The 264,938-nt window shown below is 39.6% G+C and overlaps 5 protein-coding genes and 2 long non-coding RNA genes across 9 annotated transcripts; 4 read left to right on the top strand and 3 right to left on the bottom strand.

Annotated features, from left to right (window-relative positions):
- Positions 1-36,971: 36,971 nt before the first annotated feature.
- Positions 36,972-79,835, bottom strand: LOC117007693. 3 transcript variants are annotated; one of them, XR_004420200.1, is made up of 6 exons: positions 79,437-79,835; positions 71,832-71,871; positions 55,379-55,472; positions 53,186-53,324; positions 43,864-44,011; positions 36,972-41,328 (listed from the first exon to the last, which is right to left on the bottom strand). It is a non-coding gene; the product is annotated as an uncharacterized LOC117007693 (long non-coding RNA). The 3 variants fall into 3 exon arrangements; XR_004420199.1 differs by lacking the exon at positions 71,832-71,871; XR_004420201.1 differs by lacking the exons at positions 71,832-71,871; positions 79,437-79,835 and adding an exon at positions 57,236-57,320.
- LOC117007685 (desmoglein-1-like) lies at positions 45,410-67,114 on the top strand. Its single transcript, XM_033081011.1, has 16 exons — positions 45,410-45,781; positions 52,438-52,473; positions 52,860-52,988; positions 53,662-53,817; positions 53,951-54,098; positions 54,991-55,154; positions 55,396-55,530; positions 56,126-56,311; positions 57,243-57,502; positions 58,386-58,528; positions 58,672-58,890; positions 59,726-60,217; positions 62,317-62,465; positions 62,975-63,035; positions 64,454-64,662; positions 66,146-67,114. The coding sequence occupies exons 1-16, from the start codon at positions 45,734-45,736 to the stop codon at positions 67,112-67,114; spliced, it is 3,504 nt and encodes a 1,167-aa protein (XP_032936902.1). The 5' UTR covers positions 45,410-45,733.
- A 140-nt stretch (positions 79,836-79,975) lies between the features above and the next one.
- On the top strand, positions 79,976-104,351 carry LOC117008607 (desmoglein-2-like). Its single transcript, XM_033082585.1, has 15 exons — positions 79,976-80,099; positions 86,149-86,184; positions 87,046-87,180; positions 88,136-88,294; positions 88,566-88,710; positions 89,943-90,103; positions 90,950-91,084; positions 91,226-91,411; positions 92,374-92,633; positions 93,492-93,634; positions 94,240-94,467; positions 95,849-96,079; positions 97,089-97,231; positions 98,368-98,736; positions 100,723-104,351. Exons 1-15 carry the CDS (start codon positions 80,055-80,057, stop codon positions 101,746-101,748), a joined length of 3,402 nt encoding a protein of 1,133 aa, XP_032938476.1. The 5' UTR covers positions 79,976-80,054; the 3' UTR covers positions 101,749-104,351.
- Positions 104,352-107,455: 3,104 nt separating this feature from the next.
- On the bottom strand, positions 107,456-113,407 carry LOC117001973. The gene is made up of 2 exons (XR_004419196.1): positions 113,032-113,407; positions 107,456-109,436 (listed from the first exon to the last, which is right to left on the bottom strand). It is a non-coding gene; the product is annotated as an uncharacterized LOC117001973 (long non-coding RNA).
- A 9,995-nt stretch (positions 113,408-123,402) lies between these two features.
- LOC116992212 (transthyretin) lies at positions 123,403-131,207 on the top strand. Its single transcript, XM_033051613.1, has 4 exons — positions 123,403-123,577; positions 124,358-124,497; positions 128,987-129,122; positions 130,926-131,207. The coding sequence occupies exons 1-4, from the start codon at positions 123,509-123,511 to the stop codon at positions 131,031-131,033; spliced, it is 453 nt and encodes a 150-aa protein (XP_032907504.1). The 5' UTR covers positions 123,403-123,508; the 3' UTR covers positions 131,034-131,207.
- A 1,701-nt stretch (positions 131,208-132,908) lies between these two features.
- LOC116992218 (transthyretin-like) lies at positions 132,909-144,086 on the top strand. Its single transcript, XM_033051625.2, has 4 exons — positions 132,909-133,269; positions 136,203-136,333; positions 138,831-138,966; positions 140,678-144,086. The coding sequence occupies exons 1-4, from the start codon at positions 133,201-133,203 to the stop codon at positions 140,783-140,785; spliced, it is 444 nt and encodes a 147-aa protein (XP_032907516.1). The 5' UTR covers positions 132,909-133,200; the 3' UTR covers positions 140,786-144,086.
- B4GALT6 (beta-1,4-galactosyltransferase 6) lies at positions 142,060-173,085 on the bottom strand. Its single transcript, XM_033051601.2, has 9 exons — positions 172,725-173,085; positions 157,857-157,973; positions 157,366-157,479; positions 153,076-153,200; positions 152,447-152,563; positions 151,452-151,639; positions 148,323-148,445; positions 146,882-146,983; positions 142,060-145,646 (listed from the first exon to the last, which is right to left on the bottom strand). The coding sequence occupies exons 1-9, from the start codon at positions 172,837-172,839 to the stop codon at positions 145,499-145,501; spliced, it is 1,149 nt and encodes a 382-aa protein (XP_032907492.1). The 5' UTR covers positions 172,840-173,085; the 3' UTR covers positions 142,060-145,498.
- Positions 173,086-264,938: the final 91,853 nt, after the last annotated feature.

Raw genomic sequence — 264,938 nt, forward strand, 5'->3', positions numbered from 1 at the left:
GCTGCATCCTTAATACACTGACAAGTTACTTAAAGCTACAGAAAAGGTGTAGGAAATATTGACACTGTAGGCATATAAAGCAGCATCTCCAAAGCCTGTCACTTGCTGTCTCCACTGGCAGTAGCTGCATTCCTGCATCATTACATTACCACCAGCAAAGGCCCATTGGCACCTACAAGTCTGACGTGAGGACTGCCTGTAATGCCACCAGGCTTTTGTCATACCTGTGCCTCCCGTGATAGTTTGCCAAACTGGGAATGTGAATCCGGGGATGGCTGTAGGCTCAGGCAAAACAGGAAACTGTCTAGGTCAGTAGGCTGCCAATTAATCACTGTGATGTGTGGGTGCCAGGGAAAGGGCATCAGATCTTCCAGCAGTTGGCAGGGCTCAAGTGACCAATCCCTCATTTTGTTTGGAGTATTTAATTTTGTTGTTTCAGCTGACCTGATGGCAGATCAAAAGAGCAATTGCCTGTCTCTTTTTCCTATTGCCTTTTTCCCAGGAATCATTAAGCTTTAACTCCTCAACTCCAGGATCCTTTTCTATCTTTCCTGTGGGCAAGAAAGAGACATAAAGACTCCATCAAAATGTATTCATCACAGGTATGTCAGAAACCTTAAAAAGTTCAGTTTCTGTAGGGAAATGCTAGATAGCAATTCAGAACTAGTTAGAAGGTCATGTGATATTTATAACAGGTGGAAAGCCAGCAAAGTCTCAAGTTTGCAAAGCATGGAGCAACTGCCAGAAAAAATCTTTTCCTTTAATTTCTCACATAACTCAAGAGTACAAAATTGAGACACTGTACTTACTGCCAAATAGTTTACATATAGAATTTTTATCATATAGAATATATTGTACATTTTTTATTTAGAACATTGTGCATATAATGCAAGGGAAGTAAAGTATTATGTGTTTTAAAGATCTGGTGTAAAAAATATATGTCCTACACAATCTCTATTTTTGTGCCTTAAGTAAATATAACTCTTAAGAAATAACATATGTTCTGATTTCCAGAATACTATCGATTTTTTGAAAGCTGGCAAAACAGGAAGATGCCCTTGAAAAAGCTCACACTGTAATGAAAAGAAAAAGTGGAAAAGGCAAACAGGACCTCGATAATAATATAAAGACATAAGCATAATAAAATATTTTAATAAAATATTAGTTTTTTATCATCTTTTCTTACATAGAAAGAATATAATTTCTTTTACAGTTTGATAGTAGAAAACAACACTTTTTTAAAAATCTGAAAACTCACAAAATTTATTAACATAAAAGAAATTACAATACATTAAATTAAAATGAATAGTTGAGGTCAATATGTTAAAATGTTATATCACTGATCTGCAGATAATAGTTCAATTTGCAATTAGTTCCCCTTGGGCCAATCTACTTGATAGTCAAAACCACATAATCCTGTGAATGTATTTATGCAATAACAATGTGCCTCCTAATAATATCTTAAAATGGATCAATACAAATTAATGTCATTCCTTTACCATGAGTTGTACCTTGAAAACCTTTATTCCCCATAGCTGATTTTTACATTTTTTCTCTTTCATTTATCCTTGCTGTGTGATGACAGTTTGATATCATCTTGGAAGACTGTTGTATGTTCATTGGTGCACTATTTACTTCTTTTGTGTCTTTAGGGAGAGGATACTTTTTTATTATTTTACTGGTCTCTTTACGGCTGATAACTGCTGATAAAGCAGCAGCACCTTCTCCAGAACTGTCTCTTCTCATTTAATGTTTCCCAGTCTCACAGTTCTGTAACACAGCCAAATTTTGCCAGCCACTCCATCTCTTACAAGGATTTGAAGCATGTTCTAGCTCCTGTTAAGAGTGCACATAAACATTCCAAAGAGTCAATGCTTATTCATGGTCAATGTTATAAATCCTTATGGGATGACCTTGTTATTTCTGTTCTTTCCATGGCTTATTTGAGTTCCCTCATGTTTTCATAGGGACACCAAAAGACCAGTGCCACGTGCCTTGCTCTGAACCTTATCTGTTCAACTTGAGTGATGACAGGGTCGTGCTTGCACCACCACTGCCATCACAGTATCTGCAGGACCATGAGAACATACAAGGCTTTCCACCTCATCAAGGCCAAGTGTTCTCTGTGTTTGTGTTTTCTTGTTTGGAGAGAGTTTTATTATTGTGTCTAATATCAGTGTGTTACTCTTGAACTTGAGCAGTTTACTGTTAAATCTCATGGGTCAATCACAGAAAAGTCACTAACTCAAAGTTATTTATATAATAAATGTATACACAGGAGGGGCAGACAGCCACAGAACAGTATAAACAAACAAAGCCTTCTGCAGGGATGGTGAGATCCATGCATAACACAGCAGGTTTTGTTGGAAAAGAGGCAGAGGCCCTGGTAGTAATGAACATGAAGAAATACTGGATATTTTCTCACTTCTACAGTCCTGGACTTCAAATGAATCATCACTAGATCAGGTTGTTTATTTATTTCATTTTTGTACCCAAGAAGACAAAATATAGGGGGTGATTGCTTTGAACAAAGAAAGAATAATTGAAAATGTCATGTTAATGCATTGTTCGTGAAAGGAGAGTGAAAGCAGTCCTAAAGACAGATATTACTGGATCTTCCACATGCAGTCACACTGATAATTGTGATACTGATTGATGGACAGCCATTAAACTCGATATGAGGTTACTTACTGGTTTGTGGCTGTTTGTTCATAAATAGCATCCTTCTCCTGAAACTTCCTTGAAACACCTCACAGGGTAGGAATGTCTCTAGTCCATTCTACAGGGAGGGAAATGAAGGTATGGAGCTGTGAAGTGACTAGTCCAAGGATGTGATCTGTGATGAAAAAGCCCAGGAAAAGACTAGGATCAGCTGGAATCCAATACAGCCTTTGACTCTTGACTGATTCTTCTTTTTTAAAATATTGGCTCAAGATTAACTCGAGCCAAATTATTTGCACGTCCTTTATATTGAAAGTAATCATTGCATTTTATTTCTTGGAGAGTGTTGCATGAACAAGCCCACTGCATCTTGTCAGAGAGCTGGCACATGAGCTGGGTTACTGAGAAAAGCCTTTTAAAAAACAGCACTAAGGATATAGTGCTATGTTTTTATAGTCAGCATCCCTTTTGCTGCCTACTTCTCCATCCCTTATGTGCAGTGATGCTTCTTCAGGAAACTCTATCCCTCTTCTTGGGTTTGCTGCCTTCAGGATGTCCCTTCTCTGGTTTTATTGTAGTTTCATTACTAAGGTTGCTCCACCAAAAGACTTACAGCAAAGTGGTGTTGCTGTGGCAGCTGTTCTGTGCCCAAAAGCCCTACTTAAGTAAAAAGTAACGAAATAATTTCTTCTTCCCCCTTGGGCCCTGTTGCACACTGGTTTTTGCTTTGTCTGATGATGGGGCAAGACTGTTTGCAGGAAACCACCACAGTCTGTCAGCTGCAAGCCAGAGCACCTTGATTCTGCATCACTCTCATGTATGGTCAAAGAAGTGTGGGCTTGCCACAGCCTGCAAGACTAGGAAAACTGTCTACCAGAGCTTGAGTCCTTGCTGAGCCTTGGAGCCACCTCTAGCTGGGGAGCCAAACAGGAAAGGAAAGTTTGACAGCCAGAGTCCTACCTCCAGTCACAAGATAGCAGGCTGAACCTACCCACACTCGAGCCATGAACAATAACCGGGAATTTGTTTTCTTTTATTCATTTCACTTCCTAGCTCATCCCTCAAAGAAGGAGGAAGGACATGGTACAAATACTCTGGGTCTATGATCCCAGTGCTAAAGCACAATGTCTGCAAGAACTTTTCCTTAGATTAAGAAACACCTAGAATTTACCAATATATTTTGCACATATTGCAGATGCTTTATAGAGTATTCATGTTTTATAATTATTCAGTGTGAATCTGCAGATAAACAAAATCTTATGTACAACCAGGAAATATGAAAAAGCACCTAAAATGTAAGATTCATAACTTTACAGGGGAGCCTCTACTGTGTAACAGAGCAGAAATCCCTGGTGTATTACTGATCTAGTACTGTTAACTGCATTGGTGGCCTGTTGCATTCAGACTAATTAGCTGGAAAACAGTTATGCTGTTTCAAAATCTTACCTAATGTTTCTTCATGGTGCTATTATGTGCCTGTGAACACATTAGCTCAAATATCAACCAAGGCATAACATCATGTAGATTTGCTCCTAAGTATGTTGGGTTTTATAATTTTTGAAAATACAATGTCCTTGTGCTGAACATTTTGTGGAACATTCCGATACAAAGCTGTATTGAATTCTATCAGGAATGATTCATTATCTCATAATCTAGGTGCAGAAAACTTTGAACAAATAATATCAGTAATTATTTCTGATTAGGGGCTTTTCACCGTGTAATAATGAGAATGCTAAGAAGCAAGATTTTAACTCTTTGGAATAAAATGTGCAGTTCTTTTGTTAGAAAGCTGGGGCAAGAAGGAAGGAGGGGACATTCAGACGTTGAAGTGTGATAGATCAGTTTTATTTCTTATTTCACTGCTCTTCAGCTATTAATTGGCAGGTTCCTGCCATGGGCCTTGCTTTCCCAGCTGTTTATTAGAGTCCGGTGTTCATTAGTGACCAGTTTTGCTTTCATTCCTTGCTGCAGTGCTGTGCCTGGGAATATTTTGATGACAGCAGTGGTGATGGGCCTGGGCTGGCCAGGGCATCGCTGCTGGTTCTGTGCTGCTCTCCTGGACAGGCTGGAACTCCAGTGTGAACTTGAGTTGAAGGAACCATCCCTGTGGAGGAGACACTCTGCATCCGTGGTGTACCTCTGAAGGGATTGTGGCCCAAGGATAAGTCCATGCAGGAGGAGGTAGAGAAGGTACACTTGGCATCATCTGTGGTTGTGGATGATCCATGCTGCAGCAGGTGCTCCTTGTAGCACCAGTGGCTGTGCACGAGGTTGTGCTGGAGCACCTCAAAGAATGTGTCCATGGATAATCCCATGACAGAGAGGAACACCCCTGAAGGGCCTGCATCCAAGGGTGAGGCCATGTTGGAACAGGCCTATTTTGGAAAGGACTGTGGCTGTGGGTAAGGCCGTGCTGGAGCAGGTCTGCCTCTGAAGGCACTGGTCCCTGGAGGAGGCCGGCAGGAGCAGGCACCTCCAAGGGATGGTGGCTGTGGATAAGTCTATGCCACAAGCAGCTACATCCCTGAAGAGACAGTGTCTCACAGACAAGGCACGGTGCAGGTATTGCAATCTTTGAATAAGTCCACATCCAACTCCGATTATCCAGTTGAGATCTCCAACAAGGACAGCTTTTGTTTCAAGGTTCTACAGAACTGAAAAGTTTTGCTTGTTTTTACACAAAATCTCTGGATTTTTTAAACAACAAATTGTCCCTGGCCTTCCTGTTCATTGAAGCCTTTTGTGAGATTTTCTTCAACCCCAAAGAAATATTTGACTCACTGCAATTCTCTAATGGCTTCCACTGACTTTTGGCCCCAAGGTGAAGGATGAAGGAATGGACTTACATCCTCACAGTGATTTGGGTGGTAGCAAGTATGCAGGGACTTCTTGATGAAGTGAATATCCTGTGATATTCAGCCCCATGACTGTTTTCAGGATCAGCAGTAGAATCTGTGTAAAACTGCCTAATGGGCAAATCTGTATGGCATTTGTAACAGTACTTTCATGTTAAAACTTTTACCTAGAAAGAATGACAGATAGTATTTGCTGTGAACTTGGAGGGAATGGATGATGCTTCCTTCATAACATACGTCTATAATGTCCAATCTTATAGGAAGTTAGAATTATAGACACAATAGAAAGGGATTCTTATTTTAATAAATTAAAATAATTTACATAGGATTAGGTTGTGGGCAGTGGGCTGTAGGTCACTCTGCTTGAGTGTTGTGTGACTAGGTAATCTAAAAATTATTATTAATGAAATTCAAATAATTATTTCATATCTTCCCTAAAAAAAACATGTTTTCTAGAAAAGCTGAAATATGTATAGGCATACATGCTGCTTATATGATATAATTATATGTTCATTCCACGGGTATTCCATTGCAGGAATATTACTGATTAAAGTACTGACTCAATTTTATTTTGATATCCTTATAGTGTTAGGTCAGTAATAGTAGGAACACCAAGGAGTCACCTTCTTCTCATCATGTAGGTCTTATTGTCCTCATGGGATATTAAATTTGAGGTGCAGTCACTCTGTAATGTAATGTCTGTGGCGTTTCATCATGTGACCTACAAATATAAAAGAGAAACCATAAATGACAGTTATGTGTATCTTCTAGCTAATTGGGAATAATTATGTGAATTAGAGTGAATGCATTATTCTTTTCCTCTGTTGAAATGTGACCTTTGATCTTTGGTAACCACTCCCACGTGAACAGCACAGCACAAACATCACAGAAGATGGTGTAAAGTTTCTCCCTACTACTGCCCTGATGCCTGCAAAGCCCTTTATTTACCTGCACAAATATTTTTTGAATGTTTCATATATTTCCTCTGGCAGGAATTTTGAACATTTTTACTAGCGATTTGATTCCTTATCTGTGTGCTTTAGCACGCATATTCAGAGCTTATTTAGGGCAGGTAAACAGGTGGAAAACTACTAATCCTAAACTGCTTTATACCAAATTGCTGTGCAGGGTCCTAGGGTGTACACTTGGCTCCTCAGCAGTAGTTCATCTGAGCAGACCTCAGAGCTTTGCTGTGATCCCTTGCTCAGCACAGACACATCAGCCTGCTGCAGATGTACAGACATGGGACTACTCAAGCCCACCAGATTAAGGTTGACCCAGTTCCAAATTTCTTGCTCTTTCTCACCGGCTCAATCTCAACGGCTTTCATGCTGTATAGATAATCTTTTCAAAGACAAGCTTGATTTGAATCACACTGGCATATTTTTGGCAAGTGTTCCGAACCTCATCAATCTTTATCAAGCACGACAAAGAGCCACTTATCCAGACAAAATGACAGCCAGCCACATGTGCTTTGCTGCCTTAGCTGATTGCTGGGTGGTCACTTAGGTCCAAGGGATACAAAAGCACTTTCCTCTCTCTCAGTTAAAAATGTTCTCAAAAACACTCTCATTCCAGCAGCAAATATTAGGATCTCTTGGGTTCTCAGTTACCAGTGAGACACCATCAATATGATCACCTTGTTTTCTCTTTACAATGATACTCCAGCATCAGTCTTCTCAGAAACCTCCTCCAGGTAAATGCATTTAATTTTCTCCCTCTTAATTTGCTCTGGTAGGCTTTAAAATAGAGAAGTGTAAGTATCCAATGCAAAAGCCAAATGAGTATAAACAGTCTTTGTCTTCTTATGAATAACAACATTATTAGAAGAAAAAACACAGGCATTTGCCCTGGGGAGAGATACAGACAAAGGAGCCACATGTGAGCCTGGCACTCACTGCCTAATGTAACTTTGGAAAATACTTAGACAGGCACAACACTCAAATATGAGAAGAATGGCATAATTTATTTATTTATTTTTAATTGTCAAATACATAAAATATAAAAGATGCTTTAAATTTAATCGAATAACTTTTCCGGGGGGTGTTGTATTGGAAGCACAGATTTATCTTAGTTCCAGTGGAAGAAAAGTATTATGTCAGTTTTACTTAGAAAGACACTCCCCAATTTATCATACCATAACCAAATTAAGCTTGAGAACTACTAATCAGCAGGTGTCTATTATACAGCAAAGTATTAGCCTTAGCATGTACAATGCCTTCGGCATTCAACAGGGCATATACTGGAAATAAGAATTCCTTTGTCATTTGGCCAGGGAAGCAAGTATCTTCATAGTTTGTGATTTGTGTAATAATCAGCTAAAATAAGGTGAGTCATGGGCAGAAGCTCGTGAAAAATTTAAAGTTCTAGTTCTAATCTAGCACATTTAACTTCTTAAATACTTGCAAATTCCTGCAAACACTGACTGCCTACTCATATAACATAGTTTACCTTTCTGCAGTGCTTCTGCTCCCTCCTTTCCCCTCCAAAATACTCAACTTCAAAAGAAAACTAGAAATCTCCAGTCACAGTTAACAAAATTCCTCACATTCCAGTTTTCTTCTTCTAATCCCACATTAGCACATGTGAACACGTTCACAGGTTTATGCATGACATCAACTCCTTGCTCCTATTTCCATACTAGCATGACAAACATTTCAGGTCAGATCTGTGAGCCAGACATGTCCAGTGAGCTCTAGCTCACCTTTAGATACCCTGAGGAGGCATGGTGTCCCTGAGGGAGCTCTCTGCTCCCTCTTCCTCTCCTTCCTTTCCCTTTTTTTCCAGAGGAAGAAGTGACACATGTGCTGTGGACAACACTACTAGCAAATTGTGCCGTCTTATAATGCTGTTTTATATGCTGCTTATTTAGAGCTATTTACACCAAATAATGTGTAAGCTATTATAAACTCTACTTATGTAGCACTTACTTAATCTCCACACATCTGAATGGAGTTACTAGGCATGCAGGCAATGATAGTCCACATTTAAGTCCAAGGTCAGGTAACTTATACTTAATTTTCTTACATAGTATTTGCTACTAATTACAACAGCATTTTGCTGCTAGTAGCAAAAAAGATTTCACTAATGATATGACACCAAGTGATAGAAACTACTCTTATACATTATTTTTCCATGGCATCATTTTACTGGACAGAAAAGTATTAATAACTGATCTAGAATACCTAGTAGATCAAATTTCAGATCACGATCTATATGCTTTCTTGACAAGCCTGTAACTATTGGGGATTAATCCATATTAACAGTCTCCAGGAAAGCTAGGAATTACGATTGCTCTGATTAAAACTGTCGTAAGCATTTGCGAGTCTCATATAACACACAAGACCCAAAATAGAAATGATTGAGAGTTTAAAGCATTTAAAGTTTTTGTTTATTTCAAATAAAATTATTTCTCCATCATCCCCTCAAGGCTGTATGTGTTAGGATGAACCCCTGGTCTAATGAATCAAGAGCCTCATGCACCCCTTCCTGAGATGCCAGGTAACTTCTTCTTCCAAGCTGATTTCACTCACAGAAGTTGTTCTGATGACATCATGAAGTTTTCTGTAGGAGTTCAAGAAAACGATACCCTTGCCAAAAGCTCAGATGTAACACAGTGAGGAGAACATGCACATAAACATATATGCAAAATGGCAGGAAGAGTAAGATATTATCATTTGAATTATTCTACATCATATTGTTGAACTGAAAAAAAAAATTAAAGACACATCCTTCTGCTCAGAAAGTGACAGAAAGTGCAATACAGTATTATTCCAATTATGTATTTCATACATTGGAACTGAGGAAGAAATTAATTCATTGACTTAGAGGAAAAAGAAGGTATCTTTGTGGTCCTCTAATCTGATACAAAAAGCCAAGATCATGCTCAAACTGAACAAAGGGGAGAATCACACCTGGAATCAGAATTATCTGAAAATACTTTATTTGATTGATTACAACTTTATTTTTACTCTGCTAAAAAACCATACAAATCTTTCTCATTGGTATCAAAAGTATTTAATGCATTTACATTTCAACACATATTCCATCTTCCTGAAAGGCTGAATCCTGCAAAGCCACAAAATACAGAAACAGTTTCTGTTTACCTATTTGTGGAAGTTATAACCACCCAATAAAGTTAATGGACTAAAATGTTGTTTCTATGGAGGGAAAGAGGATACTTGCCTACCAACCTAAAAGAGGAGGCCAGTCTTTAGCAGCCTCTGGTTATGCCAGAGCATCCTGCCCCATGACCCAGTCAGCCTCTCTCCATGCAGTGATAGCCCATAATAAGTGGATACAATATTTTATGACAGGTTAATACATTGAACTAGATACAACATTATTAGCACAACCTTTCCGATCCCAGTACGAGCTCACATAATCACTCATACATATTTATCTTCCCTCCACTACAGTATCTGCATCTTAGCTCATGCAGTTGTCATTACTGCAGGTGTCACTACACCTTCCTTACAAACTTATTTCATTGATTTGTTGATGTTTACAATATTAACAGAAGATGACATGTTCTTCAGAGGTCCTCTTGTGTGAAATTGTTACTCATTTCTGAGTCAGTTCCTGGAAATTATATGTCTTCCAGGAGAATTTTTACTGAGTTTTAATCTCAGCTTTTATTGCCAAATTCAAATATTTATGCAAATTGACTGCTTAGCTTACCTAACTCTTGAAAACTCTAGAAGTGATAGAAGTTGATGCTTTTCAGAACCATCAGGACATTTCCAAAAGATATAGAAATAGCAGAAATAGCAGGGAAGAGAAAGAAACCTTATTTCAAATGAAAGCAAAGGTAGGCAGGACCAGTGTACCCACAATCTCCACTTCTAAAAGAAAAAGCATAATTTGTTTAAATTAAATATTGGTAACCATTTTAACTAATGGGCTGCTAGTACTGAGAAATAAATTTTATGTCTCTATAGAGTTCTTGCTCAAATAATTGAGTGAGGCTCCTGAATGTTCCAACTGTACCATTAAAAGGAAATCCAGGAGAAAAGATTGAACAGAGCACTGCAACAAGAAACAGGATCATCTCTGCTTGTTTAGCTTCAACTTGGTGCCCAGGACAGACTTATTATCTCTACAAAAATGTCATTATTTTTCGTTGCTAATCCTCTGTGTAGCTGTGACAAGGACAGATGATTGCAATAAATCTTTTGTCTTTTCTTGATTCAGACTAGAGCAGCCTTGATCACAGTTAATGACTCATCAGTAAATAAAGGTAGAGGCCATCCTTAAAAAAAGATCTCTTAAAGTGATTTTAAAAATGATGATATTTGGGGTACTATTAAATTAGTTATTTTATTGTATGTAGCATAATGTTTCACATATTTTACTCATCATCAAAATAAATATTTTTAGTAAGTTTAATGTTAATGGTTAAAACATTGAGCCATCTCTACAGTATCATGCTTTTACCTATTAACTGAAATTGGTTTTAATTAGAGCTCAGCATGAGCTCAATATCTTGGAAACTCCTCTCTGCTTTCTGGGTGACAAAATTACATTCACGTGTAATCTGCAGTTCGTCAAATATCTCATAAAACCTGTGAAATTGTTTTAGATGCTGTAGTGTGTCATACAAAATAGCTGAGCTTAGGTAGTGTCTTCTCTAAAATGTCTACCAACCAAAAGGTAAACCGGCCTGACAGGTCTCTAGGGTGGGGACTTTTTGTGAATAATTAGCCTTGAGCAATGAAACTCCAGAGCCACGCCTGGGCTGAATCTTTGATGTGTCTTTGTACAGCTAGAACCAAGTTAGAGAGTTTATGCACTATCTTGATGTTGCAGGTGATAAAGTCTTTACTCTTGCGTATATTCTGCAACAAATATACTTGCGTGTATATCTATACATATGTGTGTATATATATATATATGTATATAATATATGTATATATTTATATAGTAAAATTGGATATTAAGGATCACCATTCAATTGTATTTCTTCATTGTTCAGTTTGGTGTGGCTTAATCACTTTAAGATTTGTTATTTTTTTCCTCTTTTCATGTAAAAGATGAGACTCAGTGACACATTCAGTCTTGATAGCATCAGAACAATATGTACAACAATCAGTGTGCTGACAGAGCAGAATCTTTACCTGGCCTGTTTAGTAGGCACAATTGTCAAAGGCTGTAAAATAAAATAAATCAATCATTTGCAACACGTATAGTTTTGGGGTTTTTTTACACATAATACTCTTTATTTAATAAAAGTTTTATTAAATAACAGAAAGAGTCAAATTGTCTCATGTCTTATCTAGCTGCATGTGGTCCTTACTGTACAGTCTACAAGAAGTGTGAACACAATATTTACCATTTTATCCTCCATTTTAAGCCGTGATGCACTTCCAGGTCTACCTGAGGCTTTGGGCAAACCCCTGTATTTGTCTGTCTCTCCTACATCTGAAATAAGAACAGTGATACTAATAATGAAGTAATTAGTTATTTTTTTGCCATTTTAATGATTGCTAGCCACAGACTTCTCTTGTTTATACTAATGTAATATCCCAAGTGAATGCATTTGTGACTGTGTAACTTAGAAAAATTCAAACACAGTTTGTACCTTCATGCTTGATGTTGTACATCTCTTATATCATTAGGTTCTGTAAATACACATGGGAACTGCACATGTTGCTTTGAAAACTCTCAAGAATAAAAGACTTTACTTCTTCTACCCTGTGTAGTTATCATTGGTCCTGATTTAAAAAAAAAAATTGTGCATTCAGCTAATTAACTAGACTCAACACATTGTTGTGAGTGTTAAATCTTTGCTATCAGTAGTCCTTCACTAAAAACAACATCTATCTGCACAGCTGGGCTGCTGAACTTGTTTCAGTCACACTCCTCACATAAATATTTAGATTCAGTAAGTTGATGTGGTTGATACCACTAAGAAGTAACCATCTGAGTAGTGGACAAATCATTAGGAAAGTACCTGTGATTTGTAATTCTTTCATATGTTATGGAGTGTTGAAAAAGACAGGCTAACTTGCACATTCCAAGAGAAATTTTTATCTTGCTTTCAATATTGACATATTAAAAGAGTAACAATTGTTACAAAATCTTTTTATTGAAATTAATTTATTTTAAAATAAAATATTTATGAGCTAGATTTTCAGACTAATAAACTATCCTTCTCTTCTGTCTTTTGCAGGAGTTTTAATAGAGTAAGTTTTTTACAGGCAGGAAGAAACAGACTTTTAGCAACACTGTCTGAGCATTTTGTAATGACCATAACACAATGCCTCTCATGAAAATACACTAATATCTTTCCTTATAGACAAAAGCAGAGTGGCATATACTTCTATCTTCAGGTAAAAATCACGAATATGCATGTATTTCTCTTCAACTAAGATTTTATGTGGGTGTCACAGAAACACAGCATGGTTTAGTCTCTGATGTCAACTATAGATAGTTCCATACTAGGTTTAGAGTAAATACCTAAAAAGGGATTAAAAGCATAATGGCGATTTTATACATTAACTTTCACTTTTGTTTGGTAGATAATTTCTAAATTAATTTAATTGTTCTGTCAATTTGTATCTCAAAAACAGAAAACCTCAAAAAAATCCAAAAGACACAATTCTGATGATGAAAAAAGATCCTGATTGTCTGATCCCATTGATTCCCAGACACTCTGAATAGAAGACTTTCCTTATTTTTAAATTTCAAAAAAGCTGTGAATCCTTCTTCTTGCACCCTTTCCTTAGCAATTATGGCTCCACCACATGGACTCTCAGCTTTGAGATTTGCCAAGGAAAAATTGAGCCAGGAGGACATCCTGGGTGCGACCCTGGACTTACATTCTCTCATCACCTGGGCTTGTTTTTGTGCTCAGACTGATGGCTGATTCCCTGAGAAAGTCCAACAAATCTCACATCTAAGTGAGGTTTTAGTCAAAACCTCAATTGGTTAGCAATGTTTACAGTGCTGTGGTTTCAACTACAGGCTGAGTAAACAAATATTTAGTGGGCAATAAAATTTTTAAGAGGCTTGAAATGTAGGGGAATGTGGTTTTGCTTGGCTGCATGCTGTGTCTCATGCTGAGATATCAAGCAAAATGTTCACTATGTGGTTCCTTTTTAAGACCCACACAAGATGGTTTTAGTAAGCTGTTACTGGTTAAAAGTCACTGAATTTGGCATTTTCGTTTGGGACTCATATTCAAGCACTCTAAAAGTTTTGCCAACAGTGTCGATGGCAACAGAACTGGAGGACCAGGTGATTTTTCCAGTGTATAGCTCAGAGGCAGAATAGTACCTGGTCTTCTCATTAGCCTTATTACCAATCACAGCACACAGCTCTTCTTAAAGTCCTCTGTCCTGCTGTGGGTGTGTTGTGCTTCCCTGTATCTCAAGTAAGGTTTCAAAAGCTGTGACTCCAGCATGAACTTTTCACTTGCATACTTAGAATCTCTTTTTCTTTCTGTTGTTCCTTCCCCCTCATTTGCCCTGTTCTGCCTAGCCCCAGCCTATAAAACTCGGTGTTAGTATGACATATGCTACAGTGAGAATGCTGAACAAAACACAATTCATGCTTTGTTATGGGTTTGAGACTGATGGTGCCTGTCAGCAAAAAAGCCTAGTGGGAAAAGATGAGAAACCTCCATAATCTATAAAGAGCAAGATAACAGGTGTAAGAATTTCTTCTCCCCTCATTTTTCTCACAGTCAGCAAGACTGGGCCCACATTTGGCTGCTGTAATTCATGGTCGGGTGCATTAGCCAACATCCACTTTGGTTGACATTACCACGCTGGGCTGTGAACTGCCATGCCTGAGGAACTGGTTCACATCCACTTCTGAGAACCAAACACAAGCAGAAAGGTGGGGCAGGCATCCCCAGTGCTATCCTTCTAAAATGTCCTGGCACTTTTTTTTTTTTTTTTTTTTTTAACATAAGGTCTTGTAATTCTAGAAATGGCCAAAAATTAGAAACCACAATAGGAGTGAGAAAATACAGGAAAAGAGATTAAGGTCTCAAGCTTCAGTGTAAACTTTGCCTTTTACTCTAAATAAAACAGAACTAGTTAAACAAGTTAAACTGTCGCTTTGTCCCAGCTGGTCTTTCTGTAAGAGTGTGAAATAAGATTGGCTTTAGAAAGAGCAGAAGAGCAGATTGTACCTACCCCACTGTGGTTAGCTAGGCCACACTCCATGGCTCCTCTTTACATATTCCCTTTGCTGTAATGCTGTGATCACCTCTATAAAGAAGCAGGCAGAGCTGATTGCCAAGCTGTGAGGGTGTCTGCAGATTAAGACTTCTGAACACTCACAGGAGGCTCAGGTTTCACCTTTGTGGTGGTAAAAGTAATTCAAGCTTGCCAGCTGACATATCTGTGATGTTTTATTCAGGTGGTTATCACCTTCAGACAGTAAATATGGCATGTTGGTCACTCAAGTTAGTTAAAATTAGAAATATTTTTATATTTCTTTGAAAATGTGTCTTTTACATATGTATTTTGTACACTTACGTAGAACATACATGGGATATATCTGAAGCACATTTGAATAAAAATCATAATACTACAAGTAAAATATTTCCTGCATTGTGGCCATCTGAAAAAGAAAAAAAAATAATCTGCTTCGATTGGTGAACAAGAATGATTTATTCCAGAAGTATTTCATGCAGTTCCTTCATGAACAGGAAGAAATTCTTCTGGAAATATTTCTACACAGTCAGGCAAACAAGTAGTCTTTGTTGTTAATACCACTTTATTGGGCTACTTAAGACTGATAAGTAGGTTGTATACTAACACTCCTCCCACTCTATTCCTCAGGGTAAACTCAACCTCCAAGTTTTCACTAGGAAAGTACACAGATCCACAGCCAGCTTTGTCCTAGCTCACCTGAGGTGCCAGAGCAGGGTTCAAGGTATATTAGCTGCTCTGGCACCTAATTGCTTAGTGTTGCTTAGTCCTAGGAGGGAAAAAGCTCTACATTGCACGTGCAGAGGGCAAGAAACTCTGGAGAGAGAACTAGGAAAAATCAGAAAACATTCAGCAAAACACAGAGTTGTTTCTCTCAGCAGTATGACACCAGCTTCTGTAAAAGTTAAAATGCACAGAAATAATAAGCAATTTAGTTATTTTTGAGAGAATGAGTAACATAGACAGCAGAATTATCCCTTCAACCAGAAAATAAAAATTCAATATTTCTACAAATGCAAAAATTATGATACTGTAACTTTTTTATTATATTTTGAATTGTGCTTGTAGTTCACAAGTGTGGATTTTTTCCTCAATATAAATGATGTGAAAGCCCATCAAATTCTCTGTGCTGTTCTTAAAAGCAATTAGAATATGTCTCAAAATAAAAACATATGAAGAAATGTTTTATTCTCTTTCTGTTGCTAAATACATAATGGATGTAAAAACAAGTTCACAGTTGCAGTCCTTTGTGCAGCACTCTCACTACTTCATACACTTTTCAATGATGTAGTCAATACTAATATTAATCACTGAGGCTATATGTTTGTTCTTTAGTACATAGAATAATTTCAATGCAATTTTTGTTGCATTAGAGATTAGTGGTCAAAGTTTTTTGCATAAACTTGAAAGCAATCAATTAAGCCAGCATTTACTGCAGGAAATCACACAGTTTCTTTTATGTTTAGTAATTGCTTCCTTACAGGTATTCAAAAGATAAACATGTCTGTCAAAAATTGATTTTAGTGTTTGTCTGGTTACACTCCAATGGTATTTCAGTCCTTATCTGTTGTTTGATTACTCTTTATTAGCCTTTAAGAACAGTTGCTTCTTAGCTGACTTTCCAAGGACAAGGAAACTTCTGAGGCTAAAGGTGTCTTTTAGTCTTTTAGTTCCAGTCATGCTGATAAATAAAAGAATTTTTTTCTCCAAGAATGACAGCACATTCACTACAAACTGAAGCCAAAATGGTGACCACAAACATGGTCAAAGAAGAAGCCTCTCAAGGGGTGACTAAGAATAGAATAGAATAGAATAGAATAGAATAGAATAGAATAGAATAGAATAGAATAGAATAGAATAGAATAGAATAGAATAGAATAGAATAGAATAGAATAGAATAGTTTTGTTGGAAGGGACCTGTGATGATATCTGGTCCAGCTGCCTGACTATTTCAAGGCTGACCTAAAGTGTTCTGTTAGGGTCATTGTTCAAATTGTCTCTAAAACCCTGTCAGGTTTGGGACATCAACCACCTCCCAGAAAGCCTATTCAGTGTTTGCCCACCCTCTCAGTAAAGAAATGCTTCCTGACATCCAGTCTGAACCTTCCCTAGTGCAGCTTTGAACATTATTTCACAAGATCATAAACTCTTACATATATATATGTTTAATATTTCTTTTAATTATGATCAACAAAGATAGTTTATTCCTATCCAAGAAATTGCTCTTAGGAAATAGTTAATTACATGTAAGATTTCGGTAACACATTTTATACGAACAATACTGGCTATTTTTGACCTTACTTTTAGTTTTCCTAATTCCTAACTCCTCAAGAGAATTCATAATGAACAATTCTGAGCCAACCAGAAGCAGTGTTCTGCACACTTACTTTATAATCACGATCATGTTGTGTGTCATTTGTCATAGCAGTCTTTCATGCCAAGAAATGCTTTAAAAAATTAAAAGGAAGTTGTCTCCAGAAAAATTTAACTCTCTTGCAGCACTCCAAAATATTTTGATTGACACAAAAAACTTCTAGAACAAAGAACTGTAGATTAGGTACTCATCTTTTCCTGTGGAAAGTGCACAGAAAATAATTACAGTCGTAGACACTTGTAATATGAAATATATAATTGCTACTTCTCACTTTATAAATGACTCTACAAGGAAAGACAGAGGAGAGAGTAATGGAGTAGACAGTAACTACTTAATGGCACATTCAGTGAACAACTGTAAGCACAGTGGGCCTCGTTTCCTAATTGTTTGCTCTTTTTTTCATCTGTATAATACTGTTGATCTTTTTGAAATAGGTCTTGGTAACACTGATAACAATGATGTGAGTTGAGAAACAAGTGTACTCACTATCCTTTAAAAATATTAATATGCATGATGGAACACAGGATTCCATGCCAGCTAAGTAGAAAGTAACTTGCCAAGACTATTTTTTGTGTGTTTTCTTGGACTGTATTATTCAGTCAAACATAAGCAACAGGCAGTATCTTGTTCTGTATTTAAAGTCTACATGCCATAAGCTTCTGCAAAAACTCTGAAGTTCCCCAAAGCTTGCTGACACATTACTTTGCGATTTATCATATCAAACCACATGAAACCTGAAGAAGACAGTTTGTCATTTTCACTGTTTGTTTTCTTTGTGTGTATAACACTTTCATACACGCATTCCCCCAAAGATCATACAAAATCCAACCTAAATCCGAAACACTTGGCTGTCCTTTGTGCAGCTAAATGAAATCCAGGAGAAATTATTCAGTGATCCAAATCTACCACCAGGCGGATTGATGACCCTTATTTTTCTTTTTTCTTCAAAAATCCAAATGAAAACAATATTATGTTTAAACAGTAAATGTATTCCACCTTCAGAAAACTCTAAAGACTGAAAATATTTTTTCCACTTTCTTTTCCTTATTTTTTTTCGGAGATGTTCAGATGCATTGCACTTTTAAACAAGGCTAACAGGGACTAAAAAGAGCAAGGAATACTCAGATCCCTGTGTAGGGGAATGCTATGAAACCCAAGCTGCAACATGTATGTTGTTGTATAAATGCTAGTAGCAATTTATTAACATGATTTCCACATACGTACTCCCACATTCAACTCACATCAACAGATGCAAACACAAAATACACACTGAAGTTTACTACTAGAAAATTTCTATCTGTGGAAACAAACTCATTTTCACATCAGAACAGTAAGTTTGGCTTTAATATTACTCAACAATACATATAGTTTTAAAATCCTAGAAAAGGTAATTATTTGACCCAAGTTATGCAAAAAAAATCCTGATTTTGCATAAAAAATACTTAGTTTTACAAATAAGACATGGACAATGGCCATCCAAGCAACAAATATGCAGAATAGGTTCTAAGTTTTTTGAGGATCATGAGCTGAATTGGGTTCAAGGCTTTCAACTACTGAAGAAAAACAGCTTGCAGGAACAACAGAATTATCATTATCTTGGTAACTCTGATATATAAACAGAAGCACTGTTTTTAAGACATAGAACCCAATTTTCTGACTTCCTAATCTCTGATAAGACTGTGAGGTGTTTGTAAGATGCCTACATGAGAGATACAAGGTTGATCAAAGGCCTGGGAAACTTGGCCTGTGATAACAGCCTGACAGAACTTGTGTGGCTTAGTCCAAAGAAGAGGAGACCTGGAGGAGGAACCATAACATGTTCAAAACTTCTGCAGGAAGAGCAGAGTAGAAGAGGAGGAAGGTGATTTCAGGACAAGTGAAACTGTGAGACGATCTGTGGGAGTGCCTCTATACAAAGGCAAAGTGGTGAGACAAAACAGAGAAAGATCTTTTTTCATGATATTTGTAAGTATCTCCCAGCCCCCAACATGGGCAGTGTGCCTGCCCATCTTTTTTCCCTACCTTCACCTTGCTGGAGCATCCCACCTATCCCTTCCTAACTGCTGGAGAGGTGGAGCTCTCCAAGGGCCCCACTTGTCATGGGAACAGTTTTCTACTTCTGGTCACTTTTCCTTGCCTTGTGCTTTGCTCAACCAGGCAACAAAATTATCTCTTGGTTTTGGAGAAGAAAAAACTTGCACAAAGTATTTCTTCCTATTAGAAGATACTAGAAAGAAAAAGGTTATTATTCCACAGGTTTTACTGCTGGTTGGATTCCTCTGCCATTTCCATCTTCACTCACACTGTTTTTCTTAAATTTAATCATTAAAAGGAGTAAGAACCATGCTGTTATGCCTGAGGTGCAGTACTGTCACAACAGAAGTTGCAGTCAAACGATAAAGGAAGAGGCAGTATTTGAAAACTTACATTGTAACACATTTGTTTCAGATTCAGAAGGGGAAATATTTGAAGGTGAGGCTGCATTTGTGTATTTACACCATTAAGGCTCTTCCCTTTCTCTTGAAAGTAATTGTCCTGTATCTGTCTCAGGTTTCTCTCAAGACAAAGCAATTGATGCCGGATAGTATCCTTCCTTTCTTTTCAGGATCCAGGAAAATTCCTACTGAAGTCACAAGAAAACAACCCTTTAGCATTAAACTAAATTGGATTTTCTTGGATTTGTGGTGTAGTCTTGGACAAGACATAAACTCTCTGTCCCATAATTAATATAACTGTATGCTGCCTTTCAATACTCTAACAAGCCAAGTCATTAGTGCATTTGGAGTGTGCAGTTCTTTTATGCTGCATTTCAAGCAATTCAAAGCAAAGTCTTATTTTATGTAACTTTATATAATTACAAAGCTATGATCATCAGATGTTAGAAGCAGATAAGATCGGTAGGGTACACAAGGATATTTCAGAGTTGTTGGGGTTTTTAGTATATTATCTGGAAAATGGAGAATATATGATAGGGACTGGCTAAAAAAAATAATAATTTTTATTATATTTACATTCTTCCTTTATAATAACTTTAAACTTTATCATACATGGATGCCATAATACTGCTTTACATTAAATTTTTAAAAATTGAAAGTCAGGAAGGATTAATTCTACCTTTGATAAAAGAAAAATACCTTTCATAAGTTAAAAGCCTTTTCTTCTGACATTCACTAAGTTTTAGACAGGGAAGTTCCAATTTCTAAGAAGACTTAGGGGGAAAATAAGTAATTGTATATTTATATATGGATATATATGTACCATTTTTATTTTAGTTGAAAGACATGTTAAAGTACAGGGAAAGAATTGGGGCTTACTAACCCAAGCTGAAGCTATATCCTGTAAAGATCTTATTTATCAATTCAAACAGAATCAGGCTTGATGACCAAAAAGTATCTAATTGTTTTTACAGTGTGGGCCAGGTCTGTTTGGTTAGGAGGATGGGAAAAATTGGTTAAGGAAATATTTAATCCTTGTTCCCAGGCACACAAGGTAAGTATCATAACCAATCCCTGAAATTTAGGTAATGTGGGGAATTGTCAGAGATTCATCTAACTAAATTAATGTTTACTACAGCAACACAAACATATGAGCTTGGGCTCTTTTATAGTCAGCAGAGATCTGGCCAACAGTTGATGGGCTTGTCTCATCCTAAACACAGTCCCTACATTTGGTCAGATTAATATTGCACTATGTGGCATTGATTGTATTTATTCTACTTTGACTGACTACAGTGTCCAGGTGACTCTGGGTTACCTGTGTGGCTAGGTCAGATCTACACCTCAGACATCAAAAGTTACACAAATGAATATTGGTCTCTTGAAACTGTGAGCAGTGTTTTTGTAAAGTTCACTCTTATATTGAACAGAACTAATCCCAGAGCAAGAGCAAGGCACAGTTTAAAACAGACAACTGATTACAGTAAATTCACGAATACAAGCCGCACTGAATATAAGCTGCATCTCTGGGTGTTGGCAAATATTTCGGTTTTTGTCCATAGATAAGCCGCACACGAATATAAGCCGCTCTGTCGTTCGCAGCGAGGACCCGCGTGCAATTAGTAACAGAACCGCGGGAGGGCGGGGTTTACTGGCTGAGCTAAGGCTGTGCAGGCTCGGCCCGCTAGGGGCCGCTGACAGGGCCAGGTGGCCCAGCCCGGTGCTGCCGCTCGGGGCCGGCCGCCGCTGCCCCTGGGCTCGGTCACCCCGGGTCGGCGCTGCCCCGCGGTGGCAGGCAGGGACGGAGCTTCCCCCGCTCCTACGGCAGCGGCGGCGGGCGGGGACGGAGCTTTCCCGCGCCCGTGGCGCCGGCGGCGGGCGCGGACAAAGTACCCCGCCTCCTCCCCGAGCCGCAGCAATGGCGGCGCGCACTTCCCGCCCCCCCCGGGCCGCGGCAATGGCGGCGCGGGGCTCCCGCCGGCTCCCCAAGACGCGGCAATGGCAGCGCGCACTTCCCCCCCCCCTCCCCGGGCCGCGGCAATGGCTGCGCAGGGCTCCCGTCGGCTCCCGGGGCCGCGGCAATGGCGGCGTCCCCCCCCCCCATCGGCTCCCCGGGCCGCGGCAATGGCGGTGCCCCCCCCCCCCGTCGGCTCCCCCAACCGCGGCAATGGTGGCGCCCCCCCCCCCCTCCTCCCCTGGGCTGCAGCAGAGGAGGGAAGAAGAGAGCTCTCCCGCCTCTCTCCCCGCCCCCCGTGCTGCCTGCAGGGAGCCAGGGCAACACGGTAACACTGTAACAATTGCGAAATGCCGGCTTTTACTGGCCGGTGCTTGGCTCGGCACTCTGGCTGGTACGTCTGGGGTTGTAAATGTCAGAAAATTATTAATATATTAGCCGCACCCGACTATTAGCCGCACTTCCGGGTTTCCACCAAAATTTTTGTCAAATTGCTGCGGCTTGTATTCGTGAAATTACTGTAAGTTATTTCTTGAAATAGGAAAGGCTTTGGAACAAATCTTTGTTCTTAATAATTCAAAACAAGGAATAAAATCTATCAAAGTCTATAACTATGGGGCTACCATAATTACTATTCTGATGTCAATGATCTTTAAAAAAAATTTTGAAGGATCCCCTTTTTATTCCAGTGAGGACTCATTTGAAAAGCTCTAATAGTAAAAAGGGATGGAAAAATATGTTTTGCACATTTCATTTCCACACCATTTTTTCACTCCAGTGTGTTCCTCCAAGGCATAATTGAACACCTAACTCTTTTGATCCCTCTGGTAGAATATATACACAGTGGGACTAATTTAAAAGGGGTTTTGATTGACTGTAATTTACACATCCTTACATTTTTTTGCTGTCTGCTTAACATGGCACACCCTTACCCAGTCCCTTGGCACACTAATTAAAGCAGCTTTAGATTGCCCTAGAATTTCTTACCCTTAGACAACAAAAGATAAATTTGATAAAAGGATAAAAGGATGGACTATCAGATGAACAGGGAATTCTGTGAGGATATAAGGTGGTTTACGTGCCTGGCAAATTAGCTAAACTGAGATTACCACCAGAATTATTTCATTTTACAACTGCAGCTATGTTAAATTTACACAAAAGTTAATTCCTGAAGGTGGCAGCATCCTGGCTAAACCTATATACAGCCTTCAATGCATGCAAAACCCTAGAACATGACCATGAAATTATAAGTGTTAGTTTAACAGTAGTGCCACATATGACCTTTTAACACGTATAACTGGGAGTATGCTCTGTGCCAGCAGTTGGTTCAAGTATTTCCCATGTTTTTCTCTTGAGCTGTAAAACTTAAAAAGAACATTTTTCCCTTAGATGTCGTTCAGCATTTCATCATACTGGAATTCATTAACCACTTTAAGTATTGCATACAAGAAATTATGGATTTGGAATATTTTTGCCTGATTGTTGTTTTCTTTTTCCCAAAAATTATTTTTAATAACAAAAGCACTGTAAAAAGAGCCACAACACAGAAGATTTGTCTTCTCTGCACACTTTTAAACTCTCTTCGTAATGTGAAATGAACACTTGTAGGGAGTCTCTATTTGTCTGCAAGGGGCTTTGTTTATGTTTACTGTTTTTTTCCTTCACTTTATTCCTTGTGGTTACTACCTATGTCTGACTGTCATGACTACCTATGTAGGCTGACTAGTTACAGACAGAGAAGGGGTAAGGGTTTCTTCCACCTGTGTCCCTATACATACAGAGGCATGAATCAACCATTTTTATATAAGCAAATTTTTTAAAGCTGTTTTAATAACAAACACTTGAGATCATACTGAAATCGGGGGGAAAGGTTCCATTAAACTTAAAGATCACAAGATAAATCTTTTCTTTGGCTAGATTCATATTAGAAAAAGCTGAGAAGAGTTACAGATTGCTGTTGCAAAGTCCCTGGGACAGCCAGAGGGAATTTCACTCTATTCCCAGAGGAAGACAAGCTTTACTTCATCCACATCTACTCGAAAAAACCCAGGCTTTTCAGAGAGGGTGAGTCCAGCCTTTCACACTTGGGTGAGCAGGGCAAACCACCCCATGAAGGATGGCATTGCTATGGCAAAGTAAAGCAACATGTGGGCACATTCTCTTGTGCTTCCTCCTGGAAGAATTTACATCATTCCTTAGTAACGGCTACACCTAAATGTTGCAAACTACCCTCCAGTTCTTCTTGGCCATTTTCTGGTATGCAAAGCATATTTTCTAGTCTGACAAGACCTTCTCCCTGCTTTAGCACAGGCTTTAGGTTGTCAGGTTCCTGCAGCAGAAGCCTTCAGACCAGTGTTCTGTATTTGGGTTTCTGCTCCAGGAACCTGAGAGCTGGAGAGTGTCCTGGATTCCCTGTACCTCTCCCACTGTGCTGCTCTCTCAGAAATACCCAGCAGTCATTCAGCTACATAAAGCACATACTATTTAACTAGAAAAAAAAAGCTCTTAGGAGAAAACATCTTTTAAAATGTTGAAATAGTATGAATAATACTTAACTTACCTGCATGTCACGTTTCTTTTCCCATGTCAAAATCCTTTCGAGGGTTTGTCTCTGTCTTGCTCAGTCTTACATCTCTCAGTGATGAGATGGGTGAAATGCCTTTTCTGTCATGTCAGAACAGAGATTCACCACATTTTCAGCTTCTCCATCTTCTTACACTTCCCAAACCTGACCAAACTAGTCTAAGCTAGTCCTACAGGGCAATACTTCAAAAGGGTTTTTTTCTGCTTTATTTTAGTATTGCAATTTACCCTCATTATTTTTAGTTCCTACTGCAAACATTCCTTGTGTTAACAGATAAGTCAGGAAGACTTTAACCATAAGCTCTGTAATAACATGTATACAACCTCAGTAAAGTCAGGACAGTTGCTATTGAATGCTCTTCTCCTGTAACATCTGCAATATTAGCACAGATGAAATGACACTGGTGCTGGCGGCTGCTTTTTGTGCTGGATGTTTCTGATGCAGAATTCCACCCAAAAAAATTTTTTATCAGTTCTCTCTGGCAAAAATGCAGCTGTCAGAGATCCACTGCATTACCCCTGGTCCCAGCCAAGGCAGAATTCTGCCAAGGCAGAATTAGCTCATCCCTCGTGTGGTTGCACGACTGTCAGTATTATACCTGTGGTTTTGTTTTCACCTTGGCCACTTTGCCCTCCAGATGTGCTTGGAGACTGAGATATGAAGACAACATGTCAGAATGTGTAGCAAAGAAAACTACTGGAGTAGCTGAGAGGCATGACCTCAGCTGATGGCAAGTGTTTCTGACCTGTCATTGTTAGTAATCATCTGGATAAAAATAATTATTTCAAAGAGAAAATATTATATATAAGAAAGAGCAAAATTAAACTGAGCGGAAATTAGGCCTGTGACTTCCTTCTGCTTCTGAAATAAGCTTAGACTTGTAGAGGAGCCCTGAGCATAGCAGGGAGTATAAACTGGGCTATGCCCAGACACAGCAGGGTCAATCACTAGAACAAAATCCTTCCTCTGCACCCCTCTGCAGGGGCAGCTTGTCTGTGTCCTGTGTCTGTGTCCACTCATGCCTGGTGACTGTCACACAAAGAAGGGGGAAGCCCAGCTCTTTACTTCTCCTTCCCTCCTTCCTCACTAAACAGCAATGCTTTCAGAAATCTGTTTTCTCGCTAGCACTGAGATTATGCATAGATAAGCCATGAACACTTTACAGACCATTCAGATCTAGCTGAGTGATACGAAAGTTCACCTTTTACATATAAAAGTTAGTTGCTTAAAAGCCTTTCCAACAATTGATTTAAATCCCTTTATTTTTAAATTAATTTAAAGTTTTGCCTGTTTCACATGCCAGATGAAGCTCTGCCACTGTACATGGCTGGGGTGGAGTTAGTTTTGAGTTAGTTTTCTTGATGGTGGCTGGTGTGGGGCTGTGTTTTGGGTTTGTGCTCATCATATTTTGATGAGTGGAAGTAAATGTGATTTATCGGGAAAAAAAGTCAACATAATTGCACAATGAAGCTTTTCCACCATTCACAGGTTAAAAGATGTCCAGGGCTGTTTTAAAAAATGGTAAACAGAAATGTACACGATTTCTTAGTCACAAATAGAAAGCTTTAACCTTTACACCTGGTTGCTGTGTTTGCAAAAAATATTTACAATATTTTTCTCACAGTGTGGAAGCTGTTGGAATTCATCACAGAGATCTTTTTCCTGTTAAAATTATAAATGACACCTTATGAGAAAATATCCTACAAGTATAATGCAACCTTCATATAAAAATATTTTTAATGCAACTGCTTGTGCTTGATGGTCTAATACACATAAACAGATATCGTTAATTTTTAAATATTTCCTTTTATTAATCTAGAAGTAGCAAGGTGTACTGCATATTTATTTCTGTGTTCAAAAGCACGTCTGTTCTTCTACTGCTACAGACTTAGAGAAAACCTCCATAGGGAGTGCTCAGTTGTATCTGAATCTCCAGTATTAAACAGATATTAGGCTTTCATGGGAACTGAGAGCTTCAGAAAATGGCTTTTAAATCAGGATGACTTGGCTAGGGAGTTTACACTGGCTCCCATCCAAGCAGAAATATCCAAAAGAGCAAATTACAGCACCACACCCAGTTAGAAAGTCTTCAGGTATTAAGTTGTTTGCTAAGTAGAGTCATTGCGTTAGTAATTTTAGCTGTGTTTGTTCTTTGTGGAAGGCAACAGGCTCTTCCAGATAGTTTCAAAACATGGCAGGGCAAAACTTGATCTTATTAAAACTAAGTTTCTACATGAACTGTTGTTTCTCTCTTCACAGGCTTCCTCTGCTCTTCTCAGCCAAACTTATTGCTAGTGTACCTTTCTCTGTAAAATATTTTTTTCACAGACATTTATTTCAGAAACTACCTTAAAAGCCTTTGCTTTAGGGGAAACAAGCAAAATCACAATTTTCACAGCAGACTCATTTGTTTGTCTTTTTTGCCTTGTTATTTTACATTTCCCACAAATGGAAGAAAAATTTTACCTCTCTCTTGCAGAAAAGTCCTGTTACTTTTTCTTTTTTTAAATTCAAAATTACAAGATCAGTAAACCAAATAAATGGTTTTTAAGCTTCCTTAGACTTCCAAATAGAATGTATTACTTAAAGCCGTAGCTCAGTTCTTATCAATTAATACCTTATTATAGAAGTATGCTAAGAATTTATTTTCTGAATATGTTTGTCTTCAGAAAGCAAGGTTGACTTAATGACTGCACTAATAAAAAATTGTTTCACTTGGCCTTTTGCTGTTGTACTGGGAAATTTCTCTTGGAACTGTCATCTTTCCTCTGCATCAGCAATGAAACCTCCCAGCTAGTTTCAGTGAAGGGCAAGACTTATTCTAACGCAGAGGAGTAACTGGAGGTAGAGTTCAGTTCAAAGGCTGTTATATATGCAACCTACAAGCCCAACTCGTTCCTCTGGCTGCATGAGCCTCCTTGCAGGAGGAGGAAAGGTAGGACTGTGTTTTGCAGAGGGAAACAGTGCTTTAACTCTTTCCATATGAAACCACAATGCAAACCAAAGGAAGTCTGCTGCGCAGTGCCTGGTGAAGATAACCTTCCCAACAGAGGACTCCAGTGCAATACCATGCCCTCAGTCACCTGTGTGTCTTCAGGGTGTCTGCAGACTACTGACATAACCTTGTGAGGATGGAGCTGTGGCAACCAGACACGCAGGAATTGCAGGCACAACTCTCAAACTTCCTCTGCCTTGCATACCACTGCAGAATTGCTGTGCAGGCTCCTTTCCCCTGACCAAGGAGCTCAGCTGTCCCTCAGGCTCAGTGATTACTGCTGACATCAGCCAGGGAGCTTTGAATTATGCCAGCTCTCAGGGGTGATTCATCCTTCTCTTGTCCATGTCTCAAAGCATGCCCAAAATCAGCATATTTCAACTCACATATGGTTTCTAAGCCAGAAAACTTTCAGCTGCCATTGCTGTGGCTCGTATGGTTAATGTAAGTTTAAGAGGCATGAATGCCTCCTTGTCGGCTGAATTTGTAATCTGCAAATGACAGGATAGGTTTTTTTTGCCTTCTCAGACCTCTGTGGAATTTCTTGTAAATTCAGCTGCAGCATAGACACCAGAGCTTGTTTTGCAAGATATGCAGAAGAGGGCTGGTAGCATAACTAAACACAGCAGGAGCCTTGAGGCTTCTTTCCAGCCAGCTGTCAAAGCTTTGAAACTATCGTGTGTTTGAGGCACTGAAAGGATGGTGGAGCATGAGCCTGATGGAATGCATGGTATTCATTTATCTCAGGAAGTTTACATGTCCTGCTTGATGAATTAGAGCTATAAAGTGATGAAGATGAAAGAAGCTGCAAAGGAGTAAGCAGTTATAAAAACTGCTTGAAAACTTGTGTTCACCAAGCAAAACTTTTGATTGAAAATACTTTAAGGGAGGAACAATTGATCTTCTACCTGACCAGATTGCACCCTGATGGTGTCTGACTACAGTATGATTTCCAACAACTGCTTTAGAAAAGGCAAATATTTGCCACTTCACAGATAGTGTGAGCTCTGAAGCTGAATCATGAGTAGATGTCTGACCCTGTGTCATAGGGGAAGGGTAACAGGAGAGGGCATGAGCCATAAGTACACCCTAACCACAGAATCTTCTGCTTTTTTGGGCATCAGCTGTAGTTCTGTGTTAAGTGTGCACAAAGTTTTGCAGATGACTAGGCAATCAATTTGCAGCTACTACTGTATGTAAACAGCCTGTACTGCAAACTTCTTAAGAGTTAAGATACATTGGTGTATTTGCTTTAAATTTAGCCAAAATAGCAATCTGACACTGCAAGGTGACTGCAAAAGCTGCTGAATAATTCATTTAAGCACCCAGAAAATAAGTTTTAGAAGTAGATCTGCCACACAACTCACTTCAGTCATACAACATTGTTTCTGTAGTCACACCGTGTGGAATAACTTCTTCAAGTGGAGAAATACATGTACAGTGTACTTCTTCAAAGGGATGGAAAGCCAACTCACTGTTGGTCTTCAGCTGATGCTCTGTCTTGTTGAATGTAGTCAGCCTGTGCTCCCTCTGTAGTCACTGGGAGGAGATAAGTATCTCCAGAAAGTAATTGAGAATTTGGACGCTCTGATTCATCATCTACAGGAGACTTCCTCTCCAGTGGCTGCCCAGGGAGGCAGTGCTCTTATTTGCTTTAGTCAAGTTAAGTGTTTAAAGTTAAATATGCTAAAGGTTCTCCAGACTAGCCAGGAAGATCCAAACATTTTTTTTCCTTTTCTGTCCTGGAAAGCAAGTTACACAGAATTTGTATTTAAAATATGTGCATTCCCTTCTGCAAATGAGAAAGCATATCTAGACTGCCAAAATATCTTTTTCTCACAAAAATAATCAGGTTTATTTTACTTACTGTTATCCCAAACTGCACTAAGACTTTATCTTTATGATTTTGGGAATGGTTTGGGCTTACTCATCTCCTTTCCTCTTTTAAATTTTATGCTGCTACAGCTGGAGTTTCCAGTCTTACTGATGGATTCAGTTTAGGGAGCAGAGCGAAAGGGTGAACAAAGCATACTGTGGCCTGGTGTTCAAGGGATTTATGGTGGTTAGAAAGGGAATAGCATAGGAGTGTTTGGATACCAAGTCTAACATTGCCTCATCAATCACTCTTTGTCACTTACATCGATAACCAGTTATGAAGAGTTTTTTAATGACTGTTGACCACCTCTTTTGCTTCTCTCCTCTCAAAGTCTGTTGTTGGTAGCATGTAATCAGCCATCTATGTATTTAAACATAATTGCATATTTTAGATGCAAAGACAAGGAAAATTGGGAGCTCTTGATTAGAAGACGGAGATGACTTTTGCAAACAGAGACTGAGGAAAATGTCTTGCAGCTCATGACTTCCAGGAGGAACAGCAAGTTATGCCTGTTGCTGGTGTTACAACTTGTGACTGGGGGCAGAAAGGACCATTGATATTTTCACAGGCCACAAATATGTACATAAGTAGAAAATTTGTCATTAGAGGACTCTCTCACTTCAGTAAACTAAGCAAGAATTCAAAACTGAAATCTATATACTAGAAAAACACAAGCTACAGAACTGATTTTTCAGTTAGAAATAAAATAAACATTAAACAAATAACCATGGTGAGCAATGGAATCGCCATCATGCTAAAGCCTTGCATCAGGACCAGATATATTCTGAATTATGTACTTTGTTTCTAATGCATGACAAGTAAAATTATTGTAATGGTCCCCTCTAGCCTTAAAACTATGAATTGCTTCCTCTGGTGCAGCAACCTAACTCAGCAGAGTTTATTGCACCAGCCACTGCTCTTAAAACCACGCCCCAAAGGAAAGGTGCTTGTGAGGAAATTGGTGCGGTAGGTTAATGAAAGGAGATAGTGACTGGCACAGAGAGAAGGTTCATTCATCCTGCTCTCTGAACAATCACACTTTGCACCAGCTGGGGCAGGACCACCAGGAGAAGCATCTGGAAAGTCACAATTGAGAGTGAAAACTGGGATTCAAGAATGTTCTTCCATTGGTGTTGGTGGTCCAGCTCTCTAGTTTTGCATTCTATGTCTGTACAGAGACACTATTCAAGTGCCACCTTCCTTGAAGCTGGTGCCTTTCTTCCCCATGAAAGTTTCAAGTGCAAACTCAGCTCATAGCACCCATCACAAATTACTTATTTGCAGATTTCTCAAACTTTTTCAGATAACTTCGTCCTACTCAAAAACTGGTTGAGCATGAACTGTATACTTTTCTGAAGTAAGGAATAAAATCAGATGTGATTTTGAAAAATTTGAAGGTTTTGATTACCTTTTTTAAAACCATTAAAGTTTACGGTAAAATGTTAATTTTTCCCATAAAATGAGAAACTTCAATATTGTGCCAAGAGTTATAAATGCATCAGATAAGATTTTCCAGCCATTTCTGGTGATCAACAGCAAAGAGCATAGTGTCCATAGTGGGAGCTGGTGGGTTTGGTAGAGTTTCTTTTAGAAGTATTGGCTTGTCATTCATGATAAATCATGATTGAAACAGGATTCTTAGAAACATTGTTCCCCCCTCTAATCTATGGATTTGTTATAAGTGGAAAGAGCTGTGTTTACTAAAGAGACAGTCTGCTTTTGCTTACTTAGCAATTTCCATACCAAACCAACAACTGCGTCACCGTCTTTCTCAGTCATTTCCTAAATCCAGTTGCACCAGTAGAGTGAGGTTGACTTATTATCCTTCTTTTAGCATTTTTGACAGCTGTTAAGAAAAAGACTATGAAATTATTTCACACAGAAGGAACAAATAGCATTCATAATACGCACAGTTCTGCTACAAGCTTGTTATAGGCACCTAGTCCCATTATCCAATATATCTAGCATTCCTTTATTCTGACAGGAATGTTTATATAGATTCTCACATTTCTGGTTTTGTTTGATGTTCCTTCAAGTCTCAGCAATTTCAAATCCTTTCAAATATCTGAGCAATTGCTATGAGGGAAAAAAAACCAAAACCAATGTTTTTTTAAAGAAAAATTCTATTGCACACAACACAAAAATTTTCATGTTTCCAGGGCCAGAAGTTAGACTCAACTATCTTTGTGGAACCCTTCCGACTCAGGTTGCTGTGATTCTATGATTTCCCACTGTTATTGCCATTATTAATAATATTGCTACTATTATAAAACAATTTTACAACACTGTGATTTTTATGAACATAACTAAACTCAAATTCTCTTCCACAAATAATTAAAAAAATAAGTTAGAGATGTACACATGCCTTCAAGCTATGATCTTATTGGCATAATGGAGACCAGAGGTGTGGTGGGATGGTTCCTATGACTGAATATCGGAAGGGAAGGATGCAGGTTCCTTAGGAAGGACAAGTAGGGAAGAGAAGGAGGTGGTGTTGCACTCTAAGTCAGTGACCAGTTGGAGTGCATGGAGCTCTGCTTGGGGATGGATGAAGAACCAACCAATTGCTTAATGGTCAGGATTAAAATGAGGCCAGGAACAGGTGGTTTTGTAGGGGGAGTCTGCTGCAGACCACGGGACTAGGAAGATTGGGAGACCCTCTATGGACAGATAGTAGCAGCCTTACATTCACAAGCCCTGGTGCTCATGGGGGGACTTCCACTGCCGGGATGTCTGTTGGAGGGAGAAAAAAGCAATTCAGGAGGTTCCTGGAATGCCACCAGTAGTGAATTCCTTCTACAAGTAACAGAGAAACCAACAAAAAGAGGTGCTGTGCTGGACCTTGTCCTACAAACAGGGAGGGGTTTGCAGGGAATGTGGAGTTCTGGGGCAGCCATTAATTGGTGGCATTTGAGATCCTCACAGCAGAGAGGAGGGTGCACAGCAAATTCCCTACCTTGGCCTTCAGGCATATTTTGGCCTCTTCAGTCATCTGCTTCATAGAGCACCAGAGAATAAAGTGCTGGAGGGAAGAGAGGCTCCAGAACAATATTTAATATTCAAGGATAAGCTCATCTAAGCTCAGGAATGGTGCATCCCAAAGAAAAGGAAGTCAGGCAAGAACACCAGAAGGCCTGTGTGGATGAACAAAGAGCTCCTGTTCAAACTCAAACCCAAAAAGGAAGTCTGTGGTGGGTGGAAGCATGGAGAGGTAGTCTGGGAGGAATACAAAGAAATTGTCCCAGCAGCTAGAAATTAAGTTCGGAAAGCTGAATCCCTGAGAGAATTAAATCTGGCCAGGGACATAAAGGGTGACAAGAAAACCTTCTATAGGTAAGTTTGTAATAAAAGAAAATAATGGAAAAATGTGGGTTTCCTTCAAGAAGGAAATGAGAGACCTGGTTACCTGAGATATGAAGAAGACAAGTGTAATTAAGGACTTTTGGTTTCAGTCTTCATCAAGTGTTCCATCCACACCACCCAAGTTGCTGAAAGAAGAGGCAAGAACTGAAAAAATTAAAAACTGCCAGCTGTAGGAGAAGATCAGGTTCAAGAACAACTAAGGAACCTGAAGGTGCAGAAATCCACAGGACTTGATGCGATACATCCCCAAGTCCTGAGGGAACTGGAGGAGGAAGTGGCTAAGTCATTATCCATCATATTTAGGTGGTTTTGGCAGTCCAGTGAAGTTGTCACTTATGGGAAAAGGGGAAACATAACCCAAATATTTAAAAAGGTAAACAAGAAAGACCTAAGGAACTACAGGTCAGTTAGTCTTACCTCAGTGCTCAGCAAGACCATGGACCAGATACTCCTGGAAACTGTGATCAGGGAAATGAAAAATAAGATGACTGATAACCGTCAACCTGACTTCACTGAGGGTAAATCATGCCTGACAAATCTGGTGGCCCTCTACATCAAGGTTACAAAGTTGGTGGATAAGGGAAGAGCAACTGATGTAATCCACCTGGACCTGTGCAAAGCATTTGACAGTGTCTGGCACAACATCCTTGTCTCTAAACTGGAGAGACATCAATTTGATGGATGATCAGCTGGTCAATTATGAATTGGCTGAATAGTTGCAAATGAAAAAATTGTGATCGGTTGTGATGTCATGTCTGTGTGGAGACCACTGACGAGTGGCATTACTCAGAGTTGGTACTAGGAATGGCACTGTTTAATATCTTTGTCAGTGTCATGGGCAGTGGGATCAAGTGCATTCTCAGCAGATTTGCTGCTGACACCGCGCTGGGTGGTGCAGTCAGCAAAGGGAAGGGATGGAGGCGTCCAGAGGGGCATGGACAGGCTTGAGAGATGAGCCCACGTGCAACAATGCAAAGTGCAAGGTACTGCAAAGTGCAAGGACCTGGATCAGGACAATTCCTAACACAAATACAGGCCTGGCAGAGAATGGATTAAGAGCAGCCCTTACGAGAAGGACCTGAGGCTGTAAGTTCAACATGAACCAGCAATGTGCACCTACAGCCCAGAAAGTCCACCACAACCTGAACTGGATCAAAGGCAGCATGGCCAGCAGGTCAAAGGAGATGATTCTGCCCCTCTGCCTGCTCTTGTGCGACACACCTGGAGTGCTGCATCCAGCTCTGGGGCCCTCAGCATAAGAAGGGTGTGTACCCATTGGAGAAAGGCCAGAGGAACATGAATATGTTCAGAGGGCTGGAACACCTCTCCCAAGAAGACAGGTTGAGAGAGTGGGAGTTGCTCAGTCTAGAGAGGAGAAGGCTCCAAGAGATGACTTATAACAGCCTTTCAATGCCTGAAGGGGGCCTGCAAGAGAGTTGGAGAGGGACTTTTTACAAGGGCATGTAGTGATAGGACTAAAGGGAATGGCTTTAAACTGAAAGACGGTGGGTTTAGATTGGATATATAAGAAATTCTCTACTGTGAGAGTGGTGAGGCACTGGAAGAGGTTGCCCAGAGAAACTGTGGATGCCCCATCCCTGGAAGTGCTCAGGGCCAGGCTGGATAAGGCTTTGAGCAACCTGGTCTTATGGAAGGTTTCCTATCCATAGCAGGGAGAGTAAAACTAGATAATCTTTAAGGTCCCTTTCAAGTCAAACCATACTGTGATAAGATTCTTGTCATTAATTAACAAAAAAAGAATACTGTTACAGTCAGGTCATAGTCCAAAGGTGGGAGGGCAAGAAGGGTATATATAGTTAGCATAGTTCCCTATCCTTGCAGAACACAGTACCCTCTGTGTTGCTTCCTGGGGTTGCACTCTCCCAGTCAGCTTGAAGTCAACACTTGATTGAAGTAGACTTAGGTTTCACACATCTTTCTAAAGCTAATTTGGCAGACCTACACTTCTCGGGTACACAGCTGAACCAGTGGATGAAGCGTACTGCCTTGCTAGAGTTCAGCTTATCACCTTGGATGTGGGGTACAGAAACTATTTATCACTCAGTTTCCTGAGTGACTGGTTGTTTTCTTAGGTGTGTGCCAGTACTCAGTGCACTATAAAGCCACACCTCTCCATTTTCACCACTCTCATTCCTTGTCTAATTATGTGTGCACTGTCATATCTTGTGAAATCAACTGGGTAAGTTGCTAATATCATGACGATGCTTCCCTCTTCTATTTTTTTTGTTACTGTTAGAGGCATCTGTTTTATATTTAACAGTGATTGAGACATTTTTAATGTTTAATCTTTGCTTCTTCTGACAATATCATTTATGCATCAGAGTCATAAAGGTATAAACTGCTGGTAATGATTTACTAAACACTGGTGTGAGATCCAATATTTGAATAGTTATTCTTAATACCTTCACCTTCCCATCCTTTGTCTTTATGTAAAAGAAACCCAAATGGTTTTGAAGTGCCCTGGAAGCTGGCATGTGGTGGGAGGGTTGTGTGTTTTTTCTAAATTTGTTACAAGAGGCAGTTTTCTCTCAAGGTCAAAGTTCAGAACATCCCTAGCTGAGAAACTGATGCAGAGAAAAGACAGGGAAGGCATGACTGTGAACTCTGAAATGATAGACTACTTAATCTTGTCTGAAGTTGCATAAGTATCTCAACATCTTTTGCCAGGCGCAAGGTGTTTATACAATCCCACCGTATTGATTAATTTCTGAATGTGTGTTCAAGTACACTGTCATACTTCATGCATGGATTAGATATACCAAATGGTGAGAGAGAGCACCTGTGTATCTTCCATAGCAATAAGGGAGCTCTCTCTATGGTAATGACACCAGAAGAGGAATCTGGGGGCTGGGGAGGGTGGAGGGCATGGTGAAGGCCTGGAGAATGTAAATCCCCATTTACATCTGTAAATTGCAGATACCAAGGGAGGATCTACCACAGTGGCAAAGTCTGTCCTGAGGAACCCCTCTGAGACATCCCCTAAGATGCCACAGGGCTCAGTACCTGTCCCTGCAACCACTGCAAATTTGTCCTGCCACTGGGAGTGTGTATCAGGCACTAGTGGAAAAATAGACACTTTTAGATTTGTATGGCTCAGGTCTGAAACATTTTAGCCAAAATGCCATCCAAACAAAATCAGAAAAATCCATATCTGCTGGTTTTAAAGGGTTTTCTAGAGGCAATTTTTCCACATAAACCACCAGAATGTGGGAAACAGCAAAAAAATCCCAACCAACCAACCAATCAACCAAAAACTAGATTAGTTAACATGGAAAATACCTATTTCCCTAGATTTTCTTATATACCTAGAATGCTTGTTAAAATTATTTAAACTAAACAAGACTTGAAAATTTTCATGTGTCCTTTAGATATCATACACCGGGTGAGTGAGCACTTGGCATCATCTGCTCCCCCTGTGCTCAGAGGTAGCGTTGTCATGGATGTTGGGATCTGTGGTGTGTGTGAAAACTGTGAGTAGACAACAGAAAGCAGGCAGTTTTCACAGGTGTAGTAAGTAAAAGCTATGTTAATTAAACTGAAAAGCAGCAGAGGGGCAATGTCTTTCCTCCATGTGATGGTGACCAAACCAGAAAATTAGTCTCTCAAAATTCAAAATGAAACAGATCTGGATAAAATGCAGAACTTTATAAGAAATCTAAGCCTCTGCATTGTATACACAATTAAGGCAAATTAATAGACAAATATTTCTGTAAGAAGTATTTTTAAAATGAAGCTTCAATAAGTACCAAAGTGGATATCTGCTTGCACAGAATCTTGGTCATACATGTAATCCCAGTAATTGCTTCCTTTTAATTAGGCTTGTAATAGGTACCCCACCCAGTCTAGATGTTCTTCAGCAACTTGTCTGAGATGTCCATGGGCCAGATTGCAACAGAAGGTGACAGAGGAACAATGGAATAACACACCATGAGCCTGTCCATCATCAAGTGACCATCACAAGGGTTGGTCATATCTTCAGCAGAGTTTGGAACTCAGGCATAGATAAATCCCACCTGGCTAACTAAGTGCCTGCCCAACAAAGGCACCACAGAGTGTGAGGCTAGAAGCACAGTCAATCCAGCTTTCTCAAGAGTCAGAAAGAGCCATGTCTGGAGGCTCATCTTGCAGGTGTCTGGAGCAGGTGACACTCTATTGACAATAGAAGCCTTTGTGATGCTTAGCTTAGGCAGGTGACACAAACCTAGGCTTGGGAGGGAGGTAAGGGAAAGGTGGTCCATAAAGCAGGTAGGATATGCATGGGAAATATTAGAGAGACATCATATTAAATCTTTCTCCAGCCTCAGGTGATCCCCTCTAGGCCCTGGGAATATTTATTTCTTGGACTTAGAGATGTGAGAAATCTCCACCATCTGCTCTTCAGCAGAGAGTTTGCAAGGCCTAGCAAACTAGACAAGTGTTCAAAAGTACCTGTGTCAAGAGAATAAATTAAAAGCCTGATTCGCATAATTTAGGAGTCCAGTTTCATGGATCTGGATTCAAATCTCCTGTAGAGATGTTTCTTGCTATACTATATATGGGGAAACCCATTTCACCTACAGAAACAGATTTCCCCTCCTGAGACCTATTCCAAAGTTCAGGAAACAAGGACGTCCATTCCCATTAATTCAATAATCTCTGGGTCAGTCACTTCCCAGAGATGAAAGACAGAATCCAGAACAACTGGAGAGATAAAACAAGCTGATCTTTATTTCCAGCAACGCACCACATTAATCCTTAATGGTACATAATGATGGTTATTTACAGGGAAGGTTTACTCTTGATTAAAAGAGAAGTTTAGTCGTCATTCTTAGAAGGTATGCTCTTTATTTTGTTGTGTAAGGTCCCATCATTCAGTAAGATGCCAGTAAATGTCATGGAGAAGGTGACTAAAGAACAGCTACTTATTGCATTCAGTGAAATAATCAGTCTTCATGTTTAAAAGAACAGAAGGAAGAACTTTTTCACATTGCACCTAACTAAATCTGAGGAACTCACTACCACAGGGTGTTTTGGTGGTATAAAAGTGTTCAATTAATGAAGAAAGGTGCATCTTATACTGTTAGATATAGCTGTATGGATGCAATTTCCAGCTCATGAAGTTCCTCACCACCCTCTTCCATCAGTTTCTTTCTGAACTTGGCTACACTAAGCAATTGGTATTGGCCACTCTCAGACTCAAGCTGCTAAGTTAAAGGGATCTGTGGTCTGATGTCTATGGCTAGTCATGTGATACATTTTTATATCATTAAAATGACACAATATTTTTATTAAGACACCTTCTCACAAGTTAAGTATGCAAGCATAGAATATACAAAGATCCTCAGCCAGACATAAGACTTTACAGGCTTTGTCTGAAACATAAAAAGAGTTCAGATGCTAACATTATTAGCGCTCATATAAAACCAGAATATATCAATGCCACCACACTAAAGAAGTTGATGTGTAATATGTTATGTAAAAAAAATGTAAAACAGAAGTATTACATTACGGAAAATATTAAAATACATATTCCAAAGCTTAAGCCTCACCATTGACTTTTTCACCCAGAAAAGTAATAAAAAATGTGACACCTTAAAATATTTAGGGATTTTCATGTTTAATTACTAATTTTTAATAAAGCACTGTGTTAGAGAGGTGATTTTAGCCTTACTGGTTACTGTTGCCAAAGGCAATAGTATAATGATGATTGTTAAATCCTGTGACCTCCACTTTCTCATTGATCCCTAACACTCAGATTCAAGCTACAGAACAAAAATAAGCCTTGAAACAAAGACGCTGGTGTCCATGCACCAAAATAATTTGGAGGGGCAGGGCAGCACCTGAAGTCACTATCAATGTCATGACTAAGATGGTAAAAAACATCCAAGCAAATAGCTGCTTCTTCAGGGACCCAGTTCGTACTTGAATAAGGCTGGATTCAGAATATCTTTGTGCTATTAGTCATGCAATTCACACAGCAATCACTGCCTGAGCAGTCAGATTAGACAAGAAGCTGCATGCTTTGCTTGTAGCTCACATACCTGGAGTATACAGTCAGTTGAAAAGAAGCAATCACACTCCCAGTAGAGTCCTGAGAGCTGTTTTGTTAGTGCTGTGGAAGCCCAAATGCTCCTTGAGCCTCAGCGAAGGCAGCAGATGAACATTGCTGACCATGCCCTGCAGCTGTATCTACAAATACCTGGTCGTTGCTATATAAAGGCTGCACTGGGACTTCTCTAATCTGCACTGGGACTTCTCTAATCGCCACCAGGCATACCCATTAATCAGAGTACAGGCTCGAAGGGATAGAAGGAAAGGCACTGCTTTCCTTTCTCTCATCTCTCCTGCCTTTCTTCCCGGGAAAAAGGGGAGGCTCGAGGGATTAACTCTCCTTACACCAGTCTGAAGGCATTGCAAGGAGCATTCAGCCAGCAACACTGCTACCCCTCCTCTGCTCCACTGCAGTGAGAGATGAGCTGAGCAGCCTGTCTGTCTGTCTGTATGTCTCTCTCATCTGCTCATTCTGCTTAGCAGTTTTCAGGAGGAAGGAAACACTTCAGGGCATCAGGAGATAAAACAGTTTTCCTGCAAAAAGGACTTTGAACCAAAATGGAAATGTGACATCTCTTGGTGAGAATGGAAAAAAATTGAAAGTAAAAGCAGGATGAGAGCACTATGCTACAGGAGTTTACTTGCTTTTGGGTGCTCAAAGATTAAGACGGAGTAAAAATATTGTTCAGGGTTTCAAATCCATGAGCGTTTTAATATAATATTCTTAGAGATGGTGAGTTTGTTTGTGTTAGTTTAGACATACATTCCTAGCTCATTTGGGGCTTGAACATGAATTTGGAATTATATATTAAAAAAAATACATGTGAATATTTATCTAAAAAACTGAATTATCCTGTCATGAATGTTTAGCTTCTCGAGCTTATACCCAGACTTTATCCTTGCTGTTATCTTCTTATCATGTACAAAGAGTTAGCATGTCAGCTGAGGGAGGAACACCAGAAGAGTGAAGTAGGGCTCCAGACAGAGTTTTATAGCTTTGCCCTTTGTGCCCAGACATGCTTCTGCTGTTCCACTCATTTATCTGAAGCCAAACCTGTTGAAAGTGATACTTAATTTTTAACCATCTAAATAAAATTCGCCTTTAACTACAATAAGTATAAGACTTCATGCTTCAGCTTTACAAGCCAAGGTTTTCCAGTTGTTGGTTTGTTGTGCTTGTTTGGGGTTTTTTACTGGCTGCTGAAATTAGACTGCTTAAATAATCTTCTTTTGAAGTGATGCTGTGATGCTGTTACCCAACATGGTTTTCTAATTAGCAGGCCTGATTTTAGCAGCACTAATCTGGTGGTGCTTGACAGGTTTCAATGTCATGCCACTTAGATACTTGGATGTGACTTCCCAAGTCTGTTAGTTGGTAATAGTTTCTAGAGATGTTGCTTAAAGTTCAGCCTCTGCTTGTCATGAAATTAGTCCCGGGTAGCTCCATATTGCTCCTACTCTCCTAGATCTTTATTTTCTAGGCACTTTTTCCCTTAAATCTAGGATTATAACTGTTCTTTTTCCCAACACAGAGGTTCTCTTCTTTATCTGTAAGCAGGACAGCTCATGAGATTTCTAATTTATTACAAGATAAACCAAAAAAGAAAAAATTTCCATAATAATATCAGTGTTTTACTCACTAGGCACTGAAAATCTTGGTCTAGACAGTAAAATATAGAACATATTTCAAACTTTATGCCAGAGTTTTATTTATCCACATTGCTTTAACCACCCTACTCTTTCCCAAACTAACCTTAACTTGCCTTGCATGTACTTTATGGGTTGCCTAGCATTTTTTTAAACTTCTGTGGATAAAACGGAAATTTTTGGCATTATTTAAAAGCCAGAAATGCAATCAGATACTGCTCATTATCTTTCACATAACACCAATGATTCAAACAACTGAAATAAATAATTAAAGCTATAATAATGTTAAAATAGTTGCAATAGAAACAGTAGATTGTTTCTGGTTTCAGATGGATGTTTCACAAACACAGTATCTTCAGTTCTGACAATCTTCCATTATTTATCAAGCTTCCAATGTGTCACAGGTACTACAAAGAACAACTTTCAATAGCTTTAATGAAGTAAAGTGTTTTATGAAATAATTCCAGAAGCATATGGGGGTTTCTTTACATAATTTTTTACAAAGCTGCTTTTTACTTTTTCATGTGTTTTAAGGACAGAGACCTCCAGTCAAACAAATAGCAGTGTTCCCTTGGCTCCTCACTTGTGAGTGTGGTTCCTTGTCTCTAGCCCCACATCCAAATAGAAATTTCAAATGGATTATATTAAGATCTTCAAAATGCTGTCCAGACATTGTCACAGCATGGGGAAGTACACCAATTTGACCCATACCCAAAGCAAGTCAGGCAAATTATCAGCTAAGATACGTTTATAAATTGGTTGCTCTTCATATAAAATTGTTAGATAAATGTCTTTGATTAACAAGCAGGGAGTTAATTATATGTTGCAAATGATATTTTAAACATTATGTTTAAAAAGCAGTAACGTAAACTATTTATTTTGCTAATCCCACCAGGAATACAAGATGTTCACCTTCCATTATATGAACCATAAGTTTCTAGGATTGTTATTTCCTGTGACACCTGAGCAAAAACTGCAGAAGTTTCTGAATATTTCCTTTCTTTTGTTTGACTTTGAAGTGACAGTTAGGCCAATGCTCATGTTGGATGCATTCAGAATTTCTCTCTGTACCAGAAGGCCATTGCCTTCACCTCTCTCCAGCACTTCTGCATCCTGCTCAGAGCAATGACCCTGGGACTCTCAGGTGCTCTCTCTGGTGAGAGGGAGATAAGATCAAGGCACAGTCCACTCACCACAAACCAATACTCTTTCACCAGAAACAAAAGCAAAATCTAGTCTGGACAAATACAAGAAATCTTTTATACACAACTGCATCTGCTATTTTGGAGACCCAGGTTGCTGCAAAGCTGAGGCCAAGGATCCTTAGATCTTGCTTGTGAGAGTGAGTGGGAACAGCAGCATCTGGTTTCTGAAAACCAAACACAGAAGTAATCAATCAGCAGTAAAATCTGGAAAAGGAAATTAAGGTGATCATCATCCCCATCTTTAAAGGAATAATTTGTGAGATTGACCACTACATATTAAACTCACTACCTGAGCAAAGATCTCTTTGATCTTGACTACTCCTGTATTGCTGCTGCTTTCTAGAGCCTATTTGATGTTTATTACCTTGCCTTCAGGTTTTCCTTTTTAGACACTGAAGATAGGCTAAGCAAACTCTATGAGAGAAAAAGAATCTGCTTGCCCTCTTTTCCTCTAAGTGGTACAGAAAGTGAGGAAGCTTGGGATGATTTCAGTAGTAAGTGAATTCCACCTTCTCGATTAAGTCTTCTTTTTTCGGAGATAATAATGAATGACAGAGGATAACTTTGAGGTTGGAGAGAGATGGGGAGGGTTATATTGCCCAAAGACTTTCTTGCTTTTCCAAGACAGAGACAACAGGTATAATCTCAGAGTGACCAATTTTGTGATTGCATTGCTCTAGTCATTCTTATTTCTGCACACTTTTTCTTATACACATTTTCTAGTTTAGTTGCAAGGCTGTCTTTCTGATTATATTCCTAGGTTTGATCCACACATTTTCAGCAACTCAGAAACAACATTTTTATCATCATGATTATTATTATCAACAGCCACTAGCAGCAGTAAGCTGAATGAATAGGCTGCAAAAATCATCTATTCCAAGGAAATTAAAAATTGTCTTTGGCATGATCCTGCAAAAGTCAAATTTAAACATTCAATTTCATTCCTAGACAGATGGGTTGATAATACAATGAGAGAAATTCTTTTGGACTGATACATATGCTTAACAATCTAAAATAATGTTGACAGGAGAAGCCCATAGTGCATAAAAGTTTTCCCACCAAGAACTGAGGTCCTGCTGATACTTAAGTGAGATTCCCACAATATATCAAAACATAAGTATATGGTGAAACAGAAACCCATGTATCATAAGCACCACGAAGTGTGTCCTTGTGCCTTACCTGTCTAACAAATCCCAGGAGCCTCAGCTCCATAAATGTAAAGTAAGGTATATCAGAGGTGAGTGCATTGCCATATGCCACTCGTAAGTTCTCTTTAAGTGCACCAGGTGAGACAGAGTCCTGCCCCTACTTTGCTGAGATATTTCAGACAAGTCACTGCATCTTGCAGTGCCTTGGGTTCCTCATATTAAAACAAGATAAACCTTATCAACATCAACCCACACTACTTTTATAGAAGCATGGCATTTCCCATTTGCCTTCTCTTCCTCTTACAGAAAATCTCCTTTGTAGCCTTCCATATAAGTCTGAATATAACACAGATAAAATAATTCAAATCCACATTCCTGGGTGCTTGCCAGAAAACAGATTGCTCAGGACTTAGGCTGCATCTCTCTTTCAGAATGGAGTTCTTTGTTAACTTAAGTATGACAGATTCTCCAGGTAATTGCTGAGTAAACATGTTTCCTTTAATCAAGAGAGTAAAGCTAGAGCAGAAAAGTTTAATTGTTTCTGTTGTTGGGGTTTTTCAGTTCCCACACAGGAAGGTTAATTTGAGAGTGCAGTATTAGGGTGTGTGTTCATTATTATCTCATGTAGATACAAGACCCTCGAGGGGGAAATTGCTTGTTGCTGACCTGGATCAAAAGCTTCCTCTCTGAACCCCACAACAGGGGCAGGCATGAGTCATATTGGGGACTTTGTGCCAGGAGGGGTACAGGACCAAATATTTTCCTGTGAAATGTTTGGAAAGCTGACTGAAGTGTGTGTATATGTATGTATTTGTCTGAAAGTAGACTGCATCAAATATGGATGAAGTAGGTTTGAAATCAGCTGCAGGCTTGGGCTTTTGCAACCTTGGAGACTCATTTTTAAAAACTGACTAAAGAACTGTGTTTTAAAAGTAACAGGACCACTGCCATAGAAAAAGGTGCTTTTAGAAGCACTCAAATACATCAGCTAATTCCTGAAAATGGGAGTCACTAGGATGTGGACACTTTGTTCTCTCTGTAATATCAGTAAGTGACTGGTTGAATTTTGATTTTTAAATTTGAGTTCAGATACCAAAAAAAAGTTGAAAAATCTTTTCATGAAAAGAGAAGTTTTAATTAGCTGCATTATACATCAATTATATTTTTAATTATGTATCTCTGTTTCCAAAATGATCTATGGCCCTTTCCTCTACTGTTTTGTAAGGTGCTAAAAGGGGTAAGAGAAAAAAACATAAAAACCTTCATCCAGAATATAAAGGAGACAAAAGCACTAAGAGTACAAAATTACTGTTAGGTGGCTGCCACTATTACTCTTTTATTAACACCTATATTCCAAAAGGGTAATGGTCAGCAGGTAAGGATTTCTTCTTCAAGTTGCATCAAACTATTGTACATTTTTCAGTCATTTTCATTTACATGAAACTATTTTTTAAACATTGTAAATGTGCAAATTATATTTTCGAGCATTTTTGGAAATCCTATCTGAAATTTCATGACAAGTTTTCCCACTGAAGAACTGGTCTTATTTACCTTTTCTCATAAGTCCATGTGCACTCTTCATAATGAGGTATGGCAAAGAAAAATACAGTGTAACAGCTGGTACTTTTGTTTTCACTTCTGCTGGGGCTATTATTGTTGTTTGAGGCATTTTATCACATTTCTTAGATGAAATTATCTTCTGTTTAAAAAAAAAATTGACTCAGCAAGGGATATTTTGGTCTGTAAAAGAACATGCCTATTTTACAGTTGCAAGAAATTACTTCTTCTATCCAGTGGTATAATAGAATCGAAACATCCAAACAGAACAACTGAAAAATCTAAAAGTAAAAATGCTTTTTAAAAAATGTATGATTAAGCAAAAGTTCTGAAATAAGATACATGAGTTCATAAAAGAATATGCATATTTTATATGTACAACAATTAACTTTTTACTTACTCAAAAGCAAATTTCAGATTGTTGACAATTTCCCAGTAAAGAGAAAATGCAGGTATGATCCATTTAACGTTGCCTGTCACAGTCTGACTCACTGATGGGCATGTTGAGCTTGGTATCAAGAGCTGAGTGACAAATGGGGACATGCACGACTGGCTTTGGCACTCCCAGCCAGTGGCAGACAGCAAAGCACCCATGCTAAGTGGCATGGAGACGCGGCGTGCTGCAAAGCTGCTTACCGAGCAGGAGCATGAGACCTCACCCTGGCAGGGGCTGAGCAGCCCCAGAGCTGCTGAGCACTCTTTTCCCAGCCCAGGTCCAGCCCTGGGAGACGCCAAGCTCCATGGAGGGCTCAGCCGGCTCAGGAGCACACCAGTGGTATTGCACTTTTGGGGATGAAGTGTGCACCCCTCTCCCAGCTTCAGCCACAGAGCAGAAAGCCACTCTAACTTTTCCTTGCCCATTCAGGGGTGGTTCATGTGTCCCAAAGACACAAGGAGGCACTTAACAACACCTGTGCTGCAGAACAGAGAGCAAAGTGGGGAATCCTCTTTGATTTCTTTGTCCCCCATCCAACTGTGCTCCTGCCATCAAAAAGGAGGCCAGAAGAGAGCTGTGCAGCACATCCTCTCTCTCCTCCTCTACCTGTTGTTTTGAGCAGCTCTCCAGTTTCTCTAACACGCTCCCTCTCTACTGTGTCAGTGAGAGCACAGCCCATTGGAAGGGAAAGGTATAGCATGAGGAGGCTTTGCAGTTGATAAAGGTAGGAAATCTTCCTCTGCTTCAGATATTCTTGCAGCCTCATGAATAAAGCACTATTTTTTCCCCCAAATTAATATGATACCTCTTTAGTGACAGCCCCATTCTGCTCTGAGTGCTTCACTTTTGTGAACAACGCGCATGAAACTCACTCTTTTGTGCCTGGAAATAAACAAATGAACTTCTAATTTAAATGAATAATTTCTAAAGTCCGTATTCTTTATGGTAATATTCATTAAGTTCTTCTATTATGCAGGGTGCAAAGAGAAAACTGGAAGTTGCATTCAAAGCAATGATAAGTTACCATTTTAATGATTCCTTATGTTGTGAGTAATTTATAAATCACTCCGTATCTTCTCAGCAAAGCTTGCCTTCTGTTTTTAAAATGCACGTTTTTGTATCCAACAAAGGGTTTCAGTGCAATAAGAATTAAGGTGTGTCTCTTAGCTTTTACCTGCAAGCAATAATGATGTTGTCAAGCGTTTCAGGTGAGACCAGCCCAGGATTTTGGGGTGGGGAAAGACACTCTGTTATACAGCATCTTCAGTTCTTCCCTCAGAGGGAGGCAGAGACACCTTGAAGGGCAGAGTATAAGGACATACACGGAGCGTCTTTTTAAATAGTCACCAGAGCTGGGGGGGGGGAGGGGAACAGGAACAGACTTGTAACCATAACTCACTTGGACTTGTTTCTGAGAAGTCAGATGCCATGGATTGGCTCCCTCACCGAACGGCTGCTTTTCTGCTCCTTTTGTTGGTAAGTCAGATTTTAAAACATTTTTTGTAAACTCTATGACTACGCCAGTTTCATCTTCTTCTACAGACCCTTACATTTTACAATGTAAACTATTCCCCAAAAATATCTTGTGAAATTTACCATAAAAACCAAAGCTCTGCTCATTTCAAATAGCACTTGTGAACATTCTATAGAATTAAATTAGCTTTTCATTAAATACTGACAAATGTTTCTTTTAGACTTGTGGCGATCTGTTGATGTTCAAGATGCGACTTTCTATGTTTACTGCATGATTTTTCAGGCAAATGTTTTCTGCAACTGCTATTTAAACGTCACAGTTACTAAAAAAATGCTTATAATTCTAAAAATTTTAATGGTTGGATATCATTTGGCTCTATGTCTTTACTTTTTCATCAGTTGAGGAATTACTTTTTTCTTAAAAATTCAAATCTCTTTTTTCTAAAATGATTAGCAAGATTGCTTCAGAGTGACCAAATCCTACAACTATATTCAAGAGAGAAAAAATTTAGTGATCTCAGTTAAGTAAATATCAAGACTTGGCCCATTATTTCACATTGCAAAGGATTCCTGTGTTGTTGTGCACTAGTGTCGGAGCCGCCATGTGCTGAACAAGTGAATGGATGATGAAAGTGTTGCTCTTTGGGTTTGTTTTTCTCACTATAAAAGGAAAGTTGTGGCTATGGTCAAGTGACATAGTTGTTCAGTGTGCTCATCAAGGCATGGAAATTACCCAGAAGGAACTTAAAAGGGCTATGGGTGCCCTACTGCTACTGCAATCTGATTTTTCTGTGACTTAATTTTACTCATCTGTGCTGACCTCTTGAAATTTGGTAGAGGTTTAAGGGCCTGGAGATTGAGAAGAGAAGGATTTCTAATATAGTTATATCCTGTAATGTTCATGCAATTTTACACCATGTATTAATATGTGTAAATGTTTGTTGACTTCTCATTACTGACTTCTCTAGAAATGCTATACTCTGAGAAAAAGTTTGTGTTTTAGATTAAAAAATCCTAAAACCATTATGAAAATACAATCCATTAATTATAGGTGACAGCTCTGCAATCAGTAAAGTAGAACTAATTAACACAGAGCAGCTGCCAAGCAAACAAGGGGAAAACTTTGCAAAAGCGAGTTATGGTTCGGATAAGTTTCTGCTTGTTCAAGGCAGCAGAGAGGTGTCAGACTGGCCTGTTGCACATCACACTAACATTTCTGGATTTTCATGAAGCACTACTGACTATTCATTGTACTCAGTTACCTGGTGATGCAAACTCCCAGTGTGTTGAAGTTCAAAAAGCTTGACTGTTTTATGTCTAAGACCTGTCCATTCAAAGGACATTTTGCTGCTTTACTTTTCTCAGCAACTCTGGAGCCATTTTCATTCTTTCAATATGTTGTTGTTACAATTGTGAATGATGGAGGGTAGGTGTTGGGTCAGAAAAGAAGGGAGATTATGAAAAATTCCATTGCGTTTTGATGACTATCAAATATTCGAACTTTTACTACCCAGAGGAAACTCTTGTTCTTGTTAATGCGCTCTTGTGCCCAGCAATGTTCATGATGGCCTGTACAGCTTAATAGCATCTTTCAACGCTTTATAGAAAGGCGGCAGACAAACTGTCGAGATCAAATAAATTATAAATTTAGGTATCCAGTTTTAGTGTATTCCGAGAAAGAATTTTAGCTTTCAGCTTAACTAATCTTTCATGAAAATCACCTGTCTGAATGGTGTGTCTGGTTAATATATTGTTAGTAAGTTACATCAAATAAAATTACCATGGAGTTAATCATATTTTAGTACACTAGTGCATTTTCCAGAAAAAAGAGGAAACTTACCACCCCTGAAACAAATAATTTTCTCTATGGATTTCACCATTGGTGGGACTGATTCTGCAATGCTTGCTCATGTGACTTCAAAGACATTATCCTCATGAGTAAGGGAGTTCTGTTTGTGATACTAGCACAGACACGTTTTATGGAAATAACCTGTTTGATCAGGTATGACTGTTCTTCTGCCAGCTATCATGTGACAGCCAATAATTTAAAATTCACCACATCTCATACACTTTTGTCTGGATACATTTTCCCATGTGTTATCTAGGCTTATTTCCCCCCCCCCCCCCAGTTGTTAGGCTATGGTTACACATCCTACTCATAACTTGATTGCACGTAAAAATAGTCAGGAGCTAAATCCTCTCTTGTATATGCATAAGAAACATCTGCCAGGATTGAATCAGGAATCTGCAGGTTCTTCTGCCAAATAATTTTGTTGTAGAAATAGAAACTAAAGCAATTCCACATCCAGGAATTATCGCCTAAGATTAAGTACTTAAGCCTGCACTTTTACATTCCTAAGTAAAATGGCCATTAAGCAAACATGCATTTGCAACCAGAACACTCTAAGTCATATCAGAATTCAGGTTTTATTGAGGAGATTTATTGAGGGCACTTAGCATGACTAATTTGAAAAACTCAAATTTTAATGATAATGGCATACACCCTATATTGAAATTACTTTTCTGCTCATTTTTCTAAGGTTTAAGCTAAGTTACTCTATGGAAATGCATTGTATCTGGATACAATAGAAGATACAATAGCAGAACAGAAACAATCTCAGTGGAAACTTTCCCAAAGTGGTCAGTTGTTTGAGTAAACTTATTTTAAAATAAATAAAATTTCAAAGTATATTCTTCAGCCTGATATGAGTATTGTCATAATTTTTAGATTATTTCTGTCACAATTGTTGAAATAGTAATGGATTCTCCATGCTGAGTGCAATGCAAAGTATTGCTAACATAGGAAAATACCTGACCGCCTCTGAATTAGGAAACAAAATGCCAGAAAAATAATCCAGAAAATCTTTCCCTTTAAATTGGATGAAGTACATTCATAAATGACATATGGAAAGGTGAAGTTTAGAAAAAGAAAATCATGTTTCAATTCAAAAGTGATCAAATGGCATTTTTTTAAAAATATGAGAGTTTGTCTTATATTTGAACTCTGCTTCTCATTATTTCATATGCACTCATGTATCATTTTTTTAGAGAGATGCAGAATGAATAAAGGGGAAGGGCTCATTATTGCAACCTTTTTCGAGTCAGGGCTTTGGATGAGTAAGAAAGACGTAAAAGTCCCAAAATGCTGACAGTACCAGAGCTACCAGAGCAGCCCGATGACTAACGCAATAGTGTGAGTTCTCAGCACTCCTCCCATCCAGGCCAACAACAATGCTACTGTTGACTTCAAAGAGAGAGAAGCAGATCCCATATGAATAATGCTGGGAAGATGTTAAAGGCGTGTTCAGTAATTTAGATTTGAGTAGGTGGAAGAGGGAGGATTCCAATTACGTATGATATTGCTTGGTACTCAATTAATGATTAGTTAATTCTTGTTTGTAAATTGCTTTGAGGGTGAAAAGAACAGTACACATCCTATGGGCCTGATTCTGTCCCATCTGTTACATCAGAATAAATCCAGAATAACTCCAGTGTGACACTAAGGTGTCATTTTCGACGTAGGATCCAGGTGCCATTACAATGAAGCTTTCAGATGGAACCGAAAGCTGTGGAAGTAACAGAAACCATAAACTTGTTTCCTGCCTGCACATCTCCCAACCCAAAACAGAATCAGCCTGTGTAACTAGACTCTAGATTCTCTGCAGCTTCCTTTTTTCACAGTCTCTTAGAGACTAACAGGGCAGCAAATCTTGGTATCATTCTGACCAGCTTGCCAACCCCAAGGTCCTCAGGATGCATCCCACACATTCCAGTGGCTCCTATTGCTTTAATTACTGTTTATCCCTGTGTCTATGGAAAGTATTGTACTTGGATATGGGTTTAGAAGGGAATTTTTTTAACTACCCAGAAAATTGCTTCAGTTAGCTGCTAGGAGATAGAACTTATCAGCTGGAAATAGCACTAGAAAAAAAAAAAGTATTTGCATCCAAGATAAATAATAGAAATAGACAACTGGGTTAGGGGAAAATTTCTAACTGCTGGTGACAATGGAGAACCAGAAGGCATTATTTGGGGAGGTGGAGGAGGCTCTATCCCTGGATCAAGTAGGATAAAATAATTTAAATAATTCAAATTGTAATTTCAGAATTGCTCAGGTTTATCTGGTGAACTAGAGATTTTTGTCTGATATCTGGCTGCCCTTCTTCCTATACCACAGCCACACTGAGAGACATACCAAACACTTCCACCAAGTTCATCACATCACCCTTTTCAAACAATAACATGAACTGTACTAAAGACTCTGAATTCAAGATCTTCAATTACCAGCCAGTTCCAAAATGGGGTTTTCCTTAGCTATCACAGGACAAGTGTGAAAATACAGGGCCTAAATTTGCAATCCCCAGTATCACGAATGGACAAATCCCTGATGGTCCCATTACTGGTGATCAAAAACAAAGGATGAGATTCCACTGTACAATATGAATTTTTCACTGCTTGAAAACAGAACTCCCTATAGGCTGGAATCAAGATGTTTATGAACATTCATGTCCTTAAGTAATACAATTCTTTACAGATATAATTTTTATTTCAGAAAAACTCAGAATATGAAAGTGATGTGGCTGGGTGTGAGGTATTAGTCTCACTCTTAAGTAACAGGATAGGCCACAGGATGCAGACAGCAGACAAGATTCACTAACATTCCACAGGGAGGTGCATACCCATACTTTGCCAGGTCAAGACAATTGTTCTCATGCCAGAAGAGATTTCAGTCTAAGGGTGGAGAGGATTTCATTGTGCTCACCTAAGGAGGTGGGAGAGACTGATAAGAGACGTTCAATTAGTGTTATTTCGGGTGGACCTTATCACTCAGGTTCTCTCATGAGGATGTAGTCTGCCCCGTTGACTCTTCCGTGTTCCCTGGGATCCAAGGGGGATTATAAAACAACAGGACTGAGCTCCCACTGGGGTGAACAAACCCTGCCATTCACATGGAGTCTGACATTGTCCCTTCTCTGAGATGAGGAACGGGAACAGCTGCACGTAAATTTGAACTCTATTATGAAGCTGAAGATTTAAACAGTCTCACATTCAACATAAGTTAAAAGATGTATACTGATGCTTTTTGCACAACAGGAACATATTGTAGTGATTTTCCCGCAGAATACTTTCCTTAATCATTTTTGTCAATAGCTGTCTCAAACAAACAAGGAAAAAAATCCTCTCTCTGAATAGTCAAAAAAATTTCAAGCTATATATGCACATCAAATGGGCAGATCCACACTCTAAACTCCTTCACTGAGAAGCAGATAAGGCATCCATTATAGGCCAAGGTCTCAGGGAATGTTTTGGGCAAAACCAGATCATTGGAAATACTGTTTTATAAATGACACATGGTGAATTCTTGCAGCATAAAGGCAAATGGGGAAAAGAGAGAGAGGAAAGAGGGTGAAGCTGCTGTTCATTAATCTGTGGCATGTAAGAAGTTGTCTTAACATGAAGCAAGTGGAAAAAATTCTGTCTCCATGTTCCAGTCTTGCCAGCACAATGCAATAAATTTGAAGTGAGAAAAAGTCCCATGATGCAATGATAGGATAAAAGATTATCACAGATTTTATCCAAGTACAACTGATATAAAACCTCACAGATATACCGTACAAAAAACAAACAAAGCAAACCAAAACAAAACAAAAAGCTGTGGGAAATTATAAGGAAGAAAAATACTCATAACTGCAACAGTTAACATTTGTTGAGAAAAGAGAAATACTGCAATAATTTTTGAGTCACCTGGATATCTTGTTTCTTCCAGTGATGAATGAAACAAGCACCCAGTCCTGCAATTCCCACATTTTCACCCTTTATTATCTAAAGACAGCAAAAGCAGATCCTAGACCTGAAAGAGATGCTTTAAAGAAGGTACATTCACCAAGTGAGGTTTATTTTCACACCTTATTTAGGAATAAAATTAATTAAACTGTGCCTTCTTTTAAATTGTGCTAATCAAGAAATTGAGGCTCCTCTCATTTAAATTTTAGTTTTAAAGTAATTACATACTGCATCTGATCCTGCTACCTTTATTTACTCAAGATTAGTTGCATAGTTGAGTCTCAAAACAAAATCCACTGCACTCCAGGGAAATTTGCATGAAACCTGCAGGTGGGTTTCCATCTTACATTGAATCTCTTTAATATCACTGAGAATTTCCAAAAAAACATGTTCATTCTTTTTGGTTAAATTGCATAATTAAATATTCCAGGTTTATTGTTGAATTTGTAAATAGGAAAAAACATAATTTAAAAAATAATTAGGATAAATACTCTAGTTTCCTGGAGTGTTTGGTAACAATTCTTGCAATCACCTCTCTTCAGCTGAGGTGTTAAAAATCTGTGTGAAAGCTTTATTTTGATGAACATACAGCTTAAAATTGCTCTGGCATATCCATTCAAACTCAAAGTTCTGTCTTGAATGACACAATGGATTTTGAAGATTTTTAACTGTCAGGGAATTTAGGTGCTGGATATAGAAAAAATTGAATTGCACAAACCCATTTGTGGAAATCTTTCAACTAGATAAGCTATTGCAATAGGCTTGAAAAAAAGCCCCACTCCAGGTTTGCAGTATACCAATGTCTTGCAGGTGAGTTTTGCTTGCTGCACTTTGCCTTGCATTTTTACACACCAATTTTTTTATTGTTCTTGCAGGTACTCTTGGATTTCAGCACAGGATTTCATGTAGAGGTAATACATATTTCTTTAGAAGCTGTTTTTCTGATTAAACAAAATGTAACAAACTGAACAAATCATGTGGAAAATACTCAACAAAAACACTTCTGAACCTGAAGATTGAAAGCATATTTAAATATTAAATAGCTGCAGGTAATAACCTGCTCACCTTCTCAAGAGAAATTCACCTAAATCTAAATGAGTATCTCATACAAATGAGTAATTCTAAAATAAACATGTACAGTTATAGAATTTGGGACCCACAGACATGTAAAAAAGCACATGGTAAAAAAGCACATGGTCTACAAAAATGTCTTTTCCCCTTGTTGTTGGAAATTATAATTGTCTGTGTCTATTTAAAATGGATTGAGGTCATGTGATACCGGAACTCTCTGTCAAAGGTAAAAGAATGGGATGAAAATGGAATGGCAAGATGGAAAACCTTTAGAAGACAAAAACGTGAATGGATCAAATTTGCTGCAGCTTGCAGAGAAGGAGAAGATAATTCCAAGAGAAATCCAATTGCCAGAGTAAGTAGAAAGAAAAACACAAATATTCACTGACAAGGAATGTAAATGACAGGCTGATAAAAGTAGAGAGATTTAAAAGTACGTATGCTTAGAGTAGTAAAAGCAAGGAATGTAGAATGGAAGAAAGATGATGCAATATTCCCAGTTCTGCTGAGACAGTCTCATAAGGTGAATCCATGTGACTGCCAAGGAATTACCAGAGGCTTCGTAGAACATGCCGGAAGTCTACTTCCCAGGCAGCTCCAACCAGTGTTTTTGCTCTAGATCATGACATTTTTCTTCTCTTGCTCTCATCCTGAGAAACCCCTTAGAAGAAGTTTAAAGATTGTACATGACCTGTGGGAAACAGAGAAAAAGAAATACCTTCCTATTCTCTCACTGCGACCACGCCCTTACTGAGGTCGATCCACAGTGTGATAGCCTCAACACTTGGAGGCTTCTCTCTCCACTTCCCTGGCATATTTAAGAGAAATAGAAAGCCTATCCAGCCCTTAAGGGAAGATGGATGTCTAGGTTGACACTTTGTAGAAGAGCCTTCCATTGATTCAGACAACTGAACCTTGTAATAAGTGATTGAGAAACTGAAGTTATATAGAATTTTTTACAGGAACAAGAATAGGAGAAAAAACCCTGTAGGTGAGCTGGCATAAATTGTTATTGTCTGGTTCTGTAGATCCGATCTGATTGTGAAGAAGACAATCCAATCACATACAGCATCTCTGGAGTTGGAATTGATCGTGCGCCCTATGGAATATTTGTTGTTAACCCAAGAACAGGAGAAATTAATATAACATCAATAGTGGATAGGGAAGTAACACCGGTATTTGTTGTAAGTACTCCCCTTTTTCTTTACCTTTATAATGATGGATTCAGGGTGGGGCAGACAACAAATTCATTTGTTTCAGGTTACTACTTTGCTTACTTAACTTTTTGTTTTAAAACGAGTAAATCTCTTCATTTAGATACGTTGCTTTGCTAAACACTCAGTGACCGGCATAGATTTGGAACCGCCTCTTGAACTTCGAGTCAGAGTCCTGGATATAAATGATAACCCTCCTGTATTTGCACAAACTGTATTTACAGGATCTGTTGAAGAGAGCAGCATGGACAGTAAGTAACTATGCTATGCCTTTTACAGTACTAGTAAAGTTCACAAAATACAGTTAATATAAACCTGGGGTGCTCTTTCTGCTTTTCTTAGGCAATGACATATATTGGTCAGGGCCACTGCAGAGGAGAGAGCAGCAGATGCTTCTCCAAGTGCTATTTGAGCCAGGGCCTGGGCTAATTGCTATAAATTAAACAACGTTTCCTTCTCCCTTTCCTCCCACACATGAGTGCTGAATGTTCCAGTTTCTAACCAAGTCATCATGCAAATTCTTTCAAATGTGAAAATGTAAAATAAATAATTTAATTCCTTCTCATTAGAATAAAAACATCATTACACTTACTTCCTTTGAGGGTATGTAAAACACATTTTCCCCATTTTTCTCTTTCACATATTTGTCCTTGTAGCTGTCTATTTGCAATTGCAGCAGAACATTACTAAATAATTCCATCCTTAAACCATTAAAATGATTCTTTTCGCCAAAAGTGCAGCAGTCAACATTGGACATGCAAATAGCACTGAGGCAATGGTGCCTAACACTCATTTTCTTCTTTCTAGAAATTCTCATTTATATAGTAATCTCTACAAGCTGAGTACTTACAGTATTTGCATATTCCTATGGCAAGTGAAAGACTGCATTATTCCTTCTGACTTTGATTTTTAATTCATTTGAAGTTATTAATATTGTCAGAATCAGTACTACAAAACTAAACTTTTTGTTTTCTTTGTAAATGTCAGGGAATAGATAACCTTCTATTATTTTCATACACCATTTTATAACTGTCTTGATGAGTTGTTTGCAGAAACTGAAGAGATTTTCCATGGGGGTTTTGGTTTGATTTTTGCTTGTTTTATAGGGTTTTTTTAATTATTGTTATTATTATTTATTTTTAGATACACTGGTGATGAAAATCATTGCAACAGATGCAGATGAACCTAACCATTTGAATTCTAAAATTGCCTTCAAAATAGAAAGTCAGGAACCTTCTGGTCCACCCATGTTCATTATGAATAAATACACAGGAGAACTCCATCTTGCAAATTATCTGGACAGAGAGGTAACATTTCCCTTTCCAAAGCTAAATAACATGATGCTGTAGTGCATGAGAGCAAGAAAAATATAGAAGAGAGAGAGAAAGGTTGGGGTTTTTACAAATACTAATGGAGAAATGCATGGTTTGATGTGTCACAATAAAACGTCTAAGTAGAATTCCTGCATTAGGAAATAGTGGCAAGCATTGGTCATTTATAAGATGCACAGATGGTCTTCTAACATACTCACTTCTCTTTTTGTGACAGCAACATAGTAGTTACACTCTGGTTGTGAAGGCATCAGACCGGGATGGGGCTGCAGATGGAATATCATCCCTTTGTAGCTGTAATGTGAAAGTTATCGATGTTAATGACAACTTTCCAACTCTTGCTCAAAGTTCTGTAAGTTTCCAATAACAAAAGCAGCAACACTGATTTTAAACCCTATTTAAAAGCCCTGTTGATAACAGAGCCCATACTAACCCAGAGAGAACTTTCACATTTACATGTTCCACGGGATTTACAGGGTTGTTCCCTTGAAGCATGTGTAAAATACAATCCATCACTTTGCATCAACTCTGGTAACATACACATAGATTACTTCTATATTCAGAGATGTCAATCCAGACACTGTCAGGACTGACTTCTTTGTGTTCAGAGAAATCCTGTCATTCAGGTGCCCAGATCCCTGCCATATGGCCAGATTATGTAGAATAAACTAATCCTTCAAAGATCATTTCTTGTAGAAAGCACAAATCCTTTTCATCTAAGATGCCTCTGCAAACCTTGGAGGTGAGACAGCTTTACAAATCTATAACCATAATCACAATTTGCACAGAAAACATATTTTTTATTAAATTGGCAAGGACTGTGCTGAGAACATCCTTCAAAAGAATCTCTGGAGACAGCTGTGTTTTCCCCACACACACACACACACACACACACACACACATATACACAAAAATGCTTGCTAATAGGTATTTATCTGTCATTTCAGTTTTCAGCAAGTATTTCAGAAAATTCCCTCAGTTCAGAACTCCTACGAATACAAGCTCTGGATGCTGATGAAGAGTTTACAGACAACTGGTTAGCAGAGTTTTTCTTTATATCCGGTAATGAAGATAACTGTTTTGAAATTGTTACAGATCGAGCTACAAATCAAGGAATTCTTAGAGTAATTAAGGTATGGATAAATATTTTAATTCAGCTCTTGACCTAAAATTTTAATTACAGTAATTTCACGAATACAAGCCACACTGTTTTGACTAAAATTTTTCTCCCACACCGGAAATGCGGCTTACACTCAGGAGTGGCTAATATGTGAATAATTTTCTGACATTTCCAACCCTGGAAGTGGAAACCGAGGTGCCGAGTCGAGCACCTGGCAGTAAAACCTGGCATTGCGTGATTGTTACAAATTGGTTACTGTGTTGCACCGCGGGTGGAGCTGGCTCCGTGTGGGGGAGGTGGGGGGCTCCCTCCTTCAGGCAGCGCAGCCCGGGGCAGAGACGGGGGATCCCGTACTGCCATCCCCGTGGCTCGGGGGGAGGTGGGGGGCTCCTGTTCCTGCCTGCCACTGCCGTGGGAGCCGGGGGGCTCCTTCCCCTCCCGCCTTTGCCACCACGGGAGCGGGGGGGGCTCCATCCCTGCCACCGCGGGGCAGCGCCGGGCCAGGGCGAGCGAGCACAGTGGCAGCAGCAGCCGGCCCCGAGCAGCCCCACAGAGCGGCCCCACCGAGCTGGGCCACCAGCTGGCCCCATCGGCAGCCCCGAGTGGGCCGAGCCTGCACAGCCCGAGCCAAGCCAGTAAACCCCACCATGCCGCGATTCTGTTACTATTTGGCAACTTTCTTGCACGCGGGTCCTCTCTGTGAACGACACAGAGGCTTATAATCAGGTGCGGCTTATTTATGGACAAAGAACGAAATGTTTGCCAACACCCAGAGATGCGGCTTATAGTCCGTGCGGCTTGTATTCGTGAAATTACTGTAATTGTTAACAGAATTAAACAGGCAATAAAAACACTGCCACTCAGCCATTTAAAATGAAAAAATGTTTTTAAAATATCAAAGGAGTTTTTATGTATTATCTAGTTCTCTGTGGTTTACCTTTTAGGAACTGGATTTTGAACATATGCGAACTCACTCACTGATGATTGGCGTCAGGAATGTAGCTGCCTTCCACCACTCTGTTGCACATGAGTACCAAATATTTGGAACTCCCCTCACAGTAGAAGTAAAAAATTTGATTGAACCACCAAGATTTCATCCATCTTCAGTTGTGTTTTCCCTGGCAGAAGGTGCAAGAGTGAATTATGTTGTAGGAACATACACAGCCATGGATGAGGACACTAGAACTATTGCATCAAATGTTGTGTAAGCTCTGCTCTGCTTAACTCCCTGGGTGGAATAATTATTTTGAGATTTCAATGGAATGAGAATTGGTATTTTAAAAGATCCTTTAAAAAACAATGTTTATTGATTAGGAATAGAAAAATGGCCATAGAATAATACTACATAGTATCATATAATATTATATATTACGTGGAATTATATCCTATATTATTATACAATAGTATATAGCCCATTAGCCTTATGTACAAATCAAAGAAAATATCATTTTTCTAGCAGGCAGTAACTTAAATAGAATAGAATGTTTTTTCTTCAAACATTTGATACAAGGAGGGAATTTGTTAGCATCTTGAGAAAAGCAGACAGAAAATCCCAATAATCATCAATATTATCCAATCAGAATAGAAGAGGTCCCTACTAGCTCATTCTCTAACAAAAAAAAAATAACACTTATTTCTCTTTAAACTAACAATAATAACTGAGACCATAATCTGCTTTTAAGTGTATGTAAAAATAGAAACAGCCTATTTACAAATATTTGAAAAAATTTTTTCTTAAACACAGAAATATGTCAAGCAAATACAACTGTAGAATGTTATAAGAAGAGCTGTGGATTTAACCATTGATATTAACAAAGGTTCTAGTAAAAGTTTACAGGATCCAGAATATTTTTACTTTTAGACTATGATACTCCTTTCAAAATAAAATCTTCTACGCATTTGCTTTCTTCCTTATTACTTTTCTAGGTCTAAATCTTTTGGATTTTGCTTGTACTGGGAGAAATGCAATAGGATCTAGCATAGCATAAAGAAAAATCCTCCAAAGCGCCAAATTTTATGTGCAAAATAAATATGTAATACATATATTCATAACATAACTCTGAATATTTTTACTTCACCAAACACAGATATAGTATAGGACGTGATCCAGCTGCCTGGTTCAGAATCAATCAAAACACTGGTGAAATCACACTGAACAAAGTTATTAGTCGGGATTCAGTCTACGTAGTCAATGGGCAGTACCAAGCAGAGGTTCTGGCTATCACCAGAGGTAAGAGATTCAGTTTTCCAAAATAAACTCCTTCTGTTCAAGATTTGTCTCAATATTTTTTCTTGTTTCTAGTTTTCCAGTCCTAACTGCATTATTTATGGTATCATTATTCCCTCCTGACCACAAATATCTTCTTCTTACAGGGGTTCCTCGATATACTGCTACTGGCACCATTGTACTTTCAATAGATGGCATCAATGCCAATTGCCCAAGTATTAATACTGAAATGAGGAAAGTATGTATGCATTCCCCCTCAGTAATTATCTCAGCAAGGCCTAGGGATGGCGATCTCTATGCTACCCCCTTTACATTCAGCATACATGGTGAACCTCAGACTACATGGATTATCAGACGAATAAATGGTAAATTAACCCACATTTTGTCACAGAATAAATCACAGTAATAAGCTCTTGTCTACGATAACTGATTAGGATGTTGCTTTATTAACAAACAAAATGCTCATTAGAATCAATTCAAATCTCAATTAAATATAATCTAAGAAGTTACTCCAAATTTGAATATATGCATTCATACATATGTATAATAGAATATTAAAATCAGAATTATTACATGTGTTATATTTTAAAGGAAACTGTAAATGTACTGATAAAAATAGAGCAGCAAAACTGTACTTTGAGTATAAATATGATAAGAGCCTTTATTGGTCTAAACATAATGAAGTAAATCAAAAGGAGTAATTTGATACTTTTTCATTTCTGTGTTATCTAAAAAATCCTAAGCATATAAACAAAATCTCAGATTTTTTAATTAGACTATTAATTTTATAGTTAACAGAGCTTTACTTTTATGAGAGGCATATGAAAATGGCAAATTAGGATTACAACTTTTAAAATTTATTGTACCAGTCATACCTACTTTTATTTTAAAGAAAATTGTTTTAGTCAGTGCCTAGTGAAGCTTTGCCAGTTTCCTTCAATACAACATGACAAAATAATGAATTAATCAAATCCCAAGCATTACTAAATGACAGAATTTGCATAACGTACTGCATACCTACAAGACTACATTAAATGGCAACTATTACAATTGCACGTATTTTTGAGGTACATAGAAAAGGAAAACTGTTTCATTCTGTTCTATGAACGTAATACACAAGTAGTATAGATTTGTAGAACACTTATAGTCAATACGTTAATCAAAATATTCTTAATTTCTTTTTTTTTTCCCCCCTCCAAGATTCCTCTGCGGAACTAGTGGGCCAGAACATAGACTTTTACCTTTATAGGATCTATGTCGTTGTAAGAGATAGCCAAGGCCGGCGCTGTGCTAGACCACACATAATTCCTGTGCAAGCCTGCCAGTGTGATAGTCGGAATTACTGCACGAGTGGGGCCACAAGAATAATTATCATTGGTGGTGGTGGTTCTGGTGGTGGCACTGGTGGTGGCACTGGTGGTGGCACTACTGGTGGTGGCGGTGGCGGTACTGGCACTGGTGGAGGCCGGGAAGAGGGAGGACAAGGTGGTATTGATTATGGAGGAGGAGATTTTGAGGACCACACAGACGGGCAGGGCTATACTGATGGCTACGAAGGAGGTGATGAAGGATATACTGCCTCGACTGATGACAGTTATGGAAATGAAAATTATGGCAGACAATTCGAATCAAATACCACACTCAGTGGTGCTGCCATTGGCCTGATGTTTCTCGGTGGATTGATATTTGTTTGTAAGTATAAAATTAAGAAAATTATTTTAGCAAATAATGTAAATAGTGCATTTTTTAATTCTTCCAAAGTAAGGTTACTTTTTCAGTTGGTTGTTAATCCATAGGCTTCTATTGGCCTTTTGACAGAGAAAAAATTTGTCTTTTAAACAAAATGAATTTCCAAAAATTTTATGCTATACATACATACATTTTTCATTCAAAATTAAGCATTTCTTTTCTAAGACTTGTTATCCAATTCTTAGACACAGCTGTCCTGCCACTTACATTTTACATTTTTGTACTTCCATTACATTACTAGAAGAAATGGGCAAGTATCAGCTCCAACGAAGTTGGGTATGAAAGGATCTAAAGAACAAGATTCATGTGAACTAAAAGCTAGATTTCAGTAGTGGAACAATAACCACAGATTTTGTAACTTTTGGCTACTCTTCCGAACATCACATCTAATAAAAACAAGAAGCATTTATAATAACAGGATCCAAACAGAACGTTAATTCATTTGTCCTAGCATTCATAAAGAATTATAAGCTTCATGGATTCAAGTTGAGTTTATATCAACAATTATTTCTCAAACTACAATCATAAGTGATCCACCTTCTTTCATGGCCTGGGCATCAAGTAATCAACATCTAAAATTTCCCATTGCAGGAATACTGACTACAAAACCTGAGGAAATTTTTCTTTCCTCCTTGATTTTTTGAGGAGGGGTTTGGTTCGGGTTTTGATCTTTGTTTAGCAGGAATCAACAAACACAAAATTTTAAAGCTTCAAAAGGTTGTTCAATTAGTAGTCCCCAGATGGTTTATCTTATAGGACAGACTGTCTTTCTGCCTTTGGAAATCTCCCCTCATAATCTGGAGTAAATACGCCCTTAGTCATGTCGTATGAGGCAGCACTTTGTACATTATATAGTCCTTTCCCCTTTTGATTTCACTTTGATGTTCGAGCAATCAGAGGGCTGGAGCAAGTCTCCTATGAAGACAGGCTGAGAGAGTTGGATCTGTTCAGCCTGGAGAAGAGAAGGCTCCAAATGAAACCTCAGGGCAGGCTTCCAGTACCTAAAGAGGTCCTGCAAAAGAGCTGGAGAGGGACTTTTTACAAGGGCATGTAGTGACAGGACAGGGAGCAATGGATTTAAACTGAAAGAAGGTAGGTTTAGGAAGAAATTCTTCAGTGTGAGGGTGATGAGACAGAGGCACATGCCGCCCAGAGTAGTTGTCGATGCCCCATCCCTGCAAGTGTTCAAGACTGGGTTGGATGGGTCTTTGAGCAACCTGGTAAGTGGAAAGTGTCCCGGCCCATGGCAAATGGGTTGGAACTAAATGGTATTTAAGATCTCTTCCAACCCAATACATTCTATTATTCCATTAGTTAATACTGCATTGCCTTTCTAAAATAAGCAGTGTTTTTGATGTTGGCCATTACAAGCATTCTGCAATTTCCAACACTGAGTTCTTTAAACATCTAAGCATAATACAGCACTCTGGGAAACCTGACTCATTCTACGTAAACATTTGGCAAAGCTAGGGCTTGGGGTTTGTCCCTACTGCTTTTTCAAATCCAGCATTATGTATATGCAACATGAAAATAGCATCTGGAGCCTTAGCCAAAGATCACTGCAGTCAGGTGGATTCTCCACTGATTCTCATATGTCTTTTATTACTAATGTGTATTTCTTTTCAATTACAATACTTGAAGAGAAATATGTATGCTTATATATGAGGAAAGAATAGCACTGAATGCTATACATAGCAACACTGGTTCTCTTTGTTTAATTTTCATTTGTAATGCAACTTACATTGGTTCAGCTGAGATAGATCAAAGTCTGTTCCCAGGTATATAAGTATAAATTTAGAGTAACAGCCCCACCCCTGTGTTGCTATGCTATAACTAAAGGTACAAATTATTCTGAACTTCCAAATACAGGCATCTCCATAAGAGTTAATAATTCTGAAAGCCAGACTTACAGGCTGCTTGGTTAGAAACATTTTAAAGGCATATTTTCAAAAGTTCATGAGCACCTGCCCTCTAGGGAGTGCAGCTATTCCTGCGAGGAAGAGATGTCCTAAATCCTTGTTTCCTGTTCCTTTCCTGTTAAGTGATTCCAATTTTGATGTCAATGAGTGACTGTTGTGGCTGTGGACCTGGCGCTGCAGGAGGAGTTGGAACTGGATTTGAACCTGTACCTGAATGCACAGAAGGGGCAATTCATCCATGGGGAATAGAAGGTGCACAGCCTGAAGACAGGGTCAGTACAACCCCCTTTCTAAAACCAGATGTAATTCATATTTAGGGTAAAGGCTGCATTTGGCTATAGAAAGTGATAGTAACAGCATGCCATATAAGACCAGTCTGGCATTGACAACAATTGCCAGGCAGATATGAAAGGTGATTAGTAATTAACATTCATTGATGAGGTTTATGTGTTTTAAGCAGTGGCCAGTTAGTTTGGCACAACAGTTTGTTGCCACTGTTCCTTCAGATGAAGCATAATAACTAGCAAGCTTCTTCAGTGCAGGTTTAGGAGAAGGGAACACAAATCATCTTCACTGATCATTGTTTATGTTGACAAGGAAAAAAACTTGTAGTCTTTGTTTTGTTTTGTTTGTTAATGGAGATGGGGATAATTACTAACTATCATTAACAGTTTGGATGGCTAATTTGGACTGCTAATTCCTTAACATAATTCACAAAGTTTTGGTGTTCACACGGGAATTTCAAGGTAATCATTCAAGGAGTCAAAATGCTGTTTTCCAGGATGTCTCACACATTCTTGCCCCAACAACTGCTGCAGGAGGTGATTTTGGCGAACCTTCTGGTAAGTAGATCCTTAAATCTTCTATGTTGTGCTGTCATAAAGCTGTCTTTCAGAACTTCATGCCTTCATATCCATGGAGTCCTTTGGTTTCCCAGCTGTAACCCAACCCATTTCACATCTGCAGATAGTCAAACTCATGCTGCTAGGAATAAAAAGTCTAGGGTTTGAACTTATGAGCAGAATAATTTCTGCAAACTACACTTATTTCGAAGTATCTGCCAAGGCTTTCAAATCCCAGGCAATTTTTCTTTATCAGCACAGCCACTGAACGGAGAGCCTTTTGAAGACACTAGTTTTAGTAGAAATCAGTCTTTAGCTAGAATAAGGATATTTGCTTTCATAGCTCTGGTAAAATCTTCAGTTCTTCTCAGTTTCTTGTTTCCCACAAGGGAGCATGTCAAGTAGCTAGTTAATTGCTGAACAATTTGTGTGTTAACCTAGACAAGCAGATACATAACATATAATAAATGTATGCTTCTGATAAGGCTCTTCCAGAAATTCAATGATCATCGAGAATAAGCCCAGCTGTGCAGTGCCACTTTCTCCTTTTCCCCTATTCCTTACCTCAAAAGAGGAAGGAAGGATACTGGCACAGATCCATTTTCACTAGCTTCTGACAGGAAGAAATGTTACTCTGCAAAACACCTTCTCTCCTGACAATTTATTACACATGAATGTTCTCTGATTTCTCATTTCATAAAAATGAAAAAAATATGTAATTTAGCCTATGTTCCCCAGTGTAACCATAGTCAAGACTACTGTATGCAATTCTTTTATTATAATATGTGTTGATCATTAAGAAAACTTTCCTTGTTAGCATCTATTTTAAAAAAACACAGAGAAGATAAAATTCTGTAAGTATTACTTTATAACTTATTTTAAAGACCATTTCCATTCTGGATTATAAACTGGTGGTTATTATGATCCATTGCTATTGCCCCCTAAAAAAATCTCACTACTAGAAAATGTGAAACTAGTTACAGAACTTTATTTTCTAGGATTTACAAAGCTCTTTATTTTCTAAGTGTGTAAGGAAAAATATTTTCACGCCAATATGATCATAAATATGCATTCACATATTTGCATAGAGAAACCTTATCTGATATTCTAACTCCATGACAGCATATATACACACTAGACAGAATAATCTTTCCAGCCAATAACAGAACAAACCACTGATTTTCTAAAACACAGATGCACATGTTGCCTAGCTCAGGAATAAAATCAAGAGTTTAGGTGTTTGTTAACATGTATTTAATTATTACTGCAGTTTCAATGTTTGGTACCTGTGCATGTACCTGTGACTGAAATTGGCCTAAAATACCTTTCATTCGTGTCATTATAGACTTTGTAAAAACAACTGACAAACTGTGTGAAGTTTCACAGAGCACAGGAAGGATAACTTTTTCCGTTTTCAGATATATACAATAACACATATGGAGGAGGAGGAGTAGTAGCTTCTGGTGTTGAAGAAACTACAGGTGTTGGCTATGGCACTGGTACTGGCTATGGAACAGCTGGAGGAATTTCTGGAACAGGGGAAGCAAAAGGGTCAATTGGAGGAACAATAAAAGAGTATCGAGAAGGAGGAGTGAACATGGCCTTCCTAGACAACTATTTCTCTGAGGTAATTAGTTGCTATTCTTTGAGTTACATCTGTGAGCATGCTTCCTGTTAGATTCTCCTTCCCAGGTTACATGGTGGAAATCCAAGTTAATTTTACTCAAGTTGAAACTTCCATGACACAAGACTGTTGTGAGAGCAAAGCTGACCACACTGGTAGGAAAAGTTATAACACTAGTAGTAGTACTGTCTTTGAGCTCCTGCCATGGTAGATGGATTGTTCAACAGCCTTTTTGCAAAACTGGTAGACACACTGCAGGTAGGGGTAGGAAGCAATTAAATTATTTCAACTTCATAAGTACCCACCAAATTTATGTATTTTCCACCTTTCTCAGTGCATAAATATATAATAACTTTCTGGAATTGTTCACTCCTGCTACATACAGCTTGTTTGATGAAGTCATTTTAATCCTTAAAAAACTTCAAACATCAATTCTTCCTTATTTTTATTGCCATTTCTGCTCCCTAAAAGACTTGTGAACTACAAGTGACACCGATATGCAGTCTTTCAATTGGCAACAACTTAATTACCCTTTACATATGGGATTAGAAAAATGGTATGGAATTTACATGATTAATGGTTTCATGGGCTATGTTTTTACTCCTATGCATGAACTGTGAGGCATAAACGTTATAATTGCATGTCGCCAAAATATCAATTAAGATATAAGGATTGCTATATTTCAAAATCTAAACAAAGTTCAGGGGCGGAGAGAACAGAGCAATCCTGACATCCTGAGCATGGATTTCTCCCAGACTGCAATATCCCTGCCTTGACCTGGAGCACCTATGTATTAATTGCCTGCCAGCCATAGGCCTCCACATTCTACTCCTGCTATCCTCCTGGACCATCTCAATCCCCAAACTCTCTGACTCTCCCTCTCAGGCCTCCCCTTCCATCCTTTTCTGCTTCCTCCAACCCCACTCTGCACTCACTTTAAATTCTCCTCATTCCTGCCTGATCTCTCTGCTATGACCACATCAGGATCCCCAACATGATCCCCAGCTGGTGATTTCCTTCTTGCTCAAAATGAATGCTCCCCTCTGGACTCACCAAGTCTCCTCCACTGTGGACAATCCTCCAGCCCATATCCTCCTTCCTGGTCTCTTCATTGCTCCCCTTGCCACCCTGCTTCACTCCTCTTCCTAGCACTTTGTTCAGATACTGCTGCCCAAAGAAGGGACTATTTGCCTGTTCATTTTGCCACATAGACAAAGCCACTGATGACAGACCAAATTCGAGATGCTACGTGTTGGTAGAAACAAGAATAAAACACAGTAATTTTTAAATAAACTTATTTTTAAAATGTTAAAAAATGTTGATGGTATAATCTGTCCTGTCGATGCCTTATTTTTCAAGTCAGCTGGGCCTTATTGTGGTAAGGGAAATTTTACTGTGGTTTGAGAATTAATGGTTAAAAACCTGACAAAAATCACTCTGTTCTTCTTTCTTTTTTTTTCCATTTTTTTGTTTTTGCAAACTACAGAAAGCATTTGTGTATGCAGATGAAGATGAAGGTCGGCCAGCAAATGACTGCCTATTAATTTATGATCATGAAGGAGTCGGTACTCCTGTTGGCTCTGTGGGTTGCTGCAGCTTTATTGGAGAAGACACAGATGAAACATATTTGGATACACTAGGACCAAAATTTAAGACCCTAGCAGAGATCTGTCTTGGCAAAGAGATTGAACCTTTCCCTGATGCCAACCCACCCTGGCCAGGTGTTGTCAACATTCCCTTCCCCAGCCCTGAAAGTGATCTAAACCTCCCGCCACCTGGCACCACCATCGTTGTCAATGGAAGTGCACCCATGCCTCCCCCAGCTGGCACGACCACGATTGTTACTGAAAACACCTACACATCTGGGACAACCATACAGCCCCCGAGGCCAATGCCAGATCCCTTGCTCCACGGCAACATGACGGTGACCGAGACCTACACCTCCGGCTCCCCCTCTCTTTGTGTTGACCCTCTGCGTGCATCCAACGTCGTCGTGACAGAGAGAGTTGTAGGGCCTGCATCTGCCTCTGAATTGCGTGGCATGCTAGATATTCCTGATCTCACAGAGGGCTCCAACGTTATCGTCACGGAAAGAGTAATCGCACCTAACTCCCGACTGCCAGCGTCTCTGAGCATTCCTGATTTGGTAGATGGGTCCAATGTGGTAGTGACAGAAAGGGTGTTCAGGCCTGCTTCCGGCATGCCGGGCAGCCTAATAAATATTCCCTCAGAGTTATCCAATGCCCACAACGTGGTGGTCACAGAGAGAGTAGTGTCAGGGTCTGGGATGAGCAGCCTGGGAGGAGCAAGCCTGGGAGGAGCAAATCTGGGGGGCCTGAGCAGCACGGGTCAGATGCTCAGTGCTGATCTTGGCCAGGGAATGGGCACGGCATCTCCAGGCACCTCCCGGAGACGAGTGACAAAGTACAGCACCGTGCAGTACTCCAGTCAGTAGGGCCTCTGCTGGCACCCCTTCCTGCTGAAATCGCCATTTGCACCGACACTCATTAGCTGCCACCCATCACAAATATTGTTATTATTTATAACTAAGAAATAGCGCTAAAATTTCAGGGATTCCTGCTTGTGTGAGGATCTCTGACGGGTGCCCCATTTTGAGTTCAAATGCAGGACTTTGTCAGTGAAGGGAAAATAGTAGTTAGCCTTAAATTTCTCTCCACCTAGCACTGCAAGTGTATAAAGAGACTATTGTTTTTGGAGAGTTATCTGGGATCCTTGCATGCACACAGTACCAGCATGAATCAATGTCGTACAAAAACACATTGAAATATTGTGCAGCTGAGTGATCTCTCACAAGCAGATTTGGGTTAATAGGCCCTCACTGACAAGAGACGAAAAGAATGTAGTTAATAATTAGTCAACTCAAGACTAAATAAGCACTTTCAAATGCATCATTTTACTTTATATGTAATTCAAGAAGCGCTACAAAAAGGCACTTTCAATCATTTCTCCCATCACCAACAATAGTTATAAATAATAATTATATAAATATAATACACTTCCATTGCTTTCTGAAGTTCTCAGTAAACAAACACCCTGACACAGCCTGCCATGCTGTTCCTGCCATGCTGTTCCTGTCATGGTGAGCAGCAATTTGTCGCAGCTGCTGCTGCTGCATTGACACTGTCATCCAGGAAGATGTTGGCTTCATCCTTTCTCCACTGCCATTACAGCTTTGCTTAAATCCAAAAGGACTTCAGTGACAACCAGGAACTCTTAGTCAGATTTTTGTGCCAAACTATGACTACCATTTAAATCGCCACTGTCAGGTTATATTAAGAGGGCTATAATATACTGTGCCAATTCTCATCTCAAATACCGATAAGGAAAGAAAATCTTGGAAGCTTTGTGATATGACGAGGCAATAGCAAGTATTATATTACTGACACTGGTAGCTGAAGCCTTCCTGAAAAGAAAAAAACACTTGGAAGCAATATAAATTTGCTAACAAGCAATGTGGAGAATTTTTATTTCATATGTCAATGTATTTTGCATTGATATTTTGAAAGTTTATTTGAATGTATTAATTGAAGAAATCTTTATGAGTCTATGAACTTAATTAAATCTGGCTTTTATTTTCCCACAAAAACAGCTCTACTGGACTCTGTTATTCTAATAATACCTTAACATGTCTTAGAATATGATCTAAAGGAACAAAAATCTGAAATACATCTTCTATCTCATTTTACTTCTGTATCATATGTATAGTAAACATAGCGTACCCAACATTGCTTCAGTGTAAATAAAATAGAGTTATAGGGAGGGACTAGCTTTTTTAGCTAGACCACCAAATCAGTAGTTTCCCGGCAAATTTTGCTTCTTTGGCTTTGACAGATAGGTTATTGAAAAGTTTAAGAGCTGTCTGTGAACCTCCCACTCTATAAAATGGAAAAGAAACTCAACTGCGTATCCAGACTAACTTACCTCAGAAGGAATGGATGACTAGTTCCTGAGTCTCATACCAAGAAAACATGTTTAAAAAGATGTTTCTGGAAATGCAACAAGATCTGCTGTCAACAACAGCCTGCAGTGCCCCCTGAGTCAATGCCAAGGCCAACATCAGTAATCCCCAGAAGTCACAACCAAATCCAAGGCTACCTCCAGGAAAGGTCCCTTCCATAGCTTCAGGTTCTTTTCTACAGCAACTGAGCACGCTAGATGCTCTCCCCATAAAATCTGACTTACTGGTGGTTTTGCTTCTATCTGTAGCCTTGATTATCTTAAGTATCACAAATGTTGCATTGACTTTAAAGGGATTAGTCTTTCCTATAAGCTATGTACCAACTGTAATTATGGTTCCTGGAACCATTCTTTAAAGAAAGAAAATAGGTACTAATATATAAAGCTATATCCTTTTACATCTGGAGAATTTGTGCAGAAATTCATTAAAATGCTGACAAACTCCCTTTTATTTTGCTAACCACCTGTTCACATTAAAAAACAAATATTTTAAATATATATGACTATCTGGTATATAAAAAGCCTATGCAATACAGCCAAATCCCACTAGAAAATATTTTAATGTATAAAAGAAAATAAAATCTAGTGTAAATACTTCCAAAAATCATCTTAAGTAAATTATAAATATTTTTCTGAAGTGCGTTCAAAGTAATGAAACTAGTCTTCAGGAGCACATGCAGAATTCCTTGAACAGAATGCTGTGTGAAGCATGAGTGTCTGAACTATGGTGTCTTGCATGTCTAGAAATAGGGGAAGAATGAATAGGAATACATAGAGAAATAGAAAACTAATAGAAAAATAGGGAAAAAAACCAGGACAGGTTTTAGTTATGTGGTGGTTGTCTACTTCTAGTACTATCTTTTACCAACTTTTTAATTATTAATTATTATGTATTACAATATATTGAAATATTTCTAGCATCTTTTAGTATTGGTTTCTCACAACAAACAGCAATTGCATTATCCAGTGCACTTGTGAATTATAGCTCCTATTGCTGTGTAATTTTTTCAAACTTTCAAAAAAATTGTTTTCTTAGTGAACTGAATATTCTTTAGGTTACTACAAATTGTGAAAAAAACAATGCATGTGAAGATAAACAAATACTTGGTTCTGTCCAAATTCTTTTTCTAGATTCATTGTTTAAAAAAATAGCATATAGTTTAATTCTGGTCAGCAGACATTAGTTTTGTTTCTTTTCTCCGAGTTGTAATTTAAAAGCCTGTTTGCTGTCTTACCTTTAATAATATTGTTTAATAATGAAGAAGGAATGGTTTCCAGGGAAGAAAGACAGTAGTAATATCAGTTCTGCTCTAAACCATTCAAAAAAAAAAAACCCCACTCTTACTTAGAGTCAGAAGCATGCAATACCAATCATATGGCTTGCTTTTTTTTTTTTTTTTTTTAACTAGGGTTTATTTAGGAATAAGATCCTACAGTTTTAAGCAGGCTCTTTGAGATCTTAGCATGATGAGAAGTATACTTACATGGAAGAAAACAGAGCCACAAGCTGAGGGCCTCATTAGATTTCTATCTTAGGAACACTATCTCAATTTGAAACACGAGTTTCAATACGTTTTACTCTGTCCTAATTCTGTGGTAATAAATAACACTTTTAAACTGTTGTGAGCAGCACTTACTATAAGCAATACGAAAAGGCCACGTAATTTAAGCAACAATTTTTTAAAATTCTGCCATTTTGCTTGAATTAACACAACTGCATAATTCAAATGCTCCTCACTATTGAGTCACCAAATGCATCATTTTAATTTTATTTAAAATAGAAGTAATATTATTGTGGGCTTGTGTTTTCATAAATAAAAATATTAGAGATTTGTTTGTAATAATTTCTGAATGGCACTGAAAAAATACAATAAATGATCATTTGGAATATCATGTTTTACAAAGAGTGGCTCAGGATATTTTTTTTCCATTTATCAGTGGGAAATACAGTTTCCTTAAAACTGATGGGGTTTTTTCAGAAAAAAATCTTGTTCTTTCACGGGGAAAAACAAAAAAAAAAAAAAAAAAAAAAAAGAAATAGAGGGTGTTGATTTAGAAAGTCAGCTCATTCCAAAACAAAATTATTTCATGTGTCAAATTGACTACAATACTTTATTTCATGTTGTCAAGCAGAAATGTGTGTCGGGTCTCATAAGAATGACAGTACAATTTCCTCAACCCATCACTCTCTGCATTGTTCTCTCTCTTTAGACAGCCTTTTCTGTGATAGCCTTCTGTTCTGCAACTCTGAAACAGTGCTTCAGAGGAGCTATAAATTAATGCTGGACTACAACCACAGAGAGGAGGAGAGCAGAAGTTTCTAGAAACAAAGTATTTGGGCAGCACAGGCATCACAGGTACATTCACTGTATGCTGGTCAAAATGAGTAGAACCAAGTAAAAGCACTTTGGTTCTAAAATCAAATTTCTTTCTAATGTTCCAGACCAGTGTTCATGACAATAATTCTTTTTTGTACAGAGATTATCTCAAAAAGTTTTATCTGAACTCAGTAAATTACTGCTTTTTAAAAAAGTATCATGTATTAAGCAATGTCATCTAATCTATCATTTTATTTTGCCTTAACACTTTGACATCTTTTTTCTGCAGTTTCATACAGAATGATTATTGGCACTCACACATATTTCAGATAATTATGTAAGTGTCTTTTCGGGAAATTAAGTTAGAAAAAAAATTGTCCATCTTCAAATTTATAGCAACTTTGATATCAGGCTGGTGATGCTGCCAATTCCAGTGCAGCAAAGATAATTTGTCATTTATCTTTTGTGTATTTAGAACCTGCCTAAACAGAAATGAACTCAAACTATGTTACACAACTCCAGATTTTATGCTCAAGCAACTTTAGTTGCAACAAGTCAAAAATAGGTCAATAGACAACGTTATTTCATATTCCAAGTGCACTTACATATTATAAAAAGGAGAATAATGCAAAATTAAAGCTAGTGACAGTTTTGGATGCACATTTGTCTAATGATGAACCTGTCATGTTTTCTTATTGTGACCAGTTGTAAAACAGCATCTTGTAATTCAGGAAACAGTGCAATAAGTTATGAAATAGAACAGTCACAAAATGACAACTTAGGAAACAAAAACTGCTTAGTTGCCATCCATCATGTACCCCATCTTCTGATGTTCACCATATGCCATTGGGCTTACCTGCAAATTTAGATAATTACCTAATCAATCTTCTTATTTTTCCTACTTTTTGGGAAAGCTCTGAAAAACAAACAAAAAAATATATATATTATTACAGACTCCCTCCTGGATCCTTCATAAAATATATGTTTCAAGCCAGTCAAAATCTAGGCAAAACAAATGGTAATTTTGTACCTGCAGGTTTTGATTTTACAGTGATCCAGTACCAAAGATCTAGGTGAGGGTCTGTTCCTCTGCCAGCCACTGCAGGATCAGGTTGCCAGGAAGGTGAATTGAGACACCAGAACAGGACTCAAGAGACAAAGGCCTTCCTGGATTCCCTATAGGATCTCGGTAAGTTGTTTAATTTTTCTGAATTTTCAATAAATTGTCTTTGAAAAGGGGAATTGCAACTTAATCTCTTCCCCTTAGGAATATGATTACAAATTCATCAATGATTGCAAGATGTTCAGGTGTTAAGGTGTTTTGGCAAGCTCCATAAATACATAGTCAGCAATGTGCCTGAAGCACATATGCAGAGGGACATCTCAAGCCTTTGATGCTGAATGTAAATTATAATAAATGCTATTTGACTGTAAAATCCACTCTAGATCAAATGTTTGAATATAAATAGCAAAATAACAGCTATTGGACATGCAAAATCTATAAATACCAGGAAAGCAATGCTTTTCTTGTGTAGTTTCTGGGTATGTACATCTGACTTTTTTTCTTTGTGACCTTCTTAGTTAATATATTGCTGAATAAAAGTGATCATGGTAAGCTGTAGGTGCACCAAGAGCCTTAGAAAGGGTCTGGAGAAATTCATGTGTAACAGGTAAACAAATACAAACTACATAGCCCCATCTGAGTGAGTACTAGTGGATGGACTGCAAACAGTGTCCAGGCTTGTACACATTTCCTAAATGGCATCTCCCATTGTCATTCTCAGAGACTGAATGAAAAGAAATACACCCATTTTTAATCTAAGTCATATCAGTTCTGCTTCACTGTCATGTGGGGGTTGCTTTAAATTTTATTACACCTGAGTTCAGAGTTTAAACTGAAAATTCAGCAGGACTGCCAGGGACTGCAAATAATTTCCTTCATCACCTTTGAAAAGCTGTCTTGGAGATTGTCTGGGATTTGGACTTCTTATGGAGGAATCATCTGAAAGCATCTGAAACAGCCAAATCTTAATGGAAAGTTGTCAGTCAACACTGAGGTTAACCAATATGGTTTGCACATTCATAGATGTGTAACCATTAGGGAAAAATTAAAAAGAGAATGTAGCCCTTCAGCTATTCGGGACTTTTGTTTATTGGTCATTTTTAATCAGTACATATTTTGATTCAACAGAATATCAGTGGTCTTGAAGTGGTGGGATACATATCCTGTAACCATCCCACAGAGAAGTGTGCATGTCCATGACCCTCTCTGACAGAAGTCTTACCAGAACCAGCTCTTACTTTGTTCTATCACCATTTGTGATTCACAGAGTAACTCACTTGATATTTTAAGGTCCTGAAATGACAGCTCATTATTCACTCATTTATCCTGAAAATCCTTTGTTATTTAATTTAGCTAAGATTAAAGCATGTTCATGCCTTAAACACTAATATTTTGTGACAGGTGTGAATCTTTTCCACAGCATTGCTTCTTTCCATTTTTGTCATCAGTGAGTACTTTTAAACACTTTTAAGTTGGTCACAGGAAACCCTATAGTATGAACATAAATAAGTGAAAACTGAATCTAGGATTCAAAGTAAAGCCCACAAGCAATATTCAAGAGAAAAAGGGCCAAGGTGCAAAATCATGTAAAACTAGGTAACACGGTAAATTCTTACCAAGATATATTCTTGTTTTGATTTGTAGGTTAAAAGTGAAAGTGAAAGAGCATCTAATCTTTTTCCAAGGTGGGGGTTACGTGAGATGGGACAAAAGGGGAAAAGAGAGGGAGGAAAAAAGTCTAATTCTGCAAAGTACTTTAGACCACAGCATCATCCATGCAAGAAAAATCAAGTGGACACAAAGTTATAAGGTCAGAGTTTACAGCAGCCTTCCAGTACCTGAAGAGGGCCTAGAAGAGAGCTGGAGAGGGACTTTTTACAAGTGCATGTAGTGATAGACAATGGAGAATGGCTTTAAACTGAAAGAGGGTTTAGATTAGATATTAAGAAGAAAATCTTTACTGTCAAAGTGCTGAGAATCTATGCCCCATCCCTGGAATTCTTCAAGGCCAGGCTAGATAGGGCTTGGAGAAACCTCATCTAGTGAAAAGTGTCCCTGCCTTCTTTTGCAGGGCTGCTCTCCAGTCACTCCTCTCCCAATTTATACTTGTGCCCAGTTTTACTCCACCCTAGGTGCAGAATCCAGCATTTCAACTTGTTGTTGTAGATTTCATTCCACTAATCACTGCCCAATGCTCCAATCTATCTAGATCTCTCTGCAAGTCATCCCATCCAGGGTGGTTGAAACTAGATGATCTTTAAGGTCTTAAGATTCTGTGATTCTACATCCCCAATTGCTAATAAACAGCACCTGACTACATCAGCAGCCCCTCTCATGTCAGCAGGAGACGCTGAATAGGAAAGCCCAATGCTTTAAAGGACTGGAGTTCACTGTCCCATCTAACTTTTCAGTCAAACTTGCCTGATGCAAATGGGAACACAAGAGAATCAACACAAGAACAATTCTAGCACTAGCTTTCCTGACAAATGGCCATCCTAACCCTAAGAATTTCAGTAAGGAGGCTTCAACAGGCTCCCAGTTGTCCTTTTATGCCTACTGGAAAGTTCAACTGGTAGCTTACTTAAATCTTCCTTTTTTGCAGTTTGTCATCCTTTGTAAATGCAGAGAGCACATAAAATCCTTTCTAATGTACCTTTTAAAAATCATGGAATCATAGAATGGATTGGTTTGGAAGGCCTCTTAAAAGATTATCTAGACCAGTCTCTTGAGGTTGTGATTACTGCCTTACAGAAGTATCTTGGAGCCTTTAAGGACATGGGAACCAAGATTCTCTTTTATCTTCAGACTGACCATTTTATCTTTATTAGTGTTAATCATGTGACTCTTCCTGAGTCCACTTCTCACTTTATATATCAAAGATTTACAAAATTTGAGAAAATGTGTGTGTATATATATTGCATCTTGAGGGTCTTTTTAGTTAATTTAGAATTAATATATTATATTATTATAGCTCAATCTAGTAGAAGATGTTCCTGTTCATTGCATTGGGCTAAAGGACCTTTAAATGTCCCTTTCAACCCAAACCATCCTATGACTCTATAAAAATATAAATTGATCTTCTGTTATCACACCAGTCCATTGATAACTAGAAAACACACTATAGAATCTCTTATGAGTTGAATCCCTAAAAATCCATTGAGCCCTCATCCCTGAATTTCCAGCCAAGACACTCCACCAATCAGAGTTCAACTTTCCTCCAATTTCCAGACTAAACTTCAGGTCAGCTGATTCTGGTTTCCTGCCTGCATTTTTCTTCAGCTTTAAAATTGAGCCCTCTCTTTTTTGGGCTAAACCAACCTCTTCTAAGGTTATCTACTGATATAGCACAGAGGCACACATAATAGTTTTATATTTATTAGCTCATGTACCTCAGCTGTGACAGAAAAAAATCAAAGAATAATACTCTTTTTCTTCTGATGCTAGGAATGCCACATTCCTGTTTCTACAGTCCCTGAAAATTTACACTGTACCACTGCAACTAATACTGGACTTGATAGATTAGACTAAGATCATCAGAGAATTTTTTCCAAGGTGCAACTTTTCAAAACTATCTTTCTGTTGAATACAGTTCAGTTGTTCAGCACTGATGAAAATTCACAGACCAAAAAGAGGCTAATATTTCTACTTATGCCAAACACAAGAGTAATATGGGAAACGAGTGGTTGCAGAGCAGCCCTGCAGAGTGGGGGGATCTGGGAGTGTTGGCCAGCAGGAGGCTCAGTGGGAGTCAGCATTGCCCTGGCAGCGCAGAGGGCAACCCCAACCTGGAATACATCAGACACAGCACACCCTGTCAGACTTTAAAGGATATTACATCTTGGAGTGGCCTCACTTGGACCACTGTGTGCAGCAGCCCCACACAAGTCAAGAAGGATGTGAAAGTCCTTTAATGTGTCCAGAGGAGAGCAACAAAGCTGATGAAAAGGCTAGAAGGAATGTTCTGTGAGAAGTGTCTGAGGACTTTGGGTTCATCTAGCTTGGAGAGAAGAATGCTAAGGGGCGACCTTGTTGCTTCCTACAGCCTCTGAAAGAGGAGAGGTGGAGAGGAAGGTGTTGATCCATTCTCCCTGGTATCCAGTGACAGGACATGTGGAAATAGCTCGAAGTTTCACCAGTGAAGTTTCAAACTGGACATCAGGAAGCATTTCTTTACTAAGAGGCTGTTCAAACACTGGAACAGGCTCCTAGAGAGATAGTTGATGCTCCAAGCTATCAATAGTTAAGAGGCTTTTTGACTGTGCCCTTAATGACATGCTGTAGCTTTTGGTCAGCCCTGAAGTGGCCAGGCAATTGGTCTGATTGATTGTTGTAGGTCTCTTCCAGCTGAACTATTCTATTCTATTAATTTTATTCTATTCTACTAGCTGCACAGCAGAGCAATCATTTATTTGTATCTACCTAAATGCTCTCTGTCATGAGTTTTCCCAGAAAGAGAGCCACACTGCCTTGAAAAAAGTCTACATGCAATTTCAGAGCAGTGCCAGTTGCTATGCAGAGGAAAACAATAAAAGGGTTATTCTGCCACACCTTGTTTCACACACACATAAAAGACGGTATATCATGCTGTCAGTAACAAAACGCCTGTGTTCAGGGCAAGGATCTGGCCTGGCTATTTTACAGCTCTGCCAATCCCACAGCTCACAGCTCAGCAAGCTTACTCATTTCCACAGCTGCACCTGGCACCCGAAAAGTTAAACAACCTGGCCACACCAGAAAAGAAAAAAATAAACCAACAAAAAAAACCGCCAAGCAAGTAGCAAAGAGAAGAATGCAGGGAAAGAGCTGAACAGAGAAAGATAAGGAGAAAGCAGTTAAGAGAGAAAGAGGAGGTAAAGCAAAAGAAAGAGGGGGATTATTCCTGCTTGAATTTGTTTAAGGCACATGACAGGAGTCATGGAGAATCAAAAACATAGTTAACCCACACAGGAACAACAATGACTCCATTTTTAGACTGCCAAGTGTTTGCTTAAAGTATCAAATCCTGGTGCTAATCTGCTCTCCTCAGTTAGAGCATTTTTGCCCACAGCACTTCTAAGCTGGTGACTGTACTATTGCAATTGCTCCAGTCTCAAGAGCTGGGGGTTAGAAATCCTCTGTGATGTATATAATTTTTTTAATATTATGCATTATCCATTACCTATTTTGAATAAATAAATGTTATTTTGGTATATCCATGCCTGACACACTACTTCCTACTGGGATCTCTTCCCAAAAAATGAGTGGCATCTGCGACCACAGTGCAGTAAAGAATCTATAAACCATGCAGAAAAGATTAATGACAATCTCAAACAATGCAAAATATAAATTAATTTCAACATTTCATTACTAAGAATATACACTGGATTTTTCAGTTTAACACCATTTGCTAAGTACTGCACTCGTCTCATTTGGTTGAATCACTTGTCGAAAAGAAGAAACTGCATTGTTCTAGAAAAACAACAACAAAAAACCAAAAAACACAATTGTTGTAAAATTATTCTTGCTTTGTAAGAAGACGAGATGGACTCTGCTGGTCTGATCAAGCATGTCCTTGTCCTCCACCCCATAAAAGCTAGAAGTTTCCTGGCACTGTCGTAAGGAAGATTAGTCAGCATGAATAGGGAGCAGCAGGCAGAGCTGGGAGAAAGGCAAGGTTTCAGGGGAGTCACAAGACCCAGACACCATGGCAAGGGTGCGACAGTAACTTACTAGAACACCTGTGCTTACAGCTATTATTCCTGAGAGCAAACATCCTCCTGACAAAAGGTTCAGACGATAATTAATTTGCTGTTAAAATTTATCAAGACAATTTAGACAGTTTGTACTTTGAGAAAACAGCAACCTGGCGCATGCCTCACATCTTACATGCCTCACACCTTGAAAACCCCTCTCCTCACCAGGCACCAAGAAGGGCTCAGATGCTTTTATGGTTTGAAAAGCAAAGATTAACTTTTTCTTTGTTCTGTAGTGTCGACAAACTCCAAATTGCTGCTGTCCCCAGTGGGAAAACAAAGATCTAATGCTCAATGGAGCCTCCCGCGCAAACTGATTGTAGGGACAGAAGTGCAGCCTGGTTGTGGGAGAAGGAATGTTTAGCTGCTGCCAGGTTAAAGTGAGGGAAAGGCAGAAAGAAATTCAGCTTCAGTGGTTGCTGACACACTTACTAGCTGTTTTAAAACAAAATTGATACTGTTTGACATTCTTTTCATAACAGCAGGCGAATTATTTTTATGAAAGAAGTTTTTCATACAAGGCAGCCAAGTTAAAGAGAAAAAAACAACAAACAACATTTTTATGATAGCTGAAGTTCTTGTAAGATGTTCAAGATGTAGCTGGCCCACACTTAAGCTATGAGCAACTTAAGAACAGACATCTAAGCTCTGGCAAGATAATTTGCAGAAGAGCTCCTGTGCTATTGAGCTGTGGGAAAAGATTATTCTATTCTTTTCTCCTATAAGCACACGACTTCAAAGTGAAATCAATGCTAAGGATTGTTCAAAATAAATTCATTTAGGTTTTTACTTCACCATATCAGCATTTAAAGTTGGAAAATAGTTGTAAATACATATATATATATGTATGCATATGTACTATCATCTCATTAATAGTGTGCTGGATTGGCAAAGAAAGACTGTTTCCGAAATCCAGAAAGCAACCTGCAGATTGAAAAGAAAGTTGCAAATCAAGGTTCTTCTGTTTCAGCCTTTTGATGTAAAGAAACACTTAACCATCAGTCGAGGAAATGTAATATACATTTGAAAGCAGAATCTACTTCTAAACCACCAAATTAAAAGGGCTGTAATATGAATGCTCTCCGAGACATGCTCTGCCTCATTTATCTCAAACAGGAATAGCTAAAAGAAAACTTCATAGTACTTCTATTACCATTAGCTGCAGTAGCTACAATGGCTGTTAAACCTAGGCCAAAATAACACCCCTGTCCTCGAGACCCTGAAGAAGATCCTCACAGGATCTCAGTGTGTATTGTGTGAACGTGCATAGCTGTGTGTGCTTATAAAGTGATCAGTCCAGCACAGCGACTCAAGGCATACAAAAGTCCTTAATACTGTGCATTTCACATATATTGGCTCATTTATGCCTTCTGTTTTCTTTAAATTAAAACGACCATTTTTATGCAAGGTTATCAGCAAACTCTGTAAATTGGGATATCCTAAGTATATAACACAAACAGATATATGCCACTTTAGAAAAACTTTCGAGGTAAAGCTCTTCCCCTCATGATGGCCATGGAAATTATAATTGTTGCAACTGACATTGAAATATTTATTGTGCATTGTTGCAACATGAAAATAAAGGTATATAATGTAATTGGAAATAATCTCATAAGGCTGGTTCCCCTCTCCGACCCAATAGTATCACAAATAGTATCATAACCAGCAGGTTCTGAAGTTACTTACCATAACTGAGCGTGATCCTGGAAAGATTAGTTAGGTAAACTGCCTCAAAGAAGAGATGATGTACAGAAAGCACGTTTAATTGTTACGCCATCATGAAGAATCAGTTATGCCTTCGTAAGCATCAATTAATAAGGTGTATCCAAGAAAGATCTCCAGATAAGAGCAGGAAGGATATAGCTGGGAGCGTATAAAAAATGAGGATTACAGAGAAGGTTGTCCTAAAACGCCCACAATTTTATTTCTCCGAGAGACCACGCTCCCCCCTATCCATTACTTCTTAGTGCACCGGTTTGATGTCGCGCCTCCTGCACGCTCCGGCTCGCTTCCTCATCGGAAGCGGGGCAAACAAACCGCAAACTTTGTGAGCCCTGGGGAAGCCGGGCCCGGCGCTGCAGGGCTGCGCGGTGCAGCCTCCGCGGGCGGAGCTCGGCGGGGCGCGGACGGGACTCGCCGCCGCGGGCCGGGCGGGGCTCGGGGCCGGCTGCCTCTTGCCCCCTCCCGGAGCCGATCCCGCCCGGCACACTCCACCCACCCTCAGCTACTTGTGCCCCCTGCACGGGCCAGCGGCATTCTAGGTTGGACGGCCGGAGCAGCTGAGCCCGGCACGGCACGGCGGTCATGTCCCGGGACCCCTCGGCGGCGGGGCGGCTGCTGGCGCTGCTGGTGAGTGCGGGGCGCTGCTCCCTCGGTACCGGGGCGCTGCTTCGCCCCGGGGCTCCCTCGGTACCGGGGCGCTGCTTTGCCTCCGGGCTCCCTCGGTACCGGGGGCGCTGCTTTGCCTCCGGGCTCCCTCGGTACCGGGGCGCTGCTTCGCCCCGGGGCTCCCTCGGTACCGGGGCGCTGCTTCGCCCCGGGGATCCCTCGGTACCGGGGCGCTGCTTTACCGCGGGATGGAGCCGCGGGGGTACCGAGTGCGGCCGCCGGAGAGAGGTGTTCCCATCGGGACTTGGCCGCTGGGAATTCTTTGGGAATTAGGTAAAAGCCATCGCCTTTTGCTGCCTGAAAGCAGGTGGAGGTAGGAAATCCCAACTGGAACGGTCTCTGGGGTGGGTGGGGTTGCTGAGGCGCCGGGAGGAACAGGAACGCAGTGAGCAGCTCGCATTGTTGCCGTCTTCATGTTCAACATACTCTCTACAGCATAAAATTGCATTTCCCTTCTGGGGGAACAGTGCCAGGAGGGAAGATGAATCGAAAGTTTGGAAATCTTTAAGGCCTTAGAAAAATTACACCAAATTCTTAAATCCAGGACACTTCAGACTTTTTCCTACCCTTCCCCCTATTTTTCAGCCATCAGCCTTTAGATCTTCCATCCTATGGAATACTTTCTCCGGCTAAAATCAACGACTGTCTCATAACAAACTGAGAACGAAACGCTTGGTGTGTTGGATTTGGACTGATGCTTTCTAGCTCTTTCTCACTCGTGTACAGCAAACTCTTTGTTGTATCTGCGGCATTTTCTTTTGCTTTTCACCTTTCCATGCTGGCAGAATGCCTGCGGAAGTTGGGCTGCCGCCACTCAGACAAAGGTGAGGGTGGAGGCCATGCCCTGGGCTGTGCCGGGAGCTGCCGAGCAGCTGGGCAGGAATCAGTAATGGCTTGTTGCAAGGACAGAATGGAAGGCGCTGGGGGTCGAGACCTTGTTCTCTGAGCTTGGGAACCTGCAAAATCAGATTTGTTATCTGGAGACCTGTTGCCTGATAACTTTAATGCAAAGATGTGGTTGTGCATAAGTTGGCCAGCAACAGTTAAACCTGTTTTTACGGCAAGCTGGTAGTTGAGGTTTGGTTGGAAAATGTTTCATCCTCATTTTGTCCAAATGAACGATGGAGTGCCACTTGTGCAAAAGTTTTCACGTATCCTCTCTGCGATACCTGAAGCCACACCATTGTCCATTTTGATGGGCTTGCACTGGCTCAGGATGCTGTTAGTTTTGCCTGAAGACCATTTGTTTTCTCAGTCTTCATCATCCTCAGTTTCGGCTAAGGCTGAGTCAGGATATGATGTACTGAGAGTCAACTCAGTTTGGCCTAAAAGACTTGTTGGATAGAATATTAGAGTGAATAAAGCTGCCTTAGATGGCTGATGTCAGAAGAGAAAGAGAGGCACTGCTGGGTTCTGAAATCTTGGGGGTTTTCTCCTAATCTGGGCATTCATGTGGCAAAAAGTCAGGTTTCTTTAGAGTATTGGATTAGAGTCATTTATTTATTACAAATCTTACAAAACTACTGAAAAAAATTTAATCTAAAAGTAGTATCTTCTCAAAGCATCAGGAATGGTAGGTTCTTCCTCTCCCAGTTTTTCCTGGAAGTACCTCTCAGTGCTCCCTCCCTGCCTGCAGGCTGCATCTTTGTATCAGCATCCCTGGGTAGCTCACAGAGGTCACAGCAGATTTCCCCAGGCCCCTGCCTCCGACCCTTTTCCAGGAACCTTTGTCTTTGCTGAATGGTGGTGCCACCCAAAGGGTTGGGTTTGACTTGGAGCATGTCCAGAGCACACATCCAGAGCCATGGACATGCCAGGCAGGCACAGCTATCGAGGATTGTTAGACTGGGAGGTTTCTCGGCCTTTTCTAAAGGGGGTGGACATCATGTCTTCAAGAGAAGTCTTAGAACAATTCCTACATTTGAGTGAAAGAATAGTTGACAGAGATGTATGTATCTTGGTATGGGAGTAGCAAAATTCACCATTTCTCTGAACATCTTCCTCAGACTGTTCTTCATTAATGTTTGGGATGTTAGACTTAGGCTGGGTATGATGAAATTCAGGCCTGAATATATTAGATCACTCCTGTAATGTCAGAGTCAGTAGCAGATAATTTTCAGAAGTCATAGAAACAAGTTAAATAAAAACCATCATAAATTGAAGCTTGGTTTTACAAAGAGCAGAGGTGAGCTAATTCAAAGCAACCTAGCTTCTGTTGCCAGTAACGTGTTGAAACATGGTAATAGTATTTACAAGCATCTGTGGATTGATTCAACATTTTAATATTGTTCAAAAAATGAGGGAAAACCCAGCTGTGGTGAGGTTTGAAAGCAGCTGAGAAATATGTAAGGTCTAGTATTTTATCCATCCTATTGAAGTGAGGTGGTATGTTTTTTAATACCACACTTCAGAAAAAAAAGTGAATCTGTCCAGGAGAGACTACATAACAGCAAAAAAAAAAAAAAAAAAAAGGCAATCTAAAGTCACAAAATCTTGTTCTGTGATTTTTAAGAGAAATTAAAGAACTGTATGTGAGAAAAGACAGTAAGATGTTTGATAAGTTTGCAGATACACAAAAGGTAGAATAAAAGGGACTTGTGAAGGAAAGGGAATTGCACTATACAATGAGAGCATTGTCAACATGACAAAAGAGATTAGGTTTTTAGGCTAAGACATCTCAATATAGATGTTTAAGTTTCTGTTAAGGTATATGGAGATGCAGTGGATGCTGAGTGCACCTGTTTGATTGGATCAGACTGTACTTTTGAAGAAAATCTGAGGAGTGTGTGAATTGTATCCCTCCTGGGTGAAACCACATTGGGAGATGCATCCATCTGCTTATAGATATTGGATCTGTGAGAGCAAACTAATTCTAGTCTGAGAGATCCATCAAAACATGGGTTGTATGTTGTCGGGTTCTCTGCATGAAATCCTCCTGTGTTGGGTTTGCAGTACTTAATTGGACATGCTTGCAATCAGTAGTGCTCAGGGAGAAATAAATATGGACTGGTTTGGGTGCAAGTTGAACAGTGCTCCTATCTCTGTTGATATTGGCTATATTTCTGCTGATCATAATGAATGTTTAGTCACTTTGTGTGTCTTACTCTGAATATCATGCAGACAGCAATATGGTCAACTTGCAAGGAGCTAAAAATTAGGATAATAAAATGAAGATGAAAATTAACAGACTATAGGACTATCTAGGCACTCCCTTAAGTTAGTGAGGCTGAGGGACCTCCATTCCTCATTTTTAAGAACAGGATAAACAGTTGTCAGAAAGCATTTGGGTGTAGTTTGGTTTTTTCCCACAGCCAGGAGATGTACAAGTAGATGACCTTGGATAGTCGCCCCTGCGTGCTTCTCTGAGGTCTTCATATGTTGTCTTCAACACCAAACTGACTCACAGGAGGTGCAAGCTCCAAATCTCCTCACACACGGCACCCAGAAAAAGACCACAGTTCTATGCATTACTGTTTCATGGTGTAGTAAATACAGACACATACCTTCTTGGTTACTCATTCTTTATAGCTTTACAGCTTAAATCTGAGCTTTGTGTTGAAAATCTGCCCTTTAGTCACTTCCTGACTATAGATGAACAGGGATTTGGGCAAGAGCAGCCTTGCAGTCTCTATACATAGCAGTCACTCCCTTCTTTCCCATGCCCTCTTTCCTATTGCTGCTGCTTTCCTGTATTATTTCATTCCAATTTCATTACTTCAGGCCTCAGACCTTTTTTTTGTAACCATCCCATTTTCTTCTGACAATGTGTTGTCAGCTCTGGTCAACAGGTGTCGTCAGTAGATGTCTGGTTTTTGAGCCAAGGTTATGATGCACAGCAAATGACAGAGCTTTCCTACTCTGAGCCTTTAAGAGAAGGTAGTTGTAAGATACTAAAAAAAAAAAAAAAAAAAAAAAAGTGGGGAGGAGCGGGAAAATTCACATGTTCAACAGGCAGCAAATTCTGACATTTCACTTGTCCTTGAAGAAAATGTCACTGAAAAATACTTTTCCCCCCAAAATTTTTGGAACTTTTAAAAATTTTCAATAAAAAGGCTGGATCCATTTACATATTTTTCCTCTTTTGTTTATGCATCTTGTGAATAAAAGTGTCATTAACATTTAAGTTAGCATTAAGTGTGTAGGTATCTTCTAAGTCCTTTGTGAGGCTACCTGTGGACGGTAGATTGAATAATAGAAGAGCAAAAGTATTTTTTACTGTCTTAGCATCAACCTAGAATGTTTTGAGGGACATTTGCTACTACACAAATTGGTTTTTACTTACCTTAATGAAAGATTTTCTTTTTATAATGACTAGTGGAATTTTTTACACATACATTTTTGACATACATCTCAGTGAAAGAGCTGCTTATTTTTGGTCTTTAGACACTTTTGTTTATACTGGGTCATGAGGTTTCCAGTACAAGGAAACTTCTCACCGCATGCCTCTTGTCTCCATTCAGTTTTAAAACAGAAAGTTTTCCCTCCAGTTTACCAGTTAGAGCAACCAAGGACGTTTCTTGTGACATCTTGACAATTATTCACCTTCCAAAAGAGTTGCAGCTTCTGTGGAAAACCTTGACTGTAAAGCAAAATTCTCCTGTCACTCTTGCTGGCATAATCTCATTAGTCATGAAAATAAATTTTGAAAATCCATAAAATTAGTAAAATCAAATAAGACTAAGAACATCCATGAAAACAGCTTGGTGTGAGATCCTGTACCCTTCATGATGCATATCCATTGGGAAACCTACTGCTTGATAATTTTTGTCTTCAGAATATATACATTGGGAAAAATACCATTTGAAAAGGCATTTTGTTGAACAAGTTGAAACAGAAATTTGCTGTATTGCTCAACACACTGTGCTGGATTGTGTGGGTACAAGATAACATCTTTAAAAAAAAATAGAAGCTGTCATCAATTCAGTAATCAAGACTGAGTCAGAGGGAGGAATAGGGAGAGCCCAGTGAACAGACTAGAAGCCAGTCAGAGACTGACTTATTTGAGTAGAAAACCACCTTTTCTGAGCCTGCTTTGCCTTAGGCAAAGACAATAATCCTAAGAAATGCCTTAGAAAATAATCACCTAAGTTGCAAAATATAAGTAGTAATAGTTTTCAGAATGGTAACAGTATTCGCTACCTGTACAAAGTTCAACAGCTTGATTTATAGGTTCCCCATGTTGTAATAGCCACTTTTTATTGTTGCTGCTTCCCATTCTCTACATTTTTTACATTTTGAGAGATGTTGTTGCTTGCAGAGTCTGGTGCCTGGAGAGTGGACATAAACATGGGGTCTCTGATAAATTGGCTTTTTCCAGCCAGGATTTGTCACCTAACTGAGATATTCAAGGCCAGGTTTAACTCTCCTGGCCTATCCTGGTATGTGAAGAGGTGGGCAGTCCCAATACTGAACGTTAGCCTGCAAGGTTTTGTCAGAGCCCTGTTTAAATAAGTGATGCCATTTATTCTCCCAGCAAAGTTCTGAGTGAGAGCTGCTTCTGTTGTGTACACTTCAGCAGATGTTTGGGTTAGTGCTTACCTTAAACACCATTTATCCGATTTTCTTCTCTGATGTGATTTGTAACCCACCACAGCCACAAATCCAAGGTTTGCCCAGAAGAGGGAGCTTCTCCAAAGTGCTGCCGGCAAGCAGCGCTTGTTTCCATCAATGGCACATCCTCTTTGTTTTGGAGTACTGAAGCTTTATTCAGCACTAAAAAAATGGTTGTTTAAAAATTACCATAAAATCTGAATTTATTAGGAAAAAATATTAATTCCTTATGATCTGTTTCCTGCTAGGAAAAAGGTGCCAAACTTTATTGTATAGTTAGAGTATATGCTTTTAATGTGAATTTTTCAGAAGCTGTTACAGGTAAATAATAAATATCAATTTATACAGGTCAGAAACCTTCTTCCTTGTGGCTTTACTACTCTTACAAAGCAGTTCACAAAACTTTAGTACTGCTGAAGTAACATAGAATTAATAATGACTATCCTAATTTCCATTGCAGATCTGTTTGAATTATGGACATGGGCTCTACGTGAAGGTAGGTTATAATGGAAAGCTTTTTCTCTATCAGTGCCTGTAGAAGGGTTCTCTCAGCAACATGTCAAAGCCATGCCTTATTTCAGTTGACAAATGTCTTGAATTCTACCATTTTCTGATATGTGAAAGCTGCATAATGAATAGAGAAATGAAAGCTGAAAAGTAAGCAAATAAATTCCTACATCCATCACCTAGGGTATCATTGAACTTTGAGAAACTTCCCCTAACACAATAAAAATGTAGATTGCTTTTTTGAACTCAGTAGATGAAAAACCACTGTTTTATTGAACATGTTAATCTGGGAGTCAACAGGGACAGTAGAAACTGAAGTGGACAGAAGGATGAGGGTTGTCACACAGAGTAAGGTGTGGTTAAACAGGGATAGCAGAGACATGGGTGGATTGAATAGAGGCCTACTCTTCCATGTATTCTGTTCCAGAGAGAAGGTTAAACATGTAAGGCGGTATTGGTAGGAAGATAAACATGGTGGTAAGGCAGAAATGGTGGTTCAAAACAGCCTTAGTGCCAAACTGCTTCCCACATCTGCTGACAGGCATTTAAATCTTCCAGAGCAGGTATATTTTCACCAACCACTGGTCATGAAAGCTTGCTCATATTTTTAAAGCCTGTCTTGCCTAATTCTGTCTGGATGAGAGGACCAGTTCAGTTTTCCTCTTCAACCAACTTGAGGACTGTGTAGCTCTTAGATTGTGACTCAGAAGGCTGATGCTGCTCCATGATTTTGAAGTTACTAGCTATTGAAAGAGCAAAAGTTGCTCAGAAGTCTTGGCTGCAGCAGCAATAAAGCATTTATCTGAAATGACTAAATGTAATGCTGACGTTCCATCTTGTCTTTTTACAGGTTTATAACCGAAATGACAGGAGTGGCATGTTGTCTCATCCCAACAGCCTAGTCAGACAGAAGCGAGAATGGACAGTGCCTCCAGCTTTCATACGGGAGGAGGAGGACAATTCTTATAAGAATCCAATTGCTAGAGTAAGCCCAGAAAACAGTTAGATATGCAACACACAGAAAAATAGAGATGAAAATATAAAATAGGAGTGTGGCTTCCCTAAGCATATGCACGAATATTTCTTTCATTTTAAAGAACTATTGAATACCGGTTGAAAATTGGCACATTTCCTTCTGTTTCCTTTAATTTAAAGCCTGGTTTGGCTCACTCATGTTTTCATAGCCCCATTTTTTCATAAAGCTTTTGGGGAATGCAGTATCTTTGAGATTTTTCACCCTACCACCCATACTCAGCTGGAGTTGACATTGGAAGATGGGTCCCAGATCTGCTGGTGGTGACTGGGCAGAAGAATGTACAGGGAGCATGATTATGTATTAGTAGTCATTTAGGAAACAGTTAAAAATATCCCAGAGGTTACCCTTTGTGGAAGAGTGATTTGTGTCTGGTACAACACCAGTGTTGAAACCTGAATTCACCACTCCTGCCACTTCAGCACATAAAATGACTGCAGGTGGTGGCAAGCTGTTGCCCTCTGCTTGGGCTGCTCCTTGATGGTGATACTGGCACAATGCACACTTCTCCAGATATTTTTAATATCTGGTGATAGCATAGAAAGGGTGTAATCTCTAGTCTCTGCAGCCTTTTCTATGTGTTCACCTCCAGGTCTGACCTTTTTTCCTCCACTCTATCCCTTCTCCAGTCCTGCTAGACTTGGCAGCTTAGGTCTAACCTCCTAGGTCAGTTCCCAGATCCAGATGTTTCTTGTCTCCCTGCACCAGCTTATGAAGCAGAACATGCAGCCCTTCCTGCATTCGTCTCTACATCTCCACTGTCAGAGGGGAGTGCAAGGAAATAAATATGCAGTGTGTTGAATATTTATTTTTGTTTGTTCATTACAAGGTAGAAAAAATATTTTGTTGAACTTTTAAATGTGATTTTATTTACTGAGTGTTTTTTAATTTCTTAAATTCATACTAGATACATTCAGATCTTGAAGAAACAGGAATAGAAGTAATTTACACTATATCCGGTCAAGGAGTAACAGAAGCCCCTTTTGGATTATTTGTTATCAATGGAAAGACTGGTGACCTGAACATAACAGGAAGAGTGGATAGAGAAAAGACTCCAATTCTTCTTGTAAGCTGAAAATTAATTTTTTTCTTTATAGATCCCCTCCTGTCAATTTTTAATTTATTTTCTTTAAATGTGTCTGCTTGAAATAATACATATATATAATGTATTTCTGGGTATTTGTGTATACCTGCTTGTGTTTATAAGCATATGTAATAAACTTTTATAATATTTATTCTTTGTTATATATAATGGGTATATTTCTGGTTTGCATTTGTGTTTGGATGTATGATGGTCCCTCATTGGATTTGTTTATTGTTTCTGTCTGTATTATCAGGTCCGAGGCCACGCACTAGATAAGAATGGGGCAAAACTGGAAGAGCCAATAGACCTCCCAATTAAAGTTGTGGACATAAATGACAATTTTCCAGTGTTTTCACATGAAGTTTTTGTTGGTTCAATTGAAGAATTAAGTGAAGCTGGTAACTTCATTTTAATTTTTTTTCCTTTTAGTTTTTCCCAAGATATGCAAGGGGACAAGTGCCTATGCACTTTTGGAGCAGTACACCTGCAGTAACAAAGGAACATTCTCTTGCTGACATAAGCCAGGTTATCCATGTGTGAATGAAGGTTTTTATTCAAGGCTAGGCAGTGTTGTGTGATTAAGGGAAAGCGTCCCCCTCGGGGCAAGAGAGAACAGTATTTCCTCTTGTGGCGTCTTGGGTTTGTTGTCAGAGCTACCACAAATCCAGGAACCAGAGTTCTTCTGCAGGAATTGCACGGGAAAAGCAATTTGCCTTGTGGCCTAGTAGTCACAGCCTATTTGGGAGGGATTTCACTCTGCTGCCCCATCCAAAGCCCTGCTTTATTTGTGGGCTGGGGAGGTAGTTTGTTGGTAAGCACTTATGGCTGTGCCATAACCACTGAAGAACAAGTTAATGGCCATTTTCATATGGACATCAGTAAACATAAGAGCATAACAGATTATTTTCAAGAAGATTAGAAAAGCTGGAATAAAACAACCTAATAAATACCTGGCAGTGTGTCTGTTTCAATGTCACTATAATCTGAAGAAACAAATTATTGCCCATCCACTTGGGTGAGGTCTTGAGTAACCTCATCAATCTTTCAAGTCAGTAGCAGCCATATGTAATGTTCCAGCTAAGGTTAAAACTTAGGCTCTGGATGCTGAAGTATACCTTCTCCCAAAGGACAAAACCCCCTGCCATAAATTATAAGAGGATTGCACCAGGGGTACCACTGCATGTATTGAGTGAAGCTGTTGGAGGGCATCAATACAGATCAGTGATTTTAATAATATTCAGGAAAATGAATAATTAGTACTCTCTTTAGAAAAATGTGTGAGGGAAATGTAGCTCATTATTCAATAGCTTGTACTTTCTGCTCTGCTTGGTATCTACATTTTTCTGTCAGAATTACTGAGAGAATTTAACTTGTTGTTTAATTTGTGCATTGAATTCCATGAGTTACAGATGTGTGAATGCACTGTTTGTTAGCTAGAATATATACTTTTAACATGTACCTATTTGGTTTAAGGATACTTCTTCAACTTCATGCATTAAATAAAGTCAAGAGCATCAGAAAATCATGCAGTGCATATAACAAAATGCTCTTATCTTTGACATTGCAGTAAAGATATATACCAGTGCATGGTGGTGTAAACAAGTGCTGTATTTTCGTTTGTGTTTTCCAGGTACAATTGTAATGAGGATAAATGCAACCGATGCAGATGAACCAAATAATCTGAATTCCAAAATTGCTTTCAGGATTGTTTCCCAAAGCCCTAGTGATGCATTCAGCATGGATAAGAATACTGGCGAGGTTCGAGTAGCAAAAATAAACCTTGACAGAGAGGTAAAAAACCACTCCAGTTATGGTGTTCGTTAGCAGTGGTTTTCTGATGTGCCCGTTGTGTCACCCTCAGCCCTGCCTGCAGGGTGAAGAGCTGGCCCTCTTACCTGTCTTAACTTCCCTTGGGATTAAAGCTTTGCCTGGCTGATGCATGCTTTTCAGGGACTGAGAGAGGAGGCAATGAGATTAATTCTGTATCCCCCCACCCATCACCTCCCTATGCCAGCGCCAGCCCAGTGGTTGTTGCTTTCTGTCCCTCCTGTGCAGCCAGGGCAGGAGGTACCCAAAAAAAGGCATAATTTCTTTCTGCTGAGGAGTGTATAGCAAAGGTTACCTTGATCCCCACCTGCAAAGCTGCTGGTTACATCTGGATTTTTGTAACCTGCCATGCAAATCACGGTGCAAAGAGTTAGGACAGGTGCTACTGTGAATCTGCACTGAAAGTCACATATTAGCAGGGACATGAGCTGTGCTTGCAGAGCTTTCCCTGGCCAGCAGATGGTGGTGGGAATGCTGGCTTTGTGGCTGAGGGATGTGGCTCTGCCTCTGGCCATGTCCTGACATTCAGATGTCACTGGTCCTGTCCCTGTTCATGGCCACTGGAATTTTTTACTTTGGTATGGAAGTACAGTCTGACTCTTTGTGTGAAAGATGTGGAAGTCCCGTATCCTTTTCAAATCCTCAGTTCTACTCCAGCAGAATCTGTCAAGGCACTTATGTGCAAGATTTACTTCTAGCTAGAGAGGAGTTACAATTGACCATAAGAGACATTACCAAAATGTAAGAGAGAACATATAGCAATGGAAGAATGTTTAGCTTGAATTAAACACCTTTTTCTTACCATTACAGACACAAAGTAGCTACTCTTTGGTGGTGGAAGCAAAGGACCGTGGTGGTGAAGCAGGTGGAAATGCTGCAACATGTTCTTTAGAAATCAAGATTCTGGATGTCAATGACAATCTACCAGTTGTTGAAAGCCATGCAGTAAGTACAATTATCACAATTTTTAGCATGTTCCTACACCTTCCAGTACCCCATGATAAGACATTATGCAGTATTCCTTGCACTGTTGAAATGAGGTAAACCATGACATCTTTTTAAAGAGTGGATTTTTTTTTTTTGCAGTTTGAAGGAAGCATTGAAGAAAACAGAGCAAATGTGGAAATTATGCGAATAAAAGTATTTGACAAAGATGAAGAGTTTTCTGATAACTGGCTGGCAAAATTCACATTTGTTTCTGGCAATGAGGATGGTTTTTTCCAAATTGTAACAGATACCCAAACAAATGAAGGAATTTTGACTGTTGTGAAGGTAAGTATATATTTTAGAGATGCTACTTTAAATATTAGAATAATTTATCCATCTGTGTTGACAAATTGTTTTTATTCAATCAATATGCAAAACTCGGTCAATATGTACAATATGTGAATACTCCTCCTTTTCCATATTTTTAATGCATTCAGTTATTCAATGCAAAATAAAAATTTTGTCAAGCTTTTCCATTGGCATTTTGTGTGATCTCAAATATAGCTAGTAGGGCAGAAGTCCCCAGACTTCCCTTGCCCTTTGGGCTGCAGTACTAACATGCTGTAAATTTCCATGTTTCTACTGTCCTTGATGATCTCAGTATAAATTTCTTTATATTCCCTGGCCACTGATAATGTTGCAGGTAACACCTGTTCCATGAACCATGGGCTACAGACTGTTTTATGAGTTTCCATGAATTGAAATGATGAGGAAAATACTTTCCGTTAATGGAAATGTCTATTTTCTTTATTTCTATTTGCTTTTCTTTAGTCTACAAGAACTGAAGATGCATAGTGCCCTAAGCAGCTTTTCTTTTTCTTTTTTTTTTTTTCCTCCTTGGGTTTGCCTATTTGAAAACTGCTAATTATTAAAAAAAATAAAAAAATAATTAAGCATTATTAAGTGAGTGATTTGATTTAAAAAATAACAAACCACAAATTTGGAAGAGCCAAGTAATTGAACATGGATTCACTGAAAACATAGGCAGAAACTTAAATTAGTTTAATTCAATAATATAAAGCCATGCTTATGGTATTATCCATTAAAAATGAGTGAGAGTAGCAGGTTAACAAACTTCCGCACACTGTAGCACCCTTATTGCTTAAATATAACTTAAATATTTACATTCTTATTACTTAAATAAGGATGCTATAGTATTTTTTAAATATTAAATGTAAGCACATTGTCCAGATTTCAGATTCTGACAAATTCTGAATGTTTTTGTATTATTTTCTCTATTGTTCTAGGAGCTGGATTATGAAAAAATGCAGAGCCTAAACTTAGGCATTGTTGTTACAAACAAAGCAGAGTTCCACAAGTCGATTAAACCCAGTTACAAAGCAGAAACCATTCCAATCAAAATTAAGGTGATCAATGTGCGGGAAGGCTCTATGTTCCCTGGTGGCACAAAAATTATTGAAGCAAGTGAGAAACTGCAGATAAAGCAAGTTATTGGACAGTATCAAGCCTATGATGAAGACACTGGGAAAGTCTCAGAGCACATTACGTAAGAGTATTTTTATAACCATCAAAACTATGTCAGAAGTCATATCTTATTGTCAAATTTAGCATGTTGAACCAAAATAATTTCAAAGGCAATAATTTTCTGCTAAGTATAATTCACACCTTAAACATCATCATGATCTTCAGTTTTCTATTATGCAGAAAACAGGTGATATGAAAATCTTCCTTCTTTTGTTATATATGGCGAGACATGAATGTTTGGGCTTAAGTTGTCTGTGTTTGCAGGATATGTTTATCATACCTGCCTACTTCTGAGATAAGATTTACCAATCTGATTCCATTGTCTCCAGTAAAATTAGAAAGGAATATGCAGAAACATTTATCAGTCAGAGAGAAAGGGTGTAACACAGATATGTCTGCATTTGTGTGCTTGGGTTTTGAATCACAGCTTTTCAGCTAGAGTGTTACGTTTAACCACCACCATGGCCTTTACAAATCGTGCACAGCGGAGTTGCATACCCAGGGGTGGACCCCTTTCCCCCATGCCTGTAATGCAGTTTTTAGTGGGTGTCTAATGCTCAGCTTGTGCTGGGAGCACCAGAAGGAGGGGAAGAGGATGGTACCCAGCAGTGCAGCTCCATCTTCTGTTCCTGCCTCACTCCTTGATTGAACTTTCTGTAATTCACCCATACCTAAATGTTTGATCTAGAGAGAAAAGCAGCTCTCAACATTCAGGGTAGGTTTATAGTTGTGACCAATTACAGTGACAGGAGCATCAGACCTCAGACTAAGGGATTTGATTTGTTTTAAATGGCAAGTAAACATACTCTGAAGCTGCTTTTTTTACTGATGGTTGTTTTCCTCATTATAAATGTGTCCATCTTTGTGTGATTTTCATCAGATACATGAAAGGAAAAGATGCAGCAAACTGGGTCACTGTAGACTCAGTCACGGGTGAAATCCGACTTGCTAAAAATCTTGATTACGAATCACCTCACGTAGTAAATGGTACCTACACTATCACCATGTTGGGTGTAACTACTGGTAAGTTAAGAAGGTTTTGTGTTCACACAAATTAGTTTGTTTGCCTATCTACAAGGGTAGTTGGTTTAACCTACCCATCTTTAAAGTTAGGCGCCAAGTGTAGTCTCAGTATTCAAAGGAGAGACTCAGGCAACTCATTTTTTGAAATGGGTTCCCAAGGTAATTGTTTCTCCTCTTTGACTAGATGGAGATGAACTTCTATAAAAAGTTTTCAAAGATAGGTCTGATGTGAAGCTCTATTGTCAAGGTGGGAATTGCCAATATCTCAGTGTGCCTGTAATCAGACTTCACAGTCCTAAGTTTTCTTGACTTCTAAGCAAGAAAGACTGAACTTCTTTTGTATCTAAGTAGAATTCTTCATTTATAATCTGCATGTTACTGTGTAACCATACAGGATTTTTTTTCCAAGTTAAAATCATAAGAAGCTTGCCTTCAGAAGAACTTTGTCAATATATTTATTAACATGTGGAATAAAGCACTGCTTTCCTAAGCTCTTTCAACTTACTTCAGCAATGTTGGTGTTTTGGAAAAGTGTTTTGGGGTTTTTTTTTAAGATAAATTTTTGTGCACAAATCAATTTAATTTTTCATATTTTAAATTCTTAGATTCCCCAAGGAAAACAATCACTGGCACAGTCGTCATTAAAGTTCACGATGAGAATGATAACTGCCCAGTTATTGTGAACCCTGTGCAGACTGTGTGTTCAGATGCAAAATTAGTTGATGTTACAGCTCATGATTTGGATAGTTACCCAAACAGTTATCCTTTCAGCTTTACTGTCATTGATGAGCCAGAAGGGACAGCAGAAAACTGGATAATTGCATCTGGAAATGGTAAGAAAATGAATTTTTAATTACTTTCAGTTCTTTGAAGTCCTAAGGTCGTAATTTATTAATTCCAGTCAAACTGACAGTTTGGCTGAGTGAGACCATGGAGACCATATGGAGTCAGGCATCAAGACCATAATTTACATTCTGCTCTCTTCTCTGTAAAGGTTATAAAAGTTCAGATGTGTCCTCTGGGGTGTTTTGCTTTCCCTTAGCTGGACCATCTTTGCCTGACTTGATGTGCCCCATGTGTAGAGACCAAGATTTAATGAATAATGCTAGGATCAAGCTATACCCATCTTCTCATGGAAAACATGCTGTGATGCATTGTCTGGGCATAGAGGACAAGCTGTCTACGAGCCATCAGTGTGTCCTTGTGGCCAAAAGGTCCATGGTGTCCTGGGGTGCATTAGGCAGAGCAATGCAAGCCGGTCAGGGGAGGTGATCCTGTCTCTCTCCTGTGCTCTGGTGAAGCACATCTAGAGTCCTGTGTCCAGTTCTGCCTCCTTGGTACAAGAGGGATGTGGAATTCCTGGAGTATCCAGACAGAGGGCTATGAAGATGATTAAGAGGCTGGAGCATCGCTTATGAGGCCAGACTGAGGGAGCTGGGCCTGTTCAGCCTTCAGAAGCGATGACTGAGAGGAGACCTCATCAACATCTATAAGTATCTCATGGAAGGAGAGTGGCAAGAGGATGGACTCAGGCTCTTCTTGGTGGTGCCAAGTAATAGGACAAGAGATAGTGGGCAGAAATTGATGCACAGGATGTTTCCACCTGAATATGAGGAGGAACTTCTTTGCTGTGCAGTGACCATACTTGAGAACTGTCTGGATGCAATGCTGTGCCATGTGCAGGATGACGCTGCTTGAGCACAGAGGTTGGTCTAGATGCCCCACTGTGGTCCCTCCCAACTTTAATCATTCTGTGATCTGCCTAGTCATGACATAGGCACAGGAGCAACTTTTTTTGGCTCCTGATCTCTGTCTGTGGCCTACAGCAGATTAATCTCCTCAAGACTGAAGAGTTTTTTTGTGAGTTCAGCCTTTATCTGTCCAGATGAAATGGATGCTGTACAGGTGATTGGGCTGTCTTCCATGCTTAGCTTCTGGTCTTGTGAAATTTCACAATTATCTGAGTCTGCAAGTGAGCATGGCTGCTCACTTACAGCATGAATGACTTGATAAAAACTAAAGCACATATACTGTAGCAGCAACTAATTAAACTTAATCCCATTGCATTGACTGGGCTTAACCGGAGGGATTTGTTGGAAGACTGTGACAGTTGTATTTTAGTTCGTTTACAGGAGTTAATTTTCTCTCTGCTCACTTCTTGCACTTCTTGTCTTTTTTTTTTTTTTTTTTTTCTTCCCTCCACTTCTGCCTCAGACACCAGCATACAGCTGGTACCACAAAACCTGAAGCCGGGCAGAACTGAAGTTCCCATGCTAATAAAGGATTTCCAAGGGGTCAGCTGTGCTATGCCACAGTCCCTACAGCTGACTGTGTGTAAGTGTGCAGATGATGGCGTGTGCCAGGAGAAGTTTGTCGGCGCAAAGTCGGTGGGTCTGGGACCAGCAGCGGTTGCACTAATCATCTTGGCATTTTTACTTTTGCTGCGTAAGTAATTGTTTCATATTATCTCAGAAGCACTGCAAATGTGGTCTGCAAAGCATCAAGAAAGAAAGAGTCCAGCTCCCAGGTTTTATCATCTTGATACACTCTGTGTAAGCTTCTAGTCTTGTGGGAAGTCATGGCAGATCCCCAGCTAATTTTGGTAATATCAGCACTTCACCCTCAAAGGATTTCAAGCTGTGCATTTTAAAATTAATATTAACAACTTTTAATATTTGTTTATGGTGCAGTAAATAACAAGTGGGGAAGCAGTGAGGAATGCTTTTGGTATTCTGAGATGTCCCCAGGTGAACCCTAGCTCTTCCTACGCAAACCACAGCACATTCTCCACTCTTTTCTGTCACTGCAGATTCACTGCCTTGCTCAGAGCAGCATGTGACATTGTTCTTTCATGAGATAAAATAAAAGAAAAATATGAATATTTGTAATTATGGTGTGGCCAAGTGTAGCAGTGCTGCATTTAAACTCCCAATAGTTTATTGCTTGTGCTGGCAGCAATCTAACTGTAATAAAACAAAGTTCATGCTACAGGAATAATATTATCTGCTTCTGAAACTGGGTTATTCTGAGTCCCCCAGGCAACACTCTAGGCATGACAAAGGAGTGATGAGGTGGAATTTACATGATGCCATGTTGTTATCTAGTAGTAAAAGAGGAGGAGTTAGAAATGCTGAGGTTGTACAGTGATAACCAGGGCTTGGAATTGAGATCTTTGATAGAAGTATGGTTACATACATGTGTGGCCATCTGCAGGATTCAGGCCCTGATGTGTTAGTTGTCAGTTTGCTCTCTAGGAAAATGGCCTTGGCATATGCTTCTAGGAAATGCCTTGAATATTTGGGAGCCTGTCTTCACTCCTTGCCTGCCCTCATACTGATCACTAGCTCATTGAAAATACATTTAGGTATGGGAGCTGGCCAAACTCACAGTGGCCCTAAGTATGCTAAGGTCCTAATAACCCCACTGTTAATGGCACCCTTCTGTTTCCCTACAGTTGTTCCACTGTTACTGCTGCTGTGCCCTGGTGGCTTGGGAGCGAAGGGATTTGGTGGAGCCAAGACGTTTGCTGACATACCAGACCACAGTGAAGCGATGTTGCGTCAGTGGAACAGTGAAGGAGCAGCTCCTGAGGAGAAGGCACGTACCCCTAATAGCCCTTCTCTTTGATTTCTATCCCAGTGTTCAGTTTGGCACCTGGGGCCTCTTCCACACTACAGGGCGATATTTCAAAGCTGTACAACAGATTTTAACAACACATGAACATTAATTAAAATTTACCCTGTGAGGCTCCGTGAAGGATGTTTAAGAGATGGCTTCTACCAGCAGCTGTAGGAAAAGCAGCCATACCACTTAAATCCCAAAATATAGGGTAAGCAATCAAACAAATGTTGATCATATCTGAGCAGAAGATAGGACTGTGGGAAAGGCTTTGAACCAATAGAAAGTGAAACATTTGCATTTGCAGGCCTGGAATGCTTTGCACCCCTTTGGGAGCATGATAAAGCAGCAAAATAATGGGTTATAATGCTGAGCTTCCCTTCACTAGTTTAAAGTTTCAGACTTTAAAACTAAAGTTTTAAATTAATTCTCTGTGTATTTTCTTTTTCAAGCAGAGGAAATTCCTTAGTAAGAAAGAAAAAGGCAGAAAAAGGTGCAAATCTGCAGAGGGAACAGTAAATGCCAAGAGAAATTTGCTCTTTGTTGTTATGCTATAAAACAAGGTTTTCAAAAAAAGGGTATGACACTGACATACTTTTGCACAATAACAGAAACAGAAGGTAAAAGACCTTGATTTGTGGCCAATCTCACACCAAATTCTTGTTGAAAGATAATTAACAAGGAAGCCAAACTGCAAGGAAAAAAGAAATGGCCAGGAAGCACCACAGAGGTGGCAGGCAGTGCATACATCCAACTTTGTGCCTGAGGAAAACTCGGCAGTTTTCCTTGCAACAGCTGAGCTCCCTAGAGTTTTGCAAGCTCTTTTTTGGTGGTTTTGTTTTGTTTTTTATTTTCAATCCTCTGAGTTTCAAAAAAGCAATGAATGATCTATGGAAACATTTCAATGAACCTTCTTCACAGTACATTTGTGGAAGCTGCACCCTGTTTTAGGAGGCCTTTTACTCTTTGCAGCAACACGTATAAGTGCAAATTCAAACAAGTTGTAAGGCAGCACCCCTCCCTGTTCCCACCCAGCCCCACTGCTGGTTTGGTGAGTTCCATGTGCTACACTGCAAAGCTTTCATGTCACATCTTAATTTGTCTTATTTATATAGCCAGTGCTAAGCTTCATTACACCCACTGCACTTGGGAACTTGAAAGGAGGAACAGCAGCAGCAGCGGGAGCAGCAGCAGCAGGAGCAGCAGCAGCAGGAGCAGCAGCAGGAATGAGTGGAGAAGAAGTTCTAATAGGAGCAGGCAGCTCTGCCTCTCACGCAGGAGAGCATCACAGCACTATTACCAGGGAAAGATGGGAAGAGCAGAGGCGTCTTCTTTCTGCTGCCAACTATGGAGCCATCACAGCAGCTGGAGCAGCTGAAGGCATGGCAGGTGTAGATGGCAAGACAGTCATGTCTGGAGGAGGAGTTGCTGTGGGAGCAGCAGGAGCCATGAATGAAGAATTCTTAAGAGACTACTTCAATGATGTAAGCATATGACCCAAAAATTACAGTATTGTGGTGTTTACACTTAGCATTGTGAAATATCATTCGTGTTATGGCAGAAAAAGATGAGTAGATGTGTAGATAGAAACAGTCCTGATACTGTGCATGTGGAGTTGGGGGGTATTAAGAATTTTTGTGTTAGCTACACATGCGGGACTGGGAGTGTGACAATGATCAGTCTTCTTGCACTGAATGCTTGCAAGGTGTCACAGAAATAGACCTTTCTCTCAAGGAAGGTATTTGTGGATGGTATTCAGAATATTCAGCAATAGCAAAGGAGCGCCTTGCCCAGGAAAAAGCCCTGAGAAAAACTGTATGATCTAAGTCTCAGGGATTTAAGAACATGAAACTGGTCTCTAGGGAGGCACCTGTGATTCATCATGAGTCACAGCTCCAAACTTTAAGACGGAGCAGGTTTTTGAAAGATAAGCCGAAGATGTCATTCACTAGTGGGTGGGGCTGTATTTTCAAAGTAGCTGATGCAGTAAGTGGTGCTGACTTGTCTGTTTGCCCAGCAGCCTGGGTGAAGGGCCATTCATCAAAAGTGTATGAGGCATGTGTTGCAATCCCCTTCCTTTTTTTTTACCAACCTAACCATTGGTTGTTCCTACTTCTTGAAGCTATTTCTCTTCATGTTACGCGCATCATTAGTCCTTTGGCTAATGAGCTCCTTGTAGTGAAAGTTTGACTTCCATGCACCATCACCTGTACAAACAAAACATCTTCACACCTTACAGCCGGCAGCTGGTGTGGTTTTGCAGGGGAGTAGCTGTGCAGATTTGAATCACCACCTCAGGCCAGGGAAGGATTTGAGCGTTAGGTACTAGTGTGTCTCAGGGTGCTCTAGTCGCTGGTCTACAGGGTGAACAGATGTAACAGTAGCAATTTCCTTGTCTTCCGCTCTTTGTGACATACTTCAAGCATAACTGCCTGATGAAGTCTTCAGGAGGGAAGTCATACTCAGTATCCACACAACTTCTGGGAGGCTGAAATATCTCAGATTAGGGATGAGGAAACAGACAAGTAACCAAACCAAATACTTGTAGCTGATTTTTGTGGCAGAATCTTGGATCAAATGCACATAAACATGCAGAGTCAAATTGGGTCTGGGTATATGGCACATTACACAGATGCCTGTGCTAATTTGCAATCCAGAACTTCAAATGTGGCAGGAAGGTGGTTCTGAACACAAGCCAGGAGCCATATTAGATAAAGCTGGTTCAGCAGGCCCAGAGGATTTGGCTGTCTTCACTTTTGGAACTGCAGCTGATGCAAACAGATACGCAGATATTTGTGCCAGCACCACAGCAGCTCCATGGCAATGGTTTCAGATTAAGCTGGCCCTGCAAGCACTGTAGCCAGAACTCACGAGCCCTCCTTGTTGCCAGATGGCCTGCATAGAGCCTAAGAATTTACATGATGGACTATGCATTCATGCTTTACCAATCCATTTAATTTTATTTCTTTTCTGTTGGGCATCTTGGATGTGATTCTGTAGTCTGCACTGGTGAAAAGGGCCATGGTAGATGATAACATGTCAGCATGTACTCAGTAAATGTTCTTTAAATGTTAGAGTACTCTCAGAAATGGTCTTGGTGTTCTCCCACAAAAACCTAGTTAAAGTTGAAGTTCATTCACTGAACTAAAACAATTTCTTCATTAATATGGAGCAGTATCACAAATGGTACATTTACTGGAAGGAACAGCAGCAGATGGTGATGGTATCCAAAGTCTTAAATATAATGTCAGATTTTTCTTCTCATCAAGTGTGCTGTCAGGTTCAAGCTAATTTCAAAAAATAAAAAAAAACCATGTTAGGTACAACCCTTGTTCGATTGACAGTTTCTGTGGGATCAGTTAATTTTTTTTATTTCAACCTTTTTGTCTAAGCATTTCTGATTTTTCAGAATTACTAACTCCAGATCTGGCATTAATGAACTTTTGCTTGTATTTGTTTTCTCTCTGCAGAAAGCTGTCTCTTTTGCAGATGAAGATGAAGAGCAAGCTGCAAAAGACTGTCTACTGGTTTATTCCCAGGGAGAATCAGGCTCCCCTCACGGCTCTGTTGGCTGCTGCAGCTTTATTGAGGGGGACCTTGATGACCGTTTTCTTGATGATTTAGGAGAAAAGTTTAAGACTCTAGCAGAAATATGTATAGGGAGACAGATCAACATGAAAGAAGGTGGCTACAAGAATGAATCAGGTTTTGGTCTTAGTGAAGGAAAGTCACAGCTCTTAGATCAGCAAAATGCTTCCATCTCTGAACAGGCCTTTGCCTCAGGCAGTGGTTTCCAGTCCGTCCCACCCATGAACGCAGGCAGTGGCACAGGAGAAAGCACCCTGTCCAAGGAGGTGGTCACAGAAACAACCTTTTCATCATCCCATTCTGGGCAGCACAGTGCCCAGCACCTCCCTACAAGCCAGGCAGCGAGCAATGTCACCATGATGGAAACATCCTATTCTGTGGGGGCTCCTGCCCGCTCAGCCCCTGTCTTTTTAGACCCCCAGTTTAAGGAGAACGTAGTGGTGACAGAGAGAGTGCTGGCACCTGCATCGAGCATTCAGGGGATGGTGCAAATCCCTGATTTGCCCCACGGAAGTAATGTGATGGTTACAGAAAGGATGGTGAAGTCAGCAGGTGCAGGACCAGGAGCCCTGACAGTTCAGGATCTTCCTGACTCACAGTATGTGGTGGTGAGGGAGCGAGAGAGGGTGCTCGTGCCTGCTGCAGAGCAGGGTTCGCTTGGCTTCCCCGCTTCCACGGAGGAGCGCAGCACGGTGCTGAGTGAAAGGGTGGTGACAGCCTCGGGGCTGCAGAGCAGAGCTGAACAGGCAGCAGGTGGCAGCTCAGGAAGGCAAGAGCATGCTCTGATCACAGACTCCCCTCTTAACCTGATGGGCTCTGACTTACAAGGGCCACCTCCTTCCAGTGCCACACTGAGCAAGTCTTCCAGGGTCACCAAATACAGCACAGTGCAGTACACTCGCTCGTAGCCTGGCTCCTTGCAGGGGTGCCAGTGTCCAGCACCCTTCTGTCTGCATGCATCCTGCCTCGGGCTTCTCCACAACATCCAAATTTGCTGGAGTTTCCAGAATGACATGTACTCATTTGCACTAGTTTGTATAAATATGGATTGTATGACCAGGAGCCAAGTAAGGAAAACTGGTGTTATGTTACATTGGCAGGGATGCTTTTGAAGAGGAAAGATACGAGAAATACTTTTTTTCCTGGTTTTCTATTTTTGTTACTGCTTTTTATTATACAGATAGTGTAACAACACCACATAACCAGAGCTGCCTAATTATGGGAAAACAGGAAAAAGGTCTCCAATCTAGTGATGGATAGTACCCTGCAAAGCACCAGTAAAGTTTTTGAACTGCTATTAAGTGTATCTGAAGTCCTCCATTCAGGAGAATCAGTTTCTCATTATGTGTTTGCCATTGCATTGTGGGCCATGGTAGCTCCTCCTGAGCCTTGCTAAGAAATCTTCATGAGAAGCCCAGGCCACCAAAGCTAGTATGCTTTCAGGGCAGGGGTGTGTTGATCTCCTGAAGGGATGTCACAATTTCAGGTTATCAGAATTTGTAACTTAAGCAATCAGTGCTTGCATGTTACCACAGCAGTTAAAGAGAGCAGGTAGTAAAAAAGCTGAGAACTGCAATTTTTTATTACCTCAGTCTAAAAGTTCCATTACTTGGTGTGGGTCTACACTGACATAGACAAGTAAGCATTTGCATCATGTACATTTTCCACTTCATTTAACTTGTGAGAAACAGCCAAAGCTTACCTTAGCCTTAGAGCCAGAGATTCAGTCAGTGACTCTGTCAGCAAAGTTTATGGCCCTTGGACATCTGTAGGATCTGATTTACAGGTGTGAGTTCAGACACAGAAATCAGCCTTGTGTATGTATGGTTCCACTAGTTTCAGTGCCAGAGCCCGAGTGGCTGGGATAGTGCTGTGTAAGAACAACTTCCAGCTTCTCATGGCTGTGGCAAGACAAGAGAAGCTCCTTGTAGCTCTGCAACATTGGAGTTTGCTTTCCTTGAAGTGCTGGTAAAAGCAGGAGACAGTACTGCACTGTTTGGCAGTATGTATATATGCACATGTAAATATTTGTATGCCATTTGGAGCATTCTGAAGTTAATTTTATACCGAAAAAAATGTCTTACACTCCTTATGTTTCCTCAGACGTGTAGGTAGCGTGTTTATCTCAGCTGTGAAAACAGCAAGTTGGTCATAAGGTAATGTAAATCCTGTGGACCTGCAGAACTTTCAGGTTGTCTCCATCTCCTGGAGTTTTCCTGCAGCTACAGTGTTATGTTTTCCACTGATGTGTTCTACCTTTGACTAGAAATGCTCTCAGTGTGTTTAGTTTCACTAATAGTAAAAAAAAAAAAAAAAGCTTCAAAAACATAAATACATAAATTAGGAACCAGGCCTGTGCTCAACTATGACAGATGGGCCATTACATAAGTGGAGTAGTATTTCCAAACGTACCAAACTCCCTGCTTGCTTGGACCTATTGGTTTATTTGTCTCTTACACCACATTTTTAAAATACATGTATTTATTTCTAAGCAAACCTGCAGGTCCAAGTGGTCACCACTTCTCTGACTTTCTAATAGACTATCTTTGTGGTTTCATACAATCTTAAAATAAAGAATTCTACTGTATTTTTTTTAATTCTTCATTCAAACAGCTATCCCAGTGAAAACACTGGCTTTCCTACTGCAAATAAAGAGTTTAAAGATGGAATGAGGACTGAGATTTGCCAAACAGCCTCAAAGAATATCTGAAAGATGCAGATGTGTAAAAAGTTGGCATCCTGCTGTAAAGATTCTGACAAAAATGTGAATTGTGCCTTGTGGTTAAGTGCACTATACTCTGTACTAATTTTATGCAAGAGAACAGCATCCCCTCCGTAGATTTACTGAGCTTTGAGTCAAACCCTTCAAATCAGTTTATGCTTCCAGACACCATGGCATGAAACAGTCTTGGTTTTATAACATGTTAAGACATGCAATTGTTAACATCCAGAAGAAGATGTAAGAGTGTAATGTTTGTATATAAAACTTCTTTCACAGATCTGCTTGTAAAGAATCTGAATAGATTCATTAAGAGTGAGCCTCCATTATTTGGCTCAGTGTTGTAGCAAGGCTGCAGCTGCTATCAGCATATCAGCATGTGTTAATGCTGGCAGAACATCCATCAGATTAAGTCAGTCACCTTTAATGGAGCTGTGTTTTGTAAACGATAGTGACTGGTGGGAGGAATGTACAGACCCAAATTAATGGAAGTTCCTGGTTAGCATCTGACTACTCGATAACCTCGAGAGTGGGACTAGCCCCAGACACTTATCTTTGTGAGGGATGCCTTGTTGTGACTTCAAAAGGAAAAGCAAAGTCTGTAATTTTCTTATCTAAGAATAATAGAGCACAGTTATGCTGAAATGCCTGCATGACAGGGATTATTTCCATGCTGCTCTTCTGTGATTTATGTTACCTGAGAATCCTTGCTAAGTATGTTGGATTCCATGAGTATGAGCCAGCCTTCCGCAACAAGGATGCAGCCTGTGTCCTGGATACCCACAAGGAAGAATTTCTGTGTTATCCCTCAATGTGTAGTTGGAGCTAGGTTAGACTTTGTAAGACAGTACAATCTTTTCCAGGCTCCATTCTTTCCTGGGAATTTGATCATAGTCCCCCATCAAAAGATTAAAGCTTGTCAAGGTTATCAGCTGTAGATCAGTCTTTAAAAGTTCAGTAAATCAGCTGCTATTCCTAGGAGAGTGATGATAAGTGTTTATGGTCTTGAGGCATCTCAAAAATGCATCACTCCTTCAGCGTGCACTGCAATGGTGGAGCTGGTGGTGCTGGCTGTCTTCTCTGCTGGCCCCTTCTCTTTCCTGGTGGCCTTTGAGCTTCCGGGGAGCTCAGAATGCATTGCAGCTGTCTGTCCTTCTTACCTTATGTGCAGGAAGGTTGGCCCCTGCCTGCTGCTAGTGCTGGCTTTCAAAGCCCACAGAGTTTGTGCGGTTTCAGGGTTGCTTTTCAAGGCCCAAGTGCATGGAGAAGCAAGGCATTGGGGGTTACTGAACACTCAAAAAATTACTTCCAGACATGGGAAAAGCTGAGAGCCCTGTTAGGAGAACCTTCTTCCACAGGCATCATTGCTGCTGCTACAAGGATGGGATACTGGATGGCAAGGAATTTTGGCATGGTCTGGGAGAGGCTTGGTGTCGACAGGACAGCACTCACATGAGGCAAAATGATGGATTAAGATGACTGAATGAGGAGAAATGGTGTTCTGCTTTCTCTGCTTGGACAGCAATCACTGAATAAAAAAAAATTATGTGGGGCAGGGCCCTGATTACCCAATAAACCATTCCCTGTGCCCCAGCCCTCTGGTGTGACTAGAGAGAGTTACTGCCAGGAAGCAACTGCACAAAAGTAGCCAGTGTGACTCTTGAACTACACAAAGTGGTTGCAGTCTCCAGCTCCCAGTTTCTCCTTGTGGCCTCACCCCATGAGCCAGCACTGCAGGTGTTCAGGTCTCCCCAGCCTGACCCAGTCCAGCATACCATATTGCTCAGCACTACGACAGCCAAAAATCAAATGCAGAGCTGAATACCTGTTCGCTGTTGCATGGAGCTAATATGTGGGGAAGTTGTCCTCATTTTTACAGCTACCCATTTGTGAAGCCACAGAGGCTATAGTGAAAGGGGGCATGACAGTGGGGCCCAAATCTGAAAATTGTATTTTTAGTAACTCTGGGCAATTTTTTTTACATGCCAAATGGTGTAACTTCCAACATTATGTTGTATTAACTAGGGAAGCCCAAGGAGAGAGGAATTCACACTGTGCAGATGTTCCCTCTACTTAGTTCAGTATTTTCTGTTAGATACTGATGTGTAGAGAGTGGTAGCACTGGTTTTAGAATTGCCCTGAAACTTATTTCCTTGAAATATTTAACAGAAAATATCTTCAGCCATATGGTAGGAGCACATCCAGAAGGTGCTGTGGACATGCTGGGGGAAAACCATGGCAAAGTTTGCTCTGGTGGGTGCTGGGGAAACAGGAGCGTTTATAGCCTTCCTACCTCAGCTCCAAGCTGGTTTCTGACCTATGTTTCAAATGTTTCATCAGACTATTTCTCTTAGATCTGTTATCTGTTATTTGCTAGAGCAAATAGAACTCAGAGATATCACGTCACAATGATTACGCAAAAAGTCAGCATTGATTCCCTGGCTAATGATTATCCAAGACCTTTGGAGTGTGGCTAAAGTTTAAACCCTGGGAGCAAGCAGGAGTCTGAGCAGACAGTGCTGGTACCAGCTGACAGATCTCCCTCAGACCTTGAATCCAACCTCCCAAACAGCTGTGGGACATGGGATGGTGGCAGACACTGAGCTGCTGGGAGTAGCTGAGTGGCAGCGACATGGCACTATGCAACAGGAGGGCACAAACCCTTGGCTGGGTACCAGGGGCAGAGCTGTGATAGCTCAGGACAACCTCCACCCCAGCTGGGTGTTTTTGCCACCTTCTCTTGCCACTCACTGTAGTCAAGCTGGTGCCTTCCTTGCTTCTCTAGATTTCTTTCCCTTATAAAAAGTTCTCAGGTCCCTTTCTAAGGGCAGATTTACATTATTATTATAGTTATTACTAAGTATTGTCAATTACATCTTTCTTGAAAATAAGACTAAAAGCAGAGTTTCCAAGTAGAAGGAATTATGTACTTACAACATCAGCTTTTAGATGGAACCAAATTGCTTCTTCCGGGTGCTGTGTCTCACCTGATCTATTACACACCTGTCAGTGGCACAGCTAGTACTGATGGACAGATTTGCCCTGTGTGCCCTGTTTTGTTATTTATCATCCTGCATTGCACTTCTGTAACCAGCAAGCTTGATTTTTGCAAGAGCAGAAAAGACAAGAAGCCTCTCACATCCTTTTTGAATCAGAACCCCAGAGGAGGTACTGTCAAAATAATAGGTCTGTTAATGAAAAAGTTTCATTGTCATCCATCCTACCTTGGTTTTGTGGGAAAGAGGTGGGAGAGATGAAACACAAATCCATACAAATATTTGATTTTTCATAGTCATGGTAACCTGGAGCTCTCTATACTCTGCCTTATTGTAATGAAGTATTTTTCCCTAACACAAGCAAACCAAACCATATCAGTCAGAGTTCTGTGTGAGGTTTTTTAGGCATCTCTGCAAGCAAGCAAGCAAATAAATTACACTTAGTGTCAGATGGGTAAAAAAATGCTTCAAATAGCCTTTTCCAGGTGGTTCTAGTAGAATTGGTTAGTAATTGAGCTTTCTGCATTTTGGATAAATGGCTGTCACCTGGGGCAGATGAAATCTTTACTAAAGCAGGTAAACAAGCTGGAACAGATCTCAAGGACATGTCCTGAACTGGGAGCACAGGGGTCGTTCTTACACCCCTGTTCTTTGAATTAATGAGCATTTAAATATTTGATACCATGTGAAGCAAGTCCAAACAGAGTGACCTTACAGCACCCTTGATGTTAGTTAGGATGTTCTCATCAAAGGAAGGGAAGATAGAATGGTACTGAACAAGGTCTTCTCTCACGTGAAAATTCCCCTTACAACTTGAATAGAGTCAACCGTCATTATAAACTCTGCTAAATCTTCTGGCTCACTCTGTTTCTGTTACTTCAAAAGATCAGTTCAGAACACTTGTGAGGCACACAGGATTTTTTATTTTTGAAAGATAGGGTTAAAATACGGAAAAAATTTAGCTGCTTTTTCAATTGTGTTCTTCTCCTTTCAAATTCAAGAAAATTCCTGCAAACCAGTGTCAAATTAAAAGGTACAATAGCACAGTAACAGGAGCTGGGAAAGCAACTGTAGTAAAATTTGACTTGTAAATTAATCCAGGTCAGCATAGTTGACTGTTTAAGGATTAAGGAAGTCTTTTGAAGGAGATATTTAAACGAATTTTTGGGTAAAAAAATATAATAAACTTTCAAGGCACCCACTAACACACTTATAAGAGGTATTTCAGTGTATCATTTACCAAAAGATCTCACCCCTTTAATATGACACCTTTTCTACAAATCACACTGATAATTTGTACTGCATTCTGGCATCCCACTATACTGCTTCTGGCTGTGATGGAATTACTTTTCTTCATAGAGCTCCTGTGGTGCTGCTTTTCATTTATGACCAGAACAGTCTTGCTAACACAGGGATGGGTTAGTTATTGCTGAACAGCACTTGCAAAGTGTTGATGCCTTTTATTGCTGCTCACATTGTCCTGTCAGCAAGCAGGATGGGGGTAGGTAAGGAAGGGACTGAGCCAGGACATTGCATGCACAGTGCAAAATCCAAAGGGAAAGGCAGAGCATGATGCTGTCCCAGAGCGTCTTCACTTATTTCTCAGATATCTTATTCAGGTTTTTCACTGAGGAATATTCTGACCTATGACAAATGAAGAAGAAGAATACTTTTGAAGCACATTTTTGTTCCAGTCATGTGATGTGGTCTGAGGAGCAATAAAATAATTTAAGGCAGAAAGCCTCCAAGCGGTGTGGTTCTACTGTAAACACCATTTGAGGCACTCTTACTGCATCAGCTGAAGTTTGAGATTAGCATAAAAGGACAATGTGACACAATATGTGTCACAGTATCATGTGGAAGAAGAAGCTGTTACTTGTTTAATTGTTTCTGGAAGAGAATGTGCTGTATGTACTGCTCAGTCTGAGTTTACAAAATTATCGACTGTGTGTTGGGGAGGATTACTCTGTGAGGAATGTTTGCTGCACTGGAAGGAATTTGTACCACAAATAAATCAGCAATTAGTACCACCAGGATTCATTTCAGACAGAGCCTCCTTTGGAAGGCCTTGCCCCTCAGATAACCCCTCTGTTTCTCTCCCACATCTACCTTTTCCTGCTGTGCTCTACAGCCAGATTAAAGGATCAACAGGAATTGAAATACACCACAGTGCCGCCTACTCATCCAGTAGACTGGGTGGTTTTTTTGTTTGGAGAAGCTGGAGTTTGACAATATCTATCTAAGTGCATTAAGTTTGCCTGCAGAGCATTAGAAAAGAAATCCGGGCTTTCAAAGGGAAGGGAAATGGAAATCTGCCTTCAGCATGTAATTTTTTGTTTACTTTGGTAACAGAATTATTTTTTTGGGTGGGATTTTTTTTTTATGTCTGGCTCTGTCTGCCACCACAGATAAGTTTCTGTATCACAGCAACAGAGGAATGGCTGACATTTTCCCTGGTGTCAGTGAAAAGAAAATAAAAGAATTGAGTTGTTATCTTTATTACCAACAGATGACCAGCTGCTTCCCTGGAGGCACCAAAGGCACAATTTCACAAAGCAGAACCATTAAATCTTTCCTTCATGGAATTACAGAATTGTTGGGGTTGTAAAGGATCTCTAGAGATCATCTACTCCAACCCCCCTGCCAAGGCGGGGTCTGCTAGAGTAGGTTACACAGGAATGCATCCAAATGAGTTTTGCACATCTCTAGAGAGAGAGACTCCATGATTTCCCTGGGCACTTGTTCCAGTACTCTGCCACACTCAATGGAAAGAGATTCCTCCTGATGAGGTGAAATATCTTGAGTGTTGGTTTATGGCCATTACTCCTTGTCTTGTGTCTGGGCACTTAAAAGGGTCTGGCACCATCCTCTTGACACCTGTCTTTAAGATATTTATATGAATTAATGAATAGCCTGAGCAGATCCAGCTCCCACACTCCCTCCTCATAAGAGAGATGCTCCAGACCCAAATCATCTTTGTGCCCCTCACTGGACCCTGTCCAGTAGCTCCTTGTCTCTCCTGCACTGCGGAGCTCAGAACTGAGCACAGCACTCCAGATGTGGCCTCACTAGGACCAACTAGAGGGGGAAGATTATCCCCTTAACCTACTGGCCACACTCTTCCCAACACACCCCAGGGTTCCATTGGCCCTCCTTCTGTGCAGAAAAGCTCCTGCTCCACTGCCTCGGAACCAAAACCAAACCCACTAAAACACCAACAGGAAGAAGTATTTTTCCTGGAATTGGAGGAGAACGCCCAGGGGTGTGAGGAGGTGGAGGCGAGAGGTGCCTGGGGCCAGCAGGTGGCAGCGCCTGACCGCGTGTCCCTGCCTGCCCGGGGATGGGGAGGTGACACGGGGAGCCAGGTGCCAGGGACACCTCTGCCTGCCCGGGGATGGGGAGGTGACACGGGGAGCCAGGTGCCAGGGACACCTCTGCCTGCCCGGGGATGGGGAGGTGACACGGGGAGCCAGGTACCAGGGACACCTCTGCCTGCCCGGGGATGGGGAGGTGACACGGGGAGCCAGGTGCCAGGGACACCTCTGCAGGACTGCCCTCACACCACACATGGCTGTCGGTGAGACCCCTCCAGCCCCGTTGCATCTGAAAGGTTTTTGGTTCGGTTACAAACGCATCGTTAGTGGCATTAAAATGTAACTAGCTGGGCTAGTAAAGCCCATGGGAACAAAGGACAAGGTCCTGGACTGCGATACAGCCTCTCTCTTTTAGTGCTTCTTTTCATGGAGGTGGCGAATCCCTTCCAAATAATAATGATTTTTTTCCAGCTTTGTCATTGATCTCTTGAATAAGATGTTCTCTGGCAACATATACCAACACATTCCTGCTCTCAAAAGACCAATCCCTTAGGACTCTCTTACAGCATTTTTCTTTCAGAAGTTTTGACACATACTTTAATGAAAAGAGAAACAATACACAACCTGATTAATAGAAGTGCAGCTAACAAACAGTGCCCTGAGGGATCAGCACTCTAATCATCGTGTTATGCCAGAGCAATGTCTCCATCCCCATTTCCATCACTCTTTTTCTTCTCAGCTTTGCAGAGTTTTAACCTGACATAGCTCTACCCATGTACTGGGTTTATACAGGTGATAAGTCAAGCTACAGGAGGGGACAAAAAAGCATCCCAGCACTGCAGTTCACAGTGCGGTGGCTTCTGTATGGCTATCACTCCAAGTCAAAAGGATCAACCTATCAATGGCATCTTTAGAAAGGAGCCTATTATGGGAGTTGATTTTTTTTTAATCAGCAAAAATTAGGAAGTGGTTAGAATATTGCTCAACACAGCACGGGATGTCCCCTTGGTTATGTGCTCTGCAATAGGGTATGTTTTCCACCATTTTCCCCTGTCCATGCTTTATAGTTTTTCCATTCTTTTATCAATGCTTCCTTCATTTTCCACCTCACTGTTCTGGAAGATTTGTAAGAGGAAACTAAACTTGTCCTAGGGTCAATACTAGACCCTTTTTGCCATGAAGGCACTGTTGTATTTGCTTCATCAGGGTTCTCCTGGTAGTTTCCTCAACATCTAGGCAAGGACACCATGAGAGGTGAAATGAAATTTCCTTGTGAGCAGAGCTCAGCCTGGCATGAGAGACAAGTGTCATTCTAATGGGAGTTTCTGTAAATCACATCAGTCACATATGTGATGACAAGGTAAGGGATAAATTAGTCATCCTATCATAACTGAATATTCTGGCAATCAGCAACGCTGACAGTCCCAGTAATTTACTTTTCATGGGTACAAGCAATCTAGTTTTTGATAACCCTGGTTGGAATTTAGACTGTGGATGACTAACTACAAAAAGAGCAGGATGTCTGCAGGAATAAAAAAGAGAATGCTCTCTATTTTTGAAGAGTATTTTTCTTCCTTCCAGAATTACTTCAGACAAAGGGGCCCTACCTGATACTAGACAAAAACTTTTTTTTTCTTTTTTTTTTTTTCTTTCCCCGAAAAGCAGGCTACTCATGGGTCAGCAATCACAGGCTATATATCACTGCTCAGAAGTACAAGCTGGTTCATCTGCCTGCTCACTTTTCCAGTTTCCACCATCTCCACATGGCAAGTTCTTCCAGGCCCTTGCTTCTGGAGTGATCCATGGGCTCTGCCACAATGAAATCAATGCTACTTCTTCAGACTGAAATTCAAAAAAACTGTGTATCAGATCCTAATTGATTTGGATGAGAAAAGAAAGGAAGTAACATCCTGTCCTCATCCAGGGTGCTGTGCCCAAACCTCAAGGGCAGCAAACACCTCCTGCAGTTTGCTAATTCTCTTCAAGTCTGAAGGAGACCCAAAATATACCTGGGAAAAATCTATTCTGGTGTAGGAGCCACAAAGTGAATGTTTACCCTGTGTTTGAACAGCTGGTTTACCCCAGCAAGAGAAGTTCCATTTTTGGACCCACTACCCTAGGCAGTAGCTGGCCCTGCTCTGGCCACTGAGCTAAAACTGATCTTAGCGAGGACAGTGTCCTGTTTGGAAACAGCACAATTACCTCCAAAGAGAAATTACATGCAAAGCTACAGCAGAGTGGGTTAACAGGAGAATTACACAAGCTCTTCAGAAAAAAAGGACAGTGTGTATTCATACCTTCTAAAATTTGAGACCAGAAAAACCCAGTGTCTCCTTTGCAAAAAGCTCTGTAAGACAGGATGTCCAGCAAACACAGTCTTGAATAGGCACAGGGGCAGCACACGTTTAAGGTCAGCTACAGTCTAAAACACAGAGACTGACTCAGAAAATATTATTTCAGCCTTGTTTGTTCTTGAGTTACTGCCTCCCTTGGAGACTTGAGCATAAGACACTGAAAATACCAGTCCCCTGTAAAGCAGGTATATTGAACTGCCAACAGATTTGCTTTTTTATATGTTGCTGCTTTCTGCTTCTGTGTTTTATTTGTGTGACAGTTTGTGGCCATCACTGCCTGAAAGTGTATCCCCTCTCCCTGCACACAGCTTTCTCTTCTGTTGTTTTTGCAGCTCTTAATGTCACACCATCCCTCCATGCCATTTCTTCCTTTTACTTTAATTCATGCTAGGCAATTCCTTCAAGCATCCCCCTTCCCTGCTCCTGTTAAATGCTGAGTTCACGTTCTTTCCTCCTGCTCAGTTACAGAGATGGGTCCCCACAAAGCTCTGCCCCTTCTTCTGTCTCCTGTTCTTTGCATGATTCTTCCTGGTGCAGCTTTTCTACTTAAAATAATCAATATTTTTCCTCCCTAAGGAGGCCTTTACTCCTCACACTTCTGTGAATGTACGTGCTGTGTACTACCACCTTTTCCTCACAGCTGATAAACTACATCTCCTTCCCAGACTTCTCCTTCCCTTTCTGTCTGCATTCCCAACATTAGCCAGATATGCTGTTTCCTGATTTTTCTGTGCCCCTTCCACTGTGCCCCTCAAAACCCACTTTAAACAATTTCTGCCAGAGACTCACCCTAACATTTAATAATTACCTTGGCCACTTAGGCTTGTGTCTTCCTCCACTTTTTGATTCTTCTTGGCCATTTTTACCTGGGAGAGTGGAACATATGAGCTTGGAAAAGAGACAAAAAAATAGGGAATTTATAAGTGGAGGAAGCAAATGGGTAACCTCTGAAGGGTCTGAACTGAACTCTTTAAACCATTTTCTACACTCTTCCTGCTTTCCCCCAAAATAGTTAATTCCAAAAGACTAGGGTAGGACTTTAGTTTCTGAGACCCTCTGAGAACAGAGACCCTGGGGTACTCTTGCAGGCAGAGCCCCCCCAGGTTGCAGAAGCTAAGTGTGGAAAGGAAAGGCCAGTTTATCAGGATCCTGATCAGACCCTGAAGATAAAAATCTCTGGAGGGGTGAGGCTTAGGTAGGAGCACAGAAGCTAAAGCTCAGTTCTCAAATAAGTAACTGAAATGTATAATTACACAAGAGCACTGAATAGAGGTTTCTGTTAATCTGTGATCCGATAATCTTCTTTCATTGCCACTTAGCAACAGAATTACAAACTGAGGATGGAAAGCCAGGTTGACTTAAAATTCCTCTCTTTGCTGGGCAGAGATGAAAAAAAGGTCCCTCTCTGAGCCAGCACAACAGGTTTTCCAACTACTGGGAATTGTGCCTTTCTGCACAACATAAGTGCAGATGCCTGAATTTTGAGTTGCCCAAAGAACTGCTCAGCTGGGCAAATAACATTGTTTATAAGAATTAATAAATTTTATTCACAGAAACACAAGATTAATCCAGACACACGTTTCCACAAACTCCATTAAAATCACATATTTCAGAAGGGGGAATGTGGAAGAAGGGACCACTGGGCCAAAACTGCTGCACTGGAAATTATTCCTAACTGGTGGTTCAAGCAGCAATTGTCATATTTTTGGGAGATCCACAGTGTCACAGAGATGCTCAGGAGAGCTGCAGGATGGTGGTATTCCTTAGCCACTTATTCCAGAGCCACTGGCCTTCATTGTCCTATCTTTGAGAGATATTTTGCACCCAACGGAGTGCCAGCATACTTGAGACCTCTCTTAAGTTCAGCTATTTTCATAAACATCAGGAAAGAGGTAAATTTAAGCGCCTGCCACCATGCTCTTTGTATCTCAACCTCTTCTTTCCATTTTCTTCTTACCTTTTTTTTCCCTTCTTTTTCTTACCTTTTTTATTTTCCTGTGCATCTTGACTACAGAGTTGAGAAGTCAGATAAGGCATCATCTGTCACAGTGCTGCTGTGAGTCTGGGACAGAGAGACAGCTCAAAGTCATGCTAAAAGCTGCTTAACAACCAGGCTCAACCACGTCTTGGAGTTCCTGGTGAGGCTGCATGGCCTGCTTGGCATTCAGCAGATTCTTCCCACAGTCCAACTCCAAAGCCTTTCCCTTTGCACATGTCATGATCCCCAGAGACAAGACTCCTAACAAAGCAGCTTCCTCCCACCTTGAGAAATTTGTTCCCTGTACTGTGGGAAGGATGGGCTCCCATCCCAGTAGTGCTGCCCAGCAGCAGAGGAGAGAGGGGAGGTATTCCATCCAAAGGGCAAGAGACCCAAGGGTGCTGTTAAAATGAAAGTTTAAATTAATATTTACATTTTAAAAGGATTGAATTTGCTTTTCTGAGTTTATCTTCAGCCAAGGACATGGCTTTTTTTTTGGCTTGATTTGTTTTTACAGTAATGTTGTACTCTGAAAATGAGCAGCCGGGACCTGCCTGTGCAGACCCACGCATTCTGTTTAAGAGAGACTCTGTGCCATAACATAGCTCTGCTCCAGATTGCTGGAGATTTTCATTCCTGACCAAACAGAATACAGCGCAGGGAGGGGTCTGTCCAAGGAGCCTGCTGCTCTCCATGGCTGCTGGGTACCCTGCCATGGGCCACAGGATTTTGTCCCCTCAGGAAGGAGTTGATCAGCAGGCCAAGGGGAGAAGTAGAACAGGGCACTCTGCTACCCCTTCTCTACTGTTTTGGGTGGCTGTGTGCAAGGAACAGCCAGAGGAGTTCTGGCTTTCAAAAGTGGTTTTTCAAGGCAATTACACTTGTGCTGGTAGATGTTACTTATGGACTTGTGCAGGAAATAAATTGATCATCCACAAACCAGGAGGATGTATGTAGCACACAGCTGTGCTTGCCCTTCAGGCAGAGAGGGTAAAAAGGCTCACAAATCACATACAACTCAGTGCTTTCCTGCTCTGAGATCTCCCCCAACTTCTGCATGGCAACCCTGGGTGTAAAAAAAAGACAAATTGCTCAACATAAAGGAGTGTGACTAGCAATTACACACTTCTGCTATTTACAGCCTTCCTCACATAATGGCACAAAGAAAGAGCAAATTTAGTATGTGCTCCTCTTTCCATGTGACTTTTTGTACTTTGTGGAGAAACTTCAATAGACTCATCAAGCTGATACTAATAAAAGATCTACAGAGTCAACTATTCCCCAGATAATAGTTGTGGGCTGGAGTTATTTGCTGGTTTTGCCACCTTTGGCTATGCTTCTTTCATCATTTTTCAAAGACTAAAGCACCTACTTGCTGAGTATCATCTTTAAAGAAACAGATGAAATTTACTTTTTCCTTGCCACCAGGAGTCCAATAGCTAATGATGTCAAGCTCATTGGAAATCATCAGTACAAAGCAGCAGCCAACAGTGTAGTGAGGTCTAATACTGAGGACAGAGGGAATCTTTTAAATTGCAAGGAGAACAGAATAAAGAAAGTAATTCAGAGTGCATGAGTCTTTTGTCCTCTATTGAGGGAGAATGCTAGTTAGCAAGAGTGGATAAGGATTTTGATCTGACATTTCAAAGTCTTTTGAAGCATCCAAGCAATTCTAAGGACTTGTCTATTTGGCTATACTTGAGAGTTTGTTAAGGCAGAATGAGAACATAAAGTGTGGCAACAGTTCTGCTAGGTGTGGACAAGCTGCTGGCCTCAATGCCTTCTCTGGCCTACATGAGAGGGATTAAAATTCTTTTGAATCACGCTTAGAGGAGAAAATCAGAGAGATGAAGAGGATTAAATGAATTTAGTTTACCAGTACATATTTCCCTAAGCTGGTTTCCAGTGGCTCCAATATTATGGGCTGTGATGAACTTTCAGGAAGACCTAGGATGCTGTGCACTACATCGTGTAGCAGTGAAGGGACCATAGTGCTGCCTTACAAACAGGGAGGGCACTACCTGGCCTCCAGGATCAGATGTGGCTCCCAGATCAGCTCTGCATGAAGGCTGGGGTGACAGGGAGCAGAAGTGGTCTGGTCTGGGAACCACTGTGAAAAGGGCAGTACAGCAATCACAGTGCATACATGACCTTCACATCTCATGAGAGTGAAGAGTGGGAATAATTCCCCAATACCTCTGTACTCATCCAGCACTGTGGATCACTTCACTTGCAGAGTGGGGATTTTTAATAAAATGCTTAAAATCACTATGTGATTTTTTACAACCCAGGCTTGTAAAGCAAGCTTTTGGGAGTCAGGAATTCAAACTTCCTTCCTCTTAGACCTGAGTACAGGCAATAATAATTTTTCCTAACTCTAGCAGGGACCTAACTGGCTGCTACAAGCCAGCTACTGTTTCCCCCCCTGGACACTACAAACTGCATGACACTTAGAGGTCTGTTAGATAAGATGGTGGTTGCTCTGCTTGGGTTTGTCTTAAAGACACAACAGCTTCTGCTTTGCTACGATTATTGACAAATGCAGAAAAAGTTGTGAACAGTCCAGAGAACAGTTTCTCGGCAGTGGTATGTGGGGGCCTATACACTAAACAGTCAAGGAAGAGAAGCTAAAGCCTCCCCAGAAAGAATATACACAAACACAGGACAGGGATAAAATGTACCTCAACTGCAAAAAGCAGATTCTGTAACAGCTGTGACTGTAGATCTGGAACAGTGGCACAAGAGTCATAGATACAGCCAAGTTGTAGGCTCAGCTGATATTTATTTTATTTTTGTGGTACAGGAGGTGTTCTGAACCTAGTTCAGAGATAGTGAGAAAAGAAATTGCTATTTCTATCTATAGCAAGTTTTGCATTGACCTATTCACAAGCTTGTACTCTATGCATGTATCTGTTAAGTGATTGAAATTCAGTCTCCCAGTTTGGCTGGCAGTGGGCAAAGGGGGATATAACCACAGAGGTTTAATCATGGAAAAATATACACACGTTGCTTTTGTTCATCTGTTCAAGCAGTAATCTGTGTTTGCCACTATGAAGAGCACACAGCAGTTCATGCAGAAAGCACACTGGAGAGTTTGTGAATTTACTTACACAAGTAAGATTTTCCTTTACAATGTACCGAGAAATAACAACCAGTTAATCTCCTGTTGACTCACGTACCCCACTGCATTTCAAAATGTGTGAATCATTTTTGTCTGTATAGCTCAGTGTGTGAGTAACATGCTGAGAAGCACTACCTCAAAGCTTCTCCTATTTTGTTTAGTATGCCTTTACTAAGTATTTCCTACCTGGATCACACAGCTTGCTTTCACACCTGCTACAGGCTCAACTAGCAAGAGCTTTTGGCTCAGAAAGCTAAAAAATCTACGACCAGTGGTTTGTCTAAAAGAGCTATTAACACTTTTCTGTTGCTGGTTCCACATCACAAAAGTGTCTAGCCCTTGAGTTTTTCTCCCTGAAATGTTGCAGTATCTACTCTTGTCTTTAAAATTTGAAGAACAACAAAAAGGAAAAAAAAATTTAAAAGATGTTATTAATGCATTGTACATAGGGTCACAATTTGTTCTGTCCCTTCCCTTTTGAAGTTTCTTTTTCTTTTTGTCCTTTACAGGGTACAAGGCTGTTTCCTTTCAGATCAATTTTCATGAGGCACTCATTTGGTTTTGTCTGAGCAGTGACTGGTAAATGTGCTTGGAAACTGATGCCAAAGTTCAGTGAAGCCCGTGGTGGGTACAGGAATTCTGTTTGTGAGATAAAACGATTAGTATAGCATTTCCTCAGAGCTTTTGGCAGGAAGCAGGCACCAGTTCAATTAATAAAAAGAAAGGCATAAATGTGTCATTGTCACTGTCACTTGGTAACTTCCCATTCAACATACCCAGGGGATTTTATGGCAGGGCAGATGGGGACCTTATTACATTGTTACAAGGTGGGACAGATGGACAGGAGGGAGATGTGGTCTGGGTGGCCCAGGACACATGACAGAGTGCAAAGGCACTCGCAGGCACATCAGCCATAGTTCACATGGAAGCTGCATCCATGTGAGTCCATGTGGGGATGTACCTGTACCTACAATGATCTCCACTAAACAGAGACTTGAGTAATTCAAAAGATATTAACCAATGCCTAATTTGGCCGAGTGCAAATTTGCAGAAGCTTTTCAAGAGCCTACTCAGGTGACAAAACACGATGGAAAAACAGGCATTTCCTCACACCTATTTGTATTCAGGTACCAGAATGAAGTGCCCTAGACTCAGCGCTTTACAATCTTAAACAGCAAAATGATGAACAAAGTACATAGCTGCAATAGCTAAGCAAATATATATAACCAAAAAAAAGATTATAATTTAACCCTACAGAACCTCTTTTGGTCATTATTGCTAGAGGAAGATTTTCATTGTCATATCTGCATTAATTAATCTTTTGATACCGGCAGTCCACTGAGAACAAATTGATAATTGATGAAAATTTGCTTTAAAATATAATACACTCCCAAAAGGGCCTAGCCAAGACCCTAGGAAAATAGTGACCTCTCTTAAGGTTTCTTTTTGCTATTGAAACATTTGCATCACATTGTAGATTTATTGTGTATGTCTTCCTGTAAGAATGGCACAAAAGATAAATTTAAAATATAAGCCACCTAATCATTTTACTAATAAATGTAACCTTTATAAATTGGCCTTTAAATACATTGATCTCATAGCAAGTTTCAGCATCTTTCAGACGCAGGAAGTATTAAGGCTGGCACAAGGATATTCAGTTAGCTTTGCACATAAACTGAATTAGGGTTTGTTTTTTTTAAATCACTTGTCTAGACTGATAGATTAGTATGTAGACATGAATACACATTAAAGTTGGATAACAGAAGTTTGTTTTTGAGAGATCACAAGACCTATAAGGTAGCTGATGAAGTAGCAATGATCAGTGCCCAGTGACCTTGGAGTTTAAATGCTTCAGAGCCTGCTGAGATGAGCAGGTGCCAGGTGAATTCATACATTACAAATGCTCTAAAGCAAGAATCATCCATTTATATGGGTTTTTTTGGACTTTGAGCTATGTCCCAGGATGCCCCTTGGACATAACCTTGGAAATGATAAAAAAACCCTGTGATTTTATACCTTAAGAAAAACCCAACCCATCTGTCTTCAAAATTGCTAACAGCATCCCCTTCCTCACTTTTGAAGTAACTGAATTTGATTTAAGATACAAAATAAGGATGTTTTCCTTACTTTTTTGTGTAAGATCAGTAGTGTTTTCTTACTTTCAAATAAATAGGCAGTGTTAGTCCTGTAAAAATCTGGGAATGATCATTAAAACTCAAAATAAAGACATACTCCTCAGTGAAAATGAAAACAAAAAAGGTTGACAAACATGCAAACACCATGCATACCTGAAATGCCACCATTTTTAATACCATTCTTTGCAAATTGAAATTCAAGCTCAAACATGAACCTCCCTGAGAACATTTATTAATTAGAAAAGCATTATCCCTGGCTTTGCAGAGAGGTGTGAAATGTTACATAATTATCAAATAGTGAAATCAACAGAAAATTTCTCTCTGGCTTCAAGCAGTTACTGCATTGAGCACTCTGTATAAGTGCCAGAGCTCTGCCACAGCAACTCAGCTGGCAGACACCTGAAGTAAAACTCATAGAGTTCTTGACTCTAGTTTACAAAATTCAAGTGAACTCCTTCAAGAGGCAAATCTCAGCTCTTTTCCTGTAAGTCCCTGTGGAATGTTACTCCAGAGAATTGAAAAAAAGGTGTCACACTCAGGTCTCTATATTATAGAAAGGATTTTTTCAGGGCCCAGGAATTCATTAATTCTTCAAACTACTTGGGAATTCTATCCAGATTACTGAATGGCTTACCATCTATCAGGCCCTTTCATTCCAATGTCACAGGAGAAGCTTACAGGTTTTTATGGTCAAAGTCAGGTATTCCAGCCTGTCTGAGCATTTTGTTATGTAGAAGCAGTTGGCTTTCTAAATAAAGTCAAATAGAAGGGAATGCAGCAGAGAATAAGGAGCTTATCCATGTAAAACAAGCCTAAGTGTGTGAGACTACACAGAAGAGAGAGAAAAATACTGTGGCATAGTGGGAAAAATCTGTGACATAAACAAGAGTATTAGCAGGACATGTTTGCTCTTGACCTGAACACTGTAATACTTCCAAGCAGGGGACACACTTTCATTAGCAATAGGCATTAATCCTAATTCTTCAGAGATGAACTTCAATTGATTTGGAATTCAGATAAGCCTCAAAGCATTCACATATTTGAGGATTATCTAAATTTTTCCATGACTGGGGGTCTCACACTTGTTGCTTTCCATAAAGCTGAGGTTACTGGGCACACCAGGGACTCTTGGCCATTCTCTTCTCCAGCACCCTAATAACCCTGTATGCTAGGTGAGCACTCCTTTCTTTCTGGGTTTCATGATCCCAGATGCTTGCACTGTGTAGCCTCATGTTATCTCTCTTTTAGCTATGTAACCCTATAACTTCTTCCACACCAGGATTCCTAAATATCTCTGTTGAGTTTTCAGTAACTCAGTTTACTCTTTTCTTACAAAAGGGCATTTATGCTACTGCTCTGGGCTAAGGCTCTGTGTTGCACCACTTTTCATGTGGAATGTATCCTGCTGGCAGTCTCTGGCAGCTGCCCTCTTCCCTGCTCTTCATGGCAGCTTCCCTCCTCCTTCAGAAGGCCTGGAGCTTCCCAGCCCCACTTCCATCTGAGCTCAGCCCCTTTTCATTTCACCTTCTCTTTCTTTTTATCTGGGCTAGGTTATTCAGTATATAAGTTTCAGAATCCCATTGCACAGAAAATGTCTAACAACAGCAGACAACAGACAATGAGCACCTGTTGGATGCTCAGCAGTTACCCATCCTCTTTCTCCTTTTCCCTTCCACAATCATGTTTTGATTCCCTACCAAGGGAGAACCATCCTTCTCTGTCAACTGTTTCAAACCCCTGAGCTTTCACACACATTTTATGGAAAATATTACCACATTGTGATACTAAGTTGAGGCTGACCGTGGAATGGGGCAGATCTACCTAGCATTGCTTTCACTAGGCTGTAGTAATTTTAAATTAGGGTCTCATGGATTTTAATAGAATTCTGTATAAATGCTAGGGGCTTCATGATCAGAGATACCCTTTTTTTTTTACCTTCTTGCTGAGTCCACTTGTATCTTAGAGCTCACAGAAATAATCCAGTTGTGGGCAAAATGTGTGAATGGAGATTCACAAATACACACAGTCTAATTTCCACTCAATCTGGAGTCCCTGCTAGTAGTCGAAGAATCCCAGTGTGAGTTATGTATGGGATGTTGAGAGTTGAAAAAACTGCAAATGAAGGGCAGGGGAAAAAAATCATATTGGGGTCAGAATTTTTCATGCTAATTTTTCGCTCTAAGAAGCAGCTGCCAAAAGGTCAATGTTATAAAAGAGGGAAGCAAAATAATATGGACAGCTGAAATGTATTATCCCTGTAGACCTGATTTTTGAGAAACTGCTACTTTGCAGGAAAACCGAGAAGAAAATCACTATTTTTTAAGTTATTGTCCCATAGGACAGCAATTTCTCATGCAAAGAAGTGCCAATATAATTAACTCCTTGGCATTATTTCCTTGCAGAACAGCTGACAGCAAAACACAGGATGGCCTACTTGCCCTAGAATACAAATAATTTCTCCTCCAGACATACAAAGTTTTATTGCTTCAGAGAAATATTCACAAATAATGAGAACAAAATACTGAAGTAGTCTGTTGTTGCACAGATCTAGGAGCAGCATTTAACTTTCCAAGACCTGAATACAACCCACGAACATTAGTCTGCAGCATGGTTTGTTACCACTGGGCACCTTGCTCTGACTTTCACGTGCAGGCAAAGTGTGTGTAGAATGTTACCCATCAGCCTGCTTTGCTGTAAGGACAAAGGGCACTTTGATCCCAGTGCAGGAGATTACTGTATTATAGAGTTTTTCTCAGAAAGCAACTTTGCCTAGAGAGAAAAACTGCATAAAGCTGCCTGAAGGTATGAGAGTCTCTGAAGAATACCATCTGTGATTTCTCTCTAAGACCTTCATAATAATCCTGTTCAAGTTAAGGGGGAAAACTGTTTTTTGTTAGAATACTGTGAAGTCAGTAAAAGATGAGTGCCAGCTCCTGAAAAGTGTAGACTCAGGGTTGTTTAGGATGCAGGGGAAAGGAACTACTAAACAGGGCAGTTCCTTTGTCTCTCAACTAGCTCAAGGTACAGTATGGACAATTTATGTAACGCAACTGAACAAAACCAGCTATACCATGCCATCTTTCCCAGATTACTTCTCCCAGTTTAGCTGGGACTGAGTTCACCCTTGAAAAATCCGTTAAATGTAGATTTGTACACTTAAAATGTCAAAGTGTACAAACATGCATATAACAATTGCATTCCCAGCATAATGAAGGATTGGCAACTAGAACCTTAGCCAGATATTAACAAAAACTACCAGACTTTGCTGGCTGCCTTGGCTCCTTCTGAGGTACGTGGTGCAAAAGAGGACTCATTTCACTTTTCTGAGACCTTTAGCTTCCCAAGGGGACAGTTAGAGAACAGGCCTTTTCCCTGTGACTAAGAGGAGACCCCAGTGTCTACCTGAAGGTTGGGCAAGATGAATTATTAGAAACTTCTGGTGGATAACAGGTTGTGTCAGATACCACCTAAGTTGTGTCTCAAAACAGAGACATTGCTCCCTTCCAACAAGCAGGAAGACCGATTAGGAATCCAGTCCAGACTAAGCCAGGCGCTGAACAAACTCCATCAGCCATGTACTGAGTCTGCATCCGTGTGTGGGATCTGATCCTCAGAAAGCACTGAATATACTAAAAAGAAACATGGGGCAGGTGCAGAGGAAGCATTGGAGCATTATCGTGCACAACCTGAGGGCAAGGTAAAGAAGTTCTCCTAGAATTGGTTGGATTTCTGGGCAAACAAAGGTCATTTGTGTTATTTTGTGGAAGGCTTTCTATGAGTGTAATCTCCCCAGGCAAGGGTCATGTTTGTGTCCGTTACTTATTTTCTTTGCCCTAGTGATCCTGCAGTCTTTCCATTGACTTCAATGGCAGTGCTATTCATGGACTGACTCTAGGATTGGGTTATTTACTAAGCAAATAATCAGAATCAGCAGTTTTGGAGTCATATGGTCACCCAATAAGCAGCCTGTTTTGTTGTTAGATTGGCTATAAAATCCCAAATCCCCCCAGCTCCTGGCTGCTGGCACCAAGGCTCACTAACAGCAAGCAGAATGGCCTTTCAGTCTGTGCTCTTTGTTTTCTTAGCTGGACTGGTATTTTTCTCTGAAGCTGCACCACTGGTGAGTTTCATTGTATTCAAATTCAATCATTAGAAGAATGATAATCTAGATTTTCTAGATGACTAGCATCCTCCTCATCCATTAAATTCTGCAACCATTGGGCTTTTCCAGAATGTTATTTCTGGGTTTTTTTTAATAGTAGCATCTTCAGAATTCTTAATTTATTTTTTTTAATTTTCTTACCATTTACTCACCTATTTTAAGATATTATGGAAGGGTTAGGGATCTATGTGGTGTGACCTTTTTTTTTGTTTGTTTCTATCTGTTCATGACTCACATCCTGTAACCTCAATAAAGAGGCAGCTTTGCCAAACAAGTGCTTCTCTAAAGTACTAAAAAATGTTTTTGAGGTATGACTAAGGATTCCTGATAGTGTAATGAAGCTTAAAAGAGGGATAGTCTTTCAGACTTAGGATGTCATATGTATTTCTTTGTTGGTTTCCCTAATCAGAATACTTTGTCTGCACTTACAAGAATTTACTATTTTCATATTTGTGGTCTCATTACAAATGTATAACATTATATCATTTTCCTAGAGCCATTTAAAGCAACTCTAAATATTGATCAAGCAATCTGTGTGTGAGTAACAAAGTTATCAATATAAAGCTCTCAGCTCATGCTTAAGAAATAGGTGTTTGGAAATTAGCTTTGAATAGCATGTCAGAGAACTCACTTTTAAATGAATGGTAATTCTGCAATGAGAATCCATCTTTTCTTTGGGAGAAGATTTTTGCAGGCTTGGTGAACAGTTCCTATACAACTTTTCCTCCTTTCCCCAAGGTCTCCCATGGCTCTGTTGATTCCAAATGCCCTCTTATGGTGAAAGTGCTGGATGCAGTCAGAGGAAGCCCTGCATCTGATGTAACTGTTAAAGTTTTTAAACAGGCTGAAGATGGAAGCTGGCAGGACTTTGCTGTTGGGTAAGTTGTGTGGTCTTCTGGAGCCATTTTCAAGGTGTCTTGGGCAAGCAATTGAGGAGTTAATGGAATTAATCTGATCAAAGCAGAAATATGTTTTCTGACATATGTGCCACACTATCAGTGTTCATAGCACATGAATTCTGACATAAAATCCATTAGATTTAAGTGGACTTAACCATGACTGAAATGCTAATTCCAAAAATATGTTCAGATGCTCATCTTATCGTTGTAAGGGACTAGTTTTAATACTTGCTTTTCCTCCTAGCTTCAGTATCTTTCCTTTCTATAGAAAGAAAAAAATAAAAGCCTATTTATCAATGTTCTGTAGGTAATCCAGACTAACCTATCTTCATATTCAGCGGATATAGAGTTTTTTTGTAGCAGTCACATACAAAATCCTCTCTGTAAGCTTTGTCTGCACGCATGCAAATAATAAGTGCATTATTCACCTTCTGCTGTGTACTAAATGTGCTGCTTGGAAGAAACTCCTTGACCAGAATGTTTTAAAGAGTCCTATTGTAACACAGAAACAAAGTGTCAGCATATGTTTGAGGCCATGTCTCTAGCTCTGAATGCCTTTTTCTAGAATGACTGACCAATACCAACAAATACCTATCCTTATAATCCTTACAAATACCTTAGAACATCACAGAGGGTCAGACAACACCTTCGGTCTTTGACACGTGCATGAGTAACAGAAGAGCACACTTTATTAAAATTCAAATAGCTGAGGTATTCAAACATTTAACTTTCATCGCAACAATTTGTTGAATCAAATTTTTAAATAACTCAAGAGATGTCTCCAGTGGCAGCAAAATATTCAAGCACACAGGGATAAGCACAAGAATGGACAGGAGTCAACTGTACATTTAACTGTCTTTTACTAGGATTTTTATAGTATAATTCACACGAAAGCAGCAGAAAGAAAAAAAAAAACAGAGAAGAAGACTATAAGAAGGGGTAACTTTCTCTCCATCTGAATGGTTTCTTTTTATATAATGAAAAACACAAAACCACTTTTCCCCATTGAAAAGTAGCAAGAAATTTTACCATACTGAGAGAGAAACAAACAACTCCACTCCCAAGTGCTCAGTGTTAACCTAGGAATAAACGGCTCCTAAAATGTATTTACATACATTAATGAACAGAGAAACTCCATGAAAAATGACACATTTTTTTCAAGGAAAGCAGAGACAAGGATAACATCCCTAGTGAGTATTCCTTTCATTGTTAGGAAACCAAATTATTTCAAATGTTTCATCAAATGCTGTTTAACATCTAATATAAAATACAGTTTGCTGAAGAATAAGATAAATATAATATCATTAATAAATGCCCTCATTTCTGGAATATAACAGAGTGTTCTTGTTTAGTTTGTAATGCTGCTCTCAACAAGCCCAGGGAAACAAATTCTGTAGCTCTCAGGCAACTTCTAAAAGTTTCTAAAGTTGACACTTTAGGTTAGTATACTCAAGAGAATCTAATCACTTTTTCTTAAACATAAATTGAGAAGATTAAGCCACGGCAAGTGAAAACCATTTTGCTGGGGGATGGCACTGAAGGAACATTAAATCACAACTTTTATACAAGGTAAAGATTTTGACATTTTTCTTGACTTGCATCATAACCAAGGCTGTGTTCAGGGATAACATTGACTTTAGGTGATGACAGTTGTTTGAACCAAGTTTTTATATGCGATTACACTTTTATGCCTTTGTTGAAGCCAGAATTTCCCCGTGTTAAAACATCTGAAAATATGAATGAAATCCTGGAACACAATCTGTAAATACTCCTGTCAGGTGAATAACATTTTGAAGTTATAATTCCTAGCAGATACATATGGTAAAGTTACAATTTGTACAAATGTCTGTTGCAGCTTATGTTTTTATTTTGTTTTCTTGTTTTTAATTTGCAAGCACGCTTCATGGAATTAAGCAAATGTACTTAGTAACTGTTGAATTTGAGTAATGGTATTTAAGGAGCATTGGGGAGTTGCAGTAGCAGTTGACCTTATTAAGAAGCTTATTTCAAAATTACTCTAGCTAAAAATATGCAAGTAGAGATAACTTGAGCTAAGACACATACTGAGGAAGGGTTTGGGGCACAGAACAGGTGATTTGGATTCTATATGAGCTCCTCCCAAGACTATCTTTGACCTTTTTTCTCCTCACAAATTTTTTAGAAATCTAGATTCTATCATGTGGTTCAAGATTTGCAGTCACTGAACACAGTTTTCACGTGACCTAGGTCACAAGTCATAAAAGACTTCTGTGTATTTGAAGTGGTTCCCCAACCCTCCTTTTTTATTTTTGGCTGCAAAATAAGAGCTTGTGTTCCTGAGATATTTCCTCATCAGCCTGTACCTGAGAGCACAGTTTAGCTCAATGCAGTATATGTCCTAAGAGTTCATAAACATCATTGTACAGGCAGTGTATATTTAACCTGGCCACAACATACAACTTAGGTCCAGATAGTCAAAAAGAGGATCGGGATCGCATTATGGGCTGGCACTGTAGTAACTTTACTGGAAAAGCACAGCTTTTTAACTGAACTGTCCATCTTATAGCAGCTGCTGGCAGTCCACATCCTATTAAGAATAAGGAACCATGTTATATTTAGTCCCCCCTCAGACAGAAATACAAGTGCTGCTCAGAAGAAATCACAGCATTTTGCTACCAGTGCTGAATGCTGAGCATTCTCTGCCTTGTGCTAATCCCCTCCAGGCTCTGAATCACACACTGTCCTGTTGGCTGTCAGTGCAGCAGAAATGCTGAAGGATTTCCTTGTGACACCAGTTGCATTGAATGGCTGCCACTTAATAAAGAAAGAAAATAAGGAAGTACCATTAATTTCTGGTAGTGGGCATGCCTTTTCAAGTGAGCTCTTGTTTCCAGTTTCTCAGCTGTTCTGGATGGTTAACATCTGACACTTTGGGGCAGTATCCCTTAGGGAAAGCACCATTCCAGTTCCGTCCACGCTTTCCTCAAACTAAAACTAATTTGTTTTTCTGAACAAAGATTTTGAGGCAGACACAATTTTTCCTTTTAATTGCTTTGCGTCTAGACTATCCAGGTTATAGGAAGTATGTGGATTACTAACCTCTTCACTTCTGCAGGATCTCAGTAATTCGGTTTCACAGTTTCAAGGACAGTCCCAGATGAATTGTTGCTTCTTTTACTGAAGCAATATAGATTAAACCAGTAACTACTAATTAAATTTAAAGAAAACAGATGTATAGACTTTACAAATGGACTGTGATACTTGTTTCAAATAAGTATCAAATGGACTTGGATTCTCTATAGGTTTGGTCTATCCTGCATACACTTGATTACACTTGTATTGGACCAGTGAGATTTTGTCTGTCTTGAAAAATAAGAAAAATTAAAATTAACATGGGATTTTCAATTCTGTTACCTCTTAATTTAAGCAAAATTTCTGTCATTCAGTCTTTTTTATTTACCACCATTAACTAAAGATTACAAGTAAGATGAAGGAGGAGAAAGAGACTGGGAAAGAAAAGCCCAATAGCACAACTAATTCTGTCCCAAATAAGTAGCACATCACTGCTTTCTCCACTTCCTCTTCTCCTCCTCAAGTTTGTTTTCTGCCTAGCAGAAATGTTCTACCATAAAACAGGAAAGTTCCCCAAGTTCTCCAAGTCAAGGCTTTCTTCATTTTTCCTTTAACTAAATCATGTGGCTATGAAGTACTATAAATATCAAATTAGTATTTTCAGCAGAAATAGACACAAACAAACACAAAAGCTTAAAAAATCAGAAGCTAAGTAAAAGGAGGTAAAAGAGATAAATGGGATTTAGGAGCTAAGCATGTAAATATTTAAACAGCTGAAGTCATACAAAGCTTGAAAATCTTCCTTTTCAAACAAATAGGGTGCAGTGCCAGCTACTCTTCCTCCTTGCTGCTGGAGTTTCTTCATCCATGGTTTTTTGTTATGAGCTGAACACATGAGTTCTGAGCTGGGAATTCCTATTGCTCATTTATATGGTACCCAGTGGAAAAGGCCTCTTGTTCTTTGACCAAGGCATTGTAATTCAAATTATTAAAATCCTGTGATGCTAAATTGCTTTTCCAAGACATTACCACTCAGGGTCGCATAAAATCACATCCATGTATAGAAATTAACTCCAGAGCCTCAGTGCTAATAACTAGAGAACAAAATAATTTTCCAATAAAATTTTTTATCTCTCCTCAGTTTATTTTGAGATTTGGCATCTTGCCTCTCATCATGACAATTCCTCTTCTAAGACAGTAATCTTTCATTCCGGTGGACGTTTGGTACAAGTTAAACATGATACTAAAAGAGGGACCTTAAATACACTACACTAGAGGGAAAGAATTCTTTCAAATTATTAGAAACTGCTCCATTTAGAATTTGGCACTTCTGCTATTTAATATTCCACACTGACTGTTTCTGTTTAGCATCTAAATGACAATATAAAATATTTATATAGATATTTAATCATTGCAGGAAAACCACAGAGTATGGGGAGATTCATGAGCTCACGACAGAAGAACAGTTTGTAGAGGGAAAATACATGGTGAAGTTTGAAACCAGCTCTTACTGGAAGGCACTTGGGCTTTCTGCATTCCATGAATACGCTGATGTAAGTAGGGGCAAATATCCTTGATAATCAGTACACCCTGCCTGTGCAGTGAAATCAGCTGGAAAGAGCAAAAAAAGCCCTCTAATACTGAAGGAGCAGCATCACTCAGTGAAGTGGATCACTGTCACACAGCACTGAGCAAATTAAGGCAGCAAATATCCAGCTAAGCCACAGGAAGGAGCCAACTTCCCTGCAAATGTTGACATAGCTCTTCCAAGGTGTAGCTGTGCCCATGCACCCACTCACACCAGTAGGGAATCTTGCTGGTGTGAGTGGGTGCATTTAACCGATGCTGAAGGAATGGGAGATTTGTGGACCCTAATTTTATAGGAAATAAACTACACTTAAATCAGAGGTATTTCCCCCATGTCAGTCACATGAAAATTCCTGAATTCTAATATGACACGTAATTATGGGAAAAAAACAATTCTTTCTGGTCTGCCTTTTTTTTAATGAAGTTCAGTACCAAAATATGCTGTTAAAAAGAAGATGGTATAAAAAAGTAAAGAAATAACCATAGTGGGAAATGAAAAGTTGACAATTTAATTGATACTCAAATTTCACAAACAGGCCAACAATATGATAACATCCTGTCTCTCCCTTTGGTTTCCATCCTATACTGATTTATGGTGTGCTCTATTCTACTACATTCCCTTAGCACATTCAAAAACCCATTTAAATTCTTTGGCTTAATCTGTCATTAAATTTAACGCTGCCCAGTTTAAGTAGTCTGGAACAGCTACTGGTAGTGTTGTAGAATATTTCAAACCACAAGTTCGTGGAGCTTTGTGGAAGACTAAAACAAATGACTGAGTCCCAGGTTCATAAAAGTCTGAGGTGCAGTTTGAGTGATTTAGATAAAAAAACAAACAAAACTCAAAAGTGTTCCCTAAACATTTGTTTGGATGTCTGAAAGTTGTAAGGGCTTCACCTCAGAGGGTGCTTAAAAGTGCCTGACTGAGACTATTCCAGCTAGGCTAAAGAGCTTTCCCTTGACATAGTAGCCTGCAGGTCAACAAGCTGGCCTGGGAAGTGGGTAGAATTCAGTCCCTCACTGTGTACAAGGTTACTGAAGCTTACAGTCCTCATGTCCCAGCAGCTTAGACTTTGGTCATGGAGAGAACTCTCTAGTCCACTTATAGAAAGTGCATCATTGTTTAGAAAATAGATCAAATAGTAAGCTAAAGAAATCTGGAATTTAACCCAGGTGACAATATTCGCCTGGGAATTCCATGTCCCAAGTCCCAGTGGACTGATTTGGAGAGCAGTAGACTTGAATTGCCATAGGACAAGGGTCTTTCCCTGTTCTGGCAAGTCTGGCCACTCAGTTCTTAATACAAATATCTGATCCATCACCAGTGATGTTAAAACCAGGAGGGGGCACTGAAGTACAGAAAGTATCTTTGAGCTCCAGCTGCCTGCCTTGTTTGGACACATCACACAAGGGCTATATTTAAATTCCCTAGGTGGAATTTCACCAGTCTTTCTCATCTGGTCATTTGAGAACCCTCCCCCTTACCCTCCCATTCCACATCACAAAGCAATTTGCCATGCTCTGGTGTGGGTATTTCCATCCAGCTCCACCACAGCTGAGGCTTTTGTGGACTTCAATCCAAATCTCACCAATATCTCAGTCCTTGGCAATCACTAAGTAATGGGAAGCATTACCCTTCAGAAGGGTAAAAGCATTGAACAGAACCAGCAAAGTGTTCTGCAGATGAAGTGGGGTGTGCTGCTTAGTTGTTAATAAGGTAGCTTTGACTGTATGTTGTTCACTATGACCATAAGTTTTCTCCTTTCCAGGTTGTGTTCACTGCTAATGATTCTGGTCACCGCCACTACACCATCGCTGCTCTCCTCAGCCCTTTCTCCTACTCAACCACTGCTGTTGTCACTGATCCCCAGGAATAAGCATGTACTGTCTTTTCACGCTTTCCTCCACTAGAACTATCATAGGCTTTTAGGAGGAAGGTTTTTCCTACTGCTAAAGCATAACTTTTTGCCACATTAGTTGTTTGGTTTTTTTTCCATTTTGTAACCTGGCAAACTTCAGACAAGTCAATAAAATATTACTTCTTTAAAAGAGTTTTGACCAATTACTGAAATTTTACTGTTTTCTAAAGAATTGTGATTTGCATTGAAGTGCAAAGGACATCTGAAAAACATGCATGGGATGACACTTGATTTGGCTTTGTTATCTTCTTCCACTATCTTAAAGAAGTCTTACCAAATACATTGGCTCAAAATAGGAAATTCATATACTTGTGTTACCTTAAAATACGTACCTAATAAATGTACTCTAAATAAGAAAGTCATCTGTGCCACTGCAAGTTTACACACAGAAAATATAGTCCCACTATCAACCAGGCCACAGGGTGAATAGGTGAAATTCTGAATAACTAGTAGCAGAACAAACAATGCAGAAATCATTGAGATAAGTATACCTAAAGAGTTGAAAGAGTTAGAATCTGTGCATCATTATTTAAAATTTCAGGTAAACCTCAACATGTTGATATTTCAAGATGAAAGTTTGCTGCTCAATCAATCGAGGAAGTACCAAATTCCAATTAGCACTTTTTTAACATCTTTGATATTAAAGTAATCAGTTGACATCACACAGTTGGCTCCCCTATACAGGTTCACTCCAGTTAAATCCCTAATAAGCCAAATATGTAGCCATCATTTAAAAAGAGTCCAAAAAGAGAAGCATCATCTTAATATTCTCTTCATATTTTTAGAAATAGGAAAAGGTAATCTGTAGAGTGACTGTGATTCAAATAAAGTTGCTGATAAACTCATTAAAGACTTTGAGGGCCTTAGCAGTGATTTCTGTAAACCCATGGCCTATTGTATTTAAAATATCCTGAAGCAGAGGAATTGATTTTTAACTGGATTACATAAATTACAGAGAAAGAAACTGAAATCATGCCAGAAACCTTCAGCACTCATTTGCCACTGACCTTGGAGTTTATACCCAAAGCCTACTGGGATGACAGCATAGCAACTGAATTCACAAGTTACAAAAGCTCACTTTTATTGTTTCACTGGTTACTTTTTCACGGATTTCTAAATGCTGCCATAGTTACACAACTCTTGTAAGCAATGCAAACAGTTTCAAAACAGCACCCATCATAAAGTATGGCGAATTAATGGGATCCTGCTGTTCCTGGAGCTTGAAAACCTGTAGGTTCCATTTGAAGTGTGGTATTCTAAGCCCTCAAAACAGGATATAAATTTGCTCATATAGATATACTCAGCAAAAAACAAACAGAAAAAAACTACTCTGCTTGTAGCCATCCATCTGATGAGAGGATAAACCTAGTAAGAGTGTATGTACATATGTCTGAGCAAGGATCAAAAATACAAAGTTTAATTTCAAGGAGCGACATTTCTCTGTATTGAACCAGATGCTTCTGGCAGGAGTTTACTGGCAGTTACATGGGGAAAGCCCTGAGCTTGTAGTGAACCTAAGGGACAAGTGATACAACTTAAAATACTGTTTAAATATGCTTCAGAAGTTGGTGTGTAGGTATTTTGATTCCATGCTGAAAACTAAAAGTAATGTATTTTTCTTCCTAGGGAATGTGTAAGATAAGGAAATAGCCCACAAATTATCCACCTACTTTCTATTAGAGGTGGAGAGGAGAGTGACACAGAGAGAAATGTCTCAATATATAAGCATGGGTGACCCAAACCAAGCCATAATCACAGAGAATTTCTCACTGAAATTGCTGAGTTGACATAAAATTTGTATTTGTCTCAGTTATATGAGGACAATGCACCATTATTCCTCAATAAACAGAGAAATTTAAAACAGAATAGACATTTCTTGCAAGAAAATTGACACAGTAGTTGAACTAGGCAATGTTCACAATATTTCCATGGACAAGGATAGAAAATACTTATTTTCAGAGACAAGCTTCATGTTTGGATAGGTTACTTATTTTCTCATTGTTTACTAAGTAAATAGTATGAATCTACGTGTTGAAAGTCATAGGGGTTTCAGAGGCCTTGATATAAAAATCACAGCTTCCACCAGTTTCTGCTTGCTGACACAGACTTCCTAGTGGTAGGCAAAATGGCTTTTCATTCTGTATTTCTGGTTTTCTTAGCTGGCCTGGCACTTCGCTCTGAAGCTGCACCACCGGTAAGTATCTTGGGACTGAAGTCCTTCTACTGATGTAGTCCCAATTATTTTCTTTTATTATTTTTTAATTGGAGTAAGCAAAAAAAATATATATAGAGAGAATATATAATATTCTATTTTTTATTACTGTTTTGCTTTTATATTATGTGTGAGGAAAAGCGAGTGACCTTTTTGTTCACTGTTGGAGAAGTACTGATTGTAATTCTCTGCTGCTGCTCTTTTCTGGTCCTTTTTTTCTCCTTCACTAGTGATCAGTGAGAGGACTTTATGGGTAGAGAAGTAGCGCTTGTCAGTAGACATATTAGACACAGCAACTAGATGAAAAACAACATAAGACAAGAAAGGAAAAACTACCATATTCACTAGACTAAAACCCTTGATCATTCACAACATAATGAACAATCTGTGCCATGAGGAATTTAATCTCCTGTTGCAAAATCCATGCTGGAGAAAGGCCTTCTATAGACCGCTGCCTTACTGCTCTACCCACTGCAGCTTCATCCCATGTAAGTAAAGAACAGAGCTAAAGTCAGGATTCTTCTTCCAGAGGGTTCATTTATCACAGGAAAGCAAGCTAAAGACTCAGATGCTTCAGCTTGAAATTTTCCTACAACAGCCTTGTCTCTCTGATGGCTTGAGAGGCTACCTGGAACTAAAGCTAGACAATGTTAAAGGAATAAAGTAGGTATTTACTAAAAGGCCTTCAAAGGATACACCTTGGGCAGTACAACAACCCAGCCACGGCTCCACCCAAGATGGACAGTGTGTCATGGGTTTTCACACTTTTATAAGTTTTGGTCCATTTACATATTGGGGTTAATTGTTCAATTATAGTTCCAGGTTCTGAAGTTCCATCCTCACAGTTTGCTCTCCTCAATTCGCTGTTGTTTACACTTTTTGGGCTGAAGCTGCAATGGTGTACCTAGTTCTCAGGATGGAGAAGGATTGTTTTGTCTGACTAAACTGTGAAGAGAACTTGCTAACACTGTATATGAAGTTCAGAGTCACAAACCAATGCAGTACACAATCTGAAAAAATAAAAGCTAAAACTTAAGGCGTCATCTCTCTCCTCAACTCCCCATTTTTCCTCTCAACTCTGACCTTTGGGAAAATAATACCTGACTCATATTGTTGAGGAATTAGACTTTCATTGAACTCCAAGAGTGTAAAAGTCAGGAAAATCAGCAGCAGCAGTGCAGCCCTTCTTGCCAAGGCCTCACAAGTAACACCAGTGAGGAGCCCCTGCATTCCAGAAAAGGAATCTGGGCATACAGGCAGTATAGCTGCATCCTGGTACATTGGTATGATACTAGGCAGGGTTCCTCGCCCATGGAACATCCCAGATTGCAAGAGGCCATGAAAGAGAGGGGTCTTAATTTTTAACCATCTACATAGCAATTCATTTTACAGTGATTAAATGGATATCAATGACTGCTATTTTGAGATCATCCCTGATTAGCACATTTTACAAAGCTCTGTTTTCTCACTCTTCATCTGCAGAACAAGGTAAGGTCAAAGCCCTGATCCAGCTCTATTTTTGAAAAGGTAAAACATCAGGATATAATCACTACTCGTGATAAATATGTTGGGATGAAACTATCCTGTATTTGAAGGAAGGTTTTCCTCTCCTGTCCTTATGTAGCTGCCTGGGTTGACAAATTTGTTTCAACATGCTGTTAGGAGAGAATCTGTATGTGGTGCTTATCATGCTTACAGCAGAACTGTAACTCTGTGATAATTCAGAGAGATAATTCTATGGCAACAAGATATCAGAGGCTCTCAAATCCAGAAAGCTTTGCTCAAATTGCCAGCCCAAAATACAGAGGAAGAGTTGGCAGATTTTTAAACATTCCTACTACCTCTGAGGATGTAATTATTTCCTGTTGAGGCCACAATTTAGTTACAACTTCATGCTGGAGATGATGTGTTAGCTAAGCCATACCAAGGGAAAAATAGAAGCGTGGTCTCACAGCTGCAGTGCCTCTCTGGTGCCCAACAGCACCTGAAATCTTCCTTCCTGGCTCCAACATATCCAGCCCCTAGAAAGTTTCAGATTACAGTAATTTCACAAATACAAGCCGCATCATTTTGACTAAGATTTGGCTCCCAAACCGGAAATGCGGCTAATACTCAGGAGCGGCTAATATGTGAATAATTTTCTGACATTTACAACCTCAGAAATGCCAGCCAGAGTGCCGAGCCAAGCAGCTGCAAAGTCGGCATTTTACAATTGTTACAAATTGTTACTCTGTTGCACCACGGGTGGAGCCTGGCTCCCTGCAGGCAGCACGGGGGGCGCGGGGAGAGAGGAGGGAGAGCTCTCTCTTTCCCTCCTCTGCCGCAGCCCGGGGGAGAGACGGGGGGGTCCCGTGCCGCCATTGCCGTGGCCCGGGGAGGAGGCGGGGGGCTCCGTCCCTGCCCGCCGCCGCAGGAGCGGGGGGCTCCGTCCCTGCCTGCCACCATGGGGCAGCGCCGGGCCAGGGCGAGCGAGCCCAGTGGCAGCGGCGGCCGGCCCCAAGTGGCCCCACCGAGCAGCAGTGCCAGGCTGGGCCACCCGGCCCCATCGGCAGCCCCGAGCCGGCCGAGCCTGCACAACCTGAGCTGAGCCAGCAAACCCCGCCCTGCCGCGGTTCTGTTACTATTTGGCAACTTTGTTGCACGCGGATCCTCGCTGCGAACAACAGAGCGGCTTATACTCGGGTGCAGCTTATTTATGGACAAAAAACAAAATGTTTGCCAACACCCAGAGATGCGGCTTATACTCAGTGCGGCTTGTATTCGTGAAATTACTGTATGTGTCCTCAGCACAAAGCAATCCTCTCATGGAGAATATGGTCTCTACTGTAGATCTGAAGAATAATATTCCTTACTTCTTTTTGATGCACCATCACTTACCCTTCTTGCAACATAAAAACCCTCTCTTCCTATTGCAGCACCCTTTTGATCCCAAGTATCCTCTTTTCGTAAAAGTTGTGGATTCAGTCCGAGGAAGTCCAGCTTCAAACGTTCCAGTTAAATTATATAAAGAATCTGCAGAAGGATCTTGGGAACTCTTAAGTTCAAAGTAAGTCACGGTAAAATAACGAGTGGAAGATGGGAAAGGCAGTGGGAAGAAGACAAATAGTTGAAAGACCAATTCTATGTTCTCTAAAGTGAGATGTCTGTTTTGCTCAGTGGAAAGATAACATACAATTAAATTAACTTGCTGCAGACTGTCTTTTAAATGCACTACAGTTTCAAATGCCAAAATGGTTTTATAGTGTTTCATAATTCCTATGAACACAAGAAAGTATTTTAAGCTATCCTTTAATTCAGTCATCACTTCTCTTTAATTTTATTGCAAAGGTCTATATTACCTTTGAGTACCCGGCAATCAACTGCTGCACTGTTACCAGAAGAATCAGACAGACTCTTACATTTTGAAACCAAGACTCTGGTTGAGAATCCTACCTTTATTGGCCATTTTCCATCTTTCTAAATGGATTTTCATTTCTTACAACACCACTGTTTTAAAAAGAAACTGTTTTGAACATATAACACATCATATTTGATAGCCTTCTTTACTTCAAGGTAAAGGACTTAGCCAAAAGCAGAAAATTTGGGGATAAATCTTTCTCACCTTCTCCCCCACAGAGAAGGAATCATATTTCAAATAACAAAAAAGAATCTCCAGATATATACATATTACTATGTCTCTTAAAAAACATGATTGTAGAATTTAAAATGCAGATTACTTTTTAAAATTGCCCTCTATTTTAGTATATATTAACATTTTAAAAAATAAAAAATCCATTTTTATTTATAGTCTGAAATTAAATTGGAAGAATTCTTAAGGGATACACAGAATGAGCATTCTTTATACACCAGGCAATATTCAACTTCCACACTAAGCTCCTCATGCTAGATGCCAAGTCTCACCTGAGATCTTTCCAGGCAGGCTAACAGTCGATTTCACCTCAAAAAATTAGTGAGAAAGGGCTCTCAAGGGCTAAAGCTGGCATAGCCCATGAACTTCAAATAGGAAATTCCAGACTCAGATGCATTTCTAGAAATTCCAGCAGAAACTGTTTGTATGGCTCTTTGGTGTCGTGGAGCAGTGGGCTGGCACAAGCAACACTGCTCCCATGTGTCCTTGAAAAATAGAGGTACAGTGAAGGCCATGTACTTGTACAATGTGGGAAAACAATCTATTCATGTTGTACCACTTAAATTGCCTCACACCCCAAGTGAAAAGACAATTTCACACATATTCTATCACTGTAAATGCGTGACATTTTCCAGTAAGTGTTCAGTTCACATATCTTCATTTCTGAGCTTGGAGACTCTATATAAAGATAATCATAACAGCCGGATGTTGAGTGAAGTCTTAAAAACACATTTAACATTTGAAACAAGGAGCAAGAGAACCTCAAGATAAGGTAAGCAAAAGTCATGCTAATATTAAATCAACCTCTCCTGACTTGACAATTTATAAATAATTGAATGCTAGCAAGAGGTCCTGTAACAAGTGTTCTCAATCAAAGATGCATTTGGTACTATCTGAAAAAGATTATTAGAGAAGTGACCAGTTATCTAGCAATGATCAATCTATGACAAAGAAAAAGAGGTAATTGAATGAATATAAAACTTCTGGTAACTGACTACAGAACATCTTGTCAGACATAAATGGTATTCTATATTTTATTTTCTAAGTTACATGAAAAAACAAATCCTAAGTAATGCATTGCACAATGACATTATTGTTCTCTGCATGTAATTAGAATAAAATATGTTCCAAAAAAGGTTGGCACCTACCTAATAATAAAAAAAAACTCCTAGTATTATAAAACCTATTTCACAAAAAGGTATGTCTAAAAAGGGACTTGTCTGAGAGACAGCATTCAATATTGCTTCTGGACCCCTAAATCGGTTGGTGTTCAAAGATGTATAGCTTCATACATCTAGTAGTAGAGCTTTAGATGACACTGATAGTATCTTCAAATCAAACAAACCCACCTGTTTGTTGAGGCCCATGCAAACCACAAGGAATTCCATGAGGTTACCCTGCTAGCTTACCTATGGTCATTTCAAAGAGCAGAATTTCTAACAGCTAAATGTAAACAATATTTACACTGATAAAACAACCCAATACATTTGAAAAAGAAAGAAAACCATGGAAAAACCAGGACAGTTGACCCTACTCAGCAGCACAGTGAGTGCATCATAGAGCTTCCACATTGCTTACAGCAGTGGTGAAGTTCTCCCTCTGAGTGGGTTCATTTAATTAACTCCAAGACCCTGCCAAGAGTCTGTGAACAATAATGCCAGTTTTTGGCTCATCCCCAAACAAACCATGCGGAGTTAGTGAGATGGCAGGCAGCCATCTGCTGTGGTCACTGTAGAAGTGGCAAATGTCAAGATAAGCTCTGAGGCATCCATAATACAGATGGACATAAGCCATTCCAGATCAACAGAAATATTCATCCTATTACTAAAGCCACACATCACTCAAGTTCAATCGCTAAAATCTTTCTCAGGCTTTTAACCAAACTATAAAACTGTGTTCTTCTACCATTACACAGACAAACCAATGACAAAGGAGGCCTTCCAGAGCTTACAACTAAAGAACAATTTGTAGCAGGGTTATACAAGCTTGAGTTTGATACAGCCTCTTACTGGAAGAGTCTGGGCTTGAATCCCTTCCACCACCATGCTGATGTGAGTATTCTTTTTTTTCCTCTACTTCAGTTGCAAAGAATAAAGATACTTAGTATGTGTGGACTTCAGTTACTAACTGCATAGGTTGAACTTTATTTTCACTTTAAAATATTTTCACATTTACACTTTAAATCCACAATCTCAAAGCTTTGTAGCAACGTATTTATAACAGAACCTAGTTACTAGCTCCCCGGTAAGTCTCAAAGCTCCTAGATGTATTATATATGGAGAGGTTTTCCATCCTTCTACCTCTACTTAAGCCCATGATTGCTTTTGTGATTATTCTAAGCATTTGAGGGACAACAAGTGGAGTACTTGGTGCAGTCCCCTTGGAAAAGCATGTATCTGCCTTTTGCAGACAGTATTTGCATGGCTACAGACAAAGTTCATTATTTAGATTTTTAAAGACAACAAAAGTATGTACTATGTTACGGATGCTTGGAGCCCCAGTTTACAACAGAAAAAAAGAAAAGGTACATGTCTCTTTGATTTGCATGGGACAAATAAATCTCTTGGAGGAAGGTGTCCCAAACCAGCTAAAAAGTGAAGCCTGCTGAAGGATTTGATACTCCTTGGGGACTGTCTCCTTCCCCTCAACAGCATTAGTGTTTTCCTACAACCTTTCAGTGGCAGCAGTTCTATATTAGTTTCTTGTTGGGCGGTGACAGATCTGCTCAGCTCTGTTCCTTATCTCCATGGTGAAAAGGTGGCAAACACCTGGATTAAATTTTCTGTCTTCCTGAAACAAATGAAAGATGACATTCTTATACTGGAAAATAATGTTAATGCTGAATAGCCTTGCCTTCTGTGGGAACTGAAATAAAAAAGGGAAGATGAAAGATTTACAGCAGGCAAGTAAATTGATTGTGTATCAAGATAATGGTTGACTGGAAATTAATTTAATCTACAGTGCAGGAGCCTTCTTTCTTAAAAATAAACCTCACTAGGGAGAACATTTTGCTCAGTTCACTGGTTGTTTCATGAATCTTTTTTATTAATGTTGAAAGGAGCACAAGCTGCACATCACAGAGTACTATTAAAATGTCTATTTTAAAAGCTGACACCTCTCATCTCACAACACAAAGTAATGTATTATGTGGAGTGAGAAATCAAAGGACAGGATGTGCTGGTCAGGAGATGTTAATAGGGCTGTGATAGATCATTCATATGTAAGGTTATTATGACATGGCCAAATAACTAATGCAGTCCTTCTCTAAATACTAGATTTTTAAGTAGAACTAAAGAAACTCATTGTTTTATACTCTGGCCTCATGATAGCTAGTGTAGCACTGTTTAATTCTGTTTCATAAAGTGCAGAACATTGTAAGAGAAACAAAGGCATTCCAACTCTTGAAAGAATGGGCAAATGGGCTAGCTTTTTTTCTTTTTTTAATAAAGAAAAACAATGGGTTCATAGTGGACCTTCATAAGGGAGCAATAAGGAATCAAGAAAAAAAGTCTTGCTGTTATTTATGAGTATTGAGAAGAAAATGCCAATTTGGATAATAAATAAATTGAATAAAGTCTTACATAATGTGATATTTATATTTTTAACTAAGGGTATTTAATCAGTGGAGAAACTGTGTTACAGGCAGTCACAGTTCAGAGTGAGAATATTTTGGAAGTTTCCTGTGAAGTTACATACAATGATCACAATGGCTCCATCTAGGTTTTTATCTAGAGATCTCATATTTGTTTTTTCTTTTTCCAGGTGGTGTTCACAGCCAATGATGCTGGTAATAGGCATTACAAGATTGTTGTTGTGCTTAGTCCTTTCTCTTATTCAACTACAGCAGTTGTTAGTGAGCCAGTGGAATAGAAGCTGACATTAAGCATGAAAATTCAGTTGTGTAAATTAAAATTTTAATAAATGATAAGAACTTGGTATCTGACTGTATTAACAGCTTTAGATTTCATAGTAAATCACTAACAGTAAGTTTTTTATTCACTTTGTTAACTTTAGGAAGAAAATTTATTGACTTCGTTTTCAAATACTCTTCTGAATACAAGTATTCTGCATTTCTGTATTGTCAATATTGCCCTTCTGAGTAAAAGTTTAGGATTTGAAAAAAACACATGAACTTTCAGAAAAAAAATGTATTGAAATTCCATTATGGGGACTCAAGAATAAACCGAAATCTTCCATGAAGTTGATAAACCAAATTTCTTCTTGCAAAGGAATTGAACAAAACACATCTATGAAAGGTGTCTCATGAAAAGTAAGCAGACAGAAAATACAATCCACCACTACCATCTCCTATGTTTTATTAATGAAGCTCACAACAGATGATGTCTCATGGGATTACTTACTCAGGGCCCCACATAATTATCAGACAAACTCACCTCTCAATTCTGATTTTGGAGACATAGAATTGAAAGCAGGTAAAGGTGACAGCATTGTAGAACTGCATTTAAAGATGCTAAGCGCACTACACATACTTAAAATTCCTTCCTTCCTGTTTTCCAATATATCATAACTGGTGACACTTTCAAGGACAGACCAGAAGCCAGTGTTTCAGAAAAGTACATTGCCCAAATATGCCTGAAGAAGCTTATTCATGTATTTGCAGAAAATTCTTCAAATATTGTCCCCAGTTAAAGTACTCCCCAGAATTACTTGCATACCTCAAACTATCAGACACTTTTATAGTAGCTGTAACATGCAAATAAAAATAAGGATAACTGATGAATCCTGAGAAAATCACTTTCCTATTTAATGCCAGGAGAAATGTGGATTAATCCTTCTATTCCCATTCTAGTAATCCCTATATAGGAAAGAACCATTAGGAGATTCAACAGAATAGCAACCCTGACTTGGAAAAGTGTGCAAGGTTGAGTCACTTAGCCTAATAAAACCTAAAAAAAAATTAAAAAGATGCTGAAAGCCTATAAACACACAGAAAGGGAAAACATCCTGCTAGCCTAAGCAGCCTAAGCCTTGACCCCATCACAGCCAAACCTGATGCATTTGGATACGTGTGTCTTTTCTTTTTACTTTGGGGTACTGAGCATTAGAATAACGAGCATTTTGTCTAGAAACAAAAAGTAAAAATGATAACTTTTCCACAGACTCTCAGAATAAACAAACCAACACAATCTTTAGAACATTATATTTCATAAAAGACAATGATAAAAAAGTACAAACATTTTCATGAACAACAAAAAAACCCAAAACTATGATAGTACACAGGAAATTAATTCCCAGCATTTGCTTCAGTGCATTTTTTTCATTAAGCCTATCTTACATACCTCTACAAATAAAATAATCTTAAGTACACTTCCACTTGCTGATATGCAATGGATCCTTTTAATTTTTTAAAATAGTTGGCTCATTAGTAACCCACTACAACAATTAGTAAACATAACAATAGAAAAATAGAGTGGCAAGATCCAAGAGAAAGGACATTTTGCACTTGCTTTTCAATACAATGCCTATTTGCAAAATGGACTTTATATTTTTACATACTCCTACTTAAATTTGAAATACAGAAAATGGGCTTGAGAATAACTTAGCATATTAACCAGATTCTGCTCTTAATATTTCTGTAATATTTTCACTTGCTAATCTGTAAGACCTTCAGAATCTTGTAAAATACTCCCTTCTTCTCCCTCCATGTCACTCCTTGAAGACGTCTCTTATTTGCCTAGTCAGCAATGCAAAAGCCAATGTGACTGGCTTCTCTCTACATTTTACAAGAACCATGAAATTATCAAAAGGAATGTGCACAACACTTAGTTCTGCATCGTATTTATTTTGTTTGAAGGCACTGTCTATGTTAAAATTCACTACAGAAGAGTACTGAGTTCAAGCAGGTAGTATACAAACACTATTTTGATGTAATTTAAGGTGGCAACTTCTAAAACTTCTCAACAAAATGATAAAAGGTATTTAAACAAGAGTGTTGGTCAACAATTCATAATTTAACATCCATCATTTTGGGGCACCAAAATGTAAACTTTTTAAGAACTCAGCTATATGTCACAATCCATTCACATATTGGTTTAAACACATTTTTCTAGGACCATACATGATCAATCACTTAAAGCTGTAAAGTTATATTAGTCCAGCCACAGCATATGTGTAATATAATATGTATATATGTAAGGATATATACATATATATGCATTAGATTTTCTTTTTTAATTGCACATAAATTTCACAGAATGCCTAAGAGATGGGCACAAAAGCATGCTGCAGAAAACAGTACAGACCTATGGTACCAAAAGATATTTCATAATCATAGGTGTGAAATTGTAGGTGAACCTGTACTGAAAACCAGAAATCACTTCAAAATTACATGAGGGATTAAAAAATTTATTCAACTGTTCCTAAAGGACTGTATTAGCCTGCTATGAAATAAGACTAATTGTATTTGAAGATATAATTGTTCGTACTGTGTATTATCTCTGCTTTCTCCATATGCTTCAGAATGTTCTATACACCCACTTATAGAAAAATCTATCAGGAGGTGAGCAAAACACTTAAGCATGCTTTTGAAGGGTGTTTTCATCACTTTATGCTTTTAGGTATTTTTCATTGTATTACATCATTCCTAAAGCATATTAGATTAACTGATAGATATTAAGGTAATTCCAGTATGGCATAAAAAATCCCTTACAATTGTTCTGAACTATCAAATTAAATAATAATATTTCTACTAAATATTTGGATGCCTACAGCTAAGCTCATAACATTACTGAAGGATGGCTAAGGGCAACATTTTGCTGCTGGGATGCCAAAGAAATAACAAGTGTTTATGGCAAACAAACTTAAAATATACAAAGCACCACATTATCTGAGGCAGTAATTCAGGAAACCAACATATAGTAATGACTCAAAGTTAGGATTCTTTGTCAACACTCTTACAGAACACTCTATGGATAAAAAATCCTTATTATATATACTGCTTTCCATTCTTTATGGGAGCAGAAGTCAGTCTTTGGTTCCTAAAGAGCTGAGTAACTGACAAACAAAACAGTTTAGTATATCTTGGTCACTATATTTGCGTTAACATAGAAAATAAATGACCCGGTCCTTTTCCTTTGTATTAACAAGCAATGTAAAAAAATATAAGGAAAGATAATAATGCTTAGCAGTGGGATACTTCTAGGTAGCATAACATTACAAGCAAAGAGAAAATAAGAAGATAAGGAAAGAGGCTAGTTATTCCTACATTTAACACCACAAAAATAGAGAAACAGGACCAATCCTTAGACGGACTGTGCAACCTCAATCTCATTGACAGTCATTGACTTGAGGATCCTCAGTGCATCATAGAAGCACTCAGCACTCTACCAGAATAGGCCCTTAAATAGCTATATTGAATAATATATTAGGAGTGGAATTTTAAAAAGCACTTGGGATTGACCTGCTTTCTGTTCTGCTTATGTCATCACCATCCTCATCAGCAGAACAGTGCGGCCAACATAGTGCTTCTGAAAATCCCACACTGCAAGCATTTGAACTATTAGAACTATGTTTTATTATTCTCTTAAAAATCTAACTGTAATATTCTTCCAGTGAAGACACATTTTTGGCTCTTCTGATTTTGGAGGAATAAAAGTGCTGTTTACAAGAATTTAAAAAATTAAAAAAAAAAAAAGAACAATACCAAAATACTGTACGCACCCAGACACATCATTTTAGGCATTAAAATCCCTGACATTGAACACTAGTGGCACACTTGGAAACAGTTAAGAGTTCCTGTAGATCATAATATGCAACAACTGCAAGATTTTCTGTAATACACATGCAATATGCATATAAATACAATTCAGATGGCAGGCAGGGTATCATACAATTTTGCTGGCAATAAATAAAATTAAAAGCTTTCTTTCTAGCAGGGTCATATAAGAAATTACTTTTCTATATAGATATGCAGGAGGCCTAGAGCTCAAAACTAGTATAACAGTTTACAGTCATAGCTGGCCAACAATTAATATTTCCTTCATTTCACATAAGGTATAACCTTTTTATAAGCATACTTACATTTTACACTTGTTCTTTCATGCTAATAAAAACATTCCTATAGAATTCAAATGAGAGCACACTCAAATACATACTGAAGCATAAAATATTGAACAACTGAAAAGCAATGTACACACATTAATTTACATCACATATTTACAAAACACATTTTAAAAAGAAACAAAAGCATTCATTTAAATATGAGGAGGGGCAGTTTAGTATAAAAAATTTCTGGAAGAGGCCTCTCTCCTTACTTCCAGAGAAGCTACAAGTCTGTTTTCTGCAGTTTATTTAGTTGAGTAGTTAAGATAGAGAGTGTGAAGAATGAAGGCTTGAACAGTAGTCTCATGCTGTAAACATCTGAGTGGTAGCTGCTGGCTTTTCTTTCAGAACAAAATGCATGGTACATACAATCACTTCTCATCCCAAATATCATCAGTTGGTCAAAAAATGCTAATTCTAAGCTGTTGTTTGTTGGGGTTTTTTTTTTGTTTTACAGTGTTTATCAGTAGCTTCCAGTGTTAAAAGTTTATTCTGGTGGGATATCTTGCCATTCCACTTCCATCAATAGTCTCTAACAGGAGCGAGTTCTGGTATGAGATTAACAGTTATATTTTTATACAACTTACTGACAAGTATTTTAGGAGTATATACCAAATTGTTCAATCCATCAATATACTGACGTTCTCTGGAATACCTCAGAAGTTTGTATCTGCAGAAGGAGTTGGAAGAAGAAAAATGAGAAAGATTTGCAAGAAACAATTCAGTTGATGATAGACATGATACTGTGACAGTCATTTAATTTTGAAGCATACCTTAAATTCTGAAACTACTTTGAAATTACCAAATAACCTACCTTAGGTTTAAAAGCAAGATTTTAAAGATTTTTAATGCAGTTAGATTTTATACAAGTTAACATTGAGACAAAATAACAATGGAGGCATTCAATGCGTAAACTTTTTATGGTCCCAGACTAAATATATTTTTAAAGATTATTCAATTTCTTCATGTTCTTTTGCTATAAAATTCAACTTAGGAGTTCAGGGAAGATTTAGGAGTCTTCACCATTCTTCATTACACATTTAAATGTCTGAAATGATTTTCATTTCACTCTTGAGACTCCTGCATTTGCAAGCATCTAAATTTGAGGTGATTAAAGTTCCCCTCCCCCAGATTACCCATATATACATCTTTGTTTCTATAACAGATTTACTCATCTCTACTGCACATGTCTGTAATTTTATTGATAATTTTGAATTATGAATAAAAGAGAAAAAATATGTTCCCAGAAAAAGGCATCCATTGATGACAGAATTGAGCAGTATTTCTAGTTACCTGAAAACACATATCATAAACTCTTTATTTCGTATTTCACCTTCTAAATTTTTTGTGTGGCTCATCTGCTGCATTCTGGTTTCTATTCCATTCCAGGGCAGCCAGAACCTACTGGCCAGTTTAAGTGTTCTGTATCTTTGTAGCAAAATAAAGGAACCCCAAAAGAAAATGCTTAAATCAATGTTTGCAGGAAATAAGACCTGTATCTCAGAAAATAATTAAATATGAGGGAAGAAACCAATCCTTGAGGAGTTTTAAATTCAGTTTTCATGCAGGAGTCCTTTGCCCTAGCTGTACTGCTTCCGTTTGCAAAATACCCAAAATAGCCAGCTAATGGAGCCCTGCCAGCACTAATGCCCAAAATATTATGGAACAATTACATTATGGATCAAAGGTTATGATGATAATATCTTCTGACATGCAAATTTAGTCTCTCTCATGGTTAAATAAAAATATCTGAGCAGCAAACATAAAATTTAAGAAAATATAAATTTTATCACCACAGAGGAAATAACACTGATAAGAACTGGCAGCTTATTCCTATGTGTGGTTGCAAGAAAAAAGTTTTACATTTTTAGCTGAATTATTTCAATATTTCTCTGTTTTTCTTACCGTCCTAAAAACTGGACTTCACCTCTGTGATGATGAGGAATGGATTTGTACTTCCCTAAATCACCTTCTGGTCTTGTTACATTGTAGCCAGCATAGTGAACCCTGCAGTACAACACAAAAGTTTGTAAAAATATTAAAGGGAAAGTGAAAAATACACATCAAATATTTTAAAGCTAAGTCTTTAAGTTCACTGACACTCTCTTCCTAAAAAAACCTGCAAGACTCCAAACCCAACAACTCAAAAAGCTAGTGAAACAAAGTGCAAAGTACAGTAATTTCACTACTATAAAGCATGCCAGATTATAAGGCGCACCTCCGGGAGTTGGCAAATTTCGCAACTTTGTACATTATATAAGGCGCACCGGACTATAAGGCGCACTATTTTTTTGCAGCGAGGAGCTGCGCCACACGCAACAAAGTAACAAATTACTGGCAGGTGCTCAATTTGCAAACATTTTTCACAGATCAGTGTAGCCTTTAAACGCAGCCCCAAGTGCCCTCCCCGTGCCGCGGGCCCCGGCACTCCCACCCACCCCCAGCGCCGGTTGGCACGGCTCGCAGCTCCGGGCTCCCACTGCACAGCTGCGCCGCATCCTGGCTTCCCCCACCGGGCGGCTGCACCACATCCTGGTTTCCCCTGCCCGATGGCCACGGCTCCCACGGTTCCCGGCTCCCCCTGCACGGCCGCAGTTCCTGCGGGTCCCGGCTCAGCTTGCAGCTCACATTTCTGGGTTGGCAAATTTCTGAACATTGTCCACATATAAGGCGCTTCCGGATTATAAGGCGCACTTCTGGGTTCGGACCAAGATTTTAGTCAAAATGGTGCACCTTATAGTTGTGAAATTACTGTAATAATAATACTAATTTCACATTTAATATTTCCTGTTTGTTCCAGCACAAAAGCTTGAAAATAGCAAGAAAAAAACCCTCATCCTTTAAAAGATCTCTCTTTATCTATCAACTCATACAGACACTTTCAACAGCTCAGAACAGTTTAGACTCATTCACTGTGAGCAGTTGGTAATGCCATGAGCCAGGTTGTCCATTGTCCAGTCTGGAACTATCAACATATTCACAAATTAACCTCTCTCAAACACGGCCCCTAAGATATGAAACTCATGCCTACACTATATGTCTGTGGAATAGTATTTCACAATGCTAGCAGTAAGAGTGATGCTGTTTTGCTTAGTACGGTTACCTGTTGTTATGTCTGTTCTTGTAAGACCCAGCTCTCAAAAACTTGCTAGTTGTCCCCAGGCCAATAAAAAAGAACATCATACTTATCCCTTCAAATGGTATGTTCTTATATTTCTGAAGAAAACTATGTAGAATTTGTCCATTTGAAACAAATAACAAAAAGGTAAAAAGTGATAGAACAAAAACCAGCTACTTGGTCTCAAAGGGTGGATGGTACAGAAAGACCTAAGCAGTCTAAGCTCACCTGTTCCAAAGATCATCATCTTCTCCACCCCATCCCCAAAAGGCATTTGGAAAACCATTGATCTTCTTGAATTGTTCCACTGTCAGGCCACTTACACCACCGAAAAACTCATTGTATGGAAGGCTGGAAACAAAAGACAAATTCTCTATTGTTAGCTGAACTTTGATAGGTAGCCTACTCTTTGAACAATACCTTTCCAAAAAAGCAAGAGCCTCAAACTAAGGACATGGTCAGAAGCTGGACATATTCATTAAGGGAAACTGGTTCACTGATTGCCAGCATTAAGTAGCATATACCAATTTGTACAAAAGGTTTGCAATAGTGTCTGATTTGCATAAAAGGCGTTCTTAAAACTCCAATTAGTATCACACATATGAAACAAAAGTCTACCAGGTATTTCAGATGGCTATTTTAGATCCATAGCTGAAGTGTTAAGTGAAGCCCTCAAACTACTTACATTGACAGTATTCAACAGAAAAAAGTCTTTAATCAACTGAAAATTTGGAAGTCAGTAATGCATCAATTAAATAATTTTAATTCATTACTATATCCTATAGAACTGTTAAAATTTGAGAGGAACAGTTTAACATGACATATTAAACACTGAATGGCATGCTGATTCAAAAAAACCACCACATTTTCCAGGTTTTAAAAGATAACCTTTTGAATCTAAAGGATCTACAGGCTTTCCTGTCAGTAAACAAAAGTATTTACTAACATATAAAATTAAACAATAAGCAGTTGGGCAATGTGAGCACCCTGCCCATATAACATATTATGCCACAGCATAAAAGTGTGATTTCAAACTCTCTGGCAATCTAAAAAAATTTAAAAATTTATATATTTACTTCCATCAATATTAACTTGTAGCCTTAACCCAGAAGCTGCTATAGTAAAGTAGCTTTGTTTCAGAAGCAGCACACAATTTCATAAAACAAAAGTCTCTCAGGAGACACTTCCAAATCTGGAACCTTCAAGGAGTTAAGACCATCGACAAAAAGTTTTACCATTGCTTAGGACACAATTGCCACACTAGATAACTCTAGAATACAAGGGGAAAGAAAATAGAAATACACAATCATACATTTTCTGATCTCTGTGGAAACACAGGATTCAACCGAATCTTAATAGCATGTGGGAAAGGTTGCAACTATATTTGCCTTTCAACATTTAACTGAAAGAGCAGGTGTTCTAACCCCCTTCCTCTTCTCAAAAATCACACATACCTATCTCAAAAATAACCAACAAAAAACCATTTCCAACTCAAAACCAGACACCAATCAAAACCAAAACCAACTAGAATATGACAATTAATGGAACTTCTTGAGGTATAGTTATTTTTGTATTTTATAAATCTGGTTTTGTTTTTACAAAATTTATCCATTTTGTAAATACTTACCTATTTAGAAATTATGTAAATGCATAAAGTATTTTATAAGTACACACAAAGATTTTTTTATAAGTACACACAAAGATAGGTGAAATCTCTTACATAGTCATAGGTGTCAATTTATTTATTTTTAAATACACATGAAATCTTTAAACATTTAACTGCTGATTGGCTGACAACCTGAAGTTCAGACACAGAGTCATGGTTTCAAGGCATTGCTTTTAATCTGTTAGTTGACCAGGTTGTCAAGTTGATTCATTTCACGAATAAAGTTCAGGATAGCAAATACATATATGTAGCAAGTAATAAGCTACAGTTTTATGTGAAGTGATTCCAAGAATGCCATGAGAGAGCAGAGGGTTAACAAGCAAATGACATATCATTAATGTAAACTGACAGAAGAGAAAGAGGTAAGAAGACTGCAGGTCCCGCTACACTGACCAAATGTCAGTAGAGACTGAGAGACAATATACAAAATGGTCCAGCAGTAAGAAAATCATCAATTTAAAAAGCAGTACGAAACAGAAATAGAAGTATGTTTATGAGAAAATAAAGACACTTTTTCCTGTGATATTCTGCTGCAGATTATCTGCTTTTTTTGTTTAACAACCAGCATAAGGGTTTATGTAGCTAGAAAACATTTCTACTAAGTTAAGTAAGATTTCCTCCCCTGACATATAAAGCCTTTTTTTTCCAAGATCTCAACACTGAAAATCATAAATAATATCTTCTAATTAGTAACAAATCAAATGTAGACACTAAATTTAAATCTTTCTTTTAGTAACTAAATATTACAGTAATTTCACTATTACAAGCTGCACTGACTATAAGCCGCATCTCTGGGTGTCGGCAACATTTCGTTCTTTGTCCATAAATAAGCCACACCTGAATATAAGCCTCTCTGTCGTTCGCAGCGAGGACCCGCGTGCAACAAAGTTGCCAAATAGTAACAGAATTGCGGCATGGCGGGGTTTACTGGCTCGGTTCGGGTCGTACTGGCTCGGCACGCTCGGGGCTGCTGACGGGGCCAGGTGGCCTAGCTGGGCAGGGCCGCTCAGGGCTGGTCGCCACTGCCACTGGGCTCGCTTGCCCCGGCTCAGCGTTGCTCCGCATTGGTAGGCGGGGACGGAGCGCGTCGGCACCCACAGCGGCGGCAGCAGGAGGGGAAGGAGCCCCCCGGCTCCCACGGCAGCAGGTGGTGGCGGAGCCTACCTGCTCCTGCAGCGGCAGACGGGGCAGGAGCCCCCCGCTTCCCCCCAGGGCCAGGGGGATGGCAGCATGGAGCCCCCGCTGCGCTGCTGGCACGGAGCCCCCTGTCTCTGCCCCGGGCTGCGGGGATGGCAGCACAGAGCCCCCCTCCTCCCTCCCGCTCCGCTAGTACGGAGCCCGCCTCTACCCACCCTGCAACAGAGTAACCAATTTGTAACAATCGCAAAATGCCGGGTTTTACTGGCAGGTGCTCGGCTCGGCACCCTGGCTGGCACTTCCGGGTTTGGAAATTTCATAAAATTTTTCACATATTAGCCGCTTCTGAGTGTAAGCCACATTTCCGGGATGGGAGCAAAATTTTAGTCAAAATGGTGCGGCTTATAATTGTGAAATTACTGTAATTTCTGTAAATAGCATAGTAGGTGGCAGCTTTGTTGTTTTCATCTACTGTATATACTGTCACAAAATTCATACCCTTTTAAATATTTCTGGGTATTTAAGAAACAACATGAATAAAACTATTTACTTACATGTACATGTACTTGTCCAGCTTTGCTGCAAAATGGCGTGGCATTTCTCCACATCCATAGTAATTTCTGTCATTTTCAGGTAAGTGATCCACATCATGGAATATTATGCAGTCCCAGACAGCATCCTTCATAGCCTCTTTGAAGCCAACATTAAAGAGCATTGCACGATTAAAAGGTTGTGTACCTGTCTTCACATAGAAAACAAAGGAGACATTGTAAAAATCAAGAGACAAAAATTTCAATACTATGAGAAAAACTTACTCTAACACAAACACACAAAAACCTAAATTGACAATGATGCCTCTTTTGACCAGCAGTTCATGCTGGGTTGGTTGCACCCCAGGATGGAGTTTGCCCTGCAGGCTGCCAGGGCATACACTGCTGACTCCTGTGAGCCACAAGTGAGCCTGTCTTCTGCAGCCAAGTAGCACCCCTAGATCCCTTTGGGCAGGGCTGCTCTCCAGCCACTCCTCTCCCAGTTCACACTTGTGCCTGGCATTGCTCCATCCTAGGTGCAGAGTCCAACATTTTGACTTTTTAAATTCCATCCCATTAATCACTGCCCAGTGCTCCAATTTATCTAGAACCCTCTGCAAGGCATCCCATCCTTTAAAAGTCAACCACAACCTCCCAGCTGGACATCATCAGAAACTTGCTGATGGTGCATTCAGCTCCTGCATCCACTGTAAGACCCTGGAACTGAGCCCTGAGGAACACTGCTGCTGACCTAATTTTATGCCTTGAGAACTTACAATTACAATAGCTTCTAAGAGGTCATTTTATTACCTACAAAACATCAGCCTATATCTGAAGAAAAGTATCATGTATCTGGCCACTGCTTAAGCTGAGGAATGGAAGTAGGGCTTTCCTTTTTCATTTAAAGGAGTAGAAGAGTAGAATAACAATTTTTAAACTCTGGATTCATCCAGTCTTGGTAAGAATATCAAATCCCTTTGAGTAAGGAATCTTGAAAGTCACTTTTCAGTTGCTGTTACCTGCTCAACAACATAGAAGGCAAATTCCAGACGCTGTTTCTGCAACATAGGTATCAGATGGCGGAAAAAAATTGGAAGATGCTCATGACGATTCCGAAAAGGAATAAGGATAGCCACCTTCAGGGAAAAAAAAAAGAAACAACAACAAAAAAAAGCTATTATATCATTATTTTTAAATTTAAATTTTTCAATACATATACAATTTCCTGTGCCTTTTCAACTTATATATTTAAATTGGCTCAGTGTTTTACATGTTGGTTCCCCCTAGGAAAGTGTGGTGGAAACTTGGTCAAATAACTAAGAAAAAAATTTTGAGTAAAATATAAATAAGATTATGTTCACTTGCTTCTAGTTATACTTCAAGCAACAGACACATAGAACAGATTTGCATCCATATGATGAAATGTTTAGTAACTACAGCTAATGAACCTTTAAATGTTCTTAATGAACCATTTCAGATTTTTCTCCAAGTTGAAGTCTCTTCTTGAGCACAGATGGCATACTACAAATACTATACATATATTTTGGTGCTACAAATATAGCACCAAAAGAGTGAGTGCTTGCAATGTTAAATTATTCTTATATACCAACAAGAAAAAATAAACCAAAACAGAAAATCAGCATCTAACCTTCCACCGTGGCTTACAGTCATTTGGTTTCCAGTGTCCTCCTGGTTTAATGTCTAAATCTTTTGAAAAGAGTTGTTGAATTTCATCAAAACTAATTTCACTCATATTGACATCAATAAGGCCTCCTAAAGAGAGGAAAAAAAACCCTTATATGTTAATTTCAATTAAGACAAATGACCTAACACTTCGAGGCATATCATGGACAAATGGCATACGAAACCTGTAGTTACACCACCTACAGAAAAAAAGAAACAACTTATACTATCCTCCCAATCTTTAATTCTTACAGAATGAATTTTTAGTGTTTCCAAAAACAAACATTCCTTCCATAAAACCCATAAACCAAATACTCATTTCAGAGGACATAGAACTAGCAGAGTAATTTGAATTCTACATCTCTTACAGAAAATTTGGGTTGCCTTTCACTTCAAGTACCATTGTTAACAGTTCTACATTGCACTACTGAACCTTTACTCAAACAAATTCTGTGTGCCTTCCTGCTTCACTTCCACATTGAAGAAAATGCATCATCACTACACTCAACAGACTTCCTCAAATTAAATTTTAGATTATATGCACATTTCATGTAGAGTCTTCACCCACTAATTCACCACTATTTGCTGCAAATCAATTCATAGCAATGGGCTGGATTTGAGAATTATCATTGGTAGAACTAATGATCCCAATGGGAAAAGTATTTGCAAAAGGCTTAAGAGTGAAATTTGGTAAGTTATTGAGTAAAGACCACAAAATTATTTGAAAAAAAATCAGGTTAGTACCTACTATGAGAAAATAAACATTGGTTGACAGCTGAAAGTTGTGAGTCATTAGCTTATGCATGTGTAAAAAGTTCAAAACTGGAAAGAATGATTCATAGTAGATACCTTCAAAAGCAATAGAAAGAATCAAGGAAATCTGGGGAGAAGACTAATGTCTAACTAAGACTAAGACTAACACTGATTAACAAGAAGCTCATGTTTTTCTGCAGCAGCTACTACACTCTGAATCATCAAATAAAAATCTTGCAAGAACTTTCTCACAAACACCATAAAATATTCTTATTCTTGTCTAGAAAGTTAAGTTTTTTCGGTAAGGGTTGGTTTAAAGTCGGTCAAAAAATCACTCCCATTTTCTCCCATGTGTCCATAAGATCTTATTTGTACCAAATGGATTGTGTCACTGAATTGACTAGTTATGTAAATATTTTCAAAATATTTAATTTTTTTGGAACACAGGAATAACTATTGTTTTCAGGAGAAGGTAGAAGATACTGCTGTAGTATCTTCTACTGATAGCAGAGCTATTTTAGTTTGGGATATGATTAAATACAGTACTACTTGCAAATGAAGATGGTAACTATTTTTTAATGTAAAATTATAAGTGAAAATTATCAATAACAGTACACTATGGAGTTATTTCAAGAGAAGATTTAAAGAAATCCATATTTATTTAAATATTTTAGGAAAAAAGGAAACCTGGCAGTTGCCAAAAAACTTGTATAGATGGACACTAGAAGAAGCTAGTCCTACAGAGATTTAAAGAAAAATTTAAAAATAATTAAGAATAAAAATAATTATTTCAAAATAATCTTAGATTATCATAATGACTGTGACTGAAACTCTTCAATAAAAGAAATCTTATTAAATATAAAATCAAGGTCAATCAACAAAGGACCAGTATATATACATGTACAAAATAAATTTTTAAAAGTAAAAAATTGAATTTAAAAAAATCAATTTCAACTACCAAGAGACAGAAAAGCAGCAAGAGCCTTTCAGTTCAAATACAAAAGTTAAAAGGAAAATAAAGCTAAATAAAGGTCAATTACTACCCCAGAAATGGAAGGAAATAACACATGATGAGATTTAGATACCTCTTCTGAGAAAAGTTGAGATGTGATCAGATGATTACAGAGTTTAAATTAGAAAAAAACATCAGTTGGTAGAACAGTATTTAGATAAAGCCTTTAGATAAAGGTGCTTCTAACTCCATGAGACATGATGAAATGCCATCCAGAGTGTTTAAAAAGTAGTTATAGTAAAGCCTTAAGTATTGGTACTATCAAAAGTACACAAGAGATGAGTGAATAGAAATCAGCATTTTTCCCTGTCACTGGTCGGGGGTAGGAAAAGGCATCCCTATAAATAACTGTGCTTATTATTCATTAGTTCCAGCAGTGTCTAGCAGGCTGCAATAAAACATATTTATACAACCTGCAAAATAAGAAAGGTGAGAAAGCAAAAAACATCTTGAAGAAAATCTAAAAAAAAAAAAAAAATTCAACAAATGAGATAGATACAGAAATCAATTACATAAAATTAATTCAAAATAATAAAGGATGGTTTGTTACTGAAGGAAAAAATGAAGCATGCACAACAAAGCAAGCAATACCTGGCTATGCTGCAGAAAGACAGTTTTACAGTTTATAATGGATTGAACATTAATATTTATACAAAAAGAGAATCTCATCCTGGAATGCATTAACTGCTGCTATGAGAAAAAAAGAGAAGTTTTTCAAAACTAATTTGTTTTGTAACCAGGATGTAAGCCAGTTATGATGCTTTGCAAAGAAATCAAATTAAAGATAGTCTATGGCGTAAAAAATCCAAGAATGACAAGAGCTTTAGAAACTATGCAGTCTAGAAAGGTTGGAAATATCAGTTAATCTACAAAGGAAAAGACAGACAGACAGATTCTTGTACTGCTTCTATCTCAAAGAAGAGGTATTTTCCTTACAAATTACAACAGCGCTGCTCAACCAGTGGGTTATACTGAGTCACACAAAAAAGGCAACAGCTGTTCCCATTTTAAGAGCATATGTACTTGGGGCCAAATATGATTTTATCATACCCCTTTCATGATATAAATATAGCAAGCTGATGCAAAGAAGAAAAGTTGACTTCTATAAGAACCTTAGATTAATTAAGCATGTCAGAGTATACAGGATTCAACACTTTCTTCCCTGGCTCTCTCACCCTTCCTACAACATTTCATTACATTAAAAGATTTTCAGAGATGCTTTATTTAGATTATAATTAGAAAGAGAGATGATGATTGAAATAGGATACATGGAAACCAAAAAGGGAAACATATATCCCTTTGTTGAAAAGCAATCAATCCAGTGAATTATTTTCTATTGAAATTATTCTTTCTTTATTAAATTTAACAGGATAGAAGAAGTACAGAGTAATTACTAATAAGAAAAACAACAAAACAACTCAAAAAGATGGCAAAAGGAGAGCAGCAACAAGGAGATCTATAGAGAAATTACTGGTAGAATTACTTAGTCTTGAGCTAATCTGACAGAATTCCAGCCGCCAGATCCCTTGAAAGTGCCATTAAAAATAAAAAGGTATATGCATTTTTCAGTCAGCAAAACCATTACATAGTGTTTCTCTGATTATGCAGATTTGTCATTTGCTGAACTTTCCTATGTTTCCAAAAACAGCTAAAATATTTAATATTTAAATAATTCAGCTTTATTTGTTTAGATGTTCAAAATTATATAAAAAATGTGATTTTGAAAGTCAAACCCTATGTCTGGAACAAAAGAGGTTGAAATAAGGATATTATCACACCATAGGGCTAATTGCTACCTGGCTTAAGACAGTTTTCTATATGATTTAGTTTCATAAGCGACAGCAACTGCAAACAACATTTGGTTGCATGTCTGTATATTTAAAACACAAAACAAAGCTTAGAATGTGACATTATTGAAAAGAAACACAGGTAACATGTACTGTTTCTGTTTCCTTCAATAGATAAACTCAGTTGAGATTCAAAAAAAGTTATAAAGGAGTCAAGATTATTCTGATAACATCAACCCCTTTTCTTTGAAGAAAAATTGATCCAAATTCAGTTCAGTTGCCAGCAACATTTTTTGCTATGATACACATCTGAACTGCTATATTAGATACTTAATTAATTTATCATGTTCATGACAGCCATAGATTAAATCAGGTGTCCAAAAGACAAGAGGTTAGAGTTCTGGAATACATCACAAATAACTTCAGAAACTATGTGAAATTTTCTCTCTTTCAAATCAGTAGTTCAATTACTTGACTTCAAATTAGTAAAGCTGATTAGTAAAGAGACCAAAACTTCAGTAAGACATTAATTACAGGCAAACTTCTGCTAAGCATCATTGTGCATTATTAGATGTATTTTATTCATTACTTTCTGTAATATATTTAGACTCCTTACAATTATATTTTATATTAAAATAACTGTCTTTTGTTTAAAATACAATTTAATTTACTAGATAAACATTAAGGTCAGTTTAAAACTTACTCATGTAAGGCAGCTTCTCTGGACAAGGCTGATAAGGAGAGTAAGTGAAGTTCTCTGGAAGATACATTGTTGTTTGAGCAACACAGTCACTAGAATTGTTTCCTTCAGGATAATCTTTAAAAGAAGAATTGATTTTTGTTAAAAATTATGTTTTAAATGGCAACATGTCATCATGAAGGTGAGAGCATTAATTTTTAGTTAACAAATTCCTAGCAGCATGATTTAAAAAGCATTTTATTGCACTAGAGGAATAATAATTAAACACAAGTATCTTTGTTACAGATAATACAAATATTTCCTACTAAAGTGAACTGATAAATAGTAACTATTTGACCTTGACTCCAATTTCAGAGAAGTAGGATTTGGATCTAAGTTTTCATAATTGAGCTATGTCATTCATGATTTCGGGGTTTTTTGTTGGGTTTTTTGTGGGTTGTTTTTTTTTCCCCCAAAAAAAGGCCTTTTAAAAATTAAATAAGAAATATTCTTACCTGTGCCATTCAGCGTAGCATTTTTGTTAGTGTACAATCTTATCATGTGTCCTATTGTTTTTACATTTTCTCTCAACATTATACCACGAGCTTGCACCATAAAGAGATATGTGGTTGCTGATAAAACAAAAAGCAATTTTGAATTTGTATTAGAACAATGTATTTTCAAATTATTCAACATACATCTACAATGTGTTCAACATTTTTTACTATGTTGAATCCATGGTCAGTGAACAATAATTCTTTGAGTTAAAGATCCACACACTGAAACCTAACAGACAACAATAGAAAAGAATAAAGCAGATCCATAATCATGGCTCTATTCAAACCCAGAACCTACAGACTGTCAATAGGCATTTTATGTGACACTTTAATTTCTCTCTAACTTACAAAAGGTGACAAGAAAAGAGAGTGACAAGAAAATTTAATTTACCAATAAAAACATTTTGATATGTAGATACATGTCTCATATATAGATCTACAAAAACATTACTGAAATATAGGGAAAAAAGTCTAGATAATCTTTTAGTCTCATGTAATGGTCCCTTTTTTTACTCACTAGTTAACACAACTTCCAGTCAAAATGTACTGTTATTCATTCACTCCAAACAGCTGTTTTGTTATACAACTGTTACAAATCTCTGCCAATCTCAAAGTATTAATGTTTTAAAATCATACATGAAATATTTATAATAGGCATCAAGGGTAAGTATATCAACACTCTGAGTAATTAATTGACTCACTAACAACAACAGCATGAAATATCTCTCTGTCTCAGTCTTGCAACCAAAACCCCAAATATGATCTCAAGACATATCTTTGTATTCAACAGAAGCTGATAAGGGAGAAATGAAGCTGCATTTATATCTGAGTGAGCAAATGTCTACCCAGGACTCAGAGAGGTAAAAAAATATTGCAAAGGGAAGGGCAAATTTCCTTTGCAGAAGGTAGCAAAGAGGGTCAAAGGGATCATCTGTCACTTCACCTACATTAAGCACCCAGTTGTCTGGGGTATATTTGCCTCCTTGTAACTAGCAACCACCCTAACAACAAAAAAATGCTCTGCATCTTTGAGGGGAAGAACTAAACATACCAGGGATGAAAAATAGAAAAAGAGATTAAAGAAAAGTTAGAAAATTATCTCAAGAACTCCGTCGGATGAGCCAGCACCAGTGGCCTGACATAAGTAACTTCAGATCAACCAATAACTTCTCATAGCCCAACGCAGAGAGTCTAGAGCTACAGAGGACAGTGTGTAAGGGACTGGGGGCATTTCCATAGGAAAACACCATCATTCATTCCACCACATTAGCAAACAAGACTACCAACACCTACAGAGATAAAAACACCAGCATAATCTTTCAAGGGATAGTATTTCAAAGCTCTACAATAATGTCTTTATTTTTAAATGACTGAATGGGAGGGTTGTTCTGGCTTTAAAAAACTCCTTACTAAAACAAGGAATATTAACAGTTAAAAGACAGGCTCTTAACACGACAGGCTGTGCATGGCATGTCATTCTCAAACCCTTGGCCAGCATGACTAGCTGTGCTTGTTAACAAGAGTTTATATAAATGTAAAAGTTATTCAGCTGCTATGATCCTGAAGTTGTGTTAACACCTTCTGGCCACCAAAACAGAAGCAAAACAAAACAAAAAAGCTACAACCTTGGCCTGACAACAGGTAGGAAATCCAAGAAGAAAGATTCTTACCAAGATTCAAGACAACAGATATTCAGATTTCCTTACACAAAAATGACACAAAAACTTCTCAAAATTTTAACCCAATTCACATAAAGTAACACCCTATGGTTGCAATTATTTAATTCCATTTGTAGTTTTCTATTCAAATACTGGGATTTTTAGGGTGTCTCTACTAAGCATTTCAAGGAATCTGTACAATTTATGAATTCGTATATGAAGTTTCCCACTCAAGAAACTCCTACTTTAGAAATCAACATAAAGGTAATTTGATCTGTTCCTCCAAGAACAATTATTTACCTTCAAACAAAAACTTTTAAATTCAAGGCTTTCCTGAAAGTAAAACCATATATATATCTGCCTGTAAAATAGGACAAAAAATTTCTAACTAACAAAAAATTTCTTTCTTCAAACTTTAACATATTTTAAATTGGTATCATCTCATTCCCTAGATAAGTTTTTTTTTCTCCCATAGGTACAGCTCTTCTCTTCAATATCTTCCTATTCCAACACTAAAATAAAGTGGTTTTTAAAATATAAATCCATTAGTAAATACTGATTTCAGAGCTAACCTCTGGAAGACTGTGTGCTTTATTCTCCTTTCTAAGGTGATAGCAAAAGCTAAAGTCACTTGAATTTTTAGCTCTGAAGAAGGTTTATAGAGCTTTCAGCAGATTTATAGAAGGATAACCTCAATTCACATAAGCCAGGTGTGGTAGGTTGATGTGGCTAACAGCTAAGTTCCCACCCAGATGCTTGCTCACTCCCCTGAAGTGAGATGGAGGAAATAAGAAGGGCAAAATTCTTGTGAACCTGATACAGTAAAGAACTGAGAGTAAGAATTTTCAAACAAGCCCACAAGAAAGTCAAGAGGTCATGCACATGTTCTCAAAGTTTACGGGAAATGTCACTGCAGTCCAGATAATGTAGATATAAACCTTGGAAAAACACTTTTTTTCTGTAAAAGCACCTACATCTTCCCTTTAGTGAAATACAGCTTACCCCTTCTGACACAGAGGAGAAAAATTTGAACAAAACACACAAGACCTTTGTGAAAGAGAAAGCTAGAAAAGGCATTAGTCTCAAAAATACACACCATGAAAAGACATAATTGAAATAAAAATCCCAACCAGGTAAAGGCTGCTGCCACCTTAGCTTAAGTGTGCAAGAGCTGCTCTTGCTGCCAGGAAGAGGCAACTTTACCATGTTTTTATCAAGTAATTCTTGTAGTCTACCTCCTCTTTCTTGGTGAGCTGCTTGTCAACTCACTATCCAACTCTACACAAATACATCAGGAATGAATCAGGAATTCTCCTTTCATTCTCCTTTCCAGGCAGTCTTTTTCCCATTACCTGGTTCTCCAGCACAGTTACAAGGAGAAAAGACCTGCTCAATTTATTCCACTGTCATTCAGCAGCTGCTTAGGTAGCAGCAGATGCTTGAGCAGCCAATTAATTATGTCAGAATCTAAAACATCAGGCTTAATTAAAGATATTAATTTAGTCCCAAAAATAAATCTCCTCTACTGGCACAGGCCTGTTGGCAAAGACCTATGAAAAAGAGCACAGCTCACAGGTCACATCAACCAGCAGCAACAGCAACAAAGCATTCAACCCACACAGGCCAAAAGCACAACAGAGAAATGCAGATTTTCTTCTAGTGGGGTGAGGAATGACTGACAGCAGAAGGCAGCCAGATAAAACTCCAGAAGGTTCCTGGCGTGCCCTGATGACAACTTCCTGCCACAAGTGCCAGAGTCAGTGAAGGGAAGTGACCTGCAGAGCCTCACACTTACCAAGGAGGAGGGATTCGTTGGGGATATAGATATACCTGAAGATCAAAGGCAGCCTTGGCTGCAGAGAACATGAGATGGTGGAGTTCAGGATCCTAGGGGCAGGAAGAAGCAAAAGAAAGCTCATAACCGTGGACTTCAAGAGAGCAGACTTTGGCCTTTTTGAATATCTGTGTGGTGGAGTCCCATGGGATAAGGCCCCTCAAGTGAAGACAGGAAAGCTGGGTAATATTCAGGGATAATCTCCTTCAAGCTTATGAGAGATCCATCTCAAAGACTATAAAAACAGGTAAAATGCCAGGAGGCTGTATTCTTGCCCTCAGTGGAAGATTTAAGCACAGATGACACAGGTTAAGTCCACGGGCCCTTATGGGATGTACCAAGCACTAAGGGAGATGGCAGATACCATTGCACAGCCTCTCCTGACCATCTTTGATCAATCATGATGAGTGGGAGAAGTGCCTGAGGACTAGAGGAAAGCAAATGTCACTCCTATCTTCAAAAAGGAAGACCCAGGGAAGTACAGGCTAATCAGCCTCAGTTTGCTCCCTTGGAAGGTGATGGAGCAGCTAACCCTGGAAACCATTCTTCAGGTACATAAACGACAAGAAGATCAGGAACAGCAAACCAACTGGGTAGCCTTCTCTGGTGAAAAATAGACAAGGAAAGAGCACGGGACATTGTCTACCAGGACTTCAGTAAGGCATTTCCCACTGTATCACATAAGACTCTCACAGACAAACTGTTGAGTAAAGGCTGGCTCAGCAAATGGTGAGCTGGATAAAAAGCTGATCGACCAAGCCGAAAGAGTGAGGTCAGTGACCAGTGAAGTACCCCAGGGGTCAATACCAGGTTCATTCCTGTTTAACACCTTCATTAATTAAGTGGATGACAGGCAGAACATAACCTCACAAAGTTTATTTATGACACAAAAATGAGGTAAGTAGCTGATATACCAAAGGGCCATGATGCCACCCAGAGGTACCTCAGCAGGCTGGAGAAATGTGCTGACATGAACTTCATGAAGTTCACAAGGAACAGTGCAAATGTCTGCATCTGGGAAGGAACAACCTCATGCACCAAAATATGCTTAGGGGCATCCAACTGGAAAGCAGCTTGACAGAAGAGGTTTTGGAGGTCCTGGTGGACATCAAGTGGAACATGAGCCAGCAATGTGCTGCTAAGAAGGCCTGGGATGCATTAATCAGAATGCTGCCAGCAGGTCAAGGTGATCCTTCACTCAGCACTGCTCAAGCCACACGTGGTATAGTGTCCAGTTCTGAGTTCCACAGTGGCATAGAGAACATGAACATCCTGGAGCATCTAACACTAGGTCATGAAAAATACAAAGGGACTGAAGCATGGCTTCTATGAGGAAAAGCTGAGAGAGCAGGGATTGTTGAGCTGAAAGAGAAAGCTCAGGGGGTCACATTAATGTGTACAAAGGGCAGGTGTGTGTGTATACAATGTATATGAAGGGAAGGTGCAAAAAGGGACAGAGCCAGGCACTTTTCAGTGGTGCTCAGGGACAGAACCAGAGGCAGTGGGCACAAACTGAAACAAGGGATGTTCCACCTGAACACCTGGAAACACTCCTATGCTGTGAGAGGGAGGGAGCACCAGCACAGTGATTGTGGATAATATCCTCAGAAATATTCTGAAGCCTACTGGACACAGTCCTGGCCAACAGGCTCCAGGTGGCACTCCTTGAGTAGAGAGGTCGGACTAGATAATCTCCAGAGTTCTCTTTCAACCTCAACTAAACTGTGATTTTATTTCTACTTTTGTCTTTCTGCATCTGAACCAACCCTCGCTGTCACAGTGCAAGAAAAAGCAAAAACCGGGAATGAAAAATTTCACATGTAACCAAAGAAAACATCTAACAGTGTAACCACCTAGAAGCAATTTTATTCATAATCTTCTTATTTCACTGTACATGGTTCATGATAAGTAAGAAAAAGAATTTCTGACTCAAGAAATATAGAATCCAGGCTGTCATACAGTTTACAAGTTAATCAGATGGAAAGTGCAGCGAGGAATATAAAACAACACACACATACAGGACTCCTTGGAATCAATACTATCCTCAGTGTTCCATCTCAAGCAATTGCAAGTGTGAGCTCAGAGCTCATAACTAATTCAGATGAAGTTTTCCTATCAATTGATCCAGATCTGCATCAGCAGTCATGAACACATGGCCACATGTCAGTCATCAAAAGTCCTGGTTTTAGGGCATTATTTAAAACTAATTCTGATAACGCATATTAGGCCATTAAAGGGATCATCCTGTATTTCAGAGGACACATTAAAAATATCAGATGAATCATTTTTTGTCTCGAATTTTTATAGCTCACTAGTTATTAATAGTTTTATGTGTTAGACTGTTGGGGGGGAATGCATTAATTCTATAAGTATAAAAAAACTGTAAAAATGGCTGTGTTCTATATCAGATAGCTTTTTGTTATTTAAGTATTCACTTGAAGACTATTTACACCTTTTTTTAAAGAAAATTGCATCATTCATAGATCAATGTCCATTCGGGAATAAAGCTCCTTCTAAGCAGCACACCAAAAATTAAAGCACTTCTCACCATACCACATTAGTTTATCATCCCACATTCCAGGAGAAGCACAAGACCCATTTTTATATAGGAACTTAAGCACAAGACTCATTTTTATATAGGAACTCAGTAAGTTATCAGGCTGTACTCGTACAGCAAAGCAAAGCCAAAAAAAATATGCCACGTACTTAGAAGCAATCAATGTAGTAAAATACATAACAGAACAAGTGAAGTAGAAACTGGGTCCATTACAGACATTCTGAACAAGACCAGGAAGTTAGAAATGTGATTACTTTAAAAACAGAGAAAAGTATTAATTATTACCCAAAATTATTTATAAATGCCAAACAAAAATGAACAAACTTGGAGGTCACAAATTCGATTTCAAGATGCAGCTTTTAATCTGTCAAAGCAAAACCAGAAAACCAAGGCCAAACAAAGCCAAAAACATAGAAAAAACCATTATGTCAAGAATATTTTCAAAGCAATTACCAACAAGCTAACATGCCCAGACCTCAAAACAAAACTAAACAAAAACAAACAAAAAATTATCTATCATCAGAGTAGTTGTAGCAACATTATACACTGATCTTTCCAGGGAAAAAAATACTCAAATAAGAAATAAGTTCATAGAGAACCCACAGATTCTGCAAGATTCAAATGTATTAAGCATGGCTTTACAGAGAATAGGTCTTGACAAATGACTACTGCACCTGAAGATACTCATCTGCTAGTCAACACCTGTTTTCATGAGACTTCTGAAAAGCATACTCAACACATTGCATAAAAATTGGTGTGGATTCAAACAGGTTAACAGAAAGTTCTCCACTAGCAATTGTAAATGGGGAATCATCTCGTGGGGGCATTTCTAGAACAAGTCCCACATGGATCATTTCTTATCTCAAGGTTATGTGATATTGTTCTCAGCAATACTAGTGTTAGAAATACATTATTGGCAGAGTTAATGCATGGCAAATTAACACAGAAGTATTAAAGATTAAATTCTATGATTAATCTAAATATACAGTAAATAGAGGTCAGCTGAAGATTGCTTCTGAAATATTAGTTACAATTCTAGAAGCTAGAATATTTTCCACAGGATAATGACCTTAGTCATTAATGAATCTGTGAAACTGATTCATTAAACAATGTAGCAGTGAAGGGAAATACTCCAAGTAAAGTAAGATTGCTGTAAATTAGTTCCTACTAAAAAATGGAAATTTACAACAAACATCAACAAATACTATTGTAAGAGTTCAACTTCCTTAACATTGAATTCATTTTTACACATTTGTTATTAATCAGAAGTTGTTTTTGAAACAGATACAACAGCATGAAAAAAAGAAAAAAACTGTGTACTTTGAAATATATTCTTTACTTGATTTGTTTTTGAATATTCAATAGCAATGTTGCACTATTTGTAAAACAATAATAAATCTAATCTTATTTCACAGGGACAGTGAGACTGTATTTGAGTCTGTATATGTATATCTCCTTATAAGAAAAGTATCTTAGACATAAATCACCTCAATCAGTTGAAAAAAACAAAAACTGCCAGTGTTTCTGGAGGCTGTGATCATTCAAATGGTGTAGATGTACAAATCTGTAAAATTATGATGTACAAAGCAGTAACAGAGAAGCTTCAAAATTGTTTTTTAATACTTCAGACAACCTCCATATACTCATTGCAACAACGGATATGCCAAATGGATGAGTCCTCTGACTGCAAGCCTGAGGAATTGCATAAATGTCACTTTTTATTGGGAGACAGTAAATGAGGGGATCTACATTTACAATGAAAAAAAATTGAATTAAAATTTCTTTCCCTACAGTAGTTTTAAGCATGATAAATGATACAATGTTCAATATAATTTCTAACGTGTTTGACATTATTCTATCCTCTCAAGCTATTAGTTGATTATAAAGTAAGCTGTAGAATAATTCAATAAATGCACAATGAAATGAAGGTGAAGGACAACTACTAATCTAAGAAGGTGAACTGACCATTGGTGATACCTTGCAAAAAAAGCATATTTTGTATTTTAAAGTCCTGAAGCCCATCTCTGCTCTGTGATCACAAGAATCTAGCACTGGATCCCACACAAAGCATAATAATTTAATTCTGCTCCCCACAATATCATTGCGTAATTTGAATACAAAAGATTACCTAAGAGTAAGAGCTATAGAAAAGCAAGCAAAAATAGTCACTTGCAGAAATAGTCTTATTAATCAAAAGCCAGTAGGTAAGCTATCTTTTCACAGATGTGGAAATGGTTAAAGCTTTGGCCATGTCAGTAAGGTATCACAGCTCAGATAAATGTCCCCAGGGTATACAATCTCTCCTTCTCAAGCCATGAGAAGAATGCATACAAATAACTGGCTGACTTAAGTGAAAACTCATTTCACATGAGGTCTCATAATTACTTTGTCCTTGTGAAGGTAGCTGCACACCATAAGTACCTGGGTATTTTCCGTTATCTGACTAAGAACAACATCACAAAATGACTATTGATTGAAATCTTATGCAGCCAAGTTCCCTGACTAATAACCAGTAATACCTAAGGGCTTTAGGAAAACTATCAGATAAAAATGCAGAACAACTGATTCAGAAATAAAAATGTATGTTTAGCCAATCTGTTGGTAAAAGCGAAAGACAGTCATGAATGACAGGACTACAATAATTTATTCAGTGTCAGGTGCTAGGAATGACTGTGCTAGGGCAACATAATGGAAAAGTCCTTGCATCTCCCAGATCAAGGCAGAAAACTTACCCATGATGCTGCCTGAGTTCAGTGGGTTCAGTGAGCTCAAGCCCTTAGTCAGAATGCTGAGGAACATTTTGACCACTGGAAACCAAGCAGAGTGTTTAAACCTCAACTTCCCCTTTGCACAAGAGAAAAAGGAAAGTCCCTATTAATCAGAAAGTAACCTACAATTTCACAGGTAAAGGATTTGATGACAATTTGTGGAACTGACATGAAAAACTGCAATGCAAGCAAGAAGACCTCTGCAGCTAATGAAAGTACTCCTGTCTCCAAATGAAGCCTTTAATAACAGGTGAACTTTAATAATGGAATATAGCTGAAAATAGCACCCAAACAACAACCAGTTCTGTAGTACAGGCATTTCCCTGCAGAAATAATCAAACAATGGGACAGACAAGTTTCATTTACTCTAGAAACTTATAAGAGACCCATGAGAATAATTCCCTATAAAGAAATAAAAGAAGGCAGTAACTGGGAAAGAAAAATATAAATATGAGCATCTACCACACCCTGCAAAATTCATTAGCCTTTTATCGGTTGCTTCCACACAGCAAGAGAAACAAGTAAATTATATTAGTCCTATTTCACTGCAGCCTTTGAGGTGCAGTAAACCTATACACAGGCTTTATAGCAAAATCCCCAGACAAGGCATTAGCAGTCACCTATCATTGTGGCAAACAGAGTCAACAGTATCCTGCCCTGTACTGGCAACAGTATAACCAGCAAATCGATACAAGCAACTGCTTTCTATCAGCTTCTCGTGAAATTGTATTTTGGGTTCCACGTCCAGTTTGGGCATCCCAGTAAAAGATAAACATTAATACCAGAGCAATCACAGAGGAAAACTTCCAAAATCGAGCATACTATGTACAAGAAGAAACAAAAATAAATGGGTTGGTTCAGTCTTAAATAGAAATGGCTAAGAGGAGGATGCATTTTTTTGCTGTCTGTTGTACAGAGAAGACTAAATGGAACGCTTGAAAGTACTAGGTGAAAAGACACAAGGCAATGAACATAAGCTGGGATATTATGATTACATATTAAAATTTTCTCACAGTTGTCTGACACTGGAACATGTTTCCCAGAGAGACAACAAAATCTTCACCCCTGGATTTATTCAAAACTCAACTGGACACAACTCTGAGCAATTTGATCCAGCAGGATCCGCTTTCAGCAAGAGGTTGGATCAGGTGACTTCCAGGTGCCCCTGCCAATCTAAATTACTCTATAATCGAACAGCAAGTCTTTAGAAATACCGCAGCTGCCACAGAAGCCAGGAACAAAGAATATCAGCGCAAAGGCTGTACCCATATTTATGGGCTCAGCACCTGGAAGCAACGATAAACACTTATCTTACTGATAGCATTTTCAGCACTCTCCTCCATTTCTGCATAAGTTCAAAAAGGAGTGATATCATTCTTCCTATGAGGAAAACTAGCTCCTAGTAACAGAACAGGAAATAGATCTACTAAAATTGTGAGCTAAAACCAACAGAGATATTTCCAAGTTTCATGTAGGCTGCACAGCTGCCTTTTGGTTTGACAAAGCAAGATTTTAATAAAAGAAGCAGAAGACCATAAGAGAAAACATTAGCTGTGTGTTCTTCCTCAATCTCATTTCACCATTCAGCATTCTTAGTTATTGATGTCAAAGCAGACTGCATCTTGTTTGATCACTGCACTGTTTCATAACCAGTTCTTATGTGAACTGTATAGGCGATTATGCCCAAAGGAGACAAGCAAGAATCACACAATATGCTGAGTTGGAAAGGACCCATCAGGATCATTGAGTGCAGCTACTGACCCTGCACAGGACCTCCCCAAGAATGTCACCATGTGCCTGAGAATGTTGTCCAAACACTTCTTGAACTCTGTCTGGCCTGATGCTGTGACCTCTTCCCTGGGGAGACTGTTCCAGCACTCAAGCACTCTCTGGCTGAAAAACTAGACTACAATTGCCTACAATATGGAGAGCTCTAAGATACTTTTCCACCCAATCTGGCAAAGGTTCTCTGATGCAATAAGATAGAAAAGAATAACCAAGGGATGAATAAGAGATCATTTTCTGAGATCTGTTATGTCACATAATGTAATTTCAGTTAAAACACTGAGAGCAAATGGGAAAAACAGGGAAAAAAAGGAAAAAAGTGTCTCTTGCAATACTCAGGCTGGTTTGGCAGTGAAATTAGACCAGCAAATGCTCTCCCTTGGTCACTATTGCCTTGTTATTTTGTCTCCATCTCCTAATCTTTGGATCCTTTCCACAATGTAAACTTGAACCTTCATATGGGTTCTGGATAGCTGTCAGGACCAGACATAGATTGTTAGAGTCCCTTTTATTACTTTTAGCTATAACACTGAAAAAACTCCCATATTGGTGCCAAATATTCCTGTTCTCAGCTAGCTTCTTCAACCTTTAACTAATACATGAATATTTGCAACTTTCAATGAAGTTTCAGAATCACAGGTTATTAATTCAAGATCAGAGATTTCAGTTTCTACTTTTTCCAGCGGAGCACCAAATGAAGTACTGTCACAAAAGTGGTCATTCTGGAGAAGCAGCACCTCTTACCTGCTTTCACTGAATACTTGAGACTATCACACAGAAGTGTCGTTAAACATTTAAATGAAATTTTTAAATTTTAAACATTTGAAATATTTTTGACCATTTTAACTTGCCATTCTATCCCTTAAGGTTTTCCTCTGAAACATCCACTGAATTAAACAGGAAAAATTAAAATTAGAAAAATAGTTGTCTTCTCTAATTAATAGTTAAAAATCAATTTGCTCTTGTGTTTCAGCTCCTCTGACTATCAAAAGATTACCAGGGTGCTGAGGTAGGGCTGCATCCACCTCTACTTCATCCAATCATCTGTGCTTACAGAAAAGGGAAAAGCAGGCACGTGAACAATCCTACATAGTGTATGAATTCTTCTTAAATCATTGAAACCCTATATTTTTATAGCATTTGCGGTACTATATGTCTTCATCTCAAAACACAGAATCATGTCTGAAAACATGAAAATGTGGTTTTCCTCCCCTCATATTACAAAATACATGGAATAATAAAAGCTTCTATTTTCCAAAGAACTAACATTCTAAGAGATCTCTTCTAAAAACAAACAAAACCAAACAAAAAAAAAATCTGAATTGCAATAGAATTGCTATATCTGTGATTATGATGCAAATGAAAACTTTTAAATATTAGATAAATAATTAAACACCTCAAAATAGGTAATTAAGATTTCTTTCCTCTAAACAAATTGTCAATATTTCAAGTTGATCTAAACTGCATTTGTTACAAAATTTGCAGTTTTCTCAAAAAAATGCAGTAACTCGAAATAGTTTGAAGGACAGAAGGAATGTAATAGTGACCTCTTTGAGAATTCTTCCAGTGCTAAGGGCTTAGATGCGCAGATGTCTTTTCCCTTTGATAAGCCATGAATTGTTTGCTAAGGGGGACTCCCACTCCATTAGCTCATAAGAATTCAAAATTTCAATCAACTTTGACATCCCAGGAAACCATTCTGGTGCCTAACTCCATTATTTTTCCTCTCCCACCTTCCAGTACACTGCAGCTCCATAAAACATTTGAGAATCTAAGAAAGGGAAAACCCCTTCTTTTCAATTCCTCTGACCACCAGGAAGAGAAGCCAGCCAGGGAGCAGCTTCAGTTCCCTTCAACACAATTAGAATGTTCCTCCTCTCTGACATTGTGCCTTGTAGCTTGATGAGGAATAAAATGTTCTGGTGAACTAAAATATCTTCAGTAAAACATATCTGTACACATAAATTATGACAGAACTCAACCACTTATGACTTAGCTGTAGAATATATTTCATGAAAAGCTGCTAACAGGTAAGGTGGCTGAGCTTCAATAATCTTCAGTCTTCCTCCTCTCCACACACACACAATCAGCCTTGACTTAGATACATACACCTATTTCATTACACTCAATATTCTATTCTATCACAATATGCAAATGCCATGAGCATACAGCATAGGATTATTAGATTAATCATCTGCCTGTAAACTTGGGTGTTCCTAAGTGCTTTGAAAAACTTCTGTTCTTACAACTTACATTTTCACTATACTGCCAGGAAGCCTGTTGGTTTTTAGATAATAGTTAATTATTGTAGGGTTTTGACCGAAGTTGGACGAGTTCACAACACAACCAGATACAGTTAGGGCAGCACAGCATTGACCAGTAGCTGGAAAGAGCTGTAATCTCACAAACTCGTGTAACTACCCAAGATTTTTGCATTGTTAAACCAGATCTTGAAAGGGCCAACTACAGTATTTGTGTCTGAGATAGCAAAAGAGACTAGTTTGAGTATGATCCTTTTTTTCCCTCAAGGTTGATCAGACCTAAATAACCTACCCCAAGAACAATTTTGATATATACTGTTGATTTCATTCCTGGTACAAAGGAAAGTGAACATACATGTAATTCCCAATAGCTGAGCAGAAAGATGAAGTCAGAAATTAAAAGTCTGGTCACTAAAGGCTCTCATTCTGAACAAGGTAATGCTAAGTGATACAATGTACTTCCTGAGAAAATATCCATTGGCAAGAAACATTTAAGTAACTAAGTAAATGTACAGTTGCATACATTATGTACAATGCCATAAGTTTCACTTACAAAGATGTAGAAACTGTACTCAGCTATTTAAACCATATATCAACTACTTGCAATTAAAGTCTACTTTATACATATATCCTGCACTAGCATCTGAAGACCTAAGATGTCTAAATGGACGTCAGCATCGTTCTCACTTGGAAGACTACATCACAATCCTTTCAGCAGGGAAAAACATTGACAGATGAGAAAGTTCAGAACTCCAACCCTGTAAATGTCATATATTTCCTAATATTTCTTTGTATTTATTAGAACTAGAAGAGTAAGTGGTAGACTTGTCAATATTGTAGAAAGTACATAAGTAAAGGAGAACTATAGAATGATAGGTGAACTATATAGAACTATTCAAGTATAGAAGCAACAATTGCACCTTGAAAGTGTTTACAAGTTAAATAGAAGATAGTGAGCAAGAAGGAGCCAAACAGGAGAATGACATAATCAACAGGAAACAATTGCTGAAGATTCAGTGGTCACATCAGTTTGGACATTTCGTAGTAATGGTTGCAAGGAGAAGTTTTAAGCACTAAGGATGAAGAGAGTGATGACTTGGCAAGTATTTAAGTAGCACCTGATAAGCAAGGAGATGTGCAGAAAAGTGTGGCAACCCTCCCTGGAAAAAAAGAAAAACATTCTCTAATCAAGAGACACCCAACATGGGGAAATCCCACAGAGCACCATACAGGATACCACTGGCTTTAGCTCTGGGGTAATGCTAACCGGTTCAAAAAGGATCATCCACTGAGAAAAAGCCTGATGGTCTCCCAGTAACAGCAGAAGAGTGAACTAAGGCAACCAGCACTTTTTTTTGGTCTGTTTTACACACAAACTTCCACAGTTATTTTATGAAGGTTCTTCTAAATCAACGGTCTGTCTCCTTTTGAAGTGGTTCCTTCAGAAGTGGAAGTTACCAAACTGTAAAACCTGTGAAGACAGAGAGATCCCACTAACAGAAGCAAACAACAAATATTCAAACTGGTTCTTCATTTTTGCTCACATGGGCTTTATTATTAATGCAGTTACTAACAATTTAAAAGATTAAGTGATTCCAGCAGTTTTGCGGTTCTTTCCCGATTCATACCACTGTAACACAGCGAAACGCTGAGCCGCTTCAGTGCCTCACTTTGCCAGCCTGAGAAGCAAGGGCAGCATCCACCTACCTCGCGATGGCAGATGAACCTTCTAGAGCGCTTGAAAGCAGCAGAACAAAGATGCGGGATCCGCGCACGTTACCGCCGCCCCCGCCGGCCGCCCCGACCCTTCCCGGGCGGGCGGGATCGCGTTCCGGCAGCCGAGCCGCCCCTCGCCCGGCGCCGCCCGTGCCCTCCCCGCCCGCGGTGACAGCCCGGGGGAGGCGGGCGCATCCCCCACCACGGCCCGCACCCCCGCTCCCCGAGGGGGCGGCTCCGGACTCACCGATCCCGGGGGCCACATAGATGAAGTAGAGGCAGGACGAGGAAAAGGAGAAGAAGAAGATGAAGGCGAGCATGGAGCGGTTGGAGACGCGCAGTGCCTTCCGCAGCAGTGGCATCCTCCCGCCGCGCCGGCCGCCGGCCGCTCCGCTCAGTCCCGGCGAGCCGCGGCGGCGCTTCCTTGGGGGAGGCGGCGCGCTTCTCCCATGGATCGGGCGGCGAGAAGGTGACGAGGGGAACCCCCTCGGTGTCCCTCCGGGAGCGGGGCTGGCAGGGGCAGCGCCGCGGCGTGCGGAGGAGGGCGGGCGGCGGCGCTTTGTGGCCGGTCCTGCTGTCTCCTGGCGGGCGGCTGGAGCGGGGATGCCCGCCCGCCTCCGCGCTGCGCCCCCGGGCGGGCTGAACCGCCGCCGGAGGGAGGAGCCCCCTTAGCGCTGCCGCGGGGCTCGGGGAACGCTCCCGCCGCTGCTCACATGCCGCCGGGCGCCGCGGCCATCCGCTCTCCCGCCTGCAGTCCCCGTAATAGCAGCGGCGGCGGCGGCCGCAGCAGCAGCAGCATCCCCGCTGCGGGTGAGCAGAGTCACCTCCGCGCTGCACCCAGCCTAGGCTAGCCTGGCCCGGCCCCGCCGCTCCCGCCCGCACCGCTCGCCGCCCCGCACCGCTCGCCGCCCCGCACCGCTCGCCGCCCCGCACCGCTCGCCGCCCCGCACCGGGAGGAGCCGCCCCGCACCGGGAGGAGCCGCCCCGCACCGGGAGGAGCCGCCCCGCACCGGGAGGAGCCGCTGCGGCGGTTGTGGCGCGCGCGAGCCCCGGCGCGGCGGCGGCACTGCGGGACTGCGGCGGGCGGGAGGGCGGGCGCGCGCCTGCCCCGCCCCGCCCCCCGCGCCCCCGCGGGCCAATGGGAGGCGAGGGAGAAGCGAGCCCGCGGGCGCTGATTGGCCGGTGCGCGCGCGAGCGTTGGTATCAGCGGGCTGCGGGAAGGGGGCGGGGAGCGGAGGGCGGCTCGGCCGGGCCCCGCGTCCCGCCCCGCTCTGCTCGCCTGGCGCTCCCGCTGGGGCCGGCCGGCCGGCGGGGATGCCTTTACCGTGCCCAGTCACCTCGGCCTTGGGCAGAGCACGGCGCGGCGGGGCCGCTTGCCAGCGCCGGTGCCTGTCCTTCCCCTCCCCTCCTCAGCCGGCGCTGCCCCTGTGCCACGGGTGGATGCCGTTGCGCTTCCAGCTGCTTTAATGCAGAGCAGTTGGAAGCTTCTTTCGTATGAGAGGCTGCAAGAGCTGGGCCTGCTTAGTCTAGAGAAGAGGTCAGAGAGGGGAACTCGTGAGTGCATGTGAACATCTCAGAGGTGGCTGTCAAGAGAGTGGTGCCAGACTCTTCCCAGTGGTGCTCACTGACAGGACAAGGAGTAATGGCCATAAACTAAAACACAAGTGCCACCTCAACATGTAAAGAAGAACCTCTTTACACTGAGGATGACCAAGCACTGGAACATGTGCCAGGGAGGTCGTGGAGTCTTCCTCTCCAGAGATTCATTTAAAGCCCACCTGGATGCATGCCTGTGTAACCTGCTGTAGTGACCCTGCTTGGAAGATAGTCTCTCCCAACACTAACAATTATGTGATTCTGCATTCTGTGACCCAACAGTTCTCCACAGAGTAGAATAGGAACCATTACCTGAAGGTTTGGCTAGACTTGTGCTTTAGGATTTGCTGAATTTAAATGTGATGATACACACATTCTGTTACCAGTTCACTCCCAAGACCATTGCTTTAAAACGGTATTTTTTAAAAGTTGGTGACAGAAGCTCCATATCAATTTGCTGCCCTTTCTTGTTTTGGCAACAACCTTGGCTGCCACAAGATGCTGGGTGATAGGGTTAAGGCAGTAATCACTCTGTTCCTCTGGAGAATGCTGCCACGGATAGATGTGTGCCAAGGGGACAGCAGCAGGCCAGGTCATGCCTGGGTACACTTGATGTGGCAGCAGGATCCGTTTGCACAAGAATCCAGGTCTCTGTCGTTTAGTGTGTGCTGAGTTTAGTCAGACACAGGGCAAAAAGAGTAGAGAATTGCCCCACTCCCCGCAATACAATTTTGTCTCAGTCACTGTACTTGCACTATGGTTTTTGTGCAATGGATGTTATTAATAGCTTGATCTTGTTTCAGTAATCATCAAAGAATCATGGAATGGTTTGGGTTGGAAGGGACATTAAAGACCATCTAGTTTCAACTGCCCTGCCATGGGCAGGGACACCTTTCACCAGACCAAGTTGCTCAGAGCCTATCCAGCCCGGCTTTGAACATTTCCAGGGATAGATCATTCACAACTTCACTGCACAACCTCTTCCAGTGCCTCACCACCCTCATACTAATTTTTTTTTCCTAATGTCTAATCTAAACCTGTTCCCTTTCAGTTTGAGGCCATTCCTCCTCATCCTTTCACTACACACTCTTCATTTAGTTTCAGTAATAACAGAGAGAAATTATTTTGTTCACCCAGCACAGCTCATGGTCAAGTAGAGTTTATCCTTTAGACTGACAGAGCAACCTTATCACTTCTTTCAGTCACAGGCAAACTGCTTCCAAACTCTCTGCAGGATAATATACCAAATGTAAAAAACTTGAGTCAGTTGACATGTAAATGTCAAAGGGCTTGAAATACAAAATTATTGGTTAATCAGTGAAGTAATGATGCAAAAAACTGATAGTAAAAACAAAAACAAATGCTTTCTTAGTCAAAATCTCGCTACATGTTGAACATTTATTTGTCCAATGGACCACAGTACACACAATAACAATCTTTAGCCACATCATGGGCTTTCCTGATTATGACTGATGTGGAGTGTAGACAAGGATTTTCCAGTAAAGGTTTTCATAACAGAGAAAGAAATTCTGTTTCTTCAGATCTGAAACAGAGACTTGTCAGGTATATTTTGATGGATGTTATTGCAATGGGTATCTGTGCAGGTTTTGGCTGGGGTGAAGTTAATTTTCTTCACAGTGGCTTGTATAGAGATATGTTTTGGATTTGTGCTGAGCACAGGGTTGATAATACAGATATATATTTGTTACTGCTGAGCAGAGCTTATGCAGAGCCAAGGCCTTTTCTACTTTCTGTGCTGCCATCATGGTGAAGGGTCTGGGGGTACATCGGAGGTTGGAAGGAGACAGCCAGGATAGGTGACCCCAAATGACCAAAGGGATATTCCTGACCATATGATATCATGCTCAGTATACAAAGTCAAGGGAAGAAGAAGGAAGTGAGTAAAATTTGGAGTGATGGTGTTTGTCTTCCCAACTAACCTTTACATGACAGAGCCCTGCTGTCCTGGAGATGCCTGAACACCTGCCTGCCCATGGGAAGCAGTGAATCAATTTTTTTTTTTTTTATTTTTGGTGGCTGGCTGGAGTTAAACCACTACAATGTTAGATAGAGGGATAGATTGTGTGATGTATTTTGTCACAAAATTGTTTCTGAATTGCCAGTAACAGCTGTGCAACTTGATATATGTCATTTATTTTATTGAGCAGAGTGCAAAACTAGCCATAGGAATACAAGAATGAACTGTTATTTACATATATTATTTAAAGTTGAAGCTTTAGCTGACAGTAATATAGGACACAATCTTGGGTTTATGAAGCAAAAATGTACTGTATCTTTATGTCTGGTTGCTATCTCACATAAAAGTAAAATTTATTTTATATGTGATGTGGATTTATTTTTACTTTGTTTTTATGTATTAAAGTTATTGATTGACTCTGCTGACTGGAATAACCGAATATTAACTGGCACACGATTCTCCCACACTCCACTTTCGTTAGATTTTTTAAAGATTTTTTTCCTATGGACATTAGAAGATTAATATGATGACAACTCACAGAATCTTGTCAGATACAGGAGTGACATCCATGACACGCGAAATCTTAAGACTGGCCCTAGCTTTTGTGTAGAGGAACATTAAGTGGTGCCCTACACAGCACTGTCTCTGCATAAGTAAAGGCAAATGCCATGTCTCCAACTCAGCATTAATTTTGGTTGGTTGACTTGGACTGTTAGGTGCACTTTTGCCAGAGATTAAGAGACTACCATGATGAGCATGAGACAACCAATGGAGTAGTATATTAACTCAGACATATATAAATGTTTGTGGAAGCATAAAAAATGGAATTTTGGAAGATAGATGTGTCATGTTTAATTGAATCTCCAGCGGCAGGGCACTGCAGGAGCAGCAGCATAACTCACAGTTGTGGTAGATGACTTCATGCAGGTGTCTGTTCTGATCATAATATTTGAAGCCTATTTAAATATTACAGTAATTTCACGATTATAAGCCTCACTGAGTATAAGATGCACTTCTGGGTGCCAGCAACTTTTCATTCTTTGTCCATACATAAGCCGCACCTGATTATAAGCCGCACATTACAATACAAAATGTGATAAAAGGTATCTATTCTATCACCATCTGTTGAGGGTGGGAGCAGTGATCCTTATCTCAACGGCTGATATTCTGCTAATGGGCCATCCATTGAAACCAGGCGGGGCATTGTTCTTTATCTTTTCACACCCCATCCTTCCTCCAGCGAGTCATTTTCTGCTAATGGCCATTGAGTCCCACTGTGGGACTGATAAAATTACTGCATCCCGTTAGAAGTTGCTCCAGCCAGGGGGAAGAGCCCAACATTTCTTACCAAAATAAAAACAGAGGTTTTGGGACACTAAGGGAGCCCCTTTCTCCACTGGACTCCAGAGGAAAACTGGATTTCTCCACATCACCACTGGACCTCTGGAGGGAAACTGCACCTTCTGCAGGAGCACTGCTTCAACTGAACCACATGTGTCACTGCAGGAGGATGCAGCCACCATTTAATGGGACTGCTACCAACACCCTGCCTGATGGGGTGTCAGGTTGTACTCTGACTTTGTCAAGGTTTGGAGTTTGTTCCTTTGTAGTACTGTATTTCTATTTTAATTTCCCTAGAAAAGAACTGTTATTCCTAATTCCCATATCTTTGCCTGAAAGCCCCTTGATTTCAAAATTCTAATAGTTTGGAGGGAGGGGGTTTACATTCTCCATTTGAAAGAGAAGTTCCTGCCTTTCTCAGCAGACACTTGTCCTCCAAACTAAAACAGCAACTTTTAGTTCTTTGTCCATATATAAGCCGCACCTGATTATAAGCCGCACTTTGGGTTCAGACCAAAATTTTAGTCAAAATGGTGCGGCTTATAATCGTGAAATTACTTTCTTTAGTAAAAAATTACTGCACAATATGTAGATCACTTCTTTGAATAAGCGACAACGTTGCACTTCACTTATTATTGTAAGAAGATGAAATTCCATTGTATATTTATTGCTCTGCTGTGTTTCCTCCTACAATGCAATTTCTTCAGAAATTAAACAATTATAGGTTATTAGGAAGAAGATGAGGACTCCTTCTTCATTCCTGTTTTCAATCTAAGCATCCAAAAGTGAATTTTCTATGGATCAGCAAACACAAAATCGAACAAGATCTCATCAGAGCAGTAGCTGCAAAACCATCAATGTCTCCAAAGCTGCTATAAAAAACACATCTGCCTGTTATTTCAAAAGTCCATCTATTTCATGAAGTCCAACAAATGCTACCACAGAAATTGTATATGTGAAAATAATAGGCTTCCCATATTGCGTGGGCACAATTATGCATAAAGATGTTCTGTTAACAAAACCAAGGCACTGATCTTTTGGAGAAAAGTAACAGGACTTTTTTTTGGATAGGAGAAGAGGGAGAGGCTTAATGATTTTTTTATCTGGGTCACTTCTGGAATTCATTTGAAAGAATGATACCTCACACTGTTGTGGCTTTATAGTTGTGGATATAAAGTGCTGTAAGACAACAGGCAGGAAGGAATGCTAGAAGACTTTCAGGGAAGCAAAAGCATCTTATGCTGCTGTCACCATCAAGTGTAAGAACTAAGCCTGATACCAGCATCACTGAAGCTGTGTCCGAAACAATCCAAGTGAGGTAGAGAGTGGTGTATTGCTTAGATAATTTCTTAGAGTTGGCTGTTAAAAGAATACAGATACGAATGTGCTGCCTATGTTATATCCAGTTTTGCAGCCTGCAATACTAAATTAAAATCTCACATTTTGTTCCCCAGGTCATCTACTGCCACATGTTCTTGTTAATTCTTATTGCTTGTACCTAATCTTTGAGTTTGTCTCTCCTCCAATCAATATTCCTGTACACATTGCCAAATTTCACCTGACTACCTGCATAATCTGTCTATATCAGGCAGAAAGCCCTCTTGTTTTTCTGGTAATTTTTGTCATTCACCTGTTTAAGCATTTTTTATCAACAATAAAGTAGTAAAGTACCTTATCAGCCTTGCAAATGTTGCATTTTTTTCTTTTTTGCTGCAAGCCTAATCATTAGTATACCAACATCTTTCTGTCTTCTTACACTGTACCTTTACATTCTGGTACTGTCAAGTCATGTCTATTTGCTCTCTGGCTGCTGACTGTCACTTTGTCTTCACTTTTAGCTAAGCCAGCCCATCTGCCTTATTTAGGCTGTAATTGACAGCCCAAGAAGCAGAATGATTCTTTCACATTTTTTTACAAGAGCTCTTTCCTACTCACACCACCTGTCCCCCAAACAAACTCAGTGAACTGCAGCCAAGGCACAAACCTCCCTTAGTTCCAAGCAACCCCTTCGGAACCACAGGCAAAATTTTGTGGTCACCTTTCTCCTCACTACAGAGAATTACATGAAATATTCCCTATGGTTTTGCTTCTTAAATATTTTGCTATCACTGCTTCAGGTCTCTTCCTCGCTCTTTCTGTTTTCCTTAATTGTAGTAATAAAAATTGATAAATGAGCGCAACATGACTTCATTATTAATCCTTCGTGTAGCAATTACTTTGTTGGCATTTTTCGTAAATACTTTGGGTTTCTCATTTATTTGGATTTAGCAGCGTGATTTTTATTAGTCACACTTTGTTATACAGGGCAGCAACATTCCAGGATCCTGCACAACTTACAAGTAACAGTTCTTGTAAGGTCAATGAGTAGTTAAAATGCCTGGAGTTAAAAAGCTCAGGATAAGAAGCATGAGAAGAGGCCTGATAATTCCTAGAAAATGCACAGTCTGTGTAAGATTTTTAAAGGTAAAGATTAATTATGATTAAAGATTAAATCAAGTTTTGTCTGGGTGATCTACTCCCTGGGAAAGTTAATGTTCTTCAGTGTGTAGCACAAATGCATAAAACTCTTACCAATAAATACTGAAAAATATAACACCACACTCAAGTTTGACTCAAGTGAAACCTCACCTCATTACATCCATTATAATCCCATTATTTAATCAAATGTCAGATTGGAAGTATTTTGAGAAAGTTTGGGATTTTCTTTTGTACTACAACTTCAAACCTGAAACTTACTGCGCTATCATGTCCATGGTGTGATTCTTGGGGTTCTCATGTACAAGGCCAGAAGTTGGACTTTGGTGATCCCTGTGAGTCCCTTTGACCTCGGGATTACCTATGATTCTATGGTTCTGTAATTATAATTTTGAGATTAGGCAATTTGTAATTTTTTATGCATCATTCATGTAACTATTTGCTATACCATACTATTGTAAACATCTTATTTGGAAAAGATAATATCTTGTATTAGATTATGTTCATATTCTTTTAAAAACAGTGCATGTACAATTGTTTGAAATCTATGTAGCAAGGATAAGGTAAAAGCAACAATTAATTTTCAGCTGTGTAAGTGCAGTACAAAGAAGGATTGATAAAAAGGTCACTTTGGGAACCATGGGATTTATTTCACTGTAATTTGTACAGGTGAAAAATAAATGCAGCAGGATATACAATCATCATTAACTAATATAAAATATTTTTATTATGGAATAGAATCAGAATTTTAATGGCCAGAACTACCGACATCAGAACTAGTCTGAAACCTCTGTTTCCTGCATTTGGATTAATAGCTGTTCCTTAAAACATTTTTTGAAATGGAGACTAAGAAATACTAAGAGAGGACTGCAGGAAAAGCTTACACTCTTGGAGTCCTTCCCTAACCTCACTTTTAAAAATGTCATTCAATTCTTAAAAACCAGAGCACTAAACTAAATCATGCAGTTGGCTGGTAATCACTTCAGCAGGGGAATAAATTGAAAGATTTTTCTGGAAGGCTTGAGGACTTTTGTTTTGTCTTGTTTTTTGTGGCTAAAATCTTATCCTAGAGATGCAATTCCTTTGCACATATAAATAGAAACAATCTGGTCTTACTCATTCTTTCACAATTAGGAAAAAAGCAATCAAGAGTTTGTTAAACAGACTTCAGAGGAAGAAGAATCTTATGTCTTAGGAGACAGATGTTTTCTGATTAAGCTTTCTGTCACAGCTTCATTTAAGTTGCCTAAGTCACAGATAACTTTAGCAAAGGTTGCAGTTGTTGGAATTCCACTGTTTTGTTCAGTTCTCAATAACAGCTTTGTTTAGTTTATGACATAGTGTTTAAATAGTTTGAACCTTATTAAGAGCTGAAGCAACCCTTCTGTACTCAGAAAAATTCTTCAGTGTCTTGCAAACCTAAATAATAATCTAAAGTTTTCCTAAGAGTCATCTTCCTACTTTTCTGCTTATGCTATGAGAAAATAAGGAAGGGCTAAAAATTAATAAGTGTATTTTCATGAATACAACCTTTTTTATGCAGAGTCATGTAGTGACAGTTGTGTGGAGATAGTGATGCTGCCATAATTGTTGTTGCTTATATTTCTGACTATAAAATTTCCATTTATTTGACTATCCTTTAAGTAGCCATTAATTTGTTCAGTTTTTTAAAAATTCTGTGCAAAATGGTTTTCCTAAGATGAGCTTTTCCCAAACCTAGAGAAAAATTCTCTGTGTAGGGGAAAAAAAAGGGGGGATAAAAGACAGAGAGAGAAAGCAAAAATCCTCCAAATTCTCCATGTCTCTTGGTCCTCAAGAGAAAAAGAGTAAGACCTTTTGGTCATAAATTAGTTTTCCTATATTTTGAAAGAAAAATAGTGGCCTTTAATATTATCTGTTTGCTCAGTCACTGGCATGAACACTTTCCCAAATATTGCTGATGCAGTTGATCCCTTAGAACAAGTGAAATTCTAAAAATTCTGTCCTGACCAACCATTCACCAGCCTCTCAGAATTTCAAGAACTGACAATAAATATATGTTTGGCAAAAAAAAAAAAAAAAAAATCAAATATTATAAAAGTATTACAATTACTTCTTGGGGAAGTAAGACATTCTGACTTGGAAAAGTATTATGTATATATATTGTGCCAGAAACAAAGAACACCCAGACTGAAATTCTAGAAATAGTTACAAATTCCAGTGAATTTTACAGACTACATAAGAAGAATACTAATCTTGAAGGTTTGTTGGATTTTGTTTACTTTTTGTTTTGTTCTGTCTTGTTCCATTTTTTTAAATCATATTAATTTCTAAATTTAAAGTCGATTTTGAATCACACTTTTAGGCTACCTGTATTAGAGCTAGCTAAAACGGCTTCCTTCGGGGGGTAGCTTTCCTTGCAGTATGTTTCTAAGTGTGTTTATGGATTAGTAGTGATATGATGCATTATACCACAAGACCTTCTTTCCAGTCTCCAGGCTATAGCATCAGTTACAAAAACTAAGGCTGAAAAAAGCAAAAATAGCATTTGGCATAACCTACAGCAAGCTGCACAAACCTACAGAGACTGTTTGTAGTGCTATCTCAGGGCCTCTAAAGCCCAACAGGTTGGTTTTTCCTGCTAGTTTACTTCCTATACCAAAGACAGCAAAGAACAAGTATCCTACAAAACTCTAAGGCAGCCCTGGGATAGCCACCTATTCACATTATTTAGTGCTGGTATTGGTACCTAAAGGTCTCAGTCACAGAAAAGAAACCCAAGTCCTATGGTCTGTATAAATGAAAAAATTAAAATATCCTTACATCAGGAATTTACATCTGTTTTACATTTAGCACCTGCTGATTCCATTGCAGGGAAGTAGACCCATGCTTGTATGTCTACATCTTGCAAAAATGTGACTATTTTCATTTACTTCTCCATGCTGGTAATTTGTCTTGATCTGAAACAGAGTAACAAAAATGAAATTCATGGAGCTCCATATACTTAATAAGAACAACGGAAAACTGCTGTGGAAATCAGTCTGCCAAAATCTAATTAGGGGCTCTAATTGTGTATTGTTGCTCAGAAAGTTTTTCACAAATGAAAACTTGTTAAGATTAATTTTTCCAAGTGCCTGTGGCAAAACCAGTGATAAATATTGAATTCGTATGAGCTGTGATTATGAAATAATTTTTTGTGTTCTCAATATAACAAAACCACTAAGGTCTTAAATATTTAATTTTACTTAGGAATAAATATTTTAAAAAAAAGGCAAACAAAAGTAAATCCACTAAAGCACCAACACCAGCTGAACATTTTTTTACCAAGTGTCTACTTTTTCCCCCCTAGATCTTTTGACAGAATACATGGCAAATATTTAATGCAAACTGAAATGAACAGACTATGAAAAAAATGCTAGGGAAATATGTTCTGCATTTCAGAATGCTTTTGGAGAGAATCAAACAGATCAATTAATGAGTATGAAATTATATTTAAATTTAAGATTAGTGGCATGAATCCAAAGACACATAAAGTCAGATGCAGAAAATGTGGAAAATAAGTTTTACGATAGGGAGAGGTTTTTCATTCATAATACCTTCTCTATATGTAAGTAAGTGTTCTTCCTAGCTTACTTAGCATCTGTTTTCTGACATGTATTAGAAGAGAAATCTGAGTTTTACTGATAGTAGAAAATAGGACTTGACAGCCTAGGAGGACAAGATTACTTATTAAATTACTGTGTGCTACATTGAAAGACTAACATCCTTCTGTTCTGTCTTTTTTTTTTCTGTTATACTGGGGATAAATTGGTAATTTAATTTACTTTGGAGTTAGCATTTTTCTTTCTCTCTTTGTCATGACGATTTCTAGAGCCGCCCTCCCCAGAGTTCCCAGCTGATTGCCTAAACAAAAGTTTCCAAAGTTTGTCACTGAAATAAAGCAACAGCAAAGGTAGCAAAGGAAAAAAATTTACAGACCAACTTCTGTGGAAAGCAAACAAAAATTCGCAGGAAAAAGATTGTATTGGAGAAACTGTGCACATAGTGACCAACAAATACTGGCACAATTACCCAACATTTACATGGCCTATTACTTAAATTTCTGGTCCTTTGTGTTTACTTTGTTTCATCTTTCTTTTTCCTATATTGTCTTTTTAGTAAATATGGACATTCATAAAACATAGGTGAACAAAAAAACCCGTTTGAAAGTATACAGTCCTGTAACAAAAAATGAAATTACAAATTTACATTATTTGTGGTTCAACAAAATTATTTTCTTGCTTTGAATTTCCTGAAAATCATATCATCGTTTTAGTTACTCCTGCATGTGGTTTGACTTAGTTTAAAATTCTTAGCTGATGATTTTAGAGTTCCTTATATTCAGCTATTCCTAGAAAGGGTTTAAATTACCTAAATGCTTTAGGAGTCAACAGTAAACTATCAAATTTCCAGGGCTGTTCTCTTTATCCTAGAGGCATAGGGAATTTGCAGAAAGACAGAGATAAAAATATCCAGAAAATATGTTTGTATTCTTGTTGCTGTCCTGCAGTGAATTTATGTCATTTGTGTGCAGAGAGGTTTCATAGATAGATCTAGAATTAAGTTAGAAATACACTTTTTAAGAATTTTATAAAAAGACTTCCCTTTTTTAATGAATAAATTAATGATTGCAGTTCTGATAATTGCACTTTCAAAAAGAATGGTTTAAAAAAGTACAAGAAGAAGGGAAATAAAATAGGCAGATCTGTGGGTGGCTTTTGTACAAAGCAAACTAAATGGGTCAGGATGCTTTGTTTTGGAAACTAACAGCTAGGAAAAGGCAGTTAGTGTGTGATTATTCCTTTTTTTTTAAAATTTTTCTCCAAATGCAGGAACTGAGAATCCTCCAAATAAATGATCTGACCTGTATGCAGTTTAATGCATACAAAAAGAATGCATTTTAATGGACTGAAAAATTAAATTTTGAGAAAAATTAATCAGAGACGGAGAAGATGCTTTTAATAATTACTGATGGACTCAACCCCCAGCCTGCTGACCACAGAAAGTGAGTCATGGAGAAGCAAATGTATCCACCCTCCTTCTTGACATAACTTCTGTGTCTGGGACAACACAGTGAGCTATGTGAATCCAGACCATTTGGGGCATTTCAACATTTTGTAGCATAAACAATCGCAGCAAGATTATCAAGCAAATAAACAATCACAACAAGATTATCAAGTAAATAAACACTCAGTTAATGGAATACAGTTTCATGATATTTTAGATCTGAACCAAAATCTGTGAAATATTTACTGGCTTGGGCATAATAGAGATCTTTCCACATAGAGGAGCTACATCATGTACCTGTCGTGCTACACAGATCTGGAATAGGGAGAGGCCAAATTTTGGTGGAGGTTATTTAATAACCTGCCGCCAGGAGCAGAAAAGTAGGGATGAAGTCCTACATTTTGAAGCAGGACTAAGTAACTCACAGAATTTTTACCCAACATTATTTATGCTCTTGGAATCCATTAGCCATACTGTGACTTCTGTGATTAGATCAGTCCTATTTTTAAATATTTTTATTTAAAAGGATTAGCAGCTAATAATCTGTGTTGCCCAAGGTTATAATTACTACAGGTTTACTGAATATAAATAGAGGTTAAAGACTACAGTTCAAATTGAACAATTACGTTCAGCAGACACAGCAAAACAATGCATAAGCAATCACTTCAAATTTGAGGCTGCTTGTGAAAAAACGTCTTAAAAGGAAGCTGAGGCTAAAGCTGAGGCATTCAATCCACTTGGTTTTGCAACCGGCTGGACATCAGGAAGGCTTAAACTAAGTGAGTGCAGCAAATGGAAAATGCTCAGTAGAGTTGTATAAAAAGTCAAGGCACAGCGTTGTAATTGCCTACTCTTGCTCAGTGCTCTGGGCAGCTGAAAAAAAATCCCAGCAATGTCAGTGCATTTTGTTGTTCAGAAATTGTTTTGGGTGCCAAAGCTCAAATTTATGATTTCCCTTTTACTCGAGTCCCTCCTCCTCCACCACCACCTCCTCCTCCTCCTCCTCCTAGTGATTTGGCAGAGAAAAAGTGGTGTCTGTTTTTTTCTAAAGAATGAGGAGCAGCAGAAGAAAACCTCCAAGTCCCTGTCACAAAAGAGTTTGTCCCTCTCCACTTCTAATTCTCTTATTTTGTCTATTATGAAAAAAAAAATTATATTTAGACCTTCCCCCTCCATTAACACCGTTTCTTGATGCTCTGGCACTTCTTTCCTATAGATTTGCAGATCTGCTAAATCACCTTTGTGAGAGATGTGCACAGTAACAGGATGCAGGTATCTACAGCATCTAGGTAACAATTCTGCTAAGCTGCTGCATCTTTTGCCTGGGTCTGAGGAAGTACAATGACTTTTCAGACAAAACTGTGGTTAGTTTTCCAAACCTCCATAAAAGAGCAGAGGAACTTTCCATACCTGATACAGAAATGCCAATGATACAGTGGCATTAAATAGTTATATTATTAAAATTTAAAATGAAATTTAAAAAATAATTATTTTTCAATGTCTACTTTTTCATTCAGAAGGATCCCCTGACTCTTTTGATAGTATGGGGGGTTTTTGTGCTTAGGATTTATGGTTAGAGTAGTGTGCTGTAAGATCGTTGCCCCACCAGCATCACAACCACAGACAAGAAAAGACATTCCTCCCCATTTACTGATTCTGAGCCCATCCTGCTTGTTTATTAGTCTTGACCATGTTTCTAAACCTTAATTCAGATCTATTGCTATATACTGCTCTCTCTGTTTAAAAATAGGATTGTGTTATTCTAACAGGGAAATGAAAAGGTTGTCACTGAAACAAACTGAAGCTGACAATAAGGGAGGGGTTTTATATCATTTTTTGAATTATCGACTCTCAAATTTCACTCATAATGCATTCAGATTTCCTTACAAGGGTATGAAGTGACCGTGTCAGCCTTGCTGGTGATTTAAGTCTCATCTATTCTGCCCAGATGGCCTGTCCAGGCAAGACAAGGACAGATGGCTTCAGACATTTCAGTGGTGGGAAGTAGAAAGGGAGCATGTTTTTTTTTCCTGTATGTGCTTTTCCTCTCTGAATTTTCTTGTTCCTGGAAACAATTTTTGTTGCTGCAGAAGCAATTAGGTGATAGTGAGTGTTCATTTAGTACATTGCCTTTATAGTGGACAGACTTAAGGTCTCAGATAACAGTTGAAATGTTCTTAGTCTCTCAGATTCAGTTTTTTTATTCTCTGACAAGATTATATTCCAGTCATTAAAAGGCCCATGTGAGAGCAGAAGAAACAAACATGATCTCAGATTATTATCTTTTTCCTTTTAAATCCTAATGCCCAATCAACTTTTTCCTGCCAGGAATGAAATCTTATCTGCAGCAGTGAACTCAGAGAGGCTACTACTTCCAAAAGTTATCCTTTACTTCTTATTCATAAAAATTTTTGGAACGAAGAGGCTTAAGGGTTACCTTTTAATGATTTCACCACTATCCCACCAAAAAGTAAAAAATCAACCAAGATTTTTCTTTTTATTTTATTACAATAAATCCCAGGCAGAATTCAACTGTGATTTTTTTTCTGCTAAAAAAACAATTAAATCTGGACTTGTGCACCCAATAAGCAAACTTGAAGTGATGTGAAACCGTGAAAATCAAAGTTTACAATTGTCACATCTTCATGATTCAACAAAGATTTAAATCTCTTCCTCAGACACTAATTATAGGGTAATTAGATAATCCCTGAATGGGTAATTTAGCCTTCACTGGGTCCTTTTGTAGGTTACCAGATTCTGGCCTGCAAAATAAATATCATGGCATTGCTATAACACACATGGAGATGGGCACAGCATTAAGTTATATGCCTAAATGCTTTATTAGATGCTGTTTAGCTGTCATTTCTTAAATTATATGCTAAGTGCTGAATTATTTTCTTAGAACACTGCATTTTGGGACATTTCCTAGACATATGGCATTAGCTTTCCTGACAGGAAACCAGAAACCACTGTTGAGAATGTCTTGGCTGCTGTGCAGTGTCAGTGTTCCAGTAACACAAAAATCAATCAGCCTATTCAGCAGATTATAGAAAACAAACAGAAATTCACTCTTTAGCAAGGGTCAATATTTGCTGTTGCCTCAGTTTGTAAAATGATAAAATGTCATAGAGTCTGAACTGAAGGGAATAACCTTTAAAAATAAAAAGAGGGAAGGAACAAAATTAATGATCTTTATTACAGAATGCTTCGCAGTGTGAAAGAACAAAACCTTTGATAGAGACTACACATATTAGGGAGAGAAAAGGGGAGAAAAAGGTATTGTGGAGCAAAATAAGGGTGGATTCTGAAAAAGCATTTGCTAGCTTACTGCTGTATTTTCCAGCAGAGATAAAAAGAACATTTTCCCACAAAGATAAATATGATATCCAGCTTTCAATCTGTGGAAAGAGACTGTGTTCTTAGATTGAAATGTTGCATGATAAGTACGCAACCAGCAAAAATATAGGAAATAAAGTCCTTTTTACTGGAGAGCTGAAAATAGAATAGAAGGAGAGAGAAGTACCTCATTTCTCCAGGATGCTAAAGCTAAAGCTAGAAATTATTTAGTAGTGAATAATCAATGTGAAACCAGCAGACTGTCTCCATTACCTTACACCATGTAAGTCAGCTGGAGAGACAGACAGAGAGACAGAAGTATCGACATCATAGATTATTTTCATTCAGTTTGCATAAATGTAAATCATATGTATGTTATTTGCCTCTTCCATGAACAGGGAAATGAAGTTTCATACTTCTCCCTTTAGAATCTTGAAATATTTTTAATATCTAACTTAAAATGAATATGTCTCTTCAAGAAATGTTTTGGGGTTTTTCTTTCTCTGTCTATCTGCACACTGCAAAGCCCAGACAACTTATTAAAACATTAGGAATTTAATTGTATCTTCAGAATTTAAGATTTTTACATCTGAAATTTTAATTTGCTAATAAATGGCCATAGAATATCAGACTCATCTGAAAGACCAAGTTAAGGATGAAAGGACACTAAAATTGGCCAAAATAACGTTCATATGTAATAGTTGGCAATGGCTGCATATAGACAGAAGTTCATTGTAAAGCCAGTCCTATCGATAGAACGAGGATTTTCTTTCACAGCATCTTCTTCTGATCCCAACATTTCCACTGTTTGCTTTCAGACGGCATTTGCCTCCTATTCCCATACTGCAGAGCTATTTCTAAAAGCATGTTTCATTTGCCACATGTATTTAGTTGCATTTCAATTTCATGTCACAGAGATCCTGTGAAAGAACACTGAGTTTGTTGTCACAGGTCACTCTTCACAGCCTCAACACACTTTTCAATAAACTACAAGGTGACTAAAGCATAAAAGACACACTTAGAGCACTCTATGGCAGTTACTTGCAGCAAGCCTCAGTTGTTAATGACTCAACACAAAATGTCATTTTGATTCCATGTATTAATGATCCATTGTAACCTAGGTAACTCATTTTAATTGCACTTGCTAGAACAGAAATTCCAGGCTTTCAAATTAACTAGAAAGGTGGTGTTATGAGTGATAAACCAACCTAAAAATTAACTATTCATTCCGATAACAGACAACTGACCTTAAAGTTTGGAACATCTACTTTAGTTGTATGTCAAATATCCTTTTGTAGCCTGTCCTAATTGTAATCCTTAGGAAAATAAATGCCCCAAAGAAAAATTATTAGGAGATAATGGATACATCATCAGTTAAAATTGCAGGAGTGTATTTTTTATTTAATAAGATATAGGCCAGATTTTTCTTCTCTAAAAATTTCAAATAGATGGTTTGAATGGTTAGAGTCCTTTGAAATATTGTAATTTATTAAGACAGCAGGAAAGGATGTCATTTGAATTCAACTACAAAAGAATGATGCAGGTTGCCTGGTAGGCTGCCTGAAAAATTATACCTCATCAATATTTATTAGAATCATGTTGTTAATCCTAGCTCCATGGATCCTTATGCAACTTTTAGAACACTTACCTTATTTGCCACTTGGCCATCACTGTATTAAAATGTGCTTCTACATCCATCCACATGTATATTTGTTTTTAGCAAAAGTCAAGTAAGTACAGTAATTTCACGATTACAAGCTGCACGAACTATAAGCCACATTGCCGGGTGTTGGCAAACGTTTCGTTCTTTGTGCATACATAAGCCGCACCCAATAATAAGCCGCTCTGTTGTTCGCAGCGAGGACCCGCGTGCAACAAAGTTGCCAAATAGTAACAGAATCGCAGCATGGAGGGGTTTACTGGCTCAGCTCGGGCTGTGAGGGCTCAGCCTGCTTGGGGCTGCCGATGGGGCCAGGTGGCCCAGCTGGGCACTGCCGCTTGGCGGGGCCGCTCGGGGCTGGCTGCTGCTGCCGCTGGGCTCGCTCACCCTGACCCAGCGCTGCGCCACGGTACCAGGCAGGGATGAAGCCTGCCGGCACCCGCGGCGGTGGCGGCGGGCAGGAACGGAGCCCGCCAGCACCCGCGGCAGTGGCAGCAGGAGGGGAAGGAGCCCCCCCACTTCCACTGCAGCGGCAGGCGTGGACGGGAGCCCCCCGCCTCCCCTCGGGCTGCGGGGATGGCAGCACAGGGCCCCCTGTCTCTCCCCTGGGCTGCGCCGCCTGAAGGAGGGAGCTCCCCCGCCTCTCCCCCCGCCCCCCCGTGCTGCCTGCAGGGAGCCAGCTCCACCCACGGCGCAACAGAGTAACCAATTTGTAACAATCACACAATGCCGGGGTTTGCTGCCAGGTGCTCGACTCGGCATCTCGGTTGCCACTTCTGGGGTTGGAAATGTCAGAAAATTGTTCACATATTAGCCGCTCCTGAGTGTAAGCCACATTTCCAGCGTGGGAGCAAAATTTTAGTCAAAACTGTGCGGCTTGTAATCATGAAATTACTGTAACTGGAGATACTGTGTACACTGAGAAGTAAGCAAGTGATAAAATTCTCTAGGTTAGCCCCAAATCTACAAGTCTGGTTTTTTTGTACTTCACAGTGTAAAGGAAGTAAAAAAACCAATTTCTCAGGCTAATCATATTCATTACATTACTAAAAGGAAAGTGAATTATCATTGCAATAGTCATTTCCATATGCAATGCAGGAAATAAAATTTGTCTTGAAGAATTTTTGGTGTAATATGAAGGACTTTATTGATGCCTTTCAGTGTCAAAAGGAAGTTAATTAAATCCCAAATATTGTAACCTTCTTTTTCCTTTTAGAAAAGAATTATAGAATGCTGTATTTTGTTTTCTCTTGTCTATTTTTTTATTTTTTAAAAAAACCCTTTTCAGCACCATTCAGAGGGATGAAAATCTCCCAAAACTGTTGAGCAAAATCCTGTCATGAAAACACCATTGTTAACAGCTGAAAACCAAAGGAGTGTTATTTCTATCTTACAAATAGAAAAGACAGAGCAGATAAGAACCATATGAAATATTTAAAAAATAGCCCACACATAAGTTCTTTCTTCCTTTTTGTTACCTTAAAAAATGTTACCAAATAACGAAGCACAGTAATTTCACGACAAGGCACGCCCATTTGACTAAAATTTTGGTCTGAAACCGGAAGTGCGCCTTATAGTCCAGTGCGCCTTATGTATGGGAAAAGTTCAGAAATTTGCCAACCCGGAAGTGTGAGCTGCAAGCTGAGCCGGGACCCGCAGGAGCTGCGCCCGTGCGAGGAGAGTCGGGAATCGTGAGAGCCACGGCCGCAGAGTGGGAGCCAGGACCCGTGGGAGCTGGGACCCACAGGAGCTGCAGCCACCAGGCGGGAGCCGGGACCCACAGCAGCTGTGGCCGCCATCCGGGGAAAAGCCGGGACCCACCGCAGCTGCCGACTGGGGGGAAGCCGGGACCTGTAGCGGCTCCGGCCACCAGCCAGGGGAAGCTGGGACCCATGGCCACCAGGCAGGGGAAGCCAGGACCCGTGGCCGCACTGTGGGAGCCGGGAGCCACGAGCCATGCCAGCCGGCACTAGGGGTGGGCAGGAGTGCCAGGGCCCGTGGCACGGGAGGGCACCTGGGGCTGCGTTTAAAGGCTACACCGATCTTTGGAAAATGTTTGCAAATTGAGCACCTGCCAGTAAACCCTGTGATTGCACGATTCCGTTACTAATTTGTTACTTTGTTGCACGCGATGCGGATCCTCGCTGCAAAATAAGAAGTGCACCTTATAGTTCGGTGAGCCTTATATATGGACAAAGTTCGGAATTTTGCCGACCCCCTCGAGGTGCACCTTATAATCCGGTGTGCCTTGTAGTTGTGAAATTACTGTATATTGTTCTCAATGCTGTACAATCCCCTTTTCAAATAAATGGGGCTTGCTCCTTCCTCCCAAAAAATAGATTGGAGGAAATTCCCTAAATACAAATAATTTAGTTAGCTGATAGTTTATTTCTGGATTTGATTGTTCCAAAACAAAAATGTTACATGCGTGTGAGCTCTTTAAATATAAAGGCTATAGTACTACAAATGAATTCCCTACTTTTCAGATAATTATTGTATTTTTCCTAGAGGTGAGACCTTTTTATTTTTTAAAAAAAGCTGCTGCATGCTTGAGTTTGACAAGGGTTGAGTTTATCTCAGATTCAAAGAGGACACAGCTAAATTTTAATTTAAAAGTATATAAAGGGTATGCCCGATTGTGGAAAGTGTAGCAAAACGCTCTGACACATTCCTTGGCAGGTGAATTCCTGTGAAAAAAATTCACCTGTGGCATTGGGACTACAAATGGACAAAGCACTGCTTCAAGCAGGTGCAACATTTTTTTCAGACTTTTGCTGTTAAATGAAGCTGTTAAAAGGTAATGAGTGTGCAATGTTTAACCTGAGACCCAGCACCACTGAAATGTGCAACAAAATGAGTTTAAAAGAGGAGATTTCAAAATGGCACATAAACTTGGAAGGCCAAGGCAATGAATAGCAAAAACACTGGTTATTGAATGAAAGTGGAACGTGCAATTAATGTTCCAGCGACATAGAACAATCTAGTAATTGGGAAAATCCCTCTGTGATTTTAAGGCATAGTGCCAAATGTACTAGTACCTTTCTTGCATAGGAAGTTGATCTGGGATGTTGCTTGCATGCTGTTCAAAATTTGGCTGCTGAGCACTGAAAATCTCCTGATTTAGACTACCTGGGTTCCCCAGGCTCAAATTTTAGAGTGTTGCCTATTTTGAAGGTGTAGAATTTGTGAGGAGCAAACAGTCCTCCAAAACAATCCATAAGCTCCTTCAGGTTCAGGGTCTCCAGTGTTTCCCCAGGCAATGGGGTGGCGAGTCTGTGAATAGTTCAGAAGATCACTGAAGTCATAAACCTGTTTTTCACTCACTTTAACCAGTTATTCAGATTAACCCTGAAAATTAAACACTAGCATTTCTAGTACTTTACAGCTGTGAAAAGGATCAGATAACTCTTCTCTAATCATCCACGGAAACTCTGAGAAGACCAGCAATACCACTTCTCAATGACGTGTGTTTAATTTGGTTATCCTTTCTGCAAATTCAGGAAGAACAATAAAATTGTTCCTACCTGCTTAGAAGATTGACCATTACTTGCAAAGGAGCTTGTTAGTCACTAGTTTAAAACATTTTTTCAAAGGTGAAACACATAGCTAAAGATGACACACTGATTACACAACCGGGGCATTAGGAAAGTTAGGGCTTTTTAACATGCTTACTTGAGGGTATTTTCAAAATACTGAAATAGATATAAAATTAAGTTCCATAAAAGGATATATTCCTACTATTTTGTAATTTCCAAGTGTAAATCAGCAAAAGGTACTGCAGAGAAGTCATAATAGCTCCCTCCAAGTGAAGTGGATATATTTAACCTCTGAAGCAAAGTCCCTTTCAACTGACTTTGGGAAGGGAACCAGGTTCTGTTACCCTGCTTGCACAATCTTCCTCCTCTGTTCAGTCAGTAGCCAATGAGCAATTAGGCCACATGTGGAACAGAGAGGAAGTATTGCACAAGTTGATTGGTACATGGACAAACACACCCTCACGAATTAGGAAGAGGAAAATCAATTTACATCAAAGACTGATCAACTGTAGCCTTGAAATAAAGCAGAAAATAAATTTTTTTAATTGACAAATTTTATAAGATGTATTTCAAGACAGTCACACAGTGCAAGCACTTAAACAGAATTATATATGCCTATCTGTTTATAGAGAACTTAAAACTTCAGTGTCTCCTGAGCTTGAACAGTCACTCAGGGGGATTATATGCCATAGTAATCAACCCTCAATGTGTATGACACAACCCTCAATGTGTATGACACAAAAAATTAACTTCAGCTACAGATGCCCCTCTGGAACAAGAGTTGATTCTCAGGATTATCACTTAAGAGGAAAGCAGCAGTTCACTTCAGATAAAATTTTTCTATAAAAATCAATTTCAGCTAAACAAAATTTCCGTTTTTCTGTGTTTTTCTGTGTCTTTCTAGGTTTATATGATTTCTCTTAACATCTAAACACTACTCCAGCAATTAAATCAGCACAGGGCACCTATTTTACTGCCAGTGAGGCAGGCAGAAAAGAACCACTTTCTAGAAAAGTGTTGTGTTTTTTGCAAAAGCTTCTTTTCTCCACTCAGCTACTTCACCTTCTTCTCAGCCTCATCTTTTTCAAGGTTTTCTATTTCTTTTGAGGAGGAAAGGGGTAGCCAAGGCTATTTTTAGAAGCACTGATTCACAGTCTTTTGTGTTTCCCTATTTCCGTCAGGCTGAGTGCTGGCAATTAGTGGGGTACAATGTCTGGCATACACTACAACAACATTCAGACTTTCAGCATTACCCTAGAAATTTTCTAGAACAAAAAGACACACATTTTTAATTAGCATATTATGGTTTCTTTTTAATGAATTAGACTTATAATTTGGAGCTTATTTTAAATCAGTATTTAGTATGTTCTTTCCTTCCAGGTCATAGATATTATAATTTATGTTTGAAAGGACTCTCCTAATCACTTGTATGAAGAAGATCATATGAGTTAGCATTCTCAATAACCTCAATCAGTGTGAAAACAGCAGAAGAAGAGAAAAGAAAGAGGCACTGAAGCAGAACTTATTTCTTGGTCTGCAGTATTCATTAATATTTTGATTCATTTTTGTTCTCCGTCAGTCAAGTAGAATACATTTTATTTGGCTTCTTATGGCACAAGCCTCTCTCTCTGAATTTCACTTATACTTAATTTATAACCTTTAGGGTAGGTTCTTTCACATTCATCTTGTGCTGGGAAGCTCCATTAATTGCTATGGAATTGTTACTGCACAGCGTTACGGAGCGGTGGATGGGGACAGTAACATGGCAACTCTCTTGCACAGAGCAGGAAAGAGCCATTTATACAAGGAGATCATGGGTTTAAATAATAGACATTGTGCAAAACAAATCAGAGAGGATTCATTGGTCAGAGGAGGAACACCTCTTTAAAAACATGCTCTGTGAAATACATCACGTCCTCAACAGGTGATTATCTATGTTATTGAATTCTCTGAAACCTTTCTCCTGGGAAAGAATCAGAACTGATAGCAGCCTGGGGAAAATCCTGGCTGGATTTTTCCCAGGCCTCTGACAGTGCCCACAAGGAATTCATTCCAATTTCAAGGAAAAGAAGAATGCATCCTCTCTTCACTCCCTCTCCATTAGAGTAGGGAGTGAGGTGTAGATGTGCTCCTGCTCATACTCTGCAGGGAAACATCTTCCAATCCATCTGACATAGCAGGGTAGATATGAGATATCAGCAGTAGTGCAAGGTATTGCTTTACTAAAAGTACATTTCTCTTTGCTATGGAAAGCAGGATTGCTACATTTACAACAGTTCATTCAATTTACCTTGCCAAGGAAATTTAGCCTTACCTCCATTACATCCACAGTACACAGAAGAATCAATATTTCCCAGATGAAGTTTGCTCATTTACTATCTGTCACCTGTCAAAGGCAGTACAAAAGCTAATTCCATTATCAGATTTCAGGAAAGCTGCCAGTTCCAGCGATTTTCTCTAAGTAGCTGGCTCACAGATCTTGATTGTATCAAAATTATACAACCTTGCACAAGGATTTCTCTTAGTCATTACATGGAAATAAAACATGTTGAATTCCCAGTCACTTTGGATCCCACTATTTTCCAATAAAACCAATCTGACTTAAAAATCACATATGGAGACATGAACACTCTTCATGGAGAGTGACAGGTTCTACATCAGTATTTCAGTTAAGAAGTGCCACAACATACCTAGACAGATTAAAGGAGAAAAAAAGAGGAGAGAAATTTAACTTCTTCTTATATATTTGTTGTAGCTAGAGGTATAAACACACTGAGAAACCTCAAATTATAGTCATAGACAATATGTCCAAAACCACATTTGTTCATGGATCAGAGTTGAGAACGAGAAGACTCTGGGGAAGCAACTCAATGTGGTTCTCATTAGAGTATACCTGTAGGTAAGTGACAAATCTGCATATGCTGGCTGAAATTAATGAAGACAGATGTTGTCTAAAAAGATTCAATTACAGTATTTTTATTTGACAAGGGAACTAGAAATCACATATTACTTGCTTCAAACTGTTTGAGACGCTGAACATAAAGTACAGCCTAGCATGTGATGCTCATTCCCTTATTTCACTTTTTGTGCAAGTTTTTAAACTGCTCCCACCTGAGTTAGGAAACTGTAAAGTCATGATTTATGACAGCTGCAGCTAGGCAGCTTGCCTGCCCATAAAGCAAAATAGCTTTGCAGTACTGTGGTGGTGTGGAGCTGATGTTGTTTTCCTGTAAAATATGAAGGATATGCAAATCTTGTTAATATGTATAAGACCAGGATATTAACAATCTTTTACTTTAGTGAAATATTCTTGCAATAAATGTTTTCCTTGGTCAGAAAATAAAAATTATTTGTGTCATCAACTTCCTTTCAGCTTATTAAAAAACAAACCTAGCAATGTAAGAAGACCAAAATATAGAATAAAGCAGTGCCTGACATGAACTGTCAGAAAAATTTCCAATAAAATTCTACACTTACTCCAGACTTTGGTTAAAGGAGGTAAATACTCATAAAGAATTATCTGCAGGCAACCGGAACAAACCCACTCAGTCACTTTGCTTTCTGTGGCAGTCAAAACCCCCTAATTTTAGCTTTATACACCCACACACAGTCTAGCTGATTCCAGCAAGGAACTGCAGAGAGCAGAGACCCACACAGTATGCCAGCACTACACTGTCAGCTTGGGATTTATTAACATGAAACTTCTGGATTATATTCTACTCTCTTCAGACTTCAGTAACTCAGTAATTTGTATCCATCTGAGGAAAACAAACATAAAATCAAAACAGATAAATAAAAATTCTCTTCTATTATAAGCTACATTTGCATATGTTTTCTAGTAACTACTCTTAGAATCCTTTTTTATAAAGTGTATTATAACTCTCTGTAAGTACCTCAAGGGAGTCTATAGTGAGGTGGGGGTCAGCCTCTTGTCTCAAGTAGCAAGCATTAGGGTGAGAGGGAATGGCCTCAAGTTGCACCAAGAAAGGTTTAGAACAAGTATTTCTTCACTGAAAGGGTGGTCAAGCTTCGGAGCAGGCTGTCCAGGGAGGTGCTGGAGTCACCATACCTGTAGGTATTTAAAAGACATGTGGATGTGGCACTTGGAGACATAGCTTACAGAATCACAGAATCACTAGGTTGAAAGAGACCTTCAAGATCAGCGAGCCCAACCCGTTCTCTAATACCTCAACTGAACCATGGCACTGACTGCCACATCCAGTCTTTTTCTAAACACTAAGTGTTTAGTGGTAAGACTTTGCAATGCTGGGTTAGTGCTTGGACTCAATCTTCTTAGAGGTCTTTTCCAACCTAAATAATCCTATAATTCTGTGATTAACTCCAGCATTCTTTCTAAAGAAGGGATCATGGCTGAAATAAAGAATCAGTTCTCTCTGGCGGCTGAAGACTTGTCGGGCTTCACAAGCTTAAAGAAAGCTTTGGTGCTGTCTGCATTCCTAGATTCTAGATTCCCCCCTGCCCATGCCTGCGCCTCACCCCATGCTGCTGCAACACCGTGCAGGGTTGCAGCCCCCTGCTGCTCTCACCCAGCAAGGTGCAACAGATGGGTGATGTCCCTGAGCAATCCTGCCTCTCTGGAGAAACAGGTCAGTGCTCTGAGTTAAAGGGAATACACACAGCTGATGGATTGTAGGAAAGGTTTGCACACAAAGGGGCCTTGGCACGTTCCCAGGTGTGATCTGTGTTGCAGGTGTTTCCTCATCTCATTTTGATGGCATCATCATGTGTTTGAATTTGGGTGAAGGTCAAGCTTCTTCATACGCCCTTGCTTGTACTGCAGAAAAGGATTAGCTTAAGAACCAAAAAACTTCACGGAATTCCTCTAGACACAGTAACAACACAGCACACTTTTCATGAGTGCAATTTCCAGACATGGTGGTTAGCCAGAGATTAATTCCTCAAAAGGCATTATACCAATTGCACATCTATCCAAAAGCAATTTTCACTTTAAACATTTCTTACTGTAGAATGGAGTGTGATACACTGTTGGGTTGGTTATCATCACAATGCTGAGCACTGCAGTGAGCTGAAGGATCAACCTGTCATGCAATTAGGTGGGTAGATGAGCAAAATGTTGTGGTGTTCTTTTGCTTCTGTGTTTTCATAGTGATATTCTACTAATTTTTTTGTGATTATTGTCCTAATGAAACTCTACAGAAGCCAACCAGTGCAAATACCCAGCTGAAAATGCATTTTAGGGTTTGCGTATTGGGCTGCTGTAGAACAAACCGTTTGGTATGCAGGGTGTAGTAAATATTAAAAATGTTCTACAAAAACTCTTGATTTCATCAGTATCCACATCGTGAAGTTTCAATATCCCAGGGGAAACATTTTCCATTAAGTTCAGCTTTAGGTTTGCAGACCAAAAACTTATCTAGGATGTTTGCATTTAAATTTTAGGGGGTTTTCTGCCCATACCTTTAACACAGAACATTATTTTTTCTCTGAAAGCCTGTCAGATCAGACCCTTACTATCTGACACTGACATTTTCTGACCTTTCCTGTGACTGGTTCCCTTGCAAGAAATGCTCACACAAAGTGAATCAAACCAAACATTAAAATACAGACAATGACAATATATTCTTTCCAGGCTTCCAGTTCAAATCTCATTTTCTCTGTTCCTGCCTATTCATTTGTAAATTCTTTGTCTCTCATACATTGCAGTGTTCAATGCTGTCAATTAGGAAATTAATAAGGGTGAAACAGTTTTGTGTGCACTGACTGTGCAGAATGCCCTCTATCTGAAGCACATATTGTCTCTCCAGCCTTGCTGTATATAAGTATCCTGTTATTCAATACATTTATCCTTGGTAGCTCTGCATTTTCCAGCTCTCCCTCCTCCATAGATGGAAATCTCAGATATAGAAATAATAGAGGTTGGGTCTGTCAAAGGAACTTAATATCATACTATTCCAGCAGCCCTGCCAGGATGCAAACATTATGAGAATTTAGAATCTCAATTCACCGACTGCCTAACCCTAGAACACCTAAAGTCCTTAAATAATTAATTTTGCACTATGAAGGGCAATAGATTTGTAACCAAGTTTTGCTGAGAATGGCCTAAATCATTCAACTTTTTCCAGTGCCAAGTAGATCTTGACACAAATTGGGGTTCAGAAATGAAATGGTTTCTTCAAGGTTTTTATATGGTTGGGTTCCACAAATTGTTGCCAGATAAATCTAAGCAGAAAGTGCTGGGAACAGTGAGGATAGTCTTGATTGCTGAGCTACGTCAAAGTTGCAGGAATTCCAGTACCAAAACCACTGTAGAAACTGGTAATATCTCCGCATCTTAAGCAAATAATGAGAGACTGAAATTTATCATAGGACAAGAACAACGATGCGTCATCAAAAGGCTTGGGATACCCAGCGCAGAACATATATTTCACTCACTAAGGTAAAAATCTAGGTGTTATAGAGTTAACCAATTTCAGGGCAAAGTAGTGAACTTAAGTTTAGTTAATTTAGCAACATTGGGTGTAGCTGTGTAGTTGAGTGCTTCTGAGTTTGAGGTTAGTCCAACATCACCTGAAATTATGATAAACTATCTGGGGAACACAAAACCAGTCCTCATGGTCTTCTATAACTACAGCATATTTTCCCATGCATTACAAATTTAACCCCAAGACATTTTCATTATGAATCAGAGTACAACTACACTATGAATCAGAAAACAACACCTCTCTGCATATTCTGTGCCTTGTACTATCATGAGCACTAAAATATGTAACAGTGACCTTTAGAATATCATGACTGACATCTGTACCTCACCACTATTGTTTCAGTTCTTTACAGATCAAGATATATAATGATTCCATGTCCGTTGTATTCTCACAGTTTGCTTTGAAACACTGCAATTAGAGAGTTAACTTTCCTTTTGAAATGAAGCTTACTGTGGGAGGAAAACTCTGACTCTGGTAGGTCCTATCCTATTAAGGAAATATTCTCCTTATTTAGGAAGACTGGTCTGATGTGCATTCAGAGGAAAAAAATAATCTTAATCTAATTAATGTACTCACAGTTTTCAGTGAAAAGAGCACTGTTCAATCTTTTTCTGATTATTATGTACTTAGTGAAATTATATACTTAATGAAAATAATAAAAATCAATAATAAGGTTAAAAATTACTTCTAGTCTCCAGTTTTAGCCATCAAAACTACTTTTTATCTCACTACCATTCCATTTGTCTCTAAAATTTCCATTTTTAAGAGGTTGTAGTTGTAGAATTAGACATGAAGAAAACATATGTTGGCATTTTGTTAGGATTGATCAAATATGTGAATATTAAATGAGCATAAGGTATCTTTTGAACTTTTTCCCTGTTGTGCCATGCTCTGTGAGTCAGTAGCTGGACTATGTTAAATGGAAGAAGGCTGCTGATTGTCATTCCAAAGGGATGTTTTGGGTTTCTGTAAAATATTTTTCATAATGCTGGTGAATTTACATTTCTGATCAGGAACCTATTTTAAAGGGCTTTTAACAAAATTTTTGCTGGATTTGTTCCGTACAAAATAAAAATTATTATTTCCTGAAGAATAAATCCAGATTGAAGAGTGGGATGAAATCATAATTTTGAATTCCTAGAATCTCAGAAACATGAAGTCTTTTTATTGCTTTTCCCCCTTACACTAATGCACCGTTTGCCTTTAACCCTAATTTAACTTGATTTTCTTCCAAGTTTTACTGTCTCTAGATAGATTTACTGTTCATTATATTTATGTCTTTCATTAGGGGGCGGCAAAGAAAGAATCAGAAGATTAAATTAATTCTTTGTTTCTATTTTTATAATTCAACATTAGATTCTGAGTTAGTCACTAGATGTCATTCTAACACACCAAATAATTTCTGTGAAATTAGGCAGTGTTCTACTACAAAAGATACCTGTCTCTTGAATTTCCATTTGAAGGTGAATGCTTACTTTATTGCAATTCCTATTCATTGCACCTTCAACTGACTGTTTCAATGCTCTGACCAAAAAAAAAATAAAAATCTGCTGGATTGTTGGAGCTAAATGATTAATATCATCAGCAATTCTTGCATTACATTAATTTGTCTTCTGAGTCTCATTAAAAAATCAGCCACTGCTGAGTTCAAAAGATTTCAACGATTTCATTAATTCTAGCATGTTTGAATGTTGTCTAACTCCTATTGAAAATTAATTCTTCATTTTCATCTCATTGTATTAGCTGACCCAGGAAATAGCAATATTATGCAGCTTTGGTGACCATTTTGCTGTTTGAGTGAGTAGTCAAGGAAACAGTGCTCTCACACAATATTTTTTGGTGAAAATTATAATCGATCTCTTTTCCAAAACTGCTTGTTGGAGGAATTAAACATCCTTATGCCTTGCTATCATTCTGTAGTAGAGGAAGACTGGCCATTGCCAGTGGGATAATAGGAAGGCATTCTACAGCTTTAACCCACTGTCTTCCACTGTGTCCTTTTGTCCTTTGATCCCTCTGATTGTTGATATTTTAATGTGAGTGTCATGGCTAAAACATGCACTGAAGTAGCTGTGTGTACCCAAATCCAAGACTGAAGAGAATGAAGACAGGGACAAGGCCAGCCTGTTCTAATCTTCTGCCTTTTTTATGTTCCTGCTCTTCCTTCCAATCCTCCTTCACTTGAAGCCCCAGTGGTACAAGACAGCTAGAACAATTCTAAATGTTGATTCAATGTTGAAACATTACTGCAAACTCCTGCATATGTCTGGATACTCTGAGTTACAGATCAGGAGCTGATGTATTTGCTAAAGAAATTCCAACCTTTGGTTGTTCAGTGTCCTTTACTATAGATTACCTCTTACCCACCCAGTAAAAGAAAGTGTGTGAATTCCCAACTCATGATGACCAAAGTCAGTTACTTTAAATCAAGTAATTGATGAAAAAAGTTTCTATAAATCCAGCTGGTTTTGATTGAGGTAACCTAGTCTGGGTTCCTAGAAGCTTTTCAGTAGAGGCGAGTAGCACAGACAAGCAAAAAACAGCTGAGGGTAATAAAGGCTCCATCTATTCTGGATCAAAAAGGGAACATCCACCCACAGAAAATGTAGAGTTTAAAAAAAATACTTTTAGAGAAAACTTCAATCTAAAAGTATTTGTAGAATTCAATTCAATTTAGAGAAACTCAGCTTGCTACATGCACCAAAAATGAACCAAATTAAACACAGTGAGAAATTTACACATTGAGAGCTTCTTTCTTTCCTCATATTTTGTTCCCTGTCAATCTTATGACAGATTAAATCTTCCTTCTGATGATTCATGGACTACTGTAGGAGAAAAGAATAGCAAAAATGTTAAGCTACGGGCAGAGTCTCATGAAAAATTGTTCCTATAATAACATTTGTAAGGTATTATTTTGCATATTGGTCCACAAGTGAACATAATTTTAACCTGCTGAAGACCAAAACAATTAATTAAAAAATATATAATGAATAATACATAGTAAAGGCAAAGAAGCTTATGCTTCATTAAGTTGTATTTAGTTTATTGTTAAGTTTTATTAAATTTTTATGAAACCTTTGAATCAGTGCAATTTTTTTACAATTTAGGTAGCTTCATATGTATATATGAAGATATGTTTTATAGCACATTGCACACCTACAGTCTGACATATGATGATTTACAGCTACCTAGAAGGCCCATTAAATTAATTTGCTGCAGAACAATGTTTACACTGAAACTTACTGTTATTTTCTTTAGTGGAAAACCTGTCAGCAAACTAAAAGCTTTGAATTTCTGTCCAGTTCCTAATTTATGCAACCAGTCCTTTCCCAGGAGAAATATATTTTTGAGAGGATTGTTGACACAAGATAAAAGAGAGGGAAGGGGCAAATACTTTTGCACTAAGGAAAAGTGAACTCCTTGTCTAATTTTATTTGGAAACTAAAAACTTGTCATTTAATCATTATTTTTATAATAGAAATAAGCAGATGACAAAAAGTAATGGCAAAAGGCAATGGCAAAAAGCACCAGCTCTCCCCAATACATGCTCTTATACAGAATCTTCCCAACGAGCTAAGACACAAATTCGGACCACTAGTCCTTAACCTATTAGAATTCTAGTTTCTTAGTATGACAGATTATGTATAAACTATGCCTATGGTCTATCTTGTTCTATCTGAAAAATGTAAGCAATATTCTTACTGTAGTTTTATTATGTCTAAAACTATGTTCCTGGAGCCTCCACGGAAATGCTAGTATCTAGGACTGTTTTTCAACCTTCACTAGAACTTCTACACTGGCATTGGAGACCTTTTACTCACTAAAAGCACTTAAAGCTCAGTCTAAAACTTATTTACTTCCTTACTTCCTTCCTTACTTACTTACCTGTTTACGTATTCTAAAACTTAAACTAAAACCTCTACTTTATGCATTAGCGGCTTAACACACGTCCATCCAAAGGCTTTAAAGGTAATCCCTGCACTGTGATTTCACTCTGCAGAATTCAGAGAGACCCCTGATTCACTTGCTTCAACATAGATCATGCCCAGTTTTCCATGAAATTGTCTTAGTTGATCCACTGAAATATTTAAGGGTTGTAACTGGAAGAGTTATAGAAATGAGATTCTGTTACATAAAAGTATTTCTCGTGCTGCTTGCAAGGAGGACAGAACAGAAAGTCTGAATGCGAGAATTGCGAAGAAGTACAGTAATTTCACGAATACAAGCCGCACCAATTTGACTAAGATTTTGCTCCTAAACCGGAAATGCGGCTAATAATCAGGAGCGGCTAATACAACCTCAGAAGTGCCTGCCAGAGTGCTGAGCCGAGCAGCTGCAAAGCCGGCATTTTGCGATTGTTACAAATCGCTACTTTGTTGCACCGCAGGTGGAGCCTGGTTCCCTGTAGGCAGCACGGGGGGCGGGGAGAGAGGCGGGAGAGCTCTCTTTCCTCCTCTGCCACAGCCCAGGGGAGAGACGGGGGGGGCCCGGCGCCGCCATTGCCGCGGCCCGGGGAGGAGAGGGGGGACCCGGGCCGCCCCTACCGCGGCCCGGGGAGGTGGGGGGAAGCCCGCGCCGCCATTGCTGCGGCCCGGGGAGGAGGGGGGAGACCCGGGCCGCCATTGCCGCGGCCCGGGGAGGAGAGGGGGGACCCGGGCCGCCCCTACCGCGGCCCGGGGAGGGGGGAGGAAGCCGGCGCCGCCATTGCTGCGGCCCGGGGAGGGGGGGGAAGCGCGCGCCGCCATTGCCGTGGCCCGGGGAGGGGGGGGGAAGCCGGCGCCGCCATTGCTGCGGCTCGGGGAGCCGACGGGAGCCCCGCGGAAGCCATTGCTGTGGCCCGGGGAGCCGACGGGAGCCCCGCGCAGCCATTGCCGTGGCCCGGGGAGGGGGGGGAAGCGCGCGCCGCCATTGCCGCGGCTCGGGGAGCCGACGGGGTGCTTTGTCCCCACCCGCCGCCGCCGCGGCAGGAGCGGGGAAACGCCGTCCCTGCCCGCCGCCGGCGCCATGGGCGCAGGAAAGCTCCGTCCCCGCCCGCCGCCGCTGCCGTAGGAGCGGGGGAAGCTCCGTCCCTGCCTCCCACCGCGGGGCAGCGCCGACCCGGGGTGACCGAGCCCAGGGGCAGCGGCGGCCGGCCCCGAGCGGCAGCACCGGGCTGGGCCATCTGGCCCTGTCAGCGGCCCCTAGCGGGCCGAGCCTGCACAGCCTTAGCTCAGCCAGTAAACCCCGCCCTCCCGCGGTTCTGTTACTAATTGCACGCAGGTCCTCGCTGCGAACGACAAAGCGGCTTATATTCGGGTGCGGCTTATCTATGGACAAAAACTGAAATGTTTGCCAAGACCCAGAGATGCGGCTTATAATCAGTGCGGCTTGTATTCGTGAATTTACTGTAAATGAGTCCTGCAGATATATGTGAAATGCTTTTGTTTCCCAGACGTTCAGTGAGGAAACACAGAACCTTTGTCCTAACCTGAATGGCTCCTCCTAATGCAGTTTGGAGTCATCCAACCTGCCTCCAACCTGTCTGAAATTACAGTAATTTCACAACTATAAGGTACACCGGATTATAAGGCGCACTTCTGGGTGTCGGCAAATTTCCGAACTTTTGCCGATATATGAGGTGCACTGGACTATAAGGTGCACATGCTGGCCGAGGCCCCGCCTCCTCCTGGCAGCCGCGGCACTGCAGGCCCCCAGGCCCGCCTGTACCCGGCAGCCGTGGCTCCACGGGCCCCCCTGCACCTGGCAGAAGAGGTGCCGCAGGCCCCCAGTCTCCCCTGCACCCGGCAGCTGCGGCCCATGGCCCCGCCTCCACCAGGCAGCCGCAGCCCTGCCAGCTTCCCCCGCGGCTCGCGGCTCACACTTCCGAATTGGCAAATTTCCGAACTTTGTCCATATATAAAGCACTCCGGACTATAAGGCGCACTTCCGGGTTCAGGCCAAAATTTTAGTCAAAAGGGTGCGCCTTCTCTTTGATATACCTTCTCTTTGATATACCTGTTATAATCTTACAGAAAAAAATCCTGGGATTAAATTATCCTCCTAGCAGATGTTATCAAAGTTAATAGGAATAAAAGAGGCGGATTGCATATTTTTGCAATTAAAGATTGCAAAATTGTTACATAGTTTTAAATTTTTATTTGTTGCCCTTTGTCAATTTAATGTTGGCAGCAAAATCATTATTTCTTGGACACTTCAATCTTAACAATTTTTAGAATGTATGTCAGAAATACTGCATGGTGAATTTACAAAACCCATCACTATGGAGACAATAATTATTTCAAGAAAGAATGATGACATTCTCTGACATGTCAGGGAAAAAGCTTCATTCGTTTGTGGAAGAGGAACTCTGTTAGTGTAATTCAGAGCTTGATCTAATCAACGTGGAAGCCTACAAAATGTGTTTTTCTTTCCACCTACATATAGTTAAAACTAAGGCCACAAATGAAATTCTGACATATACATGAGATCCTTTGACATGTTCAGATTTTTCTGATTAGAGCCATTTTACATCCCTGTTAAGGAGGTGCTTGTGATTTAGCTGTACCCACACAGTTGTGTTGGGAAGATGCAATATTTGTAGAAAAAATAGACTTTTCACCCATTTAGCTCTTCTACCTCTCGAAGATCTGCAAGCAGCTATGCCTTGCACTGTGCAATGTGCAAAAACATTATTTTACTGGGCAGCTGACAGGAGTCTGGGGTTTAGTCCAACAGCACCCAGTCTGAATGCCATGACAGAAGTAGCATCTCTTTCCTGTCCTGGCAGACATAGCCTTGTCACCAGAGTCCTCATGCTGAGAACAGAAATTCAGGCCTTCATCATAGGCAAGAATTTCCCATTTTGTCAATACTAGTCAGATAAAGGGCAGCTTTTGTTTTTGGGGTTTAAAGACTTGGGTCAAGGCCTGAGGAAGACTGTAGAATATGAATCAGTTTTCCCTGGTTTATGTTACATAAAGTCTGTGTGAATGCATTTGTGTGAAAGCTTTAGGACTTCTACTCCTGTGCAGGTGAGACCCAGTCAAGTCTCTTGAGTTTCACGTATAATTGCCAAAATTATTGTTATTTATACTTAACGAGCACCTGAAAGGTGTCTGGTTCTAATAGCTCACCTTGGAGTACTCTGTGCTGTTTTTAAATTACCCTGAGCTCCGTTGTCAATGATCATTACACAATTGTTGCAGCCCAGGGGACTGAGGCTCACTTGAGTTTCAGGAATCTGAACTAGACTAAGAGTATGTCTTTATTTTATTAACTCATGTGTTAAATATACCCTGGCTGAACATGAGGAGATTGGAAAAAAAAGCTGTCTAAGAGGAAATTGCAAGATGGCCCTAGCAAGGACAAAGCAGAAGTTTAGATCATACTTTGGCTTTACCATGAAGATTTCTTCATGAAGTTGCAAGCTTCCATTAATTATCATCTGGACAGCCATTCACCCTTTTTTTTTTAATAAAAACTAAACACTGCAGTTCATTCCACTCCTTTGTGTCCTTCGGTGCTTCCTCCACTCCACTGTTTCCTCCTTCAATTCCTGCCTCATGAAGGATGAAGAGCTTTGAGTATCCCCTGTCCCTCCATAAAATTAATCTCCATCTCCAAGCTCCATCAGATGGATATGCCCCACTACACATACATTAGACAGTCCCTTCTTTCCCATGTAGCCTTCTGTAATTCTGTACTTTATTTGAGCTAGTTCTGGAGAGCAATCTATAGGTTCACCTGTTTCCTTTCGAGTGATTGTTTGCAGCAAGTCAGTTGTTTGCAGCAACTCAGTAGAGTAGCTACTCAGTGTATTTTTATTTTCACAGAATAGCAGGGAAAAGCAATGTGGACTATTCCCTAATGGAGATTACTGCTCAAGGTTATGTAGGTATAAGGGTAGTCAGGCTGGATTGGTCAAAAGTGAGATCATCTTTTACAAAAATGGTAGCTTTTGGTTTAAGATAAAGACCCAGTGTACTAAAAGGGCCTTCACATCACAGCAGAAAAGTGTTGAGATGTTGGGGCTCACTCCAGGAGTGTGCTGGTGCTGACCTTCTGCCCTACTACAAGCTATATAGCAAATGGAAAAAATACAGCACCTGTTACCTGGGCAAAGAAAACCTTAATTATTAGGGAAGTGCCTCTAAAGGCAAGTATTATCCATTTTGCTTTTTGTGTGAGTAAAAATGATCCCTGTCATAACAAATACATAGAAAGAACTTTCACAGTCCATCTACTTTCCTTTGCAAAGCACTTGTCTTCTATTTTCCTAAAAACTTGCATGAGGAACTGGCTTGAGCGCTGGCAGAAGGAAAATGAGTGAAGCCATTCACCCAATGGTAATCTTCAGCCATTTAAAGCCTTGAGCTGCTATAATTTGGTGCTAAATAAGCTCTGGAAACACTCAGTCCTGTTTGTGCTCAAAACTTATCTGTCCACTGCTTCAGATGGGGAAAGTATTTGCTCTCTGTCACCAGGCTGTGCCGTGCAGCTGAGCAGACTGAAGGCAAAGCCCTGTGTGCACACAGGCTGACTCTCAGCATCCCCTTCCAGACAGGACAGGCCATCAACACTGCAGCTACACCATGTTGATTCAGCTTGGTGGTGTCCACAGTGCACCAAATTGTTCAACTGTGCAAAGTACTTTAAACTCATCTCTTGGGTTTTGCACTGAAATTGGCTCTGGGTGCTTACACAGCCTGTTACAGCTGAAAGGCTCCTCGCTGCTTTTGGCAGGAAGGTTTTTTTTCAGCTAAGAGCAATACCTGACAAAACTGAGGACAGGCTCAGTGTGTCAAAAAAAATATATCTGGTGCAGTAAGAAAACATCCATAAAGGAAGCCTCAACCCTCTCCCCACATCTTGTGGTGTCTTCACACATTCAGGCATTAACACTGGCCAAAAAACAGAGCACAGAGCACCTGAGTGCAAAAGCAGGGCTTTAGGCACTGAGCCATCTGCCTTCTGTTTTACTGAGAGTGGCAAAAAAAAGTGAAAATATACATTTATTCTGCAAAAGATGATTTAAATTTTTAAAAATCCAGAAAGCTGAAAACTGGAGTCTTCGGTTCATGGGTGTGTGACTCAAAATTAATTGCTAAATCTGCTATACAATAAGATCAGTTAATTAGGGCTCTCTGGTTCCTTGCATACTAGAGGACACGATCATCTGACTTTGCCGTTTGTATATTGCAATGTACTGAAAATAGAAAATAAAAGTTACACATGAGAAAGTATTGATTAATTGTCTCCAAAAAACAAAAAGACAAAACAGCATTAACCAATTACACAAATCTTTAAAAGAGAAACCCATGGAAACAACATTTCCTTCTGTTACGGCTTCGTTTGGAACAGCAGGCTGTGCTCCTGAATTAATTTTACAGCTGAGACACAGCTAATCCACAAATAAGCCTGTTACAGTTGGTGAGCATAACAAAAGAAATGCTTGCCAATAGGCACACATGACATCTGGAGCTTGAAGGCAAATTTAAGGAGAAAAGTATTTTTGGTAATACATTAAAACTTCAGGAGTAAGATCTGAGAGAAATTGTATCCACAAATATCCATACCTTCTATAGATTGTCACAAGGAGCACATGCTCATAGGCCATCCACAGAAAAAAAGCTATTTTTAATTCCCACTGATATAAAATTACCTATAAAAAGTGGAAACTCACCCTTTTCTTATTCTTTAAATTAATTTCTACAGAGAGGACTAAAATGTTAGACTAATTTTAATTTTAATATGCTATTATTGAAACCTATTTTCAATATATCAAATATTGAAGCACATAAGTATTTGCATTTGAACAGGATTTGGAGTAGTAGAGGTGGAATCCTAGCCCTTTTGAATCCATTAACCTATCTCCTATGATTTCTAAGGAGACCAGAATATCATTCTGAAAATTCAGGTATATGTAAAATTTCAAGCTGATAACCATAAAACAAATTTTCTCTGGAACCTCCACTAGTATTTAGTTTTCAAGAAATTTATGAACTTCAGGAGTTTCACACCAGAAAAAGAAAAAAGGAAGTTCATTCACATCATCTCCCTGTCCAATAGAAGTGATGCCAGCCAGGAGAATAACCTCACTTCCCGTGTGTTGGCACTTAGTACACACAGGCCATGTCAGATTTTTAAAATATCCACAGGCCAACACAAAGCCCAGCCCTTAGGTGCAGAGATGACAAAGAAATGAGAGGCTAGTGGGAAGGCAATCTATGTCTGTCACCTATCTCCTGTATGCAATGGTCTCCTAATTAAAATTACATTCAGGCAAGCACTTGAGCAAGTGCTAATTTAGGTAATGACTTTAATAGAATGATTCTCATGCTTAAACAACACATGAATAATGAAGTGCTTTAAGATATAAATCTGTCACTTGAAGAAAAACATATAAGGTGCCTTCAAAAAGCTGGTTGTTTGCATTTTCTCAAGCAAATAAGATTTCTGTGTTTGTCAAAATATAGAGGGTTACAGATTGATAGAAAATATTCATTCTTTTTATATGCAACTAAATTCAATGGCTGACTATAGTCCCATTAAGACCATGTGTTCCAAATCGTTTGAGGAAAAATATAAAAAGATACTAGTAATGTGAAATTTAATGGCAAGAAGGAAATTATTAGTTTATATGGGACTGCATTGCCAATGAGTGCTTTAATGTGAATAAACTGATGCTTTAATGGCAATTAACTTCAGTGTGCATTGTTAAAACTTAACTGCATGTAAAGGAGCAACTATAACTTAAAATGTACTGGTCTTTGCCCAGCAGCCTGGAAAATGCACTGCATAGTCAAAATCATGGAGCAACAGAGCAAAATATTTTGTTACCATATCAAGAGTTGAACTGCATGATTGATTTTAAAACCAGTGTAAGTGGTATTTGTATTGCTTTGCTTTGCCACTGCTATCCCTACAACCCACAAGTTTTAAAAATCCAGCCCTGAACATTTACAGAGAAGTTTGCATTAGATTTGCAGATATCTGCCAATATCATTTATGCAAGAAAATATTTTCATGATGCTAACACATTTGGTCTGGGCTTAAAATATTGGCAAGTTCAATTTCAACATATTTGACTGCTTGTTATCCCTAGCAGCCAGTCAGTCTCTGGCATCTCCAAGAAGAGTTTCTTTATCAAGAACATGTTAAAAGAGGAGCTGTAAAAAGTAGGTGTCCCAGCTCTGGAACTTCCTCAAAACCTGCTGCAAGAACTTTGCAAAAAAACCTCATTTTTCTTGTTCTCTTTTCTGCTTTGGATGTGATATAATTGTTTAGGGTGCCAGTATTTTCTCAGGAGAACTTTAATTGTTCTCTGGGCTGCATTAATTAGCTGGCAATAACCATACAGCAAAAGGGTGATAATTTTGAACAAACATATGCCATTGGGACAACTCTTCAATGTGTTCTATCTTTTGACATGTGCTTATCTCTTCCTAATGCAGAAAGTGCACACAGGTAAAATGCCCTGAATTAATGGTGAGATTGGATGTTGGCCAAGGGAGCAGCAACTGCATTCTGTGTGGCCAAGCTGAGCTGAATCCTTGCTGGCAACAGGGTGAGGAAAGTAATGGGCTGTTTCAGAAGAGCTAATTTCTCAAAGTTGATGGAAATTTTTCTCCCCCACTTATGATGGTCACATATTCGAACAATAATGTGCATGACTGCACATCAGTACCAAAGCAGGCTTGCACTCTTTATGGTGTTTAACTCCCAAAGTAGGAGAAGCTTTGTGAAAAAAGAAATCCTCTTCTCATCCTTTGTGCACAGCTCTTCTTTTCATCCTCAAGCAATTTCTGGGTTTAAAGCAGTTCTTTCCTCTGTTCTATCACGGATGAGAAGAACAAGATCATGATTCCCTTTGTGAACTCACCGAGCTGCCTGCTCAGTATCAAGATGAAGAGCTCATCTGCACAATAGAAGCAGGCTTTTCAGTCTCTAGTTAGACACAAGTTCCCAGCATGGAAGCAGCCAAAATCATGCACTTGGGGAGAATTTTAAGGTAGTCTTTGTCAATTGAATCACAGACCCAGCCTTCAGCTATGAGAAAACACAGAGCAGTGCAGAGCAGTCCAGAGTGGATCTGTGCAGTCAGTAACTGCAAGGCACTCTTGCTGTGGTTAGATCTCCCAGCAATCACATAATTAGTCCCTGAGCCCTGCCCCAGCAGACCGTGAAGGACTGATATAGATTCTCCATTTTAAAAGCTAGGATAGAAAGCATTCAAGTATCTCTAATGGCCCCACTGTACCACAAACCATGGTGAGCTCAGTCTGTATGGCAGCAATCATTCTGTGCAAAGAAGCCAAAGAACAGTTTAGGATCAGTATCTGGAGACCCACCTATTTGATTTTAAAAGCACATTAACAGCATCCCTGCTATGTGTCGAATATGAGGTGCCAAAAAAAAGCTGGTTAATTTATAAAGATCAAATAAAAACCAAAACGTTGTAGCATAGTCAAAATTGTGTCCATTTCTTTAAAGCTGATAATCACATTTTCTGAGTATCACTTTTACTAGCCCTCTGTTGAAAGAACTTTGAAAGACCTCACACCTAGCTTTCCTGAGTTGAAAAGGTCAGCAGTGTTATTAAAAACCAAAAAAAAGATAAAATATATTTGATGCACCAACCAGCAGTTTTGTTTGAGATTTTTTTATTTCTGCAGAAATACTGCTTTCCAAGTAAGAGATGCCATTGACAAACATCTCACTGAGTCCCAGCTATAATTTTTAAAAAAAAAAACCTTTATGATGTTATATGAAATCCACTTCAAGACATTTGAATCTAGAAATGCATAGTAGTTTATTTACACATTTTAGAATTTTGCAGCAACATCTAGTCAATTCAATTATTTCAACAATGGATCTGGAAGAAAATCCAGTCTGAATCTGAGAAGAAAAATAGTGATCTCCAGATGACTTTTTTTGTATTTTCATGGACTAAACTAGAACAATCTTCTCTGCTCATGCAACAGGAGCCTCTATATTATTGGTAAGTAAAAATTAAACTTCTGGTTAACTTACCAAACAGTGTTATTGGTAGAAACTCATAATAATAAATAAATGTATATATAAATTATCATCTCCTTGTTCATAATTTGCAAAGGACAATTTTTATACAGTACATGTAATATTTAAATGACTCATCATAAAAAAAAGACTCATCCATCTTCATTGAAACACTTTGATTCTGATTCCTCCAGTTTCTTTTGCTGCACAAAGTAGAATGATTTTGCTGTTCTCATTTGCTGATCATCTCTTTTTCAGAGGTCAGGAGTCCTGCCTCATTTTGCTATCTTAGCAGTCTTAAATTGTGGGGCTTTCAGAGCTATTTCTAGTAATCTTTCAAACACATTAAAAAAACCCACAGATTTCACTATTAGCGCATAACTAATAAAAAAATCTCAATTATAGAGTGCTAGCCAGGTAACTGACAAAATGCATTGATGTGAACCCTACAATGACTCAGTGTTAAAGAGCAGATTGAAGCACTCTATTGAAGCAGTTGGTTTGTGTCACCAAAAGAAGCATTAAAACCTCCTGGTCATCTGGTCACACTATTGTAGCAGAATGGCTCAAATTACCCCTCAGAAGAGTGAAAGAAAATTTGGAGAATAGGTAAAACCTTGGGAGAAAAGCACTGCATGCAGTATTACACACTGTAATACCTTATTAGATTAATAGGTTCTCTAGTGGTTATCAGCTAATTCCATGAAAAGATGTTTTAAGATATAAAAAAGCATAAATTCATGTGAAATAATACCTAATCATCATAAAATAGTAGGTGCCTCTTCCTTTTTGTGGCTGACATCTTCTCCAAGCAACTCTCAGTTCGCACAAGCAGCTTCAGTCTCAAGGTCATCTCTGTCTTTTCTTACTTTCTAAGTGAACTGTTTGAGCTGCTGCTTGGCAAGACTGGAAAACATTGCCAGGGGTCATAGAGTTTCTCCCCTGAGGAAGTCAAGTTTCTGTCAAGTCAAGCTTCTGTTTCTCTTGCAGTTTTCTCAGAATGAGAATCTTCTACCCAGGCAAGCTGTTTCCTCGATGTACAAAGTGACAACCTACCCCAGACTCAGCTTTAGAGGGCACAAGTCTGTAGGAACTCAGAAAACTTTCTCCTTCATAGAAAAGTGTTTAGGCTTCCAATATTGTTTGCTACAGGAGCTGCTTCCAGATTTTCAGATTGCAGAGCAGACATGAACTTCTCTGCTTATCCCTATTACGAGTAAAACACACCACAGTAACCAGACCCTCTATTTATAGTAATAAAGTTCACTAGCATGCAAAGACTTGGGGGTGAAACAGAATGAAGGCTTTGTTCATCTGTTGCAGCAAGAGTGGATTTTGACATTTTTCTTTGAAGAAATGCATAGACCAAATTTCAGACGAAGACAGTAATTACAGAAATAGTTCTTTTCTGAGTCAAAAGGAAGTGGCGCATTCTGTTCAGTAAAGTAATTGTAAGATTATGAATGTCTGCAAAACTACATATTTAAAGACATAATTCTGTTTGCTATTCATTATGTTAATCCTTCAGTTTTCTTTATTGAAGTTCATATTGTGAATCTTATGCCTTTTCATATTATTTGGGTGTTCACTGTAGGAGGAAAAAGTCAATCCATTAAAGTCATTTGCATATCAGAATAGGTGACTGAGCACAAGACTCAAACACTGAATTTTAAATTAGGGGAAAATAAAATATACCAGCAGGTACTGAGCTAAATCCAAGTTTAGTTTTGGACACCACTGAGAAATATTTATCATAAACAAATGTTTGATTATTTGCCTTCAATAAGTTTTATTTCCTACTACTTGGAGCATGGTAAGTAAGAGCAAGAGATTATTTTCATTTCAGAGTCTTGTATTTTGTTTTGTTCAGGATTATTACAGTTTATAATTTAATTCCATATCTCATCACCAGTTCAGAGCAAACTGTGTAGAGGCTCTAGGTATAAGAAAGGATGTAGTATCCACATTCCACTTTTTGTTCAACCATAGTATCAATTCCTGTATAGACACCCTCAAGGGGAATCATTCTAAGGTTTCCTTGTTTTAAATTAACTTGTGGTTGTAGATCACATTAGTTTAATTAATTTAAGTGCCAGTAAGTCAAACAGCTGTAACGGGTAATTATGCAATTACACATAATTACTTCACTGAGATGAGTTATAATGTGAGCATTCTTATTAAGCTTGAAAGTCAAGAGGAAAACTGTGTATAAGCATTGTTCTCATAATAGCCAGCCATGAGTTGTCTCCACATGCACAGTCAGTAACATGGTACTTAGGACAGGAGCTGCATCCGAGTTGCACTGGAGAACTTACCCTTTGGCAAGGAAGTAGATCCCCATTGATTCTTGATTCATGAATGAATTGCAGCACTACAAAGAGGCAGAGACAAGAAAATGATCTCATGTTCTGAAAAGCTCAGTGGAATTTTTAAAGAGTTATGGTAGTAATTTCAGTCTGTTACAGTAGGCATTCAGCTCTGGAGGACCAAGAACTGCACTCCTTGGATAAGAGGCTATTTTCCCCATTCATTTTTTCCTCCTGTGACATGAAAGTTGAAAAACAAAATGGAATTATTTCTCTGGCACTTTCCTAGAAGATGGTCATTCTTGAGCAAGACAGAGTCAAAACAAAAAGAACAAAAATAATCTCCATTTTGGTGCCTCTTTTGTTGAAAGAATGGAAAGTATAAAGAATTTATACCGCCTTCTGCCACTGGAAATTCAATTAAGACTATCAGTCAAATACTGATGAATTCAAGTATTCTCATGTGTATAAGTGTTTTGGGACTGGCGTAATTGTTCTACTCTTCCCAGAAACTGTGGACTAATGAGAAAGAGTGAAAATCTCAGCAAGGGTCCAATCTTCTCTTTCAAATAGGACCAGTTGCTAAGTTGTGAGCAGGTTATGAGCTCACACCTCATCCAGTCCAGGGTCGAATGTTTTCAATGACAGAGATTCCAGGGACCTTCTGCTCAACTTCTTTCAGTGCTGAGCCTCTTCCACAGTGAGTAATTTTCTTCCTTACATCCACCAGGAATTACTCTTGCTCCTTGCTGCAATGTGTGCTCATTGATCTTTGTCCTTTCTCTGTAGACTTTCAAGAAGAACCTGTCTTCTCTATAATCCCTCCCTAGATCAGTGATGGCTGCCCTCCTCTACCTTCTTTTTTCTAGGATGAATGACCCTGTGGTGACAGCATAGCAAAGCACAGTTTGAGATCATCAATCTTGCCTGGAGTCAGCAGCTCAGGCTCAACACCAGGGTGTCACAAGGATTGGCATTACAGCTTAGAGCTGCTCGTGGTGCAGTCTGCAGGCAGAGCAGGTTTACAGAGCCTGCAGCCTCCCTGCAGGTCAGCAAAGCTGTAAGGATGCTACTGAGTTTCTCCCGAGTGTTTAATCTGGTGGCAGTCACTAGAACAGAGCACAGTAATAACCAGCTTTATCTGCTGAGCAGCATTAGCAGGGAGTTAGAGTCTAAGCTGCTGGAACTGAGCCCAGACACTCAACTTCACTAACATAGCTTCAGTTTAAAAGGATCTACCATGAATCTTCATAACACCAGAGAGAACAAAGAATCCATTATTATCACAGATCCGTATTCCTGCAACAGTTGGATCTCCCCCATCTTAGGTGAAGACCAAGCAAGTACAGAACAAAAGATTCATCCCTTGCCAAACACCTTGCAAATACTGTATATTCTGAAAGATATTGCTGTAGCTGAGAACAAAAAATAAATAAGGTTTCAAATTCCTTGAGGAGAAAGGTCAACACACTATAAAATATTGAAACAGCAGTACCAAGAGTACACTGACAACATTGCAAAACAAGTTATGGTTACCAAAGAGATTTGTTTGGTATTGTTATTGCTAGCAAAAAAGGTTATCATTGCTGCAGGACAAAGCTGAAAACATCCCTCATGACTTTTAATTGTTTCTAACACAACAATTAGGCAGAATATGTAATTCATCACCTTTTATTTCATGACAGACTAATTAGACTCCATCTAATCTTAAAACTTCAGTAGCAACAAATTGTGTCTCTTGATTTTTCTGTCACGTCTTTAATTGTCTCTACTGGAGAATTTTCTAGGTATTAGAGGTGTTAGGTACGATTCTGATCACACATTTTATTTCCAATTACTTAATTGTGGAAATACTTTTCTACTGTGCTCTGGTATTCTTGACAGAGTTTTGGGAACTTGAGACACTCGTTTTCTAAAACTTTTGTCATATTTAAGGTGGAATTAAATTCTGAGGAATGGAGATAGGAAGATATACTAGATTGCTGGCTTTTGTAGCTGACATTCTCCATGAAACCATGGAAGGGAGCACAGACTGGTGTAGGAAAAAAACCAGGATTTTTTCAAATCTGCATTTCATGTAGTAGAAAGAAGACTGCACAGTTTCCTCACCTGCCCTCTTTCTGAACCAGTCACTATGTATATATTTGATGAATGTGCCAGGCAGTTCACTGCCTAAGGTAGCACAGCATCTCTCAGAGGAAAATCTTACAAGATTTTTCAATTGGTCGAGTATAGGCCAGGAGGAGCTCTGTATACCTACAGTAGCAACACTGGGACATCCTGACAGGACTAACGTGACATGCCTGAAGTGTGCTTTTGCACAGATTAACATTTTTGGCTGGCAGCAAAGCTCTATTCGGTCATTCTGTCAGCTTCAGGTGAAACAAAGACTGCAGTTTTGTCTCTGCGAGTTTAAGGAGAGCATCTCAGCCTGTCATCTCTGCCAGCTTCCACTTGATTGATGGGGGGATAGACTATTTCAGGTTGAGTGGCAGTGTGCAAAGTCATTACATGCATGGGTGCTTGCTCTAGGAGTTTGGTTGGAGGCTTAGTCACAGTGTGTTAATTCTGGCAGGCATGATTATTAACACCAACACATCTTAAGAATTGGCTTCCTAATATAACGTAGCGACAATGAAGCAGCTGTGTCACACATATTCATTGCACACTGATCTAAAATCCTTCATCCACTCTTTAACAGCAGAGCATCAAAATCAGCATCACATGGAAGGTACTTCATGTGAAGGTGTGGCTCAGTCAACACCTCCATCCTGTGTACCTTCTCTCACTCATCCTTTCCCTTCTCCACCCTGGTGTTCTAAATCAGTAAATTTATTTCACTTTAAAAATGCTGGAACTAAAATCTTCTGTCTTGATATTTCAAATGTAAATGCATAGAGCCAATAGTGAATACAAGTCCAAGAGACAGAAAAGCATTTCCATCATGCTTTCAGGTATATGAACACCCATATGTATTTTCTTTCTCAGAAATATATCTATGCGTACATGCAAAAAGTCTTATCTTCCCAGCTCTAGGGTTTCTATATTATTTTCCTATTTATTGTATTATTACTACACTATTGTACCTGAGTTCAGGGTTTCACTGCTCAGATTTCTTCGAGAAAACATCACTTCATAAAGTTTTCCATGCTCATTCTGTCCTCAGCAGAGCAGTGGTGCAGTAGTCAGCTGGGGTTCACTGCTGACAGCTCACACCTCAAACTTCAGGAGGATGAACCACGCCTGCATTTTTCATGTTCACTGCCCCAAAATAGTAAACAGGAGTGCCAGTCTTAAATGGTGTCAATGTCTCTTCCTGACAGTGTTGTCTGCAGAAGTAGCATCATTTGAATGTAAAACTAGAAGGAAAGAAACACTTAGGAGATTAATACAAACACAGTTGCCTAAATATTTACCAGGCAAAATAGCCAGATTCGGTCAAATTTTTAGTAATTACTGAGAGATGAAACCAGATATTTAAGACAAAAGGACATTATATATTTCTTCTGCTGAGACAAGAAAGGGTGTTCACCATAATTACTGTCTTATTTGCTCCTGGAAGAGATTTCAGTGCACCTTCCCTGCTCTTTTACCAGTGACGTCTCAGAACAGCACAGTGAAACCTGACAGAATTCATTGCATCAGAACCTGTACTACAGGTTCTGCTACTTGTACTTTATTGCCCCACTTTTTTTTGATGCATTGAATATTCAAAAGACTGACTGAGATGCTGGATTCCTGTTTGATGAATGGACACCCCCAGCCTGTTTCAGATACCAACACCTCCCTTACATGCCAGCAGCCCTTCCTGTCCTTGCTCATTTCCTGCAGCCTGGAGAAGTCTCCAAGACCCTCAGAGAGAATGGTGTTATAATAGTTCTTGTCCCTGCCTCTAGAAGCAAACCTCAGACTCAAATGTTTATTAATTTGTTGAACTGCTCAAAATGTGTTACCGTGTTTCTAGGCTACAGGACACTGGGGAAATCAGTCCTAATTACCCCATTTTGCAAATATAGACAGTTTCTATTATATTGCTGTGGAACCATACTCCATAGCCTCTGTGAAGCCTTGTACTTGATTAGAGGCTGATGTCCCCTAAGCAGTTCTCCAGCAGGGTATGTCCTAAAAATTATTTGGAATATTTATGAGTAATTTCAAGTTTTAAAGAGAATAATAAGAAAGAGCTTGTTTGTATTCAGTGTAAATGAAAGATAACACTGACAAGGGATGAAAGGAGAGCAGTGTTTTGCTATAACTGCACTCAGTGCCCCTGTGTATGATAAACAGCATGATAAATGCTATGGCAGTAAAATCAGAGTACAGTAATTTCACGAATACAAGCCGCACCAATTTGACCAAAATTTTGGTGGAAACCCGCAATTGCGGCCAATATTCCGGGGCGGCTAATACATTAACAAAATTCTAAAAGCTGCCAACACGGAAGTGAGAGCCCGCGGCAGCCCCAAGCCAAGCTGGAGCCCGGCCGGCCCTGGCAGAGGTGGGAAAGCCTGGCAGAGGCGGGGCCAGCAGTGTGGGGGGCGGGCGGCAGAGCCTGAGCCAGCAGGGCGGGGCAGGGGGGGCGGCAGAGCCCGGGCCAGCAGGGCGGGGGAGCCCGGGAGAACTGGGGCTAGCAGTGCAGGGGAGCATGGCAGAAGCAGGAAGGCCGGCGGGTGGGGCTGCCTGGCAGCGGGGGAAGCCCAGCAGAATCGGGGCCAGCAGCGTGGGGGAGCCCGGCGGTGCAGGGGCCTGCAGTGCCAGTCAGGGCGAGGAAACGCGGCGGCGGTGCAGACGGGAGGGGGCCGCCAGCGAGCCTGGCGGCGGCGGCAGCCCTGCCGGCGGGGCGAGCGAACGCGGCAGCGGGGCGGTGCTGACGGGAGAGGGGGGCCAGCGAGCCCGGCGGCGGCGGCTGGGCCACCCGGCCCCGTCGGCAACCATGAGCGGGCCGAGCCTGCCTGGCCCCGCCCCGAGCCAGTAAAGCCCGCTATGCCGCGATCCTGTTACTAATTGGCCAATTTGTGAAAGCTGCGCACGGATTCTCGCGACGAACGAAAGTGCGGCTAATATTCGGGGTGCGGCTTATCTATTGACAAAGACAGCAACATTGTCGAGGCACCGGGGGTGCGGCTTATAATCCGTGCTTGTATTCGTGAAACTACTGTATGCCCTTTGCTCCCAGACACGTGTACTTCATCACAATGTTTGCCTGTGAATGTATAACTTCCTGCAGGTTTGTCCTTGTGTCTAGGTAGATTTTAAAGTTATTGATGAATTAGCTCTGATACCTTCTCAGGATTAAGATTGTGGTCCAACTATTATGCTACCAATATCTACTAAAGAATGTTTAAATTGAGGCAATTTTTGTAAACTCTATATGGCAAAATACTGAAAAGTGAAAGAGCTGCACAAAGACAGCTGACAGAAGTAACTTGACCTGATTTACAAATAGACACTTGTTGACATTAAGGAAAGGGGTCTGTTATTTCAAATCAGGAGTATATTTATTCTGGGGCAAAAAAATAGCAGCTCAGCTGTCAAAGAATCATAGGAAAAACAGTCTAGGAAGTTGTTACCTTAAATCTAATAAGAAAAGGGAAGAAAGTTTGTGAGGAAACGGTAAAGACTGAAATCAATGGTTACCTCTGGTCATGCACAGTTTAGTCACATAATGGAATAATCACATGTAAAAACTGGAAAGTGACATTTATTACAGCAAAAGTGAGTTTGTGCAAGTTTGACAAATACTCCACATGTATACTCAAGGTTTTATTTTACACCTAAGCTAACATGCAGAGTCTTTTATACAGAATAGATCTTGAGGGTGGTTTAGTGGGGAGTTTTTGATCTCTTAGAGAATCTGATTTTTAAAAAGACAAAGTCAAAAGCAGGAGAAAAATAAGCTTTCATACAAAACATCACCATGCTTTTTAATCTGTTAGCTAAACCAGAAAAAATGGAGTTTGGAAAATTTTACTGGCCTTGCTCCGACCATTCAGCCTCATAAAAAATCTGAGGTGAAAGGGAGAGGGAAGAGAGTTGGCTGCACTTTTCTTGTCTTTTTCAGCTTGCAATAAATAAAATAAAATATTTTATAGCCAAGTTTCCAGTTCTTGCTGGAATCTTCCAGCTCACTTGCAAGCACTCTGATTAGTTAGGAAAGATTCAGGCAAAGAGCTGCCTTTTTTTCCTCAGATTTGTTTCTGCTAAGTCACTCAACCTCACCATAGCAGAGTTTCAGGACAGCTTAGTAAAATTTCTTTTCTCATAAAATAAACAGCCTTAAATCAACCCGGACAACTTCTTCAGCACTCAGTTGTTTTTACTTTGTTAATCCATGGGCAGCACATATAAAAGAAAGTCTGCCTTCCCCCATCGAATTTACTCTCTCCTGTTTCCTTACACATGGTAGACCATGCTGTTCTCACGTTAAAAGTTCTGGTATGGAAGCAGGAGCCAGCCACCCATCTTTTAAAAATTCTCTAAAATTTATGTGGGGCATGGTAAAGGAAAAGAATGCACCCATATTTAATTTGATAACTCTCTCTCATGAAAGGCTTGCTTTTATACCTGATTTTTAGAATTTTAGAAGTATCTGTGTACTGTGTCTGCTTACTATGCTTCCAGTAGAGCGTGATTCCTACAATTTCTCACTCCTGGAAAAGAGGGATGGGGCTTTATGATTAACTGATTATTCATTTCAGCTTGTACATCAGAAGTCTCATACAAAGGCATAGCGCAACAAATCAAATGGATATAAAAAGATTTTCAATGTTCTTTGGCAGTTGCCACTGTTTTACAGAATTCCAATTAAATATTCTAAAGTTTTATATTTCTTAAATCAAAGTACTACCTTATGGAATACTATCAGTTCTGTTTAACTTCAAGGTTAAAAGTCAGGCATGTTACCAGCAAAAAGTGTCTTCCAGACATCTCTCATACTTCACCTTCTTTCCTGCCAATGTACTTGGCAGGGTAATGAACTGCTGAAGCTGGAAGCTTTCTGATCTTTTATTTCCAGGTAAACCAACCAATGAACTGCCTTGGACCCGAAGCCATCATAATTTTCTAGTCCCCAACTCCAGGAAATATGAGCAATTTTATTTCTCAGAGAATTGCAGTTACTGGGAATGCATTCTGGAAAACTGACATGAAGGGTGATGAACATCCCATTTGCACTACACCTCATTTTCATCTCCAGTATGAATATCTGTTCTTGAATAAGCCCTCTGCTGGCCTGTGCATTGGGTTTGCATGGGCAGGTTTTGGTAGTGAGGTGGGGCTCAGGAGTGGATTCTGTGAGACACAGCTAGAAGCTTTTCCCTTTTCCAGCATTGTCAGTGCCAATTGGTGCTGCTGCTGGAAAAGACTGAGCCCACCAGCAGTGGTGGTAGCGGGTAGATGGTGTCTCCTAGGAGACAGGAAAATTAGGAAGTGGAGGGAAAAAAAACTGTGCAATTTCAGCAGGAGAAGAATGAGAATATGTGAGAGCAACAACTTTGCAGACACCAGGGTCCGTGGAGAAGGATGGGGAGGAGATGCTCCAGGCATCACAGAGAGATTCCCTAGCAGCCCATGGTGCAGACCATGGCAAGGCAGCTGCATCCCAGCAGTGCATGGAGGACTGCAGGGATGCTGAGATTTACCTGCAACCCATGGAAAAGACCCATACTAGAGCAGATGGATGCCCCAAGGAGACTGTGACCTCATGGGAAACCCATGCTGGAGCAGGATCTTGAACCCATGAAGAGAAGAGTCCAGGTTGGAGCAGGATTGCTGGCAGGACTTGTGACCCCACTCATAGAGCAGTCTGTTCCTGAAATACTGAACCCTGTGAAAGGGACCCAGACTGGAGCAGCTCATGAAGGACTGCAGTGGGAAGGACTCACACTGTAGAAGTTCACAGAGAACTGTGCCCTGAGGGAGGAATCCCAAACTGGAGGAGATGAGTGTGGCCCCCATTCCTGTTCCACCTGTGCTGCTGGAGGAGAGGCAAAAAAATCTGGAGTGAAGTTAAGCCTGGGAAGGAAGGAGAGATGGTGGGAAGATGTTTTAAGATTTGGTTTTATTTTTTATTATCATACTCTGATTTGATTGATAATAAATTAAGTCAATTTCCCCAAGATGAGTCTGTGTCCTGTGGCGGTAACTGCTGAGTGATCTCTCCCTGTCCTTATCTCCTCCCATGAGTCTTTCATTTTATTTTCTCTCCCCTTTCCAGCTGAGAAGGGGAGTGATAGAATGACTTTGGTGGGAACTTGGCATCCAACCAGGGCCAACTTGCCACATCCTCTTACATTTTAATGTTAAGTGTCAAGCTATAAACTGTTTGAAACTACCCAACAGCATGCTAAAGAGTTAGAAAAGCTCTTTTCATGATGTCAAAAATATATATTAAAGTAATTGGATTTTTTAAAAACACAACAGAAACCCATAAGAAAAAGATCTTCATTTGAAGAGCAGTCCATTAAAACCATGCTATAAGGGATCATTAACCAAAAGCAAAAAGCATAATTAGCCAAAAGCAATTAGATCAAAAATCAGTTCTGACTGATTGTTATGCAAATGTCCTGGACTGGAAATTATATTCATGGCCACTGACCCTTGGATGCATTAAGTTTTAGAGGATATGAAAGAATCTGTATTTCTTTCTTAGGCAGACTAAGGGGGTGGGAGGAATTGCAAGTTTTACAATAGAAATTTAATCAGTGGCCTCTGGATTCAACTGTGATATTTTAAACTGTAAAGCATATATTTTATGAAGATAATGTGACAGTTTAACTGGGAAAGAACATGTCTTGTAGATGGCATGATACCAATTTACATTTTTAAAGAGTTCAGTGGAATCACAAACACAGTGCAGGGCCAATAACTTTCCCAACACCTTGTCACCTGAAATGCTTTTACAACAACCTTGATACACTCAAAAGGTCAAAATATTCTGACAGGTCTTTCCATATTTGAAATACCTTCTCAGATTGACTAAAAATTCACCATTTCTCTTTGAAAGCTTTTTCTTTCATACAGTGATGTTAGTTTTGATGGTCACCTTTTTTATATGTGTTTCCTGCTTTTAAGAATACCTCTTTTGAAAATATCTTGGGAGACACTGCCAAAAATTTTACTAACTTAGGTCACGGTTCATCAGTCACATTTTTCTAATTCACCAGGCCAGACAGCTTGTCAGGAAATTAGACTATTATGCTTTGTTCTTAATAAACCCATTTTATAATCTTGCAAATCAAAATTAATAACTTGAGCAGAACCTTTGCAGTTATTAAAGTTCAGGGAAAAAAAGAAAATAGAAAGTTATGGACCATCTGCCTTTTAAAAATGCAAAATGTTGATTCTTTTCCAGTCTTCCAAGACCTTCCCTGTCCTCCATTAAATCTCCATAAGTGTAGGTAAGTGCTAGTGTTTTACAGACTGCATTGGCTGTTTCTTTAAAATCCCTTATAAAATACTTTTTAATATTGCTTTGCCAAGGAATTGTAGCACATCTCCATTAGCTAAAAATATTTAAGTCTGCTCTTTAGCCTCTTGTGAACTTCTCTACCTTCTGTAACTACTTCATTAAAATTATTCTATTGTCTTAAATTTTTGTGAAGATTGAAGCAAAAAAAAGAACTGAATCCTATAACAATCTTTGCTTTCCCTCTTACCTGTTCTTTTCTTTTTAATGTGGCCCAGGGCACCCTGCAGTGGCAGAGGGAACACATCCAGTTTTCTCAAAGAGTGATGTATGCAAAAAAAGGCTTTTCACAGCAACTGGGTTTCAGCTGCCCCACTTAGAATAAGAACCCACCTGGTGTAAATGCACTCTTATGCTGCAGAAATAACTGAAGAATTTTCAGCCCTGCATTATGCAGGCCATACTGCGCATGGAGTTACCATAGCTCCTCTCTGGCATCAGGCTCATGGGTTGTGCTTGCTGAACACAGAAGGAAATATCTCCAGAGTTCATTTATGCAACATTCCTTTGCAAAACTGCAAAAAATATCACAGGAAAAAATTTCTAACTTCAGAAAAATATTTAAATTTTAAAACTTAAGTGTCTTTCAGCAACAATTTGTACACAACGTTTTATGAAACTGTCTTTTCAGAAAATACTTAAGGATTTAGTTCCTAATTTCTTTTTCCCTTTCCGTACTTAATCTTCTCTTTTAGGATGACAGGGGGAGGGAAATGGTCAGACAACAAACAGAAAGGTTGAATCTAACTTTTGTAGCAGATAGTGAGGGCAGAGGGGTTTTGTCCTCAGCTAGGACAGAGTCTGCTGTCCTTGCCAAGACAAAATTCGTGTTGATCTCCTTGTTGATCTCATGTATCAGCCCTCCTAACAAAATGGAGGTTTTAAATCCTCTAGCCACACTGGAAAAACAAAACAAAAAAAAAAAGACATTGCCTTCACATCTCTAACAAACCTTGAATAGTGAGTTGTGCTTCCAAAAGGATTCCCTGGAGGAAAGCATGTTTTTCTTCCTTTTAGGTCTAGGTAAATTTTGAGTACAAAACTAAAATGGTTTTACTTTTTTCAGCCATGTAGGAGTTTTTAGTTTCGGTGCAACTTAGATCACTCAGCAGCTCTACATTTTGCATCACCTTCCTAAACAGCTGTCACCACCTACACAGCTTTTTAAAATGAGGTGGTAATTTTGTTCACAATGGAAATTGAAAAGATACACAGTGTTACAACAAAAGGAAACAGCAGTTTCATAACATACACCACGAGTCTATCCTTTGTCAGTCTGTACAGTAAGAGCTTCTTTCCTTTACTTCAGTTCTGGTCTTAACTTTTTCAGCTGAGTACAAGGAATACTGATAACAGAAAGCTGGCACCAATGAATGCATTTGGACCAATCTGCCAGGGCAATTTGTGTTGCAAGAGCATGATTGAGAGTATCACAGAATCACTCAGGTTAGAAAAGAACTTTAGGATCACTGAGCCAAACCAAAAACTCAGCACTGTCAAGTCCACCCCTAAACCATGTCCCCAAATTCCACATCTGCTCCATGTCTTTTATGTGCCTCCAGGGATGGTGACTCCATACTTCTTTGGGTAGCCTGTTCCAGCGCTTGATCACCCCTTCAGTGAAGAAATTTTTCCTAATACCCAATCTAATCCTCTTCTGCAGAACATGGGGCCATTTTCTCTCATCCTGTAACTCGTTATCTAAGAGAGCAGATCAAGCCCCACCTCACTACAGCCTCCTTTCAGGTAGATGTAGAGAGCAATAATGTTTCCCCTGGGCCTCCTGTTCTCCAGGCTGAAGAATCCCGGCTCCCCCAGCTACTCCTCAATTTGCTCCAGACCCTTCATCAGCTTTGCTGACCTTCTCTGGACATGATCTAAGCAGGGAGCTGATAGCTGAGACATGTAAACAAAATCAGCTCCCTTTCAGCTGAACTGGGCAAGGACAAGAGTGAAAAATAGGAAGGGGTTAATAGTGTACCTTCTGAGAAATCACTCCCCCTTAAGGTTTGTTTAACAAGTTGGATTCATTGGCTGGTTCAAATTGGGTTTAGCTGGGAGTGCTGTTTATTTGATCTGCTGAGCAGGCAGTGCTCAGGTTCTTCAGCTCTCTGGCCCTGCTTCTCTCTGGGGGTGCAGCTGGGACACTCTGAAGGAGCCTCATCCCCAGGTATTGAGCCTGCTTAGGATACAGAAAGATGTTTAGAAGACAATGTGGTTATTTGCAATGGGAGAACCATGGACTGGACAGTGAATGAAAAGCAAAGTACTCTCAAGCTGTGGACTTAGCTAGTATTTTAAGACACATAGTAATTTCTGTTCTACACCTTTGTAGACCAGAGAGTACACTGACTGTGACCACAGACCATGGAGAAGCTGTGTTCATGCATGTAGAACTGGAAAAATTGCCTGTAGAAAAAAATACCATTTTCCTTGTGCAGCAGGTAATCAGCATTCAGAAACAGCCTTGTCTCAGTATGGAGCCTGATAGGAAGCAGAGAAATAAGATAATTGAAAAGGAAAATGTTTCTGCACTCAGAACAACTTCTACCAGTCTCTCTGAACTAAATCTCAACAACTGATTGGCAGACAGTGTCTGCCAGTGTCTCTCTGTCAATGGAACAGGTTGGCCCTGACCCTCTTCAGAAATTGAGACACATCAAACAAAAGACAACAAGACTCATCCTCATTTAATCTCACAGCTATTAATTTTACGGTGTGACTCCTCCAAATAACAGATGTGTAGCCAGAGCTGTGCCCAGATTCCAAGTGATGGGAAACCAATTTCCAGCACCTTGACTCCTCTAATTACACTGACAAGCCTCCTGAAATCTCTGCTGTGGTTCTTCATCTGAAACAAAAATGCAGATGATTCTCAATAGTGTCTGTTGAGCTGAGAGGAACGAGAGGATTAATTAGTCGCAGTTCATAAAACAATGAGATGAAAATCCATGAGTAACTGCAAAGTGTAATTGGCAATAATGATGCAATCACCACAGTGTGAGGATGTGATTGGGCCCACATATCTTACACCTGTAACAAAATGCACCACTTACACTGAGACCAGGGACAGAGAAAAGTCACACTGAGACCAGGGACAGAGAAAAGTCCAGATCACCAGCTGGCTCTTCCACTTTGCTGGTGAGGGCAGCTGCCAGCTTTTTCTGCCATGGGGACAGAGCAACTGCTCAGCAGAGGGGCATCTCCTCTACATCTGGCCAAATTATCTCCATAGGTCTCCAAAGGACTTTAGTGGGTGTCTTGGGTTACAATACAGGATGTGATCAAAGTATCTATTCTATCACCATCTGTTGTGACCAGGTGGGGCAGTGATCCTTATCTCAATGGCAGATATTCTGCTAATGGGCCATCCATTGAAACCAGGCAGGGCATTGTTCTTTATCTTTTCACAACCCATCCTTCCTCCAGAGACTCATTTTCTGCTAATGGCCCATTGAGTCCCACTGTGGACTGATAAAATTACTTCATCCCATTGGAAGTTGCTCCAGCCAGGGGGAAGAGCCCAGCATTTCTTACCAAGATAAAAACTGATATTTTGAGACACTAAGGTAGCCCTTTTTCCATCTGGACTCCAGAGGAAAACCGAATTTCTCCACATCACCACTGGACCTCTGGAGGGAAACTGCACCTTCTGCAGGAGCACTGCTCCAACTGAATCACATCTGTCACTGCAAGGGGACTGCAACCACCATTTAATGGGACTGCTACCAACACCCTGGTTGACAGGGTTTCAGGTTGTACTCTGACTTTGTCAGGGTTTAGAGTTTGTTCTTTGTAGTATTGTATTTCTATTTTAATTTCCCTAGTAAAAAACTGTTATTCCTAATTCCCATATCTTTGCCTGAAAGCCCCTTGATTTCAAAATTACAGTAATTTCATGAATACAAGCTGCACGGACTATAAGCCGCATCTCTGGGTGTTGGCAAACATTTCGTTCTTTGTCCATAAATAAGCCACACCTGAATATAAGCCGCTCTGTCATTCGCAGCAAGGACCCGCGTGCAACAAAGTTGCCAAATAGTAACAGAACCGCGGCAGGGTGGGGTTTACTGGTTCGGCTAAGGCTGTGCAGGCTCAGCCCGCTCGGGGCTGCTGACAGGGCCAGGTAGCCCAGCTCAGTGGGGCCGCTCGGCGGGGCCGCTCGGGGCTGGCCACCGCTGCCACTGGGCTCGCTCACCCTGGCCCAGCCCTGCCCCGCGGTGGCAGGCGAGGACGGAGCACCCCCCACTCCCACTGCGGCAGCGGAGGGCGGGGGCGGAGCCTGCATGCTCCTGCCACAGCAGGCAGGGGCAGGAGCCCCCTGCTTACCCCACGGGCTGTGGGGATGGCAGCACAGAGCGCCCCCGCCTCTCCCCCACCTGAAGTAGGGAACTCCCCTGCCCTGCCTCCCTCCCCCCACGCTGCCGGCACTGAGCTGGCCCCACCCGCCGTGCTACACAGTAACCAATTTGTAACAATCGTGAAATCCTGGGTTTTACTGGCAGGTGCTCCGCTCGGCACCCTGGCTGGCACTTCTGAGGTTGTAAATGTCAGAAAATTATTCACATATTAACCACTCCTGAGTATAAGCCGCATTTCCAGTGTGGGAGCAAAATTTTAGTCAAAATTGTGCGGCTTGTATTCGTGAAATTACTGTATAATAATCTGGAGGGAGGGGGTTTACATTCTCCATTCTAAAGAGAAGCTCTTGCCTTTCTTAGCAGACACCTGTCCTCCAAACCAGGACACTGGGGTATTCCTCAGCTCACTGGTGGGGGTTATAGCTATCTCTGGTCTCAGGGTCTATGAGGTGCCCTGTGGAGGAGGGGTTGTGCAGCAGACAGTGCAGTTTTAACCCTTCCAGCCTCACCCCACACCCTGGCCCCAGGTGTGGAACAGGCTGTTGGTCTCTGGATGGTGGGGCAGCCACATGGCAGCGCCTTCCACCCTTCCAGGTACTCTCAGCTACCACACATCACCCAAGGACAAAGGGTTATTCATGAACAATACTGTTTTTTTGGCTACAGAATGTCTTCCATAATTTTACTGTTGGTGATCAAGTATAGCTATATGCATCAGACTGCTGCAAACTTGATTAGTTTTGAGAATGAATCAAATTAATGAATTTAAGGACATTTGTAATGCATAAATTTTTGTCCTAATAAACTCTATGAAGAAAGATTTAATAGACCCTTATAAAAAGAAGGTGAAAAAAGCCACAAAACTATCAACCCTTAATTTTTTTCTAAATTATTACAGAGATATGTAAAATGCAAGTATAAGTATCAGATATGCAATAAGCATAAACCTTGCAAAATCTAAAGTAAACTGCAAGAATCAGTATATTTAGGAAGACCAACCTGTTGGGCATAATTTCAAAAAGTTTATAGTGTTTTTTTAAAACAATTATTACAGAAATATTAAAGCACAGTTTTAAACACTGTTTATGGAGCGCACCTATATTCTAAAGACGGAAGCAAGAATACTCATGATCTTTATTCTTGACAGAAATATGATATTTCTCCAAGAGAAAAAGTAGAGAATCCATTCAATTTAGAGTAGCATTCGATGCTAGGCCAGAAGCAAAAATATAAGGAAGGTGCTTTTCTTTTCAGTTGCCAATTGTGACACCTGCCTGAGCTGCCCTCTGCAACTGGGAGCACAGAGCTGCTGATTAGCTCAGGTAACTGCAATTCCACCTCTTTTCTTAGTGAGGCTCTGACTATAGATTCAAAGTTGCAAAAATCATAGGGTTTTTAATTGAGAGATGACATTGCTGTGTTCAGAGTGAGAATGAAAGCAACTCTGAGCACTGTCGGCAGAGAAACTTGCATTAGACCCTTGTAAGGCATAGAGAGCTCCTCCAAATGATATTATTCTCTCTCAGTTTAACAGTCTCACAAATTTTATTTTACAAGAAGAAATGTATTGTGATTGCCAAGTAATATATGCCAGAAGTTTTAAGATAAATGTTTGTGGTTTTTAAATGTTTTTTTAATAAGCTGAAATCTATGTATGAATTTGCGGATGTGTCTAAGTATTAAGATAAATGTTTGTGGTTTTTAAATGTTTTTTATTAAGCTAAAATCTATGTATGAATTTGTGGATGTGTCTAGGAAGCCATCCACTACAATAGTGTCAGAAGAAATTTCCTATTTACAGGTGATACCAATTTAGAGATCTAACTTGTTAGAGCTCATATGAAATCCAAAATTAAACTCATTTGATGTGGAGTTAAGAAATGGGGTATTTTGACAGAATGAAAATAGTTAAGAAACAATGAAGAGGCAAATCCACACGTTGGAATAAATTTAATATTTGTCTTCTTTTACATAGTGTTCAATTCCTTTGTGTCAGCCAAAGATCTAACTCCATCTCTGAATATGAATATGCATGAATTTTTGTAATCCTTGAATGTCTATGGCCAGTATTCAAGAGTGAAATTTAAACCCACCTGTGGCCCTTTAGGATTACATTAAAAATAAATGGATGTTAGAATCAATTGTTGCATTTCACAGAAGTCTTATTTCACCAACTTTGCTGACCTCTGGACATGATCTAAGTACAGAGCCGACTTGCAATTAGTCTTTGACATTGACCGTATTCTTCCCATGAAAAGACACTTGGCCCAAGTTTTTTTCAAGGAGCTTTCAGTCAACTTCTCAAACTGCATCAATGCAGTTTCTAGAGCAAGAAGAGGATTCATCTTGTATAATTTGAACTATTCAAAAATTATGTAATTCAAGCCCCAATAACCAACTTGAATTCTATGGATATGCCAGGAAAGAAACTACTTCTGTCTCAGGTAGGTTGTTTACAATGATGAGTTCCTCTTACCCCAGAAGCCATTGTTGAGAACAGTTGATCTGTACATTTGTCTTTTTATTTCATTACATTAACTCACAAAACCCGCATATCAACTGTGTACACCAAGAACTGTTCATAAGTGAATGTGACTTTCACACTGTGAGATAGGTCTACTACCCCATTTCCTTACATCAATGTGATTGGTTCAATTATCACAGAATCATTGAATCAGAGAATGATTTGGGTTGGAATGGACCCTAAAGATATCTACTTTAAACCTCCCACCATGGCATCCACTAGATTAGGTTACCCAGGGCCCTATCCAACATGGTTTTGAGCACTTCCAGGGACAGGGCATCCACAGCTTCTCTGGGCAACCTTTATATTGTCTTACTACCTTCTGAGTAAATAATTTCTTCCTAATGTCTAATCTAAATCTCTCCTCTTTCTGTTAATAAGCATTTTCCTATCACTATCTGTCCACATTAAACATTGTGCAAAATTTATTCTCCACTTGACAGGTGTCAGTTCCAGCCTTTGATTTCCTTCTGTGGAGATGATACCATCTGAGGCAGCAATTCCCTGTGCATCACTATACAATGAGACACAGGAAGGACAACAGTACGCTGGATTACATCCAAGTGTTCTCATCACTTTACCCTAGACTTAGCCTCTTATTGAAGCAAAGAAGAGACATATTGCCTAATTTTAGGCTCAAACTATAATACACAGGTGCTAAGGCTTCAGAAACAGTAATCTGAGACTTTACAGAACACAAGGAAATCTGGCATAAGATTGGGTGGCTAGTTAAGAGATGATGTGATGATGTAACTTAGAAAAATACATGTAAGGCTCATATAAAGGCATTAAAAGTTTAGTTGTTATGGCAACTATTAGAAAAGACACTAACTCATTACAGTTTGTATCAGGTACAAACAAAGGTTAAGACTCCAAAATGCCTTAGTATTAGTAAGAAGATGATTTAAATAAACTATAATGGACTCTGTCTTTATCATAGAAATAGAGAGGAAAACAGCTTCAGCTCTGTGAGTTAACTTTTCATATTTAGATATAATCATGGAAATTTCTAACATCCTTTCTTAACAAAAGGGCCATCAAGCATCCTGCTGTTGCTTTGCAGTATGAATAAAAAAGCAATGGCTTCCTCCCCTATCTTGTGGTCATGTTTTCTCATATAGGAATATAAGAAAATTGTTATCACAGTACACATAGCATCCCCTATGCACACAGTACCTGTTGGACCAGGAAGTTACAGAGTTTGCCAAGTATAAATCATTACATAAAATCTAAAAATTCATATAAATGCAGGCATATAGTCATATAACAATTTCCCAAAGTAAGGCGAGAAGGGAGTCACCCTCACCCTGACTCTTAGCCTAGGCAGTACTCGATCATAGCTTGTGAACAGTATGATTTGCCTGGGAGGAATTTCCAAAAAACTTTTAAACTTATTTTTCACATGTAGGCAAATCTTCTACACAAAAACCTTCTTCAAACTATCTCATGGAGAAGCAACACAATTACAAGTGAAAAAAAATTCTTTGTGTCTGTAAAACAAGCACAAGATATAGTCCCCACACCAAATATAATGGTAGATGACACCACTTAGAAATTTACAGGCAAAAATCTCTCTTGGGAAATTACAATTGAGCTGGAATTTGGAGAAAGCATTGTGGTTTATAAGGGAAGCTTCACAACAAAATCCACAAGTTACAGAGGTTATTTTTACATTATGGGTAAATAGAAAAAGAAAATACATGTTCTATGCCTGCAGCATTAAGTCATCTTTGTAGTTAGATCTTCAGCTGGTGTATGTCAGTTCACTCATGTACACTGGAACAAACCCTGGCTGTTGGCACAAGCTGATTCAGCTGCTTCAAAACAGACATTTATCGGAGTATGTATTGAATAAGACAGGGTGAATTCAGCTTGCTGTCACATTTGAGTCAATGATGCTTCACAGGACAGAACTACTGGTGAGAGCCTCCGTGGTGCAGTGACACTCAACCAGTCACCCAGCACAAAGAGCCAGCAGTACCCTGCTGCCCAGACTACCAAAAACAAAGTCAAGTTACAGTAATTTCACAATTATAAGCCGCACCATTTTGACTAAAATTTTGCTCCAAACCCGGAAGTGTGGCTTATAATAAGGTGCGGCTTTTACACCGACAAAGAACAAAAAGTTGCTGTTTTAGTTTGGAGGACAGGTGTCTGCTGAGAAAGGCAGGAACTTCTCTTTGAAATGGAGAATGTAAACCCCCTCCCTCCAAATTATTATAATTTTGAAATCAAGGGGCTCTCAGGCAGAGATATGGGAATTAGGAATAACAGTTCTTTACTAGGGAAATTAAAATAGAAATACAGTACTACAAAGAAACAAACTCCAAACCCTGACAAAGTCAGAGTACAACCTGACACCCTGTCAGGCAGGGTGTTGGTAGCAGTCCCATTCCATGGTGGCTGCATCCTCCTGCAGTGACAGATGTGGTTCAGTTGAAGCAGTGCTCCTGTAGAAGGTGCAGTTTCCCTCCGGAGGTCCAGTGGTGATGTGGAGAAATCCGGTTTTCCTCTGGAGTCCCGTGGAGAAAGGGGCTCCCTTAGTGTCCCAAAACCTCAGTTTTTATCTTGGTAAGAAATGTTGGGCTCTTCCCGCTGGCTGGAGCAACTTCCAATGGGATGCAGTAATTTTATCAGTCCCACAGTGGGACTCAGTGGGCCATTAGCAGAATATGGGTCTCTGGAGGAAGGGTGGATTGTGAAAAGATAAAGAACAATGCCCCTTCTGGTTTCAATGGATGGCCCATTAGCAGAATATCTGCCATTGAGATAAGGATCACTGCCCCACCTGGTCACAACAGATGGTGATAGAATAGATACCTTTTATCACATCCTGTATTGTAATGTGCAGTTTATAATCAGGTGCGGCTTATAATCTTGAAAGAAGTGGAAACCATGTGCATGTTAAAATCTTTCACAACTTCCCTCTTAGGGTTAAAGTAACTTTCTTTAGTAAGAACGTGCAATGCTTGGAAAAGATACTGACTTCTATGACACCATGTTCTTACCAAAAACTTTGGTTGGCTACACGACCATCCAGCTATAGATGTTTGAGACATATACATTAGCACCTTGTCTTCTGGGCTTCTACAAGCATCTGAACTTACTTTAAAAACAAAATTTCCTTTTTTTCACACGTTTCATCATGCATATGTTTATTTTTCTTGTCCAGTCCAGATTTTTCAATCTGTCCATCAAGCTTATAAAAATTAGAACTAGAAATACACCTCATCAACCATCCTTGATACATTCAACAATTCAAATTCTAAAACTATCCATGTTTTCCCATGACCCATCAGATAGAGTATTCTTCACATCCAATCTGTTTCCAAATAACAAAATCTCCTGTCCTAAGAACAACCAACACCTACAAACAGATTTACAGATTCTCATTTTTGCTGTACAGGAATTAGCACATGATGCACCAGCCATTCTACTAATTTTTAGCTCCCATCTTTCTCTTAATACACTCAATAAGGTAATTTGCATTAAACGAACCATTGTAAAGCATTACTCATTATAATTAAATACATGAAGAAAGAGAGTACATGCATTACAAAATGTCTGTTTGTCTATACATTTAATAACTGGTGCAAAGCATTATTTAAAAGCTATGTTCCAGACAAGTTTTAGCAACTCATTTTGGCTGAAGGCGTTTTTAAAGCCTTCTAGGTAGTCCTACTATGAAATGGTCAGTGTGCCCTAATTCTTCTCAGAGCAGACCCCACAGACTGGGTCCAGTGTATTCTGGCCATTATAAACAGATGCAAAGCATGCTTACTGCAAAAGTTACATCATTGTGTGTCACCCCTAGCCTCGGTATTTTGGTATTCTCAGGAACTATCTTGGCAGAATGGACTGTTTGCATTAGATAACATGAAATCCAGAGCCGTGGGATGCAGTACTCAAGGCAGAGCCTCACGAGAATGGAGTAGATGGGGAGAATCACCTCTCTTCACTTGTTGGCCATACTGCTTCTGATGCAGCCCAGGATGTGATTGGCCTCCTGGGCCACAGGTGGATCAAGACACCTTTCAAAATAATAATTTCAGCCCAAACTGCAGCCTTCCACTCCAAATTTAATCAGAAGCCAGAAATCTGACTGGGCAAAATATTATCCATAGTAAAGCAAACAGATTTGGCATCTCAGAGACTGAGCAGAGGAGTTGAGGCTGATAATCACAAGAACACGCTAAGATTCTGTTAAGTGTGGTATAGAAGCCTCAGAAGATGCAAAGACAATCTAATATTTCTTCCCCACTTTCAGCCCACACCAGAAGAGCACTGCAGGCCTGAAGACAGTACAGGGCACTGTCACGATAGAGGTGGCAACAGATGAATGAATAGGCTACCTGGCTCCGGCAGCTCTCTTGTTAGAAAAACTGTGGTGTTACCACTCATTTTCCTGCTTAAATCATGAAGACATAAATGTTTCTTCTGCATGTGCTACTTAGCCAGGAGCAGCTGACAAATGAAAATTACAGTAATTTCACGATTATAAGCCGCACCATTTTGACTAAAATTTTGGTCCGAACCCGGAAGTGTGGCTTATAATCAGGTGCGGCTTATATATGGACAAAAAACAAAAAGTTGCTGTTTTAGTTTGAAGGACAGGTGTCTGCTGAGAAAGGCAGGAACTTCTCTTTGAAATGGAGAATGTAAACCCCCTCCCTCCAAATTATTATAATTTTGAAATCAAGGGGCTCTCAGGCAGAGATATGGGAATTAGGAATAACAGTTCTTTACTAGGGAAATTAAAATAGAAATACAGTACTACAAAGAAACAAACTCCAAACCCTGACAAAGTCAGAGTACAACCTGACACCCTGTCAGGCAGGGTGTTGGTAGCAGTCCCATTCCATGGTGGCTGCATCCTCCTGCAGTGACAGATGTGATTCAGCTGGAGCAGTGCTCCTGCAGAAGGTGCAGTTTCCCTCCAGGGGTCCAGTGGTGATGTGGAGAAATCCAGTTTTCCTCTAGAGTCTAGTGGAGAAAGGGGCTCCCTTAGTGTCCCAAAACATCTGTTTTTATTTTGGTAAGAAATGTTGGGCTCTTCCCCCTGGCTGGAGCAACTTCCAATGGGATGCAGTAATTTTATCAGTCACACAGTGGGACTCAGTGGGCCATTAGCAGAAAATGACTCGCTGGAGGAAGGATGGGTTGTGAAAAGATAAAGAACAATGCCCCTTCTGGTTTCAATGGATGGCCCATTAGCAGAATATCTGCCGTTGAGATAAGGATCACTGTCCCTACCCTCAGCAGATGGTGATAGAATAGATACCTTTTATCACACTCTGTATTGTAATGTGTGGCTTATAATCAGGTGTGGCTTATGTATGGACAAAGAATGAAAAATTGCCGACACCTGGAGATGCAGCTTATACTCAGTACGGCTTACAATCATGAAATTACTGTAACCCCCAGAATCCTCTCAGCACTCCAGCCGTATCAGAAAGGGGCTAGAGCAGCAATTACTATTATTTCCAGCTACAGATCCTCAGATTTGTCCTCTTTTATTCACTGCCATTAGCTTCCCAGACATCTGCATTCCCAGTTTTCTGTACCCCTAAAGCAATTAAGAGTACAAGCTCCTTTGCATTCTAGTGACATTTATTTCCTCAACAAAATACATTCCATTTACTTTAAAATGCAAAGAAACAGGTATGTGACTTATACCTGTGTTGCTAGGTTGCCCCAAGGATTCAAGACCGGTTTATATCACCAGCATTTCAAACAGCAAATGGAGATTCAATACAGGTACAAATTATGAATTTTCAAATATTAGAAGTCACTTTCTTACCTTGTCACAGCCTAGCATAGAGCTATAACTGTAAGCTTCTATTAGATGTCACGTTTAGTTATCAGTACAATGATTACATAGCAGGCTTGCTTTGTAATTATTAAATCTATAAATACTGAATTATCTAATTATCTGTCATGTAGCATCTAATTTCAGCGAGTTTTAATGGAAATTATGTAGATGCTTGAGATCACTCTGTCCTTGGTACCTGCATCTCAGCACATATGTCACTATTTCAGCACCTGCCTACGATTTCAGACTTGACAGCTATGTGTATGTCAATTAGCTGCAAATTCCACTGAATTAGTACAAGCTGCAGATCTTCCAACAGCCTGAAGAACATTAGGTCTCCAAATGAAGCAGCTTCAACATAACAACCAACTTCTATGTTTAAAAATTTCATTTGCAAAAGAATTACATTGTCCGGAGACTTGCACAAATTTTGAGGATATATTGTGAGAGTTGTATAATACATTTTCACGACACTCCATCATTACTATAATGAACTCTCTTAGGACTTGGATAACTAGTGTATCAGTGTATTCACTATACTAAAGTAGATATGTGAATCATCTAAATCACAAACACTTTTAATAACCTTCACTTTCAACTGATTGTTATATGCCTTTATGGAGACTCTGACATTATTGTTCAAGATTGGTAGGATTATTAGGAATGTCAGAACAGTGAGCAATGTACAGAAGACAAGGAAAGAGAGGTTTTGGTCAAATTTAAGAAAGATACTTTTAAATTAGGTCATGGAGTTGTAAAACCCTGTGCTGCTATCTTTTAAGAATTGCAGAATGATTGGAGCCTGTAGGCACAGATGAGATAAATCTGCTTGCTGTCAGAGACAGTCCAACCCACACACCTGAGGCCAGCAACAGGAATAGGCAGGGAAGTAGAACTCAGATGTATTCAGCCTCTTTCATGTCTTTGCTTGGGGTATCTCTACATGCAACAGAGAACTTTGTCAGCATGCAGATGCTTTTGGTTAAAAAAAAATCAATACAGGAAATACAGGGTAATTCACTATAACATTAAAGTTTACAATAGAAAGTTAAAAGTAAATTTTCTGCCTCTTAAGAAATAAATTGATAAGAGCTGTTGGAAAAGAAGCCTTGAGCATGAATGAGTTAGAAGAATCATGCCTTCCTGAGATTGTGTAATCTAAATCAAGAGGACTGCATGCTGTCCTTCCTGTGAATCATATATGGTCCATCATTTGTCTCTTCTGTAGAAGAGACAGATATTTTTTTTTTGTTATCTCAGCAACAAAACTAATTCTTGTCTGTAAAACAGAAAGGATATTTGCAGGGGATGCTTCACTATTCTCAATTTTTAAGTGATATGCTTACTGCAGCAGAGCTTTAAAGGATTCTGAGTTCCTGGAGGCTACACAGAAATGTGCTCTCAGAAAGTAATTAGATAAAGGTATGACAAAGACAATAAAACTATACTGTCATCTTTCATTTATAAAGGAATTGCTATGGGTGAGACTTTTCTGCTGAGAATAGAAAGGTTTTCCTACAAATTGTTTCTGACAGGCTAAGTGCATCTATTTTCAAATTCTGTAAGACTTAGTCCAAATGAATGCTTATAAGCAGCAAATTAATCCCACTGATTTTTTAATGACTCAAGGGACTATTACAATGTCTACTTTGTTTTCTTCTGCAAAATAACAAGCCAGTGAGTCAATGCAGTGCTAAAATAGAGGAAGAAGTGAAATAAATTAGAAAATCACAGGGTAAGCTTTGAGAATTCATGGTATGGATTTTACTCCTCCCTTCATTCAAGAAAGCACAATATAGTGAAAAGAGTGAAAACAGTAAAATATCATTGCAATATGATGGTTCAGAACAAAAAAACCCTTGATTCATTTTGGTGTCTACTTCAAAGCAATTCAATGAGCCACTTTCCAATCATTTCTCCCCCCTTAAAACCTTGGAGCAGACCTTTGGCAGCATGTTTTTTAAACAACATGGCATTATTTTATTTGTTTTTTCTTGTGTACAGGCTTAGAGTTCACCATATCAGCTCAGTTTAGTGGTTCTGACGTGTACAAGGTGAAGACAATTCCTCTTCAACTCTCTTGCTAAAATATGGCAAAATATTTTTAACATTATCTAATTGCTACTGCCCCAAATATTTTGGGAGCTGTCTATTGTTTTTAAGAGATAATTATCTGTAACTATATATCTATAATTATCTATGATAACGCATATCTTACAAAAAGTACACATAAATGGGCAAGCATTCTAATGTGGTCAGGAACCAATACAGGCTGCCTGTAGATCTAAGAAGCAGCAATGCTCTAGTGCAGCATAAGCCTTTCACTGAAAATGTTTGTGTCAGCTACATCTTCAGGGTAGTCCATCCTGCCTGAACCACAGACTGCCTTGGTTGTCATGTAGATAGGATCCTTTTATGCATCTCAATGGATTAAATACAGTAATTTCACTACCATAAGGGGCACCAGACTATAAGGCGCACCCCCCGGGAGTCGGCAAATTTCGCAACTTTGTAGATCAGATAAGGCGCACCGGACTATAGGGCGCACTTTTTTTTTGCAGCGAGGCTCCGCCCCCAGCTCCCCCTGCATGGTTACTGGCCGAGACCCCGCCTCAACCCGGCAGCCATTGGCCCCCGACCCCGCCTGTACCCGGAGGGGCCGGGCTATGCCCACCGCCGCTGCATGCAGCGTCCCCAGGGCCAGGGCATGCCCGCCACTGCTCCATGGAGTGTCCCTGGGGCTGGGCTATGCCCACTGCTGCTCCATGGAGCGTCCCCGGGGCCCCGCTGCTCCAGGAGTTCCCTAGTGACCCGGGTGTCCCGCACCACCCTAGCGCACCAGGAACCCCACGCTGCCGGTGCGCTCCGGGAGTCCCCTGGAGCACCGGGTGACCCGATTCCAGCAGCTTTCCCCCTTCCCGCACAGCGGCTGCCCCAATGCCGGCAGCTTTCCCCACCGCGCGCAGTGGCCACCGCCATTCCGGCAGCTTTCCCCCGCACCGCGGGACCACCTCCCCGATGTGGGCAGCTTTGCCTCCCAGCCCAGGCTGGACCACCGCACTTTCAACCTCCCTGCACGGCCACCACCCCGATGCTGCCAGGCTCGCCCCGGCCCGGTGCTGGCCTGATACTGCTGCCGGGCAGGCTCTGCTCGACTGGGGACTGTTGCAGGCTCGCAGTTCCGGGGGGACAAATGTTTCAAATTTGTACATCAGATAAGGCGCACCGGACTATAAGGCGCACTTCCGGGTTTGGGGGAAAATTTTACTCAAAAGGGTGTGCCTTATAGTCGTGAAATTACTGTACTTCAACTCTATTTGTCCTTCCCCAAGGCCACCTAAAGTACATGGGTGTGGAAGACATAAATTCCCTCAGGAGAGGAATTCCAGTGGTAGTTTTAAGGCCAAAATTCCTCATGGGGTTCTACACCTATGGAGTATCTCCATAACTGTTTTTTCTGGTCTTTCTGCTTTCAGAAATCGAGTGCAATTATGAAAGCAGGAGAGTAAAGCCCTCCCATTGATCCAGATCACAGATGACAGTAGGAGGCCATAAACGTAGCACTATCCCATAGCTTGATCCCGTAGCCTCTGCCAGGAAAGTGCAGGCTCTCTCTGTGCAAATTTTGCTGAGAATCACCTCACCATAAGCGCCATACCAAAGCCTGGGGACAAAAATATCCAAGAGGGAGAAGCCAACAGGCTAAGCATCAGGCAAAGCAAAAATAATTCCCACATTTGATTATGACTACACTGGTGGTCTGGGTTTAGTAGTTTGATGTTGCTCAAGTTCTCATCAGTAAGGGAAATACTTGCCATGATTTCCCATCTTGAAGAGTTTTATTGTGCATAGAAATCATGAAACTAGCCAGCTAAACATTCCAGAATGGTAGTTTGCTGACCTGTAAAACTAAGGTGTGTTGCACTTGTATCTTGTAAAATATTCCAAAGCAATAACGGCAAAGTCTCAAAAGTAACAGATAAGAACAGCTGATACCTTTATTACTGCACAGGGATGAAAGGGATTAAATGCTATTCATCAGGCTGTAACAGAAGTCAGATGAACTTGGTGTGACTAGAGGCTGTCTCACACTCTTGATCTGTCCTTCTTTACCTATGTAATCTTTTTCCAGGTTTAAAAAAAAAATCTAAAAGTGTGCTTCTTCCCAAGATACTTGGCAGTTTTGTAGGACCTGAACACCTGGAAAACCTTGGGGTTTTATACACGCAGCGGCGATCACTATAAATGAACTAGTCAAATGAGAACACATAAAAATGGAGGCAGCTTTTCTGAGAGGTCTGAAGCATAACAGAAGAGGTTTTTTCATCTGAACAGTGCTCAGATAGGGATCTGAAAGCACTTCATTCAAGATTCACTCCTAAAAATATTTCTGCTACTCAAAAATAAAAGTCAATTATATATGTGATCATTTGTGTTAAAATAAGGGAATCTCAATTTTGTATTCTGTCCAGATGTTCTTCCTTAACAGGCATTGACAGTAACGTACATTCAACATATTCTTTATCAGTCCTCTTGTACCCTTGCAAAAACCTTACTGACTCCACCTCTAACCAATAAATATTATGAAGTCAATAGTGCAAGTTTGGCATTAAGACTATTTGTATCTTCATGTGGATTCTTGCCCTTCATGTGCAGTTAGGCGCAGCACACTGACCACTAATCCCCAACCAGCTTTGAAATGCCTGCAGCAAATCGCAGCACTGTTTTGCTTTGCAAATAAAGAATCTGTTTAAAGTGGAAAAAATTTTTTAAAAAGGCATTAAAGAGGTGCAATTCTTCTTTCACATCAAGATTAGATTTACACATTGTAATGAATTACTGAGATTTACATTTTGTATCCTAAGCTGAGGGTCTTCTGTGAAGAGTAACATTTATGCAATTTGATTTACATTATCTTTCCTTCTATGCTGCTAGATTTTCCCACCTGTTATTAGCCACAGCTTTCAAGACCAGTGCATGTATAATATTTTGAGTTTCAGAGCAGTGCGACACCTCCCATCAACATTTTTAACAAAATTTCTAGTAATTTTAAAAAATATATAATTAGGATTAAAAAGTCAAAATCACTATGTCCATGCATTGTGAAAAACCAATTTAAGACAAATTAACCTCTATGGTGTCCAGGTCAGGGCTTTTTCTCTGGAAATCATTGCATTCCAAAAATTAACAAAATCAGTTTCTCCACTAAACAATATTAGGAGAGATGTGAATCATTCAACCTTTTCCTTTTCAGCCAAATGATTCATCAGTGTTTTAAATCGAGTATTTCAGAGGTATCTCAGATTACATACACAAAGAAATACTATTGAAAACCAGGAGTTTTGTCCAAGGTCATGCTCAAAGTCTGAATCAGAACAAAAACTGAACACAACCCACCAGCCCAAAGCCCTCATTATTTAAATTAAATGTACTGCAGACAATTCAGAGACGGTACTTGGACAAATGTTTGATGAGGTATCAATGAAATGTCTAGGGACAACTAAGCTCTGTTTCTGAAACAGCTTAATCCCAAGGAACTGCTGGGGAAGAGGCAATTTTCTACATCTCTTCCCACATTCATATTATTTATCTGCATTATCTATTATGCTCAGAGCATGTTTTCTCCAGAAGCTGTCAAACCCATGCATCAGTGAAGAGGTCACATGAGAACAATCACGTCCTCTGTATGTATTATAATTGATTTTTATGGAACTATATAATAATAAAAGCAATATCAGTTATCCAACCTTGCAAATTCACGAGCATCAATAGCACTACACAGCTCCCATTACATTTTTTAAGATCTTGCAATTGTCATTATAAAACAGCACAGAAAAAAACACTGCAGACAGACCTTTTAACATGGGAAGTAGATTAATCATAATGTTATCTGTTTCATTGTTCTTGTTTAGTAAAAATATTCAGTTGCTAATAAACAAATAGATCAAAGTGGGCTTAAATTGAACATTATGGTGTGATTATGTTAATATGTTTTAGGAAAGTGATAGCCACTTAATGTACAGTGCAAGACAGACTGAAGAAAACTGCAGGACCCTGGGAAATGTTCATGCTTACAGAAACATTTTCATGGAGCCTCCAAGCAAGAGCTTCCATAGTCATTTTTCTGGGCTTAGTCAGAATTGTAATAGTCCCATTTTAAGTGCCCAAGGCATTTTCTGACTTTAGGAATATAAAGCTTGAACATTACTTAATAACTCCTCAAACTGCAACAGATTGAGCTCTCTCAAATTTCAGGAAGAGGTTATTAAATTTAGGAGAGTCTGTATTTCAGGTGTCCTATGTGTCAGCTTTCAACATAACTACAAGTGCTGGTATAAAGTCAAGGCAAGACGGATATTGCTCAGCTTTTCCTAGAAAAATCTGTTGTGAATAGAGTTAAAGTAATAACATCTTCATGTTAGTCTGAACACACAGTGGCACAACTCCAAGAAATGCCAGTGTACCATTTGCTTTCCTGCTATGGAGCCAAACCATAACACCCCCCTGAGACCTCACTGCCATGCATGCGAGTGCAGGAGCAAAGTGAGGACACTGTCATGTGAAAAAAATGTCAATATAGCTGCTAGAGCAGGTATGTAAGATCTCTCACACACAAGGTTTGACACATCACACAATTTAAGGGCAGCAACCTCAGGTGCAGCTTTCTTCTATCACAGGCAGAAAAAAGGGAAAAAGTCTAGAAAAGGCCAATCCTTTCATTCATTTGGTTTTTTCATCCTCTCGCAGATATATTGTCTAAACCAATCTTAGAGAGATCATCTGAAGCTGTTCTTGGCAAATGGAATTTACCACAAAAATATGATGATGAAAGCTCAGCAATATCCTCCAGATATATTCTCAAGCCCTTGTTTGAGATGACACATTTCCATTGTTGATGGTTTCTCACTTTCTCTTTACTTCCACTGAGTTTTTGTCTGCAAAGGAAAATCTCTTGTTTCCTGCTTGATCACTGTGAACTGCAGCTGGCTCTTGCTCCACTGGCAGCAAGAGGGATATGGGGGATATGTGGAAAGAAAAGGTGCCTGGAGGATTTAAGACATCTCAGCAAACAGCTAAAGCTCACAGCTCACACAGCACTTAAATCCACTGCATTTGAACTCATTGCTGGGTACCAACACTAAATTGTGACCTTCAGCTGCATTTCTTTCTTTCAGCGTAATAAGAGAGAGTATCTAAATTCAGCTTGCTATCTTCCTTACAGCTTCCTATAAGCTGCTTATTCTCACTGTAGCCCATCACTTGGCTCTACTCAAAATCTTCTCAGTTTCTGTAGTCCAAGACACCTCCAATGAAACCAAAAAGGCTCATTCACATGTTCATTCACCAGTTCATTCAGGGAGAATTTTAAGCCTTGTGCATAAGACCGATGTTATTCATTAATTTTACCATTTTAATTTTACCAATATTTGTTCCATTCATTAAGCAAATGCAGCAGCATTTCAGGTCAATCAGGCCTCACATCAAGAGCCTCAGCTCTAGCACTTTCCTGGTGGCCAGTGCTGCAGCATGTGACTGCCCTCAGGAGACAATAACAAAGATGGTGACAGGACACTGATCTACATTTTTTTCCCACTCTAAATGAAATTCACTTCAAGGTAGCTTATTTGATTTTCTCTGTTATGGAAACTCTAGTCCTACTACCCTACTCAGCTCCCCTCTGTCACATTTTCAGCACCAGATCTTGTGTAAAAATAGTAAGAATAACTGTGTCAACCTTCTGTGTGATACCAAAATAAGAAAATAAAAGCAGATATAGGAATATTAAAGAGCAAGTAAATAAAACTGCATCCTGGTTGATAAAAATAAACTCAGAAAAAGTCCATTAAATAGCATTTTGAGAATCACCTGAGCAGTCATTTCCAATTGGTCTTATTTGCAGTGTTTGGAAATCTGCATTCTTCTGAGCACTGTAAATATTTCTTCTTATTCTTTTACAGTAAATTTCTGTCTAAAATTTCACTTTCTCAGGACCAGTAAAGCCATTTTAATCTTGAATCCCCAAGCTGCTTAATCTCTAGAAACCTGCCACCTAAGCAGTTCACAAGAACCTCCTCTTTTGCAGACATTTGCAATAGTTTTAGAGCTGAGTACAGTGATTGATTTTTTACATTAGAAGTCAACATCTGAGTGTACATAGAAAAGGTTTAAAAACAAACAAAGAAAAATTAATGTAAAAATTCCTGTCACATAAGAATTCTATATCTGCTGTTAAAAATGTATAAAAAGTAGAAAGGTTCTAAAAAATGTGCTAAATTAAATTTCAAACTGGTGCTTCCAGTCATTCCAAGTGGGTACCACGCTCACTCTGACAGCAGTGCTGACAGCAAGGGAAGTGAAGTACTGGAAGGGAATTTGGGTACCTTGAGACTGCCTCATCACACCACTGCCCTTAACTTCTAACACCTCCTCAAAAAGGCATCTTTCAGATTTATTTTCCTTATTTTCTACAGCACATCATATTACCTTCATTTTCAATAGCAATTCAAAAAATAGAAGCAGAATGCAAGAACAGAGACTAATGTGAGTAAAAAGATGCAGAGCTGGGCATGGCAGGGCAACATGAGAGGTAGTCCTCAGAACAGCCAAAGTTCCCCTGTTTTGGCTGGTTATCACGGCTGGACTTAGTCACTGGATTCATGCTGTAGTTATGGCCAGGAGGAGATGGGAAAGGAGACTTCCAGCAAACGAGAAAACATTTCCATCACACAGTTCTGGTTTCTTTAGTTTACTGAATATTCTTACCAAGGCTTCCAATTTATCCAGTGTGATTGCTAAAGTGTTTGTACTTTTGTTCTAGTTTTTCAATAACTGAAACAGTAATGAGACTCCATATTTTTTTACCAATCTCTAAATTTTCTCAAGTACTCTATTTCTCATTTGTGAGGGAGAAAAGGACACTCAACTTTTCTATGTTCCATTTAGTTGTTTGCTACAACGCCTTTGGGAAGCAGCTATATTCCTCATTTCGATTCTTTTTTTAAAAAGTCCTATTTCAGAGCCCTTATTTGGTTTTGAGAATCCTTGCCAAAACAAAACAAAACCAGATAATGAGTGACTTGAAATACAACTTACTTCCACACTGTAGATTTAATGGAACCCTACATCAAAGTAAGAGTAGGGCTTGTGACTTGTAGGAAAAGCTGAGAGAAGGTAGTTTTCTTCCTCAACTAGAATTTAGTAATAAAGTTCAGCATCAGGATCAGGTGCTGCCATAGGAGGCCAGGAAGTTCAATGAGAGGAGGTCTGTTCTGAGAGAAGGAGTAAACGCCAGAGGTAACAATAAGAAAGAGGTGGAAATAGGATGCCTTGTTATCCCTGCAGGAACCTATTGCTTCAATTTCCTTTTTTATTGTGAATAGGATAAATACACCATGAATTTCTCATTTTCTGTCTGTGCCGCAGGTTCTTCTGAAGTTGTTCTGCTACAGCACCCTCTAAGAATTACAGATGGACTTTGAGAGACCTGTCAATCTATTACTAGTGGAACATCCTCAACTAAGATTTCTATACACATGCAGCTGGTATTGGAAGTTAATTGCGAAATGAAAAAAGATTCCTAGCCTGAAGATGTCTTCCAATCCACCAGTTAATAACACAAGCACTGCTTTCTTCATGGAAATGTCCTATCCTCTTGTACTTTGCAGCTTACAATGCCCAGCTAGACTTCACTCCAATACGCAGATGACCATGGTCATCCTCACAGGAGGTGAAAAAGCATTTCTTAGAAATTAAGACCTGAAATAGATGAGGGAATCTCTTCTCTGATGTCATGCTGCCAGTCCCTCTCTTTTGAGGAAGAAGTTGCATCACTTCAAATTAACATCCTAGACTGCCAAGGCGATGTGATCAAGTACACCAGACCAGCTAGAAAATGAAAAAAGAGAAGGGGGTGATGACTGAAGGGGAAAACCAAACAGAAAAAGAGCAGATATGATCCTGGAATAATGGGCTCCAGAACAAGCCATGCTTGCCAACCCTGAACCAAGAAGACCCTTTCTGTAAACAAGTACAGTAATTCCACACCTATAAGGCACCCTGGATTATAAGGCACACTACAGGGAGTGAGCAAATTTTGCAACTTTGTCCATATATAGGGTGCACTGGACTATAAGGTGCACTTTTTTTTTGCAGCGAGGAACTGCGCCGCGCACAACAAAGTAACAAATTACTGGAAGGTGCTCAATTTGGAAAAATTTTTCACAGATTGTTGTAGCCTTTAAGCGCAGTCCCAGGTGCCCTCCCCGTACCCTGGGCCCCGGCACTTCCGCCTGCTGGCCCAGCTCAGCTCGTGGCTTGCAATTTGGGGTTGGTAAATTTCCGAACTTTGTCCATATATAAGGCGCACTGGATTATAAGGTGCACTTCCAGGTTTCAATCAAAATTGTAGTCACAAGGGTGCACCTTATAGCCATGAAATTACTGTACTTTGAACACTGACACCACACAGATCAAGCACTCATGCTGCTGCTTTACAGACTGACACTTCTCCTCACTCCCTGTTCCCTGATATAAATGAATTTTTGACAGACACGTGGAAGGATTTTAGTCCTTTCAGATTAGAATTAGCTCGGAATGGATCCAACTATTTCTTCAGAAGTGCTGCTTATCTCCGTAACCATCCCAGTTACCGGCGATAAACTGGCAATGGATAATGAATGAGAAATATCTTCTCACTATTGTCTCAACTTCTTCCTTGAAAAATTCAGGTGGGGTAGGGCAGCCTTTTAGGTGCTCTTTTTCTAAGTTGGCAGGAGTAAGATTTACATATCTATAAACACTTTGGAAGCATCTTACATTTGCAATTGTGACAGAATTTTTCTAGCAGCTAGGTAAAGCTGCATGTTTCTCGGGCTGGGACCCTGAGTCTGGGTCAGAGGAAGAGTTTAAAGTCAATGTTTATGTACAACTTTCAGGAAATACTACTGTTCCAAACTAACCTATTGGTCAAGCTTGAAGGAAAGGGGAAAGTTTCCCTAGGAATACGTATCATGAAAAATACGTTTCTTCAGTGCACAGAAAGTAGATAGATATCAAGACTTACAGAGCTACATGGTGAGACTAGACATGATTTTTTGACTCATGGCAAAGGGATTCTAAAACTATTTTAATACCAAAGTTCTGTTCAAAAATTTTGCATAGTTGTTGGATTTTGGCACACAACAAAGGACAAAAGCTAGAGTATTTTCCAGCAATTTTTATGGCTTCAAATTCTTGCTAGTATTTAGAATGACTCCTTGGGGGAAAGAAACCAAACAGAAAAGGGAAATAAACAACCATTAACCAGAAAAAGAGAATACCCAGCAACTCTTTTCTTGTGCAGGAGAAGGTCTTCACATGAAATGGACTCCTCATTCCTGAAAGATATGAGACCATAACTCTGAAATTGTTTTCATGAAAGAGAGCTAAAACTGCCTTCTCCTTAGAGACTGGGCATGATCTTCCAGCTCAGCTATAAGGCCAGCCAAGGAACTGTATTGCTCCTCTTTGGAAGCAAGAGAAAACACATTGTAACTTAGAATTGCCTGGTCTGTGGCTTCCCCCAGGCTTGGCAGATGATAATAAGTAGATTTCTTACCTCCTGAGCAGGTCAAATGGAAAAGAATGAGAAGGAAAAACCTTCAGCCCCCCCACTTGATTCAGAAGACTGGGCAGACTAATGCCTATTCCCCTCCACAACACTATCCTTTCCTTGGACCAAGAAATGAGAAAGATCCACAGGATCAGCATCAAGCATCTGTTTTACCAGGGAATCCTCTTACTCAGAAGCAATCTTCAAATCTCAGAAGCATCTTCCAGGCTGAATACGTAGGCAAAAAATCTTGGTCCCACTGCCATGGGACACTGACATGATCAAGTCCAGAGCCTCTACCTCCCATTTGGCCAAGGGAAAAGAGCACAAAGTGGTTTTTCTTCCTATGACAGGATCACAGCCTCTAGCTGCTTAGAAAATCCCAGCTGTATAAAGGTTCTCTGTCTGACAGAAGGCTGGATTTTTGAAGAAAAAAAGCGTATTTGAGTCATGAACTATCTTGGCTATCAGCGAGAATTTGCTGTTGGGGTTTGAAGGATGCCAGAAAGCATATATACCATGCATGAATCCTGATTGCTACCAACAAGGACTGTTCCTGACAGCCCTAATATTTATTTACAGCATTCCTGTATTTAAATCTGATGGGCAAAAGGCAAAAACCTCGCTCTTCAACATTAGATAACATAGAAAATGCCAGCATCATTCAGCTATGAGCAATCCTCTGCAATACAAATTGTTTCAGTTGTTACTCATTTCCAAGTGATGACACACCTACAATATCATGACGTGTGTTGATGATCCCCCTCCAGTTCATTCCAACATTCCTCTGTAAACAGCAACACTTTTCAGTTTGGGAATATATATACTAAAAACTGGCCGAACTTTCTCCAGTGTCATAATAGTTGTTGCGTGCAGTCCAGAAGATTTACAAGTCCAGTCACATAATACCCTCTTTTAAGCTTCAATTAATTCTGACACAGAAACCCCTGTTTGCATGATAGTTAGTCAGAACATTATCTTTTAATGGAAAAAAAAGATAATTTTTTCTGTTTAAAAGAAGCATTTTTTATTTAATTGTAAAGGAACCTCCTTTGGTCAGCTCTGACAACAATTCTTCTTGTGCAAGTCAGAAGTACCTCTCAGCTGGAGAAGCCGCATCTCAAGCAAAAAGACAAAAACTCTTGGCGTGAAATTCATTCTGTCCAGTGTCTGCTCCCCCAGGCTCTTATGTCCCTTCTTAGGACCTCACATTCACAGCCCCTTGGTTTTTCTGCAGGGAAAGATGCGCTCCACTGCTATACTGCACCTGAGATCTCATGTCTCTGAACATACCTTCAGATCGGTAACTTTCTAGTTGAGATACAAGAGAGAGGAAAAAACCCAAGTTTGCTTCCACAGTTCAGTCCTTTCAAAAAGTGTTGAATGTTGCAGATTCTCAGGTCTCTCTTGCTGTTCTTCTGTTTCTGATTAGAGGTAGACCGTGTGCCCCTCTGCCCAGTTGCCAGGGCAGATGGGCTGTCTCTATTTATCAGTGTCCAGAGGAGAGGTGATCCAACACATCCCATGTTTCTTTCAAAGAACTGATGTAAGGAGCCAAAACTTATCAGCCCAAATTAGTTTTCAGCTTGCATGCAGCAAGTCATCAGCCTGCAACTGATTCCTCCTCTGAGGTCTGTCCTGCAGGAAGAATTGGAGTACAGGAAAACTTGACCTCCATGGAGTAGGACCAGGTTAAAGAACATTTACACAAACTAAACCTACAGAAGCCTTTGGCCTCTGATCCAACACATCCACGAGTGCCAAGTGAGTTGGCAGAGGTTACTGAGAGGTCACACTCTATATTTGAAATGTCATGGTGATCAGAGTAGTTTCCCAAGGACTGAAAGAAATTCACACTGATTTCCCACTTCCTTTCTTCATTTATTTTTAAAGTGTTCTAAAGTAAAGCTAAAATTAAGTTATCCTTTCACAACAGAGAATACGGCTTTACCCTTTGTCTTTATTTATATAGAGTTACCCACATACAAATATCATATACATATATCTCCCAGGGAGGATATCTTCGCCTGATAGTCATTTTTAAGCACCTGTTATGCTCTTCCCTTGCTTCTGTGTAAGAATGTCTTACAGAAGAGCCAAAAGGGCTTTGAGCCTCCCTTGAGGGCTAAAAGCACTCCTTGAAATGTTGCCACTGATCAAAAGCAAAGCTAAAGAGCTTTCACTTTACAGAAAACAGATTACAGTAATTTCACAACCATAAGGCACACCAGACTATAAGGCGCACCCCCCCTGAGTCCGCAAAATTTGCAACTTTGTAGATCAGATAAGGCACACTGGACTATAGGGCGCACTTTTTTTTTGCAGCGATGCTCCGCCCCCAGCTCACCCTGTGCAGTTGCTGGTCAAGGCCCTGCCTTTACCCGGCAGCCATGGGCCCCCTGGCCCGCCTCCACCCAGCAGGGGTGGTGCCACGGGCCCCTGGGCCCGCCTCCAGCCGGCTACCGTGGCACTTCCGTCTCCCCCCACGGCTCACAGCTCACACTTCCGGTTTGGCAAGTTTCACAGCTTTGTACACCAGATAAGGAGCACCGGACTATAAGGCACACTTCCGGGTTCGGGGGAAAATTTTAGTCAAAAGAGTGCGCCTTATAGTCATGAAATTACTGCAATAGAAAAGTATGATACAAGACCAATATGTGCTCAGGCAACTGAGATCTTTCTTCACTCCCAACTAAAACCCATGTGCAATGCAGTGAACACTTGTTTTAGTTGGAAGGTCACCACCTGCCCCATTCCACACACAAAACCTTAAGGTTTGGCACTGCCTGGTTTTTGTAGAAACACACCTAATTTCTGGTTCAATGTGGATTTCAGACATAGGGTGACAAAACCTGACCAGTTCTAGTTTGCTCTTCCTGATAGATACTTCTGTGGATCATTTTTAAGAGTGTCACATGAGAGACATTGTACGGTCCTCTTACGGCACTGTTGGTGTTCTACAAGGCTCAGAAATACGTTACTGTTAGAAAGTTTGTCCTGATTCTTCCTGATCTATCCAGGATGGCTACCCAAAATAAATTATCCCCTTCCTCTTTGCAACAGCCTTGAATAATAGATGAAATGGTGTTATATTCCCTTCCTACTTCCTCCTCTGAGCTAAACTCCTTTTCCAATATTTTTCATTATTTCCTTTTAGGTAGTATTTTCTTTAGGCTCCCAACCCATTGCTTTTGTACACTCCAGGCTTCATCCTTCAGTCTACAGCCTCAAAGTTGTTGCCATGACCTCCACAGCCCACAGGCACATATCTGTGCCTCCTCAACCAGGCACAAATCTGGCAGTATCTGCTTACTTTTTTATTTTGTTTATAAAAATTGGAATCCCTCTGGTGTCAATAGTGGCTTCGGAAATGGGTAGTTTTATAGATTTTCCATTCTTGCATCAGAAGTTTTTTCCACCTATTTAAGAGAGATCATTAGAAACACAGTGGGTTACCTCATGCCCTGATCACATTTTCATCCCTCCCAGCAGTTACTCTGCTGACAGACAAACACTCCACAGAGCTCAGGGAACAGACAGAATAGATGCCTATGGCCCCATCAAACAAGCCCTTTTTCTCTGAACAGCAAAGGTTTGGGTTTTGGGCTTAGTTTGGTTTGTTTTAAATCCATGTGTAAATGGACAATTAACTCCCTGGCCCAGCTCAGTGGTTCACAACTTCAAATGAGCAGATCATAAAGGATGGCTCTCTTTAGAAGCTTTATTTTTTGGCATTTTGCCTACAAAAAGTAATGGTAGACATAAAATAGTGGAGTGCACTTATGAGCAAATTCCTTCTTCTTGTAGGAATTCTTTTCTACACCTTGGATATTCATCCTGCTGTACATTTTTAGGGATGCAGAGGCTACAGCCACAGATAATATCAATATATTGTGGAACTCCCCATCTGTAGCTGAGTAACAACTACTCTCACACAAAGTCCATCAGCCTTTCAAATTACTTTACAGTAAATACTCAAGACATTCAGTTTTCTCCCCCAAGCCCTTTACTTAAGTAGTCAAGGATTACTTTGTCCATCTTCTCAAAAGGACAGGTCCAATACTTTCACATAAACACATCATTTCTACATTTGTCATTGTCCTTGTGTGTTTCTCTTAGCTGTCCCTTATTCTACCTTCTAGCACACCAAATATATTTTGCATTATTTTTTCCATTTGGCACCCTTTTGTACTCTAAAGCCGGGTTTGAAGATTACAGTAATTTCACGATTATAAGCCGCACCTGATTATAAGCCACACTTTACAGGTGTCAGCAACTTTTCGTTCTTTGTCCCTATATAAACCACACCTGATTATAAGCCGCACATCCGGGTGTTGGTAATTGTCTTGGGTTACAATACAGAGTGTGATAAAAGGTATCTATTCTATCACCATCTGCTGAGGGTGGGGACAGTGATCCTTATCTCCGTGGGAGATATTCTGTTAATGGGCCATCCATTGAAACCAGGCAGGGCATTGTTCTTTATCTTTTCACAACCCATCCTTCCTCCAGTGAGTCATTTTCTGCTAATGGCCCATTGAGTCCCACTGTGTGACTGATAAAATTACTGCATCCCATTGGAAGTTGCTCCAGCCAGCGGGAAGAGCCCAACATTTCTTACCAAAATAAAAACAGAGGTATGGGACACTAAGGTAGCCCCTTTCTCCACTGGACTCCAGAGGGAAGCTGGATTTCTCCACATCACCACTGGACCTCCGGAGGGAAACTGCACCTTGTACAGGAGCACTGCTTCAACTGAATCACATCTGTCACTGCAGGAGGATGCAGCCACCATTTAATGGGACTGCTATCAACACCCTGCCTGATGGGGTGTCAGGTTGTACTCTGACTTTGTCAGGGTTTGGAGTTTGTTTCTTTGTAGTACTGTATTTCTATTTTAATTTCCCTAGAAAAGAACTGTTATTCCTAATTCCCATATTTTTGCCTGAAAGCCCCTTGATTTCAAAATTCTAATAATTTGGAGGGAGGGGGTTTACATTCTCCATTTCAAAGAGAAGTTCCTGTCTTTCTCAGCAGACACCTGTCCTCCAAACTAAAACAGCAACTTTTTGTTCTTTGTCCATATATAAGCCGCACCTGATTATAAGCCGCACTTTGGGTTTGGACCAAAATTTTAGTCAAAATGGTGCGGCTTATAATTGTGAAATTACTGTACACATCTTTTTAGCTTTTCTCCTCATATTCCTTCATAGACATTTTTATTGGCTGTATCCCGACATTAGAGAAATTATATTATGCCACAAGAAAAAATTATAGAGAACTCCCCTTCCACGACCTTCCACCAGGACAGCTGTAACAGAGCCCCCAGATCATCTTCACGGCATCAGGCTTAGTCATTCACTGCCTGAAGAATCCTTTCTACATGGAGTCTAATTCCCTGTGACTTAAAGGAACATTTCTCATGTCTCATATGATATTTTTTAAGCCCTGAGGTCTCTCAGGATGCTTGGAAAGATGCTTCAAGGTTTCTCTCAAGTGAAAGTTTCTGGAGTTTTTAGACGCTTTTGAAACTTTAGTGATTCTAGGTATGGTGTCATAAACATGCAGGTGCAGAAACATTACAGGGTGCTAAAGGACCTGGCATACATGAAACCATGTAACACATTTGGAGCAAAATTAATGCCACCTGGATTGTATCTCCTCCCAGGAATTTCTACAGGATGTGATTCCTGGAGTCGTCCTGTGCAGGGCCAGGAGTCGGACTTTGATGATCCTTGTGGGTCCCTTCCATCTCAGACTATTCTGTGATATCCATTTCCTGAAGAATTACTTCCTCAGTTTTGGGGTAAGAGGAGGATGGTGAGGCAAAGAAGGGAATAGCTTAACTTTGAACTTTGGTGCCTTTAACCACTCCAGTTAACTTTGTTAAGTGGTTTCTGTTCATACTCTGCCTTTCAGGCTGGTTGCTCTCCCAGAATAAATTATTTGCAACTCCCTAATCTGAAGGAAAAATACTATTTATAGAACATCCTTGCAGAATCCTGAACCTGTCTGAGGCCATGCGCACCCTACATGTGGCAGTGAAAGTCTTTGAAACCCTCGGATGGTGCTTACACACTTTCAGTTGACTTCCCTATCATCTGGTTTAGAGCTCTGAGAAAACATGCCCAAGTGTGCAAGGGTTTGGACACAGCTGCTCTCATTTCCTGCCTCCCTGGGTAGGAAAAGGTTAGTACACATTGCTCTAAAAAGTGACATTATCCTTTCACCATTTGACTGTGAAAAACTGAAGATTAACTGTACAAAAACATCAAATTCACTTTTCTATTACCACATAGATATAAACCACACTTCCTGGTGTTTAAATTTCTCTTCATATGAACTTGTCTGAACTGAATTTATATTTACCATTCACAAAAAGCCAGTAGGAAACTCACAGCTGAGAAGTGTTTAATACCTAAGAAACATTTTTTGTTTCAGGTCAAGGTACAACCTGTTTATGAGGTGCTAAAATAATGAGGAGCAAATCCATCTCCTGTACCTTCACTAATCACATCTCAACTTCTCAAAGATTCGAAGATGCAGAGAAACAATTTTCTAAGCTGTCACAGGCAACAATACAATAAAAATACCTCTATGCAGAAGTACTGCAAGAATAATAAATTGTATTGGCCCTTCTACTAACTTCAGCAGCATTAAACTCATGCAGTGCGGCTCCAGAGAATAATTTAATTTTTTTATAGATCATGGGATTTTACGAGCGTAAATTCTAAATTTCCATTCTTAGTCTCATATTTTGAAAGACTAAGAAGTGAAGCCTTCAAGCTTTTAGCTCAATAGATAGCAACCTACTGTGAATCTGCAGTTTTCCTGTAATTCCCTGGGTTCCAGAACTGGCATTCCAACTGTGTCAACACGGTGACATGGAACAAGCAACTCATTAATGGAGATTGGTAGGATGAATATCTGTTCAAAGCTAACTCCGTAACTCCCATCACAGACACAGCACCTCTCATGATGCATCAGAGAATGTCCTGGGACACCTTTACAGCAGGAGCACCACCACACCTGCCACCAGGCAGGTGACAGAGGACAAGGACGGGTGAGTAGGAGCACTCCAGGCCAGGGACACTCCTCTGCAAGCCTTACTTGTGCACACCCAAGAAGCTGTGACAGCCGGAGCCCGGCTGTGTTTGAACATCCCACCCCTCCAAAGGCGAAAGGATGCGCTGCTCCGGCTCTCATCATCCGCAGGTTTGCAGGTTCCACGCACGGGGTGAGGGAGGGATGGAGCCTTACAGGGAGCCTTCCCTGTGCCCTGTAGCCCCTCCCAAGCCCTTTATCTCCACCATGAAATCAGGTGTGTTCTCACCAGTTAAAAGCCTCAAAATCTACTTCTGCATACAGAAGGTGGAGGCGCAGCCTATCTGATTAACCAAAGCTGCTCCAGAGCAAACTTGATTCAGACTTAGGCTGTCCCTGGGCTCTGGGGCTCACATCACATCAAGGCCAGTACAGAAGGACCAGGGCTGCTCCATGCAGGAACCCAGGTATCCACAAGCATCCAGGACCTACTGGACACAACCTCTCCCATCCTTCCCAGGTGCCATAGGAGGCCACCGAGTCAAACACAAGAAAGCCATGAAAGCAGCACACACACATCCACACCCACATCTGGCAAGACACACAGATGGGTTTGTCACACTTTCAGCACAAGCTCAACCTAAAATATCTCTGAAAATAGGAACGGCCCCCAAAAGAGCAGCACATGGTGCTGAGGCAGAGGGTGGAAGGTGGCATGTCTGCAACACCACCAACCACACAGAATCATTCCTGAGTGTCCTCTAAGCCACGACAGACAGGCACTGAGCTGAAATTCTTGCTCCTAGATAGTCATATTTTATCATTTTACAAAAAGTTAAAATGAAAAAACTCCCATAAAAAAGCACCACTACTTAAAACCATTGTTAAACTGATTTTTGTACCAAAAAAAAAGAAATTATTTTCTTTAAAATTCACATTTTATTCCCATCAAAATATTACAATGAAACAGAGGGAAATGCAAATCAAAGCCTTCTTGCCATTTCTTATTTTCCCTCCATTGAGATATGCCTTTGATTTATTCTAGTTCTGCAAATCAAGAAGTCACATAGACTGTTGATGTTACAAGCAAAATTATGGCATAAGTATACAATTCCCAATATAAGCACATACCCAGAAAACTTAAATCTTGTTTTCAAACCTAATGCCCACCTGGAAACTGTTCTGACTTTAGCAACAAGCTCCCAAAAAATCACCAGTCTCTGAATTCATAGAATAAGAGGTGAAGCAACAATATGTACTGAAACATTCTCTTCCCTCCCAAAAACTAACACTTTTAAAGAAAGTGGGTTTCTTAGGATTGTTATTGTAATTTTTGGCCTGAAAAATTAGTAGTCAGGGAATTTGAATTGATTTGTACTGATGATTAAAGTGAAGCAATACTTTGATGGAATGCAAAGAGAGAATACCAGGATTCCTGAAAGTCATTACTTTCCCTGGTTCTTAAACTGCCCCTTCACATTTTGAAGGTCTGCCCAAAAAATTCCTGCCTCAGATTTCTGTTTGGGCCACAATACAAATATTTCTCCTTCTGTAATTTTTAGGTTTGTTTTGCGAGTTTCATTTTTTATGGAAGACATTGTCATGAGCAGCAATTTTAGAGAAGTTTGTGATTATCCATCAAAGTCTTCTGACCTCCAGCCTAATATTATTTAAAGCAGTGTAAAGGATAATACAGATTTAATCGCAAAAAAGAACCCTTTCAAAAAGCACTCTATTATAGGACACAAGTCTCATGTATACAAATGGATTAGCTTCTGAAAAGCTCCATCAGCATATTCCTTTGGTTTTGCCAGAAACAGCCACCAGAGCATATCTGCACCTACTGGTGTATCCTGATAATCCTGCATAAATCAGAGGGAGATGGAGGCTAAGGCTCTCATGCTTATCTCCTTTTCCCATGAAAGGTGAGGAATGATGGTCATATCTTTCCTTCTTCCGTTCTGCTATTGAACAAAGAACAGGCAATTTCAAACACTAAACTTACACAGTTTTTCAGATACCATTTTCCACCTTCTTCCTTCTCTTGACCACAGGTGCAACAATGCTTAGAGACTTCTCATTTACCCTATCACTTTCTCTTAGCTCCAGTATCAGGACAGAATAAATTTAATTGGGTTAAGTGTTTACTGGATTTTTTCCCCCCTCTGACCGTTTTTAGTTGCCTAATGAATGTCCTACTTGCAGATGGGGTAGAGTTCATCTTTTTTTCTTAGTAGTTCTGTTTTAGATTTAGAATGAGAGTATGGACTGGGAGATTTCTCTCCTTGCTACTAAAGAAATAGAACAAACTTCAATTAATTTCACAGACACTCTATTAATCAGTGGTTTCCCATGTCAAACAACAGTAGTGTGTCAAACACTTGGTTTTATACTATTAACATGTAATAGCAAGATTTTGAAATGAAGACATTGACTTTTGTCTCCTCAGTCAGGAGCCAGTGCTGTCAGTGCTGTCATTTCTCATTACTGTGTCTTTGGAAATGCTGCACTGATCAATGTATCCATCATACAGGTACTGTATAAGGAACACCAGACCTGACTGCACAATGATAAGCAGCCACACATGACTAAACATTCCTGACAGGAATAATTATCTGTTTAACAAACTTACCTGTCTACAGCAGCATACAGGATTTTTACCAAGATAGTTGATGCAGGGCATTCATAATGAGCAGGACCAGCTAGACTCACAGAAGACAATTCTATTTGGTAAATAGATTAAGGATGCCCTGAATAAGGATGTGGATGACACAGTCCTCATTTCATTTACCACCAAGGTGTTGGGATTTAGCAACTTGCTCTCAGTTGCTAAGTTCCTTCTAAACTATATTTGCAAGCAGGAGCTTCTGGAGGAGCTGCTGTCCCATCTGCCCCGAGGATGCTGATGCAGGTGTGGTGGTCTCACAGCTCACTCTGGGATTGTTAATGTGATCAGCCAAAGAGCAGGTGCTTGACCTCGTTTCCATACTCTTTCTCCAGAGCTGCCTGGCACTGCAGGGATTACACAAGGCTGGGACCTTCCTGTCATGCTCTCCTCACTCTCACTGAGATACTGAGCACTGACAGATCAGGCAGAGCATCAACTCACAGAAAGAATGTTCATTTTGGACCAACACACCTAAATGCACAAATTTTCATTGTGAAGATTTCATTCAGGGGAAAAAAAAGCCACAAAGCTGCTCCTTCACAACTGCTTCTCATTTCCACCAATACTTACTGCAGCCAAAGTGAGGAAGAGGATGGTAGCACAGTGAAGGTTTTCACTACATATCTGCCTTTCCACTGTCATCCCAATGCACACATACTTGTAAGTCTTGTGTAAGAAGCATACCACTGTGCAAAGACCTCCACTGAAAGGGATTTAAACATCCTATTTTTAATTGGCATTTCTCCATGCTAAGGAAATGAACATGTTTTCATGGCAACCTTCATCAATGTCAAGTTTCACACACTCAGAAATTACATTGTAAAAGGCTGAAAATATCTACCAAGACTTCTTGGAGAAATTCTAGCCCATAGCCAGTTACATAAAATACTGAACAAAAGTAAACTTTTCTCAGGAGCATGTTCAACACCCACACGTATTTGCTGAACTCTGGCTTGTAGAATTAAAAAAAAAGCCTTATCTGTAGGAAAAAATGTGGTGACAAGCAACAATAAATTATACCCTACCTCCTTTCAGTCTTTTACAGATCCAATATTGAAAAAGTTCTAGATATTACTCTAAAAATATGCATACTTCCAAGTAGCATTTCAATAAGTTAACAAAATACTCTGCTCTAATTTGCATCTGTAACAGAACAAATAAATTTAGTAGTGTCTTTAGTACATGTGAGGATACAGTTCATCCAGAATGCTTGGCACTCCTGTGACCTACAGATGAAGAGAGTGGATTTGAAAAGCATCCAGAAAGAGAACATGGACCTCTAAGGCAGTGACATGTCCCCTCTGTGATCTGGAGAATAAAAGCTGTGATCCTTCAGGACAGATGTTAAAACGAAAAACAATATTAGCTGTGACTCCTGAGTCTTGTCCTCTTAACCTGACCAATGTGTTCAATCAGTTCTGTCACAGCAGGAAAACCTTCTGGGACAGTCTTCTCTCATAGGCCTTCCACTGCTCCTCCCAAGCAGAGCCAGAAGTGCTCTGAACTGCCATTGCCCTTTCCTCTCTCCGCCAGCTCCCTCCAGCTGCCCATGGCATTACAATCAGAAGGGATTTTTATAGAGTTTTTTTGGTTGTTTTTTTTGGGGATTAGTTTGTTGGTCCATTTTTTAAATTTGTCTCATGGCTGCAGAACTCTTGGTACAAGTGAATCATGCTTTCAAGTATTTCCCCAACATCATGAGAGCTACCAGTGCATAATACAAAAATCTGATATTTTCAAAGCTTGTCCTTGGTTCAAGAGCTATGGGTTAACTGCCACTAAAACTAAATTCACCTAATACAACCCTAGTGTCAGCAACTGTAAGACATGGAGCCCATGTCCTGAGCACACTTTTGTCCCTCCCCCTGGCATGCCCCCAACAACAGCATCTGCACTGAGAAGTGGGGAAAGCTGATGCTTTCTTTACAAGGATAGCAAGAAATATGTTGCCTATGCATTTCAGGAAGTATTTCTATTCTTGGTCAGAAGGGGTTCTTACTTCCTCTACAGACTCCTCAATACACAGAAATGCCTCCTTCATCCTAGGGCTTCAAAGTACCTGGGAATTATGAAGCAGCTGTTTAAAGATCATCACTAAATTATTTCCCTCAGTAAGTAAATATCTAGTTTCTAAAAATCTAGACTCTATAGTAAGAGTCTTGTTTTCTTGATTCTTTTTTTTAAGCAGAATTTTCATCATCCTGAAGGAAACAGGATAAGGAACTATGCCACAATATTTAGGAGGAGCACAACACATCTATTCTATCTTACAAAAAAGAAAACGCAGAGGAATAACACTTGCAAGCATCAGATGATTTGATTTATACACTGCTATAGTCTATAAGCAACGATTTTTAAACTGTGTTCATTTTTTCCACTTCTTCAGCTACCACTAAGCAATTAGGAGAACTCATTAACCAAGTGACATTTTACAAATTAATGATTTACTCCTGTAAACTAAAAATGTGTAGTAAATAAATCTTGAGTTAAAAAGGATCAGGAAACACTGACTGTTTAATTTTTAAACCATATTCATGGTTTTAAAAACAGAAGTGTTGAAAAAAATTACCTTCTGTTCCAGCCTAGGTTTTACTCTGTAAAAGTAATTTTTTCCATTAAATTGTTCAAGGGTGATTTTGAAAAGACAGCAAACATAAAGATTTTAAGGGACTGAAGAAAAGACAGTGTACATATGAAGAAAGACTGAAGTTCCTTCAGTGGATTTCCATTACTGCAGACATCTTCATATTTTAGTATAGTCAGAAATAATCCCTCATCTCACTGGAGCAAGTGTGTAATAAGTGAAAAACATCGAAGAGTCTCTACTGTATTCATTGCAATTCAGCAACCTGACTTGTGATACACCTGGGCTGGGTGAGACTTTTGGTGTAGACAGCTGTGTCACAGCAGATTCTGAATTAAAAGACAGTTTTTAATATTAAAGTTCTGCCCCCATTAATCTGACTATGGCTGGCATTGCACCACACGATCACATTCTCCAGGCAGTGTCACAGGCAGGGTGATGGCTTTTCAGTAAGGCAGCTGTACTTACACTTTACAGCTGAAGAATAATGAAAATGTTGATTCTGCAGTTTAGTCAGAGGAGGGAAATTTTAATTTTAGATCAGTAAAATAGCTTTGGTAGATTACCAAGATTCTTTACATTGTGTGTTTATAGTGACCTTGGGTTTAAATAACGAAAACCAACCTTTTTCTTTTTTAATTTTCATTATTCTATTTATACACTATCCTCCTTCCCAAAGCCTAGGCATTTTCCAGTCGCTCTAGTACTGACGGAATTTTTCTCAAAACTTCTTTATATTACCTTTTTATTTTAACAAACATGCTCTACATTTATACCTCTGTGTTACACGGGGAAAGAAATATGGCAACAGCTTAAAATACAGCTAATGCAGTGGGACTCACACTGGCCATGGGTACCAAGTATTATTTCTGCTGAAATTCACTATGTCAGTGAATCCAAACACGAAATTCTTTGTTTTTTATCTTGGAGCCTTATGCATTTCTTCTGGAGCAGCACACAATTTGAGCGACTGCCAAAGAACAGTTACTTTGAAACTGTCTACTCTGCTACCGGACTTGGCAAAATCCTATCACAAAAATGAAAATAAAGTGCAGCTGCATTTACACTTTAAGAAACAGTAGAATTTTCTAGTACTTTTTCAAAAACATCATTGTATTGTACTTAATAGCTTAGGTACCTTCCCTGTCCAGAGGAAAGAGCTGTGTTTCTTCCCTCAGGACAGGGAAGGTACCTAAGCTATTAAGAAGGAGTCCAAAGTTATTTAGGAAACAAAACTAAAGTTTTTTTGGGGTGGAAAGCTGGTATTTCAAGGCACATGTCAAGAGAACATTTGTATCTGAGCAAAAAATAGCTACTGTCAAAACTGGAAATTAATTCATGCTCATTTCCTTTGTTAGCTTGAAGTCATGGATCCTGAGAGTCAGTAATAACTACCAATGACCTATGACACGAGGGATAATAAGGAATACTATTTGGATTTCCGTGTAAGGACTCAGTGGGAGAGAAACAGATCTCCAAATCTTCTATTGGGAAGTTTCTAAATACAGAACTGACCTCCCCGGACACTATTCCCCTCCCACTGCTATTTTTACATGAATATTTGAATGACACCAAAAGGATGTTAGGAGCTGCTGAAACTGTCCTCAGTCAAGTATCAACTTCTTGACAGAAGTAACAAGTTTATTTTCCCTCCCTATATTCTTTATAAAGATATAAAATATCTTTAAAGCCTTTGTATTGGGTACATCTTACAGTTATTGCAATTTATCCATAACCTTCCCAGGGCAGCTCTATGGTGCTTTTCCCAAAAACTACCAACATTTTTGGGCATCACAATCAGTGTTTGATTTTGCTTTTGATTTTTACATACTCCCTTATCTCATTTATCACTATAAAAAAATAGGATGAAAAAATTATTTTGCGTGAAATTTTTAGAAGTCTCTGGGAAATCTAATAAGAAAAATTCCCTTTTATTTAGGAAAAAAATTGTTATAAAAATGCAATGGAGAAACCGGTTCAGTGCCCTTTTACTACTTAGAAAGTTAATGTTTTATTATTATGAAAATCAAAGAAGATAATTTTACTTCTTTTCCCCCCTCATCTTTCATTTTAAATTTTTCACTGAGCCTGTATATCTAGTCCTACTTGTTTCACTGTACAGACAGTCTTTCCAGGACAAGCAAATGATTTCAGAAACCCAGCAGATTTTAAATTTTATGAAACTGTATTTAAATTAAGGGGACTTCAGTGGATTTTGTATTAATTGGTATCAAACCAGGCTGTTATCTTCAAACTTCCAAACCTGGAATTGTAACCAACTCCTGTAGAGAGCACAGGTTTTCACACATGCTGAGTATCAGGACAATGTTACCTGTCTTAAACCATGGTATGAATGGACTTTTTATGTAATTTACCAGACACTTTTCTAGTAAGTCAGCAATAATAAATTAAAATTACACCAACCACAAGAGTAAGTAAAAGGCCATTTTGTTTACAAGTTAAGTAATTAATACTACTTTTGCTACAAACTTTTTAGGTATTTATTGCTAGTTAAGTCATTATTCCATCACTAAATATTTAGTCAGGATTTTAATAATGTAGTTTCAGATAGAGACAGAGTTTCTGTCATAAGGAATTTAGGCATTAATTTAAAGTTATGAGCATTTTTCCTGTTTTGAAGCATAGAAAAGTTTAGATTACAAGATGAGGCAACAAATTCAGAAAACTCCTCAGCTTTATCAGCATAACCATTCCTTCAAAAAAAAATTTAGAATAAAATACTGTCCTAGTTTCAGCCAAGACAAGTACACAATATTAAAAATATAAGAGGGATACTCAATTTAGAATGATTTATACTATTTTTGAGAAAGATGGGGACTGCTGCTTGAGACAAGTGAAAGCACAAGACCTTGCTATGTTATCATAGTCATCTCTGACTGACTCTGTAAAACTCTATCACTCCAGATTTGCATTGCATAAAATAATAATCTGTCAATGCACCATTTCAGCAATTTTTGGCAAAGCAGCCTACAACCACCTGAATTGCCCTAGCAAAGGATGGAGCAACAGATGTCATGAAGTATGGAAGTGATGACAGAACTTTAGGAACAGGGTTGTTGGTTACTCAGTTCAAATGAAAAGTCTAACTTTACGTCTATTGCTATATGGCATTATTTCTGTATTTTAAGTAATATGAGATAAAATTGTTCCAAATTTCCCCAGATTGGAACAGAGCATTTTATTTTTCACCAAGACCTTCAACTAGGCAAGTTCCATGGTTTTATGTTACAAAGGTAACAAGAAGGGAAAATTCCAGATTCCTAGTACAAAAAAGATCCCTTGGATGTCATTGTCTTTTTCTAGCTATCTCAAAGTAAGATGTGATATTATGATCTACTGTGAGCCACAACATTGCTGTGACAGAAGCACAAGCATGCCTTATTTACTGAATAGCAAAACAAGATTAACTTTCATTTCAATAGAACTGTTTTCCATCATTGCTGGGAGCCCACAATGCGGACACAGAGTTTCCCATGTGAGAATACACTAAGGAGGCATGCTTAGCTCTACTTCCATGCTAGTTCCTCCCCTAAGCAATCACACTGATTTTTAGAGCTCCCAAAGACACACTTAAAATTTCTAATGACACACACCAGGAGAGATGGAAAGCATGTCTCCAGCTAACCATTGCTACTGCAATTCCAAGAAAGGAAAAGTTCCACTGTTATATATGAAACC

The sequence above is a fragment of the Catharus ustulatus genome, chromosome 1, assembly GCF_009819885.2.
Source record: "Catharus ustulatus isolate bCatUst1 chromosome 1, bCatUst1.pri.v2, whole genome shotgun sequence".
Lineage (NCBI taxonomy): Eukaryota > Metazoa > Chordata > Aves > Passeriformes > Turdidae > Catharus > Catharus ustulatus.

Bases quoted from the DNA above. Each gene is read 5' to 3' on its own strand.
- LOC117007685 (XM_033081011.1), top strand. From the start codon at position 45,734: ATGGATTGGCTCCCTCACCGAACGGCTGCTTTTCTGCTCCTTTTGTTG. The intron at 52,989-53,661 runs GTAAGTAGAAAG...CTGGTTCTGTAG, and splicing joins AGAGAAATCCAATTGCCAGA to ATCCGATCTGATTGTGAAGA. The intron at 53,818-53,950 runs GTAAGTACTCCC...CTCTTCATTTAG, and splicing joins AAGTAACACCGGTATTTGTT to ATACGTTGCTTTGCTAAACA.
- LOC117008607 (XM_033082585.1), top strand. From the start codon at position 80,055: ATGTCCCGGGACCCCTCGGCGGCGGGGCGGCTGCTGGCGCTGCTG. The intron at 91,412-92,373 runs GTAAGTATATAT...CTATTGTTCTAG, and splicing joins GAATTTTGACTGTTGTGAAG to GAGCTGGATTATGAAAAAAT. The intron at 97,232-98,367 runs GCACGTACCCCT...TTATTTATATAG, and splicing joins GAGCAGCTCCTGAGGAGAAG to CCAGTGCTAAGCTTCATTAC.
- LOC116992212 (XM_033051613.1), top strand. From the start codon at position 123,509: ATGGCCTTTCAGTCTGTGCTCTTTGTTTTCTTAGCTGGACTGGTATTT. The intron at 123,578-124,357 runs GTGAGTTTCATT...CCTTTCCCCAAG, and splicing joins TCTCTGAAGCTGCACCACTG to GTCTCCCATGGCTCTGTTGA. The intron at 129,123-130,925 runs GTAAGTAGGGGC...TCTCCTTTCCAG, and splicing joins CATTCCATGAATACGCTGAT to GTTGTGTTCACTGCTAATGA.
- LOC116992218 (XM_033051625.2), top strand. From the start codon at position 133,201: ATGGCTTTTCATTCTGTATTTCTGGTTTTCTTAGCTGGCCTGGCACTT. The intron at 133,270-136,202 runs GTAAGTATCTTG...TTCCTATTGCAG, and splicing joins GCTCTGAAGCTGCACCACCG to CACCCTTTTGATCCCAAGTA. The intron at 138,967-140,677 runs GTGAGTATTCTT...TTCTTTTTCCAG, and splicing joins CCTTCCACCACCATGCTGAT to GTGGTGTTCACAGCCAATGA.
- B4GALT6 (XM_033051601.2), bottom strand. From the start codon at position 172,839: ATGCCACTGCTGCGGAAGGCACTGCGCGTCTCCAACCGCTCCATGCTC. The intron at 157,974-172,724 runs GTGAGTCCGGAG...TTGTTTTATCAG, and splicing joins CTATGTGGCCCCCGGGATCG to CAACCACATATCTCTTTATG. The intron at 148,446-151,451 runs GTAAGTAAATAG...TTTTGTTTCCAG, and splicing joins CTGGACAAGTACATGTACAT to CCTTCCATACAATGAGTTTT.